Source organism: Nicrophorus vespilloides, unplaced genomic scaffold (genome assembly GCF_001412225.1).
Source record: "Nicrophorus vespilloides isolate i.1.1-1 unplaced genomic scaffold, Nicve_v1.0, whole genome shotgun sequence".
Lineage (NCBI taxonomy): Eukaryota > Metazoa > Arthropoda > Insecta > Coleoptera > Silphidae > Nicrophorus > Nicrophorus vespilloides.
Genome location: NW_017100102.1, coordinates 244,182 through 510,824, shown reverse-complemented (window position 1 = coordinate 510,824; position 266,643 = coordinate 244,182). Strand labels below are relative to the sequence as shown.

General features: G+C 29.9%; 19 protein-coding genes, 1 long non-coding RNA gene and 1 other non-coding gene across 34 annotated transcripts in view; 7 read left to right on the top strand and 14 right to left on the bottom strand.

Annotated features, from left to right (window-relative positions):
* Positions 1–5,082: 5,082 nt before the first annotated feature.
* Positions 5,083–6,364, bottom strand: LOC108568125 (uncharacterized protein C6orf136 homolog). The gene is made up of 5 exons (XM_017929057.1): positions 6,103–6,364; positions 5,692–6,002; positions 5,417–5,638; positions 5,291–5,360; positions 5,083–5,238 (listed from the first exon to the last, which is right to left on the bottom strand). Exons 1-5 carry the CDS (start codon positions 6,229–6,231, stop codon positions 5,119–5,121), a joined length of 852 nt encoding a protein of 283 aa, XP_017784546.1. The 5' UTR covers positions 6,232–6,364; the 3' UTR covers positions 5,083–5,118.
* A 911-nt stretch (positions 6,365–7,275) lies between these two features.
* Positions 7,276–9,986, bottom strand: LOC108568126 (leucine-rich repeat-containing protein 20). Of its 2 annotated transcripts, none has more exons than XM_017929058.1 (3): positions 9,685–9,986; positions 7,559–7,870; positions 7,276–7,499 (listed from the first exon to the last, which is right to left on the bottom strand). In XM_017929058.1, the coding sequence occupies exons 1-3, from the start codon at positions 9,842–9,844 to the stop codon at positions 7,336–7,338; spliced, it is 636 nt and encodes a 211-aa protein (XP_017784547.1). In that variant the 5' UTR covers positions 9,845–9,986; the 3' UTR covers positions 7,276–7,335. The 2 variants fall into 2 exon arrangements, with proteins under 2 accessions (XP_017784547.1, XP_017784548.1); XM_017929059.1 differs by lacking the exon at positions 9,685–9,986 and adding an exon at positions 8,533–8,639.
* A 2,584-nt stretch (positions 9,987–12,570) lies between these two features.
* Positions 12,571–20,271, bottom strand: LOC108568123 (ATP-dependent helicase brm). Of its 3 annotated transcripts, none has more exons than XM_017929052.1 (11): positions 20,086–20,270; positions 19,233–19,623; positions 18,058–19,067; positions 17,767–17,993; positions 17,549–17,699; positions 16,890–17,168; positions 15,848–16,687; positions 15,578–15,797; positions 13,307–15,521; positions 13,122–13,248; positions 12,572–13,065 (listed from the first exon to the last, which is right to left on the bottom strand). In XM_017929052.1, exons 2-11 carry the CDS (start codon positions 19,615–19,617, stop codon positions 12,763–12,765), a joined length of 5,757 nt encoding a protein of 1,918 aa, XP_017784541.1. In that variant the 5' UTR covers positions 19,618–19,623; positions 20,086–20,270; the 3' UTR covers positions 12,572–12,762. The 3 variants fall into 3 exon arrangements, with proteins under 3 accessions (XP_017784543.1, XP_017784541.1, XP_017784542.1); XM_017929053.1 differs by having other exon boundaries at positions 15,863–16,687; XM_017929054.1 differs by lacking the exon at positions 16,890–17,168 and having other exon boundaries at positions 12,571–13,065; positions 20,086–20,271.
* LOC108568124 lies at positions 19,728–21,589 on the top strand. Of its 2 annotated transcripts, none has more exons than XM_017929056.1 (4): positions 19,728–20,021; positions 20,597–20,874; positions 20,928–21,374; positions 21,428–21,589. In XM_017929056.1, the coding sequence occupies exons 2-4, from the start codon at positions 20,599–20,601 to the stop codon at positions 21,572–21,574; spliced, it is 870 nt and encodes a 289-aa protein (XP_017784545.1). In that variant the 5' UTR covers positions 19,728–20,021; positions 20,597–20,598; the 3' UTR covers positions 21,575–21,589. The 2 variants fall into 2 exon arrangements, with proteins under 2 accessions (XP_017784545.1, XP_017784544.1); XM_017929055.1 differs by lacking the exon at positions 19,728–20,021 and adding an exon at positions 20,320–20,431.
* Positions 21,590–23,453: 1,864 nt separating this feature from the next.
* On the top strand, positions 23,454–25,667 carry LOC108568117 (inositol monophosphatase 3-like). Its single transcript, XM_017929044.1, has 6 exons — positions 23,454–23,647; positions 23,733–23,863; positions 24,196–24,458; positions 24,525–24,630; positions 25,244–25,395; positions 25,448–25,667. The coding sequence occupies exons 1-6, from the start codon at positions 23,579–23,581 to the stop codon at positions 25,558–25,560; spliced, it is 834 nt and encodes a 277-aa protein (XP_017784533.1). The 5' UTR covers positions 23,454–23,578; the 3' UTR covers positions 25,561–25,667.
* A 354-nt stretch (positions 25,668–26,021) lies between these two features.
* On the top strand, positions 26,022–27,313 carry LOC108568122 (tetratricopeptide repeat protein 12-like). The gene is made up of 4 exons (XM_017929050.1): positions 26,022–26,372; positions 26,659–26,807; positions 26,857–27,100; positions 27,154–27,313. The coding sequence occupies exons 1-4, from the start codon at positions 26,069–26,071 to the stop codon at positions 27,201–27,203; spliced, it is 747 nt and encodes a 248-aa protein (XP_017784539.1). The 5' UTR covers positions 26,022–26,068; the 3' UTR covers positions 27,204–27,313.
* Positions 27,314–27,596: 283 nt separating this feature from the next.
* LOC108568145 (GTPase-activating Rap/Ran-GAP domain-like protein 3) lies at positions 27,597–67,603 on the bottom strand. Of its 5 annotated transcripts, none has more exons than XM_017929084.1 (17): positions 67,471–67,603; positions 58,356–58,512; positions 34,911–34,980; positions 32,906–32,989; positions 32,767–32,848; positions 32,567–32,685; positions 32,216–32,450; positions 32,032–32,130; positions 31,687–31,905; positions 31,352–31,617; positions 29,639–29,948; positions 29,348–29,584; positions 28,637–28,770; positions 28,341–28,581; positions 28,196–28,282; positions 27,908–28,138; positions 27,597–27,850 (listed from the first exon to the last, which is right to left on the bottom strand). In XM_017929084.1, the coding sequence occupies exons 2-17, from the start codon at positions 58,499–58,501 to the stop codon at positions 27,639–27,641; spliced, it is 2,772 nt and encodes a 923-aa protein (XP_017784573.1). In that variant the 5' UTR covers positions 58,502–58,512; positions 67,471–67,603; the 3' UTR covers positions 27,597–27,638. The 5 variants fall into 5 exon arrangements, with proteins under 5 accessions (XP_017784573.1, XP_017784571.1, XP_017784572.1 ...); XM_017929082.1 differs by lacking the exons at positions 58,356–58,512; positions 67,471–67,603 and adding exons at positions 38,355–38,570; positions 45,069–45,403; XM_017929083.1 differs by lacking the exons at positions 58,356–58,512; positions 67,471–67,603 and adding exons at positions 38,355–38,537; positions 45,069–45,403.
* On the bottom strand, positions 30,598–31,215 carry LOC108568146 (28 kDa heat- and acid-stable phosphoprotein-like). The gene has a single exon (XM_017929086.1). It carries the CDS (start codon positions 31,096–31,098, stop codon positions 30,598–30,600), a length of 501 nt encoding a protein of 166 aa, XP_017784575.1. The 5' UTR covers positions 31,099–31,215.
* Positions 67,604–70,416: 2,813 nt separating the features above from the next.
* LOC108568132 lies at positions 70,417–102,666 on the bottom strand. The gene is made up of 7 exons (XM_017929065.1): positions 102,442–102,666; positions 88,642–88,700; positions 82,244–82,340; positions 73,408–73,768; positions 73,100–73,239; positions 72,824–73,041; positions 70,417–72,766 (listed from the first exon to the last, which is right to left on the bottom strand). The coding sequence occupies exons 4-7, from the start codon at positions 73,765–73,767 to the stop codon at positions 70,650–70,652; spliced, it is 2,835 nt and encodes a 944-aa protein (XP_017784554.1). The 5' UTR covers position 73,768; positions 82,244–82,340; positions 88,642–88,700; positions 102,442–102,666; the 3' UTR covers positions 70,417–70,649.
* Positions 102,667–113,043: 10,377 nt separating this feature from the next.
* LOC108568129 (innexin shaking-B) lies at positions 113,044–136,423 on the bottom strand. 3 transcript variants are annotated; one of them, XM_017929061.1, is made up of 6 exons: positions 136,391–136,423; positions 135,471–135,727; positions 134,903–135,036; positions 129,543–129,735; positions 114,826–115,045; positions 113,044–114,091 (listed from the first exon to the last, which is right to left on the bottom strand). In XM_017929061.1, exons 2-6 carry the CDS (start codon positions 135,675–135,677, stop codon positions 113,553–113,555), a joined length of 1,293 nt encoding a protein of 430 aa, XP_017784550.1. In that variant the 5' UTR covers positions 135,678–135,727; positions 136,391–136,423; the 3' UTR covers positions 113,044–113,552. The 3 variants fall into 3 exon arrangements, with proteins under 3 accessions (XP_017784550.1, XP_017784551.1, XP_017784552.1); XM_017929062.1 differs by lacking the exons at positions 129,543–129,735; positions 134,903–135,036; positions 135,471–135,727; positions 136,391–136,423 and adding exons at positions 119,240–119,403; positions 119,465–119,666 and having other exon boundaries at positions 113,046–114,091; XM_017929063.1 differs by lacking the exons at positions 129,543–129,735; positions 134,903–135,036; positions 135,471–135,727; positions 136,391–136,423 and adding an exon at positions 122,291–123,533 and having other exon boundaries at positions 113,050–114,091.
* Positions 136,424–139,507: 3,084 nt separating this feature from the next.
* LOC108568131 lies at positions 139,508–140,351 on the bottom strand. The gene is made up of 2 exons (XR_001891284.1): positions 139,820–140,351; positions 139,508–139,582 (listed from the first exon to the last, which is right to left on the bottom strand). It is a non-coding gene; the product is annotated as an uncharacterized LOC108568131 (long non-coding RNA).
* Positions 140,352–141,641: 1,290 nt separating this feature from the next.
* LOC108568130 (innexin inx1) lies at positions 141,642–147,147 on the bottom strand. Its single transcript, XM_017929064.1, has 4 exons — positions 146,371–147,147; positions 143,953–144,060; positions 142,606–142,761; positions 141,642–142,451 (listed from the first exon to the last, which is right to left on the bottom strand). Exons 1-4 carry the CDS (start codon positions 146,617–146,619, stop codon positions 141,879–141,881), a joined length of 1,086 nt encoding a protein of 361 aa, XP_017784553.1. The 5' UTR covers positions 146,620–147,147; the 3' UTR covers positions 141,642–141,878.
* Positions 147,148–165,450: 18,303 nt separating this feature from the next.
* On the bottom strand, positions 165,451–167,020 carry LOC108568112 (innexin inx7-like). The gene is made up of 5 exons (XM_017929036.1): positions 166,787–167,020; positions 166,544–166,727; positions 166,385–166,487; positions 166,094–166,328; positions 165,451–166,037 (listed from the first exon to the last, which is right to left on the bottom strand). Exons 1-5 carry the CDS (start codon positions 167,018–167,020, stop codon positions 165,540–165,542), a joined length of 1,254 nt encoding a protein of 417 aa, XP_017784525.1. The 3' UTR covers positions 165,451–165,539.
* Positions 167,021–167,348: 328 nt separating this feature from the next.
* Positions 167,349–168,973, bottom strand: LOC108568120 (innexin inx7-like). The gene is made up of 6 exons (XM_017929048.1): positions 168,876–168,973; positions 168,585–168,821; positions 168,347–168,530; positions 168,186–168,288; positions 167,907–168,132; positions 167,349–167,854 (listed from the first exon to the last, which is right to left on the bottom strand). The coding sequence occupies exons 2-6, from the start codon at positions 168,819–168,821 to the stop codon at positions 167,357–167,359; spliced, it is 1,248 nt and encodes a 415-aa protein (XP_017784537.1). The 5' UTR covers positions 168,876–168,973; the 3' UTR covers positions 167,349–167,356.
* A 4,933-nt stretch (positions 168,974–173,906) lies between these two features.
* Positions 173,907–176,260, top strand: LOC108568141 (innexin inx2). Its single transcript, XM_017929076.1, has one exon. The coding sequence runs from the start codon at positions 174,141–174,143 to the stop codon at positions 175,218–175,220; it is 1,080 nt and encodes a 359-aa protein (XP_017784565.1). The 5' UTR covers positions 173,907–174,140; the 3' UTR covers positions 175,221–176,260.
* Positions 176,261–178,291: 2,031 nt separating this feature from the next.
* On the top strand, positions 178,292–180,299 carry LOC108568111. The gene is made up of 2 exons (XM_017929035.1): positions 178,292–178,374; positions 179,994–180,299. The coding sequence occupies exons 1-2, from the start codon at positions 178,351–178,353 to the stop codon at positions 180,297–180,299; spliced, it is 330 nt and encodes a 109-aa protein (XP_017784524.1). The 5' UTR covers positions 178,292–178,350.
* A 6,346-nt stretch (positions 180,300–186,645) lies between these two features.
* LOC108568113 (AP-3 complex subunit mu-1) lies at positions 186,646–192,572 on the bottom strand. 2 transcript variants are annotated; one of them, XM_017929038.1, is made up of 9 exons: positions 192,447–192,572; positions 192,159–192,390; positions 192,044–192,103; positions 191,866–191,987; positions 191,655–191,814; positions 191,298–191,598; positions 191,092–191,243; positions 190,849–191,035; positions 186,646–186,670 (listed from the first exon to the last, which is right to left on the bottom strand). In XM_017929038.1, the coding sequence occupies exons 1-8, from the start codon at positions 192,479–192,481 to the stop codon at positions 190,850–190,852; spliced, it is 1,248 nt and encodes a 415-aa protein (XP_017784527.1). In that variant the 5' UTR covers positions 192,482–192,572; the 3' UTR covers positions 186,646–186,670; position 190,849. The 2 variants fall into 2 exon arrangements, with proteins under 2 accessions (XP_017784527.1, XP_017784526.1); XM_017929037.1 differs by lacking the exon at positions 186,646–186,670 and having other exon boundaries at positions 190,643–191,035.
* A 185-nt stretch (positions 192,573–192,757) lies between these two features.
* On the top strand, positions 192,758–193,571 carry LOC108568118 (NADH dehydrogenase [ubiquinone] 1 beta subcomplex subunit 8, mitochondrial). The gene is made up of 3 exons (XM_017929045.1): positions 192,758–192,913; positions 193,010–193,230; positions 193,286–193,571. Exons 1-3 carry the CDS (start codon positions 192,832–192,834, stop codon positions 193,502–193,504), a joined length of 522 nt encoding a protein of 173 aa, XP_017784534.1. The 5' UTR covers positions 192,758–192,831; the 3' UTR covers positions 193,505–193,571.
* A 915-nt stretch (positions 193,572–194,486) lies between these two features.
* On the top strand, positions 194,487–197,539 carry LOC108568115. 3 transcript variants are annotated; one of them, XM_017929040.1, is made up of 6 exons: positions 194,489–194,801; positions 194,869–194,939; positions 194,992–195,188; positions 195,244–195,321; positions 195,637–195,789; positions 196,314–197,539. In XM_017929040.1, exons 2-6 carry the CDS (start codon positions 194,924–194,926, stop codon positions 196,488–196,490), a joined length of 621 nt encoding a protein of 206 aa, XP_017784529.1. In that variant the 5' UTR covers positions 194,489–194,801; positions 194,869–194,923; the 3' UTR covers positions 196,491–197,539. The 3 variants fall into 3 exon arrangements, with proteins under 3 accessions (XP_017784530.1, XP_017784529.1, XP_017784528.1); XM_017929041.1 differs by having other exon boundaries at positions 194,487–194,939; positions 195,070–195,188; XM_017929039.1 differs by having other exon boundaries at positions 194,490–194,939.
* A 3,273-nt stretch (positions 197,540–200,812) lies between these two features.
* On the bottom strand, positions 200,813–200,885 carry Trnak-cuu. The gene has a single exon. It is a non-coding gene; the product is annotated as a tRNA-Lys (tRNA).
* A 3,268-nt stretch (positions 200,886–204,153) lies between these two features.
* Positions 204,154–266,643, bottom strand: part of LOC108568128 (max dimerization protein 1-like) — a 181,175-nt gene continuing 118,685 nt past the window's right edge. Inside the window, exons 4-6 of the mRNA XM_017929060.1 lie at positions 228,072–228,186; positions 217,195–217,420; positions 204,154–204,400 (exon numbers count right to left, since the gene is read on the bottom strand). Of these exons, the coding sequence (XP_017784549.1) occupies positions 204,255–204,400; positions 217,195–217,420; positions 228,072–228,186 (487 nt within the window). The 3' untranslated portion in view covers positions 204,154–204,254. The remainder of the gene's footprint in view (positions 204,401–217,194; positions 217,421–228,071; positions 228,187–266,643) is intronic.

The window sequence follows — 266,643 nt, the reverse complement described above, 5'->3', positions numbered from 1 at the left end:
CGAAAATAAAACAAATTTTTTGAATGGAGTTCGATTCGAAAATTCTAACAGCGTTATAATAGTTTCATTGAAATCGGTCGAGTCGTTCGAAAAATAAAACATATTTTTTGAACGAAGTTCAATTCGAAAATTCTAACATTGTTATAATATAAGTAGCGCTCACTAAAAAGCGTATAATAAGTTTCATCGAAATCGGTCGATTTATTCGAAAAATAAAACATATTTTTTGAAAGGAGTTCGATTCGAAAATTCTAACAGCGTCATCATATTAGCAGCGCTCGCTTAAATGCGTATAATAAGTTTCATCGAAATCGGTCGACTCGTTCGAAAAATAAAACATATTTTTTGAACGGAGTTCGATTCGAAAATTATAACAGCTTTATAATATTAGCAGCGCACGCTAAAATCCGTACAATAAGTTTCATCGAAATCGGTCGACTCGTTCGAAAAATAAAACATATTTCTTGAACGGAGTGCAATTTGAAAATTCTAACAGCGTTATAATATTAGCAGGGCTCTCTAACATGGCCATAATAAGTTTCATCCAAATCGCTCGACTCGTTCAAAAAATAAAAATTATTTCTTGAACGGAGTGCAATTTGAAAATTCTAACAGCGTTATAATATTAGCAGCGCTCTCTAAAATGCGTATAATAAGTTTCATCCAAATCGCTCGACTCGTTCAAAAAATAAAAATTATTTCTTAAACAAAGTGCGATTTGAAAATTCTAACAGCTGTATAATATTAGCAGCTCTCTCTAAAATTTGTGTGATAAGTTTCATCCAAATCGCTGGACACGTTCAAAAAATAAATTATTTTTTGCTAACAATTCACATCGCTCGACTCGTTCAAAAAATAAAAATAATTTCTTGAACGGAGTTCGATTTTAAAATTCTAACAGCTTCATAATATTAGCAGCGCTCTCTAAAATGCCTATAATAAGTTTTATCCAAATCGCTCGCCGCGTTCATTTTTAAAATTATTTTTGATCACCAATTAATATTATATATGATTTCTTGAACGGATCTTCTTCGTACAAATTACAGGAACTAATACAATTAGCTGCGTCATATGCCTTATTTAGTCGCTTTCTAAGTTCATTAACTTATTCCAGGGCGGTGTCTGTCAAACTAGTTGGTTGTGGGGGTACCATGACATATATAATAAATTTAATGTAATTGGTGTTTAACTTGACATCGCTTACAGTCGTCGAGTGCAGTACAGCCTTAACCTCAATCTCCCCAATTGATTGCAAGTAAGTGGTAATAAATCTGTTAGACCTCAACTTAGAGGCTAACAGAGATTCTACCCTTCATGGAAAAATAATAATAAACGACGAAATACGGAAAGCCCTTCCAGTTATTGTCAAAGAGAGAAAGATGTCGGATTCCTCCAAGCAGATTTCCTCGCTAGGAAGAAACTTAGTGGATTCATCCCTTTCCACCTAATAAGTAGTAAGGGCATAGTGAGAGATATAGACAAGGGAATCAGCGAAAGGGAAATCCTTAAAATGCATTGATGGAAGAAAAGTACTAAAAGTGGAAAAAATAAACCGTAAATCCACGGACGAGCATGGTATTACAGCATATCCCTAACTAATGCTATATTGATAACTTTTATGGGGAATATCCCCCAACATCTGTCAATATCTGGTACAATCTACGCACCTCCAGGTTTATTACCCCAAGGTAATTAAATGTATTAGATGTCTGCGTTTTGGGCATACAAAGAAAATTTGTAAGTGTAGGGAAATTCGTTACCTCTCTTGTGCAGAGGCGTTCTCGTTGGTTGAGTGCCCGGTCAAACTTTCCCACTTGTGCTCATTGCGGGTTCCCCACTTCTCCAACGAACACAACGTTCGACTCGCTGACGGAGATGTCCTGAATATCTCAAGCAAAAAAAACATTAAGGAGGCTATGGCGGCTCTGGACAGGATTCAAAATCAGGCGCTCCGGATCTGCCTGGGGGCCCTCAAGTCAACACCAATCAACGTACTGCACTCTGAGATGGGTATGCCTCCTCTTCGGTTAAGAAAGATTAGTCTGACCGCGCAATACCTGGTGAAATGTAGAGCCATGGGTCCAACTTGTGTCCTCCAAGCCATTCGACGCCGAGGCCTTCCGGTCTTCACCCTTCTGGATAACCAGAGGAACCCCGCTGCTGGTGCAGGAGTGGTTGGGTTCCGAAGCCGTATCCATGATCATCGCTCCAGGAATCCTACCAGACGTCCTTTCGGTACCTATGTTCACAGTTCCAACCTTCAAGTTCAAAGAAGATACTACACAGCCGACAGTCCCAATTAACCGGGCTCTATACAACTTTGCTGTCGATCATTTCCCTAAGCATGCTCAGATTTATACGGACAGATCAGTTAGACCTGACTCAGCGACTTTGGGGTCTTCATCTCATCAGCAGACGCTTCGGAGAGTGGTCGTCTACCGGATCAGGCTTCCATACTTACGGCTGAACTATTTGTAATTTATAGTGCTTGCTGCTTCGTCCGTCACCACCAGTGGGAGGGAAGTTGTGGACGGACTCGGCCTGTTCGCTGAAGCTCCTCTCAAAGTGTACGTACGCCATGAAAACTAACTTTCTTGTGTTATGGGTTAGAGCTTGTTGTAGGGATTTGTGGGAGGAGGGGACACATTAAATTCTACTAGATCCCCTCACATAAAGGAATTAGAGGTACCCAGAGAATCGATATACGGATCCACTATTCAGACACGTTCCCAGACCTTAAGGAGACTAACCAGTGGCAGACTTGGCATGAGATCAGGGAATCACAGAAGGGTAAGACCTATTACAACAACTTTCCAACAGTCAAGTACAAAACTTGGTTCCATGAGCTAAAATTCTCGAGAAAAACCGACATTTCGATTCTCACCAGACTCAGGTCGGGGCACTGTCTCGCTCCGGCTCATCTCCACAGGATGGGCTGGACCGATTTGAATATGTGTGCCTGTGGTAGTTTAGGAACGGTGAACCATTGTTTCTTCGAGTGCCCCAACAACTAAGCCATCAGTGTGGAATTAATTATTACTCTCGTAGTACTCAAAGCCCCATTGCCTACCTCTATCCCTCTTTTGATGGCATCTGGGAATCGTAACGTGTATCTGGCCGTCTTGGAATTTTTGGATATACATCCTCGGTAGGCGAGCCACATCTGTCCATCTGTCGCTTGGATCTGCTTTAAGCTTCTTCAATAGTTTCGGTACTTTCAATTGACGATGTGATTTCTGTAGTTGGCAGTGCCGCTTCCTTGAGCGCCCTCTGTTGACGGTTCCGCATATTCCTGACAGCGCCCTCTATTGGTGGTTCGGCATAACCGTGGTCCGTAGTTTGTATATTCCCAACACGGCCATCCTGACATTCGTCACGCTCTCGGGACGATTCAAATTCTCTATCCCCTTGGTAAAATTTCTGCGGCAAAACACCCTTTCGATTGCAAACATCATCAGCATTAGATTCACCATCACCTGAATCAGTTAAGCAAATACAATAAGCAGATAATCATCATATCAATTTCAAAAACCAACAACAAATTCAAATAAATAAAAAATCAATAAAATCATCACAAATCAGTCAAATATCATCAGCTTATGAATATCTAAATAAAATCTGAAACATCGCAACATCCAAGAAATCAAAAACAATCCAAAATATCTCATAAACAAAACAAAATATCAAAATTCCAAATAAATAAATCTGAAAACTAAATCAATAAACCAGTATCAAATCAAAATGACTTATAAATAAAAATCATCGTCGTTAATCCAGTCAATTTAAACAATACTCAAGCCAACTACTACCAACAAATATACAAAATCATAACAATCCATTCAAAGGCCATCGCCTTAATTGTACTTAGACACACATAAATATATATATATATAAAGAATAATTGTAGACATTTTCCTTACTTGCTTTTTTCATCACAACGGCGAAATAGAAATGGCGAAAACAGACAAAAGATTTTAATATTCATAAAAAGTTTTATTATAGAAAAGTAAACATTTGAAACAGTACCCGGAACCGATTGGTTCCGAATTCAACCGATTTCGGATGAAAAATCTTCTTCTCTCTCAAGGCATATGTACAAAGCTTATACCAACTGATTTATCGTAAAAAAAAAGATTACAATTTTGCCGTATCCCGTGAACCCCCCACAGTACGTTTAATTAATACCGAAGGAACTTGTAAGCCGTGTCCAATTTGGTCCAATTGTACTGAAATGCAGAGTCCCGGTTTGAACATTGTCTTTGTGTGTTTTAGCCCCTTGTTGTAATATACATCTACATATGATCACTGGGCAGTAGCTGCCGAAATTGTGCTTAACACAAGCTAATTGAAGGGAGTGGAGATTTTTTTAAAAGATGTTTAGTTTTATTTATTACTAATAGAACTACAAACTTGATCTTGCATTTACCATCCACAACTATACAAAGTAGGTATTAATTATCGGTGGAAATCGCAAGCCCGACAACCGAAATCCCGTCTATCGAAATCCCGAGTGTATCGAAATCCCGACAATCTAAAACTTAATAAGATTATTAATTGTGGTTATTTATTGTTAATAACATAAACTAATTTTATTATAGAATATTTCTTATTCTTAAGTTTTATAATGAATAAGTCAACAAAAAAAATACAATAATAATTAATATTATTTATTCTTATTAAGAATAAGTAACAACAATTAATAATCGGGCAAATGAGTCATCGACCAAGGTCTTAAAAATATTTTTTCAGTATCCGTCGTTCCTATTAAAATATAGAATAATTTAAAAATGTTATTGTAGAAATTATAATAATAAAAGACACGTGATTTCGAACGTCGGGCTTTCAATAGACGGTCTTTCTAAATGTATTTTTATAATTAAATATATATATATATAGTACATATTAATATGACCATAAGGCGTTTCGTTTCCACAGGACTCAATGCAATTTTTTGGAACCAATAACAATAAAATTGTATGTAGTAAAAGTATGTATGTAGTAAATTAGTAAAAATATTTTAAAATAAATGATACTAAAAATAATTTACTTAAATAAATACAACTTAAAATGCAAGCATTTATTATTGTATTATTATAAATCCTAATTTCATTTATTCAATCATAATCTAACATATAACAAATCTGAAAATCTTGGTAATACTCCAACAATTAAAGCTAATTTTGCTGAATCAATTGGTGCTTTTACAGATTGATCTATAGAATCTGAATCTGGCATCATCTACAAAATAATACTCATTATTATTGATATACACAATTAACCATTATTTTACCTTGTCAGCAACATGTTTCACGATCTGTCCATCTCCATTTACATAAAATGATGAAAAACCATCATACCAACTGTAACATGCAATTAATTAATATAATACATTTTAGATCTATATTATTAACTTCACTTCTCAGATTTATCAAATATTCCCTTATAGTTCCATAGTTTATACTTCCAAAACAGAATCATCACTTTCAAACCTGACACTCCACGAATCCTCCACCGTACTTTGATAGAGGAGTCCTCAGGGTTTTTGGTAATTTTTATAATTTCTAATTTGACATAAGCATATTTGAGGTGCCCCAGTACTCTTAATAAAGACATTTGTTTAACATAAGGAAATATACCACTTAAAAAAATAAATGTAATTAATTACAATATTTAAATATGTTTGGTACATACACAGTTTGAGTCCCTCTAATGTTATTCTCAAAAATAATATCTTGATGATAAATACTATAATCCAATGGTTGAACAAATAACTTGGGTAGACTTTCACTTAAAGTTCTATATACCATTTCTAACTGTCCATCAGATGGTTTTTCATTTGGTAAATTTGGCTGTGAACCTCTATGTACAATCTCTTGTTTTTTAATGTCTACTACTCTCAGCACAAAGTTATCATCATTTGTATTGATATGATTGTCTACGTCTATGTTTCCCACTTTAAATTCATTAGCTAATGTATATTGGCTATATTGTGAACATGAGAACTGAAAATTAAATAAATATATATTTATATTCATGTATGTATATATATATATATATATATATATTACATAATTATTTGATACCTACAAAATAATTACTAACCTGATTTATCTTAATTGGCAGTGAATAGCATTTGGGGCTACAGATGTTTCTTATAACATGCTGGTGCTTTAATGAAAATGTGCTTAGATTAATAAAACTGATACCAAACTGACGAAAACCCATAGCCATCTTCCTAATTAGAACAAATTGAAATGAATCATTAAATTTTACTTTAAATAAATAAATTGCTTCTGGTTCAAATTATCCTTCATAGATTTTAGGGTTATACTGAATTGACAGTCAAAATTGACAATATAATATAGATAGGCAACTCTATGCAATAGGCAATACAATAGAATACAAAAGTCAAATAAGAAAAAGTCAATTATGTTTTATAATCTTTTAATATGTCGTATGGTGTCGTACTTCTTAAAAAAATTGTAACATGAGGAAAGGTAAGTCTTTAAGTCGACTTTTTAGATCTGATGTTGATGGTTTAACTCTTCATTTTGTCTCTTTTCTGAAATCCCCCACTTCAGCGAGACGTACGAATACAAAGGCTTAAATATAATTTCTTCAAAACAGCGTTTAGTGCCCTTCCTTGAAAGCAAATATATCTCTGGCGCCTTCCCTTCATTCAATTTTTAAATGCTATGTCATAATTCCATTTTTTTTTACGTGCGACCTTCAATTGTATTTTGATTTCGGCACCCCCATTGTTTTACAAAAAAAGTTGAAAGAGAGACGTAACACGTAAAATTGACATTGCGGTTACTTAATAAAAAAATGTTGGGATGCTGTAGGGGGAAGAACCATTCAAACTTATGGACATATTCAGATAGACTCAATCATAAAGGGTTCCCTCTGACTTTAAATAATAGCTACGGCGTCAAAATCGAGGAGTTGACTGCTTTAAGCTGCTCCAATACTTTCGTCAGGATTGATATATTTTGTAAATTAATTAGGCTAAAATGTTTATATTTTTAAATCATTGACTGTATAAAACATGACTTATCATAATTTCTTAAATTAACATTAAACCATTTTTAAAGTTTATTAGTGTACATTATTATGTCAATTTGTATAGTTTTAAAAGTGACTTAAATTATAATGTTTTATTATCCAAAATACAGAATTGAAATTTAAGGACAAGAAATATATATTGGAAATATTAGCTTTATTATTTATTATAAATAAACATGTTTCTTAAAATGAATCACAAAAAAATAATTATTTATTTGTTAATATAATTCCTTTTGGCAGTGTACATTTCTGTAACTCGATTAAACCTTTTTATATTGTTAAGTCTTCCCAGTCTTCCTTTTCTTTTGGGGTAAGTAAAACGTTAATAGTTGAGATCGACGATAAACAATCATGGCATTTTGGTGCGATTGGGTTATTTGTAATATCTAATATCTGCAATGACGGTGCCTCCTTTATATCGTCAACCTCCACTTCTATAAAAAAAAAAGAGAGCTATAAATATGTATATAAATTAATTATAATCATACTTCACCTATTATATGATTATGACCAGCTTTGAGATTTTGTAGATTTGGAATCTTAAATATAGCATTTGGAAGAGAAATGAAGGTATTATAAGAGATGTCGAGGTTTATAAGATTTTTCAAATCTACAATCTCATCTGGTAGTTTGGATATCTGATTGTGAGACAAGTTCAGATCGGTAATAAGACTAAATTTCAGTGCAAACTTTGGTGTAATTTTCGTAATATCATTGCCACTTAAGTCACATGACTTCAGCTCTGTATTTCTCATTAGGTGGTAAACTGCATCAGGAACTTGCATTAACTGGCATTCAGATAAATCTAAAATAATAAAAACATAAGACTCACTTTAACATTATTTTTATTACAAAATATGATTGTTATTACAAGTATCTTCATTTGTTAGTATTTTTCATCATAATCATTTACTAATTATTACATTATTTCGTTATATAGTGTTATTTTTTCTGTAGTAACAAGAATTGAACAAATATAAGAAATAATATAAAAATAAGACTAAGTGTTCTAAGACACATTGGAACATATTAAACTTCCGCGACGCACTTAAATCTATAGTCTAACTTCTTAGGCAGCACACTAAAGCATTTATTATATTTTTAAATTTTCGCGGGTCACTTTAATTACGCGTAGCTATGAAGAATGTAAACAAAGCACGTTCATAAGTATATAACAACCTACATTTATGTACGTAATCCGTAAAAAAAAATTATAAAAATAGAATAGAATATCTTCTCATCGTCCTTATTTGGTTATACCATTATAATTAATATTGATATTCATTCTAGAGCATCATATTTAAATAATAGACAACAATAAGCACTGAATTAAATTGCGATGTTAAAGATCACAATAATTATACTAACACTAGAACAACAAACAGTGGCACTCTATATTATATTTACTTATTAGCACATGTCGAAGAATAATATTATTAAGTTTTTAATGAAGAATATATGTATTACCTAACTGTTTTTTTTCTACTGCTTCTTCACACCTTAAAATGACACGTGAAACAGCTGATGCCATATTGCTACCGATCTCGACATGAAATGAACCGCTGACTAATACTAAAGTTAGAACGCGTTATTTTTAGATTCGTAAATTTATTTTAAATTTTTAGGATTTAAATAATGTCAAACATTGCGTGACTTTTTATTGCAATACAACTCAAGATGCTAATCGCAAAACTACTAACTTCTTATGAAATGCAATCCCCAAAAAAATATTCCCTCTTATGATTCAGAGCCGTGTATTCCTTCATATTCATTTACATAATGTCGGCACAATTTGATACAATTTCAAAAAATTTAGATGACAATATTATTGATTTTTTTTTAGAAACTAATTTATAGGCCACTATAAAATATAAGTGATAATTACATATGTCTGCAAAATTTAACTTTATTGACTTACCTTCTGAAATTATGTGAATGCAAACTATATGCAACTTACAACTTAGCTCGTATATGTGCCAGTCTGTATTTTCTAATTTCAAATAAATAAATATAAGAAAAATACAAACAAAATAAGACATATAATATGGCAGGTCTGGAATATATATCATTCACTGATTGTTTTAGTACATATTTAATAATACTTCGATAATTTGTTTACTAGTTTTTTTTTCGGTGAAACTACTTGAACCTATAATTTAATTTCCGCGGCACATTTAAATTTAGATTTTTTTTAAATAAAGAGATTTATATTAATTATTATTTATATAAATCTCTTTAGCACTCTTTCTAACCGTTTCTGGTTTATCGGCCCCCACATTTTTTTTTGTCTTTTTTTGAGGATCGAATCAACTTCTTCGTATCCGATTTTCCTGATACAGGCGACTATGAAAATAATTTAATTAATGATGTTTTCGAGGCACACTGGTCCTACAAAACTTTAATAAGTAGTTCAGAATGTTTGACAATAAACATTCATTGAAATAATTAAAAAAAATAATTTCTGGTTTCATAAAAATGAATTGGCAGTGATCGTTAGCCCTTTAGTACAAATTGAGGCTAATCGAAATTAGTAAATAATAAAATGAATTTACTTTTTAATTAGTTGAAAAACTTTATACTTATTTATTTATATTTAAAAAAAACAGTATATTTCCTTACCTAAATTATTGTTTAGTTGCGCTTCATTACATCTCCCGACGACACGTATAATAGCTCTTCCGGCTAATCTTGTGCAGATCATCATAGCACCCATTCTTGGATCAGGAACATTATTAGCCTGATTGGTAATATCCTCACCAAATTGAGATGGGGGACGCATTTTGCACAAAATAATATTAATTTAATGTTTTTCACCAAAAGTAAAAATAGAGCTCCTTAGAAAATATTTTTAAATAGCTTAAATATTTTTCTAACAATGTACTTTTGGTTTCACTTTTGAGCGCGTACTACAAATGTATTAATTTCGCAACTGCACGCTCTCTTTTATTAATTCTTCCCCACTCTATATTCTGGATCTGCTTTGTTTACATACAAAGTGTACGCAGAGTACAGACATTAAAATAATAAACATGATGCACGATATAATTAAAAATATATTTTCAGTTTGAACTTAAATTAGTATTTTTTTTACCTAAAAAGGATCATTTATAAGAATTTAAAAAATTATAAAATCTTAAGTCACTAGTGCCTGAAGGAGTAATACAATATAAGGTTAAATTCAATTTTAAAATAATATTTATTCATGTTCCTATAATTTAAAATTATTATTTGCATTTCCTTTGTTGATATTCCTGGAACTGATTTTATTTCGAGACAGCATAAAGAGTCAAAAATACTTTTTCATTGGAAGCTGCAGTTTGACTATTTAAAAAGTTGTTTTTTTCTCCAAAAATAACTTCCGGATATGTAAACACTGCAATGGAGATCTATATACGTAGTATTTTTGATTTTAGATGCGATTGGAAATGAATAACTCTTTTCGTTAAATGAAGGTCGGAACAACGAGAAGTGCTTAGCTATACCATATTTCCGCATTCAAGTACATCGTCCTTATGCGGATATATATATATATATAAATGCGCGTTTGTGTTTGGCATAAAGGCCATGTGCGGACGTAAAGTCTATTTATAAGTGACCGTTTGGTAAGCTGCCAAATTTGCCAAGTTTCCTCCAAGAAAAAATGAAAATATTTAGTACTTAATTTTCTCTAAATGCGCAATATGGAATTTCCATATAAATTTTGTAGAAAATTTTCAAACACCTTTAACCATCTAATGTTTAATAATCTAAACCAAGATTTAAATATGTCTGAAGTACCAAACAGTTTGTAATGTTTGTTACTTGTAATAAATTTTACCGAACTTAAATAATATACTGTTATTGATAAATATATAAAATAAATATATTATGTCAGTTTGACGTTTATTTGTTCAATTTGAATATATTTGCAAATATGCCACCACCGTATGGGGCTGCTGGAATTCAAGATCCTAGATTAATGAAACATTTCCAAGACTATGAGCAGTATCTAAGGAAGGCAAGAAAAGAATTTGAAGGGCGGTGGTCCTCAAATTTTTCTGCAAATTCAGAAATTTCTGAATTTATGATAATGAGAACATTGGGATCAGGAGCCTTTGGTAGAGTATGTTTGGTCAAACACCGACAGCGTGAGAAAACATATGCAATGAAAATGTTAGATAAAAAGCATATTGTTAGAACAAAACAAGTTGATCACGTACATTCGGAAATTCGATTAATGGATGCAATGAATTTCGAATTTCTAGTAAAACTGGAATACTATTTCAAAGATAATTGCTATCTTTTTGTATTAATGCCTTATGTGAGCGGGGGTGAAATGTTTGGACATTTGAGAAAACTCAGAAAATTTGATGAAAGTTTAGCAAAATTTTATGCCGCTCAGGTTATTTTAGCTTTTGAGTACATTCATTTTATCGGAGTTGTTTATAGAGATTTGAAGCCAGAAAATATTTTGATGGATATTGACGGATATATCAAAATTACCGACTTCGGGTTTTGTAAGAAGATTGATGAACAGAGAACTTGGACACTTTGCGGTATAACATTGTATATTAATAATAATTGATTGGTTCTATATAACATATACATAAAATGAGATTGGCCATGGTCTTTCAGCTGGTGGTACATATAATTTATACTCTTATATGTTATTAAATTAGGTACTCCGGAATATTTAGCACCCGAAATCATTATGAGCCAGGGTTACAATAGATCTGTGGATTGGTGGTCACTGGGAATTCTAATTTATGAGATGTCTGCAGGATATCCACCATTTTATGCCAAGGATCCAATGCGACTATACGATAAAATTGTTTGTGGCAAGTTTAGTTTTCCACAACATTTCTCCAAATATCTTCAGCATTTGTTGGTTAATATGATTCAAGTCGATAGAACTAAGAGGTATGTTAATATAAGGATTATACATAATACGTGTGATACTCATTTAACTGCTTAAACGCTTTTAACATATTAAGCAGAGAAGTAATTATTGTAATTCTACTGGTGATACTTAAACCATAACAAACTTTAATTGCTACAATAGTATTAAAGCTTCGTATGATAGTGAAATAGTTTATTATATACTTACATTCAATTTCTAAAATATGTTGTTGGCAAATACGATTTATTAAATTAAATATTGGTTTATAATTTCAGATATGGTGTTTTGAAAAATGGAGCAAAAGATGTTAAATGTCACGATTGGTTTAAATCTGTTGACTGGGAAGGTATTTTGATGAAAAGAATTAAACCGTCTTACAGACCTAGGATAACATCTGCCGAGGATACGTCTAATTTTGATGAAGTAGAGGAACAACCATTCCGTACAAATTCTGTTGAAGAATTCCCAACAGAATTTGCCAATATTATTGTTAAAAAATATTAATTTTATTTTTAAATCAACATTACTTAAGAGCCTCAAATGTTTATTTATATTTTATTAATAAATGAAAACGAAAAGTTATAATAATACAAATGAAGAATATTTTTTCTCTACTTATACTAAACGACGTTATAATGAAATGTAATTAAAATATTTATATATTAAGAATCCATATTCCATAATTATCCACTGAAGAATATCAAACTACCAATGATTTATTACATATATAATTAAGATCAGATTATTTATTCCAATTTCTGATCACTTTTACAATTAACTGAGGAATATGTACAAAACACAATGAAACTTTCTAATATTTAGTCATCATCGTCATCATCATCGTCAGAAATGTATTTTTTTGCGGAACGTTTACGACGTCCACCGCCTTTTTTATTCTTCAATTTTATCTTCATTTTTACAGTGGAATCAGTATCGGATTTGTTATCATCGTCTTCGCCGTCATCATCATCGCCATCTGTTTCAAGACGTTGCTTTGCATTAGTAAATACAGACTGAAGAACTATACTATCTTCATGAATTAATGAATTTTCTTCATTATATATCTGTGCATTTTGGCATAGTAACATGAAATCTCTTTCTAAATCCGCAAAATCTGTATACTAAAATATAAACATTCAAATAAATATTAATAAATACGAATGAAATTCTATCTTACCTTGCCCTCATCAATTCTGTTGGCAATTTTTGTCATATCAATAGGTTTCTTGATAATGTCGTAATAATCTGGGTAATCTTTTCTCGGTGGTATTTTCATAAATGGTTCACTTAATAATCTCCCATCGCTGCAAATATTAAAATTATATTAGTTATATATTACATTATTAGTGCACATTTAAATACCTGTCTGTATACTTTAAAACAATATTCATTAATTTTCTCATTTGCTTCTTAAGCTTCGAATCAATACCAGACTGTCCTCTACGTCTCTTGCTACTGCTGGTTCCAACTTCAGAATCAGAATCGTCACCTCGTTTTCGTTTTTTACGTCCTTTTTTCTTCTTATTAATTTTTTCTTCCTCTTCTTCCTCGTCATCATAATCTCCTCCTTCATCGATTGCTTTTAGCCATTCTTTTTCAGTTAAGCTATCCGTATAATCAACTTCCTTTCTTTGCCTTGTACCTCTTCCTAAAATACTCTCTTCTGGATCTTCATATGCCCAACATTCGACCTCATCGTCTTCTTTAACCAGCCAGTCAGGCAATTCACTTTCTTCCAATAACCTTCCTTTCCTGGCAGATCCCAATTTCGCTTCTTCTCGTCTCCTCTCGAGATCCATTTTTTGAAATATTTCAAATTCAGCTTCAGAACGTGCTACCATTTGATTAACATTTTCATCATCAGGTACTTCATTTTCTTCTTCTTCATCATCACCATCTTGATGAAGAATACTTTGCAAGAATTGTTGTCTTTCAGAACCTGTCGATTTTTGGTCAAACATACCGGCTTGGATAACTTTCTCATCCATATTTAACTTATATCTTGCAGCTGCTAAAATTCGTTCTTCTACGGAATTTACAGTCATTAATCGCAAGACTCGTACTTCATTTTGTTGGCCAATACGATGCGCACGATCTTGGGCTTGAAGATCCTGGTGTGGGTTCCAATCAGAATCAAATATAATTACAGTATCAGCAGTTTGTAAATTTAAACCCAATCCTCCTGCTCGGGTTGATAGCAGAAATAAGAAATATTCGCTGTGACGACTATTGAATTTCTTAAGCAAATCTCCGCGATCTTCTGCTTTGGTTGTTCCATCCAAACGTAAATATCCAAACCCTCTCCAACTTAAGTAATCTTCCATGATGGTCATTAATTGTGTCATTTGACAGAAAAGTAAAACACGATGATTAGTTGCTTTTAACTTGGGTAGAATGCGGTCCAGCAATTCGAATTTTCCTGAGGCCCTGTATACATCAGGTCCTGAAATAACGCCACCGGCCATTCCAACATGATCGCAATATTTTTCTTCAATATTTTGAAACATGAATGGATGATTACATAATTTTCTGAGTTGCACAATAGTATTCATAAGAGCTTTAGAGCCACCTTTGCCTTTGTTTCCTTTCTCTGAACCGTCTGTAAGTAAAACTCCCTTACTTTGCATATGTTTATAAAGAACACGTTGTAATCCAGACATATCGCATTTAATAATATATTCCACTTTGTCTGGAAGTTGAGATTCCACTTCCTTTTTGAGACGTCTGAGCAAAAATGGTCTTAGCACTTTGTGGAGACGACGAATAATAAGTATAGTTTCTTCTTCGTTTAATTCAACTTTCTCCCCAGTCGTCGCAAATGGTGCATTAAACCATTGTTCAAATGTAGAACAACTTTTGAATATAGAAGGCAATAAAAAGTTTAAAAGTGCCCATAATTCAGGAAGTTTATTTTGTAATGGTGTTCCAGTGAGCAAAAGTCTGTGTGGCGCTAAATAATGAGTATTCAAAACTTGGGTGAGCTTGCAGTGATGATTTTTCATTCTATGCCCCTCGTCAATAATCATATATTTCCATGGGAGTTTAGCTAAAACGCCCTTGTCTTTTATTACATATTCATATGTTGTTAAAAGTACGTTGAATTTAGTAGCTCTCATCTGAGATTGGATTTGTCTTCTACCAGCTGGTGATCCTTTGTACGATACAACTACCACTGAAGGAGACCACTTTTCAAATTCCAAAACCCAATTGGAAAGCGTCGATAGAGGAACAATAATCAAGAAAGGTCCATTAACTTTTTTCTTTTCCATTAAGTACGTTATTAGTGCAATCGTTTGAATGGTTTTACCAAGACCCATCTCGTCAGCTAAAATTCCATTCAGATTGTTATTGTATAAAGAAACTAGCCATTCAAGACCCTTAATTTGATATTCTTTCAAATTGCCATTCACCATAATTGAGGCTTGTTCTGTAACTATTTCATGTACTGTATGAGCTATGCTGTAATACGTTTGTTCCTCATTAGCATTTTTATGATACTCGTCATCCTCGACTTTAGCCTTTTTAAGAACATCTTTGACTTTAGGATCATCATTTTTATTTTCAGACTTTTTATGCGCTACAAAGAAAATAAATTTATTATTCTATTAATAAATTTAATAAATCTAAACTTACAGCCTTCTGGATCATCATCTGAATCATCATCACTATCTTCAACAACTTCCCAGCCAGGATGACATTCAAGCCACTGTTGAAGTTGACTTAACAATGGCGCATCTTCTCCACTTAATATCTTACCAGAAGAAGTTTCTACAACAGTGACTGGTCTATCTGAACCCTGAGAACCTTCATCATCCACTTCCATGCCATCTGCACCGACTTTTGTCTTCTTCTTCTATAAAATAATAGTTATTAAAAATTCTTGTTCTGGTCTATAAATAATGCCTTTTTCAAGTTTACCTTTTTCCTCTTCTCTTCTTCTTGTTGCTTTCTTCTTTGTTCAATCTTATGCTGTTTAACCATTTCAGTAAGGTTGGAAATGTATTCGTCTGTTTGTGAAAGTAAGAACGCCAGGCGTTTATCTTTCTTTTGATCAATAAGTTTCCTATAGCCTTCTTCATCTTCAGCCATCAGTCTTCTCATACGTTCTTTTTCAATTCTCTCCTGTTCTTTCTTCTGTTCACGTTCCGCATTTGCATGATAATTCATTACAGCCTTATTTAATCGTGCCAACTTTGCTTGATTATTTCTGTGGAAATCTTTAAAATCTTTTCCATGTTGAAGAACTGAACCTAAAAATTCTTGATGTTTCTGGCGACGCTTTCGTTCGGCTTCCAATTTTTGTTGTTTTTCTAGTTTTTCCGTAGCACGTGCTTCTCTAAGGCCCTGTCGCTTGGTACGTTTGTATGCTTTTACATTAACTGCTGTTTCTAAAGTTGTATCCTTACGCGTACAGGCTATTATTTCGCTACGTAATTGACGTTGAAAATTTAAGCATCTCAAAGCTCTCAATTCAATCTGAGCTTGAATGCGTAAATCTTCAGGCATGTTTGTAGGTAAGTTACTAAGTTGATCCATGCGGGCTTGTATACGAGATGCTACACGATTTTCACGTTCTTGAAGAATTACTAATGGATCTATCCCTACTGGTTTCGATAAAGTAGTAACACGATTTTGTTTACCCTGAACTTGCTGCTGTTGTTGATTTGCTTGTCCAGGACCACCAGGACGAACACCATGCGGTTGCCCAGGTAAAGGTGGTTGCAGAGAAGGTTTTTGTGCAGACTACATATACAAAATTATATATTAAACACAATTCATCAATAACATTAAAGAATACTTTTAAGTTGTAATTATTTAGTAAAATAAATGTTGCAAAAGTCAAAGCCTGGATTGATAGCTTATTATATTCATATTATTAATTGCTTGACGCAGATAGTAGTGTGCGAAATCGTAAAATACTAAACAGTGTAATTATTGTTTTTACCTGAGGTGGAATTGAAGTTGGACCTACTATATGTTGAGAAGCAGTCGCACTTGGAGGAGCTCCCGGAGGTCTCATTGGTTGTGGTGGAAGTGGAGGCCCTGGTTGTTGTTGTTGCTGCAGTTGCTGTGGTGGTGTTTGTTGTTGTTGTGGTGGTGGTGGTGTTTGTTGTTGTTGTGGTGGCGGTGCAGTTTGCTGTTGCTGGGATGTTGGTTGTGGTGTATTACTTTCAGATGACGAGGATTCATTCACTTCGCCAGAGGAGGGCGGCGGCCCACCACTCTATAATAACCAGTTCACCTTGTAGAATTTTTCTAAATTTCTACAAACTACTCGTCTTTCATTCGATAAAACAACATGCACACAAAAAAGCTTTCTACGATTTCCAACACTACTTAAAAATCATTGCATCTTTTTATAAAATTATATAACTACATAATAACAAATTCTAAACAAACGGCTTTGTGCAACTTCTACTATAATATTAGTTTATATACATATAATCATGCAGCAATGACTATTAATAATTTAAAATGTTAATATTCAATTTATTTTAAAGATTATTTTTAGAATTATAAATAATTATTATGTCTATTATTTTATATAAAAGCTATATATATATTTACTACTTATAATATAAATGATCAAATCATACAACTTACCTGAGGAGCTTGCACAGCTTGTTGGAATGGACTCGAAGGAGGCGTTGGAAATTGTGGAGTACCATCAGGTCTTTTACCCTGTACTGCCATTGTCATTTGCTGAGTCAATGGTTGGTTTCTAGCTAACATTCTATATGCTAAAATTTGCGACCTACAACATAATTACACGTTAAGAAAAGTCATAAAAAACCGTATTTTAAAAAACTTGTTGACGTTACCTAAGTTGTTGCATTTGCAACTGGTTAAATAGCGAATTACTGCCATTTGTGCGTGCACGCAGTGCTAATAATTGTGAATAGCGAGGGTCTTCTTGCATTCCCTTTTCTTCCATGGAATCTATTGCTCGCTGAAGAGCACTCAAATTTTCTTGTCCCTGAGGTATTGGAGGTCCTGGTTGTGGAATTCCACCTGGAGGGCCTTGTGGTCCTGGCGAGGAAGTGGGATTCTGAAAATAAAAATATATATTAATATAAATGAGTTCTAGACATATCAGTCATATCAAGTATTACCTGTCCTTGTGAGGGATGATTAATTGGTGCCATTGGAAGCCCTGCATATGGTTGACCAGAAGGACCTTGTATATTATGTGGCATACCATGAGGCGATGGCCCCCCTGGTGCACCTGCTTGCATATGTCCTGTAGAGGGATGCACTTGACCTGGTGATGGACCACTAGGATGTTGTTGATGTGGTCCTCCAGGGTGACTATGTACTGGTGGAGTGCTGTTCGTAAGGCTTTGAGGGCCCCCATGATGACTCTGAGGTCCTCCAGGATGTCCAAGAGAATGTCCTTGAGGACCACCTGGATGTCCTTGCTGTCCTCCAGGATGCACTGGTGGACCACCTGGATGTCCTTGCTGTCCTCCGGGATGCACTGGTGGACCACCTGGATGTCCTTGCTGTCCTACAGGGTGCCCCGGTGGACCACCTGGATGTCCTTGCTGTCCTCCAGGATGCCTGGTGGACCACCTGGATGTCCTTGCTGTCCTCCAGGATGACCTGGTGGACCACCTGGATGTCCTTGCTGTCCTCCAGGATGCACCTGGTGGACCACCTGGATGTCCTTGCTGTCCTACAGGGTGCCCTGGTGGACCACCTGGATGTCCTTGCTGTCCTACTGGATGGCCAGGTGGTCCTTGATGCCCTGGCGGTCCTCCAGGATGTCCTGGCGGTCCTCCTTGATGTCCTGGCGGTCCTCCTTGATGTCCTGGCGGTCCTCCTGGATGTCCTGGTTGTCCTCCTGGATGCCCAGGTGGTCCACCAGGATGACCTGTTGGCCCTGCCAAGTGACTTTGTTGCCCTCCTGAATGTCCACTTGCATGTCCTTGTGGTGGCATTGCATGATGCACATGAGGAACTCCTGCATGTACTTGGGCCCCGGAAGGATGTCCTTGTGGTATAATAGAATGACCTATAGGGCCACCAACATTTCCTTGTTGACCAGCAGGATGTACAGATGACCCAACATGGCCAGACGTTACTTGATTGGGGTGTCCTTGATGAACTTGCATTGGTGGACCTATCAATCAAATGAAATTAATTGTATATAATGCTTTATAAAATAAAATAATATATAGGATGGAAAGACTTTGATCGATAGCCCTTTAAAATATGTTAAAAAAAATGTATGTTCATACAAGAACTAAATTTACTTTGACATTAATAAAATTATTCAGAATCTTACCAGAATGTCCCTGTTGTGGTACACCCATGTGTCCCTGTATAGAGGGACCTTGATGAACAACTCCAGTAGGATGGCAAGGAGGTGTTGGTACACCAGTTGGTGGACCATGAGATGAGGGCATTCCTGGATGCCCTTGATGAGAAGACATTCCTGAATGCTGTGGAGATTGCATGTGTGGACCTGGTGGACCTTGTGGATGATGTCCTGGACCTTGTGGAGGCATTGGGCCAATATTTGCTGATGGTGGTCCATTGAGATGACCCGATGGTACTTGATATGGACTATGTGGTGATGGACAAGGTGCCGGACTTTGTGATGGTGGTCCCATTGGACTTGGTGCCTGTGGTGGAGGCATTGGGCTGCTTTGCGGTGATGGACTAGCCATAATATGCTGTAATCATGAAATATTTACAATTCAACTTGAACATACTGAATATTTGGTTGCATAAAATGATGAAATACACAGGAAACATAAAATGATATAATTATTGATAAATATAATAAAACTTAAATGTGTCCAGTACATTTAAATATATTATATTTGGTATATTTATAGTTGAAGCAGAATATGGACAAATGTATATAAAGTAAACAAATAAAACGACGTTGATGCGTCGTAGTTGGCGTGGGCTATTTAACTGAGCCGGTTTTATTCGGTTTCATTTCATGACGCTTTCTTTGCAGTTCACATCAATACGAAATGTATTCATGTATCGAATAATATGTACACGTATGAAACACTAATTCAACAGCAAACATTAATTTTCATAAGCGATTTATAAAAAAAAAGTGAGTATACGTAACGAGTAATGTTATTAAATCTGCATTCGCTATAGAAACACGCCAAACCTACCTTCGCAATATTTTCCCACCTAGTAGTGCAGAATAATTAACTGAATATTCATCTGATTATTTCCAATTAAGTAACTTAACGAAATCCATAGTCACTGGAGAAATCGGTTTGCATAAACTCTATAAGTTAATCTTACAAACGAACAACACAACATCGGCCATTTTTCTATCAACACTATCTGCTCATGCTTTCTTCTGCGCATGCTTTACAATGATTCTAACATGGCCATAACATAATCCCCAGTTTAGTAAGGTTTAGTCGGTTTAGTTTATTGCTTATTAAGGAATGTAAGGCAGTTCTCGCTTGAATCTATACACTATTATAATTGATTATTTACACTCGTACCGTAAGTAATGGCATTTATTTGTAATTAATGATATGTCTACAAAATTTGCCTGGTTGCATATACTATTTATCTTAAATTTATTTCTTATACATCTTAATTGGTTAACAAAATACCGCCTAACGCCGACTAATTTATCATTAAAATAAACATGTGTTTTCATTCTAGCCATGGCTCTATCAAAAATAAAAGAAGATTTACTTGTTTTGGGTTATCCTAATATTCAATTAATGGATGATGAAGATGTTGCTGAAGTGTTTAATGCAAAAAGAAGAACTTCATTCTTAAAATGGTTTTTGGACAAAGTTGGTGGCTTCATATTACCAGCAGATGAAAAGAAATTGCATTCCATATTGGGAGACACTCTGAGTGACTTAGGTTTATGTCTTCATTCACAAAAGGATAAATTTGTTAATGGTGATTTATCTTTAAATATTGCTGATCAAGTGTGTATACTATGTATAACAATAACCTATTAATCAAGAGCAACACATTTTAGTTTACCATTTTTCTAAGGATTTTGGATTATTTAAAAGTTGAGGCATATGGACAAGAAATCAGTAAAAATAAGAATCATGCTACTTTTGTTAAAATGGAAGAACTGGAGGATTGTGTAAATATGGACATAAATCTTTTTTATGATAATGGACCTTTCATAGGTATAACGCAAAACGAAAGGAATTTGAAAATGAATCAGTTAGAAGATAAAATAAACATGTTGGAGATTGATGAATTAATAACAGAAGATGTTATATGCGATGTAATACCAGTAACTGAATCCTTTTGTAATTCAACGTTATCGTTGCAATTTACATTGCACAAATTTTACGAAGTGGTGGATAATCTCTATATCTTTGATAAGACAAAGGTATCCAGAGAAATGTGTGATGAACATTTCGATTTAAAATTATATCATGCCAAGAAAATAATGGAATCAATTAAAGAGGTTTGATGTTATGTTATATTATTTGTTCTATATATTTTATATGTATTTTTTAGTATATCCAAAATATTAACACAATTATAGGATTTCAAGAGCAAACAGTACCAAGCATTATTAATATGGATGCTAAATATTTAAAGGTTCTTGTTGAAACCACAGAATCAGCTAGGGAGTTAATTAATATACAAAATCTGTTTAAATAATATTTCGTATATAATAAATAGTTTGAAAATATTGCAATTAATGTTTAACCAGAATGCATTAATATTCTACAAGTGTTTAGAAATAATGCAAATTTTAATTATATATTTGAGTATATTATAACTATATATATTCTTTCAAACCATAATTAAACTACATTCTTTTTATACTTACCATTTTTATTGTAATTTCAATTGGGCCTGAATTTTAACCTTATTGATAAATATAATCTTAGGCAACCAGTTTAGCGATGTTCTACAGCATATGACTGACAAAAGCGACGAGCGAGACGAACCAAGTAAAGTGTCAGTCGCATCCACTAGGTGGCTGCGTCGCAACTATGAAAAAGAAGATTTTCAGAATGTTCATTATTTGTTAATATTTACTTAATAATTCAACTTCAAAATTTTGTAAAAAGCTACAATTGAATTAAGAATTTATGACCACAGATGTGGTCAAACATCAATTTTTCCATTACCATTGCTACCGCGGTTCCCATTGAAGCGGGTTTTATAGGCGTGCCTTGGAAAATCGAGTAACCGTTAAAGTTTAATCCGAAACATACCTTCAATTATTATTTTATATTAATTGAAGCTACGGAGCAACGGAGGTTTAAAAAAGATCAATAATTTTAAAACATTAAATTATTTGCCGCTTATTACTAGTAGCGACAAACTAAGATTCGATGAATGCGCCATCACATTGGCTACATAATTGTTTTTTTTTATAAGCTTAGCATTGGTACCGCGAGTGCGGATAAACAAACGAATTGAAATCTATACGGAACTTGGAATTTCGAAATTTTAGCAACGACTGTTGATTTTTGCATACGTTTTCGGAAGAACGCGTTATTTTATAGGTTTAAAAATATATATATATAGTTTAAGTGCATTTTAATTACGGTAGCAATTAAGTAATCACATATTGAGGTAGTGACCTTAAAATAATATAAAAACAAATCATTAAAATGATTGGTAAATGCTTGAACTTAAATTGAACATGTTAACTATCTATCGCAATGTAAGAGCACTTCGAATGATTTAATATATATATATTTTTTTTATAAAATTGCAATTTTGTTCTGGGTAAATCCAAAATATGTGATTCACGGTTTAATACTTGCATGTTGTTCTCTGAATAACTAAATTTATTCGCAAGAAACTTGTTTTTTTCTTTCAGGTTGTAATTATAAGTCAAGTCAAGTTGAGGAGAAGATTTTTGTTATAAATTTAAGATAATTAATTATTAAATAAATGTAATTGATCTAGTCTAAAATTCTCGTATGTGCTTAAAATATGATGAACATGAATTTAATTAATATTTAATGATTATATCCTAGGCAGTAAGAACTACGGTTAGTGCATTATATACAGAATATATACAATTAGCTTTGATATAGTGTCATATCCATCATAGGTTAATGATACTAAGGACTTGTGGTGGCCTAGTGTCGAAATAAGTAATTTACATCAATAATAATAATAATAAAAAGAGTAAGGGTTAGATTTTACTATATAAGTAAAAGAAAATTTCTCATTAATTCTGTTATTTACAGAAATGTATTATAAATTTTAGTGTTTTTACATTTTAAAACTATTTATGTTGCTGATTCGCAACAGTATGAATAGGTTAAGAATTTAATTTATAAAAGAAAAAACCGTTTATAATGTCCTTAGATGAGAAAAGAAAAACACAAATATTACAAATATGTATTACGTTCATATTTTTTTTTGATATTTGTGTAAATATTATTTATAAAGTGCGAGGACTTATGTATAAATATAATGCAGTCTACTAATGCCACAATAAGCCTAAACAATTGTTATGGTAAGATTTTAAAAAATCTCATAGAAAGTATTTAGCAAACTGTAAGAACAGCGTGTATTTTGAACGAGTATACTCAAGGTCTTTTATAAGAGCAACGCACATAAATCCTTTGGTTTTGCATCAAAATTGCTCAGTATTGTTTGAAACATCCTAAAGAGAGAAAATTAAATCTTAAAATTATGGAGAGCGAGAACGATATCCAATTCTATTATCAGTACGTTCTGCAATTAGTAAAGGAGGCAGGCCAAGTAAGTGAGATTTAATTATATTTATATATACAAGAATATAATAGCAAAATTATAGTGAAAAAAAATAACTTGTAAAAATTATTAGGTTCTTTTAGAAGCACGAGATATAAATATAGAGACAAAGGATAATAAAACTTGGGATTTAGTAACGCAGTACGATCGAAAAATCGAGGATATTTTAATTAAACAAATAAAAAATAAGTTTCCCGATCACAAGTAAGTTTACGTGTAAAAAATATTTGCCCTTGTATGGTAAATCCAAACTAGACAAAACAAATATATTTACTACAACATAAAATGATATGTAAAGTTACAATTAGGTTAATTAAATATTTAAAAGTAATTAAAAATGACATTATCAAAGTGATAACTAAATCTAAACCAAATAAACCGTTACACTAAATATTAAATGTAATGGTTTGGATTTTAGCATGTTAATGATAATTTCTACCGAAAATCATATTTTACTAAAATTTTAAATTAAATATAATAAACTTATAAGAATTTCTAATGAATAAATTCGAATTACATGAGTTTTATTCATTTAGATTTATTGGCGAAGAAGAATGCTCGATTGCTGGTAGGAAACCAATATTAACAGATGACCCAACATGGATTATAGATCCAATCGATGGAACAGCAAATTTTGTTCGTAGTTTTCCAATAACATGTATTTCAGTAGGTTTAACTATAAACAAAATTCAAACCATTGGAATTATTTTCAATCCATACATGAACGAATTATTCACAGCAATTAAAGGAAAAGGAGCGTATTTGAATGGAAGAAGAATATCTACCAGTCAACAATCTGGTGAGTATAATTCAGCAATTTGATTATTAAATGAATATATGATATGAACGGTATATAAATTTACAGAAATAAGCAAATCTGTTATGAACTACGAATTATCTCTGGCTAAAAACCATGAACTAAGAGAACTTTATATGAAGAGATTTAAGAATTTGATGACAGCAATTCAGGGGTGAGTGTAAATAGGTTCTTCATAAATGTTGAGTTATTGTAAGTGGTGGTATTCAAGTACTTGATATTTTTTTGTTCAATCGCATCATGTATCCAATTAGGAAGTTAAATTAAATATATATATATATATGTTTTTAAATTTTAAGTGAAAGGTTACAGTACTGCCAAGGTCAAGGTTTTACTTAAATGACTACTAAAAAAAACCGCATGGAAACTTTCAAGTTACGCAAAACGGTAGTAATTAAAGACATGAAATTATTTTATTTATATTTTTGTAAAAATAAATATAAAATGCACTTTAAATCAAGGTTTTTAAGATAATTTCTTTATTCAGCATCTACTGAATCAAATCAAAGAAACGACAAATTACTTAAAAATACGGATAATGAAAATGTCCACGTTTACACAATCTTTTATAATTTGCATTTTGTAGACAAGGGCAAGTTCAGAATATATGTGTGCGAGTGATATTGAAACACAATTAGAATTATGCAATTTTATTACATTCATTTAAATATTTTTACATAATTGATTCATTTGATTTGTAGATTAACGACGTACTTATTATAGAAATTTTAATTTCATGTGTTTATATAATCATGTTTTTGTTCTAGAATACGAAGTTTAGGTTGCGCCGCATTGGGTTTATGCTATGTCGCCTTAGGAACAACAGATATATATCAGTGCGATGGTTTACAACCATGGGATGCTGCTGCTGGTGTTTTGATTGTTAGAGAAGCAGGAGGATATGTCTGTGATTCTAGCAGTAAGATATATACGTTTGACGCAACTTATAAAATAATAATTATAATTTTTAGAAACATTTTTGGGCCAAGAATTTGACTTGATGAATCCAAATTTTCTTGCAGCTTCTACGAAAAAATTGGCAATGCAAGTTATCGATATAGAAAGATTAGCTGATAATAAATAATTGTTTGTATTATATAAAATATTATTACAATTATTTGTAGTATGGACAAATGTCTATTATTTGGGTTATCAAAAGTATTGTAGGAAAGTAGTGAATAATATGATCATTTTTAATAATTTAGTTTTTTTTATGACAATAAAATAATGTATATTTTTATTACTCTTAAGGTATTGTAATATATAATTTAATATATACTATAGTCGTCTTATATTGAACATTATTTTGTAATAAATAGCACCAAAATAATAAATTTTAGTATTTACGTTTCGCTTTTTATATTACTTTCGAATTTTAGCGAATATTGAGAATACTTCGTATGAAGAAAAGTTTAGATATGGTTTGCAAATGTGAGTAGTTAGAACGACCAGAAATATAATTTCTGTTATAATATCGCAAGAAATATGTAATAGTAAAAGAAATCGAATTTTATAGCAGTATGCTTAGAGTTATATATATTTATTTAGAAACCATAGAAACATTTCTAGAAGTTTGATCCATATTACATTGTATGTATTGTAGTGGCATATTAGAAAATATGAAAGCAAGCAGAATGTCAGAGCTGGACGAAGAATTTAATAATTTCATGTATAAAGTAACGGAAGTAAATGAAATTGTTAAGAAACTTAATTCCAAGGACGAAACAGTGGCACAAATTGGCACCATCGAAGCGGAGAAATATTTGAATGGTAATGCCGAAGCAGCACTAGAGAAAATTGACGATGATGATATAGTGCTGAGAGTTACATCAAAAAAAGCAATGATAAATCCAAAAGCTTTGTTACCGGAAAAAGATGAGAATACAATGTCACAAGGTTAGTTCGTTTTTATCTATTTTTAATGAATTAAAGGAACATTGTAAATAAACAAATAATATCATTAGCATTAAGATATTTATGGTATAAAACTTTTTTTTTGGAAAAAAAAAATGCAAATAAAATATATTGTTCTCTTCAATATGTAACGATATTATTCATGTGCCAAGAAAGATGACGACAATGGAATGAAAATTTAAATGATGATAAAAACTTATTGGATTAATTATTATATCAATATTTAGTTGCAACAAATATTTCATGTTTTTATTCTTTTACGTTACAGAATCATTTATGACAGAGGTCTCGAAAGATGCTGATATGAGGTATAAAAACCGTTTATTGCGGAAAGAACGGATGGAAACTTTCAAAAAACAAGCAACTCTAGCATTTCGTAGAGGAGATTACGAAAGAGCATTATGCTGTTACAACAAAGTAATAATTTTCGATGTATAAAGCATAATAGTTATGCATTTTATTTTAGGCGATTGAGCAAATTAAAGATAGTCCACTGTTATACAACAACCGTTGTTTGACATTCTTGAAATTGAAACTTTACGATAAGGCGATAAGTGACGCTGAAACTGCATTACGTTTAAACGAGAATTGCCTGAAATCTTATTTATTCATTGCAAAAGCGAACTATTTAAGTGACAACTTGAAAGAATTTAGTAACGCAATCGAGAAAGCAAAATGCATTCATCCAAATATGGTAAAGTTTATCGAAGGTAAAATAAATGCACATTATGTAGCTACTAAACTTATACTATATTTATTTTAGAATTTGTCGTAGATTTGAAACGCGAACATAATGACATTTCGATGGTTTAAAATAAACAGCAAAAAATATACTTTTATTAACCGTCAACAAGTTTTTTTTGTACATACTGCTTTATATCACAGAATTATGAAACATTATGAAATTTGAAGTTACAATATATTCTGCACAGTTTATTAAGTATATTATGATATATAGTATTTAATTGTACCAAATTGCAGATAAAATATACAGTAATATTTGATTTATAATATAGTAAAACCCGTTTTATTCCGAACTTTGAATTAAATAATGCTCACAGGTTGAAATAATACTTTATGAAATAATAAAAGAAATAATTTACATATTTTTGTTTTGATTTCAGTCAATTAATATATACACATTTTTATATTTGTTTTACATAATCGTTAATATACATATTTTAAATTTAATATATAATTGGAATCTACAGTTATTTGAAGCTATTAAATATAGTGTGACATTTCAAATTACTTTACTGTTGCTAGTTTGACTTTAGAAGGAGGAATAGGAGAACTGGTTGCACTTCTGGATACTCTCGGCTGTTCAGGAACTGTCAATTTTGTATCTCCATTGTTCCAAGTTGGAATTTCATTCGATGTGCATTGATCGTTACTGTTATTTTTGTTTAATGCATGAAGAGGTATTTTATAGATCCTTAATGGCCTAGCTTCCGGCGAATCTAGTAATATAAATGTTTTAAAAAAATATTTTGTATAAAATTATTTAAATTATTTACTATTTGGGCTAGGAGGACTGTGCTTCTGTTCAAGAAGCTTGCAATCAACATCAAGACGATCGCTTCGACCAGGAAAAAATTCTGGGGCTGTTGTCGAAAAGAATATGTCATTTTTTGATGCAATTAATTGTAGATTCGGCATTGTCATTGAATGTACCAGATTCCCATTTACTATCAGCCGAATTTCCATTACGTTTGATGTGAATCCTATGACGTACGGGAATACACACACTACGAAAATAAATTATATAAAAATTATGCGTTTTTTTTTATATTATAAATATTAACCTATATCACTTGGAACAAAATTCCAATGGAAATCGTATTCGGTACTCTTTGTATTTTCTTCGTTAATCTTCTGAAAGTGGCAAGTATCTAAAATATTATAAAATAATTAGATAATCAAGAATTTTCTATTTGGTGTAAATTTTACGATTGTAACATAGTAAAAGTTGCACTTCCTGATCTTCATACAAATCCAAGGCAGTTATTAAATTAACTCTATCTCCCCGCACTGTATGTAAATGATGTGCGTATCCTGATCGTCCATTTACTATGTCCCAATGGTTTTTGTAACCCACGCAAACTAAAATATCGCTATGTGATGGTGAATTTGGTGTCCAACCGTTGTCCAATATAGTCATTAAGTTAGGGATTTCATTCAAATTAATCTCCTACAATCAAAAGTGGATTAAGTTTTAGCCATTTTATTAAATGGTTTTTATCTACCCATAATAAATTGAATCCTTCTATGGTATCTGTATCACTGCTTGGACACCAGGCCGTCCAAGCTGCAGAATGTTTCCACTGGAATAAAATAAGCTTCTTTCCAATTGCTACAGCCATTCTTAAACGCGATCCTCCTAAAAAATAATATATGATATATCTTGGTTCTTGTTCAAAATAGAATTTCGTTTTCCAGACGAACAAATTGGTAATTGAAACAAAATAGTAATACTATTGTAATAATACATAATACAAATATTGAATGTAAAACAAAGTTATCAATTGTCTTGACTGAGAGGACAGATATAATGTAATTCGTAATATTAGTGATTGTGTGATTATTATTGTCTTGCAATTTATATTTGCATCATGATTGTAACCTAATGAGTGTGCGTGCAAATGATAATTATACTCAAGGTTGATTTGGAAGAAATACTGTAGAAGTTTGTTGTTCCCGGAAGTCGTAGGCGGCAAATGCCCAGGGCGGCCCTGCTTTTAGTGCATTAACGCAGTGTTTTTCAACCCACCGTAAAATATCAAACTTTTTTACGCGATTCTGTAATTGTATTTTTTCAAGCAGAACTACTATGTGCGTTAAATTCTGGTTTCACAATGCACACTATTAATTATTTATACATCTTAATATAACAGAAACGAAAACAAAAAATATGTTAAATAAAATTATTAAAGAAAAATAAGTATTTTAATTTTTACCTGGACGAGATAAAGAATATAGATGTGCACCTCTTGTTCTTTCAAGACGATGGTCCTTAACATCTATTCTTGACATCGGTTCAAATATAATTTCCAATTGGGACAATCGAAATACGTACACTTTACTTTCCTTGTTAGATTGTCCTGCTCTTAAGAGAAGTATTCCATGCGGTTCTACAACATTAACTTGACGCACCTGAAGAGTTTTATCGAATAATAATCGATGTGAATTTCCGTCTAAAACAAGCAGTACACTAAACAACGTTACTTTGGAATATATAACTGATCTACCTTCGACTAGATATACTCCTTCGTCAGTTGCAGTGACTAAACGGTTGTCACTCCAGGAGTCGGAAGCGAATATAGTAGTTGCAGGAAATACAGGATAGAAACAATTTGCTTCCCAAGGGGATCTTTTAAAAACAGTACCAGCACTTCCAGCGGAAGCAAGACTAGTTGGCGCATCGCCTCTGACTATTGCTTCCAATTTCAATGCTTGCCCAATACGTACGAATTCTATTTGCCGAGAATCTTCTTTCATGCGAGAATGTCTAGGCGTCTCTGCAAGAACGTCGGAGAAGGCTCGCCTGTTTAACATCGTCTAAAAAGATAAATTTGATTTGACTACTATACTACTTACAACTATTATTATTATTATTAATTATCTTTGCGAGAACATATAATAAACATATTTAAACATCCGCTTTTATAATTATTTATAATTACTTTTGATTTTTAGATTAAAATAAATAGTGAATCTCCTAAATTGAATTAGCTTTTTAAACGAATGTTTTTGTATGAACCCGAGGATTGTATCCTGTTGTAACTCATGGTACAAATAAACAAAGTATGCCTTAGGCGTTTAGTGAATGTCCTTCACTAATATCTAGTGGTGATGAAAAGAAATCATAGCACATTGCGCGCGCATATATTGGATTTTTTAAATTTATTGCACCAAGGTTTGAACCAGCCACTTTACATCAGCCATTACAATTAATTTATTATTATTGGATTAAATTCGTATTTTAGTACAAAATAGTTTTTTTAAATTGTCTAAAGTAATTATCAATTTTAAATATTAATTATTTATAAGTGAATTTATTGTTCTCCTTTAATGTAAAACGTTTTTGTCAAGATTAGTGATTAAATTTGGCATAATCAATTGGTTTCGCTATATAAAGACGAGAGCCCAATCGATTTTTATTTCTTTAGCAATAGTTCATGGAAAAAAAATACTGAAGCACTGTGAATTATTTTTTGCTAAGAATTTTCTTAGTCTGGGAAGATTTTAATTTCGCTGCATCTTGCTTGAGTTTCTTCTCCAATTCCCTACTTTGCTTCGCTTGTTCTCGTTGCTTCTTAATTACTGCAAGTCTAGCTAGGTCAGCTTTGGCCTGTTCGGTTTTTCCTTCAAGATGAAGTTTCTGGTAATTTGCTTTCAACTTCTGTTTTTGCGCTTCGTCTCTCTCGCGGCTTGATATTTCAGTTGAGACATTTAATTCATTGGTATTATCTGTTATTTTTATAGTTTTTCTTTGTTGTCTATTTGGGTTTTCAATTTCGATCAAATTAGAAACACCTTTTGCTTTTGCTGTTTCCTCGTCGCTTGTGGTATCGTTATTGTCACTGCTTGTTGTTTCATCTCGACCTTCATCATGACATTGTGTATTGTGCCTTTCCTTCTCAAGTTCTTCGGGGTTTGTAAACTTTCGAACTCTCCCTTTATGGTTTATATATTTACCCTTCGGCATTTTGTACTTGAAATATTTTATTGGTTTTTAATTATGACGTTTATATGACACGTAAAACATAATTCCTTTCAACAATGCATATAAACACATTTTATAAATAAATATTATTGGGCGGAAAGTCTGTGGTCAATAGCAATAGTTGATATTTTCTTCTTTTATTATTATTATTAATATTATATGAATACAATTTATTTTTTTGTTTACTTTTGATGACTGTTATATTAAATATTATTCTTATTATTAAAAGTATTACCATTCGGGAATCCGTCATGTGCTCAGTATAAAGATCTTTGATAAGCAAATCAAGAGTACGTTTTCGCTTTTTAGCGAATGTTGGTGTTTCGAATGTAGCTTTCTCTCCGTTTATCAACTTTATCAGTAGAAAGTCTCGAAATACTTCGGCATGCTCAAAAACTGGAGGACAGGGTAAACTGGGGCCAAATAAAGGTACCGCTTCATCCGAGAACACAGAGAGCCTGTATCGATTGTTCTTATCTAAATTAATCACTGCAAATATATCTGATTGGAAGTGTTAAGGTTTACATTCATAATGAATAAACATTTGTGTTGCGTTCTTGAAAAGGATACGTGTAAACTGAGATTTGATGCAAGTCGGATTGAATACGTTGAGGCCCTTGCCATCCACGTCATCAACGAACACGATGTTAACAATGTCGTTACCTATATGCCTTTTTCTTTCAACTTGTTGTTTGTTATCGCGAGAGTATGGGAGAAGAGTTGAAACGTGGAACATAATCTCATGACCCTCATATATTGTATACACGGAATGCCTTCCTGTCATGTCGCCTAAAACAATGTAAAGTATTTTTTGTTAAAGTAATGTATTTTTTTAAATTTTTATTATTTTTTTTTGCAAACTTAACGTACATAATTGAAATATAATGAAGTTATGTGTGTGTATTTTTTGTATACCTTTGACATCCAGTCCTCCGCGATACTTGTCCCAACCGCGTAACTGAATTTTTTCTCCCAGTAAGGAAAGAAACTTATTAAATTGTAAGCTGCCAAACTCTACGAAAAATGATGGATATATTCAAATTATCCATATGTTTTTACAACACATGTTTTCAATATAAAATAAATATGTTAGTCTTACCATTGCTTAAAATTTCATCGTCTGTTATTTGACCCTGACGCATGTAGATAACGCCAAATTTGAAATTTACTGAGCCCTCTTGCTCCTCTAAGAGAAGTAAATCCTTTTGTATGTCTGGAGTGAATATCTCTTTTGGTCCTTTTTCTACTTTTTCGAAATACGGAAAATTCGATAAAATATGTTTCACTGTCAGTAATTTGTTGTGTGCGTATGGTAGAGAAATTTTCTGTGCGCCCTGTGGACAATTAACATATATTTTCAGTTTGAATCTTATAGAACCAAATAATAATTAATAATATTAACATTAATAAATAATTATATAGCATTCAAAAATATATTGTAGTCACTTGCCGTTTTCCTGAATAGAATTGCTCGATATAAAGGGACACATTGATTTGTGTCTTCGTTAAGAACAATACTAAGGAAGAACGGAGTTTTGTCACTATCAAAACCTACGTAATTTTGATGAACTGCAAGAAGAAATTAAGGTAATTGCATTATACGTTAAACTGTTAATGGTATTCATCGTGAAATGATTTGTTTAAACTTACGTTTACCGAGGAAATATTTGAAGTACCATCGCGTCTGATATTCCGGATTTTCCAGTACCGGCGTACTTGGCGAACCAAACATCTGAGTAAGCATCATATTAACATCATTTTCATTTATAACATCCGCAAGCAATATTACCTCGTCTTTTTCGCCTGGAGATTCTCCATTTTCCAAACGAAATCGCCTACACAATTCCTGGCCATCACCTTCAGCCTGTTGCAACTAAAATACATTCATAAAAAATTAAGTAAACAATTTATTCTGCCGAATCATCTTATAATAAACAATTAGATGATCTAAATTTCACACAACTTACAAATAATGTGAATGAATGGTTATCAAATGCCAGTATCTAAATGCATGATTTTGTTTTGGAAAATATCTCATTTAAGTATTTACTATTTATATAGTCACAATTATAACCTTATTATAATGTAATATTCATAACACCTCACTCAATAAGTTCGTACGATGACATATAGATATTTAGGAAGTACCATCGTTCTGACGACACCAATTGTTGCAGAAAACAAAAAAAAGGCCACAAAATGGTTTTTGTCGATCGTAAATTGAAGTTGCGTTAGATAGCTGACTGAATATTTCAGAAGGCAGTGTAATCATCATTTTGCATGAACATTTGATCATGACAAAGCTTTGTTCTAAATGGGTATCTCGTTTGCTGAAAGTGGACCAAAAACAACAACGAGTTGATAATTCCGAGCGCTGTTAGGAACTGTTTAAGCATTTTTTCATGCTGTGGATGCAATGGATGAAACCTGGATCAACCACTATACTCCAGAATCAAATCGATCGTCAGCTGAGTGAACAGCAAAGTAAGGTAAGCTTTTGGCCTAAATATTTTGGGATGCGCACGGAATTTTATTCATTGGTTACCTTGAGAATGGAAAAAGCATCAATACCGAATATTATATGACATTATTGCTGCGTTTGAAATTGCGAAAAAAACTACCACAAATGAAGAAGGAAAAAGTGCTCTTTCACCAATACAATGCACCGTGTGACAAGTCGATTAAAACGATGACAAAAATGCACGAATTGCACTTTGAATTGCTTCCCCATCGATATCTAGCTCACAGCGACTACTACCTGTTTCAATGAAGAAGTGATTGCCGAAATTGAAGCATATTTTGAGGCTAAAGGTAAATCGTTCTACAAAAAAGGTATCGAAATATTAGAGAAGCGTTGGAATGAATGTATCACTCTTGAAGGAGACTATGTTCATGAATAAAGTCGAATATTTTATAAAAGTTATTGTTTTATTAGTCATTCTACGAAATTAATGAGTGAGATGTTATATATAACTGGTATATTTCTTTCCATATAGCATTTACTATAGTATTAAAGACATATTTCATTGACTCATTCACAAGAAAAAAGTTTACTAGAAAATCTGAATAAGTGAAGAGAGATTCTAGTATTCAAACAAGAAGTGATAACATAAATATATGTATCAGAATTATATAAAATGATATAATTTTAACTAGTGCTTACAATACATGGATTCTGGGATCCCAGACGAATTTTGTCCTTTATTCATGTAAAAAATGTGGGTATTTCGATTTTACCATATTCCTATAAAAATTACGGCAATATAGGGGTTAATAAAAGGTTAATGTTTGTAACCCGGTAAAAAATGTTCGGTATTGTAAGCACTACATTTAACTGCCAGTTATAATCAAAGTATCAAACATCAAAACAATTTAAAAATAATAAATGAATAAAAATATATTGTGCATTTGACACTAATCAATTATATATCATAATTAAGAATAAATAAAGTTAACTGCATATATAAACTCTTTGGTTCTTGCTGTTTGTGTGATGAAATACAAATATGGAGATTTGCATGCCAAACTTATATAAATTTTTATTTTAACTTATATGATTTATCTAACTTTGAAATTAAATCTTCATTTAGAACAACTTATATTTATATTTAATTTATATATGTATGATCATTAGTTTGAGTTCTAAAATAAATAGACTTTGATTTAACTTTTGTCTGCAATTGTAATGACGAAGGTGAACTCGTAGATTCTGCCGTACGGCAGAGGGTTTGGAACATCAATAATGTAAGAGTCGTAATGGGGTTCGAAGTGATGATACAACACGTCCCACTCACCTGTTCTACGGATCCGTAATATCTGCGAGAGAATACGCCTCGTCGCGATATTAAATCACTTGCAGTTGAACTGGAAAATAAAAATAATAATGCCTTACTGTACGTATTATTTGAACTGTTTTATATTAAGATTTGGACACGTACTATTTACTATCCATTTATCTTTTTGTCATTCAAATTCTTCCTAATGCCTTTAAAAGATGATTTCTCTTTCAATTTTTGGCAATGTTATGTTCATTTTTATTTTACTTTACTTTGACGTTATATTTAAGAAAAACTAAACTTGAAAGTTGATCAATTATAACTTTTACAATTAAATATTTCTGAAGATTATTTTCAATTATAAGTTCATCTATTTCTATAAATATATGTTAAGAGTTCTAGTCACTTTTTTCTTCAAGCGATATGTTAATTCATCGAGTTTTTGAAAAAAAAAAAAAGTGAATAGTATTGTTTATAATAGTGTATTTATCTATATTTTCTTCTTTTCGTGATTTGTGATTATTGACTTGATTTATTATTATTATTAAATTACCGTGTATGGTTGTTTCATAACAATGACAAAAACATGTTTTTCTTGATTTTCAGAGATTATAAATAAAGTTTGAAACAATAAATTAACCGTCTGTGATGCCACCACACGCATTATATGAGATAGTTCTTTACAACTGGGTTTCTTTCCAAACTTTTTATGTAACGGAGTATTAAATCTTCAAATTTTCACGGAACACTTTGTTAATTTTATAGTGTAGGTAAGAACATATAATCAATAAAATTAAAAAAAAAATGAAAAATCGTTATTTATTTAGTAACTTTAAGCCTAGTTTTCACGGAACACCAATGTTCCATGGAACATAGTTTGGGAAACTCTGTTTTACAGTAAACGAAATGAAAACAATATGACCTACATTGAAGACTAAGTATTTACGTTGTATATCTGCATCATGACTGCATTAAAATCATATTTATTAATGTAGTAAATAATGTTTATTTATCAAGAGTTTGAAAAGTGAGACTCGGAAAATGTTGTAATATAAACTTCTTTGTAAAACATATTTAATAATTTTTTGTGAAAATGAAAGCTCGATAATGTTTAAATTTAATATTTGTCTTGAACATGAAAATAAAAGGTTTTGACATTTTCTCAGTTAATAGAAATACACACATTTCTGTCTTGATCGAGTTGATTAATTCTTGTAGCTTTAGAAAATTTGAAGCTGTTCCATCATTTATTTTGAAAGGTCGAATTTGTTAAATCGTGATTCTTAAAAGATATCCTGATACGGTCAGCATCGATCTATGCGGTATTCCGTTTTATAGTTTAGACAGAGGGGGGCTAAAACTGCGGACTCAAATTTCAATAAATGTGCAAAGGGTTTCTTCAAAATAGCAAATATTAATATCTGAGTAATATTTAATAAGGAGATAAAAAAATACCGAAGTATTGTATTTTTTTGATAATATCTGTGATATATGTAGAACGTACCAATGTAGGTTCCATTTCTTGTAAGCGCTTAGGACAATACGAAATTCGGTTCGGGCAGAAAGACCTATAGTCAATAACCCTTTGAAGCAGTTGACTTTTACAAAAATTATCAGAAATTTCTTAAAATAATTTCATGATATTCGACAATAATTTCGTTTTCAGAATATGAAAATAATATTATTAATACGTTAATATTTGCTACATCTCCCCATGTTACGTTCACCACTTGTTAAATACCTTGGAATCCTTCTTTATTCTAAACTCAATCTCAATGCCCATTCCAAACAACTCAAATCCAAAATTAAATCCAGATCCCGTCATTTCCGTTCCTTAACTTCCGTAACTCCGAAATATCCATAAAGTGCCAAACATCAATATACAGATCAATATGCCGTACTATCCTTGACTACGGTTTCCCACTACTTTCACATTGCCGGAATCATGTCCTAAAAAACCTGTCCGTATCCGAACGTTCCGCCCTTCGTATCCTCACCAAAATACGACATCCTAATAATCCTCTACACAATCCACCTAATGATCTCCTTTACTCCAAAACCAAAATAGTCCCTCTTCTCGACCGATATCTGTCCCTCTCCTTGAAATTTAAATCCAAACAGTCTAAATTCTGTGTCCCTCGAAACCCAAATATCCTTCCCAAATTTAAATATCCCACATTACAATAGTCACTTGATTGATACACATTTGTTCCTACTCCGCTGCTTTTTTTCTCCTTCATTCTTCTGTTGTTCATTTGTATATTATTATTATTATTATTACAATATTGTATTATTCCATTATTAAATTTATGTTCCCGGCGGAAAGTGCTTGGTCGTTAGCCCTTTGGCCAGCTTGTTAATATATTTTTTTTTTAATAATAATAATTTATTGGCCAAACATCAATACATAGAAAAAAGTACATTCTATTCATAAATAAATTCGGAACGGAACGTTCGGATACGGACAGGTTTTTTTAGGACAGGATTCCGACATTGGGAATATATTTTTTTATTTTATGTTAGAATTTATTTACGTATAGAATGTACTTTTTTCTTATGTATTGATGTTTGACCAATAAATTATTATTATTATTTATTATTGCTGCTGATTTTACTAGTAAATTTATGATTGACGAATTGTCTGTGCAAAATACTACAATAACTACTAATATAAAAATCACAATTAATTTTATGTATTCAAGAGAAGTGAACTTATCCAATTCTTTTAGTATTTAAGAATATGTATCAAAAGATGAAAGATTGCATTTGTAAATCAGAAAAATAAAGGAAAATAAATGAAAATTTTAGCGTAAAAATAATAAAAACACTGCAAATATATCAAAAATAATTGCTGTAAAAGATGAAAATAGAATAGAAATATTTAAAACTGACTTGTAACCACTTTCTTCTAGTGAAATGCACGAATGTTCAGTCAGAAAGAGATTTTTATTCTGTAGCAATATGTATGAAATTTGGACATTAGTTTAATAATAAGTATTACAACCTATTTTTTCTATATAAAAAATATACCGGTAATTTACCAGTTAGCGATAATTACTTAAAATATTTAACAATTACCAAGAAAATCTCTTGACCGATATTATAATTTAACAAAATAAATGGTGAAATTAAGAAGTAAAATTCATGCAAAATTTGAAAGGACATTGCTGTAATAATGCAATAACCTTATTTTTAGGAGGAATATGGTTTAAACATTTACAAATCTCAGTGAGTGAACTTTGGATTTTGAGTTACCTTTGAAGTTAAATTTCATACTAATACAGTTTTTAGTATGAACTTTTCAGAATTTCTTTACAAATACAATTTATTTTCACATAATAAAATTATATTAATATTTATAAATTACCAATGATATACAATTTCGAAATTTTATCTATTAACATTATTTTGATAATATAACTAATATATGATAATATACTGATATGATTTTAAATATCTTACATAGCACTGCTGGCTCTTCGATGAAATAGTTTAAGGGCACTGACATCACGAGGTGGCTTACTCCTAAAGCTGGTAACACAAACGCTCTTTGAACGATCTCTGGAGGATGCGTTATCGGTTCTTTCTCCTCGCAAACGTTGAACTAGTCTCATATCCAGACACAACATATTTTCAGCATGAATGCTAGACACACGAACACAGCCACAAAGCAGTTTGCTATTATTTCAAAATTACCAATTAGTAATTATTCACAAAAATTTACGAAATATCTCTTATATTGAGAATTTTCTTATTCCAATAATTACTGAACATCCTAGGAAACAAATAGAAATATTTATTGAACAGTTAAATTTGCACATATATATTATGTGAGATAACAACAAACAAAAATTTCATTTTGCCACATCAATTCAAAAGTAGGAAGATTGACTATGATTTTCTAAGTTTTTGTATGCACATAATTAATAACAAAGTATAAACATAATTAGGATACTCAGAACAAATCATTTTAATAAATGGTTCATACTACTATTTTTAACTATTAATAGTATATTTACTAAATTAAATATATTTATTTTTTCTTATTATTAAGAAACTTATTTTTTTTATAGGTATTAATTGACTATTTATAAAACTGTATCATTATCATTAATTTAATGTGCATGATCATGTATCAACTAGAAATTTGTTTTCGTCATAAACTTTTATATTTCTCATTAAAACGAGTCTAGTTACAAAATGCTGTTCAGATCTGTAATTTTAACAATTCCTCGAGAAATCTTTGATGTATGTAAAACGACTCATATTTGAAACAACCATTAGTGAGAATAATGAGAATTTTAATCAATGTTCTTAATATTGTTAAATTTCATTGCAGATACACACTCGGTATTCATCAATTATATGTAATTGATATGTAAACCTTTCATCTATTAAGAAATGTGTATATCCATTCTATATCAAATTTAATTTAATTTCAATTACAATTGAAGTGACTATTTCTTGCCTAAACTGAAAACATAATTTCTATGATTTTCTAATTTTGACTCGTAATTTAACAAATGGATTAACATTTTGACTATTTTAAACAACCTTTAATTACTTTTGTTACGAAGACATTATTTTTAAAGAGCATTAAATCATATTCATTGAAAAACTTATGAATATATGAAGAATATATAATTAATTATATACACGCAAGCCTTATACAATATGGGCCAAACGCGTGAAGTATTGAAGAGATCAATAGAGGCGTAGCCATACTCCGTTTGTATATGATCTGCTGGTAAGTTAACTCAGTTGGCGTTTTAAGTATCACATTAAAACTAGATGAGACAGAATTTAACGAATGAAAATAATATGTATGTGGACATTAAACTGAAATTGGAAAGTTTTTTTTTAATAGGTAATAAAAATCTATGATAGATTGATTGTTCTGAAGAAATCATATATTTTTCCAGACTCTTTATAAACATAGTATATTGTTATAAAAAAATAGAAAAATAATAATTTATAAACAGTTTCTGGCTAAATTATGTATAAAATGTATACAATTTTAAATTTACCATAAAAAATATAAAATAATATTCATATATAAATAAGTAAGCACAAGATAAGAAAATCATTCTTGTATATGACATGTATTGAATATAAACTAGGTTATCACTACGAAAGAACGCGGTCAAATAATGTTATAATCGATTTGAAAATGTAATGAAAAATATCTAAACTATTGAATACGACAATTTGGTAAAATATGTGTAGAGATTACGAGGATTGTGTATAATACTCTCACGTCCATGGGTATTAATACAATGTTTCAGTTTTCCGATGCCACAGGCGAACAAATCCATTTATTTTTTCCGCATGATAAACGCGTCCCGTTATTTCCTGAACAATAAATAATTTTAATGATACCATATTCCATGCATCTGTTCAACGTGATTTTAGTAAATACATATAGTTATACCTAGTTAATCTCAAAGATTTAAAAAAAATCATTTAATACATAATAATACATAAATTACAAATTTTCATTTTCTTTGATTTGAGCAATGAACTTCTTTTTAATCCTCCAATTGTAAAATCATCATCTTTCTAATAAATTTCCCATGGTCATTTTCAAAACTTATTTCTTGTATCATTTGGATAACTTCATTTCTAATCTCTTTAATATTTTTTTTCATCTATTAAACTTCTGGTTACAATTGCGACATATTCCATGTAAGCATTTCGAAAGCTATTCATGATTTCAATTTGTAATGTTTCAAAGACTTTGAGCAAAAATATAAGATCTATGTATAAAGTTTTTTTTAAATATTTTGTTACCTGAAACGCATACTCTGTTAAGTTTTATTAAATTATTAATACCATTTAATATTTCGTACCTAAAAATTTAAGTACGAGTATTGCCAATATCGATTTAATTTTGTAGGTTTGTATTCACGCGGATAAAGGTCATGATTGTGAAAGATCTGGCAAGCAATTTAAACGGTCCTGTATTGCCAGCCAAACGTTTATTTGCACCTTATATAATTTGAAACCTTTTTCAGTTCAATATATCCACTTATTTATAGTATCTTCCGAAAGCAATATCTCATTATTTCTTTTTACTTTGTTGATATAAATTCTATTCTGAAGAAAATTGTTAGAATTAAAAGAAAAGTTTCATGGAAAATATATAATAAATTCTAAAATAATAATAATTAACGACACGATACACAACGACCTCCACATGAACACTGTTAAAAGTGAAATCTCCAAGTTTAGTGCCCGTTACCAGAACAGACTGGAAAACCACCCCAACAGTCTCGCGTTATCCCTCCTAGACAATAGTGACACCCCCCACAAGACTAAAGAGACACAACACTCTCGACCTCCCCTTTAGAAAATAAAAGTTAGTTTTATTGTTTAAATTTTCATAGTGCCGTCAAAATCAATTTTTATTTGGGTTTTTATTGTCATCGATTATTCTTTTTTAGTTAAATTTATGTTTGTTTATAGGAAGATTTCCGATGGGAAATCGTTCCGCTCCATGTTTTTCATTTTGTTTTTGTTTCTAACATAAGCATTCAACTTATAGCCCGAGATGGCAGGTTGTGAATGAACAATAAACGCTAAAAAAAAAAAAAAAAAAAAAAAAAAAAAAAAAAAATAATAATAATGAATACAATTTACTTCAAACTATATAATTTAAAATCATATTTTTTAAACTTTTGTTTTCTGAAATTTCACCAATATTTTTATTGTTTTTAAACCTGATAAATAAATATAAAATAATTTAATTCTAGTTAAAAAATATTTTTTTTTCTTTGTTATAAGCATACATTTGTATAAGATTCTAAATTGAATTTTTTAGATAAATTTACAAATTTGATGGTATTCCTCCAATGAGATCATTACTTATTTAATTGGTTGTTACCAACAATATTATAAAACAAATAGAAAAAACTATTACAAAATATAGTAACTTTAAATTAACTTCAATATTCACAAATCATTTCAATTTTCATCAGTTATTTTAGACTGTTGTATTCAGTGTTTTATTTTTAGAAAGAAAGGTTACATATTTTGGTAAGTTGAAATGAATGCCCCTGTAAGCCTTAACTCCTTCGGCATGAAATTATGTAAGGGAAATATGTGTAAAATAATATTGTTTCACGTCTTATTGAATTATTATCAATGAAAAGTATCTGATCTAAAAGAACATGTTTAATCTAATAAAATATAAATTAAAAAATATATTTATTTATTTGTCTATCGTGAAATAAAAACTTTCATCACTAAAATGTAGCATTCTACATGATCTTATATAACAGATTCGAAATTTTATAAAATTACTCAAAAATATACTCATTATTTACTAATGAGAATGCCGAATTATATATTTTTCCGATGACATATATAAAGTTCAATGTATCGTATAATCAATATAACCACGGATAATACATAATAGCTTATACAAAAAAGTATCCTCTATTGGTCAACAACATTACCCAGCGGTATTTCAACTTATCATTAAATAATAATATATAAGTCAATTTGAATTAAATGTATCAATTATTAAAATAGAATATAGGAAGCATATTGAATATGTAGACTATATTATTGTCGATTTATTTAGTCCATTATCATTGTCCATTATCATTGTACTATATTTTTCAAGTTTTGGTTTTTAATTAAAACGATAATCTGTGAAGATATATTAATAAACAATGAATACAAAGATTATATTTTTTATATACTGTTATTATCCATATTGGGAAAATAGTTAAAAAAAAGTATCCTGATGGTCCAAATTCGGCAACTTTATTGCCTTTATGGAAATAAATATTATACTATTTGCATTGTTAGGTAGCAGTAGTTGTGTTTTCATCAAGTATCATTTAAATTATTAATAAAGAATGCATATGGAATTTTACTTTATTTGGAACAGGTTAATCGATTGCTGATCACTGTTTTAATATATTTTTAAATATCATATAATATATAATGATGAAACCATGCGTACATTTAAATAGCACTATGACTAATTGCTGATCGTTGCGAAGCTTTAAACAATATTTTTAATAAAGCGCGATAACATTGTGTGTTGTGCAATGTGGCTAATTAAATGCAAACCGAACGACCGTAACGAAGGCAGCGAAACGCGTAAACTCGTTTATGCAAATTTCACTATGAAACGTTTACCCTCTTAATGCCAATCGATACTACCTTAGCGGTTGAATTTACCATATGACTTAATGTATTACTGGAAATAAAGAATTGAATAGAAGCTAATTATATTAGGATGCTATGCACTAAAGTACTTCTTCCATTTTTTGTAGCAAAAAATATATATCTTATCACTCGTATTGTTTACTAAATATGCGCTAGTAAGGACATTGCTGGCGAGTGAAATTAGGAGGGAAAACTACTATAGATTTTACTAGTTCTATTATGTTTTATATTAATACTCAATAAAGATCTCAAATCTCTACTTAGGTGTATATTAAAGTTTGAATTTGAAACTATAATCGCTTTCCGTTTTGTTCCAAAAATTTCCCTACAGTCTCTTCTTTAATCGATAGATGTAGACGGAGACGGTATTATCGTTAATCCGCAACTGTTTCAGATTTAAAACAAAGCACGCGTCACTTAAATATTAATTAGAATTAAGTGGAAGTCGCCGATTAAATCAAAATTTAAATTTTAAAACGTGAATGAATATATACATTATATTTTAACAAGAGTTATCGAAACAAATATATTTTGCTTAGAATGTCTATTATACTAACATTATTACCAATGTTTTCAAAATATTGTATAAAATATAACAGTACTTGTAGTAAAATGATTTAATGAATTACATTTTTTAAATCGTCAATAACTCGAATAGTCCGGGTAATAAACCACAAAGAAGGGACTTGACTGTATAAAGGAAAAAAACGGTGGCAATTGCAAGCCCGACAACTGAAATCCCGATGTTCTGAATCCCGACGTTTGAAATCCTGAGTGTATCGAAATCCCGACGTTCGAAATCCCGACTACCATAATCCCGATAGGGTTTTTAATTATTATAAATTTCTACAATAAATTTTTTATGGTAGTCGGGATTTTGATATAGTCGGGATTATGGTAGTCGGAATTTCGATATAGTCAGGATTTTGATTATCGGGATTTAAAGCGTCGGGATTTCAAACGACGGTTGTTTCGGTTGTCGGGCTTGCGATATAGATCCAGGAAAAAAATGTACAAAATATTATTTTGGGTACTATTTTTTTAAGGAAGTTATTTTTATTTTTGACTACTAATACTGTATATATTAATTCGATAAAAAAGTACATTTTTAGTGTAGTAGTGAAATATGAATAGAAATTGTTGTTTTTATACTTCAAAAATACTTTTTGCAGAAATTTTGTTATGAATAATATATATGCAAAATGTTAGATACATGCAAAATAAATTTATGCAGCTTTGGTAGAATTTATAAAATATAACGAAATAATATTTTTAGTGTAATCGTAAAATATGAATAGAAAGTCCATTGTTGATATTTTCTATAAAACTATTACTTTGTGAAGAAACATTTTACATTTTCTTTTTTTTAAATATCACATATCCAGTGTTATAAAATAAATAAATGTTATCTAAGCGAAAGCTACAGAAAAGTCCACAGATAACGTGGATTATTACCAGCAAACTGGGGGAGATTGTAATGAAACTTTTTAAAATGAAAAACGATACAAAACATTTTTAGTTCATTTTGTTAAAAAGTACCAAGTATTTTGAAATTGTTTATTCATATAAAAAAAAAGAATAATATAATAAATTTAGTTATTGTTACATAAGTAATTTAAATAAAAGACATTTGAGAATTAATTTAAATATTACTTTGCTTATATCAAATATATATGAGAAATTCATCATTCAAATTTAATATTTTGATATACTTTAATAAATATAAAAAAATCAATTGTTATATCCCAATGTGTTGTATAAAATGTTTATATTTTATAAGAAAAATACGAATAATATATATTTTATGAATGTCAAGTTTGTGCAATTAGAAGAAAATTATTCAATGTAGATTATGGTCAATAGTTATTTGTATGTTGTTATACAATTTATTTTGTATATTATTATTCAATTATTCATAAAAATGTGTTATTTTAAAAAGAATTTAAAAATGTGTCGTATGTTAGGAAACTTTTCTGAAATAATTATATATCTTACACTGATATGAATCTTAGTTAAGACTGCGTGTTTTGTAGGGATGTTCCGGATAGCTATGGGGGCGATAACACCGCTAACCCAGAAAAACAAGAAACTTTCGCTGCATCAATAATAGAAAGAGCCGCGTCGCGACGCACTATAACTTCGTAGAGGACGTCAACCTTTAACCCGAAAAGCCCGCGTTAGGACTGAGATGCGACACCGTTTGGCGCGTCCTTTTCAACATGTGCATGCACATGCGGCCGTATTGGATACTTAATACCATCACCAGTTTTGTTGCAAAACGCAAGCGTGCGATTCGAACATGTAAACGTTTTAAGCAAAAACGACTGTCACAACCCTTAACAAAGTAACGTAAGGTGAACACTTTTGAGCGTCGGCGATTGAGGGAGACACCGAGCGTCGCGACGATACAACACGCAGTTTAGTTCTGTATTAACTAGATGGCGTTGCGATGGAATCCATAGGCAGGAAACTTCATTTAAGGACATCACAAAAATTCCGGACTACAAATGTACAAGGTATTTTTTGGACGTTAATTGACACCGTTGAAAGTCGATGAGATTTTTCATCAAAATCAAACGTCTGAATGCCATATCTTGACGAAATTTTCACAGGCCACTATCATATGTTCCAGTTAGTAAACTTATAAATAATTATGTTTTATAAGCTAGTAGTGTATGCCGAGAGTCATGTTGCTTTAATTGGACTAACTGATGAATATTTTATATTCATTTCTCAATATTATTTTGTGAAAAATAGATTATTATTATGAATGTAACTTTTTTTCTTCTTTTTTTAGTACATATTAATGAGTTAAACTATGTGAGGCTAAATCGAATTATTACTCCAATTGTTAATAGAAAAAAAGAAGTAACTAAGTTTTTAAATTAATTAGTATTCAAATTTATCGTGGAACAGTTTTTACCAAAAAATTAAAAAAGTATATATTTTAGCTAAACCTTGTGTTATTTCTGCAGAAAATAACTGTTAAGAAATATATGATCATTTAGGATGTTTGTAAATAAAAGTTATTAACTATAAAACTTGAAGATTATTTTTTTTTTAATACATACAATGTAGTTATAAAAATCTAAAAAAAAATAAGTAATTTAAAATCTTTTGGCAGGTAATTATTATTGATAAGTTTATATTATTATTCGTAAGTTATTCATAACAAAGCTTTAATTATATATTCAATATTCTCGCTATTATATGAATTCAATTCTTCAGTGCAGAATCCCTTATAAATAATATGCGCATACCTGAAAAACGTGTTTACTGACGCATGCAAATAGATTATATCTTTATGAATAGAGTTTATGCAAAAAAAAGGGATATACCGAACGTGTGTTTGCACTTGAATGCAAATGATTAAATTTTCAACGTTTATTGAACAAGTTACGTCTGAGCATGGATCAGTAAATTGTCACGCTTTATTAATCATATATTTCAAAAAGAATATTATTAGACTATGGCTTTAAATATTTTGTATCAAAATATTAAGCACTAATTTTAATTTTCAAGCGATTTGATAATTTTTGTTTATAATTTTATTTAAGAATGATTTCATTACAGATTGTTACCTATATTATCAAAATAAAACTCGCCAAGTAATGCAGAAAATCGCGCAGAGTTGCTGCAGCGCTTGAAAAGACGATTTATAGACAACTTTAATGTTGAAACACGCGTCTTCTTTTCGGTACATTATGTTTATCATCTAATGTTCGATGTGGATGACCGGGAGCGGGAGTCTCCTACGACTGTGAATCAAGGGACGGCCGGGTCCTTCACCATGAAGGGTGGATAGACTGTGTCCGAACGAATTTTATCATTCTTTAGCCGAATGATGATGCTTCAGAATATATTATTTATATCATTTTGAGAAGATTTATTTTTATTTGGTTTAATTTATAATTTCATCTTTTTTATATTTACATAAATGTACGTCTTTTTTTCAGAATGCATATTTTTTGTATGATTTATTGTAACAATTTATGTTTTTTGCGTCTCTGGGCGGAAAGACTTAGGTCGATAGCCCATTGGTTGCATTGTAACTAATAAATATTATTATTAAACAAAAAATAATTAATTTGCCTGAATACTTACTATAAAATAATTAAAAACAGAATGGTCAAACATTATTTACTTTAGTATTCAATAGTTGACGTACATTAATTATAGATTAATTAATATTTCATTGAGCATGGATTGTAATTAAAGATTCAATTAGTTTGAACGATGGCTTTGAAAATCGATTCTGTAACAACGCCATGCGGAACCTGAATAAATTATGCATGTAAAATTGAATAGCATTAGGTGCATTTAGTGTTGAATCTAATGGTAAACATCAATTTAATGTATTTCAATTTACATTTAAAATACAAAATAATGTAAAATATAAATCTTTTACGTTCATTTATATTTCAAAGAGATTATTAATTTTGTATAAATATACATTATGTTAACAATAATTATATTTCATGGCAATGAACAACATATAATAATTGCAATACCTGAAAAGTAGAAAAAAATATTTTGTTAATATCATTGAAATTAGTTTCGCTGCTCGTATACATACTATGTCTGTTATTACAAATAACATATAAAAGAGAGAGTATAAACATAGAAATATTTAGCTAATGAAGAGAATGTTTTCTTCGAAACTTCGTTCTCAGAGGAATAAAATGCCCATATTTTAATAATTGTTTGAATTTAACAATTATTAATTAAAAGTAATACTTCTCGGTTAATTATAATTTGTTATTCTTCATTCTTATGGCTTTATCGGCAAAAAATATTTTTTAACTTTTATTTCCTACATTCTATCCATAGTTATATACATTGATTGATGTATTTGGATAACTTCTAGTTTAATTGGTAATTAAAATGCAACAATTAAAATTATTTACTCAATATTGAGTTTATCATTTTAAATGTGTTTATTTAAAAAATAATCTATAAATGTTTTTAGTATGCCAATGAATTATTTTTTGAATAATCGTTTCGTTATTTTCATTTCCGTAAAATTCCGTAACTGTACTGTTGGAATAATGGGTATATAAAATCAAATAGGTCATACAATGCATAGGAGAAAATAAAATATTATGTTCTTTGTAGGAGCACGAAGCTGGACGATATAAAGTGCACACTTTTGTCTAGAAGCGATTAAAACATTTTTAGAGGGAAACAGCTAATTTAAAACATGTTCCACATAAATTGAACTCTGAAATTGGATTACTTTTTTTTATCGCTATTTAAAGAGATACTCTTAAAAAATATAATATGACATTTTAATATTAATACACATAGAGTAATATTAAACATGTCCGTTGTATAATTACAAAAATGGAAAATTTTGCGGTGATGAATGCAACATACAAATATTGTATATTTCAACAAAGGCACGTTCCCCATTTTTAGTACACTTTCAATAGGAGCACAACACACGCGTTCACTTCGGTGCTTTTGAAATGAACAAGTATAAGCCACTCTACCTCTAGAACTATTACATGAACAATGCTCATGCAGTAAAAAAAATCGTGCATGCCCGTGCAAAAAAGTAAAAGATAAAGTACTGCTTTTTTATATTTCAACATTGACAACTAGTTTCTAACTCGACGTTTATAGGAACGTACATTTTGCCGTCGGATACCGACTTCACAAAACAGTCAAACCTTGGTATTATACAAAAAGATGTATTTTTTTTGTTATGATAATAGCAAACAATTAAAATAGATCAAGTAGATCGCGATGTAGGAAAGTTACCTGTTTCTGATATATAACTTAAGTATTTGGAGATTGATAGCACATACCAAATATAAAGTATAATCTTAAAGTTTAAATTGCTGGAAGTAATAAAGCATTAACCTAATTTTATACACTGGAATTGTATATTCCAGAAAACAACTATTATTTTTTAACCAATAGAATTAACTGAGTTCACCTCACTTAAAAATGCACACATATGTAAAACAAATAAAAACTATTATATGTAAACTATATATCAGTACATTTTAATAATTTTTGTATACAGAATAGTTTTTCAACATTTCTTATTTCACGGTACATTTGAACTATAGTTAAACTTTCGTAGCACACCTAAAATCCTTTCACGGCACATCGGTTAAAAATCACTGGTATAGAATCACTTTACAATTACAGTTTTAAAACGTTTTAAATTTCATATCTTAAAAACTGACGCGTATTGTGGATTCTTGTTGTATATGTTTTATGATTTGTGAATAACTTCGGTTGAAACACCTGTAGGTCTAAGTTATCTATTGCATTAGCTTTTGTATTATTATTGACTTTAGATAGTTAGCAATTAAATATAATCAAAATTATATCATTGAAAAGTACACATATTTAACTACATCTTATTACAATAGATATAATAATATAGATCAAATTTGGATCTTGCTGAAATATTTTATATATTGAATTGTTAACTATAACATTTATAATAAAAAGTAAAATTTTGTACAAAAATAGTAAAAAATAGTCAGATGTAAAATCCTAAAATAATAATCAGTAAAAACTGCCTTATGAAAAAAATTTTTTTTTCATCCATATTGAAGTAATGCGATAATTTGCATTTCCTTCACATTCAAATAACAAAATTAGATATACTACAATTATTAACAATCCTCTAAGCAAGGGAATTTCTATTAGGGAAGGGTTAAAACATACTAAAAAAAGTAAATAATTAATGTGTATACACCATTACAATTTTATATTGATATATGATTTATGTATTTTGAAGAAAAAGTTATAGTTATCCTATAAATTAGGGAAGTTATATATAATACCTCGTCGTACGTAATAAATGGACTAACAGTGCTGGAACTCGTGCAAGGTGCAAATTAATTCATTAGGTTTTACTAATGAATGTACCTGTTAACGTTCCACATTTCCAGACTGGCGCTTCGAACATCCAATTTACCATGCGTCAAGGGCATTCTACGGCCGCGGTTCCTCATTTCCTTTAATCCAGTATCCCTGGCACGGACCGGATATTTCACACTCATTATCAGCACCAATTACTTTACGAAATGCATAAACATTAAATTACGTAACTTCGACTGGTATACGGCTTAGGGGATTTCAGGGAAGACATTATAGTTTGTCATTTCATAAAATATATCAGTTTATAAAATATATTAGGGATGTTTGTGCGGTGAAATTTAGGTTGACACTGATTCCACTCTGTATCCCATAAATGTTGTCCATGCGCTCGTCGCCTTTACCTCTTTGATATTCCAATTCAGGAAGTATCCATGTCATCGATTCCTGTATTAAAAATAATTACTTTTTATCTTGTTGTGTACGTTGACAGCTTCCATCCATCTATCCGATTTACTCAGATCCAATAATAGAACACATTTCAATCCGCATTGGGAATTTCCACTCCACCGCATCTATACTTCCGATTGCCTAATAAAATATTCAACTATACTTTAGCTAGAACTACGAGCATGATGTATCTGGAAATGCATTCTAATTATGCATGTAAACGTTTTAAGTGTATACTTACATTTTTGTTTCTTTTAATATAACCACTCTATTTTGACACGAGTTAATAAGGTATTTGTTTATATACTGTATATATAATTTAAAATATATAATAAGATAATAATTATTTAATAATAATAATAATTTATCAAACAAAGACTTATGGTAATTGAAAAAAATTAATTTTGTGGTCCGAAAAATTTTCAAACTACAGCAATACCTTCTGGGTATAAAAATAAAAAGCACAAAAACAGACTTGACTGTATAGAGGGAAAAATGAAGCGATCATTTATGTAAACAAATAATTTAATTTTAATTTTACTCAATTAAAATTTAGTTTGTTATGAAATTTTATAACCGTAATATAGTGAATCCACTGTATTTGAAGACAAACTATTATATTTTTTTATGGTGTAGTAATACTATTTAAAATCTATTCAATATGAACCATAAGTAAACTTAATCGTGGTTGATACGATAGACACAGATTTAAATAATTATTATTAATGTTCAATGCCATCATAATGGTAAATAACCATTGGGAAAGTTTATCCATTTAAAACTTCCTTGTCATCTTCCGTTAAGACTTGTGCTGCAAGTAGTTTAAAAATTGTTCTGAAATGATCTGCAAACATTTTTGTTTTGTCACGTGATGTTATTGCGCAATTTCAATCTACTTTGCAAATGGGAGAAAATCTTTTCTGCGGTTGTTTCAGATTTTTTATAGCTTTCCACAAGGAATAATCAACAATGCTTCGATTGGCGTCAGTGCTATTTAAATTCAAGGAACTAACTTCATGATTTTATTTTACAATTTAAACATATTACTGATTTCAATTTCAGTTTTTGTGATTTTAATTTAAAATTGAAATTGTAAGTTGCGACAATATTTATTTAATTTATTATTTTATTGGTAATAAAACTTGAAATAGAAGCGTAATATTCTGGTGAAGTTAATCACTCACTGCATGTTTTCGTTTGTCGCGTCTCTAATTAGAAAAGTTTAATTTAATTAAATTTCTATGTCTTTGCCACAAGAAGAAAAATAGGAAGGAAATGAAGTGGAACGACGAAACAAACAAAAACTTTGAAGAAAGATAGCTAACTTTTATCAAATGAATATATTAATTCTGATGTGGTTCTGTCTCTAAAAAATACTTACAGTGTTTTAAAATTATAGATGCATATATATTGAGTGCATTATTTTCATTTTCATTATAGTTACTTTACTAGTCTGCTTGAATAAGTAAAGTAACTAGATGAAATTGAATAATTTTACTATGCAATATGTATTATGGGATGGAGGCCAGATGTATTGGAGGAGATTAAACAGACTGAGAGTGTGTGTTGTGGATATTGAATCGGGCACTCAGCGAATCTCAATAGACAATGCTATAAACACAAAGAGGAAGAGGAGGAGGTGACGGGATGTTCAATCACATTTTGAACGTATGCGTAGCTATTGTCTACAAATTCGGTGAAATGCAATACAAAATTAAATGAACCTACCCTCTTTATATATTGCGCAATATACATAATAAACGTCTTTTGTAATATGTAAAAAAAACTTTTATTATGTCAGTTTTTTTTTAATTTTTTCAAATTTGGTTAATAAATATTTTGATAAAAAATATACAAATAGTTACAAATATAATATTGAAATATGTAAAATATTTGATTCTGTTAAATATTACCACTAACGATAATTTTCCAAAATTTCTTAAACTATTATTATTTATTTCAATTTTCGATATAATTAAATAACCGAGTACGAGAAAGTTGTTTATACAAACAAGGATACAGAAAATGTATATGTTTGTATATTTATAATAATTTACCAACCGATTCACAAACATTCTGCTAACTGGATATAGTTTTTTTTTTGCATAGGAAAGCTGGATTTCCTGGATAATAATCCGCATGCGAATTTTCATTTAATATCGCTGAAACGTTTCATAAACGGATCAGAAAAGCATTATTTTTTACCATAACAAAAAAAAGTGGTATAGCAGTATCAATATTGAAAAAATAAAAATGAACTACTTTGCCTCTCCATCGCATTTTTGCACAAAAAAAATGTTCGTATGAAATATGGAGCTTGTTGTAATACCGGTACATTCGCCGAACATCAAATAAATCGATCAGTAATTATTTGAACGCGGGTAGCGTCCCCTGAGGGACTAATTGGTCCTCGTCATCCACCGCCGAAATCTATATTCACTCATGCTTTTGCTCACTCCAGCTTACACGATCACAGTCATCGTCACAAACTAGGAATATCTCGCTTCCTCTAATTAAATCCTATCACTTCGAATGAACGTTATTAGTGCGTGAACGATAATCATTATCATCCGTCCATTATTATATTTACGGTGGCAACGGAATCACTGAACGAAGTAGGCCAAGAATGTCAATTATTGTTAATTCACAAATGTTACATATGAATTATTTCTTATTTTTTTTATTTGTTATTACATTTAGCTCTACAATTAAAATATTTTTTTAATTAAAAATATGTAATAGTTTTTATTTGCCTAAAAATATTCTTAATAATGCAGTATGCACATTGTAGATAATTGAAAAATAGATAAATTTTGTAAATAAATTGTATTATATAATTCATAATAATTTCAATAGTAATAGCGTTGTAGAATATTCTGCTATTGTGTTGTTTTCAACTATTGACTAATTATTGATTTTATTTTAAGTATTGAATTTCAAAACATACTGATATAAACGACAATATAACAATAATTGTAGATATCTTTGTAAAACATAATAAATATTTTGTGTCTATTTATAGATAATATGATAAAGTTCAAAACAGTTATAATCAAGATATGCATAAGAACTCTATTAGCAAATTTTCTTGTATGCTAAAAACATCATCAGTATTCCTTCCTCTCGTATTATAAAATTATTATTTCATCGTTAAAATAGCTTCCATCCGGAAATTCATTTATGTATAATAGTTGCATGTACTTGTACAAAGTAGCAAGACAAAAGAGGAGTAGCGTTAACGACTTTATGATGGGACGAAGGTCTAATCTGCATCGAAAATGCACGATATACTTTGCAGAAAAACATATAAATAAGTAATTATTACGTGGAGATTTTATTTTTTTTTAATTTATTAATTGTAGACAAATTTATTTTCTAAAAATGTAACTTATGCAATTTTGAAATAAAACACAGTAAATTATTATTTAATTGGGAAATGTTGATTGATTTATAAAGTAGACATCATGAAATTAATGGCATACTATGCCGACTTTGGAAATTGTCTCAATTTCAGAAATAACGCGTTGGATCTCTGTTTTCTGTTCAGGAATTGTTTGTGATTTGTTAGTATAAACCTTGGACTTTACAAAACCCCAAAGGAAAAAATCGGATGGCGTTAATCGCAAGATCTGGTCGACCAAAAAATGTTATCTTAACAAGTCGATGGTTTGTCTTGCTTTATGGCATGTGAGTGGCACCATCCTGTTAAAACCACATTTATTCGAGGTCCAATGTCGTCCAATTAATCCCACAACGGTCCAATTACACCTCCGCATCAAACAGTGACTATTTATGGGTTCATCGTTTTTTCATTAATAACTCGAGGATTTTCATTGCCCCAAGTTCGACAATTCTGCTTATTAACAAAACCATCCAAATGAAAATGAGCTTCATCGCTAAAGATGATGTTTAAAAACAATTATTTTAAAAAACTTTTCGAACAATCTCCGCAAAACATTAGCCAAATTTATAATTTTTAATAACATCAGATGACAAGTATCAAACATTAGAAATGCCAACTTATATACAAAATAAAATAGAAGGAAATTTAAATCCGGCGTATCCGATGGGCCACCCTATATATGGAAAAATTTCATCGTTCAAGAAACAATATAAAACAAATGAATATAAATTATTACTATATACAATAATAATTATAGGACAGACAGATAGTCCATTGCAGCAATTGACTTTTTATTATTAATAATTATCAACTATTCAATTAAATTATAATATGTGTAAGTACGTTAATAACGTGGAACTCGTTGCTTTCATATCCATAAAATGGGTTTAATGAAGAATATGCGCGACGAAGTTCAGAACTTTGCAGCATATTTTTCTCCATCTGTTGTACATAGAATAAAACTATGTACAACAGATGGAGAAAAATATGCTGCAAAGTTCATATTTTTTTTATTATGTAGAATATAAAGACTATTATTTTAATTAAACGATGAGAAGTTAGATTATACACAGACCTTTGCAAAAACAGATGAACTAGTACTATTAGCTAAAAGCCTATTTCATTTACCAATGGAAATATTAGCGTTAATCATTATTATTTCTGAATTATGTTTAACAGAAATGCAAAAAAGTATTTTAAATTTAAATATGTGGAAATGCAAGTATATTTATTTCAATTAATTTCTGGCAATATGATAAGAGCAGAATTATTTACGTTAGTTATTTGCTACCTCTAAGTCATTTCTATTTTGGTTAGTAATTATTATTTTCATATAGTTGATAGTTTCATATATCTTTCCATAGACACGAGTTTGGACCTATCATCCGACCATTCGCCAATACTTGTTACGCTGTCTTCGGAGATTCTGAAACGGGATAGACCACCAACCCTGAGTACGAATAGAACCAACTGGGACCAGTTCAGAGGATACCTTGAGACGGTGTTAAGGACGGATATTAGGCTGTAGTCGGAGGAAGACTTGGAAAATGCGATCAAAGATCTCACCAGATCCATGCAAGCAGCTGCATGGAGCTCTACACCTTTACCATCATCCATCCATCATCGTAAAAGAGAAGCCAATAAACAACTCAGGAACTTATTAGAGAGCCAGAGCAACGAGGCGCTGCACGAGTATCTTGGTAGTCTGTCTCCTACTGGAAGTAACGAACACTCACTGTGGAAGGCGACCAAGCATACGAAACAACCGAAACAGAGAGAGTCGCCTCTTCGACAACCGGATGGTAGCTGGGCGAGGAGTGACAAAGAGAAGGCGGAGGTGTTTGCTGACCATCTGACAAACGTGTTTCAACCTTTCCTGGCAGGACTTGCAGGGGAAGATGAAAACGAAATAATGGAATTTCTGGGGTCTCCATACCAAATTTCATTTCCCATTGCTCAATTTAATGTGAGGCAGGTTAAGCTAGCAATACTAGAGTTAAAGCTAAAAAAAGAGCCAACCTGATTACAGCAGAGGTCTTGAGTATATTTCCATCACAGTGGAAAGTAGCCCAAATCATATTCATCGTCAAACCTGGAAAACCAACGGACGCGGCGTCTTCATATAGACTCATCAGCCTCCTGCCTGTACTGTCTAAACTGTTCGAGAAGCTGTTGCTGCGAAGACTGAAGCTCTGGATGTTGGATAGTCATCTCATTCCGGAACACCAGTTCGGATTTCGTGAATGACATGGCACTGTGGAACAAGTGCATCGTGTGGTGGATGTGATTGGCAAAAGTCTTGAGGAGGAGAGGTACTGCTCTGCCGCTTTCCTCGACATCTCACAGGCGTTCGACCGAGTATGGCATGGAGGATTGCTATATAAAATTAAAAAGTGTCTCCCACATGAATATTACGTCATATTCAAATCGTACTTGACCAGGAGGCACTTCCAGGTCAAGCACAAAGACGAAGTGACCTGGTGTCCCGCAGGGAAGTGTTTCTGGACCCTTACTTTATTTGATCTTCACGGCTGATTTACCAACTCCTCAGCACGCCACTATAGCCACATTTGCTGATGACACCGTTGTTCTAGCATTCCACAAAAACCGAACTACGGCCTCACAGATACTCCAAAGAAGTCTGAATAGCATAGAACATTGGTTCAGAAAGTGGAGAATTAGGGCTAATGAAACTAAGTCGGTGCATGTAACGTACACAATGCATCGACAAACTTGTCCACCCGTTACACTGAATGGCAGTGCCCTACCACAGGCTGATGATGCTAAGTATCTTGGCATGCATCTGGATCGTCGACTCACCTGGAAAAAGCATATTACGACAAAAAGAAAACAGCTGGGACTGTCACTAAAAAGATTGCATTGGCTGATGGGAATATGGACTTATGGACTACAACTATGGGGATCTGCTTGTAACACAAGTATCGACATCATACAGCGGTTCAAATCAAAAACGCTCAGAGCAATTGCCAATGCTTCCTGGTTCTCGACTAACGAATACATCCATCAATACACTGGAGTCCGATTTGTGAAGGATGAGATAACGGAACTCAGCAGCAAATACCAACATCGGCTGGAGGACCATCCAAACCAACTTCCCTCTGAACTTACACACACTGAGTCTCACCAAAGAAGATTAGTGAAGAAGTAGTGTTTGGCAATAAGACTTGTTTGTGTGTATGCTTTCTTGATTTTTTCTTTAATAAGCACTCGCTGGTTGCTGGATCAATCTCCAATATATATTTTTAATTTTTTTTTGCAATAAGCCCATGTTATCTGTTTTTTTTTATTGTAGATTGTATTGATAGATTGCTTTGTAAATAATAAAAAAAAAAATAGTTTATGAAGTTTTAGTTAGCAAACACTTAAATCGATGTTCATATAAAACAAATTTTAACTGATGAAAATTACCATCCGCCTGTGAATTGTCCATTACGGACTTTCTATACACGTAATTAAGTTAACAGCAGCAAGTCCGTTTATAAATTGTTCGATATAGAGTTGTACGCGCTGGTATTAAAGTCATTACAAACAAAATCATTCGCTGTCATTGATCATTAAAACGTCAATTTTGAATGTGTCATTTACGCCAGTTCCTGTTTTATCCACTTAATATGAATGCGTTCATTTCGATCAACGTATCACGGACTTTGTATTCTAAATGATTTTTAAAGTTATATAATTAGTTTAATCAGCAATGACAATATATACAAAATAAAGATATTATAAATATTTATTTGTTCAATAATATTATCTACCAAATGGACCAACAAAAAATAATATTTTTATCTGATTTTAAATACAAAATTTTGGTAAAAAAAGCAATGAAACTGAAAATGTAACGATGGACGATATTTCATTGTTTCAAGAATCGCCTGAAGGACGTTATTAAACATCAATATAGCTGTGTGAATTGAAAGAAAAACACAAATCACGCTATTAACGATTTTCCTGTGTTTTACATTTTCAAGCGCGTTTTCTTTTAGCACATGACGATTACTCATTCTATAGTAATACATTTTCTTTTATGGATATTAAGAAGATTTAATCTAAAACGTATTTTCTTTATTGCGTAGTTTTTTTTAACAATATACATCTAAATAAGCAGTTTACATTAGAATATATTATTCATAGCGTATTTTTGTATAATTTATTTCTAAACTAATGTCTATTAATTTGCTATAGCGTTTTTCATTTTTAAAACACGGTTTTGGATTACATAAATATTTCATAACAATAATGTATATTTTATCCTTTTTTTTGAAAAATAACTAATTTACAAATGTATTTAACCTGATTATACTTTCGCAAAAAACACTTGAAAATTCTTCGTCCACAAATGGCCAAAGCTGAATATTCCAAAACCTTTCAAATGTTGATTTTTGTGATTTTTGTCTGTTATGAAATTATTGTATTATTATTAGCCATGTTTTATTATTATTTAAATGTAATATATTTGTTTACTTTTGAAGATTGTTGTAAAAACCTTATTATTATTAATAAACAAAGTATTTCATTGTAAGATGATGTTATTCACGATCAATCTGCAAAAGGAAATTAAATGTACTTACCCTGAAACGACATTCAGTAGATCTGGCCAGGCAAGGGTAAGTAGCGAATCCCTCACAAAAACTTCCCAGGACGTTAAATGCGTCTCGCTAAACACCCTCTCGGAACGTTGCAATTTCGGTCGAGCTCCTCTCGGCTTGCCCTCCATCGCATTATATGCTAAAAATTGAAACACATATATTATCAGTTTCTATCATCATCTACTGGTCTACTTAAATTTAAACAATTTTCTATGTGCGCGTTTCTGCAATGGAAACTATTCAGTATCGATCGGGGGCCTTGTTTGTAACCGGGTGGAACTTGTTGCGGCGATTGTATCGCCGGGGCGTAGATTTCAACGCCGAGTCTCATTTAAAATTTCCGAAAACTAAATTGAACATACGAAACATTCAATAAAGGAAGACAGGAATGCTGTAGCTTGTAATGTATATCTCTGAACATTATTTTGTCTGAAGTCGTTCAATAATAATTGTCTAAATAAGTATTAACATAGAACATATTTATGCAGCATCAGTTGACATTTTATTATTGTATTATGCATTTATTTTTATTGTTGCAATAAATATTATTATGTTTATTATTAATAATAAAATTTAATTAATAAAAAACCAAATAAGTTACAAAATTGCAAATAATCAAATTTTAACTATAAAATATGTATAATCAAAGTAAATTGTTCAACAGTTAGATTGCATATTGCACGTACTCAAGTGCAATATGCGGAGGATTGCATAGTTTGTGAATTACGTGTGTATGAAGGTACAAGAGAATTAGTGTGCCTTTCGTGTAACACTATTAGTCTCTTACGGTAGATTGCGTGTGGCATAGAGTGATTTATGCGTTGACATAGAGAAATAGATAAATCCGAAATAGTTTATGAACATCGTGAATAAAATATATAGTTAAAAAAAATACATTACTCTTGCAAATTATTTTTGATGAAAAATAAATTGATTAAAATATGAAATATATTTAAATAAATTTTATAAAACATAAAATTTGAGAAATTTCTAAAGAAAAAAAGACTCTTTTTGAAACAAAACTATACATGAGCTGCATGAAATCGTCGGGAGCAACGACTTAATTGAAGGTGTTAAATTAGAGTAAGAACCGGGTCTGGACAAAACTCATCAAGGGCAGCGAGAAAACTCGTTAAAAGAAAACAATACAACTCACAATTATGACCCCATATTAACAATACTAATTATTATAATTTTAATAAGTATTTTAGAATTAATTTAATTTATAACGTTGAAGGAGGAACCTAGTATTAGATATGAACTTATAGATACAAGCAAGTCCGCAGCAAGAAAATCTTTTGCTTGGGGTAAAATATTTAATTTGCGACCACTCCTGCCAAAAAAATTCTATTAAGTCATTGGCGTCCTTACGATTGATGTGGCCGCCGCACACTTGGTTCGACTACAAGATTGTTTTAGGCAAAATAGACTACATTTTATGAATATAATTATATAAAATCGGTAATTCAATTCCTAACTTATGAAACTGCACATTCAACAATAGCAGTGTTTGTAGTTGCCATCATTGGGAATGGATAAATCAATACTAGTCATTGAGAACTTAGAGATCAAAATACAGTTGACAAATTGATAAGGAATAGCAATTTGTAAGTGTTGAGTTGATTATTGAACTGCAAAATATATAACAATTACCTCTATCGACAAATCCATATGATTTTTAGGAAGTACCAATTTTATAGCAATATGATGTTTAGTTCACAAGTTACAGTAGTTTTAGTTTCGCTACTTTTATAATTTTCGAAGCAATGGAAAAATTTGAATTTCGTGTATTGATAAAACATAGCTAGAAAACATAGATGGAAAAAATATCGTACAAGCAAAGCAATGGCTTAATAAAAGACTCCATCGAGACAAATGGTAGAGAAGTGTTTTGCTGATTTTAAACGCCGTCGTACAGACACAAATGATGCTGAACGCTCTAGTCGCCCAAATTCGTCAATTGTTGCTAAAAACATAAAAAGTTCACAAAATGGTTTTGGTCGATCGTAAACTGAAGTTGCTCACACCCTGAAGATATCAGAAGGCAGTGTATTCACCATTTTGCATGATCATGGAATGTTCTATTTGAAATGGGTACGGCGTTTGCTCACAGTGGACCAAAAACAACAACGACTTGATGATTTCGAGTGCTGTTCAAGCAAAATAAAAGGATTTTCTCATACAGTATGTAACAATGGATGAAATCTGAAGTGATTGCCGAAACTGAAGCGTACTATGACCATAAATCGTTCTACATGAAAGGTATCGAAATATTAGAGAAGCGTTGGAATGAATAAATCCCCTATTTTATTGAATAAGATGACAAAACACCACCACATTTGATATTATTAAAGATATTGGAAAAATATCATAAGTAATGATTGAACATAAATTATTATAAGTGTTTAAAGATTAATGTTTCAGTTTCAGTATAGAAATATAAAATTTGATAATTATAATAGTCATGAAATGTATATTCTATAGAATTGAGTCACTTCAGCTACACTTGTATAAATGGATAATTTTCTTTAGAACTACTACAAGATGATTTTTATTTTCTTGTTAAAAAGTACATTTGTATCCTTGAAATACTCGAAACACTTAGAGTAATGGTTCATGCGAGCACAATTTAATCAGCGTCCTTCTACTGTTCCGTTTCCTTGTTTTTTTTCTTACACTCACTTCATTCAGTTCATATCCTTTCTCAAGTGATCGTTTTTTTTTCATCTTTATAATATATATGTAAATAAAAACATAAATATCAACTCCGAAGAACTAGTTAAATTACATTATTGTATGATCAAAACTAACGTGCAGAATTTCACAATTTGCTATAGTACAATTAACAAACATTACTAACTCTTCAATTAATGTTGAATTTATGGCGGATTACTACGGACGCATATAGTTTTAGTAAATATATCTGGATTATTTGCCAAATGGGGTTTCCATGAAATGGGTAATATAATGCAAACACGATATCATGTTGACGGATTAAAGATACACTACAATAATAATACAACTATGTGTAATTGCATAATTTGTGTGTACCATTAAACTCTATATAGATTCATTGAAAAATATTTATAACCGATATCTGCAAAGTGAATATGCAAGTAGAAATTGTACATGTGCTTCTGCTTGAATTGTTTCTGAAAATATTTGTATTTCAACGAATACATACTTTTCAACGAATACATATTACAATACAAGAGCACATTTTTAAACTACACATGTTCATGCGTGAGCAACGAGCAAATATCAAAATGCTGCACAAAGTTATGTATGAAAAACACTCGTGATGAAAATCATACTTGAGCATTTTGCAAAAGAAACTGGGTCATGATTAAAATCTTGTGTAAAACATCCCAGCCACAGAATTAAAACATGGAAAATAATATTTTGCAAGTGGTGCACAGTGGATAAACTTGCATATTATAGAAAAAAAGAAATAGTAAAATAGAAAATCGATAATTAATCACTATTTTTTTTCATTTTAACCATTAAACGTGACAAGACACATTACACAACAAACAAGGCACAAAATTGGTGTTGCGATAAAAATAATTATATAAACAGCATATGAAATAGTTTAAAAGATCAGTTACTTATAGTAAAACACACCAATCAATGAATATACTTAGTAGATCGATATTAGGGTTTATCGCTCTTTAGATGAATTCAAAAACCGGGTTTTTCCAAAATTATTAAATAGAAGATGATGAAAAAAGAACTCGAAGATTCACATCTTCAGGTTTTTTTTAGTAAAGAACCTATAATTTGGTTCATTAAATACTCTAAAGACGACTAAACCCAGCTTTCTAGCAAGTAATAGAAAATAGAATTAAAAAATCCCTTTTCTCTATTTTTTTTTTCTTAAAATTCGAAAAGATTTGATTGAGAAAAGAAAAGTTGAGATTCGAAAACCATTTTTTTTAAGTCGGTTTTTGTATAAACTCTAATCGATATCCAACAGTTTCACACCAAAATGTTTGTGATCATCAAATGAAGTTTCTAGCAATATCCACTGAGTATTAATTATATATAAAGTCCGTAATATAGGATCTTCAAGATTAGTGAAAAACAACTACGTAGAAGACTCTTTCATAGTTTGATAATAAATCGATCATAATAGTTTGCGACGATTTGCTGAAATATCCACAATACAATTACTACCAATGCAATATTCTCATTCATAAAATTATTTTATTATTATTAGCTAAACATACACTGCAACCATATTTGCTCCAATATTTCTTCTTACGCTATTGTTGAAAATATTTGTTGAATTACATTTACGTGACTGTGACCTTCGTGTGTGAATCAGGAAAAAAATAGTATGCAAATCGCACATAAACAATATAAATGGACCTTGTAATAACAACGTGAAGGAGAGCAAACCACAAATCTCTTACTTATGTTAATATTAATATGTATATAATTTATTGCTTGAATGAGAAATACCATGTTAATGAGTATTTTTTTATTGCAAATAACTCATTAAATTGGATATTTTGGAATAAATTGGAGCGGAAAGACCTCGGTCGTTAGCCCTTTGGCCAGCCTATTTATATAAATTTTTTTTTATTGTGTGTTAAAATTTATTTATGTATAAATTGTACTTTTTTTTCTTCTTATGCATTGATGTTTGGCCAATAAATTATTATTATTATTGGAATAAATATGAATAGAATTAAATCGTATATATACTTAATAGCTTAATTAATTTAAGAGAATGAGAAGTATATGTATTGATAATTCAAGTTCAATTAATGAAAGTCTATTAATTAAGGTTATTGTGGTCTTGTTAAACTATAAATTAAACTTATTAAAATTATTGTTATGGAAATTAGATTGTGTTAATATTGTATTATATAGACAACCATTGTTGTTTTGCTATTAAACATATGTAATCAGGCGTAGTGCTGGATTTAGCATGTATGTTAACTATGTTCAAAATCGGCAAGCCGGTTATTGAAACTTAACCAGATAAAGTCTCGTATGCAAAACACGGACTGTATACGTCAAACGAGTAGTTTATTATTGTTTTGAAAACAAGAAGTCGCCTTTAAATTGCGAATGACCAGGTGATGGTAAGCCACTTCTTTGACTCATTTTATTTTTAAAGGTCTGAGTTGAAGAATCTTCGTAAAGACATTATAAATTTAGCAACCTGGACTCTTGAATTATATTCTATTTCGTCCTCTATAAAAACTTTCTTCCAAAAATGTGTAACATATATAACTTCCATAACTAATTATTTTTCCTTACTTAGATTTTTACATGAAAATATTAATGCAACATATAAACTAAATTATTCAACTCTGAGTGTTCAAACATCTAAGATTTAGAATTACGTACACAGGGTACACTTCAAAATTGCGTTGCGGGCAGTGCTTTGTGCACACCGAAAAACGGGGATGTGCAATTTACATAGTATTTTTATGATAAATAATGTGATAAAGTCTTACAAATTTATGACTTTAATCTTCTTTGGTTGGTATTAATAATTACCAGTTATTATTAATATTTATTTAGAAATATACTTTACATCCGTATATGTAATCTTCTATTTAACTTTTTCAACCATTCAAGACACGAGGATCTGCAGTTTATTGATTCATTTGTGTGGTATATCAAAAAGGACTTTCACCAATGTTATATAAAAGTGGCAAAACAATGACTTAAATATGAATTAAAAGTATTGAAACACTTTATCCCTGGTTGCTAAAGTAACAAATTTTCACGTTTTACCTAATTAGAAATAGTATTAGAAATTGTGTGCTATTTTTTTAAAATTTATTTCTAATGAATCCGCACTGATCGAAGCTGCAGTATAAAAGGTATTGCTGTACTTGATAAAATGAATGAATGTATAAATTTATGATGTGTAAATTATGTACTTCGCTTAGGCGATCGCAACCCTCGCTACTAAATTATGCATAAGACTGAAACTATAATGATACATTAAATTCGCATAGAATCACCAGTGCAGAATAAATAATAAAATGATCCCAGTACTACCCCAAAAATATATGCGAAGCATTACAAAGTTATTTCATTAACCTGTTATTTCATTATTTTTTAATTCGTTTAATTAAAATAGTTTCATGTCTGTTCGTAATTTAATGTATATAATCGATTTAACCCAAAAACATTTCAACAATGTTTTATACAATTTATAGTCCATAAATGCGAAATGTTTCTTATTAGTATTAAAATAAAAACTGATTTATTGTATACTGTATGTATAGGGTTGACTTAAATTGTTATAACACGCAAGATTTTTTATTTATTTACCATATCGAATGCAATATAAATAAAAGTACATGGATAAAAAATGTTTGAGTGGAACAAAGTGTGGGTTCTGCTAAACGTTGTAAACTAGTTTTGTATGTACAGCAGTCTGCAAAGCGGAAAATCTATGATTACAACGCTTTTTATGTTCTCTGTTATCGACAACGAAAAATGCATTTCCACTATGCCCATCGAACATTGCTTTTTTACATTCCATTGTAGCGTTTGAGGTATTTGGATTCGCTACTTTTTTTTATGTCGTGTAATTTTATTTAGAATCTGTTCATCGATCTGAACATTGAGTAAATTTAGGATCGCGGTTGACATTAGGTAGGTAATCTTTCCCGGTGGATGGTTTACTATTATGATGCTTAGATTTTATTTTTTTTGTTGGCTGTCGCCTTGTGGGTTAACTTCAGTAGTATATTGATTTATAATAAATTAGGAACGAAAAGTTTGGAGTTTAAAATCAGCTGACTTATAAAGTTCATCTGTTCATTAATATAAAATTTAATAGAGTTGGTTGTGTTTGAAGTGTATAATTTATAAATAATCAATAAATTTGTTTGTCCCAAATTTTCTGAATTTAAATATATTATGTTTTTATTTTATAAATCAATAGCAAAGGGGAACAAATTGTTCATAAAATCCAGTTCATTTATTATTTATTAAAACGTTAAAAATTTGCATTATATAAGACGATATTTTTGTGATCTGAATCAGTAAATGTTCATGTTTTCTTCATCATTAAAACTTAAATAATAACAACAACTAATGTATTGCATAAATCATATACGATGCGGTATTTCCGTCATAGTATGTTTATTATGAAAATAAGTAAAACAATTAAAGTAAATATAAATTTAGAATTAAATTATATTAATTAGAATGAAAATAATAATCCAAATAAAAGACAGAAATATTACTGGTTATAAAAACAATATCAATATTTTTCTTTTGTAATATGAATAATTTACCAACGTGTTAATATAATATAAGAAAAATAATACATATATTGATGTGTATGCATATTATTCTTCAAGTTTGGCAAAAGAAGATTTAAACGTAAATGCTTTCAACATTTTAAAGTTTCTTATAAAAGTACTTTCTGGTTAATATAGAATTTTTCGCGTAGCAAAACTCGCATATATAGAGAAAGAGAGAGTAAAAAAAAATAGTATACGTAGGAGCTTAAAATAAATAAGAAATGCTGATGTATTAAATGTGGAACAGGATGTAGTTTGTTTGCGAAATCACTTTGGAGAAGGCTATGGGTGGAAGTGTGTTCAATAGACGATATTCCTTCGATATTTGAACTGGAAAGTCTTCAGCAAACAAAATTCAGAATCGAATCAATTATATTCGGACGCTTCGTGCCTCATTTCTCCCATCCGATCAATTTGCCGACAGATACAAGAGCTAAACTATTTGTTGTGAAAAGAGTCTCCTATTTGCTGATCGCCACGTTATCTGATAAAATTTAATTGGAAATTTCATGATTTTATTGGAATAATAACAAAATCTTTATTGTTCAATGTAATAATAAAAGCTACTTTTATTAATAATTCAATCATTAATATGTTACTAATCAATAAAGTAAATATAAATAATGCAAGTGAGAAATATACAATTGTTGTTAGAAATAAACAAAAAATCGATAACGAAGATGTGCAAAGAAAAGTGTGATCAATTTTACGAGAGCGAGGTCCGTCTTGAAAGTAGATGATGTAGTTTATTGAAGTAGTTAGTACTTGTTGAGATGTTCCCTGGAGGAACCAGTTCGAGGGCAAAGTAAATAAATAATTATGCAATAAGTCAAGAACTATATACTAAAGCGAATTGGCGTCTAGGGATAAGTTTGTTATTAGAGAAATTTTAAAACATTGACATTTTGCTAATTATTTAACAGAAAAGCGTAAAATTACATTACGGAAACTATATATTTGGCTAAATATGAAAATGATACTGATACTGTATTCAAAAACATTTGTTTCTGTTATTATATCAAAATGAACCAAAATCAATAACAGAAGGGAATAAAAATTTGTTCCAAAATGAGATTTCGTTAATTAAATTAGTACTTGAAATTATTTTGATAATATACAGTAAATATACGTTCTATAATATCAATAAAGATAAATAAATTGGGCGGAAATTTGCCGTTTCCGTACTTACATTTATTTCTAACTTTTTATTTCTTTGTAATTATTTATATATTTTTTATATAAAATTATTTTTTTATTCAAATAAATGTATTTCTTTTAATTGAAATTGTGTATAATATTCTATGAATACATTGTAACTGGTTCATTTTAAATTATTGTAATGTAAATATTTTAACACTTTTGCTTCTTTATAGTTTAAATATATTTGAAAAAACTCGGGTTATTTCAATAATAATAATTATTGCAACAATAAAAATACAAAAGAAAACTTTCATAGAATAATAAAAAAATAATTAAAAAACACTACTGTAAAGGGTGCTCTATTTTTTCTGCCCATGTCTTTTTATTCTCACAAATTCGTTAACAAAAAATATAAAAATAATTGAATTTTGTTTTGTAATATTATATGTAAAAGCCGTAGTAAATAATATAATCAATATTGCTCTAAAAAAATATTCATACAGTATTTTAACCCATTTTTATTTTATTATACATTATTTAAAATACTTATCAAAGACAAAAATGATATGAAATTATCAAGAAAAAATATCTGTGAATTTTTTTGCTAATATTATGTGCATAGCAGAAAACAATAACGAAGTCTAGTATAAGTATAGAATAAAAAGTATATGTACTTGTATATAATTATTTTGTCCTAGTTCCTTTTGGGTTGGAGCTGCTGGATGCCGATGGAACAATCAAAATCACTCGCCACACTTAAACACTCTCCCGGTGGTCTCGAAATGGACGCGTGACGTCACATGGCGACGCCTGCAGAGCACTGAACACAATAACCTGTAGCTCGGAGGGCGATATCTGGAAAAGGGGAGCTGCATGCGGCGTCGCACTTACGCACCCTCATCCCCGCGACCGCCGCCCGCCACCCAAAAGCCGCCCCACGGCGAAACTCAAATATGCTACATGGCAACTGCATAGATTTATCACCAAGAACTGCGAACTATGAATGTTAAAAAACTGTTTCACCTTAAATGGTTTTCAATGTTTTACATTCGTTATGAGTTTCATAATTAAATTAATTTTCACATTTACTCCCATAAATTCGTTTCGCATAACTACAACACACTGTACTATTAACCAATATCATTGAGGATGCTTTACTTGATCTAAATATAGCAGCAAATTTATAGTTTGCTACGTTAATACATACTAGATGATTTAATACATTTTCTGATTTAGCTTATGTGTATTATCAATATTTATTATTAATATACAACAGAGTTTCTGAAATTTATTGGTACTATATGTAAGTAAGAAGTCTGATCATTTGAAGCAAATCAATTTTCGTGCCAGTTCGGCAACTCTTTATATATCTTCACGAAAAGCAATCAGATCTGAGTGGAAAGAGCGATAATCAGTTAGCGTGAGACTTGATCTTAAATAACTTCAAAACTGTTTGTCTTGTTGCATAATAATTTCATATCAATGAATTTTGATGTGGTGGTATGTCACAGTCCAGATAGACTTGGGAGAGTGAAAGATGAAATTTCCTTTTTAAAAAACTTATACCATCGTATGTGCAGGTCAATAAGCACTAAAAGGGTTTCATAAATAGGGTCTTAATTGTAAATTTGCATTTACTGGATATTTCTCTCAATATCTGTCCTAATTCAGAGCATTTTCATGTTTGGTACACACTTCACTACGTAGTATGTTATTGCAGCGTCAGTTAAGTTTGATATCTAAGTCATCGAACTAAAAATCAATAAAAGTTGGTATGCCTGGCACTTCATAAATTTAATTACACAAATTATATAATAATGATTATGAAAACAGAAAAACATTTACAATTTTTTTTAATATTTCGATTAATTATTCAAGTTAAAAAAAATACAAATTTATCGCAATACTTATTTGTAAAAGTTTATTTATGTAATAAATAATTATGAATTATGTACAATATGAAAACTTAAAAATTATTATAATTTTTGAAAAACTAAATATTTTATAATGAATTTAATATCCGCCCGTCCCTTTCACATTTCTGCAGCTACAGCTATTTTGATTTGAACATTTAATCTCTTATCTAGGTTGCATGCCGCAGTTCAAAGGACTCGAACATTGTTCGACATAATTAAACTCAACGGACCAATGACATTGTTGTAAACTGGGCGACGCAGGACTTTGACAATAGATTAACGTTGCTACATTATAAACCAAAATTAACATTATGAAAGGTTGTATGAATTTATATATTATAATAACATATATATTCATATAGTTTAGACACCTCCAATTTTGCACTTTTTTTATTCGACTGAACTTTTCGAATTTTCTTTAAGATTTTCCGAGTCTTTGATTATGTCTTTATTTTATTTTTATATTAAAGAAATTTATTAGTGTTTCATTATTATTATATTATTAAGAACATGTTTTCAGTATGTTAACTATGAATTGAGTTAATATACGTGCATTTATTGGTAATATAAATGTCTGTCATTGATTGGCATAATTGAAGCCTTCGTGATTATGTGCTGTATGTTAGATATAATCATAATCTTAATTACCTGAATAATCTACAAACTATTTATTTTTTCTTCATATATGGTTTGTGTATATAAATTAAACACGCATAACACTCTACTTAATATTTTCAAACGATTAATAATGATGCAATTGTTATATATTCTATCATATCATATAATATATCTTGTTTATTATACCATATAATATATCTTGTTCTATATTCTTAGTTAAAGTTTTCTATAAATTCCCAAGTACTATTTATAGCTGAATCATAATATAACATTTTTTAATCATTTGACAGATTTACGTCATGTTCAAAATGAAGTTTAAAAAACTAAGTTGAGCATAGACTCATTATTAAACAATTCTTCTACTATGAACAACTATTTGAAGTAAATTATCTTTTTCTGTATTATTTATTGCTATTTAATTTATTTATTGGTAAAAACTATGTCGGTCTCATTGGTATTTAATAATAACTTTAATTCATTACATTTTCTTGCCATATTTAGAAAATACTGTAATTGTGTATAAATGTTCTACTGAATTGTTGATGTTATTTCTAATTGATTTTATTATACATAGTATTTATTTTGTAATAATAATTTGATTTCAGGGAATATTATTGAATGAAATAGGATTTTACTTCTTCCTTGTGAATAGGAAAATGGTAATAGGTTGAAAATAGTATAGTAAGCTTATTTATTTTAGTTTAAAAAATACAAGTTACATAAATGTTTATAGACAAATACATAGTGTATATTTATTTTATAGCACCTTGTTGCACCATCCAATTGATGGCGGCGAACACATCGTAAACCATCGTTTTACAATCGAGAAGGAAGATTTATTGGAAAGCCCCGTTCGTACCGACACCGCGAAGGATTAAAATAAACAAAATAAAGTTACATATTAAAAACATAATTAAAAATAAAATTAGTACAAAGTAAATTTTGTTGATGCGAAGACCCAATTTTCCAGTTGCGTGTTGTCCTCGAGTGGGATGATCAAGTGAAAAATCGGTTCCCCGTTTGGACGCCCTCAAAATTTGTTTTGTCAATTTCGATTTTACCGCTACCAAAATTATATTAAAAAACAATATAAAATATATAATAAATTTTCGGTTATCACAGCTAGTTACTAAAAATTAATTCACTTCTCAATATATGCGATTTTTGCACAATTTCTAGCGTTTTAGGAATAATGAAATTGCGCAAAAGCCGTACAACACGGGTCGTGTATTTGTTTTCACTTTTAAATTATATTTAATAATATTGCATTACTTAAAATTGGGGCAGTATGTAATAATACATGGTCAAGAAATTGGCAGTTACTTGTAGCTTGCATCACTGTAATTGTCGGTGAACCAATTCTTGGGTGGTGGCGGACCCATAAAGCTTGTGGTTGCTTCGCTTCTGTATTCCTGCGAGCGGATTTGAGCGGATGCGCCTGGCATCTGGTGATGGATCATTTGGCTCGTTTGCCATGAGGAATGCGCACCACCCATACCCATACGAGTGCTTCTTTGGGACTTAGGAGTCCCTTCTGGTGTTGTGAATTCACTCGCGGTGTCATAACGAGACGGAGCAATCCATCTTTCTGTGAATTCACTTGCGGAACGCGCCAAGCTAGGCTGGCTCAATGATCTTGCCAGAGATGGATGATGCGATCCCATTTCGTGCTCGGAATCTTCGTAATATCTGGATGGATAATAGCTGGATACCTCCGACTGGCTATCACCGTGATCCATACGACCAAAGTCTACAATCATTTCAGACATTGATCGCAAATCCGCTTCACTTCTGTAACTGGACCGAGATGTTTTCCTTGATCTCGGTGGTAAATGTGGCTGAAGCATTGGTTCGGCTGTTAATGTTCTAGCCGAACTGCCACCATCAGAATCGTATTCGTACAATGTTGGAAGACTCGAGCGGCGGCTGCGAGTGTCCCATTCGTTCTTCTTTCTAAATCTGCTTTGGGATTTGGGTTTATCGATGGGCGTCAATATACGAATAATTACATCCCACTTTTGCGGTTCGAAAAGTTGCTCGTATCGGTGATCCATGCGGATCCTTTCGAAGTCCTCGCGGACTACAGCCTCGGTTAATAAGGTTCGTAGAGTCGATTCAGTTGTTATAACTTGGCGCCATTTAATTTTATCGGAATGAGTTAATTGCGAGTTGAACGTCTCGGCACTTTCAATGACTGGACCTTCCTCTTGTTCCGGCTGGAAGACACGGATCAATACGTTCCAATTAGGGACTTCAGGATTTTCAACTGGGATATTGTATGTGGATAAATAAGAAGTTGGTTTCGGTTGGCTCAAGTTTCCTACTAATTCGGGAGCATTCAATGGAAGCTTATTGTCTTGAATCGTTTGCGGCGGAAGACTCATGACAGCGCGTTCAAATTTAGGAGTTAATGTTAATCCAGAAGCCGAAGAAATATCTGAGAAGTTTTCCCATTCTGGCGGTTCCGGCATGTCGATCGGATAATTTTTAATTGTAACATCCCATTTCTGGTCTTCTACAGGTCTAGCTCTGCTATGATATTCGGTGATCAAGCGTTTATGGCGTTCAATATCTTCGATAGTTCTCTTCTCTGTAATTGTACGTAAGAAAACATCATCAACAACGTGAGATGAAATTTCCGGCTTGTGTACAGCTGCGATTGGTGGTTCCAACGGTATTACAGCATGCGAGCGCATCGTTGTTTGTTTCGGAATGATTGGTGGAGGTGGTGGTGGAGCAGGTGCTACAAATCTGTTATGAGAGTCATCCATAATTTCGGTAATCGAGTGGGTATCAGTCATCTCCGTATTTAACGAAGCAATCGATCTAGCTGGTTCGTGAAGTTCCTGTTGCCTTCGTAAAATTCTATTGTATGTTGGAGCAGGTTGTACGTGTTTCGGAGGTGGATGTAATTCCGGAATATATGTAAATTGAGTCCTTTCAGCCATAGCTGGTGATTCCAAAGACCTTACACTCTCTTCTCTTTGCTCCAAAATAGTGGAAAGATTCCTCTCAGTTCTAGCAATGGAGCTCTCTGAATCTGATAAATTAAGACTGGATGGTGGACGTGGTGCCATATCCTTAACACGGACTTGTACATCAAATCGTGGCTGATCCTTGATTGCAATTGGAAGTCTGGGAACCATACCTTGCGTGGCAATAGCGTTGTGCGCGCTGTGTTCTTGCGTATGACCATAACCCTCGCTATAAAAACTACTGTTGTCTTGAACGAATGCTTTATTTTCGAAACTACCTGCGGAAGAAGCTGGCAGTGAACGCGTGTCTACGTCTTCTATTTCCGAATGAGATTCAGATGGGTAATCAGATGGCAATGTATCACTAATAAGTGGACCATCGCTTCCTGAACTACTTGGAGCAGCAGCAACAGGAACATGAGCACGAGGAATTTTCAAACCATCAAACATCGAAAGATTTCCTAAAATTACAAAAAAACAATTAAAACGATATCGAATTTGATTTTTTTTTATTTTACCTAATGAACTTCCAGAAAGTTTGGTTATTTCGGAACCACTTCCTACTGAGCTAAATGGATGCCTGATGACAGTGACATGACGTTTCCGTAAACAATAATAGGAACATCCCAAACCTAATAGGAGCAAGGATAAGAAGAGAATTGCGCAGATTATTAAAAGAATTTGAAATCCTTTCAGCGGTGGCTCCACCACTGGATTTGGAACTAATGAATCTTGACTGCAAAAATACATAAAAAATTAATTGCAAGTAGTTGAATATGGACTATATTATTTACATGAAGCTTGGAAGTCCAGCTGGTATTGGCGTGATTGGTGGTGGATATCTGCATACAATAGTGATAATCTCATCACCGTCCATTTCTAAACCGGGGTGGAACCTCACTACGATGTTGTTTGTGAACACACGTTGAGGATCCTAAAAATAATGTTTTTAAACATAATTAAATCAAATAGAGTAATATTAGAAAAAAGTTGTTGATTTATTTTCTGTTATTTTATGTATCGGTTTCCGAACAATATTCCGAAAAATATTATTAGGATTATATACGACAAACGAGGTTTCAATGTAATTAAAATAACTTACTTGTTTTGTTCCGCATCCTTTCAATGGCAAATCAATTTTGTAACTATTGTTTCCTTTTCCAGCTATTTGACAGGCTGAATTTCTGTCAAAGTCAGCGTAAGCAATGCCAAAGAATTTATCGTTAAATTTGAGTTCGACCTGCATCGAACCTGCTGCACAGTTGAGAGTGGCCTTGGTGCGGTTAAGAAAAATCACGGGACTGAGGTCGTCCAATTTGGTGACTTTCCCGTCCAATGTTGCTTGTTCTGGTAAGCCATCGCCGATGTATTCGATGTTATTAGCTTGATTAGCATAATTCGATTGTCCTATGGCTACTGCAGCCAAGCCCAGAACCAACGCAGTGACTAGATTGCAAGACATCCTGAAACAAAGGCAATGTTTAACTTAAACGTCCATCCGTTTTCCTTTTATCTTTCAAGATACATATATTTGTAAGCGACTCATGAGTTATATGTTGCAAGAGCCATTAATTTCGAATATTCTTATAATTAAGCGGAAAGTTTGTGATTGCTTATTATATAGAGGCCGAACATAAATTAAACGCGAACAGATTATAATGAATAGCCACAATTACTTAGTTATATGTACCTATAGGCCTTGCTGCAATAACTTCAAGTCTATAGTACACGACTTTTTTTATAACCAACTAGTTTGGATTATCATAAATTTAACTATTCAAGATTAATAGATTGTTTTTTACGTGGTGGAACATATTAATTAAATATTATTAATGATATAATTAATGTTACACAGGTTTTCTTTTCGTCCGGATAAATTGCCAGCCCCTCGTCCGAGCTTTGATCTCGTTGACAATAGGGCTAAAACTTAACTACGCGCTTGAATATATCTTTGTGCCCAATAAGTTTTTCTTATTGTCATCGTTTCTTCAATGTGTCCACGCTGTAATAATGACTGTTAATAAATTAAGGCCCCGTACATAGTTGCTTTTTTAATATTTATTTCTTCGCTTTTCATTCTCTGCTTCTCTTTACTGCTCGTATTCTATGCTCGGCCGTAAGGATATAAATGATTGAAAGTCGCTATCCTTGGACACAAATAACTAGGCGACAACTTGAGGTATGTGTATTTGCTAACTCAGTTTTTTTTATTCATATAAAAAAATCGGATCTCCTTTGTGTGAAACCGTGTAGGTTTGCAGCGCTTATTAAGTTTGTTCCAATCGCTTAGATTATTATTTCCTCTACCATGTCTCAATAATTCTTTGTTATTTATATTTATTATAATTCATTTTTTTTCAGCAAGTTTAACTTTTATTATTTAATTATGATATAGATTGTACATAATATAGTCTATTATAATTTTAAACTTTGTGTAGACTCTTGGTAAATATATAATTAGAAAGCAACTACAATTCCTTTCACAAAAGACTTAATAATACTTACATATATTTATTAAGAAGAAAATTATATTATATTTTTTTTTAATACTATTATTAAATGATATCTATTATGTTTCTTCTAATTTTCTATTGGTATAAAATTATATATTATATTAATAATGAACGATAATATTGAATTTTCTTGATCGTAATCCGTATTTCAATTATCAACGTATTTGTATTTTTATTAAAGAAATAATAAGTCAATGTTCGCATAATGGATGTTGGCATTTAGAATGGAATAGAGCGCATAATTGAAAGATGATTATACAATTAGAAAGAACACCTTGATTTGCTAGAGTGATTTGCACAATCCGAAGACGCCTACTATGAATATTATAAATCCCGGTGTGACCATTTAAAGATGTTTTCATTTAATAATGTTAAATAATATAACTATGCCTTTATTTCATATTACTTTTTATAATAGACACAAAGAACATCTGTCTATATCTATTTTTACCAGAAAAATATATTTTAACCCTATGGCACAGATTCAGTCCAATAAATACGTTTAAATAAAATAAATTAAAAGAAATATATTCCAATATTACATTTTAATTGTCAATTTAAAATAAATGCAATGAAAACATTTAAAATATTTAAGTTGAAAGTTAGTTTAATATATATATAAAATATTGTCAAAATAAATTGTATCCATCTTCTACATGTACGACAAAAGTTGAGTAAAATCTTCTGGGTTGAATGAATGACCGGAAACAAGAGATTTGCCACCGTAATAATTCTTAATACCGCTTTTACATAATACACACGACTTAAGGACTTTATTGTTGATGGATAATTATGATAAAAAGAAACTGTTATTATTACTGCTATCTTAAATTTGTACTTTTTTATTGCATCCAGGTATTATTAGTAATATCGAGTAAAATAACTAAAGTAATGAAAAATAAAATTTGATTTTTTTTGCAGTTTTTGCAGATAATTTACAATTAAATAATTGTAAATTATCTGCAAAAACTGCAGGACCTGACCGCCGTAAATCAAATGACAGTATTACCAAATAAAAATTTTGCTTAATTTTATTGGTAATGAAATATCTATACATAAAATACTTTATAAATTATTTAATTTGACTGATCATCAATTAAACATATTTTTGTTTGTAAGGCATTGAGAAATAATGTATTGAAGAGAAGATTTGTTTTTTACATATTTTTTCCAACATTTTACAAACTCTTTCTTGCGTTAATGAACAGATTCCAAGAATCCTTCCATGAAGTCTTTTTTAAGCATCCTTAATGGATTGCTAAATTAAAAATCCTGTTTTTGGCGAACGCGCACACAAATAGAAATCCGGTTCTTCGCCGAAAAAGACAAATACGTGAGAGAACAATAATAATAATAAAAATTAAAAAAAAAGTTTCTACCCAAGTGGAAAAGGCAAACAACTTGTCGGTATGTCCCTGATTAAAATTTATCAATCGCCCACTGTATACATTTCGCGCACGTCGAATTTCCGTGGGCGTCGTTAAAAGGTTTCTGACTCACGAGTCAATACTGTATTTCCATAAGTTGCTGCCAGTGTTTTTCGATTTTCTAGAAAATTAGAAATTTCTAGACCGAGGTAATAATATTCCATCCCACGAATGCGAGATCTTCTTTGGCCGTCGATGATTTGTGTATAAGCGTCTCCCGTGTAATTTATAGTACAAGTCGCACTGCTTGATGGAAATTATTTATAAGTGGTGTATATGAGGCTCGTTTTGAAGATTGTACATGAATATCATACCTTCAGTACAGGACAGATTGTAAATTATTTATGTCCAGATAGGAGAATGATTAAAAATGATGCCAAAGGGGCCTTCTACATGCTATAAAGCCATTGGATTTACAGTGTCGTAAAATTCAGAACGTTTTCATATCGTAGCCAAAGTAAAATTAACGTAACTCTGCTATTCGAATTGCCGATGAAGAAAGATCGAAAAGGTCATTTTACTACATAATAAATGTATTTGAAAAAAGAGTCGGGCACATCTGGTTGCATATTTTCTCTGTATTTAGTTTCTATTATTCAGAGCGCACGAAAATGAATACATTCATTAAACAAGTTAATTCCAGAAACTTTCGCACACAGATTTCTATGGAACATAGTATAATGCTCTACAGTTTCTAACGTTTGTCTTCATTTACTACTTGCACTGGTAAAATGAAATTATTGCCAACTGTGTTTATTATCCATTCATAAAGTTATTTATATTTTTCTATAAAATTAAATTCACTTTTTTAGTTTTCTTTCTAATATAAACGATGACCCTATTTCCGAAAAGAATTTAGTTTTCACGATAGGAAAATCAATATGTATTTTGTAAAAAAAAATTATACACGAATTACTGTTGCCAAGATTTAAGTAATATATCTTCTGGGTTTCGGGAATGGATTATTCACGTTATATTACTTCCAAAAGGGAAAATTCTTTAGATTTCAGTTTTCGAACAAACTGTCAAATTTATGTTCGACAACCGAACTTAGACTATATATTATTTTATTATATATACCTTATTCCATGTATCTGATACCTATTTGTTATTTTGTTTATTAGTTTATTATAATATTAATGTTGAATTTTTTTTCATTTTCAATCAATTTTATTATGAATATTCGTTAATAATTTGATGTTATTTTTATTAAAAATTATATTTTTTTTTTCAATAAACTATAACAAATATGAGTGCATAATTAATAATGTTGAAGAATACTCTACCTACGAGAATATCGCAAACCACCTACTTTAACCTCACTATATCTATTTAGTGTTATGAAATGATTTTCCAAAAAAAGAACTGTATCATAATTGTGTTCAATTGCATCATAGAGGATAAAACATCTGTTCAGATTTTTTATAATTTTTACAAATCAAAATAATGAGGGCAAAAAGACCTAGATCGATTAGGACCAATCAAAATTTGTAAATAAATAAAATAAAATATTTAAGCAATAACATTTCCAAAAACCACACCTGTTTTGTAGAAATTTTATAATATTTATTAAATATATATGTAAGTAAAAAATCGGGTCAAGACCATTGTTAAAATAGATATTCCATTAACTTTTTACATGATCTATTGGAATTATTATTTCATGTTTGTATTTAAACTTTTCAGGAATGAATTTATCAAAGTAATCTATTTAAATGATCAGTAATATTATAGTTTTATTCCTGAAATACATGTAATGCATATGTAGATATATAATTATTTATCGCTCGAGTGGTTGTAATAAAATAAAATATGTACTGTATTGCGTGGGGGTCATTTGGGTGTTCGGCGTTTTTGCGAAGGTCGAAAAATGTGGGACGAGAACGAAACCATGTTCTTCAGAAATACCATCATCATCCAGTTATAAATGTTTCAGACGGATTAATCTTCGCGCTTTTTCCAATCCGAATTTATTTGGCAAGCTGAGAGTTTAATTTACCACGCCGGTCTTGCCTCTTTCTCACTCCCGCTCTTTCTTTCTTTTTTTCTCGTTGTTGGTTTACTGGGATCTCTCCATTGCACACATTGTATATATCGTGCTTCTCTTTTTTTTTTCCAAGCAGCAGCCTCTCGTGTTTATAAACGACTCTCGGATTAATATTAATAAAGATATAAATTCAAGATATTATTCTCCGCTCCCACTTTGAATCGCCAAATCGATTTTTAATTTGAAACGTAAATGTTTTCATTTCTGTTTCAATTTAATATATAACGTGGATAAACCATGATATTTTAAATTGGAACAGGGATGAGTGGTTTAATTGAAAATATTGTTCGTCCGATGTACTCAATTTAAAATATATTTTTATGAACTAATAATACTTCATATAAAATTATTGAGTTTAAAGTTAATAAATTTGTTATTTAATTTCATACAAAAATATGATGAGAAATTATCTTAAAAGTAGATTCTTCTGGTCTTTATAATGTTCAAAAAAAATGCAAATAAACTTATTTTGCTTAACTTTAGTAAAATTTGAACATGAAGCATCCGGCAAAATTTGCAATTCACAACAGTGAGTAGTTATAATAAGAAATATGTAAGCATTTATAAAAAAAATAGATAAAAGAAGAAAAATAATAAACTTGTATACGTGGGCATCGATTCGGTATAATATAAGTAATGCATGCGTGCGTTGATTCATTGCATACCGGGGTTTATGTATGCGGCTGAGGTCGAAAATTATTGATACAAAGTACATAGGAATGGACGTAATAAATATGATTTAACACCAGTAATAATACAATCTATGTTATATAAATATATCATGTATTAGGTCACCTAAGGCCGTTGCTGTCTAGTTATCTTCTGGCGAGAATATGTACATGCATGCATATACGAAGAAAGATATACACCCATATGGGATGCGGATTTGTATGGGGTCGAAGAGATATTGAGCTCATTAGAGAAAATGTTTTATAATGGTTGCCCATAATGTTGGGCCATCGACGACCATATATCAACTGCATACGAATATCCTCCGCTCACCCGACCAATAGACACCTCAACTACCATTTATGTATAATCGCGCATACCTATACATCGAACCGTCTCATTTTTATCAAGAACTTCTGCCCACACGCTCACGTTACGTGCAACCATCCATTATTGTAATGTAATTAAAATAGTTGCAGGTATTATTTAACATATGTAAATCTAATTTCTTCATTCATATTAATTTATGTAACACTTCGTATCAATTAAATATGCTTGTCATATAGTTATTATTTTAAAAATTAGTCCATATACTGAAAAATATACCACATTGGGACAATAATATGTTACTACACAATTGCCAATATAGTGAAACCTCGCTTAACGAGTTTAATCCGTTCCAAAATTTCCAGATTTTTATTCGTATAGTGCAGATGAGTCCAAACTTTTTGCTGCGAGGGCCAGTTTGGTATTTAAATTCATTAGCGGGGGCCAAGCATTGTAAATATGTGAATTAAAAAACCTTATTACAAGTAAAGCAGCATTGAATTTTATTTTTTATAGTAAATTACAGATATAACAATACTAAACAAACATGTCTAAATTATATTATTATATGGGTTTTTCATCTGCGCGAGATCTAACGCCGACGCGCGACGCTACATTTATATTTTACGAAATTTTTCAAAATACTTGGCGGGCCGGATAAAATCGCCTGCCGGGCCGGGTTTGGCCCGCGGGCCGTAGTTTGGACACCTCTGGTATAGTAAAACACGTTTTCCCATATAAACTAATGTAAATTACGATAATGCGTTCCATGTTGGAGAAAAAAAGTATAACTTGAACTCGATTTTTTAGGATTTTGCTTTTCATATCTATAGTTATTTTATTATAAAAAATCACAAATAACATGTCTGAACACAATTTTGTAAATTTTGTGATCACAAACAACACTAAGAAAGCGTACATAGTGTATTTATATATTATAATAATGACTGGACATTTACAGCAAACACAAATTATATTTGCAAACTATAGTCCCCTTTAAACAAAGATGACAAAGAAAATCGAAGAACGTTATCGCTCGTTAGGCGAGTCATTTTTCTTACAATTCACTTTGCTCGTTAAGCGAGGTTGCACTGTATCTCAAAATGTAATATACAGTTAATTTTCACAAATTTAATTAATAGTAATAACAATAATTTATAGAAACGACCATTATATAATTATATATAATTACAAACAAAAATGTATGAAATACAAATACTTAAGTTGATTGATATGTTATCAACTTAAGTACTAAATAAATACAGAATTCTTATTTAAATTACATTCAGTTTTTGATATATTTGTATTATATATCTTTTATTAATAGCTTATTTAATTGTAAATATCATTCCACTTTTATATTTGATTTTTATCACCAAATTGCCTTATACTATTGAAGGTTGCATCAAATAAAATGTATCGTTTTTGTGCGCCGATAATAAGACCTTCGCTTATACTTCTATGAAATACAAGACATATTGATACAAACTATCATAGTTATAGTTTCCGGGTCATATTCTTAGTATCGCGACATGAACAAAACAAATATACCATGAATACCTTGAGAATAAGCAAGAACTATAACTCTGTAGTAGATAAAGGAAATGTAGAAATCTGATAGACTAGTCACTAGTGTAGTGGTATATTTTAGTAAATGAATGTGAATGAAAGTGTTCAGTTATTTCAAGAAAAACTATTTATTCTATTTGTTATAAATTGACAATTTATTGTATTATACATTCTTAAGTTATTATTTTAAACTCGTACTAAATAAAAGTATATATTTTTACTAATTTTAAAAACCTTTAGTAATATCTATATTTTGTGATAGATCTTCTCGAGTATAAATGATGAGATTCGTTTTTATATAAATATATGTTATGTTAGTACTTGGTATTCATTTATTTTTTTACTATGTATGCGACAGCCAGATACCATCAAAGAGAATATCAAATTTCCTATTAGAAAATAACATATCAACAATACATTTTTGTTATTGATGATAGGAGTAGATATGCACCAAGTGCGTTTTATTATAATAGTTTCCTCAATATTTTCTTTCTTCTATAGTTTGTATAATATCATGTAATATCGTATAAGTTACTTCGAGAAAAGTTTCGCAAGACTCGTTTGCTGCGCAACTTTTAAATGTCGTTACGTCCAACAGACTTTAAATTATATTAGAATAATTCATAAATACTTGGAATTTTTGTACTTATTAAAAATAATTAGTAAAATTTAATAACGATTATTATGTTTTTTTATTGTTATATTTTAAATATTATGATTATACTTTCAATAATATGTTTATTATATAACAAAAAGTTTAGCACTTTGGCGGAATGTAGTTTCTAATTTCATTTAATTATTATTTAGCGAATAATAAGAAAAGAAATTTCACTTTCTTTATTAATATTATTACTAAATATATAATATATATATTTGACGATATGCTTTTCGGCTACACAAGGTGTGGTTATATAATAAATAATATTGGTTATAGGTATGCGAACAATTTGATTATCATATTTAAAATGAATGGTAATATAAATGAACTTTCAATTCGCAGATGAAATGATTAATAATTCGTTTCGAGCAGAAAACGAAAGTGCTTGGCCCGAATTGGGGTCAGCCAATTCTCGTCGGCCGTGCTAAGGTAGCAAATACTTTCATTTTCTATATGAAGACATCCTTACCGAGCCGCTTACGAATTTAAGTTCATTAAAATTTTTGCATTACGAATTACAAAAAAAAAACAACGAAACAGATGGTTGGTCCTCAGATCGAGAACAGATATTAAAACCAAGTAAAATGTTATTAAAAGCTGCCCAAAAATAAGTTAATAAAATTAATGTAATAACCAAGGAACGAAATGATTGTTTTTTTTTGTTAATACGTCTATTTAAAAATATCTTCGAGTCAATGTTTGGTCGATTCCATAAAACATATTTTTACCTTTCTTGTCTCTCGGGGCACCGCTTGTTTACCTATTAAGACCTTTTTATATGAGCATCCACGACATCATCGGCTCTCCGCCGTTTCTGTATGTACCCTGAAACAAAGAAATGTCAAGTGATTAGCGACGAGACCACATATCTTCAAACTGGTTTTTGTAAAAAAAAACAAAAAATATATATATTATATATATAAAAATAAAATACCGCTCCTTTCTGGCCATGAACGTCGTTCATTTCCAGCAAGGTGATTTTAGAGATATTTTTTTTATAATTGCAAATTAGTATCAATTTAATTGCATTCACAATATAATTTTTGACTGTCAGCCACCCAATATCTATATCCAATTATATTATACCAACCTCCATTAACAAACATAGCGGTGTGACTACAAATGTAAATGTATACATTAGTGGTCATCGAATTAAGGAAAATATTTACATTAATTAAAGATAATCTAAATCATTTTTACTATATTTATATAGTAATATATCCATTCCAGTTTTGAGAGATAAATAAATTGTATAACAATAATAATAATAATACCATATGCACAAATATGAAAGATTTTGCGTAAAATGGGGTTATAAATTGCAGACTTAATGATAGGAGTAGATAATATATCGAATCTTTGTTGCCACATGTAATATTAACCCAAGTATGTATTAATAAAATGTTGAAGGTTGTTTAAAGATGCACCACAAGAGCTTACCTAATATTTTCATCAAAATTACATAATTATAAACATATCAGGAACGCAGGAAGTTTCAGAAATAGAATTTAAAAAAATTAGGTTTACATTACAAGTTATAAATAATTTAGTAGATTTTCATTGGACTTAATTTTCTTAAACTTTAACAAATCATTTCATTCTTGAATATTCTTTAATTTATTATTTTTCTTCTAAATAAATATTAAACGAATGAAACAAATAAAAATAAATAAATAATTAGTTTCGCAGATAATTTTTACATGAACTATAGAGTCAAGTTATTATAAAATAAATCCTTCTGTTACGTGCGCATTGAACCTATAAATGCACTTTATGAATTATGATTAATCTTTCAAGAAATACAAGATAATTTCCTAGTAACCATAATTTATATGTGGCTAGTTATTAATTCTTTAGTTTCATATGCAATCTGTCTACATGAATAATGGAACATTCTATAAGAAATTATATTTAATTTGAGTTTATAAATTAATAATTGCATTATTATTTAAGAAAAACTATGCAGAATTATATTATAATTATTACTTAGTTACCCTCAATGTACGTTTGTATTAGTAAACTAATACTTTTTATATAGAAATTGAGATATAAACAAACAAAACTTGAACTATAAACAAAAATAGTAGACACTAGATTCATTAAAACACTCACACTCATTTATGTAAAAAACGTATGCTCTGACAATTTATATAAAAAAAAATATAATAATACGTTTCAGTATTTTGCGTTTTTTTTTTTTCATTTTTTAGTGAATTTAAGAGACTTGCTTGTGTGAAAATCCTCTCCATTGTAAAAATTCCATAATAGATTTTTAATAGAGTAAACGCATGCAATGCGATTCAATCGCACTTGAATATTATGCAATCAATCTTCATCAAGTCTCGAAGGAAGTAACCCCTAACCCTGGAACATAATAATTCATAGCCATTCCATTGTGAGTATTGTGCTTACATTCAAGACGACATTCCAATCAATTCACAATGCGGTACATCTAATATTTCAACGTACTTATACATGCATCATCTTATTACAATTATTCCATCACATATATTTCTCATTATTATTGATTGCTTTTTTACAAAATATTATGCATGTGAAATAGTTTATAAGATGTGAATAGAATGAAATTTATAACTCATATCTGCTTGTTGCGGAATACGTTTACTTTGAGAATTGTACTAATTTGCATTAATGTTTTTTTACAGTTGACGCAATTCATGGGAATTCGTATGTCTCGAGATTTAATTATATTTTTCATTGGAAACATTCCATCTACAAGTTGTGCGAAAACTGCAAGATTAACCTTATACACTTTTGAATTTCATTATTAAATTTTAATATTTAGTTCATCTCAAATATTAACAATATTTATTGATTCAACTTAACTATTACCTATTTATTTAATTTTTATCTCATAAAACAATCAATTCAATACTATTATACTATTAAATATTCAGATGATGCAATTTGCTAGTAATAGGAAACTAAATATGATTCTAATTTTCCTATTGTTATTTTTCTCTGCTGCGTAATTATATCACAGAAAACAAGATTTAAATACTCTTTCGTGGAAACAAGATTTACTACAAAAAAATTGAAACGATTTCTACTGCTATGACATCACTTCCGTTTGCAGTGGAACAAAGCGAGCAAGGCTGTATGCACACATTAAATACAATTGTTCCTACGTTTAATGGACAATTCTCTTTTCTTTTACTTTGTTTTTGTGCGGTGTTTTGGAAGCTCGTGAAATTGGGTTAGCATACGTGAAACGTCAGAACGTTCCACATTTTCATTTTCGGAAGGAAAAAATTCGCCAGCACAATGTTCTCATATGAATACATCGAGTTTTTCCTCAACATCTTTCATCATACGGCCAATTAATATAGAAATGCTTCATCGGAACAATTATGAGCATCTATTCAATTCAGACTTTGTGGTGAGTCTATCGCCTTGACTTTGTTTGTGCTTTGTATGAAGTGTCTTTGCATGAATCACGAAATTAGGTGAAAAGAATATAATAGCTGCGGCTGCAGGTTTCGTAACACTTTTTGAGTAATAGCACCATGAATATTACCGTGGCTTCATATCATTGTAAACAGGATCTATTTAGGTAGAATTCAATAAAACAAATTATGCAATCAATGCTTTTATCGAATATTACAAAAGTAAAGCAACGTTTGCGGTGGATACTATTTAAGTTCGTGATCAGTTAATTAGCCTATGATCTAAAACTGATACCCTAAATATAAAATCCTATTGTTATTTTATGCTTCAAACTTGGTTATAATTTAAATTAATTTGTCATTTTCAAAACATTATGAAATTAAAATAGTATATTATTTTGAAAATAGATTCATTTGTTTGTAAACTAAATTATTATATTATGCATTTTATTTTGTTCCAGAAACTCGCTAATGTACTAAGTGCATCTGTTAATTAGTAACAACAAGATAATTTATACAAGACACATGTATGATTAATTTAAATTTAAATTATTGGGCAATCATTTAAATATTTCAATATTTCTTGCAATTAATTGGTCATTTGCGTTTACAATTATTCAGATTTAACATAATGTATCTTTTTTTGATAGTATGTATAGTATTTTTAATTATATTTATTATTCATTATTTTAATCATAATTTTATTTATAATATTTATGCATTTTTATAAGTTCATTCTAACATTTTATGTATGTGTTTATCGTTTAAATTCCAGTTTGAAATAAAAAAAATATTTTTGTGATAAATATCACATCAATATTTAAGAATTGTTTAAATTAAATGATATTGGTAATAAGTACCAATAATAAGATTTAGTGCAACAATTATGTAACAAATATAATTAAAGACATGCTTCATCGGGCTATTTACTATAGGTTATTTCTTTAATATTAATTAAGTAAGCATGGATATTGTATACAAAGACTAATAATGATTAACTATAATAAAGTTTGAGAAATTTATAAATTCCGTCAATATTATGAAATATTTCTAAAAGTAGAAAGCATAACAAATTATTAACGCTAATTATTATATTATACGCTTCGATCATTTTAAAATATTTAAAGTCATTTAAAAATATTGAATCAAAGAAACTACTACTAGATATTTGCACAAAATTTATTTAAAATAGTGTTTTCTGTACTTCTGGAAATTTCGATAAAAACATTATTTTATTTATTTTACTCGTTTCAAATTATGGAAAAAATATCAGAAAATTTTAAAATTATGTTGAAACATGTAAGCAAATAACATCTTACCAGTGCGTACAATATTGTTGATATAATGATTATTATTACAATATGGAGATTTAAACAAATGCAATTTGCAATGCAAAAAGAAAACGATATTTTTGTTGTGAGGAAACAAAGAGTTCTATCACGGCTCTGGCGGATATAAGTAGTTCGGCCGCCAAAGTAAATCTAATTTGCGAGCACAGAAGCAGCAACAATGGAAGTCTCATTATCGTTACCTTGATGTCTTTCTAAGTAATTAGACGCAGCAAATAACAAATTGTCGATCAAGTTTAAATAAATCTTGAACTTCCTCGAGATGAAAAAACGAACAGAGCGAACCCAATCGAAATGAATCTACGTTGATTGGTTGGCGTTACGTAAGAGACGCGCGTGTTGTATATGCAGGATACGCTCGTGGAATGTTAAAATTATGATAATGGTATGCCGAAAAGAATATCTTGGAAATCACAAAATCTAATGCCGAGATATTCATGAGGCGAGCTTAAAGTGGAAAGGATGATAAAAAAGAGGTACAAAAAAAATGCAGACGAATAAAAAGAAGACGACCCGAGGAGATGCCGGTATTTCTCTTTTCTAGCGAAGAACGCAAAGGAGATTGTGGCGTTACGTAAGACGGGACGGCGAAAGTGACCGGTGCCCAATTAAATCGAACTTTTTCCATATGGATTAAAATTAATTTGTCTACACTACACTACCTTATTTTAAATATATAAATAAAACAATAATTACTATAAAATATGCTACGTATCATTTTACTCGAACGAATATTATTATGTATGAAAAAGAAATGTATGGCGCCAAAGCTTTTACTGTTATATTCTAAATGAGTTAATTTAGTTTTCATGTGTACTGGGCATGTATAATGTTTAGTATAATAAAGTGTGTTGTGGAAATATGCAGCAAATGTTGCAGAACAAGTTTAATGGTGGCGTTGCACGTGCCACAAACGCCAAGATTTTCACAAAACAAAGAAGCAAATGTGTCTCCGCTTCATGTTCGAATAGCCCACCGGGTTTCAGCATGACTTTACACCTTAACACATACAATATGTATCACAACGAAGAATTATTCTACTCCGTCGTATGTATATTTTTCAAGATAAAATATTATAATAATGCTTAGAAAACTTGTACGTATTTGATAAAACATATATCTTATTTAATATTTCCAATTAATAAAATATTAACACTTATTGTAACAATTTATCAGAAAATATATAAAAAAATAAAAATAATCTTTAAATATTTCATGTAAAATAAACAAAACGTATGTTTCATGTTTGATGTTGATGTTTTTTTTTACATATAACTGTTGTTGTGAAGTCTGTGATCGATTCCTTTTGCTATTCGGGATGTAATAGAACGCTATTCGTTTGTTATTCATTATTCCAAACATAGAGAAGGACTGTTTCTAGAATCCGGCCTTCTTTCAGGTGTTCCAATCTTTGTTTTACCATCTTAGTGCATCGTGCTTGGAATACAATTGCGACGAAGCTAAGGCCATTTCTAAGTTATTTTTTAAAGGGTCGTGTAGTACTTTGATAATTATATAAAGAATATTAATATTTTTATCGCATAATAAAAATCTACATATCATGGAATTTTATATTTAAAAACTAAAATTTAAATATGTAAATGCTTGATATTTTAAACTATTGTTGTGTAAAAAAAACTATTACATTAATTAATAAAAAATTATCGACCCTAGGATAAGCATCGAAAGGGTCGCAGAAATAGATATTTATATACAAATGATCAACAATTTACATAATATAAATAAATAAATCAAAATATTAAGACGAATTAACAAAATAAAGAACAATACCATTTTTTTTTTAGATTATAATCATTGTATTTTTATTATTTATTTAGTTTTAAATACTATTGTAGAAAAATAAGCATTACATTTGATTTTATGTACACTAGACAGTGAATTTTTAATTAAGAAAAAGTTGTTTAAGTGAAAATATTAAACATTCTTAATGAAATTTGGATTTAGACACTTAATAGTAAAATTCATTATAAAAAAACTGCACAAACCACTTAATTTTATTATTATTGCCATAACATATTCATGTAATATTTATTTTATGAATTATGCTGTGCTAGTAATCCCAATGCTATCAACTGTTATATGTGCTAGATTTATGATTTACTCATTGCACAAAACACGCTAAACTTTTATGAGCGAAAACAAACAAATGCAACAAAACATTTGCTCTTTAAGAAATCGATGCAAGTGAACTTCCATTGAAAGATCAATTGCGGTTTCCGTTCATAGGAGATCTCGTTCATTCAGCTCAACAAGAATCAAAATACGGTTAATATCATGTCGTATTAAATATCCGACAACAATGCGTTTATCCTACAAAGAATAATTGGACTTTCTCGCTTTCTAACTCACCTTTTATTGAGTAACAAATAATGATCACACGCACCCGAAAGTCGTCGTCTCTTCAATACCTGTGGGAGGAAAAAAAATACTATGGATTAGTTTCATTGTTGCATGTAATAAACATTTAAAGAAATTACTGTATGTAGCGAAAGTGTTTAATACTATTCATCTTTTACTTTCACGCTTGACGTTCAGATTTGATTGTATGCATTCTATTTGTAATAATAAAGTGAACAATTAGTATGCACCGTATAGATAACACATGTAGAAATGCTTACTAACGATAATAATAAAATGAGTTTTGATGCATTGTTCTGAACAAATGTATTTTCATCACGTCACATTTTTGCAAGCCATTAAAATACGTTTGCCACAATGTATATATATGACGTTATTTATTTTTATAACGTGATTCACGTTTAGGTGTGTATGCAGGTATGACAAACATACTAAGAATTGACAATTCTATTCATTCCTTCTAAGTCTTCTAATTCGTACTAATATATTTTATAATATTGGAACATATTAAGTAACTTTTCATACTCTACCCACTCACACTTTCCAAAATTAAAAACATTAAAATAGATGTAATATTTTTTATTAGAAATTCATATAAAATATCAAAAAAATCTCTGATTGTAATTCTGAAATGGAATTTTTCAACTGGAATTTTCTAATCTTCTTATAAAACTATTCATTTTTATAAACATTTGAAAAATAATGCTTTTCTTTCATTCATTTTAATTAAGTTCTTTTAAAAAAAATATATTATGAAAGAGTAATTTTATTTGGTTCAAAAGTTTTTTTCTAAATAAATTTAGTACACAAAAATTGAAAATATTATTTTATTACTTATTATATTCTATAAAGTAGAAAACTTAGATGCAATGACCCATAGTATAAAACAATTGCGTTATATAATAGTATGAAAACGAACAGAGCACAATAGTAAATAGTGTTAATATTCACATTTCATATTTCCGTTATTGTGAGCGACATGTTGATAAACATCCTGTTGTTCTGCACTTTCCAATATCACATAGCATTGAGCTTGTTAGAGGTAAACTGCTGTTTCGCTCTGTATAGAAACAAGAAACAGCAGGATCGACGTTTAATCTCGCAGATTTAAATTTAATTAAAACACCTTAATTACTGACATCGAATTTATGCGGCCGCAAAAACAAACAGGGTAAGCGGAGTAAGCGAAAACAGAACGGAAAATAGAGAAAATATTAATGGTAATCCCCGTTCCATCACGGCTTTAATTTTACCCCGAAGATCTTGGGGAACAGATTGCATCACGTTCGCAACCGTATCATCCGTTTCCAGTTGCATTCCGCGGCGTGACTTTACTTAATCTCCTCTCGACCATTATTATTACGCCGGTATAAAACTGAAAATAGATAATCCGAGGCCGGTTCACTTCAGATCGGAATGTTTTGCTGCTAGTTTCCTGTTCTCCATATAACGTGTCTTTGCTAACTTGAGCTCAGCTACAACGTACATTACATATATGATTTCGAAGTCATATGCAAAGAAATCAAGGTGCATTCAAATCTAATTTCATTCCGCGAATATTCAGTTACATTTCTATATGGGAATTGTGAACATAGTTAACTCGTAAATACATATAAATATAGACCAATTTACCGGGAACTAAAAAAAAAAGATTGTAGAATATATTTATTTAACGTAATCACAATAACTTCTAGCTTTAAAAGTTGTCCAAACTGAAGAAACACGCAAAAACGAATATTAAAAATGGAAGTACAGCAAAAATATGTTATAAAAAATAATTCTATTAAAAGTAAATAAAAGAAATCAAAAAAAAAACAATACAAATTTGTGATAATCAAAATCTTTAGCGAGATAAACACGATATTTTTTTAAAATAAAATTATAAAGGTTTCATGCTTATACAAAATAACAACTTTGTAAATAACAGAATTAACGACAATTTTGCTATAGTAGAGTGAATTCAAATGGAAATTAATGTATTGTAGAGTTATTGAATGAATATTAAAGAAAGTGAGTTTTTTTAAACTCATAGTGTGAAAGATTAAAGATCTCAAGAATATAATATTCCCAGAGGAAATTATTTTTCAAATTATGATGTTGGAGATATCAAGTTATAAATATAAATTTACTCTGATATAATATCGATATTTTGCATTAAGGAATAAGACAAAATAATAATGACTCCTATGATAATAAACATACTTTTTCATCATGATTAATATGTATTTTTTGCAGTTTATATCGAAAATCGACCAGAAGATTATGTTTTAATAACTTTGAATTTCCAAACTCAATATGTTTAAATTGTCCAATTAAATTAATTTGAAAGTGTAAACAGAGTGAAACTATTTTAAATCAATGTTCATCACGTTTCCAAGCTTCAACGACTAAATGCAAAAAATGCGAACGGAGATAATATTTCATGGGAAAGAATAAACTACCATGAATATTAAATACATATAATCATGTTTAAACGGTGCAACTCCATTCCTAATTCAAATACTTCTAAGAAACAATATTAGCCTGCAAAGCAAACGTATTTGAATTCTCACTTAACTCGATTTAAGTAAGATCGGCATGTAGAACATTCCTTCTTGTAACGAATGCTTTAAACAATTCATTTGAAAATAAAGACGCGGGAAAAATTAAGTACATTTAACTTGATCGTAATTTGGAAATGCAATGAAAGTGATTTACCCGTACGAGTTTAATTATATATTGGATGTGGGGATGCTTCGCAGTTTATTATCTATAAACTAACTTATCCCTTCAATCTGCAATAAATTCTCAACGTGTATGTGCGTACGACTAGCCAGTAATTCGAAACGGGCTTTCCTCAACCGCGATGCAAGATAAGGTTGTAATTTATTAATCGAAATGTACGTATATTATATAAGTATATTGCAGACAATATTCTTGCGCGATTCAAATATTCAATCATTATTTCCACGTCTAGGAGGAAAAAAAATGTATTGCTGCTTTTCAATAGTCCAGTACTTCCTTTGATGCATCCCGTGTTCTTGTTTAACACAAATTGCACCAATCAGAGAGAGTCGGGGATGCTCTCGGCTTGGAAATAATTTCCTTTGTTCCTTTTTGCCTTTACGATTCCTCGCTTCCGGAAACGAGGCTTCGCAGAATCATCGAAGCTCTAATCTTATATAATAGACGTGTGGTCTGCATTTCAACACGACTAGGAATCTAAATTAGGGAGGAAGTTATTGCATGTCGCAGTGTAGAACTAACCAAGCATTTTATGTAAATGGTTTACTACTGTAAATTAAAACTGCATATTGTAAATTTAAATTTCTAATGTGCACATAATATAAACTGGTTGCTGTTGTTTGTTTTTAATACCTATAAATTTTGAAACAGTCATAGAAATAACATTAAATAATGGAGTTATTTCTCTACTTTTATAATCCACCTTTATTTCATTACGTTAGAATTTGACATCTAAAACTAATATTTTTTTTAGAATACCAATTTAAATTTATATCTATTTTTATTTAAAAAAAAACTCAATAAAAACATAAGATAATTTCATAATGTAGATAGATATAAATTCATACCTGTATTATTAAATCTTGAATAAAAATATTCAATGTACTACGAGACTGATCACTAAACGTTTTCCTCCAACGAGTTTCATGCAAGTAGATTAAAGAAAACGAAAAAGAACTGAGATCCTTGTGTGAATAAATTGCGGCGTTCCTTTCTTCATTTTCAACCTGTATGCATTTTATTTATAATTACGTAAAGTCGTATCGCGGATGCATTAAATTTTATGTATACGCATTTACTATGAACTATTTTTGTTTTCATATAAAAAACACACACAAACATGAAAATACTTTCCATTTTAATTTCTTTTCTTATTTCACGGTTATAACTTTTAAATGCTTTAAATATTAGTAATTATTCTACTAAGTTTATACCACATAATGATTATGGAAGAATACATAAAAACGTATCTATTTAATTCAGTATTTTAAAAAAATGTATTGATTAGTATATTTATTGAATCATTATAATTTAAACTAACTTTGTAATTATAAATAAGTTTTTTTTATATAAAATCTGTTAAAATTATTTTTTTTTTGTAAAATAGTTTTTTTTTAATAGAATACAGCAATACTTCATATGGTGCGTTTTTCTTTAGTGTGGATTCTACAGTACGATTTAAAAATTTCAAAACAAAGAAAATTTTAATTATTTGTAATGTTCTCGTTTAGTTTGGTTTCAAACAATGCAGGTTTAAAATCTGCACTATGCGAGGTATTGCTGTTCAATAAATGTCACTTTTATTATGTAATCCAATAAATATTTTTTTATTGTTTATGCAATACAATATTAGCAACTTTAGAAATATATCCGCGTGGGTAGATATCATAATTATGATCAAATTACCACCGATTCAAATGTGTATGTTATTTATTACCTATATAAATAACTTAATTATAACTGAGATATTATTTTCATTTGGTTACTTTATAATTTATATATATATATTGACTATTAATCTATAATATGAATTTATGAAATATTAGAGTATTCTCGCTTATCAGACTCACATCATTATCTCATCGATTGTTAAAGTTTAACAATAGATTTTCATTACATTCGCACGTAACTGTGATTTAGTAATATTCATGTACTCTCTTACTATGCATACAAGTACGCTGGTACAAATATGGTTGGACTATTGAAAACGAAAACAATCACTTCAAAGGAGTTATTCACCAAATATCCACGATAGACTCAGGATGTTACTCATTGTAAATTCTGTATAAATGTCGCATCTCGTCGAAGGACAAACATGTATAAATAGCATTTCCAGAAATGGTTACGAGAGTGGTAATCAAACCTATATATATAGGTAATATTTAACAATATATCTAAATTTAATATTATAAATATAGTTAAAAAAAATTGTTTTTTTGATAAATTTTTAAAATTTCAAAAATTATTATAAAATTATGTAAAATTTTAGCTTTTTGACTTAAAATCGCTCCAAATATCATTATGGAAGTGGAATTTTCAAATTTCTATTTGGTGTTGTAAAATTGACATAAACTGCAAATATGTTTAAATTTTTGTTGTTTTCTTTTTTTTTTGTAAAAATTGAAATAAATAATGTTGTTGAAAAATCTGTTTTCTTAAGATGTATTTTTAAATATAATGTAATTACAAAATACAAATATGAAAATGTCAATGAATAATCATTGCTATTTAAACTAAGGTCTTCAAATAAAAATCTCCGGTATCTGTGCGAAGGTATTTTCCATTACATGGCAGCACATTCCCAAGTGAAACAATTGCAATATTTCATTGCACTTTCTAAAGTGCTAATAATTTTCCGCGGCAGAAATAAAACCGCGACGAACCGCGATTTTATCTCGGCGAAAAATTAATGATCTCTCTCTCTGTCTCTCCCAGTTTCGCGATGCTATCACAAAACAAACTGCGAGAGTCCGCAGTTGAACTAATATCATGGTAGAAAGGAATGCGAAGGTTCGTTTTGTTTATTTATTTATACATTTTTTTTGTGTTTCCGTTCAGAGACAATCCGTTTTCTCCTGTTAATAAGCATCGTAATTTCCATGCACTAAAGTGTTTTCCTAAACATAACTGCACTTAATACTTACTGTAAGGAAACCATTTATGCATCAAACGATCTGCAGTGTTTGTTCCTTTGCAATAAGTGGTATAGCGTGATGTGAGATGTAAAAGCGAAACTGTACATTTCACGGGACCGTTCGCGGATTTTTTTTCACTCTTCTCATCCATTATTGTTATTACTTTATATTAAATATTATCACCTTCTCGAGAATGAATCGGACGCACATAAAGTTGCATGTGAAAGTTTATGTTTGTGTGTAAGCTGCACATTACGCAACGTCGCCGGAGTTATGCCGTAGTGCTGTGTAAAATGCGATGTGTAATTGCTAACGACGAGGAACAGGAAGTTGGAGACAAAATTGAATGGAGGAATATGGACGAGACGTAATTAGAGAGGTGTAACTAATGAGTACTTTCCTACAATACTCATTTATTTCTACGGGAAGTTTTAAACACTCGGACTGCTAATCAAATTCCAGGAATGCAATAATATAGGTGTAGCTCATGAGCATGGCTTGCAGGTTCTTTTCATGTTGACATGCTCATGTTGACTCACACACGTGACGAATGAATCAATTTAAAATTACAATTTTTATTGAAAGAACGATATTAATTCCAAGATATTATTATATAAATACCAATTAAAATACTCATGAAACCACGTGTTTAGCAAATAATAATAAATTAGAGGAATATGATACATCCTTCAATCATCATGAAAATAAAATAATCATTTTGATTAAATATGTATTAAATCGAATTAATGAGTGGTTCCCAAGATTATCAGTTTTTTTTAACCCGTTCTTCTATTAAACTTTTATTTGTTTTTAAACTTAATAAACTGGTTTGATATTCTGCAATTAATATGTAAAAAATATTTATTTAATTAACACTAACGTTAAGACCAAATAATATTTCATTCAAAAATATATTAAATAAAGTACAAAGACATCAAGATCAGAATTTTGTTAGTTATAAATGTGATGAGTTTAAAGTGTTGTAAATAAAAATATATAGTAATAGAATTGTCGTTACTAATTATCTTAATTATAAATTTACATCTTGTTGTTGCTTCAAATAAGCCTAGTTATATCTTTTGGAATTTAAAAAAATAACTGAAAATTGTGTATTATTGTTCACGGTTATAACTATATGATGTAATAACTCAAGGTAAACATAAGACAAGATTTCCATGCAATAAAAATAAGTTTGCAAATAGGTAACACACAACTTGCTAATTATAATATAAACGTTTTCGAAATGACCTCATGACAATATTGTTGTTATATGTCAATTTATGTTAACCTTAGCATTTCATAAAATACTGAGATGAAATAATATTTAATTGTTTTTTATTACTTGAAAAAAAAATAAACATAATCAACAATTTTATAATTTGTATAATTTACTAATCAGTCCGGTTTCAATATATCCGGTTTGAAATGTTAAAAAGAAACAAACAAACTTTTAATTTACAAATAAAAATTAATTTAAATAACCTTGATAAGTCCGGTTTCAAACAGTCCGGTTTATTTGCGAAGACAATTACCTGCAAGGTAATTACAAACATAGTACTATTTGTTACTGTAAGTGTCTAAATTTAAAAGTTTAATCAACAAATAATAACTTGTGTGCTTACATTTGTAGCCAAACGAAGGGAGATCGTTTAAGGTCGAGTGAGTACTGGGACAACCTGCGTACTTCCTCCCATACAAAATTTAATCATTTTTTGACTGTAATTATCGACGCATAGAAAACACACCCTTCCTGTGCTTATACTTCACACGGTATATTTAAATTTCTACATTCTAATGATAAAATATTATATTATTTTTTCTATATATCATATTTTAACTTTTTCATAGTTTGTATCTAGTAGATTTTTTATTTTATTACAACATTTGAAAATATATTTTTCCGTTACTTTTCTGAAAATTGAAAAATAAATTTTAATATAATAATGCTACTTTTATTTTATTTCTGTCTATATTTTTATCTTCATGCTAGAGTATAAATTAGTATTAATTTCTATAAATTATGCTGTATTAACTCTGTTATTTATTAATAAAGTGAGAATGTTTTTCTTGTTACTCGACATAAATGATGTGTACATATTAAATGCCTTAACTTATTTGTAGAGTATACAAAAGTACACAGAGAAAATATTTTTAGTAAATAGTTCGTTGTCTGTGCGATCATTAACATCTCTTTTCGCTTTGCGCGAGAGAACAACGTGAAACAACATGGTTTTCCAGATGCAGATCGTCGAGTGTTGTCCGTCCGTTCAGCAGGTTGCAAGAGGAGCAGACCGCGAGCGAATACACATAGCGGTTTTCTATGAGATCACAGTTAAATATACCCACTCTGTAGCCGTACTTTTCACATTTCTCCAACAAATAATCCTCGCCGGATTTGTTTACTCAAGTAAGGAAAAATAATGTAATAGACGGTAACCGCAAAACAAAAGAAATTTCTAGTCGATCGATCGTGGATGAATCAAATACAGCTGCTATCCAGGATAAACGCAATTAATTGAAAAATATAGGCACAGTTAGTACAGAACACTCGATCTTCTGTATTATTACTAAAAAGTTATTATCTAGAAACTAACACTCTATAATTAAGAATTATGATTATGATATAAGATTTAGTGGCGAATAAGGACTATGCAATAATGGATGTCTCTGCTGGGCAAAAGAAATATACTAATTACGGCAGTAAATATCTCAAAATCACAATCCCATTTATTGCACCGCCTTCGCCTGCATCTTAATGCCTCTGGCCTTCGCATAAAAAATGTTTTTATTTGTTATGCTTTTACTATTGCATATAATTCGCTCTTTGGAATTGGACCTTCATTTGAAAAATTATAACTGTAATGACTATTACGCTACTTCGCACAATATTATTCAAACAATAGCAAACATAAGAATCATTATAGCAATTAAGAAACACTACAACTTTAATGAACCGATAATATTTAAATGGAGAATTCAAAGATTGCATATAATTAAAATATAAATTGGTATAATATGTAAAAAAACAGTGATCAAAATATTATTTCTCAATAAATAACTCAATGCTCAGAAAAATAAGTAGATTTCAATATTTTTATTTGTAACTTTTTGTATATATAATACTTAATACTAAAAATAATACTTATGAAATATGAAAAATATACATAATAAATAATTAAGTATATAATACTTCAATATCATGTAAATAATAAAAACCTAAGAAATAAATCAATGTACTTAATTTCCCCCAAAAAAACTTTTGTTTCCAATAAAAATTTCAATATACTGTTAGACCTATTTCAATAATTTTATTGATGACTCGTATTATTAATAATCACTAAATCTGGCCAATGTACAGATATATTATGCATACGAATTTTGATGTGACATATTGCTATATTGACCTTTATAGATATTTTTTTATTTTGATTAGCGGTTTTATTATGCTAACAATTTGTTGAGTTTAAAAAAATTGCAAATATTGAAAGTCGTTTGCTTGTTATTTAAAGTTGTCGGATATGTTTTTTGTGCGATGATGTCATTAAAATTAACATTTGTTTTTAGATTTTTACCTGTTTTAACTAAATTTGCCATATCTCTAGTTGGATAATCTTTTAACTTTCATCAATTGACGTAATCCATTATATGATAATAAAAAATCAGTTAATTATCGTTTCGCAAATAAAAATATATATGAAAAACACGTTTAATTATGAGAGTACGAAAACAGTCTGGAATACTGTTGAAAATATTACTTGACCTTTCAAAACTTGTTCACCAAACCATACTAATTTAACAATTCTTTTTATTTCTATTTCGAAAATATTATAACTTTCATAAACTGATGTAATTAATATTTTAAAAAATCAGTTTATGAAATTATTATCTAGCATTTAAAAATATTTGAAAAATGACTATTAATTAAACCATGAATACATAAATACATTAAATTAAATAAATATAGAAAAACATGTTTAATTATACAAACATAGACTGGAATACTGATTTTCAGGCTAATAATACTGACCTTTCAAAACTTGCATCAATTTATATCAAGGTAAAATATTTTGTTGGTTTTTTTTTTCTTCTACTTTCTTGAACATCATACCACTTGGTTTTTTTTTTCGAGATAAAACTATGGTATATCATTTTCAAATAAATAGAGAAAAGATGTGATTGATTGTTCAACTTTCAAATTTTTATTCGTGTTTCAAAACCAGATTTTCCTGAAAATTTTAAGTTATTCTAATATTAAATCTTTTGATGTTCTATTGTCCGAATTCAACGAAAAATGTTTTTTTCTTCTATAGAAAATTCTGTAATACATACATATAGACTCATAGATATACATATATAATTTTTACAGTATCTGAGTATGTATGGTTGTAATAGCTTTATTTATGTGTCCCGGCTGCACCCGCGGAGCGAAGCGAAGTCAGTCAGTCCATTGCCGCGCCATAACCTACCATAACACCAAGCATCCTTTTATTTTACCATCATCATCATTTCTTTTCTAATTCTTCTCTCGCAGGAATCTCGTTTCATATAATATATACTTGGCCGCATGAGAATGTGAGCGCCTTCGTATGCATGGCTCTGTAGTATGTAGCATACACACACATACACAAGAACATCTATACACTTGTATATGTGTACACATGCACACACCAACATACACGTGCATAGCCTCGTACGAACTTTGTAGATTCGCTCGTCGAGATTCCGTTTCAAATTCCCATTTCATAAAATCACGATGGAGGGAAAACATTACAGCCGTTGCGGCTCTGTAATTAGTTACAATCGATTGGGCATTTGCATTGATTATTGTAAAGATATAGTTATAAATTTCATAAATATATACTCCCCATTCTACGAATAGAAAATCACTAGTCTAAGAAGAATACAAAAATTGACGCCCGTTCTATTCGAAACGCTTCACAATATAAATTGAACTTGAATAATATATACTCGCAATTAAAAATTAGTAATAGCCTTTATTCAAAATGGTAACATTAGGCAATGTCTTCAATTTAATTTAATGGATAAAATTGAATCGCCTTAAGCTTCAATTTCAAGTACAGTACTTAACATTAAAAATGACCAGTCGAGTAGTTTGTTAATGGTCTTGCAATCTTATTATTATATTGAAGAATAATACAGTTAACCGTCATCGGAATATCTTATATACACGCTTCGTGTGCATTCTAAATTATTACTACATATCTACATAGATTTAATAATTTTGAAATATATTCTCCGCTAGATTATATTAATACATCTATAATGGTATACAATTTTATATATTTTATACAATTTTTTATAGTGTTGAAAAATATCTAAATAAGATTAATTAATTGAATAATGTCAGTATATAATAGCTCCGTATAATTAATTACCCAATTTAATGGAAATTTTCTCAAACTAACTCCGCTATTAATAAATGTATGAGTCATCTTAAGATCCTAAATATTCGCCTACAACTAAAAACGAGCGCTGAAAGCTGACAGTTAAATAAATATAAATTATTTATTATTATTAAATTTGAACGGTTTTAATAGAAAATACAGTTATGCTAACAGGCATCGTGCAAATACAAAATTTATTGCTAACGAATTGTCCGTAGCATATATATTTGAAAATCGTGATTCTAGATGTATAACTAAATTAAACATTATTTTTGTATCACCTTTAACGCTTTACATGCGATTATGCAAGCGCAATTTGAAATTGTATTTACGTTAAGCCTTGAAGTCATAAGGTCATATGATTCCTAAATAAATCAAGCAGTACTTATTTATTTATCTAACTTCTCCATGGTGCCGTGGACCGGTCTGATGTGATTTGTAGGTGGGAAAAGTTAAAAAGACCACTGTTATTATTATTGGAACTACACCATGATATAAAACTCTTATGTTGCGTACACACCACATCTGACAAGCGGAGTGGCGCTTGCGCATAGTCTGTCTACTCCATTAAGAGGTGTGCGCGCAACTTAACAAAAAGGCTTATCGGAAGTGGTATGGATGCAATATGTTTATCTATAAGTATGATTATTATATGGGAAATTCCAAATTTATATTTTTTAACAAACCCACATGCATTAATATACAATATAATTAATTTTGATAATTGTCAAGTACTTGTTAAGTTAATATTTATAGAGAGTTTCGTGACTACTTTTGAAATAGTTTATCTCAGTGTTTCACAAAATTTTTGGGCCGCGAACTCCTTTTGCACTTAAAAAAATTAAAGAACCCTCCCGAAGAATGGGTATATGTAGAAAAACTTTGAGAATCACTGATTTATCTAATAAAAGTTATACGTGTTATGTTATTAGACAAGTATCGTATATGTAAAAATATTTGATTTATTGCTTTTCAAAAAAATATGCAAAATAATGTCAATTTAATAGGTGATAATTCAAATCATGCGGCTTTCTATTTAAATTATTTACTGGAAAGAATTTTCGAAAACACATCAGGTAAATAGTAAAAAAAACTATATTTACATTTAATATGATGTTGCGCTATGTTTTATAAGAAACAAAAAAAATCAATATTTATTATATGTATGCGTCTCAGAAAATATCGTCAAATGCGTAATTAAGCATCAATTAAACGGTGTACGTCAAAGAAGTTGTTTGGAATAATAATAAGCTCGTGGCAAACGAAGACACGTTGATTTCCGCTTGGATTGCATCTCTGGAGGAAAATAGTAAAATACAAATGTCGCAGAAAAGAAGAACAAACCGAAGCTGTATCTCGGCGAGCAGCATCCGCATATCGTCGAAAACAGTTATGATTATCAAAGTCGCAATTTAGAATCCGAGACAAATCCGCAATTATATCTAAAGCTCGCTCGCCCATACAATAAATCTGCATTTATCTTGAATTTTTCACCATTATCGCTCGATAAATTTCTCCGTTGTGATTCCGCGATGACCGTCGTTTTTCAATCATTGATTTCGAACGGTTTCTCAATCCCTTGTGAATTCAAATACGTCGCCATTCTGGAAACGATCATCATTGTCGTCCGGGATTTGAATTAAAAATCCATTAAAACGTTTTAATTAGAAACCTCCGGAGTAATTGAATCTCGAATTAATTACGAATTGCTAAAGGAAATTGAAAAAAAAATAACACACACGATCGTGGTTTTATACAAAAAAAAAAACGAAAGTTTAAATGCCAATGAACACAATGGAGTTGCGAGTGTTAATTGATTGCATCTCATTTAATTACGACGCGCAATTTCATTTTGAGCACTTTTCATTTGGGATTAACGACTTTAATAAATATTTGGTATTCCGATCAGACTGTGTCCTTCGATAGGTGGCCTTTGAGCTAAATGCCAAAACCACATGCAACAAATGCAACGCAGAAACATAACATTCGATTTTTGCTCTAAGAATAAATCCAGTTAAAGAATTTCGTTAATTTAAATGTTCCTAATTTAGTGAGCAAGCTAACTGGTTTCTCGGCGTTACACAACACAGTCTGCAGGGAAAGAGAAACACAGTTCGCATGACATCAACTCTCGGCCTTTTTTCTTCGGAATTGATTATGTAATGTGTAAATTTATGAATGTAATAAAACCTCAACCTGAAGTAGGTGCTTAACTTGTTTTTTCTTCTACTTAAAGTTATTAATTTGAATTATTACTAATGATAGTGCAATGCATTTTAATGTATGATTTAATGTTTTGGTTTTCACACTTCATAACTGTGAGAGCTCAGTATAATTAAATCAAAGTGGAGGAATGTTTGATTTAATATACAGCATCTAATTTACTGTAAATCCAAAGAAACTCTTTCCTATTAGTTAAAATTATATTTTCCGACTTTTTTTTTCCATTTATTGACAGAGAGAAAAATAGTTTTATTTAAAAAAATGTCTATCAAAGTCTAGAGAGAAAGTTTATGGTTCGTATAAGAATATAAATTCACAATAGCATCTTCCTGGTAGGCTTACAGAATAGGCCATTCTTATCGTTAATGACCTTTTGCGCCAGGACTTTCTAATGCGAATAGAACCCGAAGCGTGAAGTCAAAACAAAACATATTTTCTGAGGCTCCACCGAAATTGTCCTTGCAAAATCTTGCTCAACTCGTTACGTAACTTAAGTGTATTAGTAGAAAAATAAACTAAATTACCGATTGCAGTGTGGTATCCAAAAATGAAATATGGGCCTTATTCGTATTTGGGAAACACGAGCACTAAGTGTACGCCAATTCGAGTATTTCCAACTAGCGTTTGGTTTTAGATAGACGTCAGCTAATTGGACAATACCAACCGCGATCGGATTTGGACTTCGAGAGTTACGCGACCCGCACTTCCAACAGCTCTGACACCGACTTCGCTGGTCCCGCGTCAAACCGCGTGCATCGGCCGCGAACCATTCGCTTACGTCACCGTGGAGATCTCAGGTGGGGCATACCTTATACCTTTAGACGCGTTAGAATGTGGGTGCACGTCTCACACTAAACTCTCTTTAACCATTAAGATAACGCTCACCAACTACCAAGAATTTTCAAGTAACCTAAGGTCGTTACAGTATTCATGGTACCCATTGTATATTCCTATGTAATATTGCTACAACATATGCCATTGATAAAAAAGAAAGCAAATTTCGATATCACTCATATCTGGCACTCTTTTAATGATATCAAATGATATAACATGTATAAAACTAATACTAATAATCCGTAATAAATATTAATTAGTACTTAATACAAATTTATTTTATTGTAATTGTATTGTAATTGTAATATGTTTTATTGAAATAGTTTTTCTAATTAGATCTATTTTAATACTTCTATTAATGAAATCTCGATTATTATATATATATTATAATTTATTTGAATACTATAGGTGGATAATGAAATCTACATTCAATAAATTTCTAATATCATTTTTATCGACACTTTTGAATAGGTTTTAATTCAGCCATTCAGATAACAACTTTTAGTTATATTATATTTTACACCAAACTCTATTTCAACATTTTTTTAGTGGCATCTTTCCAAAAGCTATATTTTCAATTATTGTACAGAAATTCCGTTATTAAACGTAACTTTGACCAAGGTATGACTGTACTTAAATCAAAATGTAAAAATGCCTATCTTCTTCCATAACTTCTTCATAAAATATACAAATCATATCATAAATATTATTTCTTATTAAGGGAACAAACATTTGTTCAAAATTTGATGATTTATTTTATTTGTAATTTGTCTGTTTCTTATAAAAAATAAACAGGATCTACTACTTATTATATTTATATTATATTTATTGGACAGGCGCAATTTAGAAAGCTTATTGTGGTCCAAGGCAGCTTTGGAAAATAATTGAAAATATTTCATCTTACACTAATTTTCAAGCCAAAATATTAAATGCATATAGCAAAATTGTAGTCGATAAAACACTTATAATACTAAATTCTCTATATAAAATAATTATAAAGTCTAGAAATTGGAAATAAATAATAATAATAATAAAAATCTTTAATAGTCACCAATTGTAACCAAGAGGCTATCGGGAAGTAAATAAATATTTCACAATTTACAAAATTTAAGTAACATGTGAAGCAGACTAATAGAATGGAAAACCCTAGGCCCGGGGGTCAAATCCAGCCCTTTACTTTTTTATGTTTATTTTAAATGATCTTGAATCAAAATTGAGACATTTTATAGAAAGATTTTTTTATTTATTTTATATACGTAAGGCAGAATTGCAAGCATCGTCAAAAGTTAATCTTTTCAACTACAACAAACTTTTTCGAATAATTCGTAACTTTGATATATTAACAATATTAATTTAGTTGAATTATATGAGCTAACTAGTAAGTGATAATGAGTTGTGTGATCAGGCGCTATGCCTACATGTATTAAATATTTTATTGAATGCTAATTGAACATCCGGAATATTAGTATTGTAATTTTTGAAACCGTTAGAACAAATGTTTTACCATACTCGTTGTTGGAATATTAAAGGTTGATACACTTAAGCATGTTATAAAACAATGAAATATAATTTCATTTACATCAATTGATTTCTAATGATTTACAAGTTAAATTAATATTTTCTGTATATTGGGTCAACATCTATAATATGTGTATTCAGTTGTCTCTAATAAACATTTTTTTTTTACATTTATACTAAAAAATAATATTATGTTTATATTTTTAAATATATTTAACCCAGTACTTTAAGTTTGATAACCTTGTACAAGCAAAAAAATATGATGAATAGATTTTACAGCTACGCATTTTTAATTGAGGATACTGATTTTGTATTGTCATTAATTATTCATCAATCTTAAATCCTAAGATGATCACATTTTTCTATACTCTTTAGTTGGTTGAAAAGATCAAAAAATACATTGACAAAAATTTTGTCCTAATAACATTTATACCAGTTCAAAATTAAATTAATAAATTATTGTAATAAAATTTAATTAATTTAATATGTATTTATCAAATTTACTATGAATTGTTTTTTTTTTGTCAAATATTTGTTCATATAATAAGAACGAAATTAAAAAAATATAGAAATAAATATGAATTTTAAACTAAAAGGGAAACTAAAAAAATATCTAATTTCATTCTCTGTATATCAGCAGTCGGGGAACCGGGGTAAATTACCCAAAATGGGGTAAATTTTTTGGGTAATTTTTCTAATTTCATCTTACCAAACTCAGAGAGCGGTTCTCTGACTACTTTTCAGATCTTGATGTACAAACTGTGAATTGGGTTTATCCTTTAATTAATTACTAACATACCAGAAGAACAATTACTATCAAGAATCTAACTTCCATCCAATACTGTATTCAATTTGAGACCAAAGCAAATCTTGTCGTCTTTTTGGTTGTCAAAGGCTGCAAAGGCTTTCAAAATTGCACATGAGGAGAGCATTTGCAACAACCTACCTTTGTGAACAAGGCTTTTCCACTCTAATGAACATAAAAACGAAAAACAGAAATCGATTAAACGCCGAAGACTGTATTCAAATTGCTCTTACATCAAAAAGTCCCAATTTTAAAGTAATTATATCAAACATGAAGCAACATCATTTTCCAAAACCTGAAGGGGGAAAGTTTTCAATTAATTTTTGTTTGTTCCAATTTAAGAATTTTATTTTGTTTGTCTATTACTATTTGTTACTATTTTCATGTAACTTTTTTTTTATAAATATGTAAATGCAAATTAATTCAATAAATAATGTTTATTTAAAATTTACATTGATTGTTTTCTATTCAGAATGGGGGGGATTAATATCGACTTACGCAATAATATTTTGGGGTAATGGTTAAAAAAGTTCCCCGACCGCTGCTATATATGATATAAGGATATTTTACTATTGAAAATTTGTCAGTTAAAAATAATATAATTCCACGTTATTGAATTTGCGTATTTTAGTAGGTTTAATGCGCGCCACTTGTAAACTACATTCACTGTATACAATACTTTACTTTCGCGTTAAACACTGTAAATCGCGGACTTCCATATATATCTAAACCACTTTCGACTAATTTAAAATGCTAACGAAACCAACAAATATAAATATACGTATCCGTAGGTACGTGTGTGGGTGCCGATTGCCGTTTTTAGTTTGGTGGAACGACCTCAAAGCCTCTTGATTCTTGAACAACATCAGAATTTAAATGTAATAACAATTGTTTCCGCAACATTATGCAAAGTAGAAATCTCACTAATTTAACTAGATTCGCAAGCTATATATGTCGATTGAAATATTTTTGAGATTCTCACAATTCTATAACATACGTTTTAATTAGATTATTTTTATTATTAAGTCAACAATAGTAATTGCAAAAAAAACTCTTCTTTATAAATATTCTTAAACTTTTAATAGTTACTATAATTTAAACATAATATTTTATTAAGTTATGTAGTTTTATATTTATTTTTTTAGTAACATTTTAACATTATGAATAAATATTATTATTATTTTTAATATATTTCTATATTTTATATGTAGTTAAATTTCTAAAACTATCAACGTCACTTAAACGTTAGGAGTTTCTAGTATTTATTAAATTGAATATACTGTTACTTTCTGAAATTGCCTTGACACGCACGTTAATAATTTGCACTATAATGTTTATTTCTGGAGTTGCATGCATAGTCTTATGTCCATAAAATGTGGATTTCCTTGTCACACTGAACGTAGTGAAAATTCCATTTACTGTTTCTTTATTTTCGTTATAACAAACAATTTCAAAATATTGTTATTGACAAAGTTTCATGAATAATTTGAAATTGTATTTCTGGTTTACACTTATTAAACTGTTATATTTGCACATAAACTTTATGGTATATTATTTCATTATAAATAATAGTTGTTGCACAATTCTTTCAAATTCTATATTTAAAAATTTTACCATGTGATTTAATTTTTTTTTTTCATTTTGTTATGATTGTGTAATATGCACATCTATTATTCAATAAATATTGTTTATATAATCATATTACATCATATCACGGTATCACGGTATCATTTTTTTCATTAACTAAAAGTAATAATCATTAAATGAAAGTAATAATAATTATATAAAAGTAATAATCAACCTTTTCCAATTGCATCTTTCGATTTTATCTAGAAACTTTACTCCGGAAACTTTTATGTATTCCCTAGATAATTTGTAATATTAGATGGATTGTCCAATTTGGTCAAATATATTTTTTATCAATATTTATATATTTATTTATACCAAATAATATTTATATTTATTGATTTTATGAAAAACTTTAGATAACAAGATAACAATTTCAAGACCCTTTTAGCATAAAAAAATATTAAAATAATAACATCAAAAAATTTAGAAATGAAGTTATCAATGCATCTCGAAAATGACGATTATTGTCCGCATTCAAATGATGATTTTCAGTGAAGAAAAACAAAAAGAAATTTCTATCGAAAATATATTAACAACCAAATATATTACCATTAAAGACTTTTATTTTTTAGCCATTGATAAATGAAAGAGAAAAATAAATGTAATTTCTCTTTCTATGTAATTTTACCGTTTATTTAATAAATTTTGCTTGTTATAAAAAACAAAAGGCTTTTCACTTTTGTTAATTAAGTTAGGGTTTCCCAAACTATGTGCCGCCGAAGTTATTAGGTGTTCGGTGAAAACCTGGAAGAAAGTAAATAACGATTTTTTTTCTGAATTAAGGAATAATTGTATTTAAAAATATTTGGTAATGTGTTTCTAATTTTATGTGATTTAGAGTGTTTAAAATCTTTGTTTTCAAGCAACTATTCATTAAATTATTTCTATAATTCAATAATACTGTTTCAATGTTTCTATACGTATAGATTTTTTAAAAGAAACCAAACTTTATATAACGTAATTAAAATGAATAAAATCTCTGTTTTAAATGTCGATTGTGAAAGCAAATGATATACGGCATTTGCATTCGCAGTCCGGTTTGCTTTCCTCCTTCTTTTTTTATTTGATTGTTATTACAGTGGATGTCCTCGCCACCAAATAAGGTAGCTTTGCGTGGTTTCACCCAAACGTACCCCGCAAACTCACCTGAACGTATCGAGCGGAGGTGTAACGGAATCCAGATGGATTTATCTCCATTGGGAAATCTAAAACGAAATGCTCGCTAAATAGCATTTGCTTTGCAATAAAGTAAAAAGAGAAAGAAAAGAAAAGAGAGAAATAAAAACGAGGAAAATTTTCTTCGCTCCCGCAATTCCTGGTGCTAATCAAATATTTATGATTGAGTTATACGTCCATTAGCAAAAGGGCGAACTCTTTATTCGGTACCTGTAATTATTGTATAGACTTTCTTTCGGCGCAAGAAATTACAAAGTATCAAATTACGGACCCTGTTATAAAGCCCACTTTGATTACATTAACTAACTAAGTCTCGCTGCAATTAATTTTAAATTACATTACACTTCACTTTTAAAATTACTTTGTGTGATCAAATAAGCACGAGTTGAATGGAAGATGATTCAAAACGTTGCATCTGATATTAGAATGTATTACACGCAATTAGAATTTAAAAAATGAACATAAAAACGAATCCATTTCGTAGTCTTTATATGTAGCTTAAATTCTCAGTATCTTGGGTCTAGACTAGACCATTGGAATAAATTTACATAGACCACAAAAAAAGATGTTTATTCAATTAAGTTTGAAATAAAGTATCGGGTAGTGGCCCTTCATGTATTTAATATTCTGCTTACAAAAGTTAAACAACGTGTAATACGGATAGTATTGAATCGGTGATAGCTACTCTTCGTCAAATGAATAATAGAATGAAAATTCGGCGGTAAAAATGTGACTGCATGAAGCAGCATTTATTAAATATTTTAAACTGACAAATTTTATGCTTTTTTCTTAAGAGTTTCTTCAAATAAAAATATGTGGTATTGCTCTGTTATAAAGCAATGGCTTTACTGAAATATATAGTTTAAACACTGATTATACATATTTATCTACTATGTATCCTCAAAAAGATAGTTGTAATTATTAAAAATTTAAACTTATTCACTTACCTATTTATTTAATGAATAATTAAAATTATTAAGTTTATAAAACATTAAACATTAAATTATTGCAATGAAAATTTAGAGTTTTCATTATTAATATATGAAGTTATTGAGTTGTATTTAAATTACTTTAAAATATATATTTATAAATTAATGGAATAAACTGTAAGACTATTTATTATGTTACATGATTCTATTAACAAAGAACCAGACTTAACACCTCACTCAATAAATTCGTATGATTACATTTCGACTCTATCAACAAGCCCATATGATTTTTAGGAAGTACCAACCTTCAGACGACGCCTATTAATATTTTATGGCAATCTGACGTTTAGTTCACAAGTTACAGTGGTTTTGGTGACGCTACTTTTGTAATTTTCAAAACAATGGAACATTTTAAATTTCGTGTGTTGTTAAAACATTGCTTTTTGATGAAAAAAATAAATCGTACAAGAAAGTTATCGAAATTAGAGAAGCGTTTTAATGAATATATCACTCTGCAGATATGTTGGCATAAGGTATATTATAATAAATAATTACAAATATTATAATGGATATTTTTTAAAGACATCAGATATTGTTGGGTATATTATTACAACAATAAGTAACAATTAAAATGTATAAGAAATGTTTTATCAAATAACCACCTTCTTATTAATATATAGTGATTTGATAGATTATGTAAACTTTATATATTTTTATACAGCAATTCCTCTCATAGTGGGGACAACTATTGTTTACATATCATAAAGATACATTTTCAATTACTTTTTTTTGTAGATGAGATACCAACGATGTGCATCTTTGAATCCTTGAACATCCTTGAATCTTGTGTAGAATGTTTTGCAACAATTGAGAACCAGTTAAAAATTAAAAATAACAAAAATTTGCACTATGCGAGGTATTGAATTTTGTAGCAAATTATAAAATAATCAATCATTGAAAATTTGTTCAATTATCACAAAAAATGAGCAGATGATGTGTAAAATTGTTCGATTACGACTATTTGTATATATAATTAAATTTTGTCGACCGATTTTATGACAAAGCGTTTTTGACCCAAATTATATTTTCAATAGTGAAAATTATAAAGGGCCAGCCAGCATTTTCCTGTATTACTTATAATATCATTTCAATACGGTATTGTAACAAATAATTTGATTTCGCTCTATTTACGGTCCAATGGGTGCTGCGGTCGGCTATCGATCGAATTGTTGCACAACTGCAAGGTTTTGAATGATACATAAAATGTGTATTTGTGTTTCACTGTGTTCGCATATTTACTTTCTATTTTCCAACGCAGAGTGTGTGGGCTAAAAATTATGCTCGAAACTAAATATTTCAGATCAATAAAAATAATATGTAGAACAGTCTTTAGTTATTGAATTTGAAATTAATAGCGTTTATTTCAGAAAGCAATGAAAAAAATAAAAAAATATAGTAAAGCCCTTTTTTTCAAATAAATCGTTGTTTTATTTCTATTTTTATATACTAGTATAAATATTGCAAAAAAAATGATTTGGTTATTCCTGTCTTGATACTAATTTCAAAATTTACAACCTTTTGATCGTAATAGAAATAATTTAGATTTTGTAAATAAATGTAATAAAATGATTTCATATCAATTACATTTTTAATTTAAAAATATCATCATCTGTAAATATGAAGATTGTATATAATATTGTCATTATCAATATAATTTACATCATAAATGATGATTATCATTTACAATTACAATTATATGAACATACAAATAATTAATATTTATGAGAGAAATGTTATGAATGGGAGAATGTTATAATTAGTAATGTATACATTATTTTGTTACTATAACAAATAAAACTCATTAATAACTAATATATGTATTTAAATGCTAATAAGTCAAGTGAAAGTAAACTTTTTAATAAGAAAATCTTATAAACTAAATGATCATTTAGAAATCTAAATAATTTAAAATTATTATTTAAACAAATTTAAAAAAAATAATATTTTTAGTTTTGATAAAAAAAAAATCAATCACATTATTTAATGGCTTGACTATTGAAAGTATATATTATATTTATAGGTACAAGTTAATAGATACAAACACATATACATTAAAAGGTCTAATAACCTGTTGTATAAATTAATTTAGAATATTTAATGGAATATTCTTTACAATAAAAATTATACAGTAGGTATTTGTAACGTAGGCATAAGCGAAAATAGTGCAAATAAAATTATTTATTAATGTTTTGGAATTGCAAAGCATGTGATAATAGGTTACTTCCTAACAATGAAAGATAAGCAACCAGTTGTTCTTTGAATATTAAAAATACAAAGTTGCCTACTTTTGATTACAATAGTTTTTAAGTTGAAGTTAAACCAAGTATTGATTTGTCGTTATATTGATTAATCATTTGTTGTTAAATTATTTTATAACATTACGTTCAGATGAATAATGTCAACCTCCGTCAAACAATGTAATTGATAATGACCACCAAATAGACATAGTGAAAAGTGAAGTATCTAAGTTTAATTAAATTTTAAATAACAAATAGAAATAGTTGTAATTTCTGTGCTATTTATAACATAAATACAGTGCATATATTTTTATCAACGTGCTTTTTTTTATTAAATTCTTAGATCAGAATGAACATTATACAACATAAGAACATAATGACATTTGGTAATTTATTACATAATTGAAAATATTTTTTATATTTAATACAATGGTAGTATTTTAGATCAACACATTTTAATTTATCACAAATATATGCTATAACTTTTCCAATAGAAAACAATACAAAGTTGACCATATTGAATGTTTTTCAGACAAGAAATTTCAAATTACTTTATTTCCATTTAACGTTGTATATTTATTATTTATTCAAAACAAATGGAATTTCCTTTTGTAGAAAAAATAACTTTTAATATGATATTATTTCCTTTTGAAATTATATTTTTTTTTTTGAGAATATTGGTCTTAAATTATAGTAATTAACTGTTTTATGTTCAAAAAGAATACCATGAAATGAGCACAAATGACGGATTGTGGCTAGCAACAGGAAATAGCGTTGTGCATCGATCCACGGTTCTCGAGGGTAGACGCAACTGCGTTGTAGGCCTTTACGTAAATGTTAGGTATAGTGTCCAGGTAGATTGGGATCACCTATTTCTAAACTCTAACGGACACAGAGACCAAAACACTCAAGGATAATTTCTCGTGATAGTAGAACACGACATCTATTTATATAATCCAATAATCCTGCAAAACTTAATGCTTTTTTATATTTTTTCTATTGTAAACCTAAAAACAAAAACTTTTTTTTGATAATGCTACCTAATCTGATAAGATTTTTTAAATGTGACTTATATTTTCTTAACAAATTTGATTATATTTGTATATTAATTAATGTTAATAATACAAGCTAAAACAATGCTTAGAATTTCTTTTGTGTTGAATTTCTGTGCAAGCATTGACAATTATAAAGTGTTAATCGTTATGCAATTTTAATCATTTATTCAAATTGAAACCCCAGGTAAAGTGCTATCTAGTGGCGAGTGGCAAAACTATGGATTAATAGAATTTTAGTTAAGTTACATTTTAAAGGTAGCTCCAGAATTACAAATTTCTGCTTTACGAATCATCTAGCAGATTAGGGTAAAGCATTGATTTATAATTCTGATGCCATAAGCATAATTAAAAATATATAATAATAATAATAATACGCTTGACTTTCTTATTCAGTAAACCAACGTTATGAAAAGATATAAAATTTTAAATTATAAAATAAAGTTTCTGTTACGAATGTATTAAATCATATATTTAAAACAGTTTATATGATAAAGTGAAGTTGAAAAATAATCATTTTTTGTATAATTGTACAAAACATCAGGATTATTGTGCAATTAACAATTATTAGGAAATATAGTTACATTAAATAAATGTCAATTCGTATATATTTATTTTTATAAAATCATTTCATTAACATTAACTATCTACAATTTGGCATTTCATTTATAATGAGATGATAATACTTAAAATACACTTAAGATCTAGGAACAAAATTATATTGAGACCTATGGCCGTTATACTTATTTATTAATGTTTTAAATGCAAAAGTAAAGCTGGAAACGAATATAATAAAGTACGAGCAATAGAGAAACCGCACATATTACAAAAAAGAAAAAAAATATTCAAACAGATATTATAATTAATCGTCATAATAAATAATTTGTACTAAAAAACGAAACAAAAACAGCTAGAAAATAAAAATAACGAAACAATTAATAGTAATAAAGCTGTCGTCGTTTCCATTCTAGTAATTTAAACAAAACGGAACGATGATAGATTTAAAGGTTCGCGGAGTAGCGAAGTAAACCACTTCCAATCATTGCATTTAGTTTACACATGTAACTAGACGAACACATATTATTATTAAATATTTGGCAAAGAAATAAGGATATATTTTAAAAAAAGGACAATGTTTTCGTCAAACAAAAGTTTCATATATGTCTTTTACATCTCACGTATCTTTGTGCATATTTCCTTCTTATAAATAAAGTAACATTAATATATGCACTTATTATTTTAGCCACAAACATTACAAAGGCAGTGAATATTTTTTTGTATATATATATATATATTGAAGGCATTTTAATCTATGAGCATTTTGTTTTTCTTTTTTATATATACGATTATAAAACTATTCGTTTTCGGATCATATCGTAATCGGAATTGCTCAAACTATGGTTCTTGCATATCGTTTTTGAATCCGCGCGGGAAGTCGAGATGATGACCGCGTAACTTCCTGGCCAATTCGTGAATGACGTCCCGGAATATCACGGAATCCACGTTCTCTCCCAGCATGTAAAACAAGAACCAGTCGCCCATCTTACTTTGGCGAACGATCAAATCGATGTCCTCTTTCTTCATAAGCCTGTACCTCATCCTGAGGAGGTACATCCTCATCCTGGGAGATAGAATAATTATGATCCTGTAGACTATTGTCAGTAGTGTAAGCATGGCGAGGAGTATGAACCAGAACCAAAGGAACACGTATATTTTCTCGTTAACTACATTCAGAGGTAAGATGCAGATCGCATCGTGGCGCTCCACTTCACCGGAGACGCCGTATTTATAGAAAGTGCATTTAGTCATTTTCGGGAACACCTGGATTATCGGATCAATGCGATCTTCCTGGTCGCTGTCCATAAATTCTAGCACTCTGATCCCAAAGGATAGAAAGGCACCGTCAAAGAATCGATTCATGAGAAACATTTGCCCTAAAATAAATATAAATTGTAAAAGTAACATACATGCTCTATATATAATATATTATTTAGTATCTGTAACTGTTTGAAGAATTTCTTCCTAAAAGTCTTTCAACAAAATGTTTTTTGAAATCACCAATCGACTAACTTGTGTAACTTTAATAAACTACAAAATTACATCTGATTAATTAATAATTCACTATGACATTCAGTGAAATGGTAAGTCTCCTGACAGATACAGATTCATCCATACCAAAAATATATGGAATTATGCATTTTTTTAAAGATTTTTTCATGCTAAGCCACTGCATATAAGTATTTCAATAATATTTTATAAATTTTGCAGTAGAAACGTCCACCCAGTAAATATATAAACAACTAATGAAATACAACTTTTAACTAGTAAAAGCACACATTTTTACAACTGACTTAATAGAAGATATACAGCAATATCTCGCATAGTACGGCTTTGAGAAAATACATTTTAATGTAGTTTTTTTTTTCAATTATAACGAACAGTTTGTAACATATTGGAGGAACCGATTATCCGCACTATTCGAGGTATTGCTGTATAAATATGCTTAGAGGATTAACAAAATTTTAAGTGAAAGAAAATGATGGTGGAGAAAAAAAAATAGAAATTAATTATTGTAAATTGTAAATGTTATGCCATTGTGAGACATTGGTGTAAAACATAAATAAATAAGTTGTAAATATGCATGACCTAAAATACTTGTATATCTTACCTATGACGTTTATAAGGGCTAGCACTTCACAAAAATAGTATTTATAGGCCCACCAATTGTGGTAGGTGAAATTCTCTAATAAGTAGTCAATCATGAGTTGTTTCTTCATCCTCTTCTCATTTTCCGCGCAAATTCCAATATCCAGATCCAACATCAGAGCGCGAATTTTTCCTCCTTCCCAGGACTTCCATAGCCATCTCGGCGTATAAAACAAAATGGCCTGAAAATAAGAACACATTTATTTAAATTTATTAAAGACAAGCAATGAAAATACGGAATTTATTTGACTCAATTCAATTTAAAATCAATTTACAGAGTATATATTGATACGGTGCTAGCAATATCAATCTATTTTAGGTATTATTATTAACTCGTATGTTTACACAGGCAGGCTAAAAAAGCCGTATGTATATTTTTTATTGGGGGTGTCCTTAATGAAACGTATGCACCTCGAAATAGAAACAGTTCCAGACATGTTTGGATAAACATTAACCTCTTATTTTAGCCCCCCAGTGCGATCATGAGGTTGGATATCTTTTCTTTCTGCATGCACGTGATGGTAAATAACGTATCGTACAAATCCTACCATTATTTCTTCACAATTTTCAATTATTTCAAATTTACAAAACATTATTTCATTATTGCAAATCAGCTTTATTCAATTATTAGTTTAAATGATTTGAACTTGTTTAAAACAAAAAAATAAAGTCATAAATTGGATTTATTAAATTATTATAATATCATTTCTGCTCAATTTCTATCTTTTTAATCGTAGTGCATTTGAATATAAAAATAAGTCACTTCAGAATATATATTTACGGTTACATAAAGGAATTTATATGAAAATTGAAATTTCGCATTATCCGGTACTCGAAGCTTTTGAAAGAATTTGAATTCAATTTATGTTACAATTTTATATGGTTATTTAGATAAAATACCATATGGAAATAGTCAGAGTATATTTAAGAATTTTGATATGCATTATCTACTAACTATTTTTTTAAATCGTTCTCTATTTATATTAAACTACTTTTGTACATTATCTCGAAATTACAAATTTTGGTATAGTTACGTAATTATTTTATTATACATATTTATGCAATATAATTTATATAAGATTCAACTTTTTTTTCAATTTGCGATGACTCTTTTGTGATAAATTTATCTATAAAAGTTTGTTTCCCAACAGATGACATTTTTGTGTACTAATCGTGCACATGTTCAATATTTTATAATTGGAAAATAACTAAGCTAAAAATAATCCAAAATAACAATCTAAAATGAAAGTATGTCATTAGGGTAAGATACAATAATAAAGCAATATTTATTTACGGGTTGTTTGACAGATAAAACTGAAAACAAATAAAATATTTTAATTGCTTCCATAAATCAGTAATTTATAATTATTATAATATTTCAGTCAACTGAAATACAACATTAAATATTGCATTAGTTGCTTGTTTTCAGTGATTGTGAATTTTTCACAATTATTACAAAATTTATTGGCTTTTCGATCAAAGTTTTTACCCGTATTTTAATATATCATTGTTATTTATTCAAAGTAATTATCCTGACTAAAAAAAATGAATTGAATTTCTACATATTGCAACAATATGAAAACAAATACAACACAAATTGGACATATATCTTGGTGTTATTATATGGGCAATAAGAAAATAATAAAAACAAATCGGATTCAAAGTTATATTAGTTGCCAGACAAAAACAAAATACTGCATCATACTATTCCAGACCAAATATTTTCTATATAGAAATACATACAAAAATCTGACTTTTTTAGAAAACCACTTTTTAGAACATCTCGCAAATTATTTTAATTGAAGGCTGAATAAATAATTGTTTTAAATAACTTCTTTAAATAAGCGATAACTCAATATGTATATCAATATTTTTATTTAAATTATTTGTATTTTAAACAAATTATTGTACACCATATTATTGCCCTTAAGTTTACATAATATTTTTAATTTGTTGATAGATTCTACAAGAATCAATAAGTAAATGAAATAAAATCTCGCCTTTGATTTTTTGCTCACATTAAAACAAATTTTGATTATTTAACTTTGCTGTGAAAAAAAAGTTTCAATAAATGAGATGTAAATCTCTTTATTCATATTTAACTCGACGAAATATTTTGTAATTTATAGATTGAATGACACGATCTAACACTTATCCGATATCATAGTATAAATTGTAATAAGATTGAGTTATTTATTCAGTAGCAAAACGTACGATCATACGTTGAACCATTTTATTGCACTTATTTGCTTTGAATTCTCCGAGTCAAGAGCGCAGAGAGACGGTCTGTTTAGAAGTGCGATCCATTGTTTAGCAGATTTATTTATAATCCGTAATGGTTAAATTTACTAGACATAGCTTTATTTTTTCCCTGTCCGTTTATATAATTCCTCTTTCAGCATTTGAGGGATTTTAAATGATCAGCTGCGGATAAATACGCCCGCGAAGAACATCAAAAGAACACATCCGAAATAAAACAATAATCGAAGTATTGTTTACGACTTTGAAATTGTTCGATCCACTTTGAATCTCTTTCGTATGACACCGTTGTTTACATAAATTCCAAGATCATTTCCCCTTGTAATCTTATAAAAAACGAGTGAAATTTCTTACGCAATTCACGAAAATGTTTGATTGCGAAAATCCTACAATAGGAATTATACAAGAAAATAGAGCAATAATAATGCTTTCTTATTCTGTAATTATAATTGTTCGAAAATATAAGCTGGAAGAAAGAGAAATAAAAGCAAACAATAAAAATATTTTAAATGAGGCGATCTTCTGTTCGGTTAATTAAGTTGAAGTATGATTTATTCTGGGCCATTGGGAACGTCGGGTGTATAGACATTGACGATTCAAGAAACACAAAATGCAAATCTTGTCTTAATTATCGAAGATCTGTGCCAAATGGGAGCCCAATTAAATTCCATTACAACAGCCAAAGTCTAATGCATTATATTTAGCTCTTCTACCTAAATAAAAAAAAATACAAATATCCTTTTTTCATTCAATTTGTTTTATAACATTTACTAAACAAATGTCCGGCCATAAACGTTAAATTTTAATGTTTGGAAATACAAATAAAAATTTGTAAATGGCTGCATTACATGTAATTTATATCAATCGAGGAGGCGCCTTTAAATGTTTTGGAATAATTTTGCATCTCGAGAAATCGACTGCATTAGATGAAATGCAGCTTGGGCATTAGGCCAAAGTGAATTTTCCGATTATTCGCAGTATTCGGAAGAACTTCAAAACGATGGATACTCGAAAGCTTTTCACCGAGGAATTTTAATTATTTTCTGCACAGTTTCTCATATAATAAAAGTTTGTATATACGTTTGAATAACCAATGACTCTTATATAATAACAATTGTAAACTTATTCAGAATTTTTATTTTTAACTTTAATTTTTGCTTAAATAAATATTATAATACATAAAATCGATTTGAAAATCACATTTATATCAAGGCAAAAACGTAAATTAAAATCTATTTATTTTTGCAAGGTTTATACGTTGATTTTATGACATTCGATCTCTTAGATTAAGTGCTTTTCGCTATTATAACTGTGTAAATTCATATTTCACTGCGAATAATAAACATATGAAAATTGTGTGTATCATAGATACAAATTTAGCTGATGAAATATTGGAAAATCCGTAAGAAAAAAAATTATGTAAATAATTATTTTTTTTCGAATATTTTAGTTATACAATTAATAAGGATTTGAGATTAAAATTAGTTTTCTTCGAAGCGTCGAGTTAAACAATTTTATAAATATTTTATACATTCTAAACAAAGAATAGAACAGGATATAATACAGGAATCATGAGCTGTTTCTTTGTAATCTAAATGTACACTATTATGTATCGAATTATATGGAACAAAAGACGTATTAGTAATCGATAGCACTTTTCTGAGAAACAAAATGATCTTTGTATGAAATATTTTTAAGTTTAATAGTTTAGTACAACAAATTGTTAATAATACAAAAATTTGTTTCCAAGACTCGAGTCCCAGATATGTCTTATTTTTGTTTATCATTCCTTCCATATGCGAGGTATCGATTGACTATAGTACAAAATAAAATAAATTCTAAAAAAATATTTTTTATACACAAATCACTCTTTTTGCTGTTTATTTTTATGCGGTTTTAAAATCCTTGAACTGAACTATTCAAACAGTATGAGGTATTGGCAAAACCGATTACTAGCCCTGTGCGAGGTATGTTAGATTTATACATTTCAAATAGTGGAACCAATAACATAAATCCACGTGCGCTAAACAATGTTTAAATTATAATATATAATGTTGCAAGTTTTAGGTTCAAAATAAAAATAAATTCGATAACGATATTTTACTATTTATATTTACCTGTATTAATAGGATAATCGGTGTCCATTGATAATAAATATGGTAATGCATGTTTTTTTCATTGCCAAGACTATTTTCAATTCCTGGATAAATAACTTCTTTCCCGACTTTTTTTTGGAATGCTCCGATAACGCTATACGTGGAACGGGTCCAACAGTAGGTGTCTGCGAATACGTTTATTTACATTCTCAAAATAATTACCAAATAGAACACGCATTTTATTACCCAGAAAGTCTCCTTTCGTTTGCGAATTCATGCACTTTATCACATCCGACCACAAATACTTGGTTAAAATTAACAAGAAACAAATTAAAATTAAGGTCGATGTGCCGGAAGTGCTGAGCGAAAAGCATTTGCTTCCGGTACGAAATTTGGAAATTTTAAATAACGATCCAAAACCGCGCACGTTGAACGGAAGATTCATTATATTAACAATTTTCGTATGATTGAATACTAGAATATGTTTCTTTAAGATGCGAACTTTCACTGAATATGTAAATTTGATATTTCCGATAACGATCCTCTTATTTGCACAGCGACGGTTGGACAAGGGGAGATTATTCTCCCGCAAGATGTGGATGTGTCATCGCGCAATCTTATTACGATTTATTTTCTTCTAGTATAACTCCGGCATTTGGAGAGATTTCGTGGTTGGAGTGATCTCCAAAGCTTTGGTGCTTTCGAACTGAGAAGAATATGTGAACATGTGTAATACGTATTTAGCTGGAAAATGTTATTTTACACGTTATTTTAGAACTATAGACTAAAATATAATCACGTTTTTAAGAAGGTTTAGGATATGTTTCTTATGAATATAAACATAGACTTAGATATCTATACTTGTATTAATTAAAAGAAAGGTAAATTTATGTCACAGCTATATCTCTAATTAAGTTTAAATAATACGTGCCGTTATTTATTGTTATGAAACGGTTGGACGTGATATATGGAATTCGTATACAGCGTATACAATACATAATACATTCGTATTATATTTATAGGATTGGATAAGGAACCTACTTTGCCGAATAAAATATAAATTTACCTAAATATAAAGCTTGAAAAACGCGGTGCGAATGCCTACGTTCACTTTCAACTAAATTGAAAGCTTCCCCAATACGGAAATGTCGCTTACTCAAAAAAAATCAATTCCATACACAAGCAAAGTGACTTCGGTTATGTATTCATCCGCCGCATACTTCTTGAAAGTAATACAGTAATAGAAACATGAAATTACATAAACAAAAGTTTCAGACGTTCAATTCAGCATATTTAAAGTTATATGTTCCTTTATTATATGTATTTGTAGATTTCAGAATATCCTATTCCATACTATTCAATATTTATGCGCCAACAAAATAGTATTGACAACTATAATCTTCCTAAGTAAGAAATCAATTTCAGATTTAAAAAGTTTGTTTTGCTCTAATATTTCGAAAAAAAATAACCTACATATTGTATATTTCTTAATTACAATAATATTTATTACAATAATAAAAAAGAAACAAAATTAAACGTTTTTCATACTACAATAATAAAACAAAAAGTTAACTGCTGCAAAGGGCTATTGACCATATGTCTTTCTGACCTGCATATTCTTATTTCGATTATTTTTATTTTAATAAATTTATTAACATATAACAATATTCAATAAAATACAACTTGTAATGATTACTGTGTTTTATTTTATTTTTGTATTGATTGCTGTTTTTTATGTGATTATTTGGATGTTGTTACAAAACTATGTATATTTTAAATTTAAACATACTATAATCTAATTTTATTCAAATTCAGTTTACCCAATTAAAAAAATATTATATTGCGACTTGATTGTTTCAAATGAGAAACATAATAAATAAAAGTTTAAAAATATGACTTCATTTTATAGTTGGAAAAATTAATTTAAAGTTAAAATCTGCATTTATTTGTATATTATTCGAATTGAATAATGATTATAATTTATATTAGCATTCATGAAAATAAATAAAAAAATAATAAAAAAGTATTTATAAATGAATACATTAACTAATGATTTCAAAATATTTTAAATAGATTAATATTTGGTTTAATATGTTAATATTATTTATAAATATTTGTTATAGTTAGCATATTTGTTTATTTACATATAATATTTTTGTATTCAATATTTTATTTATTGATAAACAAACATATGTGTATGTATATATCAAACATTTATTTAAATTATATAAGCTTTCTAATTGAGTGATAAATAATAAATGAATATACTATAAGACACTTTAAACAAACACAGTAACTTCCGCAAATTACTAAGAGACGATTAAGACTAAGTGAAGGGATTTTTTAATTTGCCCAGACTAACTGATTTTGTCGGATATAATATCGTTGGAATCATCTATATTATGTGCTCCATCGATACCACTCCAACCTCCCCGGGATAATTTTCATCATCAGCATCTTGTATAGTGGCTCTCTACATTATACCAGTAAAATAATTTTACTATTATTCATTCGGACAATAAAATCGTTAAACTTTGTTCATACTTTAAATAAGTTGATATATTATAAAAAGATAAACGTAGACATTTTTTTGTAAAAAAACAAAAAAAAAAGTATTGTATGTATTGATTTTATTATTATTTAAGTATTTAAAAATGTTTAAGTCATGAGTAATAAAGAAATAGGTATATTATTAAAGAAGCTCTATATCTGTCATCATAATAAATATTAGTGAATTTTGAAAAATGAGTTTGGGGAATGAAAATGGTAGATTTCCGTGTAATAAATCTGAAAAAGTGATTTGTTTATTATCGCTATCTAAAGAACGAAGGGAAGTTACTTATGATTCACTTAGGATAAATCTGATTGGCGCAGTTGAAAATTACGATTAGGTTATCGGTAGTAAAGTAGTTTGAATTAATAAATCAAATATTTCGTACAAGTAGCGTTTATGTAGTTTATCTTTAGGAATGAACGTGCTATATTTCTGAGGCTTTGCTATTATTAAATGAATGTCTGCAAGGCACGCTGATGTATGTATACTTAGGCGCGTAGCGAATTTGTACAACTTACTTGGAAGAACAAGCAAAAGCACACCCATTGATAATACTTGTAGAGTTTCTTGTCCTTCTCGTCCTTGGAGGTTTCGACTCCGGGGTAAGGCACTTCGACGCCGACCTTTTTGTTAAAGGCGCCTTTGACCGTATAAGTCGAGTGAATCCAGCAATAGGTGTTGAGCACATCTTCGGGGATATCTTTGGTGTGAACGCAATCGATGGGATTGCCGACGTACTGCCTTGTAGTCACAATCAAACTGAAGGCGAACAGGATCAGCACAGTGATTGAATAGTGGAGCCGGAAAACTGGCGAGTCGATGTGGATGCTGCTGACCTTAATAAGAGTTTTCAGGCCCCGGAAAATGTCCAACATCGTTCCCCCCTCAATCCTGAAGGATTTGGGACGGCGACAGGCACACTTTGATCACCACCAACATGGATTTCATCAGAGCAAAGGATTGGATTGTTAATTCATTATGACGGTTGGGGTTACCAGTCCGGATTTTCGATTTCCGAAACGCGCTTACTATTAATTAGCGGATGGTTTTGTTGTGAGTGTTGTTTAGATAAAGGAATGTTTTGCAATTCGTTCTAAATTTTACGAGCGAGGTCTTTGAAATGCATGTTTTCTTTCAAACTCTCCCGGTTTCGGGCATAAACAAATAGCACTGATTTTTCCAAAAGTTCTCTATTTTTTTCAGATATTTACTCCGTTTTGCATTTGAGTTTGCTTATCTGTTTTTTTTTTAATTTATTTAATTAAACGTCACATGTTGGATTTCCGGTTCCATCACTCGTTAATTGTAATTTCCGGAAGTGCACGCACATTAAAACGCGCCGCGTTCAGTCGACTCTTATGGGCGAAGTCGAAGACGTTTTAAAGGGACGGAATCATCATCCACGTGCAGCAGCACCACTCGCAACACCATTTCAACACGAGTTGTTCTCAAGCTTCTGTCTTACTCCGGTATATACATATATGTGTGTACGCGTGGATGTATGTAGTCTTCTATGTATCAGAAAGAGAGACCGTGTATATATATATATATATGTGTGTGTATGTGTGTGTGTTAGTGGATGCGTACGGTCGACTGTGTGTGTGTATGTGTGTGTTGATGCTGCGGACGCCTTGCGAGCGTCAAGACGCTTATTTTAATACTGACTTTCTTAACAGAGGGGCTCGCCATGTGCCGGCCAGAAACGGGCGAATGTAAGCCTTACAGTTAAAAATAAGAAAACTGGACTAAATACACTTTGGCAGTTTGGTTAAAACACTGCCGTTCTTCACGTGCTTCGGCAGGCTCTATCAATATCATTATTACAATCTTCCGTCTCATGTTTTCCAACTTTAATAATCCGAAGTTTTATATTTAAAATAGCACTGACGCAGATCGCTTTCGGGCTTACATAAATATTTTACACGGTTATCTGCAAATGATGTACATCAAATGCAGGATATATAATTCCCTTTCAATGTCATGCTATTACATGATTATCCTTACGCGATATTAATCCGTACGTGTATTTAAATGTGAAGCAAATTTCGTTTATAAAAAAAGAATATTGATTCCGTATTTGGCTGCCGCTTAACGATAATACTCATCGTCCTTTAAAAAAATGATGAAATTTTTTACATACAGATTTCAATATTTGTTCATGTCTATTTTTTTTATATTTAACTATTATATTAGGAATATTTAATGGTTTAACATGTTGCATATAAATAGTTAAGCTCTTTTTTACAAACATTTGCTTATAATCGATAAAGATAAATAAGCATTCACACGCTTTGTATTATATTTAAATAATTTAGTATCGTATTTTTAAATTGCCACTTAATTACGAAATTTATTACAATTAGGGTTTTCCGGCCATGTCCTAAACATTTAGCAAAAATATATAACAGTAATATCGCGGAATACATACCGCATAGTGCGGAATACACTCAAAAACAAACTCAATTTTAATTAAGCAAAATAAAAGTATATTAAAAATCTCCTTAAACATACATTTTATATTTAAGTTACATTTTTACCAATTAAATACTATAAATAATTATACTTATTATTAAGTATACTAAGGATATTTTAATTTTCTACTGTCCATTAAAATTATTCATTAAACATATAAGATAGTATATGCTAGAAACAAAATGCTTCATATATTTTTTGTTTTCACTTATAATTAATGTAAACACATTTTTTTCGTAAAATATGTTAATAATGATAATGCATGAGACTGTTGTATCACATTTTTCATTTACCAGGTGGAAAAGGTATTCTTCAAATGTATTTTCTGTGTGTTTTTGGATGTTCGCATCTCGCAATCTGTCCTACATACACTACCACATTCTAGTCAATTGCACGTGGCTTTCTTTTAAATGGAAGACAGTCACACGTGCTAAGTAATTAAAATTTATTATGCTCAACACTGCAGATTAATACAGGAACTGTAAGTAGTTTGAATATCTTAATAATAATATCATTTATTTCAAATATATTATAAATTAATACATATTTTTTAAATATGAATTATAAGAAAAGTAGACAGAAAGTATTAGGTCTATAGCATTTTGGCCAAAATTAGGCCAATAAACCAATAAAATAAAATAAAGAAGACAATATTTTTTTTAAATAAAAACCACATAAATTGTCTTTCCGCACTAAAAAAGTATTATGTCTGGAAAACTATAATAAATAAGTCATGGTTCTACTAATTATGAATATTATATAGGTTAAATATATAACATATATAATACCAAAATAAGACAAAACAGGAAAATATTCAGATAAATGAATTAGTTGTAGTTTCTGCAAATCATCAATAACATGTCATCATAACATCAATATTTTTTTAAGAAAATATTAATATAAATTTTATAAAGCAGTAAACTACAATATGTATAGTTAAAATAAATAAAGTATAGGAAACATAACATATTTCAAAATACTCGTTTTTTTTTACAGTATATTTTTTTTGTAACGCATTGTGCGTTAAATTTAGAAAGTAAATGAACTGAAAATATTTACAATGCTTATTGTTTCCGCTAAATCCTTCAAAATATTTACAGCGTATCTGGATATTTCAATGTTCATTATTATTACGTTTAGGTTTGCGTGTATTATATTTTGCATTATTTAAAAAATAAATATTTTAATTATTGATTAATTACAGAAGATTATAATTAATTGTTTCATCAGATTAACACGTTATGTATTATTGCAAAATTCAACTCATATTCTCCTGTGTTATCTGAAAATGCAGACAAAAATCTATAAAGACTTTTTTAATTCGTCTGCAAAGTTTTAATTCTCTGTCGAGTATAAAAATCACATAAGAATTAATGTATTGATTCGGGTACTTCAAAATTACCAATAGCTGCTTAATTATTACTCGTAGCATAAACATTGTTATTGTTTAAATGGTAATATAATTCATTACATACATATATCACAAAGATGTTTATGATAAATAAGAAAATATAAAAATAATCTTTGCCCTTTAGCCAGTCTATTAGTATATTTTTTTATTTTATGTTAGAATTTATTTATGTATAGAATGTACTTTTTTTTATGTATTGATGTTTGACCAATAAATTATTATTATTTTAAAAATAATCATTAAAAAAAAGATACTAGTAAATTCACAACTTCTTATGTACCATTTGGCTGTACCATTGGCTCCAGCATTATGTCATGTCTTCAACTTTAGTTTCTTTACTTAACCCATTTTTGCCCACTGTACCTGATTAGGTACAGCAGTATTTATTGAATTGTCGGCAATCTAGTGAGAAGTAGCTAAAATTTGTAGTTGTATATTTGTTTTTAAATATGTAAAATTATATTATATAATAATGAAATTAAGACATCTATTCTGCACGTAAAACATTAGAGTTAATAGAATGTCGAAGTGTCAGTTATCAAAATAACTGAGAAGTACTATTTCAATTTAATAAAATCTTGTTGTCTATTCAAAAATTATAACAAGAAATGCAAGGTATTGCTGTAATAAAATATTTTGCTACTTCTAGCAGTATTATAGTAAAATATTCAACTCTCCTTTAGTATTATTATATAATATTACAAAATACATTTACATTACTATATAAAATATAACAAAATTAATAAACACAATTAATTATAATTAATTAATTTAATTCTGACATTTTAAATCCTCCGGAAAAGAAATTTTTGTCATAGTTTACATTCACAGCCGTGTAGGATAAATATAGATAAGAGGAAGAATTAATAGGACAGTTACAACTTACACATCGTTTGCGGTCATTTCCTCAAAATGACATGTGGCATTAAACGTATGCCACTTTTCATCATATAACTTGAAGTACCCATTGCTTCTTATATTAAATAGACTAACAGGAATTTAAATATATTTGTCAAAAAAGGTAAGTCTGCTCCGAGAAGGCTATTAATATTACGCTTAATTGATTTTTTTGTAGGTTCCTTCCGAAACCGACGGAGGGGCAATTTCACATATAATTTATTATGTAATCACGCCACGTAATAATAGCCCAAGTTTAATTTAGGATCGCCAAAAAATATATAAACCGATAAAAATATATATACGAAACATATACCGTTTTTTCGGTTTTAGCTTTCGTCTACCAATTTTACAATTTCTCATAGATAAACTGTCTGGACTCAATAGAATGAAGTGTATCACTCAATTTCCACAAATAAAGCTACAAAAATATTTTCATTTCTTGAATTCCAACAATACAATTTTTAGTTTATTATATTTAAGCTCGAAGCTGATTTTTTATACTTATAAAAGTGAATGTTTGTGTTTATAATACGTGGGCGGCGTATCGCATCATGATCTTTACTCATGTGTGCTCTTTTTTTCTCTCTTGGTCTTGAGTCATGTTAAACATTATTACGTCTATTTTAAGATTAGGAGGATAAAGGATTTCTGGTGAGGAACCGTACCGTCTTCCCGTCTTCTATACACATTTCATAAAGATATTAGCGCAAACATTATAGGAATATATGTGCAACCCGCCAAAAATAAGCGTCGGCCTCCTAGGCGGCCGCTAGCGAAACAGTCCGAGGCTATTTTAATACACAACACCGATCGATTTCTTTTACATGATGAAATATGCTACTAATGATTTTATTGGACATAAATATTCTATTTACATCAATTTTCGTATGAAGTGAAACCGGCATGGTCAGAAATTGAAATAACTGCTTGTCCGACTAAAATGTATATGTTACATTATAAGCGTCTACTCAGTAAATGTATATGTATTTGAAAAGCAATTAAAAGTATTTTTACATCTAATTGATTTAAAAAAAATGCAGAAAATCAATCAGAATAATTTCAATTAATAATTTTATTAATAGAAAGGGTTTATACAAAAAAACGACTTTCAGAAAAACCGTTTTTCGAATCTCAAGTTTTCCACCGGTTCAAACCGGTTTTCGAATTTTCACAAAAAAATATAAACATTATTATCTATACAACATTTCCAGAAATATAAAAAAACTGTCACTTGCTGAAAAACTGTCTACTAAACTAAATTATACTAATACTAAAGGTTCCTTTTTTAGTAGGTTGGGGCAGAACAAAGAAGTCATATCTTCAGGTTATTGAAGATATTTATTGATTAAAGCTTACTAAAACCTTGGAACTTGGAACTTTCAGTTCTCATTTGTTTCAATTCACGTAACGTTTTTTATCAAATACTTACTTACTTAATAAAAGACATAAAAAAGTCCACAAAATGGTTTTTGCCGATCTTATATTGAAGTTGCGTGAGATAGCGGACACTCTGAAGATATCACCATTTTGAATGAACATTTGAGCATGAGAAAGCTCGGTCCGTAATGGGTACCGCGTTTGCTCACAGTGGACAAAAAAAACGAGTGCTCGCACTATTTGGAGCTGTTCAAGCGAAATTAAAATGATTTTTCAACATGTAACAGTGGAAGAGACCTGAATCCACCACTACACTACAGATTCAAAAGAATCGTCGTCAGGTGAGCAGACAGCAAATTAAGGTAAAGTTTTGGTCTCCGTATTTTGGGATTCGCACGGAATTTTATTCATTGAGTACTTTGAGAAAGTAAAAGCCATCAATATCGAATCATATATATTTATTATTGCGTTCGAAGGAAGAAATTGCAAAAAACGATCACAAATGAAGAAGAAAAAAAGTGCACTTTCACCAAAACAATGCACCGTGTCACAAGTCAATCAAAATGTTGACAAAAATGCATAAATTGTACTTTGAATTGCTTCCTCATCCACCGTATTCTCCAGATCTGGCTCTGGCAGATTTGGCTCCAAAGAATAAACTGAACCGTCTTTTGTGGTCAAAGAAAAATTGTTCTACGAGAAAGCTATTGAAGTTTTAGAGAAGTGTTGGAATTAATGTATCACTCATGAAGGAGATGTTGGTGAATAAAGTCGAATGTTGCCCAAAAGTTGTTGTTTTACTTATTGAGTGAGGTGTTATCTATTACTTTTAATAATATTTTGCAGAATATGTATGCATTGTACCATAAGGGTATACATTGTATATGTCAATCTACCAAAAATAGATCTAATTTTTGGACATTCTAAATTTTAAAGCATTAGATAGTTATAGCTTATTTAATATACAGTGGTGCCTTACACAACGAACTTAATTCGTTCCAGGAGCAAGTTCGTTATGCGAAAAGTTCGTTATGTGAAACGCGTTTTCCCATAACAATACATGTTAAAAAAAATAATTCGTTCTGTAGCATAAAATATGGTAAGATGACATAAAAAAAAGATAAATTTTTTGTTATTATTTTTATTTAGATACATCTAAAAACATAATGAAAAAAAAATCGTTGTAATGATGAACGATTGCTGCGACACGTGCGTAAGTTAAGTTACTGCTCAGTGACTAACGACTGCCTGCGCGGAAGGATGCAATAAATCGGCAGTGATCGTGTGAAGTGGGCGACTTCGTTGTGTGAAGCGAAGTTCGTTGTGTGAAGCGAAGTCGTTATGAACGAAGTTCGTTGTGTGAAGCGAAGTTCGTTGTATGAATCGTGAAATGAACGAAAAGGAAGTTCGTTGTGTGCAGCGTTCGCTGTGCGAGGCGTTCGTTATGCGAGGCACCACTGTACTTATTTTTCAATTATTTTATATTTTTCTACATACATATTTTATAATTACATAAGCAAAGTGTAATATGTTTTAAATAGATATTTTTAATATGATTAAATAAAAAATATTAATGAAAACTGTTAATAATGTGTGTTCAATATATTTACCTGGAAAAACAGCATGAAAGCAACCCATTGATAGTATTTCACTTGCTTGATGGAATTCTTATTTCCCGCCGCTTGTGAGTTATCAACTCCAGGATACGCAACCTGTGATCCTTGTTTTTTTACAAATGCATCAATTACCGTATATGTTGAATGAATCCAACAATAAGTATTTAGAACATCTTCTGGTATATCCCTAGAAAGAAAGGAAAATAAGTATTAGTCATATTTTTTTTTGTATATTATGTCTCTGACTATTATAATATTATTTAACAATTTTTATTAGCCCTAATTTGGCCAATGGGTTATAGAAAATAAGATTGTATTTCTAAATATAAAATTAATATGTTGAATTAATTTCACATATGTTATTATTAGGTTCAGAATATAAATATTTATTATTTTCTCTTTGATTTTCTGAATGTCATCTACTCAACTTATATGTAAATAAAAATAGAATGAAATAGATTAGATAAATATTTCAATTGGCTGTAAGTTCTAAAGTAGGATAACTTCAAAAGTCTTAGTTTCGAGTACATCATCAATCAATAATTGAATGAACATATCTCGTCTAATTAAATACATTTATTGTTATCTAGCACTGGAAATACTGTTTTATATTATTTTCATAATTTAAAAAACAATGTTTATTATATTAACCAGCAACATTTAATTACAATGCAATGTTAAATTTATTTATATCTTATTTGTTATTGTCCATATTATCCAAAGATTGGATATAGAAAAATTAAAAGACAACAGTACGCATTACTATATAATACTTATTTAAATTAGGATTTTGAAAATTTTATTTTTGATATACGGACAAATATAAAATACAAATACTACCTATAGGTCAAAATGGTCCGTTTAATAAATATTTCAAAAATAGAACAAATTATTGATTTATTTAATTATCGATTTTCTCAGTTTTGGTTCATGGCAAACCAGAGTTATTCCACCTTAAAATCCAAATATTGATAATGAAATCTCATGCTTCCAGTGTGCTTGAAATTCTGATGGAATTTGCCTCTTGTTCTTCCTTAGTGATTATGCTTTGATCACTAAGAAAGTATTAAATTTCATTTTCGTAATTAACAGGAAAGTACCAATTATCAGTTGTTATGTTCCTATTTGAATTTATTGGAAAATACTCTAGACGTAATATAACTTGGTTTGGATTGGGAACTAAAGTTTTAGCTGAACGTAAGGGTTTCTCATCAGTATAAACTTCTGTATTACACATGTAATTTGTCTTGAAATCAGCTAAAACTTGCAATTTAATCTTATTCCTCCAGCCGCGACTGCTTTGCTCATACTGGAATAGGTCAACCCTCACCATGAAATTACAATAGAAAGCGAATGAAGTCAAATATTAGTTAGGTTACTCTGACCCATCTGTAGTAGTTTTCTATTATTTATATATAAAAGAAGTGAGTATGCATATTATAAAAGTATTTTTTTAAATTATAAATTTATTAGCAAATTACAATTTATTTTTTTTAACTAAAAGACTTATACTTATAGTTTGTCGAAAAATATAGTTTATTTAAAGAAAATAAATTGATATATTGATTAATATCGACCCGAAAATATAAGCTTTATCGTATGTCAGCATATTGAGATTCATTAATTAAAACAAGTTCATGTACAAAATAATAAAATTAACAATTTACTTAAAATTACTGTTTTTATGAATAAATAATGAATAATCAACATCCCGGCACCTCCACATTATTTACTTTCAAAAAGTAATATTTTTGTTTGGATCAAATAATATTATGTTATAATAATTTATCCAACATATAAGAATTATTTTTATTACTAAAAATATAATAATCGACTTACTTAATGGAAGGTGTGGTTTTTATGTTGCATAGTATCCATATCTATTTAAAGTTTGACAAGGAAGAAGCCTTGTAAAATATCACATATTGCAAGCTGAATGAAATGTTTATTCAATCGAAATTACAAAGTCTAATATTTCGCACAAAAACATTTCTTAGTATCTGGAAACAACATTTTTTGATGTTGTTGCCAATTACTGTTACACCGGAAAGAAAAACAAACTATGTTTGGGAAATTATTCAGCCTCAAACAACAAACTGCGAAATTGGTCTCTTTTTGCAATTTATTGGTTAACAAACAGTTGCAACTGCGAACAAATAATTTAACTAATACAAGTTCTGTTAACGAATATCTTACAACAAATATATATTTGTAAAATTCTATTTCCTCCATTCCCGTAAATTGATGTTCGGTTAAATAACAATTTAGTTTGAACAGAATATATTAGTAAACCGTGATATCAAATAATTGTTAATCGAACAAACTAAATATTTAACTTTTCCTGTAAAACTTGCTTATTTTATTTACATCAATCTTGTTATTACTTCATAATATTTAAATTTATTGTTATAATTAAGAAATAATGTAACTAACGCAACTTACATAAATATATGAAATAAAATCCTATGAATTAGGGTTAATAATCAGGCTAGAAGGTTCTGCTAATATAACCACACTGTTTAAAACCGCACTAATCGAGGAATTAAAAACCTCATGAAAATAAACGGCACAAAAAAAAAATCTACTATATAATGTAAATGTAAAACATACGATATTGAAAAGTTTGTTAACACACGAATACTTGATACATTTCCGTTTCCTCTTTGTAATCTAAATTTACTACAATATTGTCTCTTCCACTTAAATTGAACAAAGCAACTTTGAAAGAAATTTTCTTTCATTAACAAAAGAAAATACGCGGAATCGTAACTACGAAAATACAACCTATTTGCTTCTAAATTATCTTGGAAATGAAATCAATAACATTGAAATGAATCATTTACAATCATTAGACGAGAAAATAAAGCATTGTTATTGATAGACATCAATTGTAATAACATTTACGTAAGTTCCATTAACATCTGCATTTTTATTGCATATAAAAGAAAATATTTCGATAAAGAATTTGGCCGCTACCAGTTTATTGGAAAGTCTGTCTGTTAAACACTGATATTTATTGCTGTGTAACTATTAAAATACTACAGAATAAGATTAAATACAATTTCGAAGTATTGCATAATTGAAGTTCAATTATTCAAATTTAATTTAAATGAAGTTTACACTGTCACAAATGTTTATATATAAATATATATATCAGTGTGGGGATAAGAATTTAAATGAGAATTCTAGGTTAACTAATTTTGTAGCTCTAAGCTCCACCTATATTAGAGCAGCTGGACTAATTATTAATTCGGGAATGGATTTGAATATACAATCAAATTATTACAGAATTATACTGAACAAAATACATTTAACTATTAATATGCACATAATAATTACGTACATAATATCAGATATATTAACAGTAAAAATCTATTTAAGAAAACCTTTTATAAATCAGACAATGCACATGTAAGTAAAAGCGTTGGTCTTAATATATGTTTACATTTATTTCTCCCCTTTTGTCCGTCTGAAATTTCATCCGCATAAGCTTAATAATATTCTAATGGTTAGCGTGCAATTAACGATGAATTCAATTTGGTATTCGATTTCAAGTTTAAAGCTATAATTATTATTTACCTTGTCGATTAGTAACACACATGTGGGTTATATGCATTCAAATTGGATCTAAATCCGTCTCATTCGTGTTCTTTGAACTTATTTCTATCTTCTGTTTCCATTCAACGAATAATACACACACTGAATTAACGAGCTCATTTTAAAAATAAATATGGTGAGTTTATTGCATTTTGTTGCTTCTAAGAACAATATTAATTAGATAAATATATTTTTATTTTATTTCAAACAATTATTTAAAATTATATATATTTCATATGTTATTGATAATATTCTTAAGAAATTGTTTCAAATGTATTTATTTCTTATGTTCTTTTTTTATTCTATTTTTATTTTGTTCGTTTTGGATTATATATTTAGATTTTTAGGTTAATCTGATAATAGTATACTCGTAAAATTTGCATAAGCGTTTCTGAAGAACAGCATTTCTTGACACGCGAAAGATTAAACCTTCAAAGATAAAACAATCAATCGATTACTATAATTATATACACATATACAATTATTTGTAATATGGATATATAGATATTTCAATATGATTGGATTTCGTTGTTTATTCAGATCAAAAAATAATAGAACACAGCACTCGTTCAAAATTTACAACTTCTAGAGTTACAAATCTTCATATTGCAACAAGTTTGTAATAATTATTAAACTATCTACAAGGGACAGTTAAAGATAGTAGGAATATTAAATAATGGCAATTCCATAAATTCCAAATTCTTCTGTATAAATTATTTGTTATCAATAAAAATATATTCTTTCTTTAGTAACAGAACATCAATTTTGGTGATATTTAACTTATTTTTTTTATTTAACTGTGTAAAATACTGATTTTGCAATTGCATTATATTCGATTATATTTCTACGAAATGTATGTAAAAATAATAATGGAGTAAAACTAAATTAAAACTGAGGCCATCGACCTAGGGCTGTACGGCCGTATGGCAATTCATGTGCGCACGAATTTTCGTGTGATTAACACCAGAGCAGACTTAAAAACCTCCCTAACTAAATATGTGTAAACTACATTGTTTTACCAGTTAATTTTTGTTTATTGCATTTATAAATTATTGTTAATACTCGATTTAAGTGTTTTATATGTTGATTTTTAGTAAATAATACATATTTATGAAATCTAATTGAATAGTTCCACAAATTAAATATAATTGTGGGAAAAGATAATACGTTGCACGTTGCATTTTTTATTTAGTTTTGTTGTATGTAATTATTTATTTAATTATATTTTTTTTACAATTATGGTTGTATTATTTTATTTGTTGTAAATATTTATACATTTCTTTAATTTACTTATATATTATTATAAAGTTTATTACTCAATCAAAGTATTATAAAAATAAGGTTAAGGCTGCTAAAATACAAGTTATAAAATATACATCCTGCTTTGCCTATACAGTGTACATTTAATATTATAATCAATGTAGTGTACTATTTGTAAGATTTTACTTTTTTAACAGCGAGTTAATTTACAATTTTTGTTTTTACTGCATACACTCAGACAATAACCGGCTCATGGTACGCTTTCAAATTAGTTATTAGTTATAAATCATTATAAGCAGACTGATACATTATTAAGCAAATATTGATGTTATAGAATTAAAATATAAGTATAAATACATTTGTTTACGTGCATGTTATAATTTTAAACGTAAGTCTGTCTCGTAATGAATGTGCAAATTCATAAACAGTTGTTGGATTTAGATACGCTAGCTTGATGTAACTCATGAAAATGATAAACTAACTGAAATAATACATACCTAGTATGCATGCATTCTATGGGATTCCCGACGTATTGCCTTGTCGTGATAGCAATAGAAAATGTTACCAATAAAATGACAGTCGCGTTGCTGTGTAGTCGAAAAATTAATGAATCGATTGTCACATGATTGATCTGCAACACATAAATAAACATTAAATCATATATTTTAAAAATAAAAATAAATAAAGAATTATTGATGGAAAATGTATGATGTAAATAAAATCATGAATCATCGGGTTTTGGTTGTAATTCTTTCCGTTATATATACCTTAAAAATAATGTGTAAGACATATTTTACGACATAATTTTAGAGCGCAACAATTTACCTGTTGCTTGAAAAATCGATTATATAAGTAATTGTTATATATAAATTTATACATATATGTAAACTTGATGTTTATTTACTATTATTTAGTAGTAAGTAATATAATATATAAGCACATTAAATTGTTTCTGAATATATGCGAAAACTTGATGCGTGAGTTATGCACGTATTTTTGTAAGTGAACGAACTGAACCAAGATTTCTATATATAATTCTAATTAATATATTAAATGTTTATATACCTGAGTAAGAGTATAAACTCCTCTTAATACGTCCATGCCTGGTACTCCATCCACAAATGACCCTTTACGTTTGGTGGAAGCGCCCCGGAAGTCCTGAATACTACCGCGCGTAGCACGCAGTCTATCTTCAGCAGCGAAGACGCGATCCCTGTCTCTGCCCACCAAGGACACGACGCGCGACAAAGGATCATTTCTTATTGAGAACATCCGATCCTAACAACTTTCCACTGAAATTTCTTCAGTAAAAAGTGAAAAATCTGAAAATAATTATTATATGATTAAGCACAACAACATTCAATAAATCTTTGTTATTTTGATATGCAAAAACCTAACTTTGAAGTAATTCGATTTGCAATCATGTTTGACAACGGCAGGATAAATTATAAGCGAAGACAGCTGATAACTAAAATAACATATGAAACGATAAAAAGAGAATTTAAATATACTAAACGAATGTGTATCATATTTATTTAAATGGAACTTAGGTGCTGAGGCAATTTATTTTTATTTATGGCTAATTTACAAATGAATCTAAAGTGTGTTTTCTTCTTCGCGTCTCTCTTTTTTTTCTCCGCGTTTAATTTAAACAACATTCTATAATTGTACATTTGTTTGTGATATATATATTTTTCTTTCAAAATGATGTAATTTTTGATATAGCAATACTGAAGTTAGTGTAGCAGAAATTTTAATTTACTCTCAAACTGTTATTGACTACAAGCGTAAAATCGTCCTTCGGCGAGCTAAATAAAAGCCATTGTTATTATTAAACCGTGAAGAATATAAAAGTTAAAGATAGACCACCCCGGAATAGTGTTTGTTGGTTCTGGTCATTGATTTTTCATTTCAGATTAACAATGAGATGGAATTAAGAAAAGAGAAGCGGATATAAACAGAAGTATTTATATATCTTAACTCACCTGTAATGCAGGTAAAGGGTCGAGTAACAAAATAAATGCGGTACTTGTTGTTTACTTTATGTTTTCCTTTTAATCTTAAGGTTGCCGTGAAGCTTATGCGACCGAAACTGAAATGGCATTTCTTGTGGGGGAGTCTTAAGCTTTTGAACACTTGTAAGTCGTCCTTAATGTTAATCAATAATCCGTAAGTTAATAGTATTTCGAACTCATTTGATGCTTTTTTTTAGGCCAGTGAACTAAATTATATATTAATTCCATTTTGGTTTGAAAGTTTTTCTATTTTCTTGCACTGAGAATTACATGTTTTTTCTTTACTGTCTTCTCGTGGCTACTGAAGGCGCGCACATGCCACACTGTTATGGGGAACTATAGTTGCAGTTTCATTTGCTTCGCGTTTTCCAGCAACCACTGGGCGGTCACAAAAAATCAAATTTCTATTTTCGGTACAATTCCCAATTTTGTATTGTGAAAATATTTTGTCCAAGATGCTCGTCGAGGAGAGTGATTGGATAGGATTTTTGAAGTGGTCGAAGATCTGCTAATCGCGATGGTCGGATTCCCCCCTTTGGACTTTCGCTGCGCTGTTGTTTATTTTTAAGCACGAGGCAGCAGCCGGTAGGAAAATTAGACTCCGAAAACTGCAGATAATAATATTTTTTTCTGAGCCCTGAAAGTACAAGCACGTGCACGATGGATAAATGTTTATGAGCACCAGCTTCTGTTAATCATCAACGATGTAAACACACTAAAATCCATTTCACCAGCTCTACAAGATGCAACTTCTCCGACCAGATACCCAGAAAGCATATTTAAACAGGAATTAAAAGCTGAAAAAGTCATTAACCATTCATTCAAAACTGAACTACCTTTATATAGATGTGTGTTTGGTTAAGCTTTACTTATTTTTAACCAGATCCAATGGATTAAATAGCGTGATACATTAGTTCAGAACCAATTCAACTTCATTATGTGGTAACTGCTTTTGCATCTGATATTTTGGACCAAGATAGAGATATAATTTTAAATCGACCGACATATTATGTTACACTTAAAAATAGAAACGTTCCACAATGAATATAGAAATGACAACTCATAAAATATATATATATATTTTTCAATTTTTTTTATATCTATTAAACTGCTTACTTCTAACATGCATGTATTATTAATATTTTATATTTATAATCTCATTTACCCTTAAATGCCCCAAGTATCAAAGTTGATACTTGGACTTTTAAATCGAATTCTACACTTGCAATTGGTTTGTTTTTAATGTATTGCAATAAATACATTGATATTTTTTAAATATAATTTGGAAAATCAGGCTTTTAAGGGTTAAACATATAATAATTCTATTTACATCTGATTAATTGATATAATTTATATACAGTTTTACTACATAATATGCATAAATACTGTTTAATCACTATTTGAGATGTGGCTGTTCGTCAAACGTAGCCTTAAGAGGATGTTACAACAAAGATTAACTTACCTCATATTCTGCAATTATACCTATTTACATATCGATTTACATAAAAACAGCTTGATAAGCTGCCATTCCTTGCAAGGGAGTAATTGCACTTTGTACGGTAACAATCCGAGGCAGATTTAGGTCTTTATGGTCTTTATGGGCTCCAGGGTTTCCAAACAATGTTAGGGCTTCCAAAGTTAACAATCCTCTTTTGGAAACAATTGTATATATCACAGGTATCCAGATTTTTTGCAGCAAGAGCCATACCTAATATTGGGAGGCGCACCCAAAGTTTGAAACAAAACTCTTGAAGAGCTCGCAAGCCACAGTTTGTCCACTCCTGTTATATATTATTTACTAAATATGATTATCAATGGAATCCGTGTTAATATTATTAGACTCCTTAATAATCTCCTCATCTCATACTATTGATTTATTTTTCAATGGGACAGGTAATGGAAGCTGTCATCTTGTGTGAAAGTGAGAAACTGGCTAAATACTCTCAGTTCTCGTCGGAACTTTCATGTTTTTTGTAAAATTATACATTATAAACATTTGGGTCTATACAACTACAAACAAATATCCGATTGAAAAACGCTGTTATGGATCATTCTAAAAACATTATCTCAATTGGTGGTTTTCCACGTCAAAATTACGAAAATAGATTATTTGAGTCTATTTGATTCAGCTATAATTTCACTAACGACGCAATTTACCATAAAGAATATTATTTAATTAATTATCTATATCTTTTTTTCTTTATTTTTATAGTTATTGTAAATAATTTTAATATTATTTTAAAACTAATGTAATATGTAATTGCAGATTATCATTAACTATCAAAAGGAATGCATTTTGTAATTTAAATTTATCCGCATAAAGTTTCAAATTCCAAACAAGTATTCTCTTACTGAGTTTTGAACAGGCTTTATTAACAAATTATGTCCGGAAAGCGAAGTTCCACAATATCTGTTATATATGTTTTTGTAACTTTAATTAACAAGTTTGATATTAAATAACATGATATATGTACTATCATATCACATTTGCATTAATATTTAAAAATTTTATCATAACAAATACTGCAACTGTAAATAAGAAAATGCACGTTAAATTCATTATGTGAATACTATTATGATTTTTTTTCCTTCCACCTGTTTCTTCCCTCTAGGAAGAGCCTCTACCATTTATCTGTATCCTGTCGACGCATTACGCCAATCGCAAACTATTATGATTTACCAACTTCTTTATGGCTGTACTGAATTGCAGTTGCAATATTCAGATATAGGCTATATGAAGATGAGTATAATTGGTTGCATTCTATAAAGAAGACTAGATGCGACCATGTCAACAGAAAAATTTGGATGATAGTGTAGATATCTGTAATGTTTTTTTTTTAACTGAATCTCCATCTATGAAAGGACTTTCTAAACTTGAAACTATGTATTATAAACAGATAGGTTAGGTAAGAAAACAGTTTGTTTCAAATATTTTATTTTGCCTAAAAAAAATTGTATCGTAATTAATGTTTCATATAAGAATGACAAAATTGCATCATACTGTTAAATCGAACAATATTCGGATGAAGATGCAAATATCATATTTTTTTTTAAATTACTTGTTTACTGTGCAAAAAAAAAATTGTATGATACCATGTTTCGTGTGTTAGTCCATGACAGGGCCGCATTAAGTTGTCTTAGGCCCTACGTAAATACCCTTCGCTGAAAGATAAGAAAAAACAACTTATAGTTTAGTAATTTTCAATATAAAATCATATTTCACAGAAACAATGTATGTTCAAAAGGGGGCCGCGGACCAAAAAGTTTGAGAATCACTGATTTCCATAATTGACTATTGAATTTTGTTTAATTATTTTTTTCTTAACTTATCAAATACATATTTTTTATCCAACCTTATTATCATATTTCTAATAACAACAATATAGTAATTCTAGATACCGTTGAATGAAACCACAATTCCATTCAGAAAAACCTCATGACTCCCGTAATAATTGTTTATTTTGATACAATGCAAGGACAACAGTCACCATCGATCATGTAACGACAAAATTAAACCACGTACCAGGATACCTATTATTAGATAAAAGTAACATTAAGCGTAATTACATAATTCACTGACTGTTATATGGACACGACACTCAACCATCAACGACTTCCAGAACTGATTAAAAACATTATTGATAATTTGGTTGCCTATAACTTTATATAATTTCAGTTATTTTATTAAGCAACATCAACTGCATCACAAAGATCGGATACAAAGGGAAAGTTCTAATTTCAAACTCAATTTTACAAAAAATCTTAGCATTGTAGTGTGTAGATTAACATCAGTAGGACCAAAATTATTAATAAATATGTTACATTTTTTTCTGCAACTGACGCAATGCGACAGTACGGTAAATGGCGGCCTCCGCCAAAGGGAAGGAGTATGATGAAAGAAAAAAAGATGTTTCCTTATTTAATTACAACAAATAGCCGTAAACATAAAAAAAACGATTTCTGAATAATTCAAAAACAAATATTGAAGAAATAATAATCAATAAAAGAAATTAACGTGAAGAGTGAACGTTGTTTAAAATGTTATTATGCATGTTATAAACAAAAATATGTAACAATTGTACTAAAATATTATTCTCCTTATTATATTAATATAACAAACTAATAAATATAACTTAAATACACTTAAAAATATACATATGTTTAATATAAATATAATAGTAATGAAGCTAAATCGTGGAAAATTAAATGAAATTGGTTTCTTAAAAAAATACTTTTTATAGCTTTTTTATTGGTGGATTTACTACTTCCCTCCTGGAGGAGTTTACGGCTGTATATGTTACTTGTTTTTTTTTATTAAAATGTTAATTGTCTTCTGTACGCTTTTTCAAATGAATACTTTCTTCGCTACATGCGTTTGGTATGTGCAATAACGCAGTCGTAAATATTGTACAGTAATAACTAAATTGCATTTGGACTAATTTGACAGGTTTCCAGATAGATCGTAATCGAAAACGGTCATAATCTTAATTTCTAATCGTATTGGTGGGATGAAAACACGCGGCTGGTAGAACTAGTCACATGAATTATTCTCAGTTATGCCCGCGGGATTTTCTACTTATATATGCGTATATAATTTGAAAATTTCTCATTCTATTGTGCAACGGCTTTGAGAATGCTGTTGCCGCCCGTGGTGAAAGACTTAAGGAACAAGTCTCTCCCATTGGTCACTTGACTAGCGGCCATTTTGTATACTTAAGAGGGAACTAAAAAGGTTATAGACCTCTTCATGCACGCCTCACGGACTGCCCGTGAACAATCGAACCATTTGATTTTACGACACGTTCTTAAAAGACAGGAATTACATCACCATGTACAGAGAAAATAAAGCAAATGTTTATTCAATATGCAATATAAACGACCAAAGACTTAAATCGACAAAACACAGTTGGAACTTATTTCTTATATGATTTATGAAATATATCAACTTCTAGTTTAACAATATTCTATCACTTTTTCTTACTTGCTTTAGTTGAGTTTTATTTACAATTATAGTTCCTTTCAAAGATCAGGCTTTTCATTCTGTCATGTAAAAGTATCATAAAATAGTACTTATTAATGTTAGTTAAGTCTATTTTCTTTTATTAAATATACATTATATAAAAACTAATGATAAAAATATATTCTTAGACATATAAAAAACGTATATAATAGTATAAAAAATGTTTTGAAGTATTGTACTATAAAAAGTATCTTCAAGAAACATGATATGTAGTTAACCATGTGAACAGTTCGCTTTTACGGCATATATTTTGAACATTGCTTTTGATATAACATATTAAGAATGGCAGTATACAACTTGCGCCTGACAGATCACAGATTAATTTAATTCGTTTGATTCTAATGGAAGTATGAGCAGGATGGAACGGAATGTGAACTAGCCTAGCCTTAATCTGTTTTTTTGTCTCCCTATAGTGTTAACTGCATGCTTTTATTGTTTTCATTTTTTGTCACTCTTTGAAGGTTCAATGTTCTTCGACAGCTCCATAATAATCTCTCTATAGATTAATGGATCCATATTAGAACCCATCATCAGGAGAAGCCACCAATCTCCTATTTCTACTTTTTTCGTAATCGCTTGGCAGGTCTCCATAGAAATGTCCCTGTGCCTTGCATGCATGATTCTTGGCCTTAATTTGGGCATGGCGATGATGATGATACGATAGACCACAAGAATAGTGAGCAGCGTTGCGAGGATCATAAACCAGAACCAGATGAAAATGTACGTCTTCTCGTTAACGATGTTGAGAGGCAGAATGCAAAGACTGTCGTGCTTCTGGATGCTACCTGACGCACCATATTTGTGGAAAATGCACTTCGTTACACGAGGAAATACATAAACCATAGGATCTACCCGATCGTCTTGTGCCGTTTCGGAATAATTCAATACGCGCAATCCATAAGATAAAAATTCACCATCAAAGAACTTATTCATTAGATACAGTTGAACGATAACATTAATCAAGCACAGACACTCGCAAGCCCAGTATCTTATAGCGTAGAGATTATGCCTCTGAAACAAAAAATAATAATATTACTAAAAAAATATAATAAAATCTCTTAAATGCAAATTATACAAGTATTAAAACAAAACTGAAAGAGGTATAAATGTTACAACTGCAACTTTGAATCGTTCTTAGAATATTAATTTATTAAAACTTAACTACCTTAACGTGTTTCTGCAAATAATCGAGAATGACAGCCTTCTTGAATTGTTTTTCGGGCGCCGTACATATGCCAACATTGAATCCCATAACCAAAGTCCTCAATAATCCTCCTTCGAATACATCCCAGATTACTTTCGGAGCGTAACACGCTAAACCCTGAAAACAGAAACATATTAGAAGTCAATTTACTTAAAAAGAATATGTGATGCATGAGACATTCATCATGAAAAATGATTACAATCAGGCAACCGTTGTACAATAGTGTGCGGCCAACCACGCTTGAGCACTTAAGAAAAACATATTTTTAGATTTCAATTGGCCACTTCCCTTATATCATAAGAAACAAGCCATTCAACTAAAATAACAATATATCATTTCAACACACTGTATTGTGTATTATGAAAAAAAGAAAGGATATTGATTGTTTAATAGAATTGCTATATTTAAGAATGAAAACATCAAATTGTAATAATGATTCAAAACAATCTAAATTATTCCGGTTTCTTAATAATTCCTTCTATTAGACTTTTAATTAGCAGCAGACTTTGGAAATATCACAAAATAGAATACCTTGAAATATATCTCATGCGTGCAAAAAAATATTTATTTATATTCATTTTGAGTTGAACGACATGGAGTAATGTAATTATTTATATCATTATTCTCTACGTTTTTGTAATTTTGATGCGAATATGTGCTTCAATGAACAGAACCAATGACAATGGAAATGAACGCGGAAGTATTATAATAACAACATTAAATTCCAAACTGCGTACAGTATACATTTTTTTGGTTAATTATCGAGGTAATTACTTTCAGTTTTTTATTTGGCGTTATACCGCATGCATAGTAAATAGGTTTCACCAAAATGGAATATGCTACAATGAAAATAAATTAGTTTGATTACGTATCGAAAAGTATAATAGTATTCTGGTAAAACGAAGACAATTTGTTTAATTAATATATTCCATTTAAGGGCAATACCTCATTATAAAAACAGGTAATCGCATTAATCAATGAGAAGAAATTAATTTATAGACATTAATTATTTATGGAAATTCTATTAAGTTGTTTCAATCATTCTACTTATAGTGGTATTTTCTTAATGAGTGTAATTTATTGCAGATTGTATAAATGTACTATTGATATTTTGCGAATACATAAATGTTGTATATTTCACAAAATAAAAATCAATTCCATAATATTCAAAATGGTAGTTCATTTAATTTTCAATAAAAATCACCTTAGAGAAAGTATTTATGGTGAAGGGACGAGTATAATTAAAAAGGAATTGTATGTATGTAATAACACACTGCTTGTATTTTTCAAGGATGCCTACTTGCTTACCTGGAAGAAGAGAACGAAGCAGACCCATTGGTAATACGTGTAATACTTCTGAGCGCTCTCATCGTTGAAGTCGTTCGCTATGCCAGGATGTGCTACTTCTCTGCCAACCTAAAACACATAAATAATAAACAAACAGTTCTTAACATAAACTAGTGAGTTTACATCATATATGTGATGTAATTATAGACATAATCTGATATTTATTTAGAATATAAAAAAATGGAATTGTTTATTATTGCATTATATTCCTTTAAGAAAACGTCATGTAGATGGAGAATAGTGACCCCCCTTATGTTATGTTAAATATTATACTTTACATATGCTCAGTTCAAACCTTTATTCAAGTGTGCACAAAATAAATATGTAAATTTACTTATTCATTAGTTTATTTTTTATCTCAAATTGTATATTTCTTAAAACTTTTCATTCACATTGAATTGGGTGACTAATGCGATAATGCGAATGATGCATTTGCATCAAGCCAAAATTCTGTGTATGCAATTTCATTGATGATTAATCGTGGGAAACTCTCAGAACCAAGTGATTTTTATTACAAACCAAGTGATTCTAAAAAAAATTGAACATTTCTAGGAAATGATCTGAATAAAAGATCATTTATAGTAAATTAAAAAATGTTTTGATACCGCAATAACACTTATGTAAATTTTATATAAATGAGACTTTATGATGATTATGAAATTTAATAATAAAAAGAAAATTAGAAGCAGTTTTGCAAGTCAATAAAAAATATTTGCATTCCCGATCAACCTTGAACTTATGCAATATTTTACTTTTGTTTATATTTCTTTAAAGTATGCAAAGATAATGAACGATGAACGCCAAATTATAAAATAAATATTCCAAATTTAAATAGCAATAAATTATTATAAAGCTATTATTATAAAGTATCAAATAATATTAAATGACCAAAATTTTAAAAAATATAAGAAAAATCGACCGCACATTAAACATACATAAATAATATACAATTTTTAGTGTAAATTAAATGATTATACAGATTTATAAAAAATAATTATTACATTAATTTCTTGGAATTATTAAATTAATCTCAGCTCTAACTCCAGTCGATTTAGCCAGTTGTTGAATTGACGTAGTAGTCATTAAATACACAATCAAATCTACTTCTATTTATGAAATTGGCTTTCACTGGTGATCCCAACATTGCACCCAGTCAAAGTCAAGCCTATAAAATGCGCAACAATCGATCATGCCCTGCACTCTTCGCATGTAACTCAATTGATTCTCTTGAGTCAACACGTTCTTTGAATTAGTAGCAATTGAATTGACCTCTTTCTTCGTATGTCCAGTTGTGCATTCCTCGACGTCAAATGCGGTTTTCCAGACAAAACAATCTGCTTTAATTGACGTTGCTCACGTACTTAACTAAATTCAGCACTCTCATAAAAGGTTAATGACAGGAATAGTTAATTTTTTCTGAACAATTTATGTCTGAGATAGCGAATACAATAATTTTAATGATCATTGCATTCAAAAACCCGTTTATATTAATAAAGCATATTAATGTAGTTATTGAGAAATTGCATGTGAAAATAAACTAATGAGCAATAATTATAAATATCTCGGTAACAGCAATGACTGCATTATATAATCATATATAGGCTCCTAATCAGATTATTGTTAGATGCTATTTGAATCTTAATTTTAACTAAGCTGGAAGAAAAATTATGTTAAAGAATATTAACATTTAGATTGAATATTAGCTTATTGTGTGTAATATTACGTAATCAATAAATTACAATTGCTTAATCTGAAATTATTAATAGTTCATATTTAAAAAATGTAAATTTTAATAACATACATTTTTTAAAATATGAAGCAAAACAGGTTTACGGTTCCTTGAAAGTAATATAACCGTAATTACTGATGGTAATAATGTGACAATATCCTGTAAACTATTTCTACCATGTTATAAAGAAATATTATAAACAAATTCATAATAAAATAATTTAACATTGTCCATGTGAATATGTTTTAGTTGTAATGTCACCATTGCATTTATATAATTAGCATACGCATACATTTTCATATGATAAATTGACGATAAATGTTTAATTATGCAGATTTGCAGTTGATTGTTTGTAATGTTTTTATGACACATGACAATGTTGACATATCAAGATGTAAAGGTTATGTCAAAATGTGTCATGTTTGAAAATAATGCTATTGCAAATCAAATTTCCTGTGAATATATACGACTTAGCTAAAACAACAAATGCTATTAACAGGAATAAAAAGACAATTATAAACAATTCAGCTGTTGCCATTTGATTATATTCGTAAGTGAACTTAATGAAATTGATTATATATACGTTATGGTTACACCCACCCTTCCAGACGAAGAATACCGTTGTGGAGGAGTCTAAGGTCAAAACTTACCTGTCTTTTAAAAGCGTCCGGCATGGTGAAGGTCGAGGAGATCCAGCAAAACGTGTTAACCACATGTTGAGGGACACCATTTACTATACATTGAATGGGGTGTCCAACATATTGGCTAGCCGTGATGATAAGGCTGCAGGCCAACAACATTGCCGTTGTAAAAAGGTTGTGCATACGGAAAATGGCGCCGTCGATGGCAATGTCCTGCGACCTTAGGTAGGACTTGAGCCCCCTCAACAACTTATACATCTTGACGTGTCTTCAAATTCACGGTAGAAGAATAAAAAAGAAATGTTACTTGACGGTGGAGAAAAATGTCTGCAGCAGTTGGTAAATCAGTCAGAGCGATGTCACCAGTAAATACACTTCTTTGCGATTGTTGTTATCAGCGTTCATCGCAAACTGAGGGTGACAACCCTTATCACTGTTGGATGTGCGTTTCTTCTTGTAGTGGTACTTCTGTATGACGGAAAGTTTAGTTTGTTGAAATATTAGAGCTGAGACGAAAGGAACACCGTATAGAATAGCTTGCTACTGAGTGCTGCCCCCTCGATTTCTGTTTTCCCCACTACACTTCATTCCGTCGCACAGTTCTTTTCTGCTGTTGACCAATCACTCTGTTACTTCATTTGAGCAACTGTAGTCGTTGTTCATTCGGCTATGCTTTCCACGAACTATTTTTTTCTAAACTGCTTAATTCCATAGAGATATGCCTTATGTTCATCTAGTTCACATCACACAAGAGTAAGAAACGGGTCCAGATTTAACAATATTTGAGTGATTTTAACGATGCATCAAGCGACACGTGTTAAAGTTGTTGATAAAAGAAGGTCAATTGCGGCAGATAACTCAGTTCCTTTGACGTATGTTATATTATTAATACAAGCAATGAATGCTTAATTATATCATTTATACGTTATTCAAACATATATTGAATAAATAGTCGATTTTCTTGTTCTTAGCCATTATGCTTCAACCAAAGTTAATATATATTATAGACATTGATACCAACATAAGGGATTTTTTCGATTTTTTATACTTAAATGTTTCGAAACGGCAATAGCATTTTAACGAAGAATGGAAGGTGGAAAAACAAACTAGACTTACGAGTCTCCAAACAAAAATTAATTAGAATAGAAAACAATTTATGTATGCGAAATTTAATTTAAAACAATCAACCTCTTATTCTACAATTTCATCTCTTTCTCAAACTTAACATTTATTACTTTTTAAAAAAATTGTGTTTTTTTAATTATCAATTACATAATTAAACAATGATAGCTATTACATAGCTAATACTGAATATACTATATCTAAGAAACAGTTTAAATAGAAGTTGTGTGTGGTATTTATTCTCTACTTCCTTCTTTTTACATTGAACTGAATTTCTTTCGTAGCTAATGCAACGACATTCGAGGATTGTTTTAAATGTGTCCATGGCATGGTAACGGCTGCAGTTCCTAAAATAGTTTACCCTTCAATTAATATAATCTAAAATTACTACCCAAATCTCCTGCACAGCGGAAATAGTCATGTAATGATGTCTAACTGTTAAACTTATCTGTATACCAAAGACACGCACACAATAGGGCATGCCAAACACGTACTGTCTGCTGACGACTTTAATAGAAACAACACGCACTATTTCGTCGTACGAAACTGAATCTAAAGAAAATAATTGAGTGTTCGAAATAGCTCCAGCACTAATACAAAAATAATGTTCGTTGCCTGAAAACGGTAATAAAATTTGTTATTCAGCTGTATTCCATGTCTAACAACTTGGTGACTTCCGGGATTTTAGTTTTCTTTATATAGTTTGCTTAATTTAACTATCGACTCAAAAATTACTTACTTCTTTAAGTTTACTTGTGTTATTCTTTAAATTAATTCGTACAGCTCGAATATTAAACATAATTATTATCGTAGGAGTTTAATAATATTATTTAATAATAATATAATATTATATATTTTATAATAATTACATAAACTTTGATATACATATTGATATTAATTTGAATAGAAATATTTTTTTTTTGTTTACTACTTTTATCTTCTTGATTACAAATTATATTTATTTTTTTAAATATAACTCGCATAACGAGTGACGATGAGAAGAGTAGTCCTGGATGGTACGCCTGCTACATCATTTTGAAAACTTGTGTACACATATTATGTGTATTTTTTAATATATTAACCATCTTCGATCTTCTTTGTCATTTTTATTTAAAGCGGACTATACTTGTATGCTGTAAATGCAAAACACAAATGTATTGTGTCCAACCATTATTATAATATATAAATACACTATGTACGGTTTTTATATAAACAAATATTAAAAGTATAAAAACACCTCCACCAAGTCCCCGAATTGATACAAGTAATATAAACAAATATAAACTCACTTTACCGTCTGTGAATTGGAAAAAAGTTCCTGGTGTTAGTTGTTATTCTAGTTGCATCTTAGTGTTGTTTGTGATCACAAAATTTCCAAACTTGTGTTCAGACATGTTATTTGTGTTTTTTTGTGCAAAATTTAATAACACTGGCATGTCTCCGAATAAAAAGCTAAAGAACAAAAATAACCATAGATATGAAAAGCAAAATCATGAAAAATCGAGAAAAGTTATACTTTTTTTCTCCGGCATGGAACGCATTAACGTTTACATTAGTTTATATGGGAAAACGTATTTCACTATACGATTATTTCATTATACAAATAAAAATCTGGAAATTTTTGAACGGATTAAAACCGTTAAGCGAGGTTCCACTGTACATCAATTTTTTTTATGTTTATTGTGCTGTACCACAATTTATAACTATATTATTTTTTGGCCAATAAATTATTATTAATTTATATTCAAATATTCTCGGTTATTTCGATAATAGAAACATACTTGGGTGTGTTTTGGTTTTAATATTGTTTTGGATAAATTAAAAATATTGTATTGTTTTGCAGTTATATATTGTTTCCTATTTGTGTTGACTGTTTTCTATTGTTATGACTATTATAAGAAACCTTTTTATTATATTTATCAATTATTGTAATATTTACATTTCTAAACATGACATATGGAGATGAACTATTGGAATGACCGGAGGTCAGTGAAACGTAAAAGTAAATTATTTACATTTACACTCTCTTGATAAGTTGTCCCATTAAACAGGGTAAATAGGAAAAGTTTTAACACATCGAGAACAGTTGATTTGATAAGCCTCTCGTAAACAGTATTATTCCTTCTGTTGTACAAAGAGCGTCCTTGTATAGATTACGTAATACAGAAAGAATTGTAGGCTCAATTAAGAAATTGTTTTTTCATTACATTTTATGGAAGAAATAAACCAAATTAGTCACAAACCTGCAGTTCCCTTAAAAGCCGATCAGTTACATTACGAAACCGCGATATTTCTTTTCTTTACGCACCTTGACACTCTTCCAATACTTTTGCTTCAGTTTTTTTTCCTTTTGATTGCGCTGGCTTTAATAAATGTATACGGGGCAGATATTGAGCTGAGCTGTGGCAAAAATAAATGCAATTCTCTATTAAATTTATACTGTAATACTGAGTTACTATTTACGATAGAACAAAGACATCATACAGTGCTTTCATTTGCTTCTTGGATACAAAGACGTGACTTTTCCTTCATATATACTGCGGCCACGTGTCGTGCAAATCTGCTTGCCGCAAAAAATATCTACATCATGCTCAAAACTTTATCTTTGATTTAAGTTTTTTTTGTTTAATATGCACTCACTTCACCTGTGTAAACATAAATATATATTACAAATAGTGTCAACAACATATAATATCTAGATTAGCAGTATCATTTTACTTATGTCAGATAATTAACAACTTTGTATAATAAAAATAATAATTTCAAGGTGTATACTTATTATATAACGAGTATTTCCGATGATTATTTCAAAAATATTTCAAATAAATAGTCAATAAATAGTGTAATCTATATGGAGTATTTCAAGACGCAAATTGACTACAGATAAGCAATTCATTTCCAATTTATTATTAAAATGTAATTTTACTTGCGATTGATCTAACTAACTACACCAATTACATATAATTATTTTTATTTGATGTAATAAGCCTATTATGAACCACGAGGTCTTCTAATCATGTGTTCTAGCGAAATATTTATGTCCAAATCTTGTTACAAATGCTTCCAAATAAATAATGTAATATATTAACTTAAAGTAAGGACTTTAGGCATTCATTGCTATTTGTAAAACATTACTTAATTTTTTTTGATAAGTATTTTTTTAATATTAATATATATATAACTAAAATACAATAAAATATTAATTATACAAGTTTAAAAATTAAGCAATGTCTGGTACTGATATATAGATGGAATGTATATTTTCTTATGTCAAGCTATAGTAATTGGTTATCAGATGTAAACTGCGAACACTTTCAAAACAAATTTACTAATAATAATAATCTTTATTAGTTACAATTGTAACCAAAGGGCTATACAAATTTACTATTATTATTGAATAATTAAAATTAAATTGGTTGGAAAGTCGGACTATGATTTATTAAAGACCTATGACCCTTTGATTCACATGTTTTCATTATATTCTTTGTATGGAAATATTTTAAACTCATGTATAAATAATTATATTGAAAAAAGTTGCTTTGATAATCGTACTTGACCTAATCTGTTAATAAAAAATAATATTATTGTGTAAAAAATAAAGCTTACTTACAGATAAAATGTTATATATATGTTCTTGGTTTTGCATACTATACTATAATTTGAATATTTATTTATAATACGTACAGTGTTATGTAACAATAAAATATTAATAAAACATTGTTGAATAACAATCGATAGATGTATGGTAAGATAAAAAAAATATAAAACTAAAACTGGTTTCAACCGTAAAATTACATAATTTGTTTTATAACCATATAATGAGAAACGAGTCGAAAAACTTTACTCGACGAATGCAGTTATAGTGTAATATTGAAAAACACGTTTCTATGGACAGTTCTTATTGGTAATTCGCATCTCCATGAACAGTTAAGGGGACGGAAAAGTTGATCAGTGACTTTCAAAATTTGTTGTTCTAAGAAGGGAGGGAGGCATTAAACCGGTAGGCATTTCACAATCCCGCAAGAGGATAGACTTGAGTATGCTGGATATTAACGTATATATAAGTTTTCAAAATTATAGAACTATACATTATCGAACTCAAACATTACCAATATGTTTCTGCGTAATTTTGACAAATTTCTGTATGTCGTGCAACCGCTTCCTGTAAATAAACTATTAATAACGATATAATTCTAGAATTAAAATTTTATAGTCACAATTATTAATAGAACATTTATTAATAATACGGGTTAAACACTCCGATTTATGTCTTTTTACAACAAAAATATATTCCTTCAAATTTTATATTAACAAATGTTTTCATTTTGTACCATTCAAAAAGTTTTAACATAAGTAACGCAGGTCCCGCTTATCTCAATTTATATTATTGTTTCTTCCTCTCGTTCATTCAGTAAATTAAGTAAGTTGTCATGGAAATTACATAATGATTTCCTTAGGAAGATGATGGTCAGCACGAATTTCTCACTTAATAATGTTATCCCATCTTTAATAAATATTTGTTCAGTTCCATTACAAAAACTTAAAATAATAAGATAGATCGGTCTATTAAAAAAATATTTACACATTTATATTCGTCCTAATTTGTCCCAAAGTGCTATAAACCTAGGTATTTTTGTCGGGGAGTTAATTACAAAAAAAATAGCATCACATAAGTCTGAATTCTTTGAAAACATTATTTATTATTATTATAACATACATCCATAAAATAATAAAATTAAACAATGTTATGGACATAATTTAATTGTTAGTAATTTGGAATTTACGTAAAATTTGATGAGTAATTATAATTATTCATCTTATTTCGATGTTTGCGTTATATTTCCTGTTATTCGCCATCTGTATTTGTAAATGTACTATGATTCTAATGATGTTGAGATATAAATCAAGTTCATATTGAAATGATATTACTTATTTATAGTCAAATTAGTTTATATTATAAAGTTTGTATTATCATCATTGATCGTTGATTCTAGCTGATTCTTGGAACGTTTAGGATTATAAGTAAGCTAGCATTCATTATATAAGATTTCTTCTTAATTAGGCGTCACTTCGAAGTTACTCAAATTTTCATTAAATACCGATTATAAATTAGTTGCTTTCAAATATTATAGTTTATTTGGTATAAAGTAAATGCGGGAATAATTATAAGAAAAGTCTCGTATCGAAAAATAAATAGTTGGTAGATATCAAAAGCACATGTGGTTGTCTTAAGATAAGCCGCTTTTCAAATACGTAGCCAGTGTTTAAAAAGCACTCAAATTCTTCTTCGAAAAAATGTGTAATCTTGCATCATCATCATCCGAGAGAGTAGGTATAAGTGCGCAAGACTGGTTCTTTCTCTTTAGCCTCTCATACGGGTATCAGACGCTAAAGACCGGTGGGTTTTCGGAAAGCAGTTTCGATATTCCTCAGATCCGGTTTTTCGAAAAGTTTACCTGCCAACGAACACAATTTTCCCACCCCACCGAAGAATACGTTTGCAGGTAGTCTTGTACATTCCCCATAATAAATCTTCAATTTTATTTTGAAACTGTCCGATTTTGTAGAAGAGAATGTAACTTGCCCGATAAAATTGAGGAGACCTAGACGAAGAGGAGAGGCTCCGGAGAGAAAGGCTAAAAAATAGAAACGTAGGTGTGTGTGTGTACAAATAGTGGAACTTTTCACCGCTCAAACTGGTTTCGTCTGTGACAAAATTTATTCCCATTTTATTATGGAATTTCTGTATACAAGAAATATAGATTTTTCTCTATTCAAAATCGAAAAAAAAGATAGTAGAAGATAAATAATATATCAAGAACAGATTTTTTAAAGAGTGTATTTAAGCTGAAAATATAAATATAAACGAAGCACTTGCTAAATGAAAGCCACATGTCAACAAACGTTGATTGCTTCATGTAATTGATAAAAAAATAATGAGCGTCGGATCTGATATTCCGAGAGCGTTGCAAATATGTGGCCATGAATGGGTCTGTTTTAAAATAATCATGCGTTGTATTTATTTAGAGCCCATGTGTTCCCTATATGTAGAAATCTTGAAATAATCTAAATTGCAATACTTATTTAAATTAATTATAAGATTCCACAGTTTTGTGGTAATCATTTATGCTAAAGCAATACCAAACACACAATATTTTGTTTTATGTAAGTTATATATTATGCAATATCACGCACTTATTAAAGATTGTGGCTATCAAAATGCCTCTTGTTCATATTATTTTGTAAATAGATGTGACATAATATGTTATTACTATGGATATTTATTAGATCTTGCTTTAAAAGAACATTAAACACGATGTACTTTAGCCATTGAATGTTTATTATAATTTGTTACATCACTTTTTTAAATGGATAGTAAAATGTTATTTTAAATTAAAAATTACTAATATAATATCTACAAATATTTAAAACCAACAGTATTTAATATTTATAAACACAAATCGAAATTTTTACAGTATAAATATAGCTTAAATTAATTGTTTTTTGTATAAATTGTAACAAATTTAAAAAACTAAAAGATGGAAGTTAACATTTTTAGCAACATCACCCGGATTGCTTGTAGTGATTAATAACTTCAAAATTTGTAATTATCTGTAATTGTAAAATCTGTGGAATAAAACAAGATAATTTGCAACTATATTTCAAAGTAAAACTATATGTTAACTTGTAAAACAATATTTGTTAATAGTAAAATAATATAAATGATTTAATTAATAAACATATTGGAAATAAAAAGTTAAATTAAATAACAATAAATTAAATAATGTTAATAATGAAACTCATTATTTCATCGATGGATATTCTATTCATAAGCTAATAAATTATGCTTGATTAACACATTGCACTTTAGGTAACGTGGAATGCAGGATCAATTATTTAGCATTTATTAATTATTCATATGATACAATCTGAAGACCATATCATTTATGCATGCATATGATTATTTCTTACATAAATTTCCATACAAATAAGGATGTAGCAAAAAAGTTTAGTTTTTCATCTATTGCTTATATGTAGTTATTCAAATTTCCCGCCACGTAGTTTGGTTACGCGCAACGTTCGCTCATGCTTTATCGTGTTGGTCTGTGGGATCCTTTATATGAAACCGCAAAAAACGTAAATGGCCGGAAATCTATGATGCATTATATAATTGTAATTCAATGATAGCAATCAATACGCATGGGAATATAAATAAACACATTTTGTAAGCTGAGACTAGACGAGATACTCATTGTTAAATCTTATCAACTATATTTTTCTTTTAATCAAGTTATTTCGCATCAAATGTCAATATTTATGGATTTTACTACTCGGATTAAATAACATATAAGAGTAGAAGTATAAGTATACATGTATGTAGCGATATATATATAAAAAAAAAATACACAATTTTCATTGATCAAATGCGTTTTTTTTATAATGTTCATCGTATTTTCGAAAATCTTAAATTGTTTTAAAAAAGAATTGTAAAATTTATATTAAGATATTTTGTTCACGTTTTTTAACAACAAGAAAAAAACATTTTAGAATCAATCTTGTGTAATTACTATACGTAATGTGGATTCATGTAAGTTGTAGCTGGAACATTCACATTTAATTAGCTGAACGTCGATTATCTAATTGGTCTTCTTAACTGTATCAATGGCTTTATTTGGGATTCTTGTTTATAGCAACTGCTGGTATGCCGAACGTGGTTAGACGTTAAGTGCAAATGTGACACTATTATTGAACTGCTGTCGGAAACGAGTTTCTGAGCTTCGGATTCTTTCACTTCTGGAATGAAAACAGTAGGAGTGTGCAGAGCGTACCGGTCAATGAAAAACAATGACCCTTATTCTAGATGCAGAACAGAATAAAGAAATATATATATATCTTCTTAATGAAAACCACATGGCACCATAACATGTTGATACGAGTCGATTTGGTTATTAACACTAGAATTTGAATTACTGATATTTTTAATTTACTTAGATTTTATTACTTCTGTATATGCAAAGTGTTTTAGAGTTATTTTTAATTACAATGTTCATTTTAAATATTTATAATATGCATATATTAAAGAAATAAACATATATAATAAGTTGGTTACACCAAATAAATTTAAAATTAAAATCTAAACAAAATTTCAAATAACCAAAATAAAAACTTTCTAAAAATGGATGTCTTATAAAAGATGCTTTTATAAATTTCTTCTCGCCTATACTTTATCTATTTTTTTTTCATTTCCCCTCTTTCTAACATTCTGTTTACGTTTTATCTATTTTTATTGATAAACGTACATACATAACTTCTTCGGTAGTTTAATTTCTCTTTTTCTCATTACAATAATTATTCTCAAATTTGAACTTTGTTTCCAAAAATAAATTCAATCATATGTTTTTTTTTACTTCAATTTTAAATACAGTATATAGTTCTGGATTTAGTTTTTCTATACATTAATTCGAATTGTGTTCAAATTAAAAAAATCATTTGTAAATATATATTTACAACCAGTAAGAAACTTTGTACTACACCTGTTTTTGTGTGGACCTTTTTATGCGGTATATGAATTCCTACGGCGTTTTCTATCAGTGTGCATATGTACAACCTACTCAAATGATTCTGTTAGTCGATTTTGAACCAATTCATCATAAGAAGATGAGCATTTTGGATTAACACGAGTAGCAGTGAATTATGTATATGCATTTTGAACATTTCTGCATATGTACAATGAGAAATTAAATTCTAAAAATAAGTAAAAAAATAAGTAAATTACTGTATTTCGTTAATTAAATGTATATAATTATGAATATGATCAATTTCATAGTCATATTTTAAAGTTTAATTCGGAGTAGACTAGCTTAATAATTAGTTTAGATATAATTTAATTATTTTTAATTTGACTGTATTATTATAAATGATCACGTCCTACCAATGTCAAAAGTTTTGTTTTTGGTTTATAATAATCTGTGAATGTATACAGCACAAAACGATTATTCGGAATTATAAATGTTCTCATAATATTCTTGCAGATTCAGCATGTGAAACTATTATAATTGCAAAATGGCAAAGGGAATTGCCAATTCTGATTAAAATATGCTGTATGTTATATTTCTTGTATTGTATTAATAATTTATGTAATAATCTACGTACTCAATGTGCTATTTATTTCTATTTTAATTAAAATTATTTGTCTATTCCTGTCAATTCTTACAAAAAGTTTTGGTCGATGGCCAATAAAAAGATTGTAAATAAATTTTGTTAAAAAATGTTTTTTTTCTTAAAAATTATATTAAATAAAACTAATAATGTTATTAATTTAATTCATGTATAATTTATAAACATTATGAGCTTTGTTACAATCAGAATTATATAAATATTATGAAAAATTTCTCCCCATGAAGAATTCCTAGAGACAGACGGAATAAAGTAACATGCCAGATGTTGTTCTTCTATCACGTGTCCCAAATTTCATCTGCCCTTATAGATGGAATTATGACGTGCAGAGGCAGATGTGGATAACAACAGCATCCCAAATGTCCTCTACCTAAAATGCTGCACAAGTAAATACGTTCATTCATTGAAGCAAATGCACGTGATTCCTGCTCCTATTATCATTATTACTGTTTATTAGGATTTATTAATCTACACTGTGCATCCTAATGTCAGTAGAATTCCCGTGCTCGGTCTAACGATTGAAATAATCTGCATCTCGTGACATCTCTGTTCCACCCGTTGATCTTTCATTGCTCCCATTAAAAAACACTGGTTAGGGGTCATGTAGCATTTCGGCCGTTTCAATTGAAATAAATTGTTTAAAATTGACCTTACAGCATTTCATTCAATTAATTTGTTGTTATTTAACAAACTTTATTCAGAGTCTCGTCTGTACTACAATTGTCTGTTTATTGATTTTGCTCGTTTGTACGTTTGCATAATCAAGCTATTTAATTTATGTATAAAAATACATTGTGTTTACAATTTATTTTTATTTTTCAAATTAAAATTTAGCGAAATTTTCAAACCGGACTATGCGAGGTATTGCTGTATATTTTATTCGGAAATAATTAGAATTTATAAGCACTTTTGCTTTTGAACAATATATTTGTTAAAGTTCAGTTATTTCAATATAACACATTGAAACTGGTCAATTTTTAAAAGTCATATGTAGGAAGATCATATTTCACACAATTTAAAATTTACACATAGTTCCTATTATACCAACGCATAAATGACAAGTCTTTAAATAGAATCAATGACATATTACAAAATCAAGTTACGTATTTTATAGTTTTAAAATATTCAATATTAATTCAGGTTTATTTTTAGCAACTTTATATTTAATTTTAAAATTAATCACAGATAATATTGCAATTTATTTATTTTTTCATTACATAAAATATTAGATTCATTACAGTAAACAACCTGATTTTTAATTGGACACAATTGCAAACAAATTAATTTTTGTTATGCGGATTAAAGTCGTCGATTAATTATGTTCCAAACAATATATTAATAAATTTTAATTTACTATTATTTTATACCAAATTTGGCCATTATTTTTTAATTAATTGATCATTGACAAAATATATTATTTTTTTAAATATAAAATTATACTGTTCAAGGTAATTCAATTCAATAAATATTTGAAGTAATAAATCATAAGATGAACCCTAACAGTATAAATCAAATAGTAATTTATAAGAGAGCCTTATAAAACGTCTAATTAAAACTAGATTAATTTTGACTTAATGAAATGCTACGATATCTATAATCAAATAAAAACTGAGATCTTTATGAACTAGTTTCTGTAATAAAGACATTACTAAAATAATTATGAAGAAATCCTTCTCGTTCGAAGAATTTGGGAATACCAGGAAGGACTTTACGACTATGTCAATAAATGTTAATTGCCCCTCTTTAAGATTTACTAAAAAAATGTGAGAAACTGATTGAAAATGGTCAGTATTCTTCCAAGACCTTTTCCAATATTGAAAGAATGAGACTACTCCAACAAAAGATCGGATTGTACAATAAAAATACACAAAATAGGTAATTGTTACAATATATAACTTTTTACAGTATTTCAAACTATTGTTATTGTTCGATAATTAAGTACAACGTAAACGTATGTAAAATGTGAAAAATATGAAAACAATCCAAGATACTAGTAGATTTTATTTTCTATAAGTTAAATTAATTTAAACGCAAATCAGAACTTATTCTCATTTAAATTTGACCAAAAACTAAGAAATCTACTTTATCAAATGATATATGTTTAAAAATGCAAGTTTAAAAATTAATCGAAAAGCCACATCCATTTCCAGTTAATCAGGCCATTGCACGTTTGTCTTATCTAATAAAACATAGTGTATGCTAGACTTAACACGAATTACCGAATTAAAGTTTCGAAGCAAATGCAAATACAGATAATAAATATATTATTAAAAAATGTGATACGCTGATAAAACAAGACTTGAATAAGTAGTACTTACCGATTATTAGTATATTTTAATTTAATATCTACAAAAAAAATGATTTTGTACTGATATTGACAATAATATGAAGTTTTTTGATTTTATTCTATTACTTTTATAATACGCAAACAATTTATATATGGAAAAAGATATAGTCATATTCTTTTTGTAATATCTTATTATAAAGAAAGTTCTTTACTCGGAAGACGATTCTGATGAATAGCAGCTATGGAATTATATAATTACATAAAACCACATGAACCGGAAGAAGTTAACATATTTGAAGCATATCTCCAAGAATTATTCTAATGATAACTCTTTGCATTCTCTTTATCCTTGAAGAAGTTTCGTTTGCAACAATATAAAATAGTATTCACTAAGTATAAAACAATAGTATTACTAAATTTAAAATAAAATAATATTTGATTTAATGATAATAAAATTTATTATGAATATAAAGTATATATTTCATTTCATATATTTCATTAATTTAATTTTCTTAAACCATCTAAATCATAAAAATAACAACAAACAAATTGTTTTATGATTTTACCTTTGATTGTTAAGTATGACAAAAAAGTTAGAACGTAAACATTTGAGTGGAGATTAATCACAAGAATAAGCAATCAATTAACGCATAGTTTACACGACACGTTAAACCTTGAATCAAAAGGATGTAATATAAATCCATGCTGAATTAGGAATTAAGAAGCCTGCATATTGTTTAAATTAACGTAGAATACGAACATTTCGCTTAACGAGCAAAGTAAATTGTAAGAAAAATGACTCACTTAACGAGCGACGTTTCGTATAACGAATGACGTGAAGACCCGAATTGGGCGCCTGCTAAATCAGTTTCAAAACTGTTTTTAAATATATTAACCATCATCGATTGTTTTTGTCATCTTTGTTTATAGCGGATTATATTTTACACATATAATTTGTGTTTGCTGTTAAAACAAAACAAAAATGTATTATATCAAACCATTATTATAACATAAAAAACAAACTATGTACGCTTGTTTTATATAAACACATATTAAAAGAATAAAACCTCATTAAGCGAGGTTCCACTGCATATATATTATTACAATATTATAACATGTAGACATGTGTAAATAAATAATAATTCGGATTTATTAATGGAAATCAATAAAATATATTTCATGTATAGTCATCATTTATGCATGGAAACATTACAGAACTTGATACCATTCTTTTATTATTACAATAAAATGAAAACGAATTGAGCTGATACAATGGAACAATGCGCTTTTTGTTCCAATTTTAAAAGTAAAATTGTGACGCTCAATAAATATTTGAACTCGCTGTTGACATTTCCAGTGTTGTGCATGTGAAAGTAGCAGTTAATCTCTTATCGCATCAATTATTTACCAATTACATTAACAGGTTTTTGGCTCCAGTGACCTAAAACTATTTTCAATTGTTTGTACTTAAACGTGTGATGCAGTACTTAATATAATTTGAATGTAACCACTAAAAATTCACTTGCCAATGTTTGATCAATTTGTTCCATTGCAGGTTTCAATACAATAAATAAATATTGAATAATAAATATACTAATATTTGCCGCATATATTTACTCACCGTACAATGTCAAATACATAATAATAAAATCTTATATTTTGTATATAAGAACAGATTTTTTTTTATAGAAAATATTACTAAGAGGTAATTTTTTTAATATCCCTTATTATGAATTTAAATTTTGACTAATTAATAACTATTTTCGATGAATAACACTTAAAAATAATATTTTGGAGCAATAAAAAATAACAATAAAATAAATTATATAAGCCTAAATAAAAATATAACAAAAAAAGCAATAAAAATATAACTTTTTTAATTTTTCATATTAAATCATAAAATGTTCACTTATTTATGATATAAAATGATCTGTAATAAAAATATTCAGTCACTTATCAATTTTATGAATGCAATTATGAAATATATATATATTTTATTTAAATAAATGAATATGAAATTTATTCTAATACTGAAAACCGTAGCGATTTAAATTAAAAATATGTTTTTTTTTTAATTTTATAGTTCTAGTTTCGCATTTTTACTCGTATAGTGAAACATATTCAAAAATATACATAATATGTATACACAAGTTTTATAGATGATGTAGCAGACGCGAAATCCGGGACTTCTCATCGTCACTCGTTATGCGAAACGTCGCTCGTTAAGCGAGTCATATTTCTTGCAATTCATTTTGCTGGTTAAGCGAAATGTTCATTATGCGAGGTGCTCGTTAAGTGAGGTTCCACTGTATATGAAACCGGTTTTCGAATTAAACTAAAATGATTCTCTGTATTTAATTTAACTACAGTTTGTTAAAATCATTAAATAGCTATTATAAATTAGGATACACTTAATATCACATGTAAAATTCCAATGAAAGAAATTTGTCAACAAGAAAACTATGCTAAACTGCGTTAAAATAAAGCATTGCATTGCACCAAATATAGAATCAGACTTAGAGATTTTGTAAGAAATTACTCAACTGCAACATGCATACGATGCGTATACATGATCAATTCTAGTTAAGGTAAACATGTTCCATGTTATGTCAAACAAATCTCTAGAAAACATCTAACCTTGCTTAGCCGTCTGCATATTTGCTTTCACAAATCGTCTAATTATGAAGGTGATTTTTCTTGCGCACACAGCGCTCTCACAATAATGCATGACAATAATTTCCAGTTGCATTTACTGCCCCTAGAGCAAAGTCTACAATTAAAGTAATGGACATTTGCATAATTCAGGTGCAGGTGGACTGACCGTTTTGTCTCTGTACATTTAAAGAAATGTGCCTGTGAGATAGTTTATACCTCTACACCCTCACTTCCTGTAACTTATTCTCCAGACGTCGGTCACACGAAAAAAGGCAAACAGAAATATACCTAAAGCTAAAATATTTTCACAGAATGGGGACCGAAACGTGACATGGATCAGGTAGAATAAATACGTGCCGTGTCACTAACGTGTTTTCCAATTTCGTTTAATCTCAAAGGTTGTAGCGATAATATAACATTCCCGAAATTCCCAGACTTCCTAAATCTGTAATGTAATTTTATCTTAAATAATTATTGTTTTAAAATTATATACAGTGGAACCACGCTTATAAATAAATATATTTTAGTTAAAACTTTAAGTGTACATTAAATTTTAAATAAATTTATATAAATTGCTTCTAGGAAATACCAATGAATAGTTTTCAATTTGGAGAAAATCAATTTAAATTTAACTGGGTCAAATTGATGAAGAAATATTAGAAATAACACAAAAATATAGACTTATTTTATTGGTCAATGTGAAATTAAATTCGTTGGAATCAATTGCTCAATATCTTATTTTTCTAAGATATGATTTACATATATATTTTCGTTACAAAATATGTCACGTATGTGCTCCAGGGACATAAAACTTGAAAATTAATCAGATACAGTTATTTCAAATGTTTATGTGTAACATCTGAAAGAAGTAAATATTATTAGTTTTTATTAGAAATAGTTTTTTTATATAGTACAATAAAAAATATTTATTTGAGATATTATTTACAATATTTGAAATTTGCATGGAAACTGCTAATGCATTCAGTAAATTGTATTGTTTTTCAGGCGATTCTAATTATAGTTGTAATAACGGGATACGCATGCGAGATGCATTAGATTAATTGATCTCTTAAGTAATATTAATTGTTAGTTTATTAATGACCTAGTTGAGAGAACGATCGCTGCACTTACTTCTTCTCATGGATATAGGAGTTTTGATATGATGAGACGTAATCTAGATGTTCAAGAATTGGTGAAATTTGCATGTGCAATTGAGACACGTGGGTTACAAATAATTGAACGTGGAAAAACGAAAAACAAGTACCGTGGAAATGGACCATATGGTAGCGCCCACTGTGCGCCCCAACACCGCGTTACGTAATTCACGTGTTTGGTGGCAGAGTGAGCCACGAAGTTTAAGAAAGGAATAATACTGTATGGGATATTCTGCTGCTGCTGCAAAGGGCACAGGTACCCATTGCATTTTACTTACAGCAACCGGTCACGGCTTTGCTGTTGCTAAGTGGTCGCAACAAGGCATTCCTCCGATATTCAAGACCTGTTGTGCGGCTGTACTCTCGCGACGACGTGTCACGTCTTGCGCCATCCTTTTGTTTGGCCATCGAGCCGCTTCTTCCATGGCCACGTTGGACACAAATATTTGAACTCTACTCTAAAGAAATAAATGTATATTATATATATCTTTATATAAAAGATGAAATAAAACGTAACTTTTCAAATACAAATATTACTTTGTTTAATAATATGAAACTTTCGAGATAATCAAATATTATTTAAATTATTTTAATTAAAATTCTCCTCAGAATAACTGAGTTCTAAATTGTCAACAGCGCCTAGATTTGATAAATGTATGGAATGTAACAGGTTGATGACCCATCTATTCTCAATAGATGAACAAACGTTTCACAATGTCTAACAACAATATTTTATGTTTTATTTTATTAATTGTTTATAAAATACTAAATGAACTAGTTTTTTTAAATTATAAATATAGAATAATTATATTAATTTCTTTAAAATAAATAAAAATTGGGACATTTCAAATTACATTTAAAAAAATATTTCTTGATCATATTTCAAGATTTCCTTAGTTTATTGTCTATATAATTACAAAATTAATTTTGTTATATATATGAACATGTACAAATTTTCCACATTTAAAAACATATAAATTAATAGATTTTAGAAAAATATTAAAATTTTAGCATTTTTTATAAGTAAATTGAATGAAAAAGTAATTGAAAAATAATGGAGAAATTAATTTTAGGAATTAACGATACTGAATAATGGTTACATAGAAGAGAAATTTTCTACTTTCATTATGAATGTGAATTTAAATATTTTTAAATTTCAATGAAAATAGTAAATAAAGCAAATTTGATTGCGTATTATCCTTGATTATGTAATAAATATACTAATTTTTAAAACTATAAAGGTAATTTATAGGCAATAACTAAATGTAAATATTGCAAAATACTATAACTGTACATAAAATAATTTCAAACAAATGTGATTTAATGATTGGCAAATAGTAGATAGTGAGATGTTGTATTTGCTGCTAGCAAATAACCATTCACGGAAGTCTTTCAGCCTTTCTAATGTTCATATGAAAATATTTTTCTATTTTTAGGGAAAACCAACTTTGGTTTAGAATTTACATATTTAGTAAATGGTAATTCCTTGTGCATACGAATAAATATTTCGTAGTCTCGTCATTTTTTTAGGAACTGCACTGTTATAATCAAAATAAATAATATGCGCATGTTAACATCATTTATTGTATATATAATGAACGTTTATATAAACTACTATATTGCCTTTTATGATTTACAATTGACCGTTTAACATGATTTTGATGAACATAGAAACCTTCGTATAATAAGAACTCGTATATTCAATGTACAATTGAGTGTTCCATTCCAAAACCTAACAAAATAAACAAAAAATTACAGTTTTTACTGACTGTTGCAATATTTAAAAGATTGAAACCATTTTATTTAATTTTTACATTATAAGGAAGGATTTTTCACATTTTGAAATTAAATGAATATTCATAATATTTACATATAATAACGTACACTAGAGTTTATAAAAAAAACGACTTAAAAAAAACAGTTTTCGAATCTCAACTTTTATACAAAACCGGTTTTCGAATTTTTCCAAAAAAATACAGAGAAAAGGGATTTTTACAACTTATTTTCTAGTGCTCACACGATCGATTGCATATACACAATTTATTTAGAGCATTAAATAATGAACCAAATAATTCGTTCTTCTCTTTGTACCTTCTTAATTCACATGTTCAGGTTCTTGAAGATATTTATGAATTGATTTTTTCAAAGCAAGCTATGATTTGTTTTTCTTATTCGCAACAGTCTTGATATTATTTATCCAAAAATTTAATGAAGCTAGTGAAAGAAATAAGCTAGATGTGTTTGTCTAAATATCTGTTCATTTTGTAAATTAACTAACGTACACATTCTTTTATAATTCATCAGTATCATTTATTAATTGTTTTAAAATATAATCTTATTAGGAAGTAATTATACTATAATCTAATAATAGAGCTGTAGGAAAATTATACAATATTATTAAACTATATATATTCTACTAGATTGAACTTCGGTTTTTCAAATGATATCGAACTTCTAACCAGCTAAATCGATTGCTTAATTACTACTGCACATTGCAAATTTTAAGATTAAGGCAACTTGATATTTTTATTTAATTATTTATTTAGTGACATAATATTTATTTATGCACTTTTAATTTAGACATACTTACATTTTGTTTATAAACTATTAATATACTAGATAATCATAAAATCAATAGATCGTTGATAATTACTAAATTGATAAAGTATATTTTGTATAAAATTATGTATCACATATTAATATTTAGGTGAAATGGTCATTACTTCCTAAATGATTTTGTTTATTATTTATTTTCTATGAAAGTGGTTTTTATTATTACATGATTAATATTGCTTTTTGTTCATGGTACCAAAGCTGTCGTCGTCGATATATCTAAGTTTGTTGTCCTTATAATCTTCGCTGTCCAAAGAATTTTCTTCGTCCAGCAAATTCGGAATCAATTCCATTTCTTCCCATTCTTTCGCAAGTTGGGAGATGAAAGTCTTAAACACCAGCGGATTCATGTTCTTGGATACGTAAGTTAGGAAGAGCCAATCTAAATAATCCGATCTTTTCGCTGCTTTCACGATTCTCCAGGGGTTCATCTCCTTGGAATACTCCATCGAATAAATGAGTGCATTCAATTGTCGACTTCTTCCAAACAAAGCAGTCACAGCACGCCAAATCAATGCACATACAGAAACTATCAGGATTATTAAGAACCAGAACCATAGAAACGAGTAGATTTTCTCGTTGATTATGTTCAGTGCCAAAACGCACATGGCGTCATGTGACTGAATCGTTCCAGACGCACCGTACTTATGGAACGTGCATTTAGTCATCTGAAGATTAAAATTATTCATTAGTATATAAAAAATAAAATACTGGAAATAATTACTTTCGGAAATACTTTGTCCAGAATGAAAGTATCGGAATTATTATCAAAATGTTCTTTTATTAGCTTTGGACCTAATGATAGGAAGGCGCCATCAAGAAACCAATTAGTTAATATTATTTGCAGAATGATGTTAAATAAATTCAAGAATTCGCAAATTATCAACCATTTGCTCCAATCCTTGTTAACTATCAGACGCTTACTAAACGCCAGATTTAAATCACGGAATTTCTGATTGCTAAAACAAATAGATATTTATTTTTTGTATAAATATATTTATGTAATTTCTTTTACATTTCGGACTTTGTTGGTGTTCTAAATTTTCCTATATTTAAATTTTTGTCTGTAGCATAGGCAGCAAGTTCCAAACCTGCCACCAGATTCTTCAATCTTCCACCTTAAAAATATAATTATAACATTCATAATATTGTTTTTTAATAAAACCAAGTTTACCTTCTTTCAATTTCCAAATCATATGAGGAATGTAAAAAGTAAGTGCTTGAAAACTAAGGACGTATGGGACCCATTGGTAATAAGCATGCAGTTGAATCGGTTCATCTGAATTAACTCCAGTTGAACCAACACCCGGATGCGCTATATCGTGTTGATTCAACATAGATTTATTCATATATTTAACCTAAAAATCACCGCACGAAATTAGAAAAAAAAATAATTTAGAAAAAATACAAAACTTACAACAGTGAAGGTTGTCGTGAAAAAGCAGAAAGTGTTTATCACTCTATTATCAACACCATTTCCGCTGAGGCACTGAATATGATTGCCAATCAATTCTGTAGACACCAAAACTGTTAAAACTATCATAAACCACATCGTGAATCTGTAATGCAATTGAAACGCAACATTGTCGATTGTATGTTTATTTAATCGAATTTTTACATTCGCCGAGAGGGTATTCACGATTCGCAACATCTAAAAATCAATATATCAAAGATACTTTTCTTTTTCTATTTAAAAATTCTTACTTTTTTTTTCTGGAGGCCAGCGACCAATCCTCCACACGAGATAAATATAAAACAATATAAAAATATAACAAAAAAATTCAGACAAAATCTACTACTCTCGATTTCGTATCTCCCTTATCTTATCATTTTTTTTTAGTATAATTGTAGTCCGTATTACTAACCTATTTGATTATCAAGCATCAAAAGAAAATTGGATTTAAAGGATTTATAATCAAACACGTTCATAGAATTCGTATTTTTTTATTAAAAACATAACAAATGATTAAATAGTTATAATTAAAATTTATTTGAATATCTCATCGATCTTATCGATGCTACCGAAGTTTTGTTCATTGAAATAATTCGGTTTCAACGAATCCATTCCCTTCTCGTAGGATTCTGCCGAAATTGTATTGTCGTCGATCTGACTCAAATTCTTAGCAAGTTGAACTATGAATATTTTAAATACAAGAGGATCCATATTCTTTGAAATATATCCAAGGAATAGCCAATCTAAATAATCACATTTGTTGGTCACCTCCAATACTTTCCAAGGATTCGATTTTCCGGGTGTAATAGTGCTGTATATGATCTGGTTAAAACGCCGGTTCTTTCCGTGAAATACAGCCGTTACTAATCTCCAAAGTAAAGCAAAAGCAGAGACGACCAGAAGGAACATGAACCAAAACCATAAAAACGTGAATATCTTTTCGTTAATTATATTTAAAGCCATAACGCACAGTGCGTCGTGAGCTTGTATTGTGCCAGATGCACCATATTTGTAAAAATTACATTTGGTCATCTGAAAAACATTGAATAAAAAATATTTGTAAATACAAATGCATAGATAATACTTTCGGAAAAACTTGATCCAAAATCCAGACTTCATCCATTCCCACTTCGATAACTTTCGGACCCAAACTTAGGAATTTACCACCCAAGAAAACATCGGTTAACCAAATTTGTAAAATTACGTTGATTAGATTGAGAACTTCGCATGTTATTAACCAGGTAGCCCAAGATTTGTTAACAATCAAGCGATCTTTAAACATAATATTGAGTTCTTCAAACTTCTTCTTGCTATAAAATATTAAATCTATATAGAAAATTTTAAAACAATATTGACAACTTACATATCAGTCTTTGTAGGCAATTCATATTTATCTAATTTTATTTTATTGTCTACGGCGCAAACAGCGAATTCCAAGCCGTTAACTAACTTTTTAATACGACCAGCTGTAATTAAAATTTGATCATATAATCAGTAAAATTAAGTTTTTTATATTATGTTAACCTTCTTTTCGTTTCCATATTAAATGCGGAATATAAAATGTGATAGCTTGCAAGAAGAGAACGAATGGAACCCATTGGTAATAAGCATGGTGTATTATTGGTTCATCTGAGTTTACACCCATTGAACCGACGCCGGGATGCGGAATGTAATGAGAATCCGTGAAAGAGGTATTTAAATATTTAATCTACGGATATTTTTGTTAATATTAACCAAATTAAATATGACTAATATTACTCACCACGGTGAATGTTGTAGTGAAGAAACAAAATGTATTGATTACTCTTTCGTTTACTCCAGATCCTACAAGACATTTAATATGCTCGCCAATAAGTTCCTGGGATGTTACCAATACCGTTAATATAAACAATAACAGCATGGTGACTCTATAATGCAATTTGAATGCCAAATTATCAATGTGGTTTCTTTTAACCTTTAATTTTATATTTTTAGTAACCGTATCCACGATGGCCTTCATCTAAATAAAGTTTTGCTTCAAATAGTTTATAAAATTACAAGTAAAAAGACTCACCTTTGAAATGATATAAGTAACGTAAACATAGAAACTATAAACTTTAGCGTGCGAATAGCTAAATGCAACTAATTTGTAATCTGGATGCACACCTTATCTAATGACTACTCGATAAGAGGCATATATACATAAACGCTGCTTTTAAATATGGGTGATAGAAATAATCATAACATAACTAGTTATTTAAATGTTAAAATAGTGTTTTTAGGTTATCAATTTTGACCCAATGTTCAGTCTGTGTTTCCATGTATCAGTATAATCAAGACTCTTAACTAGTTCAATTATTTAAGTAAATTAGTATCTATAAGCCTATAGTTATGGGCTTGTACTTATTATATATTTGATTATAAACATTTCAAAATTGAAGGTTGTCGCATTCTTTGGGCACCAGACCTCATGCATCACCATCTCTGTTCATTAAAACTTAATATATATTATTCAATCTCAATTCTAATATTTTTAGATAAACCCCAATAATTCTCATAGGATCTAAAAAAAATCTAGGTCTTATGTATTATGTCATAAGTACAGTACCCAATGGACAAGATTGCTCTTTTAATCAGAAGAAAAAGTATATAAAACAACCGAATAAACTAAAAGATCTGAGGATGATCTTACAGCAAAATATACTAATATTATCATTAAACAAATTTATTTTCAAGACGAATGTTAATCTCAAAAATATATGTATATACGCACAGCGAATCTTTAAACCGTATTATTACCATCTGTATTTTGTATGTAAATAAAAAATATTACTGACAAATTATGACTTAATTTTGCTTTATATTAATAAATCCTTGTTTTCTACCACGAATTACAGTGTAATCTCGCGTAACGAGCATAATTCTTGAAATACTCGTTAAGCGAATCATTTTTGTTACAATATTTTGCTCGTTATGTGAATTATTCGGTATGAAAGTGATTATTAAGTGAAATCCACTGTACACTAAAAAAAAATGCGTGTTTTATTGTTATAATGGATACATTTAAAATCTTCAATTGAATATAACTTAAAATTTACAAACCTGTTTTAAATAAATATAAAAGTAGGGACTTGAAAACTAGATATAAACATGAAGAATAATTAAAATTTATACATGACGAGCATTTCGCATAACGATTGACAAGAAGTCCCGGATTTCGCGTCTGCTACATCATTTATAAAACTTGTGTATTTTTGAATATATTTCACTACACAAGTAAAATCAAATCCGGAGTTTGTGGAACGGATTAAACTCATTAAGCGAGGTTCCACTGTATTTAGTATGAGCAAGATTTAATGATGCATATTTTCTAAGATACATATACTGATTGGAGTGAAGCTTCACTAATAAATGTAACAATTTAAAATCGTTTGCGAGGGCTGCAGGAGGCGTGAGAATCGAAACCGCAGAGTCCGGTTCGAGAGATCGGACAATGGGGATGACTCAACAGATCAGCTCCCCGATTGATCGAACAGCATTCTTGCATCTTCATAATATATATTATAGTGTACCCGTGCCCGAAGACTCTGCTATACATATAATATTAAACTCTTCTACATTTTGTTCCTTTTATAACTGCGAGAACGGTAATAATTACAAAGGCCCCATCAATTTTTGCTGGAAGAAATTCATTAAATCATAAATGCTCCGATGCACCAATGCGAATTGAAGATCAAACGAAACCAACATCAAAGAGTATATCTTAATTCCCTATATTGTTGTCTAGAATTAATACACAACAAGAACTCATATGTTTATTTATTTTTTTTTTCATATTTCTATATTAAATTACCATCATTTCTTATTATATAAAAAATAATTTACAAATGTATAAATATTATCATAAAAATAAATAATTAATAAATATGGGAAAACATGTTTATTAAAAAAAAAGGTACTTGAATTACACGGAGTTTCAAATCATAGTGACAAAAAATAATCTTCGTGTAATACGATATTTGCACTGCTTATTTAAAGTATACTTTTTCACAATTTTTAAAATAAAAATCAGGATCCAAATATAGTTCTTTTATTAATTATTTGCGGCCTAGGTGCTAAAGAATCATTGATTCTATATGTCGGTTCACGTTACACGTCACTGCGTGCGGTTCTCAAAATATTTGTTTAACAGAAAAAATGGCTCTTCACTTCAAAAAGGTTGCCGACCCTTGCTCTAAACTAACAAGGTTTTGAATAGCATGAAACCACTGTTAATTTTGTCATAAGAATACAAGATTTTTTATATTTACAAAATTTACAAATTGTATTTCTTATATTATATTTATATATGACTAGTATTCCAATAGTAAATCGGGGTCGGATTTGAAAGGTTTGATTCAAAGGAGGCCGAGTTGAATCAGGATTTCAGACAAATCACCAAAACGAGAACGCTCTTGTCAATAAAACTATTTCAATTGTAGCTTCTATTATAAATATTATTTGGTTAACTAGAAATAACTATTGACTAATTAATATGAATTTGATATTTTTAAAGCATAATATGTAGGAAAATTACATATCTCATAGACACTTAAAGAGAATGTGAATCATACATGTAAAACGAATAAGTTGCAACTTTAATATTTACTTGATGATTACTGAATTATTTTTCTTAGCTTTCTAGATAAGAATATTTCTCACTGATTAAAATAAGAAACATAAGTGACATTCATAACAGCTTAATTATAATTATATATAATATAATAACAAATATTTTTGATGTCACATTTTCAATGACTTCAATTTGTTTTATGGAATGGCTAACTTTTAACAAATAATTTACTTATATCTATATAAAAATCAAATTGTTATATATAGTTTCCAAAATGAAAGTTCTTTCCTTTTTTAGTTAAGTTTGCATCTTTTGTATCTTATGAACAGCATCAAATCATATAATAAATGATACATTTGCCGTAATCAACAAATAATAATCAATTGCAGAACTTATACATATACTTAATAAGAAGATACAACATAAAACAAATTTATTTATTGGAACTAAATGTATTATTTCATATTAATATTTTGCCTTAAAAATTAGAATAAATTTATAAAATTGAAAAATGTAGTAAAAATGTAATATAATACAAACGGAAGTATGATATAATTCATAGAATATCACAGTAGATTAACAACATCCATATCGTACCATGAAAGAGAAATTCTCATAATTTGTCTTTTAGAAATATCCGATATCAAAACCGGAAGTTATATTTGTAGCTCTACGTTTACTACATTTGTAGGAACGCAAGGTGTAAGTTGTCACCAAATACATCAGATCCGATTTAAACGTAATTATATACATCATATGTTTATTTTATGCTTTCGAGGCAGCACTAACAGTATTATTTTAATATTTATAGAATGTACTTATAATGTACTAAACATTATCAAGAACTTAAATAAATTTTATATTTTAGATATTGCGATGCCTAAATAATCAACCTTTGAAAGGTAGTATATACCTGACAGAACTAAGATGAAAGGGTTAAAACAGGTATTTTACTTCGAAATACATTTGTTCACTAAATGATTAATTACCAGAAAGAATAATTATTAATCGATAATCTTTATTTTTTTTTAAATAACTACTAGCAAATATTTGTTTATATCATGTATTTATATTTTAAAGTTTTCAATTAAACAATTGATGCGAGTTACGTTACGTTTTCTTCATCTACGCAGATGAAGAAAACGTGTTTCATACTATGAATGGCATAAATATGGTAAAAAAATATAGCAAAATCTTCCAATATTCCATAAAAACGTTTTCATTGGAATATGTATTTATTACTCAGTAAAAAAAGTGAATTGTAAAAAAATGTTTTAGAGAAAACCGTGTACAATAGTGTTCCGAATATATACGATGATAAAAATTAAAAAACGATAATAAATGTTTATATTTACAGCGTTTTTTTTTCTTTTCACAAAATCAAAACATATTTTTCAAAGGCGGTAAGATCAAAGGTATATTTTATGCTTTTATACATAATTGGTTTAATAATTCAAAACTATCATTTTTTAATTTGAAATTATTTAAATAAAATCTATAATATTATCTTAAACTATATTACAGCAATATTGTATAAAATTGACTTATTTATTTAATTTTTTATATTTTGTCCTCGACAAACATTTTAAACTTTTTTCATTTAACGACAGTACAATTTAGAAAATATAAATTTTTTATACAGAATATGAAACATTTTCTATTTACAAATATATATTTTTTATATTCTAATTTTACATAATGAAAGTTATTATTTTCTTTTTGTATCAAAATCATTAAGGAATATACAATTTACAATGTGTTCTTGGTGCAGGTCCAAAATTGAGAAAAAGTAGGAGATGATTATATTGTGAATAGCGTGGAAATGAAAGGAAGTTGTATTATATAAGTAAAATAAATATTATTTTATACAGATGAATTGAAATACCGAACTATTATTGACACTATATGTAGTACAGTGGAACCTCGCTTAACGAGTTTAATCCGTTCCAAAATTTCCAGATTTTTACTTGTATAGTAAAATACTCGTATAGTGAAGCATATTCAAAAATATACATAAAATGAGTACACATAAAGTTAGTGTTTTTAATAACAATAATTAATAAGAATAATAATTTATTGCATATATGTAGTTAACCTTTTTTGTTTTATTATTTAAAGATTGATTTTTTTTTAAATATATGTTTAAATAACTTTTATTTATTTTGAATAATTTATTAATTAATCGTTTTACCATGTAAACATTCCTGTTTAATATATTTTGTGTTATTTAAACAAACATTATATTTTTTCGGAAAATATTGAAAGTTGCTTTCAAGAATTGCTGAAAATTCATGTTAAAGTATTTTTCTGTTATTTGGAAATAAGGAAAAGAATTGTCGTTAAAAAAAAGAAGTTTGGTAACTTTTCGGAGAAACAGGATGAAGGAGAAACGTTTAAAATGATTCGAAACTACTTTCCGTGTGCATCTATTGTCTGACAGAAGAGTGGAAGAGTGGTGGGAGGCAGCTATCCCCTTCTACAAAAAAACTCAAAGCTCCCCTCCAAACGTATCGTGCATTCTAGCGGAGGATCGCTAGTAGCTTCCAGCGCACAGTTAAATACACACTACTAGAAATTGAATCCGTACAACACTACTAATTAGCGCGTGTATAATTAATACATAAGCAAGAGAGGACAGGACGGGCGAAAAGGTGCATCATTTTGTGAGAAGGTGTGCGTGAGTGTGCCAGAGAGTAGTGATTAAGTGTTGAAGAAGAGGCCAACAACATGTTTGATGTGTTTGGCTCCGTTAAGGGGCTGCTGAAAATCGATGCAGTCTGCATCGACAACAATGTGTTTCGTCTGCATTACAAGGCGACCGTTGTAATCCTGATTGCCTTCTCGTTGCTGGTCACAAGCAGGCAATACATTGGCGACCCCATCGACTGCATAGTTGACGAGATTCCTCTGGGAATCATGGACACCTATTGCTGGATCTATTCGACTTACACAATACCGAACAGGCTAACAGGAAGAGTTGGCCACGACATCGTGCAGCCGGGCGTTGCGAGTCATGTGGACGGCAAGGACGACGTCAAATATCATAAGTACTACCAGTGGGTTTGTTTTGCTCTATTCTTCCAAGCCATGCTCTTCTACGTGCCGAGATACCTGTGGAAGACTTGGGAAGGCGGCAGAATCCGCATGCTCGTCCTCGACCTTAACTTTCCCATCGTCAGCGACGAATTAAAAACGGACAGGAAGAAGTTATTAGTGGATTACTTTTCCACTAATTTGCACATGCAGAATTTCTACGCGTACCGCTTCTTCATATGCGAAGTTCTTAATTTCATTAACGTCGTAGGGCAGATCTTCTTCATGGACTTCTTCCTCGATGGAGAGTTCAGCACATACGGCAGAGACGTGCTGGCATTCACAGAAATGGAACCCGAGGAACGCGAGGATCCGATGTCAAGAGTGTTTCCAAAAGTAACGAAATGCACCTTCCACAAATACGGTCCATCCGGTTCGGTTCAGAAGTTCGACGGTCTCTGCGTTTTGCCATTGAACATCGTCAACGAGAAAATCTACGTTTTCCTCTGGTTCTGGTTCATCATGTTGAGCGTCCTCTCAGGCATCTCTCTGATCTACCGTCTGGCCGTTATCATGGGCCCGAAACTCCGTTTGTACCTTTTGCGCGCCAGATCCCGCATGGCCGACAACGAATACATTGTAAAAATTGCGAACAATTGTCACATTGGCGACTGGTTCGTTCTTTACCAGCTCGGAAAGAACATCGACCCTCTGATCTATAAAGAAGTTATAGAAGAACTAGCCATGAAGTTAGAGGGAAAGGAAGAACCCTAGGGTAATTTTCCACTTCGAAATCTAAATTTAATAACATTTCGAGACAATAATGCACCGTGTTTTCACGTGCCTTTACGAACATTTTCGAATGCAGCGGAAACTAATATTGAGCGTAAACCATCCTATATAAATATACACAACATATCGATCTACCTGCATAATTAAAGCGCTACGACAACAACAACAATTAAGACCCACAATTCATTCCACAGCTATAGGGACCAATTTACAATTGTTCTGTGATGACAGATAAAGACTGTTGTTTTTTATTAATAATAATATATATAAAAAGAAAATAAATTGTTAGGAATTTAGGTCGTGACGTTCAATCAACACGGACTGAAATTCGCTTATTTTCTGCTACTCAAGAATACTTCCATTACTATAATCATTTTATATATATTTAAATGATGAAAAGCTCAAAAAAACTGTCACTCATTCCAAAAAAAAAAACAACATTGTTCTTCTTTCTACTCGCATACATTATCGTTTATTATTATTATTTTTCGTGTATCCTTTTCAGTAGCGTAATTCTTGAAACTGCCAAAACTGCATTAGCAATAGTTTGTTATGTTAATATTATTTGTTCGTCATTTAATTTAAACGAAGCACAACTGTGGATATTTAAATACTATTAGATTTTTATTTTAATTTTCCGCTAACTTTCAGAGACTCCGGAAGGCGCGGGTGCGACAAAATGATGGCATTTTTTTATAGGGGGTGGAAAGTACAAACAAAAACAAAACATTTTTCTTTTTAATTTTAGTTTAATACTTTTTAATTTTTGCAATAAGGAAAAGTGTTTCTTGTTTTGTCGCATCATCGAAATACGGGATTGAAACAAGTCTCTGTGATAAATATATGAAAATGCATTGCTCCCTTTTTTTTTCATTTATATTATTATTATTATTACATTTAGTTTGTAATTATTATTATAATTATATATACATATATGTGATGAATAGGAATTAATTAGACTAAGTTCCATACAGTGTATTTTTCTTTTCAAGTTTGAGTGCTTTTATATTTTTGATCCATTTTGTATTTTATTTTTTTGTCACGTTGTTGTTATATACAAATATTATATCATCGAAGAATAATAGAAAATGTATACCGATGTGCCTTATTATACATTTTGTATGGAATTTTATATACATAGATATATATAAGAATAAATTAAGCTATTTTAAATTTTGTACTATTATTGTTTCCTTAATCCTGAACCCTTAAGCAGTAAATAAAATAACCTTGTAGTTTATATGCTAGAGACGTGTAATTTAAGTAGAATTAAATACTTCATTTCTTTAAATGAACAGCAAAGATAAGTTTGTTCTGGATTACTGAGTTTCTCTAACTTTGTTTATCTCGGTGTTATCAATTTATTCCACGGCCACCAAAGTTCAAATTTTTAGTTTTTTTTTACATTGAACGTATTTCTAGAACATATTATAGTTACACTTTCAGTAAATTCAATTACCGATGCAACATTGTGATAAGATAAGAGATTTTGATAATTATTAACTTGACTTATGTTATAAAAAAAATGTTTTCTAATAGAACAGTCACAAGAAACAATTTTATTTCTTAACTACATATTTTACAAATTTTTGGTTACATTGACCATGAAAATTAAAACCTAGCAAATACATGTACATCTATTATTTCATAAAATACTTGAAAATATAAATTGAAAGTGCATGTTCGATTCAATTTGCGTTTATTGAAATTATTCGAGTTCACGACTTTGTCAATTTCTATTTCAGGTTTATCTCTGGAATACGCATCTCGTGTTTCACTTGAGCAATGAATGTTATTATCACAATAAAACGTACGCAACAATTTCAGATAAAAAATATATTCTGAGTGCACGACCCATTAAGATGAAATCTATTTATTGAGAAATATTTGTTTTACGTTTATAAGTAAATTAAACAATAATATTTTTGCTAAAAACTAATACACAAAATATTAATTAATTCTTGGTAAAATTGGCCTTTGGTCCAAATGAAATAATGAAGATTTAAAAGTAAATAATATTTAATAAAAATATAAATTTCTTAAATCATACGTTCTTTCGCATGACATTAATTAGTGAGGTCAAATATTGTATTTACTGGAATGTTTATCAATTCAATTATTCATAATTTAACATTCGCACTTTAGAAATGCATGAGTTTTCATTATGTTATATGATGAAATTATAGTAGATCACAATTAAGAACTACCGAGTGAAGTCCAGAACTTCACTAAAATTTGTATAATTACGAAAGTTAAGTAACTTGAGTTTTTTGTTAGGTGATCGAACCCTTTGATCCTACACACATAGAATAATAGAAATTTGTTAAGACACCAACATGAACATTTTTTCAATAGCCTATTGAGTTTCATGGTATATGAATGAATAAATATAAAAAATGTTCATAAAACATTTCATTTAAATTCATCTGTAAAGTTGGTTATAATTAAGTTGTAGGCAACCCGTTTTACTTGTAAATGATTTTAATGTATTTTTGTTATAAGAAAGAATATTATAATTTTTAAATCACGTGTATATTAGACCAATATTTGATGTAATTATACGATAACGTTGAAAGCAGATTTTAGAATTTCAGGTAAGTTTAGATTTGTAGATTTTATTTATTTAGTTTGATTGCATTCTATTCCCTAATTCATTTAAACTATGTTTTTAATCTCTTATTTTATCTATAATTTAATCATCTTAAATATATGTATGTATGACATTATAATATGTCTTTACTTATATTTTCTGTGATATTATTACATTTTGTATCAACATATCATTGATCATTTCTGTTTTGAAAAAGTTTGTAGGATTTAAATGTTTAAAATGAAACTTATATAATCCAATAATGTGATATATTGTTCTATTTAAGGATATATAGTATAACACAATTATAATTGACTACTGTGAAATTGAATTTCCTTTGCACAAACTTAATTGAATGAACAATGAATGTATCCTTAATGATTTAATACTAAGATAAAACGGCAAGGTTGAAAATTCCTTTCATTTGTCAATTCACAGTACGGCCACCGAGTTGACCCTTCCATTTAACCTACTTTAACACGATCACGTTTATCTGCTGCATTTCTAAACCACAAAGAAGCAATGGATAATGCTTTAATCTCGAAAGTAAGGAATTATTTTTGAAATTAATTAACAAGTTCGAAAAAATGATACTTATATAAGTCGTTAATTACGTAATAACCATAAAAACTTTTAAAGATTAAAAAACAAAAGCGAATGACATAACTAACGTGTATGTTAAAACTTGCACGTAACGTTTTAAGAAATAATATGGTACTGGAAAATAACGGAACAATTTACATAAGTTTTATTTGTTTGTTTGTTATGCAAGTGCAAAATCCATAATTGATTCTCCAAGAAATAAAATGCATTGCATGTTACGTATCTTCTGAGAATAGACTGACGTGCAAGATGTTTTAGTATGAAATTAGGATTGATCTTAGCTTGCTTATTTTTTTCTACGGTATCAAATTATTGCGAAATGAATTTCAAATAGCTGTTTTTTTCTGTTAAGTGTAATATTATAGTAAAATTATTTTTTGAGTGTGGATTTATTTTATGAGTTTAGCAACAATAAATATTCAGCGTTTTGTTTCTGGTAAAAAGAAAATCGTAAAGATTAAGGAATAAAATGAATTGAAAAAGTTAGTAGAAAACTTTTCTTTTATTTATCGCTTGCAAATTCAGCAGTATTTTATTTTGATAAATAATATATATATAATGTTTGAATCAAATCATTTTGTACTCCTCTAATATACGTTTCACTATTTATGTTTATATATTATGTTAACATTAAACTGTTATTTTATTTTGGACGGTAATATTAGTATTTTATTAAACTGTACGTGATATTTAATTAAAATATAATAAATATTATAAGATTCTCTAGTGTAGGATAACATCTTGGAATTCATTTTATACCACCATAAAAAATAAATACCTATGTTGGAGAATTTTATTACAATTATTTTAAACAATTTCATTCAGAATTTTAACTACCAAAGAAACATGCTTATTAAAATATATTAAAAAAAGATTTATTAACAAATAAGGGCGGAAAGACTTAGGTCGATAGCCCTTTGGTTGCATTGTAACTAATAAAGATTATTATTATTATCACAAATAAAATCTAATCTTATAATAACTATTAAAAAATAAAATGTTTTTGGTATTTTTCCTAAGTCAGAAGAAAATACAAAATTCATCACATAACAATTTAGGGAGTTATTATAAAATCCAATGACAAATATAATACAGAATGATTGCTCAGAAAATGTAGTATTAATAACAATAAAATCAAATGTATATCCACATATCATATTTATAAAACAAAAGATATGTTTTTAGTCAGTTTGTATTTACAGTCTATTCAACGGAATATTTATCAAATTAACAAATTAGGAAGTTGCTGCCTAGTGCCACCATTCCAGAAGGTTGACCGCTAACGGGTTCGTATGCGAATCAAGCCTGTTCGTATATTTTTTTTAAGAAATCTTTGGCAACCTATTCTACTGTTTTTATTCAAAAGTCCTGGTCCGGGATTCTTCTAATACATTGGAATACTTCGATTTCTATAAGATTAGAGAGCTTGATGTTCCCCATAATTGGATACCATATGTCCAAACTGGTTTTAATATGACTCTGTACAATAGCAACGTGTTCTTCAAAGTAAACTGCGAATTTTTATGCAGCAACCAATACATCTTTTCAAATTTTATTTCTAGTTGTTCACGCTTTGTCTGGATATGGCCAAGTATCTCACCCTTGAAGATGCTGGAACTACTTTGTTGTTGAGTTTAATTGGAAGGCAGGTGACTCGTTTTAAGGTGAACGTAACATGCACCGATTTCGACTGGTTTATATTAATTCGCCATTTCCTGAACCATATATCGAGGTGTCGAGATGCAATTATGAGACTTTCGTCTGATGCCATGGTTGTTGTCTCATCAGCAACTGTTGCCATGTTTGTTTTCTCTGTTGTTTGTATATCTGTAGTGTATAATACATACAATTTGGCACCAACATATTAAAGTTAATATTGAAAATATCAGGTATAGTTTATTATTAGTATTTATCTACTAAGACCTTCTCAACAAAATAAGATCGGATTAAATACATCGCGATCACATTTAAGTATAAACTTGAAGTGTTCTATTATTAAAGTTATTACATAAGTCAACTTTACTTATAGACAAGCATACTACGATTGTGGTCCAAGCCTACTCTAATGATTATTTTTAAAGAAAACTATGACTTTAATTACAACTATCCTATCAACAAAAACTACCTAGTTATGTCGTTCTCAAACCACTCCTACATAAATTATACGCTTGTTTTATTGCAACAAATTATCATAATACAAACTTAACAAAATAACATAATAAGAAAAATAAAACAAATTGATTTGATGTAAAGGGCTACTGACCATAGGTCAATTAACATTTATTTTGTAAATAACAATAATAATACATAAATACAATTTTTTTTGAGACAAATTTTATTTTTTATGTTTATTTACAATAAAGATGTTTCACTGAACAACATTCTAATTGTATTCGCAAATAATGTTATGAATATTCAAATTGAAGATATTTTTTGGATAATCATAGCTGACTGTAATACAAATAGTTCTGCGGCAATGCGACGTGTTCGAATTGTATAAAATTGGATAGATCAGATATTTAATTGATTCGCAGAAAGGTAGATAACCGGAAATAAATGACGACGGTCAAGACATTAAAATGGATTTCGGGTGCAATTTCCGCTGAATATGAAGAGCGGTATGCCCTACCCCAGCGCCAAAAAGCATGACTCAATCGATCCGTTTCGAGCATTAAATTGTATTCTTCGTAGTGGATGGCCGTGAACCCGCGACCGGAATGTTCTTCAGCTCACACAAACACTCAGAATCCTATATGTGTATGAATACACACACATACAGACATATCAGAAAAGGCTCTTTGTGTGTACGTAGAGAAAGTTCACTTCGAACAAATTAATAAATAAAACGACTAACTGTAAAAGAAAACCGTGCAAGAAACCTTTTCAAAGATCGATAAGGGTAATTGATCTCTCAACGCCGCTGCGGTTAATTCAAATGCTTCATTTAACTAACAGTATTGGAAGATATTCCATGTGATTTATTTAATTTAAATTCAGAGGTGAAAGAAAGGATTACAATGTTGAGTGAGAATGGTATAATATAAGAAACAAACACGCGTTATGGAACTAAATTAGAACTTCAAATAAAGGAATACGCGGTTTTCTAATTTGAACAAAGTGTTAGCGCGTTTCGGTGTCGAGAATATATTGTTCTTGATGTTGACCGGAGAGATTACCACGTTGTGAAAATTGGTGGTTTAGAGATGCAGACGAGTTTGTGCTGGCGTATAGTAATGGGATGAGGAGAAACCGGTGGGTTAAGTAGCGGAGGGCAGAAGACGAAGGAGTAACACAGTGGATGAAGTGGGTGGTCACTGGCCGACCGGCGGATTGTGAGAAATAGCCGTGGTCGTTAAGACGTTCCTCTTAGGTGTCTGAAGTTATAGCCGCAAGCAGCCAGGAATTATAAATTCCACTTTATAACACAAGAAATGCACAGCGTCTGCTTTTCCTACTCCCGGGTCACTTGCTGCGTTTATATATCACCCAATTAAAATAAATCAAATTCCATTTCAGACCAAACGCTTAGAAACGTTTATTAACGTTATATATTTCACTATAACTAACGTCAAACATTTTTAAATTTATAAAAGTTATAGGTACTGATACATGACAATTCAAAAGAGAGAAGATATTCAACCGACTTCACTATACCAGAGAGTCATTCCCTATGCCAGTGTTTCCCAAACTTTCGACATCTGGGTACCCCTTCTATAATTTTCGGGGTACTCAACCCCTCGTCAAAAATATACTTTAATAACACTAAATAATAATTTATTCATAACAAAATATAAATAAAATAAATACAAGGTATATTATAAATAATATTCATGAGTAATGAGAAGAATGAAATTGTTTATGTTGAGACAACAGATACAAAAGCTTGTTTGTTTTTTTTTAACTTAATGTCTACAAATGCTGAAAAAGTAACTTCGGAAAAAGGAAAATGTATTTCAGGACTTTCACTGTTAAAACTAGATACACATGTTGCAATACACTCTTTAAGTGTATTTTTCAAGAATCTGTCTGGAGCTAATTCTAACAATTGCTCTTCTTGCAATAAATGTCGAATGGATATCTGATATGTTATCCATTGAATATTTTTTGTTAAAATCAGGCCCACTTATAAATTCTCTAAATGCTATGTTATACACTGAAGATAGCCAACGAACATCGGTATGAAAAAGAAGCTGAGTATGACTACTTCCCATTTGACGCTTCTACCCATAACTTTCTGTAGATCAGCGGGCATCGTGTTGCCAAAGCCTCTCTGTGAATGCAACAATTCGCAATATCAGTGAAATTATAATATTTTCCATTTCGGGCGTGTAAAAAAAACTGTACAGCGTACCCCCATCAAATACATAACATCAAGTACACAATAGACGTCATTCTATATTCAATTGTTTAAAAATATCTTCAACACTATTTTATCTTAACCAACCTAATTCGAGGATAGTTAAGAAATTATTGTCATTATTTATTTTTATAAAATACATTACTTGAATTTTAATTGTCATTATACATTTTCTTTATGTTGAAAAAAAAAATTATACATTTACATACAGTTAATGAAAAATAATATTATTTCTTTATTTCAAAGTTTGTATCTCTGGTAAGAATATATTTAAAATATTAACTTTGATGAGAACTATTAATTTTGTACATATTATTTTAATGTTTCTCATAGTTTATTTTTCCATTTATCGAATATGTCGTAAATCTCTTAATACTGTTTTATTAGTTATTTGAATCCATATTAGACATATTAGCAGTAAATTAAATTTACGTACTTTCTTTATAGATACAAATGGTTGACATATATTTACATGTATGCATTTGTTAAATATTTGTACCAACTAGAACTATTAGTTTAATCTAGATTGTAAAAATCTAGGTTCTAAGTTCATATTATAAAATAGTACATATATTTATTACATATATTATCAATATATGTTATAATGTAATACATTTTGATAGTAAAATTAGTCTCTTTCTATCAGTTTGTAACTCAACCAGACTGGACCTAAAAATTAATAAATATTATTATGAGTGATGCATGTAAATGTATAATGTTTATATTTTATGAATTTAACGGTGGGTCGGAACTTGAATTCAAATATTAGTATGCAACCGAAATTGTAAGTTCACTGTAAGGGAGTAACGGTATTTAAATTTACATAATTAAATGGAAATTATATTTTGTGTATGCAGACAAAATTTATAATCATGCATAAAGTGTTTACATGGTAATAATGTATATTAAAAATAAATGCATCTACATAATTTATAAAGAAATAATGCCATAAAATATAAAACTTTAGAATGTGGAATGATATATGTAATAGTTTTAAAAGAATGATATATTTATTTTTTGTATTTTATCGTAATGCCAGGAATTCGTAAATCATGAATAAACTATTTTTATTCTCAAAAAGTATAATATCTCGAAGATATAAGGTTTACTTTCACAAATGTAGTTGGTGAAATTTTTGATTAATTATTGAATCTGCATTGCGTATTTAAAGTTTATTTTTGTAATTAAGATTAGTTTAACAACCAGATTAAAATAAGTCTACTTAACTGATTGGCTAAATGTTATTTATTGAAAATAAATGTAAATTATAACTATATTTTCATAAACTATCATACAAAATAATACGATTAAAAAAATGTTATTATTCTTATATTGAAAATCAAGTATTTTATATTAGTCTAAATTAGATATACCATATAACATTCATGTTCCTTAGTATTGAACAAAATACAGATTTTTTATTAGTATACCAAGCTAATATTTATTTATTTACTATATATGATGCATATGACGGATGTAATTGATTCATTGTAAGAGTATATCACATCATTATTTATGTAACTATAAAAAACATTGGATTAATTACAATCTCTTTGCATTAAGCTATCAATAACATATTGAAATTTGATTCATTTATGAGCAAACCATATAAATTGTAAGGTTAATCTTTAAATGTAATATGAAAATCTAATCTTTCTTAATTAATTTATAAACTGAATATTATTCCAATTAGCCAAGACTTTGGTAGAAGTTTTGATTATTTAATTTATCCGTTTTTATTTTTATATCTTTTAAGTGAAAAAAACTATTGCATTTCACTAATAGAATACTACAATATATGTATATTTATAAATGTATAGTTCATTGATCGAAATGGAATAAAATAAGCAATGATTATAGAAATATTACATTTATACGTGTTTCTAAATTAATCATTATGATCTGAAATTATATGTAATAATTAAATTACATGGATGATGGCCGAACAAAATGATTTTTAACGCACGGCATTTCTGCTCTATAATTTCATTTTATAACTATTACCGTTTCGAGAAAATTGTTCTTCCACTCAAAATAATTTTTCGCCTCATAAATATTTATAGCTTAAGCAATTTTCAGTTATTATTACTATACGTTATTTGTATATATTTTTTATTAACCTAAAAAAGTATGAGTGGTTGAGTTTAAAATAAATTACTACAACAGATAAAATTGTTAAATTTTAATTTAAAAAAAAAATAATGCTAATAAATAGATTTAACATTAATCCTAATTATAATTGAGATCTGATTTATATTTCCTTTGAGCTTCTGTGCTGTAACGTGGAATTCGTTATAAACACAACATAAATTTTAATAACTGACAGCTGCTACAAAATGGTAATCTCGAGATTAAATTCTAGACTACTTTCTCCTTTGAATTACTTACTACATGCTTACCACCACCTCTTGTTTTACTCAGTCATTATATAAAGAACTATTTTCTTTATAAAAGATAAATGTGAACCAGATTCTTAAGGAGTGTGTTTGCACTTACATTCTATTAAAGTGCCTGGTTTTACTAACTGAAAGACCTATTGTTCAGAATATAAAAAACCTTATCTATGAAAATACCAATTATTCATTTTTATAGCATATTTTATGAATAAGTTCAGTCATTTTTTTTAATTGTTATATCATGGCTCAAATAGTTTTCATTAAATCTTTTAAATTATAATATGAACTTACTTACTGGACCGCAGTTATTTTGTATACATTATTGTAATAAAATTAAGTACGTTAATGGTGTACTGTGGAATCAGATCATATTTCGATATGAAGTTATGTGGTACATTAGAGATAATAAATGACCGGGTTTTTATTGTTTAATTCTAAAGTGCAGTGAAAATATTGAATAAAAACTTTTTATTATTAACATATTCCTAAACATATAAAAATATGTAAATTACAAATCTGAATTAATATATAGATTTACACAAATAATATATTTAAAAAGTTATTTGTATTACAAATAATAATTCACAATACGAATAACTATAATATCATATAGAACAAAAATGTATAATTGTACATGTTATTTAAAAGAGAAACTTAAATTTCGTATTTATATATTTATAAAAAAAATAACCAATTTATTTGCTATTTTTTTGTATATAATATCACTCTTATTAATTCTTTTTTCCATTTGTTTTGGTATCTTCTTTCATTTTAGTATACAATAATATTTACTTTATTTTTATTTATTCATTGTATGTATGTTAAGTACATTATGATATTTAGATGTTTAAGTACAAAAGTGCATGTATATAATGATTAACTTAATGATGATGCATGTTTTTAGTGACGTTGATGATATACTTCCTTGCTTTTAATATAATAAATTGTGAATAATGAAAATATAATCACTAGAAATATCTTCTTAAGCCTAATAGTGTACTATCATTAAACGGGCTTAAAAAGTTGTGTTTATTTTTTGGATTATAAATACGTTGCAGTAAAATCGTAGTTAATATACACACTTACTAACCAGTGTATACAGAACTCCTAATAAAAGTATTAACATATTTTTTACTAAATCAGAAGTGGAAATGTATGTAATAACTAATTTACATTTTATTGGTTGTCGCATTTACTGTAATATAACCGATCAATATTGTCATTTTTAAAAAGAACAAATATAAATTTAGTATCTGTACTCTCGCAATCAATTAGTATATATATATTTGATGATAAGAAGTGCAATCTCGTTAACTTTAGATAACTTTTCCCATCTAGTTAGTTTTAAAGTGGGCGCCTGTAATGTCATGAGTCTGGCATCTCTAATCGCGTCACATTTCAGTAACTTAACAAAAATGATTTAATCACACACCTCTCCAGAAGGGTAAGGATTGGGGCGGTTACATTTTCCAAAGCCGAAAACTACCTGATGAACAGAACAAGATTTATTTGTATGCCTAAGGGCGATATTTTTAGCAACATAAAATAGCTTTTAGTTTGACTTAATTTATCAGATCTTAGTGCTAGTCAATTAGTTTTCTAGGACTGCAATAGCATGAACTCGCACGTTCATAAACAATAAGAAACACACTGGTAAATATTTTAATTCCGCTGAAATATAAGCCATGTAGCAAGTTTGAGAAACGTGCGCCGAATGTATTTGCATATATGCGTGATGCTATTTCCATATATTCTTTTATTAATTTAAATGGAAATTAAAATAATATACGGCAGCCAGCGTGTCGCATTTCGCTAAATGTGCATTACCTAGCGATGCAACTTTTAATGACTATTCGGTTACAATCAGAAACAGGTGGATTAACGGTATATTATTATTTGTATTGATAGATCGGGAATAATTTTACAGACACCTTCACTCCTTTTGAAGCCATCCATGCTAATCCCAAAGAAAAATATCCGTGAGACACCGTGGGAATGCTAGGATAAATTTTCCCGAAACGAACGTGTCTTCTTTATTTATTCAACGCATACGAGTTCTGATGAAACCGCACCTTCTTCTAATACATTTCAATATAAAAATTCTACGAATTGCCAAAACTTCTCTAAAATAACGTATGCGGAATTTACAATTCGAGCACGTGAATCATTGATTTGAGAAAATAATCCTAACATTTAAATTATCAAATAAATATGTCTAAAAAAAAGGTTTCTACTTTGCTCTTTGTTTTTATTTATCAATTATAAATACCTACGCAAGAGTCTTCAAACTCTTACTCATATTTTATTAATCATTAGGTTTTCCTCTGATACATTATAAAACTATTTTCTTTGTTTTAAACAATGAGACGAAACGAGATAAAAGGTGAAAATACAAGTGACATACGTAAGCGGTGATTGTATAGGATTTCAAACGGTATTTTTGTTTCTTTTTTTTTGAAAACTGCTACCGCAGAGTACTTTGTGCTACACAGTATTACCCAATTGCGTGTCTAAAAAATGCAGAACTGAATTGTATTTAGCGGCACGTACCACGTATGTGTGCAGCATATGCAGAATGACAAAATAAATAAATAAATGCATTTGAAGGGAGACGAGAAATGTTGAGTTTGTGAAAATTTTCTACATTTAGTTATGGCTGCATACCTTAACCTGTTAGAGGTAAATAAACGAGAAAGAGAAATCCGCTTCGATCTTCCTCGTCTCTCTCTCTTTTCGTTTCTCGGGCTGAAAAACCGGAATCTGCATCGTAACTGGATATCAGGTATAGGTCCTCCTCATCCTTCGTTTCTAAGTTATTTCAGATCCGACTTTTACGACTTTTAGCTTAACAATGAAGATGTTCTACCCTGAACGCCTCCACCTCGATCATTTTTTTTTAAACTATCGGTTGCCATTGTTTTCTTCTTTCCTTAAACACTTTTTTTTATTTCGGATCGAGCATTACTTCCAGTTGCTCTACCTGAACACCAACATATTACAGCCGTCTATATTCCCCGAGTTATTAATTATACACTTCTTTAACCTTTACTGGTACGACAAAATTGTGAATACAATATATAACTTGAGCATTATTATATACAAAATATCCCCACAAACAAATTTATATGCCAAAACATACATTTTATGTAAAAACATTCCAATTTTAAAGTTTACATTTAAATATATAAGCTACTTTTAAAATACTACTGACGATAAACAAGGTAATAGATAGAACATTAAAATGTAATTCGGATATATACCTACCCAGCTTTGTGATATCATCTCAGCTGTATCAATATTAAAATCTTCATGATTTTTTCTATTCGTAATGACTCGTGGCTCACCTATAATTTTCTTTACATACTTTGATTGGAATCTTTATATTATATGGATATTTGTTAACTGCGCCCTTTTTACTAGTAATATTTCTTATGTTTTCATGGCTTATTTAATAGAATGAATGTACCAGAATATATATATTTTTTAATACTTGTATTTGTCCAAAAAAATCAATTAATATTACTAATTATTATTCACAATATATAGGACCAGATCCTCTGCAGAATTTCAATATTGCTGTTATTTAATGAACTTTTTTTCTATGTAAATATGTAAATTTTGTAATGAATCACAGTTCTGACAATCTTGTAACCAATATGGTTAGCGGAAATCAAGTTAATTTGTAGATATGTCATTTTCAAGTGATTCTACTATTTGTCTACGACAATTCTATATCTTAAGTTTCCACGAATCCTACATAAAAGTTATTGAGAAAATTGAATTTCATTGGTTTTAAGAATAATAAGTTTACGAATCATTAAGAATATTCTGTGAAATGATAACTTCAAAGAAATCTGCATTCTAGTAGACTACTATAATTGTGAAATATCAGAAAAATCTATAACTGGAATCTGCTTCGTAACAGTTGATTTAATTAATGTTTTTATGTATAATTTGGAACTTGTTTGTTTGACCTATTTTTCATTAGAAATATTGAAAAGTCTTAAGCAATAAACGTGTTTCAATTATGATCACAATTTTATTGCATGCATAATTATATTTTTTTTAACTTAATATATTTAGTGAGTAAATAATTATATTTATTAACTAATAGAAGTTAAGTAAATTATATATAGTATACATAAATAAAAGACTACTGACCGCAGTTATTCCACCAGGGCTTATTAATATTAAATAACATCAAATATATTTTCATATCACTAAATTATATTGTGTTGGTAAGAAACCAAAAACTATGGATAAATTTGATTTCCACCTTATTTTTCGAATTCATTAATTTAGTTATATAATTCCCTCCTAGACAATAGTGACACCCCCCACAGACTAAAGAGACACAACACTCTCGACCTCCCCTTTAGAAAATAACAATTATTTTTGTTGTTTGAATTTTCATAGTGCCGTCAAAATCAATTTTTATTTGGGTTATTATTGTCATCGAGTCATTCTTTTTTAGTTAAATTTATGTTTGTTTATAGGAAGATTTCCGATGGGAAATCGTTCCGCTCCAAGTTTTTATTTTGTTTTTTCTGTTTTTATTTTCTTTTTTTTTCTAACAAAAGCATTCAACTTATAGCCCGAGATGGCAGGTTGTGAATGAACAATAAAAGCTAGAAAAAAAAAAAAGTTATATAATTGAATTAAAATCGTTTCATTGTATGAGGCCTTTCTATCAAATGCAGCAGAATAATTCGATGTATTATAAAATATAATATGCAACAGCATACACACATATATTAATTAAGTTGCCTATATACTATAATGCGTTCCTTTAAATTAATATGAGATTATTTATGTAAGAATGAATTACTTAAGTAAATTTATCCAAATTGTGTCTTTCAAATTATGGGTCGTGGGCGCACAACCATTATCAAAAACATTACTTTAATAAAACAAAATTTACGTCTATGATTAGAAAGGAAAAGCAATGCGATTATCCTGTACAATTAAGCAATTTTACAATGAGGTATTTTCTTTGTAGATTATTAAAAATCATGATTTAAAATAATTATTTATGACCTTAAGCAGTTATGAAACACCGACAATTAATTATGGAAAACGGTAGTTTTTATATATTATTTTGTTTCATATTTTATACATTGTATGAAATTTTATGAATGTTTGCTATGTTGTTATTATTATTACAGTATTTTTTGTTATTTAAAAATAATTAATCTATTTATTTAGTTATTGGGTAAACATGTAAAAAATATAAAATACTTAGCATTTGTTTATTTTCAATTTAATTTACAATTTAACACATTTGTATGTAATGTTTAGTGAAAACATTAGTGTGCATTTCATATATATATATTCAATTTTCTTATATGAATAAGCATATTATCATCTTTTTTACAATATCTTCCTGAGTGATTTCAATATAAAATTTGCAGCGTAAATAATATAGAAATACATGGAATTTCTCCACATAAAAAATCTATAAAATAAATTAAAAAGATCCAAATGCCTGTGCTTAGTAACAATTCAATCGAATAAAACGAAATTAAAGCCTTATATAAATTGCTTGACTGTGATTAAAAATGACAGAACGGAATAGAACTGCATTAAATAAAAATACAAAATATATATCTTGAATATATTAAAATAGTTATATATAAAAAAAATAATGAAGTAATTATGACTCACATCACATTCGAATTTGGAATCGTCCCGCTTTTGTAATATATTTCACTCCCTTGAAAGGCTTATATTTCTCACCATACATATCAAGCCTGTATACTTTCAATCCGCTTACAGCTAATTGGTTTATTGTGAAATGCACGTTGATCGAAGGATTGATTTCGGTAGTATTTGCCCCACTTGCAATTGCCACCTGGAAATAATTAAATAAGTAAAATCGTTGTAACGTATTGATAAGAAAATACTTACAGATCCACGTATATTAGGTAGCTTTGCAACATCGATTCTTCCAACATCCCAGTGTAAAATTTTAGCCACTGGATCGAAATTGTATTTGCCTTGGTTTGATGTTAAATTGCAATTGAGTATACTCTTGGGCATATGTATTTCCAATTTTACACCTAAATCATATTGGAATTAAGTAGAAAATTATTACGGATTTATATTTTGTTTACCTTCGATAGTTCTACCGAGAGTTTGCTTTGGGCCTACAGTGACCTCTAAACGGCCTTGTTCGCCAGATTTTATAGACAAACTATGACGTACATAAATAGGAATAGCCACAACACTTTGGGTATTGATGTGATAAGAGATCAACCGAAAATTGCCATCTGGCGGAATGAAGGACAAGATTTTTTCAGATTCCCATCGTTTGTACCTTACACATGGATGGAAACTTACATCATCAAACAGCCTGGGATTCATAAAAGATAACGTCAAATCTGGCATACCGCTTAACTTTATACAGCAATCAATCTGCAATTCAATATAATAAATATAATTTTATAGTTATGTATTTTCAAATCAATTACATATCCTTGAATCTCAGCAAATACTGTTGATCCAGTTTTATCTATGATAGCTTCAACTTCTTCAACAACGTCAAAGTAAGCTTCATTATTGGTATATTTCACACCAGTCCTCCGCCATGGAATATTCGATAATTGACCTGTAGGTAAAGTTCCACTAACACTAAAACATTTGATATATTTACATGTTTTTAAATATTGATAATAAACTTACTTTGATTTACCAGTTACTGTATTAGCAATAGTCCTTAAAATATTGGGAGGTTTTATTAACTCTTTAAGAATATTACTTTCTGTAGCTAATGGATAACCATTATCTAACATTTCATCAAGGAGCTACAATGAAAAATTTATTTTGTTTATGTAAATACTATTTCTCTAATTTTAATTACCTCATAAATTACTACATAATTTTCTTTAATAATAGATTCAGTGCAGTCTGAAAAATAATCCTGAATCGGAAAACAAATTAAAATTCTTTACATATTTACTTATAATCAAACTTACTTGGAATGTGTCTACTATTCTATGTAAAAATTCAATAACAAATAATGGAGGAACTTCTTCCATGCAGACAGCAACAAAATGAACTCCTCCTCGACGGATGCTTAATAGATAATGATGAGATGTTGCTATAACTGGTGGAATATCATTCGGATTAGTACGTTGAGCTTCTAAGTAATAATCACAGACAGATCTAGACACAACACTTTTCCAATGTTTCTCCAAGAAAACGTCTCTGAAAACATATTTTTCCATATTATTATATATCAATCAATTAATAAATTCACTTACCCTGACGAATTAATCATAAACAAACTGTGTATCATTTTGAAAAATTCTTATATTCTTTATTTTGTCAACGTAACAACAAACATTAATTGACCAATATTTTGTTAGCTTTGACTTATGTATATGTCTGTTTAAATTGACGTATCTGTCAAAATATATATGTCAAAAATATTGTATTTTAAAATCATTTGTTTCAGAACAAATACAGATTTGCTAAAATTTTTAATTTAATTATATTTATAATTTTATATAATTAAATTAAAAATAATTCCTATTAGAAACATCTTACAATTTCTGCAGTTGGCATTGAATGAAATATATTTGACGGCTTTGACAGCTGTTTTCAGTTTGCAACTGTCAAATTTTCTTAATTCTGAAATTAAGAAAAATGTCTTTAGTAAATACAAGCAGGAAATTTGCGCAAATTTGCGCCACCAAAAACCCAATATTATTCACAGCCATTAGGAATCGTGAGTTTTCCAAAATTTAATTTATTAAAACTGCTTTAAATGTGCAGTATATACCATACAATCCTTTTAATACGGTTATGTAATAACATTTAATAGATTGGAATAAGGACTTCAAGCCAGCCGCATTCCCAAAAACTCAAGAAGAGCGAAATGCTGCAGCTGAAAAGTATGGACTTATCTCTTCCGAGTACAAGCCCTATGCAAATGATGGAACTGGGATGGGAGATTACCCAGAACTTCCTTTAACTTCTGGAGATTCCAGAGATCCACATTACCCTTGGGATAATCCTGAATTGAAGAGAAACTTTAATGAGCCTGTAAGATCTAATATGCCTTTATTTATATAAGATTTAACATTTTCTTTACTTTTAGCTTCATGCAGATTTTGAAATGTATGGAGAAGACAGATATGATGTTATGTTCAAACACAGGACGCCAGTTTATAAGCAATTCTTTCAATTTACTGGAGTAATGCTGGGCATCTTTATTGTTTATGGAGTCTGCGAAAACTTTAAAATGTTCCCAGGTCTAATTCCAAAGCAATATCCTCTTCAAGGCAAGAAGCATTACACTTTTGAAGTTGAAGAGTAATTATCACTATGATGTGTAGATTGATGTAAATAAACATAAGTTAAAAAATAAATGCATTAACTTTTAATTATAAATTTATACATAAATCTTCTAAAGTATTTTTTCATATAAGAAATACAATTTGTGCGAATATTGACGTATTTCATGAGTTGCAAATATTTGTTATAATTAAGACCTATTATTAAAGTCTGTCTAATAGTAGCAAATATTTTGTTATTGCTACTAAAAGATAAGTATTATCTTAATTATTATTTACTGATAATGAGCCAACAATGGCTTCTTAATGTTGATTCTGATGAAAATTTGTCACTAATTAACAAATTATATAATAGAAGATTCAAAAATAATATTTAAGTATATGATATTAAAAATAACTATAATTTGGATTAATTATATTTTTTAATAAAATTGATTTTTAATCACAATATAACTGAAAACACATGAACAAATTGGTGATATAATTCTCTTGTAGATGGGAACCTTGACAGTACTCATCTATAATATTTTACTAAGTTTTAAAATTTTTGAACAATTAACGTTTGTCAAAGATTTAGACAAACGTTAATTGTTCAAAAAATATTATATTTGCTTATATATTTAATTGACCATATTTTTATGTTATTCTACTATTTTTAATTAGAATTGAAATTAATCTACCAAAACAAAAGAAACTATTTTGTATTTTACGAAATATCTTTTATAACATTAAGGTTGTACCCATACAAACTATATTTGCAATCATAATAGGACAGTTCAAAAAAGATATAAAAAATATTATTTATAATTTATTAGCCAAAAGTAAATAAAATATAAATTTTAAAAATTCCGTCCTTTGATCAAAATCACTCATGAGAGTCCCCTGGAGCATGAATAAACAGGACATGTCCGGGAAAACCCAGACGTATTGCAACCTTATCTACTGTAAAAGTTATACAATGTTACTCAAAGAAATCGTGGTTTAATTTTGGTTCTTTTTAGCGCATGACGTTACATGGGTAGTATCTGTCATTTTACTAATATCAGGATCATGTAAATATTATTCATTTATCTGTTATACAAATCACCAGTTACGTCATGTTTGTTGTACATGTGACCAAAACAATGCGTAATGTCATATCTAGCATATTAGTTCATGTACAAATAGCATGATATTGGTAGGGTGAGTTTTTAGAGGGTGGAAGAGGGAGACATTGAAATAGGTCAATGTATCAGCAGTTGGCGCATGTGTCAAGATTGACGTGCAGTCAGTAGTCAGTGGTAGTCAGTCAGTTGACAACCGGGTTTGTAAAACAAACATGTAATAGAATAACAAACATTTGGTCGATATTTACTCATTAACGCACGCATATCCATAAACAATTTAGTATTCCTCTCACTATAGAACCCTACCCCATAGGACGACACAGGAATATTGCAGCCATGAACAGGAGAAAAGGTAAAACAAGGAAATTTACTATCGTACTTATGTTAATTATTTTTGCGATTAGAAACACGCAGTTATAATGTGAATCGCGCACAATCGACCCTTAGTGTATCTGCTGTTGATTACTACTTACATTTACCAGTTTCCAATCCTCCCTCACCAGCAATTTCAACAGTAACTTTAACCCCTGGCAGAATAAGAAATATAGATCAAGATATGGAGGCTTTAAGGGCTTCCAGGCAAGACAATCCATTCATAAAGGTAGTATACATGATTTTCAAAGGTCTTTTATTAATAATATTTGTTTATTCATTAGCAAGTCATTGCAAGCAGAGAGAGTTTAGCTGATTGCATTGATGAAATTGAAGCAGATGATACTAATCTCATGTCTCAGGTAAATATTGTTTTTATTTTATGTTTATTATATTTGTCATTCAAAGTTTTAAAGCAAATATTAGTTTCTAATTAGAATTATGTTATGAAAACAAATGGTTTTATAAAATATGTTTTCCTATAGTATTTGATTATATAAATATCCTAAAAAAATGTTTAAGTTTACATTGTTAGTTTAAATTTATGAGTCATGTTTAAGTTAAAACTTTAGATCTTATTGGAATAATTATTTTTGTGATAGTTGCAGTACATTAAAAGATTTTTATAATTAAATAAACTAAATCAATATCAAAACTTTTGTTATGTATTTTTTTAGGAATTTCCAGCTGATCTGGACATAGATCCACTAACGCTTCCTGGAATCCATGAGCATATGATAAGAAGTCCACCGCCGACGAATTGGCCCAAATCGCCGAACCACAGAATATTTCAATTTCCCGAAGACGAAACTTTACAAGTTGAAGTTACTGTGAGTAGTAATCGATTTCAATTAATTATTTCTGATGATTGTCGTTTAACATTTCGATAATTACGCCAAGCCTAATTTATTATACATCATAGTTGGTTGTGAATTGAAAACTAACATTTAATTATGATTAGATTTTAACAATAATTTCGTATTTTTTAATTTGATAAATTTTAAATTAATTAATCAATATTATTCAATTTCATATGAAAATTAATTTTTAACAATGATGTGAAATACAAAACTGATATTTTATGGAATTTTCAATATTTTTTAAAATTAGGTATCGTTGGGATGATGGTAATATTCTGTCAGAAAGTGTATGTTCGTATGAACGACGAGTACGTTCGTGCGAATGAAGAGAGAAAATGATATTTTTTTTATATAAATTTGTTAAGTACCGCAATTTGAGTTCGTATTGTTAATCGATCGCCAACTAATAATAACATAACTAACATAATATATTATTAATTACTTTCAATACAATAATGAAATAATAATGTATGTAATTTTAATTATTGTTTTAGAATAAGGATAAAACGAAATACGAAATTAAAAGTAAACACGCCAGTTGGGAGCCCAACGATCATTCACCATTGAAGGGCCTTCCACGACCATATCAAGATCGATTCTCGCTGTTGGCACCAAACGTGCTCAGGAGTGGCGGCGAAGATAGCATTAGACTAATGTCGACTGAGGACTAAATCGAAATGGGAAGGATGACATAAAGCTGAATCATTCCTTGAATATACTTTACCATTTATTAATTTGTTAATTTGAATGTGATTATATTAACTAGTCAAAATGTACAAATTTATATATTTACATTAATTTTAGTTTGTATGCTTTCGTATGTTATAAGCAGGGTATAAGGAACTGTAAACTCAGATACAATATCTCTCATGTATTGCATACACTCGAAATATCTACTAGTTAACTATTGATGTTTACTATTTACACAACTTTAAAATCTATTTAAACTTAAAATATTGTAATGAACATGTATAGGCATACCTGTTCTAGTTTAAAAAAAATAGTTTAAAATGAAACATAAGCAAAGAAGTTACGGTTTACGTTTGTTGTTCCTAAATGTTGTTTAGTTTATGTGGATCCGAGATTCTTTACTGTTATATACCAAAGTGTAATTTGAAATTCTAAATTTAGACAAACATTTTCGATTGGAGCCAATGAAAAATTCTATGTTTATATAATTAAATTATCGTTATTGGATTAAAAACAAAAACACTAATTACCACTGAATGGAATTAAATGAGGCTAAATGCTTGCCATTTACAAATGTTTATCAAACATAGTATTTATATAGAACGTGTTTTGGTAAATCAATTAAATAGATATCTTTTAAATGAAATTATGTATTTATAATATTGTATCATTCATGATTATATATTGCCGCGCTGGTCGCTCTGTTAACTAATTTTATGTGATATTTTCAAATGGAAGTTTATTTGTTGTTTATTATTATATATTGTTTATATTCTTTTTAAAGTTTATTTAATTATTTAAAGCATTTCTTTGTTATCTAGTTCATCTTGTTTTAGATATCGTGGCCAACGTAAACTCGCAAATTAAAGAATTAGGTGTGTACCTTTGCCTTACTCGTGTTTTGTAAAGTGATTGTACATATGAGTATAGATTAATAAGAAGTACAATTTGTAATTGCCGTTTGTAACGTTTGTTTTCAGAGTATTAAGATATATACAATAACTTTTCAAATAAATTGATTGATCACTTCTATTGTTTGTATATTTTGAGTTCTATTTTTTGTTTCCTTAGTTATAGTATGAATTATTATATATACTACGAATATTATTATTGTTATTAATAATGATCATATTTCTTAACAAATATCTAATAAATGATATATTTATCTAACCATAATAATTAAATAAAAAAGATCAATTGTTATAAAGGACTATTGACCATATGTATTATATAATCCAAATATTGATGTTTTAAGTAAATCATTTCATAATTTTCATAAGAAATATAATATATTATTTTAAAAATATAGTAGAAACATAACTTTGTCTAACAAGTAAAAGACGCTTTAAATAAAACATTGTAAATAATTAATTACCAATGAAGGTTGAACTTGTTTTCATCATAATAACTTAATATGTATCAAATGTTGTGCACATTTTGAAGATTAACGTTTTGAGGCAAATACAATAGAAAAAATGAACATAATATATACTTCATTTTTAATAAATGTTTATCATTTCTACATTTAAATTATATTGAAATGAATAAACAATACAGAAATAATAATTAAGCAAAATGTATTTGTTAATAACCGAAAAATTGCCAAAGCAAGGATGATGCAAAAAAAAATAGTAGCCAATGCGCAAATTTATAGTCATTTTCTATATAATAAATTTTTCCTCTTTTGATTTTTTTGAGGCAGAGACGCAAAGTAGATATTGGACCCAAACGCAAGATTTCCTTGGTGCGGCCCAGATATGAAATAATTATATAAAATATTATAAACCCAAAAAATAACTTCTGCTCAAAGGACAATCGACCTTGGTCTTTCCGTCCGGTATCCGTATTATGTTATCCTGATAAATAAATTATGGTTAATTGGATAAACTTTTCGCACAAAAATATTATGAAACAGAATTGATTTTTTGGAAGAAAAATTTCCTTTTATTCTATAATAATTTAAAAAAATATAGTAATCTTTTTGCAGTATAAAATTAAAAAAAAAAACAGTTTTAAATTTTACACAATTATTTAACATACAGATCATATTTTTGTATATATTATATAATTACAGAATTAAAGTTTAATTTACGCAATAAAAATGTAAATAATAAGAAGATTATTAAAGAATTATTTCATTTTCTCAGCTTTCATATTTGAAATTTGACTGTTACGTATTTTTGTATGAGCTTATTTGGCTGACTATACTAACTACCTGGAATACAAATTATTCTGTTCTATATTATTCACAATCCTACCTCCTAATTATTATTATAAATCTTAATGGTTGATTAACTGATATGAAAATTTGAGGTTTTTTAACTCTTTAGTATAGATTTACTATAACATATCTATGGTAAAGATATACAGTGGAACCTCGTTTAACGAGCACCTCTTATAATGAGTAAATTGCATAACGAGCGAAACAAAATGTTAAAAAAATTACTCACAAGGAACGATGTTTCGTATAACGTATGACGTGAAGGAAAGTTCAGGATTGTGCGTCTGCTACATTACTTTCCAACCTTGTATTTAGACATATTATGTGTGATTATTTTTTTGTGCAAAGTATAATAACACTAGCAAAAAAAGTCTCCCGAAAAAAGCCGCAAGAAGACTGCAATAAGATAATAAAAAAAAAGACTAAAAAAGAATTAGGTGTATTTTATGTTTCCATAATAATAAATTAGTTATGTTTGTTTTCTGCATCGATTCGCATTTCAGGTTAGTTCATTCCGAGAAAGAAGATGATTCATGCTCCTGAACAATCTATATAATTTTTTCATTATGGTATTTTACATTTATTTATATTGAGAAAATTGTTTGCTTAATGAGTGTTTCGCGTCACGAATAAGATTCTGAAACAAATTATGCTCGTTAAGCGAGGTTCTACTGTATCATCATAATTATTATGTTTTACTCTTGTCTATAGATTTGAACTAAACTATATTACATTTTTGTAGAACTTACAAATGAGGGCATAATAATCAAAGCAAATCTACTATATCGTTGTGAACTGCTGCCCAGCGTCCCGCCCAATTAAAGGGCCTCCAAATAATGGTAAGATTATACACTTTAATGTAGACCAAGCGTAAACAATCCCATTAATTTCCTATATTTTTTTGAGAACTCCGAATCCTTTTATAAGCACATCCTATGGCATAATATTTCCACGTAGAATCAAAATCGATCCCATTTTCATATAAACAAATGCAAAAGATTTTGAACAGACTCGTATTAAAGAAAACCTCCCAGGCCGAATTCAGTAGGAACGGTTAATCATCAATATATACAAATCCCTACTTCCAATCATAACTCCCACCCCGTAATAATAAGAATTAACTTTGTAAGTAGAAAATGTCTTTAGGATTAGTCTCGGCAGAATCTTTAAATTCGAGCATAGTCTTAGTAAAAGTGTTAAAGTATCTACATACTCTTAGAAAGAAAATAAAGCTGTTATAAACCAATAGAATTATTTAATTTCTACTACTGAGACTCCACGACGAAAAAACCAGACAATATTCCAATGTGTCCAGAATTCCATCCCTGGATTTTCTAGAATTTTTAGTCATCATTTATTTGTCCACAAAAATATATTTGAGTGAGATTTCGCTCCCCTGTCATCATTTACATAATTGGTATATAGGCTTCACGATATCCGGTCCTGACAGAGTCCCAAACAGAGTTAGCCCAAAGTCCACAAAGTTAACGATAATAATAGTATTTGCGAATATTAAAAAGGACGAGAAGATTAAGGTGAATAGGTATTTATTTATTTAATAAAAAAAAAAGGTATTTATTTCTATGGAATTGATATTTTTAGGGTTACTTTTTTTACATTGGTTTTATTTTGTATCTAAATGCTTCTTTTAATTATCTAACCAATAAATAATTATTATTTTTATTAGAAATACTACATCACTTTTTAACAGCTTTTCTGAAGTAATTTACTTATTAACTCATATGTTGTATAACTTGTTCGTTCTTGAGTTCGACTTTGCTACTTAAAAACTGATCTCAATCTACTTTGTTCATCTGTTTGCGATCGACTATGAGTCTCTTCGATTTCGACGCGTTGGCCGTCTCTGCAAAATATTTTGATATTAAGTATATTAGGACTGTATCTAAATGATCTCTACAAAATTAATACGATTTATGCGAATATAACTTACTTGGTTTATTTTATTATTGACTTTCTGGAACCCTTCAATAAGTTACCTTATCTTATTCTATAGAAATAAAATACTCTAATAAAAATACTAACAAAACATTCAATTTTCAAAAGGTGATGAAAAAAAGAAAGCGCCCAACGTGGGGCTCGAACCCACGACCCTGAGATTAAGAGTCTCATGCTCTACCGACTGAGCTAGCCGGGCTTATATAAAAGATAATAATAGTATAAAAAATCTGAAGTGATCTAGTAGGTGTTTCCTCTTTCTTAATTGATATTAAAACAAACTAAAATGTCTACGTCTTCTATATACTTAACAAAATAAATTATTAACATATCAAGATAATAGTTAGGATGCATGGGGGCAGGTATTAAATAAAACAAAGTCGTACATAAATAAAGGATAAAGGTTATATTTACATATAGGTCGAAATAAATAGTATTGTCCAAAGGAAAAAAATAATTATATTTAATAAAACCTAATATTGCATTTTAAATGTACACTTTGATGACAAATTAAATTAGAATAAAACTTATAAATGCTTGGACGTGTTTTGTATCTGAGAGAGATACCGAAAGTAGAATTTTTTGTATTTTCGTTTTTCATTATGTTTGTATTTTTTTGTTTCTTATTATAGTATTTATATTTATGTATAATCGAAACTACATCTAAATTTGTTTCAAATAATTAAGTAATAATACACAAGTTTGGTTTATTTTTATTATTTTTTTTTTGTCTTTGTATTTATATTTTTTTGCGGTTTCCTTTTTTGGATTTTTTTTGTTGTTGTTGATTTTTCAATTGAATTGGAAAATAATAAAATAATTACATAAAACTGAAGAGAACAATGCAATATGAATAGTTACATGTATAGGTAATGTATGTACAATTATTAAATTCTCATACAATCATTGAAAGAGTTGAATCAGGTGACAGAAGGTGCTGGTTTCAATAACTAAATGCTCAAGTTTTAGATGTTTTGTCTCATACATTTGTTATTCGTTCTTGACTTTTTCTTCTTGGAATGGTTCTTTTAGCATCCCGGGAGCATATATATTCACTAATAAAAAGGGATAGGTTGAAAGTGGGGAATGGAAAAAGGTTAGTTTGGGCAGATTAGAAGAGAAGCAGCAAGATGTTTCGACCGCGAGATTGAAACTTTCACCGTAAACAATATAAAAAAAGACAGACGGACTTGCGTGAAACGTTCAAAAATGAATAAAAAAAAAGGACGAGTTCAAAATTAGAGAAAGATGTGACGATTCGCAACGCACTGTATCAATTCATATTGCTGCTTGCTTACCGGATCATTCCACCAATATCATTTGTTTGCCTCATTACATATATCAGTCAGTAACACAAGTGATTCAGTTTATATACACATTAAATCTTCATTATTACTCTCATTTTTTTTCGTACTTTTATTAATTATTTTTTATTTTTTTATTTATTTTTTACTTTTGCAAAAGAAGCGATATTTTCATGAGTAATTGAAACACAGAAAGAATCCTATAGATTTATTTTTTTTATTTTGTTATTATTTTTACTTTCTTATTATTTTTTTCTTGCGAACTGTAGGCTAAGAGAAGCAGACATTTATAGAAATGATTTATTTTTATTATTATTTTACTTTATGTTTCTTAGAGCGGAGGGTTTCATTTTCTTTCGTAATAAATGTTATTTTTTAAACTGATTTCGGATCTTGGCTCCCTTCGGCTTTCTCATTCATATTTACATGATTTCTTTACACTCGTTATTTACTTTTTATCTCTTCTCATGTCTCTCATTCGAATCACAAGCTTCTAGCAAGTACTTATAAAAATAATTATGTTCTATAATATAGTCTTAGACCCTGCCGTATCCGCGACTCTGCCGATCATTAAACAGGGATTTGATTTAATTTGATTATCTTTATTTGTGTTCGTGTGATTCTCGTGTAAATGTTTGTGTTTGTGTGTGTATGTGTCTTTAGGCTAGTCCTCCTTTTCCTCGACGATAAATTTTCGTTCTCATATCCTAGAATGGTCCAAGAAGAGAACCCTAAAATATGTACTGCTTAACTAGATGGACTGCATTAATTGTTTTATCGCTACAAACGATTAGTACTTGGATATACGTTGTTAGTATAAATTGATGGAAAGTGATTGAAAATTACGACAAAATAAGAAATAAAAACTCGTTTTAAAAAAGGGAATTTATTACAAAAATGATTATGTTGATTTATAATAATAAAATAATAAAAATAAATGGATAATTGTATTTTTTTATGTTGAATATAATGCTAAACAATGAACTGAATATACAAAATGATTTTTTGTGTGTGTGTATGTAAATATTGAAATCGTTAAAGAAATTGAAATAATAATAATAGAAAAAAAAACATCTGGGTCGGTATGGGTCTCCGTTAGGTGAATGATCTGAAATGTTGTTTTATTTCTGAATAAGTGGAACCACTCCAGGGTGTGAGATCTAGAAAATTGTAAAAAGGACTATCCTTTCAAGTGTGGATTGATTGTTGGATGGAGTTTGCGGTATTCGGCTATTCGGCATAGTCTCAGGACGACGACGACCGAGAAGGGCATCGAAGGGAACGGTGATGCGAAGACCCTCCGGTCCGGATTATTATTATCAGTACCCGTGCAATCACCTGTCAAGCTCTCGAACTCACGCACGCACTCTCACACCATACTTTATGCTCAGTTCTCGCAATGACCGGGCGCGGTTCCCAATTGGAACGCACGTCCTGACCGCGTCATAAAAATATAATAGCGTCCCGTATCATCGGGACATATAAAGAATTTGTACTCTTTGAATGCTGACCGATGTTTGGGGGGGGGAGCGGAAACGGGCCGGAGATCTGCCATTTGCGGGGTGGCCCGCACCGCGATATCTTGCACACTGTACAGGCGTATATTTTATTATTTTCATATTTTGTTCTTTATACAATTTCTTAAATATTTTGTTTGCATTTTTATTCTTCTTCTTTCAATTAATTAATTTTCTTCTTTCTTTTAGTGTTAGACTCGCACGGAGTATATAATATATATATTTTTTTGTTGTTTTCATTTTTAGGTTGCCGGGAAAAGGCACGCGTGCTTTGGGGCACGCGCGCTGTGTTTCAGGTCCGGACCGGGCAGGCCTCTTCGTAAGGGAGATGGGCCTGCAGGGTCCGGCCCCTTTTCCATTTAACAACACCAAAATTACTATGCACGTGTTAATAATTTTTCTTATTTTAGGAGGGTATGAAATATTATTTAATCTCAATGAGCTTATTTTTACGTCCCTCGCTTATGTTTCTTTTTTTGTGTTTTTTGTTTTTACATCTTTATAGATATATATGCATATATATACAGAAATATATACACATATATATTACAATATACTTAAAATACAAACTATATTATTTCATACTCTTCTAAACAATATTTTTTTTGTTTGTTTTGTTTAAATTTAAAATATGTACAATATACATATAAATAATTTATAAGATGAATAAGATGATAATTTCCAGCAGACATGTTCGTTGACTAGAGGACTGGCTCTGGTCGCTGTGTGACGTCGCCTCTGGTATGTCTACATGTAGGCTCTCTCCATGATCTCGGAGATGGTCAGGAGCCTGGTGGACATTGTGACCCCGCTGTCACTGGACGCCGATTGCACGCTGGAGTGGTCATCCGTATCGCTTTGGGTGCTTGTGTAACCGATCACGTCCACCTCGTCTGCAACAAACATCCATCATTACCAATACGCTACACACACATACACAAACATGGACATCACTACTAGTACGTTGTGTGTCAGAGAGAGAAAACATACACACACACTATGTCTACGTGTGTGTATGAGAGAGAGAGAGAGTGGCCAAGCCCGCCATGCCCAGCCATCCCTCAACTTTAAACAACATCACAGAAATCAATAGTAACCAACATATACTATACAGTACAGACCCCATAATACCACCTCTCACGCACATATATGTATATATATATATATGCATACATATAGGCATACAATAAATAATCATTACATCACTATTTCATACCATTGTTAAATATATATTAGTCAGACGCACAGACCGTTAATTAATATCGCATTGTCCTGCCCAATGAATAGCCATGTTTCCGCACACATACATTCAAAACAATTAATAGTTCAATAATATACAATAACTCGCATAATACGAAACGAATTTATTTCAAAGTTGTCAATAATATATAAAAGCTTTTATAATATAACAGTTTATAACATTCACTTACTTCATTTCCGTCACAGTACGTTTTTTTATCGCAATAATTTTCCCAATAGTAAAAAATGGTCTTGATTTTACTCTTTCTTTCTCTCGTAACTTAATTATTTTATAAATAATATATATATTCTAACAAATATACATGTAAAATTATAGACAAAAGAATATGATATAAAAACATAAATATTTGTAACAACTATACATCTTTTTGCTCTATTTTATATTACTTTTGTGTTAATTTAGCCAAAAGGTTAAATATTACGCAATAGTAAAACACAGTTACTTGATCACGTATCTAAATTAATATGACAGATAATAATGTAAAAAAGTATATAAAGTAGTATGCACATCCTATTACAATTTTATTGTATGTTTATACATATATGCTTATTAAGCTTTGCTTAAAATCATTAATTTTATAATTAAATTGCAAAAATTTCAAATTTCTGCCCTTTGCAGCAATTGACTTTTATTTTTGTTATTGTATTGAGTTTTTCTTTTCTAATTTTATAGTTACAGTAAATATTATTATTATCACAATTCAATATCTCTTATTATTTTATTGATTGTGAAAAAAATGTGATTCATATTATAATGAGATGTTTCGCATAGCAACAAATCAGTTTGCATTTCAAGATCAAACAATTAATAACGTTGTTTCCTCAATAGTAAAAAACCAGATTTATTTAAATACCTTGTTTCAAAATAAAGGTAGAGTTAATAAAATTTAATTTTGTTTTAGAATAAAACTTCATTAATGAAATATTTCCATAATTCTAATCGAAAATGCTATGAACTAACTTTAGTAGTAGTAGATACACTTTAGTCTGTGGTAGAAAGGAGTAAAATTGAAACTATAATACAACATAATATCCGAATGCAGTGAAACCTTGGGTTGTGAGTAACTTGGTCTGCGAGTATTTTGCAAGTCGAGCAACATGTTTAACTTAATAAACCAGCAACACGTCTTGCAATACGAGTATTATCTATTCGCTTCGTCTGCAGAGCATCACGTGATCACAGGCCGCTCGGGATTGTGGGTATTCGTATAGCATTCTCGCTTTGACATAAGAGTGCTTTGAGTTACAAGCACGTTTCTGAAACGAGTTATGTTTGCAAACTATGTTATAATATTGAGTTGTGATGTAATTTGAATGAATTTTATTAAATGAATATGTTTATATTATGTTTGTCAATCGTAAATAAGATATATAATAAGATGAATGTTGTAAGATGTTTTACAGTGTATTAGAAATCTTATGTAATTCCTAATGTTTTGCATGAGTGAAGTTTTAATTAAAAGGTAATTAATCTTCGAAATGACGTTGGTCAAAGTTACGATGGAGATCATTTAGTTGATCTAATAAGCAGCGGCTGTAACTATTTTAATAACCAATGGAAGGGGGTAGTTGAAAGAGGGGAAAATAGCACACTTTGGCTTTATTATTTTTGATGTAGTGAGCATTCGCCGCATAATACGGTGTAATTAAACGGCGGGGATTTCGTCGTCGTAATAAAGCCGGGCAGAACGGCAATGCCACTTTGCAAATAAACGAGGATGAGAATTTCCATTTCGCGTTCGCCCGCCTCCGTATCCTCCTCCGGCCGCCGTCTCCAGAGATCCCTCGAGCAACAACAATTTGATTTTGATGAGCTCTGAGAAAGGATGCGAACCACGGGGGGCGCGACCGGAGTTTTGCGAGGGCGCGAAATGGGTCGTTTTTTTTCGGACAAACCGACCCTCCAAAAAAAAAAAATGATAATACTGATGCAAAATCTCTCGGTCCGTTCTTAGACCTCCCCTCGTATACCACTTTTGCGCCCCGTCCTCCTCCGGAGGCCTTCGCGCAATTGGCGTACGGCCGAAAAGCGTTTAACCGGATGGACAATTTGGCCGCGAAATAAATTCGCCGTCGCAGCCAAAACTGCCTCCATCCGAATCTTTTACGAGCTTCATTTGCCAAAAACAATTGCGGTATGCCGCCGGAGTGGATTTCAACTTGTTATATTTCCTTTCCAAACCACCGCGTAAAGGGCAAACAGGAAAAACAACAACTGGAAATAAATACATAATTTATAAATATCCATTGCGGGGCTTTGGAGAAAGCAGAATCTTTACAAGCAATTCCATTAGCAACTTTATTAATACACATAGTAGACACATAATAACTACATATTATTGAATTTATTAAATCAACTAAAAACTAAAGCATAAATAAGTAAATTCTTTCTCAAAGAAATATTGTAAAGTTTTGAATTAAATAAATATTTTTCATGATTTCATTATGTATTTACATTAACATTACTATTAAAATATAAACAGCTGTTAGCATAATTTATCCACTTTTGTAGAAGTATCATGAGAAACTTCAGTATATTTTATAAATGTTTGTGGTGTTCAGGTTTCTATCGTTTCTATCTGCCTGGAGCTAACAAAGATTACCATTTAATATTATATGCATTAATTAGTAGCTTTTTTATTAAATGTAAAAGTCATCGCCCGTCATCGTCATTCTACTATTTTACAAGTAGATATGCATTTCGGAAAAGTAATATTTTTAAAATCAAAAGTCGATTCTTAGACACCAAATAATGTGAATATTTCAATTCTAATAAATCGTTGTTAAATTGAATCAAATAATTATTTGGTTAAAGAAAACCTAATTTATTAAATTAAATTCTATAATGTATTTATATAATTAAGTATTACCCATTCATAAATATTACAGGATACAAAAGTAAATAAATATTCTAAAGTTTTGTGTTATTTTAATTAATATGTTTTTATCAGATTATAATAAGTTCTTGTCCGAGTACGTTTTTATTTGCGCAGTTTATAAGACGACAATTTACACTTCAAAGAAATTGTCTTCCGATTGAAATGGGAATATATTTATAACATATATTTATGCCTATTTGAAGGATAGCTATCAGAATCAACATCAATCAGTGCACATACACAGAACGGCCATGTAATGAGCAAGACTATAAATTCAACAGTAATGGCTGCCAGCAGGGACACGATGGAAGCAGAACTGGATGGCAATTACCTGCTGTCCGCCTTCGAAGTATCAATCACTCATACATAGACTCGCCAAGAATTTACCAAACGCATCTAAATTTCTTATATCCTTTCTTTATCCTACTGCTCTGCCTTAATGACTCTAGCACTTACGTATAGACATCAGTCTATACCGATTTAATTGACATTACTCTTGACAAAAAACTCTTGTTTTATTATCTTTAAATAAACTGAAATCCCTGGTAATTCTCATCAGTTCCATCAATTTTATATAAGAAAAAAGGTTGGATGAAAAGATTTAATCAAGCTATCCTTCAGATTATCTAACTATAGAAAGAATACAATTTAATCATAATAATAATTATAACAAGTATGAAATAAATTACTCAGAAATTTATAAATAAATAAATTATTAACAGTTTAAAAGGAAATATTTGGAATTATAATATTCTCGTTAATTCGGATATAATAACTAGTTGAAGTATATACAAATAAACATTGTACATGTGCTTATTTCAGAGTCTTAATGGAGGGAATGATTTTTAACCCGGCGCATCCACAGCGCACCCTAATTATGAAATACGATTAATTGGAATCGAATGAAAATTATCGCAAACGGAAAATAAATAGTGGCGGAAGCATCGGAGCGATTCAGAATGCGGTAATCGGCTTACGCGAATAATTGATTCGAATAAACATAGATTACTCCTATTATATAGATCCGCTTGGAAATAGTGTTGATGTTTGAAACGGTCGGTGGGTGGGAGGTAGAAGCGCGGCTTTATTTAAAATTCAATAGATTCCCATGAATAGATGCAAATCCGATCTCGCATTTAATTAAACAATAACGATTTTTGCTTTAAATGCATGTGTTAAAAAGACCAGCCGGAATAAATATACAAAGAGGAAAAGGAAATAAACAGCGGAATACAATGGAAGTGAAAAATAAAAATAGGAGGGAAAAAACGTGAGCAGTGTGGTGTGTAAGATGGAAATCGATTTCGTGGCGATTATAATTTCAAAAGTCGCAAACTCTCGCGCGGAAATTGTTCATGCGAAATAAAAGCCGACGGCTGGCATTATGGATGTAAAATTATTCAGAGCAAAATAATTGAAATTACAAAAAAATAAGGTAAGAAAAATGCAGCAGGAAGATTGGAGTTGCTAAGGAGTCAGAGGAAGCGACAAAATGTTAAGTTTTGTCTGGACGAAAAATTGTAATCGATGGAATAGAAGGTTTTAATGAAACGCGACTATATGAATATTTCAACTTAATTTCTAGTTAGTTATACTATATTAAATCATCATTTAGAAAGGAATCAAAATATACTTTAATGTATAATAACGTACATTTTCAATAATGATAACTTTAATATAAATTGATCTATTTATCATATAAATGTATAGTCTTAATTTGGTTATGACTTCTCTCATAATACTCATGTATATTACATTTAAACTTTTGTGCAATTGTTATAGATGATATATTGCTTACTAAGAGTAATTAGATGATGAGAATCAATGTAGTGTTTAAAAATATATATCTGGCAGTTAACGTTATTGTAATAACAGACAAACTATAGTTTCATCATTTTAAAATTGCGTTTAGAATACATTATTTGAAATAATCGGTAAAAAATAAATTATTCCTAATATTAACCACATTTCTCTGGGAATTCATAAAAACAACTACAGTGGAACCTCGCTTAACTTATGTATACAAGTTTAAAAATGATGTAGCAGGTGCACAATTCGACACTTCTCTTCTCATCGTCACTCATGCGAAATGTCGCTCGTTAAGCGAGTCATTTTTCTTAGAATTCATTTTGCTCGTCACGCGAAATGCTCGTTATACGAGGTGCTCGTTAAACGAGGTTTCACTGTATGTATTATTTTAATGTTTAAATACACTACATAAATATTATAATAATAACAATATTTTTGGTTAAAACTATTTATTTAGAATACAAGAGTACAAGTAAATGCTTCTGCATATGCAACAAGTTTGCACTCGATGTTAATAATTGTCGTCAAGTTTAGTGCAACTGTTTTGGGGCATCGATAATGCACGAGTTCATGTATGTATTATAAACATTTATTGCAGCAGGTAATCCAATAAATTCTAAAGAAGACTTAAACAACTACAAACAAAAATATAACTGAACTGGCGCATTGCTTTTTACGTATTTAATCATAGAAGTGCGTCTGGCGCAAACCATTGGTTTAGCAAGTAAATTTACTCGAATTACACGCTAAACTGGATTTCAAAGTTGGAAGGATTCTCGTACGTACGTACACTAATCTCCGTCCTGCTCGCTTCAAGCTACTAAAACTTTATTAAAAATTTCTTGGACTTTTTTTCCTCGATCTCGCCCGGACTTCCCCTGCCCAGTTTACGCTTTGTAATTCTGCCCATTCATTACAGTGGAAAACCCCCTCGATTGGTGGATGTTTAATTAGAGAGCCTTTTGTTTCATGTCCTGCTCCTTTATTTTCTTCGAAAACGCATTTAATTTCTTTTCGTCGGTAGGAGAGACGAGGAAGGAGATGATGGAAAAGGGAGTAGGAGTAGGAAAAGAAAACCTTTTATCGATTCGCATCATTGGCATTATTTCGCTTACTTTTTTTTGTCTTTTAATCCCTCTCCACCATTCACAATTATCCAAACTGCATAACAATAAATTGCAATTGCCAATGTAAACTACACATTGCACATATATTAAGCATTTGTTGGCATATATTCAGAAGTGCATTCTCTCGCAAACATGTACATTTTCGTAAATCGATGTATTATATCAGTATATTTCACGAAATAGTGGCCACCTATTCATTAATGACCTGGGGATAAATTACAGCTTTATTGGAAATAATACCAAATAAATATCGTGTGTGAGACGTGCGTTATTTATAGTTTAAGTAAAGTTTTATGTTTCTAAAATAATTTTTGGGAAAGCAATCTCATAAATATATTTATATTGCCAATTTATCTTCGCACGATGCTTTTAAAGCAGTAAACATAAATCAAACATATGAAATATATATAAAATTCGTGTTTTAGTTGAATTTTAGAAATTGCAGTCTTGTATGCAACATTCGCCTCAATTGTCCCAAAATGCACAATACACATTTATGATTTAAAGTTATTTACGAAAAACACTAGAATATTTTCATAAAATTGTATCCTTAAAGTAGTCATATTATTTCATAATTTTTTTATTTATATGCTATAAAGTACATCACCAAAAACACTTTGTATAATAGTTATTTTATAACAATTTTTCGCTTAATTAAAATATTTGTTAATAAAATAGAAAAGTACCTAATACCTAAATGTAATTGAAATAATAATTGGAATTGATTTTCATTAATTAATGTTCATAAATAATGGATTATATTTGTAAATTTGACAAAAAAATATATTATTTTCTATTGACATAATAGGTTCAGAAATAAAACATTTATCCAAATAAATCAACTAAAGTGAAAGTTAGAAATTATCATATCAAGTAGGAAGGGTGTGTAATGTAAATTTCGTATTATAATAAAAAAGGAAGCATAGAAACGACATAAACAAGCACGGATTAGGGAGATCTGGGACATTCGAATGGTCAGCGAGTTGTAAAGCCCTTCGCTTGTGTATTTCTCACACCCTCTTGTCCTTCCCTTTGCCTTTATATTCTTCTTCTTCTCTCCTTTTTTTTTGTGCACGCTATCTAACTGTAAATTTATGACGAGCGATAAAGGAGTCATCGTTTCCTCAATAAGTTTCTTTGATCTACCATTCATCCTTAGCTCCGGCGTTTCTAAAGCCCTTCGCACCATACATTTCGATGGCGACGGCGACCATAAAATTGAAACCGGATCCTAATAATAAACACACACATTAAAGACGGTCCCTCCTTCTATTCATATACTCACTCACATTGAGATAGAAAAGGAGAGAGAGAGAAAAAAAAGTACGAAAAAGAAAATTATTGCCTTTGACTGAGTTTCTTTCGGCGAGGTTGCGTTGTCGTGTTTGCGGAAAGTGAGCAGACGGGTTTCTATTAAAATTCCTGATGCAAAGGAGATGTTCCGTGTCCTGGTCACGTGTGGAATCCACGTGGAGATACAAGGGTAAATCTGCATCGATTTTAGGGAGCGAAGATAAAAACTATATATGTATATACAGAGGGGAAGAACAAGGAAAAGGGAGAAAATATCGATTGTCGTTGAAACAAAGGCTCGGCACACGACACTTGCGTTTATGTGATTTCAGGCAATTTAAATCGAAAATTGTACTATTTGTTACGACTCTTGGTCACTGGAAGTTAAACACGAATGCAGCGAATATGCTTAAATAAGTGGTTAGTAGCTTATATCACGGAAGGCGTTTCCCTTAAATTGAGAAATTTTGTCCATTTTCTCGGTAGAGAATTACGTTTTATCAAATATTAATCATTTCCATAAGTAGTTGGATAAATGAATATATCTTTGATATTCCCCTAAGAGAACGTTATCAAATGCCACGTAGCTACGTGATCGCATTACGAATGTAGTTTAGTTTTATTGAAACTAAAGGATGACATTTTTAAAATGCTTCGCTGATTTCCTAGAAATACGAGTAAATTGATTCAATAAAAAAATAGTTTCAATACTTTTCCACTTTAATCGGCGTAAATAAGTAAGAATTAAATCAATAACTAAATAATATAACTTATTTTATAGTGGAAATTCAAATATATTGAACAATTTATTAAAATTTTTAAATATAAAGTAAAGTAAGAATTAAGTAAATAATTTGGTAATATCAATTTGCTAAAACTACATCTATAACAACTAGTATATTCAATTACTTTGGCAAACATTGGCGAATAATTTTGTAAATTATTTTGTTTGCTGAAGTAATGTAAGTACTAAATAGCTTGATGCATAGTTAACTTAATATTGCCGGAGATAGAACCGGAAGTTAATATCCAATGGAGCTGAAGCATGTTTTCCATTCTTCGTCATTAATTAATAAAACACATTTAGCGGTTCGTTCAATGAGGGCACCGTGAAACCGTGAGCACTTGGATGGTGGTTAATTATGAATACAACCGGGATTGATTTGAAATTCGCTCTAGGAATATTTACTTGATTTTGCTCGAGGGAGAGACTCCGGAATTAAATATGCTTGCATGCGATTAATGTTTCAGGCGTTCACTCGAGAATCAGTTTTCCTTCTGAAATATGCAGACAATAATTGGTCGCTGCCGCAACACAAAAATGGCTGAGAAACAAACAAGTTCGCTCTATACAAACACAAATAATAATCGATTTCCAACATGTTTCTTTGGTAATAAATAAAATGTATGTTCGAAATAAAACACATTATATATGATAATAATGTAATAATAATTTGTAAACAAATTTTAGTAGAATTTTAGATAGAGTATTATGTATTCATTATTAAAAAAAATTATGCTTTGAATGATTTCTTACACTTTCATTGATTATTTTAGAGATTGTATACATTGAGTAGTAATAATTTACGTTCGCTGTACTATTCACTTCTAACGTAACATATCAATAAGTGTAAGGAACGGAACGCAAACATTGAAAAGATGCAATAGGAACGTACATCAACAACATCTCCGGCTAGATCAAATATATGTGCAGGAATACTTCCGATGTTCAAATCAGTTAAGATTTTCTCGCACTCGTTGAGGAAATGTAAACGATTTCCATGTATGGTACATCACGCAGCGGTGTTTATTCGGAAATCGAAAAATACTAAGTTTCCGTGATACTCTTGCGCCGGAAGTGGACTTGCAACATATCTAAACTTGGAAGCGAGCAATTCCCGTTCCATCGAAGTCCCTGCAGAGCCCTTTCGAATATACGTGGTCCATTCCGAGGAAACGCAAAAGGTTAAATGCTCGACAATTAAATGTAATTAATTGCCGCGAATAAATTCCGGGACCGAAGAAGGACTGGTATTTCCAACGAAGGTAAGGTAAGCTCGGAGATAGGTGGTAGTCATCGGAGGAGGAGGAGGCAGTCATCAGAAATAAATTTGGCCGCTTTTCCGAGGTAAATGAGAGGAAATAGCGCGTTGCATAATTTCGCCGTTTCGTTTCGGCAGCCGATAGGAAATAAACTGCGGCGAAATCAGTTGAGCAAACTAAACGAGCGACGGGAGGTGGTGGTTGGTGGAGGCCGGTTGTGTAAAGGCGATGCGGGGACGGCGGAACAAGAGACAGAGGCAGTCGCCGCGGTCTCTCTATCATTCAATAACGCATGGATAAATATATTGGGTTATATGGTCTTCTCCCGACTTCTTCCTGCGTTCCTCTTTTTTTTCTGTTACCCGTGGTAATACAAAAAAAACGTAAGGGGAGGAACACAAATGGAACCAATTTAGAGTAATGTACCATAAAAATAAAAAAATATGGGGTTTAAAAACGCGATTGATCACAAAGCCATTACTTATTGTCTGTGGTAAATCACAAGATTACGTCAAATGTAACTTTGTTAGTACCTATTACTATAAAACGTTATAATATTTTATATTGGGTTTTAATCCTGTTCATTGACCACAAATTTGTCTATAATAATTATTTATTTTATAGATTTATTTAAAAATATAGAAAATATTGAATGTAAAATAATAAATAATACTAAAGTAGCAGATAGAGAAAAGAGTTATTACAAAATATTGCTTCTGAAGGATATACAAAAAATTTAAAATAATGGTTGATTTTATTTTAGTTAATTTTCCAGGATTCATTATAATTTTGATATGCGCTTTGCATATCGAGCATTAATTAACCGCACAATACAAGTGATTAATTACTGTAAATGGAATTAGTATAGAATGCAATATTAATGCAACAACATCTACTATATTTTTCTTTTAGACAAAGTTGCGGACAATACAAAAACTAAGGAGAAGAAACACAAATGGAACAAATTTAGCGTAATGTTCCGTAGGAACAAAAAGCTGAAAGAAAAACACGATTGATCACATAGACATTACTTATCGTTGGCAGCAATAGGATATGTATTATCAAACGATTCGGTGAAGCTAATGCTTCTTCTCCGTCAGTCTATTCCTCCTGAGCGTATTTTCTCGGCCATCCTGATTGACGCACAATAGGTGAAAATGCATTATGTAATGCAACGTTTAATGTATCACCGACATTATTATAGAAATCATACATTAAGAACTTTTCACGATGCGAATCTCCTCCTTCCACTTCTCGTTAGAAAAATTATATAAATAGCGGATCCGGAGAGTGCACGGAATTCGCCTTCTTCCGAATTCAATAGGAACTACATCAATCTCTACCAAACCAACAAGAATTGATTTGAAATCAAATCACTAATGCCCTGGCTTTGATATATAGTTTCCTCTGCTTCGCGTATTCCTGATGTATTTTCCATTCTACTCAATTAAGTTTAACTTAACATAACACACTTGAAATATTTTCTATCGTTTACACAAAAAAATCTACATTAGTGGAAGTAATTCATGATTGATAACTTTATTTGGAATATTTGTTATTAATTGATTTATTCAATTTAATTATTTATATAACATGCCACATTTTTTGGCATTTGACTTCTGTCGAACTGTCATGCGTACCAACTATTATTGCTTATCATGAAATATCACTAAAACTAAAATCACAACATAGTAAATCAAAGTTTCTACACTAATATTATCTATTATAAGTTTTTCCATTAAGTATTTAATTATCATTATTTTATATTAAGGACAGAACAATTAATTGTATATAATATCATAATAAATGGTAAATGCGTGTACCGAGAACACACATTTTGGTGGTAAATCTATTTTCGTTTTGTCGTAAATCTTGTATGGGTGCGGGTGTTAATATGTTTGACCCGCATTGACCCACACATAATTTTTACAAATCCCGATCAACAAGATTTGAGGGTGGAGATAGTCCCGAAACCGAAGGGCAATAATTTCCTATCTCCGGCGAACAAGTTCGCATAAACTAAATGTTGTGTGCAGATTAGGAGGGTTTCTGCAATAAATGTTGTACTGTTTAATGCTCCATATACATTTTACACAAACCGAAAATCAATATAGACTTTACACCAAAGTTTATTATAATAGACCTGTATCTTTTTTTAAAAATATTTTACTTTTTTCTTAATATTTTTTTTTCATGAATTATAGTTTTCAATTTAAATTCTCGTATTATTTTGTTGGTTTGTTTTTTTTTTTACTTTAGATAAGTAAATTAATATGTATTAATGACAAAATTTGCTGTTGAAATAGTTCTTTATAAGAATGTGATTGAAATAAATAAAAAGTTCTTGTTTTTTCTGATTTTCATCATTAAAATAAAGTTTGTATTATGCGAGTTATAAGTATTGATAAATTGGTGAATGCGCCAGGCCAAACGACAATGGTTATGCGATATTCATTGAACTAAATGTATTATATATTGGAAACAAGCTGACAAGCAAAGAACCTAGTTATATTCCTCGAAACAACAAATTTTCAATTTTCCTCTTTATTCGCTGAAACTTTATTTCTGAATGCAATATCGAATTTTTAATTAAAAATTGCTTCGTTATATTTTATAACTGAATACATTCAATTTCATTTTAATTGAATATGCATATAGGAAAATATGTTTATAACCCGTTTACTAACATATAATATTCTCAGCACATACACTTTGAACTCTTTCGTTTGAATCCTTTATAAAAAATATTTTATTTAGTCATATTTATGTAATTAACTCAATTCATAATTTAAAATAATAATAATAATTTGAAGTACGTAATTATTAAAAAGGAGTCAATTAAAAGTAGTTCGTTAAAATTTCACATAAAATACAAAATTTCTAATACGTTCAATGTTTAAATTTTAAAATAATAATTGATTTATTGATATACAGTGAACGTCTTAGATCCCAATATGAACTTTTAACTAATATAGTATATATTTTTTTGCATAATCATTTAAAAAAAGTATATTTCTAATAGTTTGAGGAAGGAATTCTAGAAAATACTATAACAGTTAAAAGTTTTTTTTGTAAATTTGATTTATATTTGTTTTGTTTAGAACAAAAACAATTAAATGAAAATACTGATACATTGATTTAATGCGAGAATATTGTCATTTAATATCATATTGTACGTACCATTTAAGTAATGTGCCATTGGTAATCTGTGGTACGCGTGATCGGAAATGGCAGTGTTGGGACTAGGAATTGAAGATGACGAGTAGCCGGACTCACCTGTCTCGGAGATGGGCGACGGCGCCGACGAGTGAGAGGCGGTCGAATGGTTACTGGATATCGTCGACGACGAACACTCAGAAACGGAGCGCCGTTTCGACATCGTCGCCGTGTGATGATGGTTACCATTCGACGAGAGCTGATCCAGCCTCCTTTTTAGGTATCTACGTTCTCTGTTTAGTTGATCTTTGTACGCCAAATTCTTTCTATCCCTCTCTTCTAAATTCTGTAACAAAAATAATTCAATGATAACAATGTTTCTCTAAAGACCCATAGTCTTGGGTTAAATTTTTTATTTTTTTTTATAAATATTTAAAGTACAGTGGAACCTCGCATTAACGAGTTTAATCCGTTCCAAAATTATTTACTCGTATACATATTCAAAAATACACATAATATGTGTACACAAGTTTTTAAATGATGTAGCAGGCACATCAAAATATATAAATCTACCACAAAAACCTCCTAAATACACTTATTCTGAATATTTTATACAATAAAATCACTTTTACATAACATATTTCTTCATATATGATAATTTACCGTGTTATTCGCAGCGGTACAATCGAATTTCTTTATTCCATGTAAAGGAATAATTTTTTTTTTCTAATTTTACCATACATTAAAATTTTCTCATCAGTCATTGTTCGTGACATTCTTGAATTTGTAATTATAAAATACTAATTAAAAAAATATAATTGAAATTACACTTTTGATTCCTTTATAATAATTCCTTTATTATAATTCCTATAAAAATTTGGTATTTCTTATGGGTTATTTTGTTTAGATGATGAACGGAAGATGAATCTGTTTTTAAGGAAGTACCAATTCAAGTTTCATTTGTTATAAATATTATAGTTTTATTTTCCAAATTGCAGTGATGATGTAATTTTAATAGTTAATGAACATTATCTTAAAAATATAGGCACATATGTTTTACATAATATTCATGTTGTAAATTCGTATTTTATTATTGTTAAAATAAGACATGTAAAATAGCAAGTTTGTATTCAATTACTATTTAAAATATTGTATCTATCTATGGTTATGGAAATATGTCGGAAATGTTGAACGTATAATTCGAGCGTTAAATATTTCTAGACGTTAGGCTTTAAAACATAGTTAGGAACATCAGCCGGAAAGAAAAAAACGAAAATTCTGGTCCCTAAATAGCGTGCGGTAACATGTGTTTGGCAATATTTTTTCATTGCGTTGAATATTTTTCAATGTGCTGGAAAGCTCCTTTGCGTGTGTGTAACACTTTGACAAGTGTAATCGATAGAGAGGGTGGCGCGCGGGAATCATTATAAAAACTCACACGGGGCCGTATCTGTAGCCGTTTATGAGAGGAGAGAGGAAAAAATGCGGCGGCTGTGCGGTCGAAGGGGGCCGCCGACCGCCCCCGCTCTTACCCCAAAAAACCTCCCGCCACCTCTGTAGATCGGGAACGGTGTGGGTTTTGTGCGTGCATGGTGATAGGGAGCGAAAGCTCTCTGTAAACGTCGAAACGTATCAACTTTATTAGCGCAATAAAGCGATTCCTTTGTCCATTCACGAGCACCAGAACCGCCGCAAAATTATATCGGCCCTTTTGTTACGCCACAACCGCCTACCCATAATTCATTTAAAACAATAACAATCCTATCTGCCTCAATTGAACTTGCATAAAAAAAGAAGTCGAATTGATCAATTAAACTAATCCTATGTGAAAGACATTCAATCCTCAATGAAAACAAATAAAATTTAATTGCGATGAATAATATTACCACGTACTTTTAATTGATGGCAAAGATTAAATATATTTATTTAAAATGTTTTTGTTTGCAAACATTATTGGTTGAACAAATATCTTTTTATGCAATTTATTTTTGTATGCATTTAGTTCTTCGATTAGTACTATTTCAAACCAATTACCTGCACTAAGAGAGGTAAATAGTTATGTAAATATATACATTATGTACATTAATTATAATTACATATTCATAATATAATTTCTTAAGACACAGAAAAAGTACATTCAATAGCCTTTTGTACGTGGAAGTATATATAAGATGTAATATTTTCATTTTAAAAAATATAAATCTTTTTAATGGAATTCTAATTAACATTATGGGTCGAGATTTAGATGTAGTCGGGATTTGGATACAGTCGAGATTTTGATACAGTTGGGATTTCGATATAGTTGAGATTTTGATATACGAAATTTTGAAACAGTCAGGATTATGGTTGCAAGGATTTTAATTGCCACCGTAACATTACATGTGATTTCACCTGCCATGACTGCCACCAATTAGATATTTGTAGATATATTGTAAACAGCAGAAAAATCTTTAATAAATTGGGTTGCTTGAAGTTACAAGTTATAATATAATATTTATATATGGAATTATTGAACAATTTTAAATTCTCAAGAACTTTTCTTATCCAAAACAAAAAAAAAATGTTTATATTTTATTACCATCTTTATTGAAAAATATATTTATTTTATTTATGATTTGTTTCAGAAACAACATAGATAAAAAATATTTGTATTATCTTATTTCGAATATTATATATGGCGTATTCAAATGAGATGTATAAATATAAATAAAAACGCAAACTGTCTGGGGGCTCAACGCCATTACTCATAATTATAGGGTGGTATATACATATTGTTTTGCAGGAGATTCAAAGTCCCTAACTAATGGTTCTTTGGTTCTTCCAGTCTCGTGTTTTCTCTCTGTGAACATTCTTCTTTCAACAACCCCGAGGAAAGAGTAACGGGGAGAGAGTAAGAGGCGAACACGACAGTATATATATAAACATACATACAGTTTACACAAAAAAAAAGTGAGTGCTCAGAGAAAAATAGAAACGGGTCTCCTATACCGAAGAACAATTCCGACATCTTAAATATTCCATGAATCCCAAAACAACTTTTACAAAAGAAATATTTTGTTTGGCAGCGAGAATATGAATTTTTATTCTTTCACGGCGGAAAGAGCCGTAGGCGTCGTACACTTTAGCGAATCGATTCTAAATTTTATCATTCTCGTATGTTGTTTTTCTTTCTGCACCCTCGTTTTTATTTTATATTTTCTTGTTTTATTTCATTGAACATTAAAACGACGGGAAAACGGATCCAGACCCAGGAACGAAAATAAACGGAAACCTTCTGGATAAATATTAAATGTTTAATCGGACGAAGAGAAAGTTTCTTATTCGTATTTTATTTTATAAATTGCTGCATTGAGTACAGTTTTAAAAATGTATAAGTTAGCTAAATCAATAATTATTTTATATGTTAGGTTAATTTAATAATTTTACAAAAATAATACTAATAATATTTTATAAAATATGTGGGGAAAAAGGAAAGTAGAGGTAGAACGGATACGCTTTGTTACAGTAACTAGTTTGAGTACTATGTAAAATCACATAAAGTTCGGTTCAAGAACCTACTGATCAATGTTTAATTGTCGTAACAAATATACAACTGTACAAATTTGGTGTATTTGAACTAGTTGTAATAGGTACATAGGTTTCAACAGTTAATATTGATTTTGAAAGACCAATAGATCACAGGTAAAGCTCGTTACAGACGGGATCAGTTTCCGGGGAGCAAGGAACAAAAAAGGCGTTTCCGTCACCACCGTCGCTATCTAAACTCTTTCGATGCATTGGTTGTTATGGAAAAAATCGGTGTCTGATCACCTTCCGATTCTCTGCCAAACTTAGGTGAAAAATAATATCACAAAAATGAAGATTGAAGATAATTAGATGTTAAAACCTTCATGTTAAACAGATTGATTTAGCGTTGTAATAGAAGAGTAGGAAGTACGTCTCCTAATTATCAGTGCTGCCATAAATTACAGCAGCAGTTTTTCGACTTAATCAAAAACTCATTTCTTGTGCAGCCCCCCTATTCTCTTTCGGGTGGCGAAGAAGGATGCGAAGGGCGCTCGACGGGCGGCGGCCGGTAATGAATTTCTTCGTCGTTCGTTCATGCTTTAAAGGGGGGCGGCGGCGTTTGGCGGGGGCCTTAACACGCCGACCGTTTCTTCGGTGCGCTACTTCCATATGGATTCTAGTTGCAGTCGATTCTTTTCTAACGCCGCACGCCTCGCCAATAAATATTGGTGATTTGCGTACGGGCGGATGAAAGTTAAATTTCCGGCCGAGCTCCGGGCACCGGAAGTCCACTCCTCTCTCGGCCATATCGATCGTTGACTCGCACACACATACACATATAGAGCCGGCGTAACGAGAAACTCATAAAAAAAATGTTTCCCGCTTTTGGTATACACGTATCTCCCTTGCTCCTATGTGTCCCACCGTATGCATGCATGTGCGACTTTTTTATGCCCGTTGTTTGCTGTTTGTCGTCAAACGTTGATTCTAATTACAGGATAAAAGGGGTCTGTTAGTCGCACAACAGATGACTGATTAGAGGGACGGGAGTGGGAATTTTTTTGGTAGTTAAAAAAAGAGATGTTGGAACGATTCTTTTTAATTTTTTCAGCAGTTTAATATCTTCCTCTACTAAAGCCTAATAGTAGACTCTGTATCTCATTAATCTTCAAAGAAGAGGTGAACTTCATATCATATTTAATTGTTTTATTAAAATATTTTAAAATATTTTTTGATCTTAAATGATCAACTGCCAATATTTAGTTTTTTATTTAATTTAAGATTTATTATATTTAATTAATTACGTTCTATTTTGGTTATTAGGCAAAAAGACCCTATTAACTTTTATGTTAATATATAATTTATGGAATTTATTCAAATTTAAAAACGGAAATATACAATGAATGTAGAGGAAGAAAGATTTGTAGACAGATTTATAAAAACATGCTCTTAAACTATCATCTATGATACTTAAAATGATAAAAGATCCTATTTAGAAGATGTAACCACTCTTACAATTAATATCGCCAATGAGATTGCGCTGCATGCGGGGCAGAAGTGATGCACTCTCGGAACTTTCGGAATGGTTTTTGAAGTTCAGCTTGGAATTGGTATTAGCCGAATCTGCGCTGCATGGCTCAGCGTGTAGTTTATATTACAAATTCCGAACTCTAATCAAGTGTAATTTAATTGCTTTCTGGAAGTGCATTTCGGCTATTAGTCCGATATCCGGCCGAGGGAAAAATAGGGGACATAAACATCCATTCTGAATAATAAACATAATTTACGGGTTAATAATTTAAGATTTAGATGCGATATTAAGAAACCTTGGCGCCGGGGATATCGGTCATAATTTATGCCGCATATGGAATTCCGCAAATGTTCCAGAAGCCAAATATTGCCATACGAAAAGTACATACATATATCTATGCATTTTCTCTTATACTCTCCCTACCTATCTCGTTCTTTATTTATCTCTATCTTTCTCAATCTCTCTTATTGTATATCCATGTTTCTCTCTCTCATATATATCTGAAGATTTAAATTATATCGCGACAGAAATGCACATGTGTCTGTGATTGTGTAAGGTTTGCATGCATTTCTCCAGCGAAGAGATGCAAGTCTGTAATATGCAAAGCTCACATAAAATATTCTGTTATTGTAAGGAACTTTTCATGGATACACTGCTTTAAAATTCAAACGCGCAATGCAAATATTTTCCTCGATATTTTTAATGCTGCAAAAACAATTTTCTTTATGCACTTTGTATACTATATTGCACTTCGCTTATCCGCAGGAAAAGCTCGATAAACATTCTTATAAATTGCCGAAACGCATACCGAAACTGATATTAAGCTTCTAAAGCTATTACATGTTCCGATGGTTTTCTCGTTTAAGCTCACTCCTATATCGCTAACCTTCGTGATTTCAATCCGGTTGCGGAATCCTAAACTTTCCGATCGAAATCAATAATGGAAACCTACAAAAAACAAATTGAAACTAATTCAGATAATTTAGAATATTTACGACTTTAAAAAATTATTGCTAGATCTGAAGAATTATTTCAATGTGAAAGAAGAATTCTAATTATTATAAAATAAATTAAAACATAAATATTATTTAGCAAAAATAGAAATGATATACAACTATTTTCGAATAGATTTATTAGATGTTAAGTGATTACAAAGATGTTTTGCAGTAGATATTGGTTCTATGTCCGACCATTTTATGTGTGAGAACGTTCGAAATTAAATTAACCAGAGAGGCTTGTGTATTGCTTGTTTTATAGAGCAGTCCTTTATATGGCATTAAGTCAGAAGCTCTAGCAATGCCCATAGACAAGATCGTGGATTTCCTACCCTTAAGATGAATAGACGGAATGATTACAATTCAGGATGTAGTTGATTAATCACTAGAGTTGAATTTATCCATTTATCCACAGGGATATCTATGATTACACTATATCTACACTAAGAATAACAGTTGCAAAAAATGTATCAAGTAGAATCCGATTTTGAAATGCAGTGTAGTATGTATGTATTCATACTGACAGGTCTTAATTATTGACTTATGTAGCCGAAACGCAAACACATTGTGGCGAGCGACCATAGGAAGATTTATGGATTTAGTTTGTAAAGTATGATGATTCGTCTTGTATTGGTAAAAAATGTCACATCTTTCTTACCGTTGGCGGGTTGATAATATAGACAGAAGCTTTAAATTTCGGAACTTCATAAAACTTAAACGAAAACAGCAATTTTTCGTAAGACAAACTGCTCTCAACAGGGCAGTTATGTCATTCCGGGCGATTTATCCGAGACCACTGGATGCAGACGGTGCAGGTCTATTTGTCAAGTCATACACGTACTTGAACTTAGTTTATTTCACATTTTAGTGCACCGGTATACATGTGAGAGGCGGCGTGGGCGGCGTCGCTTTCCGAAAAGGGTCCGTCTGGAGTAATCTCACGTACTTCGGCCCTGCGAGGGAAAGAGCAGGAAACCCAAGGATCCGAAAGTCATTTGGATCAATTAAACAATCATTACGAACCGAAATAATAAAACCGATAGGGATGAAAATAATGGAAAAAGAAAGAAGAAATACGAGGGAAAATTAAAAAAAAAAGAGGAACGTATATATTTGAAGATAGAGAGTCGAAAAAGGGGTTGGCTTTAATTAAGACTTTTCCTAAACCGTAATCCGGCATAAATTAGACTAATCCTTCCACCGAAAGCGTCGGGGTTTATATATTGAAATGTAAACGAGCGAGCCGAGTTTATAAGATTATGAATTATTAAATGTGTCCGCACGACTGCTTATTACAATGGCAGCTCTTGTCCTGAATGTCGTCTCCTTTTTGTTTCTTCCTTTTGCAGTTCCTCTCTCTTACGCGTCTACTTTGCATATGCATAACATTTCCAGGCAGTTTCTTTTCATAATAGTGTTTGCATGCTACTGCACTCAAAGAACTTACGATGCGTAGTTAACATTTTATACATGGCTGCATTTACACAGCTCAGAAATAGGGAAGTGGAGAAGGAGTAGACACTTTCTTATTCTTCTTGGATGTACCAACACTTAAAATTATATGAAGGATGAATTTTGACAGACAGATGATTTTCAATTTTAAGGCATTAATAAAATCAATATCAGAACAACCATTTATATACTTTTATATTTGTACCAAAAAAATAAGAAGTGCATAATTTCGTTCATTCAAGAAATATAAGTGGATAAAAAAAATGTACAGGGTGATTTGGATAATGGAGTTGACGATTTAAGATACGTGATGCTGCGAGGGATGTTTTTGTATGTCTTGTTCGTCTCCATTGCTCCACTGTGTGCGAGCACTTTTTTTTCGCTCATCGCGTTCGCTTATTCAGGGTGCGTTCAACATTTAAATGTCACATTCTTCGCAAGGACAATGCTCGTTTCGCTAAATTATCCATTTCGTCCCCCCACACCCGTAAAATGTCGACACGGGGGGAGCGAAATGATAATAAAAAAAATAATAAAAAAAGGTTAATTAGAGGGTCACCGAATATTCAAGTTCTCTTCTGCCATATCTCCCGTGGTTCCCTTTAGATACTTAAAATTCGACGTTGGCATTGTGCTTAACACATGTTTGACTTTCATAAAGAAAAAGTTAATTAAACTTTCGTCAATAAATGTACTTGTAAAATAAGTCTATTTAATTTAAAAGAAAATTATTTGTTAATGGAAAGTCAACAAAATAATAAGTTGCAGGGTCTCATGCATTGAAGAAAAAAATAATTTTACAAATTTTAAATAGTTTATTCGATATTTTTTGGATTTTTCATTATAACAAAAACAGTTTGTTTATTCTTTATATTTTTTAATTAATTATCTTGCATTTAGATTAATAATAATTGTATATCTTGTGAGAAGACAAGAAAATAAATCAACGTAAATGTAACATTTAATTATAAATTGAAGATAAACGATAAGGCATTTTACAAATCTCTCGCTTTGCACGTTTCCCCCTTTTCTTCTGCGACGTTTTGTTCTTCAGTGTTTTTCTTTTCCGTTCATGCATTTTAAAATGTACGTTTATATCCGCAGTAATTCTGATCTGTATCTTGATTAAAAACTAATTTGAAATTTAAAGTGGAATTGGAAGAGTCTCAGCGACTGGAAAAGTGGAGAGAAAAAAAGCGGAGGAAAAAAAAGAACATGGGAAAAGAATGAGCGGAAGGGGGAGAGTAAGAATGAATTAGAGAGCGTAATTGCTTAATTTGTTGGCTGTTCTATGCATATGGAGCAACGGGATGAAGTAGCCAAAACCACCCTGTTTCTCTCGTTCCATTTTATCCCTCCTGTCTCTTTCTATCAGGCGACATCCATATTGTCTTATTAAGCTGGAACGAAGCAGTGAGAGAAAGAGCGGAAGAATAAAAAGGATGGGGAAAGAAAAGAATAAAATAGACACTAACTTTTTATCGTTGCGAGTGGGAAGATATATGCAGTATAAATAAATGATCTCTATTTATCTCCGCCCGCAACTATCGTTTCTCCCCTAATATATTCTTCCTCTTGCTCCTTTACTCCTAGCCTTTCATTTGAACCTTTTCAACGTTTCACGCCGTGACTGTTTCTGGCTTACATTAATCAACTTTTAATTAAAACGATTTAAAAGTTCCAATGATATAATAAAAAAAATCAAACTACATTATTAGGTACTTATAACTGTATAATTTGGAAATTTCATTTAAAGCTGTATTGTAGATATTTGATTGAGTATTTCCCAAAAGTGATTTTCTTAAGTTAGATAATAAAAATATAAGTGTCAAGTAGATTTATCGGTAAAAAGTGTGTGTAAAATGCAAGCCTATCTTAGAATCGGTTCATAATTCTTTAAAGGACGAGTTGAGAATACTCTTTATATTTAAAGGTCCTTTTAAATCCTCTTATTTGTGTTGTACCAATGGAAATTACTGAGACGGTTATACAATTTTCTTTAACAATTTATTTAATTTCGATATTTATTATTTTTATTGATTTCCTTAACTTAATAACTAGTATGTTTGCAAATTATTATTTTATTCCGGTACATTTCCTTATATTATAGTAATTATATCCCAGAATTAGATTATAAAAATAAATTATTGAGAGAATTTATTTTCATAACAATTAAGTTAATATTTCTTTAACAAAACGTTAATTTTCAAATTGCTATTGTTCCGTTACATCTAGAAATGTAATAGAAAATTGATATACAAACTTACAATATTTAGATAGATATATAATAGGACATTTCAGTTGTAATGATAACAACGATAAATACCTATTCTCATTTTAATTTTGCTTTTGGATAACATTCAAAATCAATCGGAATTGAAATCCGAATGGAAATCCAAACCCCTGGAATCAATACCGAAAATTAAATTCTCCCGAACGCTCTCTATTTCGCTGTTTAATAGGTTCCGAATTGAACCGTAAATTTTGTAAATAAAATATCTTTTCCCCCATTATTCAACCATCTGGTCGGAACAGGAAAACGGCGCACAATAATTATTCCAATTCTAACTCATTCCACTGTGCAATTGTACACATTACGTAAACGTTTTCTATTTATGAAATGATATTATTATTGTTCGAGAGAAAAACGCATTTCGTAATGAATGAACGCATTGAAATGTCTGTACAATTAATTTTCGTTTATATAAATATGGAATTGACTTATTCTCGAAATTATATGTGTCTCGAAATACAATGTGTTATCAAAATAATAAATAAAAAGTACACAAAGTATCTTGCATACTTTTTTTTTGTTACATTTCAGATATTAAATAAAATATATTTGATAATACGCTTGAAAATTACTTACAAAATTAACATTATACATTTTATTTCGCCTTTCAAAATAAATTAAATAATTTGGTAAACTTCAAATTCCCGATTAATATATTTGTTTGTTTTGATATTCGTTATGTATGAAATAAAGATCCCAATTTTCGAATTCTCCTGTTTTACAAAATAGCAAAATTGGAATGTGTTATGACGTTTCTAACATTCAAAGAAATAATTTTTACTTTGCAATTTTTATATTCAGTTTTTATGTATTTATTTCCACTTTTACGAAAGGATTAAATATTTTGACATATAAACATTTTACAAATAATGAAATAATTCGTAAATTGGAAACCACCTAAAAAGAAACCACCTTTCTTATTGAAAAAAATAATTAACAATTAAACATATTATCGTATTTTTCGGATCATAAGACGTATTTTCTTTGTGGTGAGAAATTGACCAGGATTTGTTGCTTTAAAAAAATAATTCTAGAAATTGAATTTGATGTGCGTGCTATCATTCAAAAAATACGGTAGTTAGATACATTTTATATTAACAAAAATACTTAAATATTGAGTATTTCTATTAAGAAATTTACTTTTTGGATGATTAATAGATCAAAAGAAAGTGTAGGTAGAACATATGTGTGCACGAAATGAGTTCTATCTGAAACTTACCTTTATGAATCGTTTTGCTTTAGTGAGAAGACCTAGGGTTGTATGTCTAGAAGCTTCGGGTCCCAAGGGTACCATTTCCTTGAGCTTCTCTAGGCAGGTTCGCAGGTGTGCGCGTCTGCAACAACGAAACACACTTTACTTACAATTTCCATGTACTGTTTTCGTTGTTGTTACACCTTATGCAATCGTGCAGCATACAACATCTGTTTTCTCACCAAGAGCATGATACAAATGACATAAAATTAATAAAAAAAAACAACAAAAATAAACGAAATCGACAATATGCAATAAAAGGAATGAAGTCTTTTGAGTAATAAATTAGAAAGATAAGAACAGTTGTGCAGGACTCCATATGTTTAATACTGAGTATACAAATCGTAAGAAATGACAGAATTCTAATAATATTTTACAATCATGGTAATAATAATTTCTGTATTCATAAGCGAGGGTTAACATAAGAGTATACATTATGGTTATTATTAGAGGTTATCGTTAGAGCTACGTTTCGAGTTGTTCAGACCGGAGGAAATATAAACTCGGAGGTGTAAATAAAGGTAAACGAAAGACATAATAGGAGGCAACATTTCAATCGTGTGCTAGTGTTTAGTGGCCTAGAAGAGGCCATGGGGCATTTCGTAAAATGGTCTGCAAGTAAATGTGAATGTAGTGCATATGTTGCAGACTAGTTGCTAGAGTACAACATCGGAGCGGCGCAGGACAGGACAGCAGGTTAATAGTATTTATGTCTAGGATTAGATATGTAGAAACCATATTTATGTGACGTGTCCGAGCGTGGAACAAGGTTCTGGTTCTGCTGCTTCCTTTTGGAGAGCCAAGCCTAACGACAACCGGTCGCTCTACCGCGCCATCGATTGCTTCCTCGTCTGCTCTCCTCCCTTTCTGCTGATCCATGTATTATTTAGAAACAAAGACTAACAAATAAGTAAATCCACGTCACTCATATTCGCAGGATCCGTTTAAAATCAAAGGAGTTCCACACGAAGCTTATTTATTCATGAACGAAATGAAAAGAATATGAACAATCAATGCCCGTTGAATAACTGAGCGGCGGCACCAATTTCCAGAACTGAATTTAAATCCAATTTTGTTTGATGTTGCCTTTTTCATTTTACTCTTCTTTTCATCGCTCCATTATAACCAACATAATACGGGTTAACTCAGATAGAAAAAAAAACTACACAAAACGGGTAACAATGGCGCGCATGTATTTCCGTATGATTTTCGAGCCATTAAACGTTTGAATTATTCATAGCTCTTCCACAGTCATATAACCAACACATACACTAACGTAGTCAGTAACTAAAACTACCTGATTCATATATTTTCAACATATATAATGAATGATCTAAATTCAATTGTTTACCATAATGATTGCTGCCCTTCAAAGTATAACTAATCCTTAATTGATTTATTGTAAATATTACAGACTAGTTTTTACAATAATAATATATTTATAGTAGTAACATAGATGAATTACGAAGAGAAATATTGTTGGAGGTGTTGATAATTCAAATTTCAACGTAATCTTTCAAAGTATAACAAATCGGAACTTTACATTTATTTTTGAATATGTTAGATCTAATAATGGTTATAATAAATATAAATAAACTAGTGGTAACATGGATGTATTGCGCAGAGAAATATTGTTGGAGGTGTTGAGAATTCAAGTTTTCCCATTATAAAAATGTCGCGAAGTTTCTCCTCGGTAAATTATTCGGGTAGCCGGGCAAAAGCACTTCAACGAGCGTCCTATTTCCTGTTGTTTCAACTTTTTCCTGGGGCCCTTCTTCGCATTTAAGCGTGGAATAAGTATGAGCAACTTCAGATTTCTCATCGAGGACACAATTATTCTCTCTCTCTCCACTTTCGGTTTGTTTTCCAATTATTCTAAATTCAATTCAATTATTCAATAACACAATTATCTATCGTACGATTCCAGTCTACTCAAGTCGATTTACTTTTTATAAGCATTTTATATGTTCAAAAATAATAGTACTTATTTCTCTAAAATATATATATAACTAGAGAAATATATGTTATGTTATACTTCTTATAAATTCTATAAGACATTATACAAAAAAGCCTAAGTATGCTGCATAATTCTGAATATATTTAGCTATTATTTCTTGCGAGTGTGCCCTTACAGTGTACATGATTTATGTAATAACTTAAACACATGTTCTATCTCTTTTTGTTTTCAAATTATAAATAAAAAAATGTTTAGAATTGACAAACAAACAGGAACATGCCTCAAACTTTCTGAATGTTATATCTGTAAGTATATATATTTTTTTGTGTTCCTCTTCCTATACGGGTGGCCATAATACTGATTTATATATCGTTCTATATTGTATTTTATGAGCGATATGTTGTGTGTTTTTCACTACAATCGCCGCCATTCCGTGCATCCGTTTCCTATAAAACAATATTTTCAATTTATTTAAATGCCCATGTTCCGAATACCGTTATTGTGTCTACATGCTTTTTTATGACTCCATACTCAACATTAATCACTGGAAAACTCATTCCCGTCAACCAAATCACCAATTGCTATACATAAAACAATAACCAAAAATAGCTTTTATTTCATAAACTTAATCACGATATTTATCGCTAAAATCTTTAGCGACATAACATTATATGTAAACATATAATTGTTTATAAATCAAACTTTTATTTACTGATTTTTCGAAAAATTAAACTAAATAAATTTACTGATATTCGATAGATGTATCTCATTTTCCAATCTAATCTTAAAGTATAATCACATCTCTAATATTATTGTATTCAGTATCTTTTTCGCCTTATTATCCGGTAGTTGTACATTCGCAAAGTATTTCTTTTTATGCCTTCTACGATTGGAAACAACATCAATCTCTTTTCGTAACTGAAATTAGTTTCTTTTACGAATTTTATGTACATTATTGAAAAATAAGTTCCTCGTGTCCTTCAATATTGAATCGTAATCCTTTGCATTTAATATTATTTTAATTCTATATTTGTAGAACATATCATAGCATTAGTACTGTATACATATCCACATAATAATATTAATGTTATTGTCTTTTTCCACGAGATCCATCATAAATGTATAGAATATTAAAATTAAATATTCCTTCAATTAAATATTTAATCCCAATCACCCACCCGAGAACCAACTGTCATATTGTGGGTATTTTTATATACGAGTAAATATCCGGAAATTTTGGAACAGATTAAACTCGTTAAGCGAGGTTCCACTGTATATGGGATATTATGAACGTAAGAATAAACGCAAAAGAACCTTCCTCTTCGCTGGATAAAAACTAGCTTTTTATGCATGACGTTTACTCGATGAAGAACGAGAACTGCAAACGGAGGACAAGCAGCAGAGTTAGCATCCGTCCCCCCATGTACAATTAATTAGCGTCGTACATTGAGCGAGAACTAATGTCATGTTCACATTACGCGAACACTACGCTTTTGTCTGCACACTCCGTAATGCCATTGTACTTTGATTCATTGTACTCTGCACAATCAGCGATATCATGTTATTGATATTTTTTATTATTATTATATGTATATATCTATATATACGAGTACAAAGAGAATGAAACTAGGCGGAAATACTTACAATAGTAATTGCAACCGACGTCTATCGATCTCCTTTCCTTTCTTCCTTCCTATACAGCCATTCCTGGCTTCTTAACTATTTACGCTTCCGACACGGAAGGGAATATAGTAATTCTCCGAGACATTTTGTACAGTAACTAACAGGAGCAAAAAATAAATAAAATCTTGTTATATTTAATGATAATATCAACTATGTTATTTTAATTAGCTTCGGTATGCTTTATTAACATTTGTAAGCTTATTATTTGTGAGATGTCACCAATAAAAAAAGTATATAAGCTAAAATTTAATTTACATTAATAACAATAGTCTTTGAGCAACCTAAAATCACCATCCCGTTATTAATAATTCTTAAGAAATAAAATAATATTTTATAGTAATTTATTGTTATTGGCTTTTTTGTTTATTTTTATTTTGAATACATTTTGTTATAGTTTTATATAATATTCTTGAATTTTTTTAAGTTTTGTTTTTATGTAATTTTAATTTGATACATTTTTTAAATTTTGTATATATTAAATAAATAGAAAATAAGTCGTAAAAATCCTTTCTCTCTATTTTTTGTAATAATTCTAAAATTGGTTTTGTAGAAAAGTTGAGATTCGAAAACCGGTTTTTTGCAGTAAACAATAAATATTTTGGTCGTAAGATTTTTCCTTCATAACTGACTTACGTTTATAGTAATTTTTTTGATAAAAAAGGATAAAATACCTCTAATAATAAATGTATATATATTATTTCAGATAAGAAATAGATAAAAGAAGAAGACAAAATAATAAACGTGTTAATTTTGTGCGATTATTTTCTCTTCGTTCTTGATAACTCAATTTTATAAAAGTACACAAAATAACAACCAAATTGATATTTGTTTATTTTTCCGCAGCCGGCTGCATTCATAATGTAAAATTTATGCATTCCTCATTTCAATTTTAGCAACCACATCATCCCCGAGGAATGCGAGCGAATGGGATAAAATACCATGCAATGTACACTGTGCGCTAATACTATCTATCTATTTGCATTCCATGGGACTCCGGTCTATTTATTACTTCACAACATTTTCAAACAACAAAATGGATTACGAAATTTAATTTCATATATTAAAAACGCATTCGCGTAAAATACCAAATTCATTGTACCAAAAATCAATACCATAAATCATTTATTTATTTATTACGAATGTGTTTGCTTTTAAGCTCGTTGTATGAACATTTAATTAATTAAAAAAAAGTAGTATTTTTAAAAAGCTTTCCATTATTTGTAAAATATTCAATTTTATATTTTAGTATTATATTTTTAGTTATTTATATGAAATCCATTATTTATTTCTATTGTTTCAAAATATCTGTTAGTCAGATTTTTCCTCACATATTCACATATACGTTAGTATAATTTTCTGTGTTATAGTTATTTTGTCTTGAATTGTATTGATTGAAGAGCACAAAATGTATACTACGTCAAATTAATTTAACAATTAGGAACTTAATGTAAGAATAACTCGAACATTAAAAGTATTTACTAATATTATTTAATTTGCATATGAAAATGAATACACCGACAACTTCTCATATTTGCATACAATTAAACAAAATTACGCATATTCTGCTATTTTATTTAAATACTATATTTTCAAATATAAAATTGTATACGTGGAAATGATTTGATTAGGTTTTCATAATAACATTGAAACATAACTAATTGCATTTTGCAAAGGATAAAAGATTTAATAATTCAGTTTCGCTAGCGCTAAATTTAATATCGTTTTAAAACTAAAGCCATAAACTTCATGTCAATCTTGGCATTAAGCTTCAGTTTATTTTAATTAAAATTTCCTTTGTCACATCAAATGATTTAATTTTGAGTGATATATGCTAGACGCGCTGCATTTTCCGCTCGCCGCGATCTTAATTCCATTAATGTTATTACACATTTCACACCGCTTATTAATTAATTAATTTAATGAGCGCATGATGATAATTATATAACCATTTATCATAGCTATTTTATCTATATTATTTTTAAACATGTTTTTTCATTTTAAAATTCTTTCATTTTAAACTCCAAATGAATAAAAAACAAAATTGATTGTATTGCTCGCAGTCTTTCCTATAGGAAATTCACATCAATGATAACTTGGAACTACTGTAATGATATTTAACCCAAAATGAAATAATATTTAAGAATTACATATGTTATAAAGAAAATACATATACAGTGGAACTTCGCTTAACGAGCACCTCGCATACGGATCATTTCGCTTAACGAGCAAAATGAATTGTACGAAAAATGAATTGCTTGCGTCCCGGATTGCGCGCCTGCTACATCATTTTTAAAACTTTTGTACACATATTATGTGTATTTTTTAATATGTTTCACTATAAGATTATTTTTCTATACGAGTAAAAATCCGGAATGTTTGGAACAGATTAAATTCGTTAAGCGATGTTCCTCTATACTATTATTATTTAGGGCGGTAAAACCTTTGATCAATAACACTTTGTAACAGTTTATATATTTTTGTTTTATTTTTAGAATTGTGATGTTTTAAGTAATTACGTGAAACATAAATACGCAAATGTAAAGAAGTATATTTCATGTTCAAAAGATATAGAAATGTAGTAGAGGATTCATGTTTGTCTTAGAAGCTTAAATACAAACAATAATGAAAATTTTAGTTTCAAATAATATTGTACACTTTCACGTAAACTATTATTACAAATAATATTTTGACCATAAAGATGTTTGAAGAAAAAAAATGATTTTTTAGAGTTGTCAACAGTATTTTATTCGTTGAATAAGTATAATAATGGACAAGCGATGAGAAACGACTAAACTTATGTCAAACTTTACATATGTGAAGCAGACATCTTTAGAATATTTCAATCAACTTCTAAAGTCAATACCCCAGAGTATCTGGAAGTATAAAAAAATGTTTTTACAAAAGTAAAATCACTTACACAAACTATATGTTATCAATAAATTGACAATTGACAGATATTCCTCTGAAAATATACATGCTATCAACAAATATTATTTATCAAATGATATATTTTTAATAAGTCAATCGAAATATTTAGACAGTCTGATCGAACTAATGATCAAATATCCGTATGAACGTTCAATTTAAATCTATGAATCATTCATATTACTTATATATATATTAATAAAACGTTATATATATTTTAAAATCGTTGTCTAATTGAAATAAATTTAAAGTGTTTATGTGTATATGTCGATAATGTTTGAAGACAAAGTGTACATTCTCATATGAGTACGTTATTAGGAACGAAAAGACATACATACATTAACGAAAAGAAATTTGTTTAGGAGTACTATACTTTAACGTTGATAAAGATTTCAGTGAGTATAAATATTATTCTCTTTATACATATAATGCTTTTTCATTTATGTATACTTTTGACATCATTCAATATCAATGGAGGTCGATTAATTTGCGTTGTGTGTGCAACGTGCAACAGTGGCAAATAGTAGCGACTATTTATTTGCATAGTAGTCAGAAATACAATAGTAGGAAGACCATTAATCATGGCTCGGCCGAAGCTTGGAATAATTTATATTTATTGTGTTTGCTTTTAAAATCGCCGATTGCACGAACAGTTTGCGTTGTTCGCCCAAGGAACGAACTATTTATTATAGAATAGAGATCGTCATCGATTACGAACATTCGTCATGACCAAAACATGTATGTATAATCGAAACCCCACAATCCCAACAACAAAACGAAACAAATAAACAGGAGAGATAGAGAGACAGACAGACCTCAAACCAATATACCAATTTGACCATTTCCGGCGATGTTTGCTATTCAATTCCGTGCACATAATGAGCAATTAGTATTTCGTTAAAATATTTGTGGCGAAATTATGATATGGGGGCGCGTTAAAAATGCACGAGCAAAATGCAGACTGTCTCGTCTCACTCATCGGAACCCTTCTCATAAATAAATGAATGCAATATGGATTGTGTGTATGTGTGCCTGTATCCCAGACCGCAAATTATTTACGTTTGCGTGTCCAATTATTACCCACATCAGCAGGAAACGAAGAAGTATTGTCCCATATGTATTTCATATAATTTATGTATCATTCATATATAATAATATATATGTAATATATTTACATCGTCAAATGCAAATTTGATGAAACATAAACGATGTGTATTTATAATATTTTAAAAAAGATGACATATTAGTAGAAAGCAAACGATTTGCTAGATTAATCAATATTAACCCACATCTAAAGATGAAAAACCTTCTAACAAATAATCACGTATATTTAATAGATATAAGCTGTATGCCATGTAGTTTTACAACGGTTAGGGTTTTTATAATAGAATATATTTTTACTTATACATTTTCTTTTTAGAATTCATTTCTTAAATATAAACAGGTATAAAAAGACACAGTGAACATTTTATATGCTCTTTGCAGGATGGATATTGGTCTACCATCTGGATTGCCTGATCTGACGAACAAATAGTATATAAAGTTTTTGATACACATCGTTCCTACCATTCCCAAAGTAAATATTTGCTTTGTTGCCAGATGTAATAGTAAATGCCTGGTCAGTTTTTTTTTGTTCGTTTCCACTGGTTAATAATGTTAAAGCGTAATGTATGTATGTGTTTTGGTGCAATAATGGTAATACGCATTGCAGTTCAGCTGACCTGAAACTGCAAGCCCCAATGCATCGGTATGCAAGTGCGTTCTCATCGGAATTGAACCAATCTGCATACAATGCAACGCGCGTGTCTGTGTGTATATGTACATTGTACATATGTGCGTGTGCGGATAGCGCCACAACCCGACCTACAGAAATTATAATAAATTAACCTATCGCGTATATAGATTCTATGCACACGATTCAGGCAACAGCTAAATACTTCCTCGTATTAAAACTTGCGCGATGACATTTCACTACAACTATATTTTATCACAATGGCCAGCTGCAAAAATTACATTATTTATCGAAGGTGCGCAATTTACCTACAATTACCTAATAAACAACCTATGGCCACTTTTAGTACGAAGAATACACAATACACTTCATTATATTTCATCAATAATTTTAGATGAAAATCTATAAATATGTTACAAATTAATTTTCAATAATACATCAATATTTACTATATGTACTTACTTCGTTTTTCGTTCAATTGTAAGTCTTCATTTGTGCGTTTCTTGATTAGTCCAAAACCATTAAAATTTAAATTAAAGTTTCTCAAAACATTATTCAAAACAAATGTATTTAAGTAAATTACCCACCCACATATTGGTGCAGTGACTGTTAACATAATAGAGAGTATAAGGATTTTCTTCAAATCGTTTATGAAGTTAATTCAGAATATTTTACTGAACGATGCAGAAGTAGTTAAAAAGTTTTTCAATTAACTATTTCGTTGAACTGCTATAGTTGTTATTAATATGTTTCAGACTACGCTTGGAGCTAGTAGGGATTCATTGATATTCACCCTCACCAAAAAGACCAATATGAAATCAAGGACGGTGAAATTGAGTTGCATATAGCAGGAGAATGGCAAGAGAAGACTACTTCCACTAAAATTTTACAACACACTCAAGAGTTACCTAATTTTAATAGAAATTGAAACGGCGCAATTCGTTTCATTTAAGCGCCACTTAGAGAAAATATTGCTTTTGTTTTACGGAGATATCCGAAACGAAAACGATATAATTTTATTACTCCAAATCTATGCTGTAAGGAAACCTACTCTGCCATTCAGTAAAATATGATGGTTTTTATTTTAATTTACTCTGACCGTGATTTATTTTCGCATTTTACGTACATATTTTTATAAGTAATCGTTTTGTAATAACTATTGAATTATTATATTACATTAAAAATGTGGATTACACAACATTGCGAATATTCATATTTTTAATTATAGATACTTTGGAATGCATTCATAAAATATTTTTGTTCTTTATCATTATTGAATTATTGTAAAGCGAATTAATCAATAATAAATTGTTATTACTAGAATATATGGATAAACTTGCATAATTAGTATGCACATTTTGAATCTTTGCTAGTTTCGTAAATATTCTTAAAGTGAAACAAATCTTGTACAAATATGAATAAAGTTGCATATAATGAATATTCATATTTTGAATAGCTGTTGTTAGTTTGGAAAGATTAAGAAAATGTCTAAAATAAGAAAAAAAAAACAAATACCTGTTTTCTGTTTCATTCTTTACATTTCTTCTTCAGAGGAGAGTAGTAAAATGTTTCTACCAAAAACTTTGCACATAAAAAGGCATTATACCTTTCTCGTGCCATTAAAGTTTAGCAATATAAAACGCGCAATTAAATATCATCAGAGTGTAGGCAGCCAGGGCCTGAAACTCCTCTGCTTCTACTCTTTATATATCAACTTGTTGAAACGGGACCGGAACAAACTCGCCCCGTTTATTACAATAAAACTATTCCAACTGAAAGGAGAAACTGTTATGAGGAGAGGGAGAAAAGGAGCCGAGGTCCTTATCGCTCGCAGCCTCTCTTTTCATACCAGCAATTTTATTTATTTATCTTCTTCCTTCAGAAAAATTCCCGACGGCAAATGGGTGTTTCGGTGTATAGGGGAGTAATAAACGGAAGTATGTCCGTATCAGTGCACGATCACAAAACAAGAACTGCCATATTTGGCGGAGTGTAAAGAAATATTTCAGAGCCGGTGGGAATGAAGCGGATGCGACTCGGATGGATATGGTCGCACGAAACTCGGAATTGGATCAATACATAATTGTTGTTGGATTGTGTTTGCCGAGTAGTTTGTAATTTCATCCTGCTATTAAAGAAATTAATTTCAATAATTCTCAATTACAAGTTAGACGCAAGTTTTTGTCCCGTGTTTGTATAAACAGACATACAAGTGTTATGTAACCTCCTCTTGCTCCTTCTTCTCCAACTCATCCTCATTCGCCAACTCGACTTCCTCGCCGTCGTCGCCTCCGATGGTGCCGCCGCCGCCGTTACGAAACTGATACTTTTAATTAGAAAAGTTGTACGAAGTGTTTTCAGCGATGAACGGAGGAAAACTCAAGATTGATTATAAATAGACGCCGGTTGCACTGCACCCAATAAAATTCAATTTAAACACTTCCTTCGTTATTTATACACTATTGCCGCTTTAATTATTCACTTTTACATTAACCCATACCTAACTTTATTAATTAAATTAAATTTTATATAATCATTTCAAATTTATATTCATGTTAGACCACCAAGTTCATTATTTATTTTAATACATTGTCTTTTATTACTATTAGCTAACGAACGAAATCAATTATGTTTGTTAACCATGCCATTATGATTTAAGCGTAAGATTTATAGAACCGAATCATTTGTGAATGGTTCCAGAACCGAGATTGTAAATTTATATAATAAAAACACAATTCAATTTAAATCTATTGAATCTAATACAATTGTTCTAATGCAATCGTGCTTTCTTTTTATTGCAATTGATGTAATAAATATTATTTATTAAATATTCAAATTATAGCAATCAAAGTATTTACAATTTCAATTTTAATTATGTGATACATTAATTACCTAAGGAAAATAAACCGCCCTCCAATTCATCAAACCAAATGCTTTGATGTATAAAGGTGTGTGCAGAACCTGAAATGTACATTTGGTAGGAAAACCAATTACACCGTAAACTGTGATATTATTTCTATGGTAAATCTGCTTTAAATTTAACAGAATTTCATATTACCGATCTATATTCAAAGAAATTTATTTCGTATCAGAATATTTGCTCTCATATAAATCGAAAAATTCCAATAAGTTAAGGCATCAGTTCATTTTATTTCGAGAAAAAAGCAACAAAAACATTAAATAATGTAATTATTACTTACGTAAATAAATCTCGAAATTGAACAATATAATTTGATGAAAGAAAAATATATATTTTATAAATTCTGTATCGTTTTTAAGTGAGGTTGATATTTAAGTGATATTTTTTCAGTTTATTTAAATTTTTAAAAAAATCATTTAAACCATAATAATTTCAATACAAAAACATTTTTTTGATATAATTCAAGTGATAATTACTAAAAACTAATTTCTAAATATATTGTACAAAGTCTATAACGTATTGTAATTGTTGGTAAAGATAAAGAAAAGAGAGATTAAACTTGGGAATAGAACGAAATTCAAATTATAATGATATATTGTGGATCGGGATGCAGACGTACTTAGTTCTGTAGTAAGTTAGTACTACGTGATTCGGGTGGAACGCGCGATGGAAATTCTGTTCGCCAAGTTTGAATGCTCAGCGTATTGTTAGTTTTGTTGTATGGCAATGTAATGGCATTTGTCAATTTAACTAATACAAGGCTTTGGGAATAGAGCTGGAGTGTTAATATATGTGGCGTTTAAGCGATGGCACTAGTAAGTTGGGTTTCGCATTGTGGAGGATAGGAATTGATCAAGTTATTTCATTATCTCGAAAGTTGTTTCTTTGATATTCCTCCAAAGCGCAGTATCGACTTCAGCAGCGCAAATCTCCAAAGAGTTTGCGCACTACAAGTTCAGCCGGAAATAAAGAATATATATCTTCCATCTGTATTTTTGATCAAAGATCTATATCATAAAGTTGAATATTTTCTCACAATCTCCTCCCCTGTGAATATTTACCTAACCAAACGGAATTGCAACGAAAGCAACCATTCACAAATTAGTTTGAATATTAATTAAGTAAACATCATTATTGAAAATGGGGTTTTACCTATGATATACATATGACGATTATTATGCTATAAACGGAATTGACTAGAAGATTGATATTTTTTAAAAGAAATGTACATGGAGAAAGTTCGGAGCCAGCCTCGGCTTATATAAGTTGTTTCAATTTGTTCATTAACAGCGTTACCATTTGGGAGGATTGAGATAGACAGTTTGCGCTCGTTAAAGACACCGTTCGCAGAGCAAACAGCTTCACTAACTGTTTGTTAATCCGTACACAGTGCAGTTCAAATAAGTTGATTAAAATTGCAAATTAGGAATATGCAGAGAGAGTCTCAGATGGAGGCCTCAACACGATGCTATATCCACTCACCAATTATAAACGTCGACGGGCAGGAAGAATTGAAATCATGTGTACAAGAAACTTTATCATATTAAAATATTCATTTATTGATACTTCCAAATTGTTACTTAGATTTTCAATTTATTAAAAGTCGAAAATTCTTCATAAACATATTTGTACTTATCCCAAAAACTTTCAATTCTCGTTAAAAAAAACTTTATTAAGGAAATATTTTTGATATTTGTGTTACAAAATCTAAAATAAAGTTATTGATAAAATCCAACAACGAATATATAATAAAATGGAAATAAATATTTAAAAAATAACTTTAGTGGGTTCCCATTATTGAATTATTAATAAATTTATTGAATATTAATATTTTATAATATATATATTATATTCAATAAAGCAATATTAAGAACAATTTGATTAGCAATTATAATTAATTTAATATATTTAATTTATCTACTTAATTTAACAGGTTTAATACAAATTGGAAATGCTATTATTAGGAGTATAAATAGAAATAAATCTTTTGTCTATAACTTGTCAAATTAATATATTTAATGATTTGGTGTCGCCTTGGTCGAATATATGATAAACACAATAAATAGTGACTGTCACAAAATAAATTCTAGTAAGCTATTAAATAGGAGACAGAATGTCGTATAAAATACATATAACAAGACAACATGCCAATTTTTAAGATAAGCATAGTTAATTGGTATATTTTATAAAAATGTATATCACAATACTTCGGTTTTCCAGGAACTAAATACATTCAAAAATATATACATGCAACAGTTAGTTAGTTTTATTTTACTCAATTAAAATTTAGTTTGTTTTGAAATTTTTAAAAGAATCTGAAATATAGTAAATAAAAACTGATCAAATCCGGACTATGCGTGGTATTGCTGTATTATACATAGTTTATTAAATTATATTCGTATCGTAATATTTCAGTAAATCTATAATAGTTATTGTTATTACAAGTTTCGATTTCGGAGATTGTTATGATACTATCATCACATATTAAATGCTTGAAAAATAATCCATATGCAACATTTGCTAATATTGCTGTTAATTAATGGACTTCTCATAATATTTTGAATAATTGTCGATACGATTTGATACAATGTCTATCGGAGTTGATTGTTGAAGCTCTTTAGGATTTACCCTCGGTACTATCGTAAAATGTTAGTTCATTGCAACGGAGATATCGAAACATTATTACAAAGTTTCCGGGTTACAGTTTTACACCAACTAAAAGCGTGTGTGGGTGTGTGCAAGGGAGAGGGAAGACTTGTAAAACTTTCCCAGTTAAGTAGAAAATAAGCAAGGACCGGTCTCATTCCAATCCTGTTTTCGGTTTAAACTGCACACAGAAGGGAGATGAAGGTTCCATGTGAGCAGGCGTATGGTCTGTAGCTACGAGTGTGGGTGGTAGTGCTGCTGCTACATTCTCGTTGTTTGGGTCAAATATCTCGGACGCCCAGACAGAGGGGGCACTTTTGGCCGCCCGCCCTCGACAAAGTGGAGGTCTTGGGGAATATCGTGCACCGAGCGGAATTACTAATAGATGCAATTTCCAGGCGAATACCCAGCCTTAAGTTGCGGCCAACCGATGTCAAGCGATCAAACTGGCCCGGCGCATCCACCAGGAAACGGAACAAAACAAAATAAAAACAAAAGCGAGGTCACAAACTTAACGAAAGGAACAATACATACACACTCCAACAAAAAAAAGGAATAGATGGTCTTGAGTTTGCGCTCGACGTCCTTAGCGACCACCCGAAACGAATTCGTGATTAATTGCAAATGTGCACTCATTATTTTTCGAACTTTCAGATTAGTAAGTTCGCGCAATATAAATCACCCTCACTCGTTCCAGTTTTGTTTTCAATTTTGGCCATCCGCCAACGGATGTGTCAACAAACAGATAGGAAACGCTTCTTAATGAATGCCGGGCAAGTTTTAAGCAAGGCAACAAAAATGAAACAAAAACAATACGTAAGAAGCAAACCGAAAACCAGAAAGGGAGAAAAAAACTAGAACAAAGTAAAGCGAAAAAGAAGAAGAGTATGATACAAGAGCCGTAGAGAGGGTGGCGGTTGCTGTAGTTGTGTCAGAGTCGGAGACGACGACGTCCAATTCAGTTAGTGTGTATGCTGTGTTCGGGCGAGGCAAAGACAGACGAAATTTATAATCCGATATGCCGACAGACAATTCCAGACGACAATTGATGATATGATGCTATTAGTGTCACTGCACTTCAACAAACCGAAGATATAATACTATTAGACTTGTATTTCTCTCAGTCTGGGCGCATCATCGCTGAAATGCGTTTCTTTGACTTGATTGCACACGGGACGCATCTTTTCTGTTTTTTATATCCTTCGGCAATTCCAATTTTGAAACACACTTCAACACAATGTGTGATGCCGAGGAAACCGGATTTCCGCCTTCATAAACGCTCGCATTTCATTTTCTTTCATTCTTTTTTCCGGCGGTGAATTTTCACGTATCACTTCATCGCTTCCTTCCTTCCCTTTTTTTATTTCTTTTTTTTAATTCGCCACTCTTACCGCTGATGCTGATGTTATTTAATGCGCACGGAATATTCATGAGGCCGATCAGATAAGCGTTTGCGAAACCGGGGAATTTATTCCGATTCGTGCAACAAAACCCAAATCGATTGCGCCTGTCTCAATGAAAATGAGTGCAAGAGTAAAAGAATGCATTTATCAGATCTGTATGCTTTTGCAGAAAACCTTTCAATTGTACTGTACGAAATCTTCGAGATTGTGAATTAAAACTAAATTTTCTGAATGTTGATATTATTGTATGTATAATTATAAAAAATCAAGTTAAAGTAAAGAACAAAAAGTACCGTGATACAAAAAAAAAGTGGAGAAACCTAAGGTATAGATAGCGCACGATAAATAGAGACGTTTGAAAAGTTAAAAACCGTTTATGTAACTTTTCGCTGTAGAATGGATGCCAGAGGGTTTTGGGACTTTTTGACTCACCCTGTATGCAAGACGATGTCGGGTATCGAGTAAATTCTTTGAAATTATAAACTTTCCGATATTTACTACGAAAGCAATATATATTTTCTATATCCCGGTGGAATTAAAAAGTTATTATATATTAATATAAAGTATTAAATTGTCTCTTGAAAGTTTAAAGATGAATGCCGAGTGGCAGAGCTTGAGCTAGAGAGAGAAAGGATAGTAGGGAAGAGGAAGATACATAGAGAGGAGGGCTATATCTTTAGGACAGGATTTTAGTTAACGAAGTTTGTCAAGTCCTGCGACGCAGCTATTAGTCCCCTATTATGTTACTTGACTGATTCCTGTACAATCTGGCCGGTGCATGCATACATTATTATAATAACCTTCCATGAATGTGTGTCAGTCCTATAAACCGCAACTATGGCGCTAATCATGATGATTTATGGCCGCCCCCTTCTCTGTTTGCACGCCGGTCGGAACTAAGTCCAGACCACTAGAACTAATATTCCATCTCTGATGGATGTCTGCGGATTACCTAACCTCTCGCACAGTACAGTCTTGATTAATATAATCAATTTCATTGAGGGCTCCGCATAATATACACATGTTATTATATCAGATTACATGTGGCACCATATAATCTGTCATATCTAAATAAAATACATGGATCTCGAAACATGAACCACATTCTCTAGACTTAATTCGGATTTAGCAAAATCGTTCATGATATTTCGAATTATAGATGTCAATATTAAAACCAAAGACAACATGTCAAAAAATTCAAACAAATTTATTTTGTAACTCAAATACGATTGGTTATTTGTTAGTTTTTCATTTCGTTTGAAAATAATGAAATAATTGTTTGTACTTATAAACAAGTAACTAAAATTATAAAGCCTAAGTTTGTAAGTAATTTGTCTTATTTAAATAATCTATATATTACAGAAGTTGTTACTGACTGACATTTTTGATTAATGGATGGACACGTTCTTATCTTGGATAGTTACTGCAAGTTTTCACGTTGAAATAAAAGCATTTGAAAATAGTCAGAAAGGTGATGTATGACTTCTTGCTACCAAAAATAAACGAGTATTAAGTAGGGATTCGACTAATATTCCCAAGGAGATGACGGATTGCAGAACCCTCGTCGTGATCAATCTATACTTTCATCACTCCAAATAATAATATTAACGCATCTTTACAGCACCGGCTACAAATAAGCGCATGGTGCTATGGAGAGAAAGAAGAGTGTCGAATCCACTTAGAAATGATTTTGATGTAGGAGGCAGCCGGGAGGGTTTTGGAGGCCGTGAGGCGGTGGTAGTCGAGGGCGCCACCCCCTATTCCGCTTTTGCAGACTTTCGGCCAGGCAGCGCTCTTGCAAACGCCAGGCGGAATTGCTTCCGAATCAGCAGTTTCACAAAATGCTTCCTTTCTTTTCTGCTCAAAGAGGAACGACAAATACTCGAAGGCGAAGTGGCTCCTGTTAACGAAACGACATGAGCGCGCCGCCGTCGGTTTCGCATTACACATATATACATTCAGAGAAAGACGACGAATAAAAACAATCTCACAAAACGTGACCGGATACAGAAATCAATATTAATCTTCACCTAACACCACACTCATAAAAAAAAACAAATTTAAAATAATTGGATTACCTTCTTGTTACTTACTGCATGATGTACCAACAAAGGACAATGATGGGAAATCTTAATTATACTTCATTTTCATCACGATTTATTATACTCACAATGTATAACTTTTTAATTTAAAAAACACTAATCAATTTACATTCATTAGAAGAAAAATAAGTAATAAAACGCATGAATAGTTAAGGTAACAATTAAAAAAGTAATTGCACATGTGACTAAGCACGCAACGTAATAAGTAAAATTACTTTTTATACGTAGTTCTAGTAAGTATAAGTGATTAACTAACAATAAACAAATATCTAAAAATGATATATTTTCTACTATGAAAATAATCCATAGATATAGAATTAATCCGAATTTAATTCAAAATTACAAATTACATTTAATTAACGTTGCACCTACACAACTCTCAACATGAGACATACATAGTTACTATTGATTATCATACTATCCAATGACACTGAAACTGAACTGCCGTTGCAATTACTTGCTGCCAATGCCTCTAATATCATAATGTTATGTATATCATACGTACGTAATATCTAAATATTGAATATTACATCAACCTAATGATTTTGTAAAAAAAAATACTAATAAAAGTTCTGCGATAATTCTACACATTGCTTTTATGTTGAACTATATATAAAATCAATGGATAATATATTTGTAAGAATTAAGAGATTTAATATTTTTATTTGATAAAATCACAGTGTTGACTTGCTTATTTTATTAAATCAAAATTTTTGTTAGATTAATTAGGATAGTAACAAAATATTATTCGACATAATTTAATAAGAAAATATATTTAAAATAATATTAAAACTACATATGTATGAGATACTTCACACAATGGATGAAAATTAGGAGTGGCATAAAATAATAATATACTGTAAATTTTGATTTTTTTTTTGCGGTTTGTTATTGTATTTTTTTGGTGCGTCATTTCTGTTTATGAATAAATTTAAAGTTTAAAGACACTATGCAAAGTAATCCCACAATGTTTTTTTATATTTATAATAGTACAATTTTGTAATTAATATTAATAATTCAACTTTAAACTACAAACTGTTCGTATTATCATCATTCCCACAATTATGTATTAATTCAAAAACAATTAATGCATATTGATTTTAAATATATTTGTAAATGATTGTGCAATAATTTATATGAAAAATTGATTTAAGACTCACATATAATTTTTAAGAGGAGAATCTTAAACAATGCAAATCCACTACGATTTTTTTAAAATATATTTAACTTAAATATGACTATTTGACATTAAATATAAAAGTCAAACCTTGAAATAGTTATATCATCCAGTATAACTCTAACTATCTAAAAGTATATACATTATTGGTTAAAGTAGTTGCAATGATAACTGACAACTATGAGATAACTCGCATTCAAATAGTTGTACTCAACTTTACATAAGGAATTGCTTATACGACTTCATATTGATTCAACTTAAGGGTCATATGGAAAGGGCAATCTAGATATATATATATATAGCAGTTATAAAGTAGGCTGAAAGGGTTGTAATTAACGCGTTGGCCATGTATGCCGTTTGATGGTGGCGCAGCGGTTGTGTCGTCGGACCGCAGTGCAAACCCCATTAAAGGGTAGCCGCCCCCGTACTACACTTTTATATCGCCGTCACCGCCAAACGTCAATCTAATAAATGTCGCACACTACGAACGCCGTGAATTAATTGCATTCTAAGGCAATTGCATTACTGTTAAAGTTATAATGCAATGTCGCATCATACATACACACATTCACAATCGTTACTCTTCCATAAAAAAAGTTAATATTTTGATTACTATGGAAAGTATAACTACATAAAGTATAACATAATACATTTTTATGATGACAATCAATCACGAAGTGACAGAAGTGCGCGGCATCTTTGTCAATTTAATAATATAGTATATATGTCATCTTCCAAAGTTTATGAAAATAGTACGGCTTAGTGTTATATCTTGTACATTTATAACATCGAGTTAAAGTGTCACATGATTAAATGTTTTGTCTAAAGGTGCGTACAAACTATTGCATCATATGATTGCACATATAGAGTACTTTTGTGAATAGTATGCTCTGTTCCATTTAACAAAAAAGGAAGACCAAAAAACTTTTTAGTTTGAAGGTTTCGGAGCAATTTGATCAGGAGTACTTGTACCTAATGAAATTGGCATTTACACTTACATGGTCCATGCCTCCGCCCAAGGATAGTTCGAACGATTTTTTTGTAATTGCCATGGAGAGAGCGGAAGCACCACTTTAAATGCAAATTGATCAGGTCAGTACAATACAAGCGCGTCGCTGTTTCAGTTTAGGGAATTGATTTGAAAGATTCATGTTATTGAACAGGCAAATTCGGTTTCAAAAAAATAAAACAAAACAAAAATAAAATCGTCTACAACACAATGCACCGGTCATGTATTTGTGTGTGCTCAAATGTGTACGAATATATGTGTGCATTTTAGCATCGGTTAAAATTTAATAACGAAATACACACGAGAGGCTGCGGGCAAAACTAATTTAATTTCATACATTGTAACTGTAAATTCCGTCCGCATAATATTCGCATACAAAATGTGCAATTATTAAAATAAATATTAAATGTGTCACTAAGCACGCATACAGCGTGCGCAAATAAACCTGAATTACAATAAATAACTTAGTTCGGGTATTGAATCGAACAGCGCCACAATAAATAAAAACTCTCGCACACAGCAAAGTCCGTTGCGTAGTTTCGATGGCAGTTAATGGAAGAAGCTTCTGCGGATAAGTAGAAAAATCGTGCCAATAACAGCAAAAAGGAGTGTACGCGATAAGGACGTGGGCGAGGATGAGCACGAGGATAAGGATGAGGATGGGGTCGAGAAATCCGAAAGGGAAGGGAAATTAACAGGCGCTGAGGAACATTTGGACTGGAGCCCGAAAGTTTCTCTCCCCAATTCTACACAATTAACGCTTTTTGTCTCCCGCATAATCGCGTTGAAAAGATCTAAAGTCAACCCCAATTTGAAAACTAAAACATAAGCAACAAACATCCATAATCTACTTTGCTTCAGCCAGCAATACTGAGAAAAAATAACCATACATACAATTCCCTAATTGATTTATATCTGTCTAAAAGGTTTTCATAATTATATGTTCGAAATTATTTCTACAACTTTTCACAAAATTAATTAACATATTCCATTTATAAGTTGTTAAAACTTTTGTCAACATATAATTTAATTGTTTTGTTTTCTCTAAAAAATATGAGTTGTATATTAGATTATGACAAATCACATTCTAATTATAAAAGTATCAAGATGACTTAATTTCATTTACGTTATTTCATCACACAATACAGTAAAATTTGCTAAATTAGTATAAGTTTTCTTCTTTCATTATCATATATTGTAATCAATAAAGGAAATCACCAGAAACTTTGAATTACTTATATGGTTTATTTCACACATACAAAAATACAATTAAACAATCAAATCGACAAATCGTAAAATTTGATAAATTAATCTGTAAATCAATAGATTCAATTGTAATTAAATGATTTTAATTCTAATAAATGGACTGTAATCAATAACCTTTACAAGGCTAAATGAGCTTAAGCTCACATGTACGCCATCCCTTAATAATAACACCATTGTATCTGCATATCTACACTGAATAAAGAATTTTAAAATTTAAAAAATTGAATTAACCTTTACAATAGCGCAATAGACGATTCTAAAATATCAACTCCTTTCTAAATTACAAACAGATCTCAACGAAAATTTATAAACTATTACTTGTGCCCTCCAATGAATAGTATTTTTTACATATAAAAATAACTCAAGAACATAATAATGCTGAATCAGTACTATATATGATATTTACGTCACATTTAACAGTGAATTTTCATGTTACTAATACATAATTTTAGTACGTCTACGAATATTTTGTTATAGTCATAAAAGGCGTTGCTTTTTCGACTTGAACATTTTAGCAAATTATTATTTCTAAAAAATATAAAATGTAGTCTGTTGGCGTAAGGGTTAAATACAATAATATTTATTTGCAAACAGCTAAGGGTGCAAATGCAAGCAATGATATACCAACACCCATGTTTACCATGCCGCTAGAAACCGAAAGGTTTTTTAAAGAAAATATATGGCTGAAATCTGAGGTTTGAGGGGTTAGGCATACCGCCCCTCCGCACATCGTATAACTCATTCACTCGCTTCGCTCCAACACATTTTTATTCATAAGCCCGACAGCCGAGCTGTTTTTTTTTCTATACTTCCTTCTGGCATTCCTCTTGCACACCCTCCCTTCACGCAACTCAACGTGCGTCGAGAAGGTGTATGAAAAAAAGGGTCGCTCCCGATTAGCTTTACAAACGCACCCAATTTATACTCGCACTTTTTCCAACACGATTTGCAACCTCGTAGCCACACATCTCATTCGGACCTAATCCGCATCCATCAAATGTTCGTCCCGCCTTTCGGTGCAAACGCCCTCGCGCAAATTTAAATTGTCATTAATCTTCAATCATGGGCACAATTAAGGCCATTAAAATTTCATTATTTATACATCAACAAACTCCTATTTTTTTCTCACGTTGAGATTCAAATCGAAGTTTATTCGAAATTTATTCAGTATGAAGAAATAATAAGCAGGAGTTACAGTATAGGTTAATATAAGAAATTTAATAAAGGCTTTATTCAAATTCTTCATATTTAACAATCAATCAAAATATGTATCGATAGATTCCTAATATAATATCCAGCATTGTAAATCAAGTATTTTATTTTTATCATAGATTCTCTTGAATGGAAATGTATGATACTTAATTAGATATTATCATAATCAACAGCTTATAAATAACATTACAATTTGAAGTTAAATTGTAAATACAATTATAAAACTTATCTGTTATGATAATTCAAATTCTCACGTTAAAGAATTTCAACAATTAAATCTGCAAGAATTTGAAAATAAATTGAAAACAGATCTGGAATTATAAAATATCAATTTTCGACTTTTTATTTCGTTCACCTCATTAAAACTCGAAAGCTCTTAAGTTAACAATAAATATTGACTAAATACCGACAATATATATCTACTCCAGTTTGCAGTGTGTTTATTCTTTTTCATACTCACTTTTAAAATAAAATAAAAATCTACGTAAATCAATATCCAGACTTCGGCGGAATATTACAGTGACCAGTCTTTAGATCCAAACTTTTTACTGCCTAATAAAACCTAACTGGCCGTAAAAAAGCTGATTGCATTATGTATATTTGGAAAGTCAGATGTGAATTCATATATATCTATATATAGTGGGAATAATTTAGCGAAGTTGGGTCCAATGGACTCTGCTAGAGTTAATCTAGAATCTCTCGGAGGCATCTCCGGATCCTGTGCATCCCCAAGTGTCAATGAAACATAAACTGCGCCTTTTAAGCCACCAAACCGTGCCCTCAACCCCATCCACCCATGATATCATCTCTCTGGCTTAATGAAGCTCTTCGCATCCGTCGCAGCTCCCAGCTAACGGTTTCATCTCTCTTATCACCGCTGAACGGGCGAATCCATAAATTTCGAGCACATTTAGCTGCGAAACCCTTCAAAATTTTATATCCACAAAAAGAATAATATCCATAAAATCCACACATACACATATAGTATTTATTCTAACCCAGTCTGATTAATGTAATAGGCTTCGAGCTCGATATTATTGTCTATAACATTTTTAAGTCAAATTTGATTATTTGATTATTACCATCTTATATTTCAATTTTCCTATATTCCAATTCTTCATAATTTCATTCTATAATTATATTATAAATTATCAATTATATATAAATAAATCTCAAATGAGTAACTGAAATTTAATAATATTTATACTTCGACAAATGTAAATTTTAATAAGAATGTATATTTGATGACCTAGTATAAAATACATATTTGAATAAATTAGGAAAATCTGAGATAAACATTATCATTTAGCAGTGTTGTGTATGTATGACTGGAAATAGGAGGTCAAGTGCAAGAGCGGTCAATGTTCTGTTTGTCATGCAATCTGTTTGTAAATAGTCTGAACATTCTCTTCTCGCTCACATCGTTAGCTAACACGAGATAGTTTGAGATGGCGCCTAGCAAGGCAATATTGCTATAGTTCTCTAGCGATCTCTCCTTTGCTCCGCTCAGTTCTGCTTCCACTCTACTCCAATTTAACAACACCAGTTGACATATGTAAACACAATATAACTGACCTCTCGCAACGCCGTTTTATTTATGCGTGGCGCAACGCACACGAACGCACTTTCTCTATGGAAACCCACTCACCTGAAACAGAGAGAATAAAAATAATAAATACGCAGATTATTTTGACCTCCTTCCGACTACAAAAGCTTCCATTTATTATTGTATGCATATTTCTCTTTATTGTGAAATTGCCCATCATTTCCTTTATTTAACCCAAGAGAAAAAAATCAGTTACAATAAAACGCTACATTAAAAATCTTAACACACCGTAAAATTATTAAACCCAATTTGAATACGATAAGTTCACAGTTTCACACTTAATAAACATAGCGTTTCGAACGTTTACATTTGTTATTAAATTATTGTATTATGTAGATTATAGATGCGTCTATACACCTAAACATAATTAACAGCGTAGCCCAATTTTGGGGTTAAAAACGGTATACATTATAGATGCATATCATAGCCATATGATGTTAAAAGGATATTCACCGAAATAACGTGGAGAACAATGATAATCGCCTCGGACCAAATACGCTATAATCCTATAACAAAGGCCATATATGCACGTGCCATTTATATATTTCCACATCGGCTTTAATCACACAGAGAGATTCCTTTTAATTACATAAAAAATAGCGCATTAATAGCTTTAGTTTAAACGCGTCTTTTTTTATTTTTTATACAATATTGTGTTATACATTATTATCTCATCTCCACTCCGTTCTTCTCTGTATCAACTCAAGACTTTGAGGAATCAATATTGTTGGCGACGCAAACAGATCAAGAGGCATTTGATTGAAATGACAAGCATACACTTTTCCGTTATTAAAATATTCCAGTGCCTTTTGAAAGGCGCAATCTTTTATACATGGCCCAAATCCGATTACAATGGTTCAATATTTTTATTGAATAGATCAATATATCATCGAATTATTTTCATGCTACTAACTACAGAGATTTATAAGCTGCTTTACATACGCCATTATATCAAATGCTTTATACAGAAAATAAAACAAAAATTGCAGATTACACTATTTAATGATTATATCGAAATTTACGTAAAAAATACGAAGTAAAAAATAATCAATTCAGTTTATGATTTACAGACGAATAAAACTGCTTTATTTTTTATAAAAATCATATTTCAGAAAAATTCTTAATTTTGTTTTATTCAATAAACTAAATTCAGCTTTCATTTTCTATATAATTGTATAAATAAATTTGAGATTGTCTTAAAGTTTTAATTGATTTTTTTCCATTAATATGACTATAAACTTTGATTAAATACGTAGTTGTTTCATCTTCAACATGGAAAATCTTATGAATTAAATAATAATGTACTTTATTTATACTTAGAGTTCATTTAAAATCATCTTATAAGTTACAAGTGAAAATGTTTCATAATATTTAGAAAATGTGCAGATGCCCTTTTTGTTTGAGACATTATTCTATATTCATTTGTAAGGCAATATATATTTATTTTAATTATTTCCATGTAATAACACGCTGGAACGATTCAAGATAATAAAATATGTTATTTCCAGTTAGGTGGTTTTCACAACATCAGTGACTAAATATTTCGTATATAATATTGCAGCAGCTGCCAGAACATTTACAACGTTGATTAATTGTCAACTGACATGAAATAAATAATTAAGTTCGTAAAGTGGTTTTTTATTCCGAAAATAGGAAATTGTAAAACAACCATTGCATGATATTTTTTTTGCGTGTATTTCTGGAAGCGTTCTCCTTTTAGTTTCAAAGCCCCTCTTTATATTTTCACTTTACTCGGTGATTTGATTAAACATCACATGGAATATTTCGTTTCCAATATTCATACACTTTTCAACTTGTATTACTTACAAGGAGAACACAAATGCGACCCGACAAAGCAATTTCTCCCAGTTCCATGTGTATTATATGCATATTTAAAGTATCCTCCATATGGAAAAGCAAACACTCTTTATAATGTTATATTAAAACGAACTCTGAAAGCCGAGTGTATTAAAAACGAAATTCGCGAAATAAAAACAAAGCTCCGCATAGCGCAGTGTATTGAAATAACAAAAAAAAACAAAAAGGTCATAATGTTATTGGGGGATTAGTAAAATAATAGCCTTAGTGTAAAATTTTACGCGTTCCCCATTAAAGCTCGAGTTTTTTTTGACCATTCGGACTTGTTATTTTTGTGTGCAAAAGGCACGTGAAAAATGCCACTAAATCATTCCAGGGCTTTAAACACCGGAAGGATTAAGTCGTACTTTTCTACTTTGTGCCTTTCTGACAGTTATATGTATTTATGTAAATTTCATTGCCGTATTTTATGTATAGTCTATACGATAAGAAAATTTTAAGCGAGTAAATGATATAACATTTAATAATCTTAAACATGATCTGCATTTTTAAGGATTTTAAGGAAGTTATAAATTTAAGAAAAATTAATGGAGTGTGCTTATGGTAGGTACACCAGTGACATAATAAAATGCTAATTGGCGTTTGTAAGGAAACTGGTGTTTTCTAGACAGGAATAACGTTTTTCATTCAATATTAAAACCTGTAATTACTGCAAAACAGTAGCAACTGACGTAATTGATTTATTAGCCATTAATATATTATTTTAATGTCAGTAAGTTCGCCGGTTGCGTGTTAAGTCATCGATAATGGACAAGTAAGAGTAACGTCCGCCATATGCTTATGAAACAAACGTGAATAAACGGGAAGCATTAAATAATCACAAATATAGATAATATTCTTAAATAATATAATTATTTAAAAAAGATAGGATTATACTATTTCATTGAAAACGGGAATACCACCGTTTTAACGTAAAACGCAAATACATACATTCGAATACAATTGTCGATTGTATTTGAAAAACATAAGTAAAGATAAGCAATAACATAATTAATTAAAATAATAAAAATATTTCATATCTACGTAAATGTATCTGACGTTGTTTACAAACTTTTTTAAAATAAATTTTTAATATGATTTTTAAAGAATAATTTTATACGAGCTCCGGTTTCATTAATATTAATTAACTGCGCACATTTCATATTTCCATCTGCACGCCCCGCATCATTTTTCAAAAGTTTATTTAGGGGATTCTCAAGAATTGCGAAAAGGAAGCGGCGCAATGGGGCAACGGGTAGGGGGATTGGGTATGACCCAGTTAAAAGTGGAATCGCATCAAAGAAATGTCCATCAAAATATTCAATTTTTAGCATGAACGCTTCCGAGACCGCAAACAGTAGAATTTCATTCAGTTAATGCGCCCCATTGTTCAGACAACAAGAGATATAAAGAGAGCGAGTGGCGCTTTTACGGCGATGTCACCAAACAAAAAAGAAAGTACAGATCCATTGTAAAAAATGAAAGATTTTATTCGTAAGTTATATAGTATTACTTTCGTATTATTATAAATGACATTATGATTAATGATAAGAATGTGACTATTCGGTACTTGGCGATATCTAACGCAAAGTGTATCGCGAAATATATTTGGATGACTTATTAGCTAGAAAAAAATATAAACATTTGTAGATGACCTTTGGTGGACGTATTGAAAAGGCAGGATAGATGTTCCGAGCCAAGGTTATAATCTAGAAAAACATATGAAGTGGGACTTTGGAGTGGACGGATCGGCAGAGAGACAATACTTGAAGATACTACAATTAGGGCCAATATTTCAATGACTATTAGAGGCAGCAGTTCTCGAAGTCGTGGCCCATTACCGGTGCTCGTGAGCACGATCCGAACGACCCCTGGGGCACGATTCGAGCATTACAGACCGCTCACGTGACCTATGCCCCTTGCTCGATTCAACACGCCGGAGATAGATATTTACCCTCCCAAAAAAGGAACAGGGAAAAAATGCGAAGCAACAATAGCAGCAAATAGTCGAACAGAATAGGGTTGAAAGTGCACTCCTCCATTCGGGTCCTCTACTTCCCACTGATACTGAGTATGCATAGAACGATCTCTTTTTTGGGATGGGAAGCGAATTTATATATTCCCTCTCGAACAAATGCCTCCACTTCGGTGGTAATTATTCGAGCGAGCAATGATTCTGACGAACACGTCTGCAACGGATGCCGATGTTTAGCCCCGTTATTAATAGTATTTGTAGGATAGTGGGAGGAGGGAAAGGATCAGAATCAGTTTTAATGACGCCAGTTTCCTTTCAACATTATACCCTTCGCAAATTTCATTTTCTCTGTAAGATACAATTTCCTCATTATTGATCCGTCTTCCCCCTGCAAACAACACACCACACCACATAATACAACCTTATCACCGTCCGCTATATTTCATGATAAAAATTAATTATTTCCACCCGAAGTTACCAAACTTTTCTAAAACACGCAGATTGCATTTTCCTTTTGTACACAACAAACCGCTGTCGCATCAAAAAGTTTCTAATCGCAAAAATGAATAAGTAATATTACATTGAACTTTATATTAATATTTAATAATTGTTAAAACTTACGGAAAGGAACATTTAATTTGAATTATTCGTTATAAACTCCGCACTTTATTCTAAGAGCTTTTTATACAACGCTTAAATATATTATCTAGTAAAATTATGTTTATATAATATTAATTTAGTTAAAGAATTTATTCTAACGAAAAAATATCTTCTTGTGCTTTGGCTTCATTACTTTTCTTCGTAAAACTGCGTTTAAAAAGCTTTTGGTAATAAAGAAATTATCTAACCAAGAATTACACAAAACTAAATAAGTAAACTCTAGAATCTAGAGTTTGTTGAGTTTATTAAAATGTAGATAAATAATATTTCTAAAAAATATTATTATTACTTATATGACTAACTAGTCTTTTCTAAGACTATTTGCATAAAATACTATTTACGGATAATTAATGTTTGTCATTGTTTGAGATTACTTCATTAAAAGTGTACTTTTCGCAAATAAATTTAATAGAAGAGAGTAGTTAATAATGTTTTTAAATTGAATTAAATGTGGTAAAATTTTAGCTTCTTATAATAATAACAATAATTTATTGGCTAAACATCAATATATATAAAAAAGGACACTCTATTCATAAATAAATTGTAAAATAAAATTAAAAACAAATATTAATAGGCTGGCCAAAGGGCTAACTAATGAGGTCTTTCCGCCCTTAGCTTCTTATTTTTCAATAATAAAGAAAAATTTAAAAAAATAATACTTAACCTCTAATACTTATACTTAATACATTGATAATAATTCACAAAGTGCATTTTTTTGGATAAAAGTGGCCTATTCGTCTTGTACTTCTATTATATGACATATGCTCAACGAATTGAAGATACTATATAATTTTATTTTAATAACTAGACTCGCTTATCTTGTGTAAATTAATTTTAGTTTACTTTAATTAAAAAAAATATATTTACCAAATACTTATAAAATAAAAAAAGTTAATTGTTTCAACTTGGCTTACCTAAAACAAAGAAAAAGATAAATAAATGACATTAAAAGACCGTGCGTTAATGTAATATAAAAAACAGTCTTGTTATTCATAATAATAAACAACAAGTATTTGTACCATAAATATTATTGTTTTGTTCTTCGTGAGTATTTAGCGAATTTGGTCCTTTCGAACCATGTACAACGCATTACTTACAAGAAGGTCAAAGAGGAACAGCTAAAAATAGCATTCGAATAATCTAACCATGCAAGTTAGTTATTCACGAGCATTTAATAAACAGTACTAATATATATAAATGCAAATTTACTTCATTATTAAGAAAACAGATTTTTATATCAAAAATGTAATTTATTGTTAAGAAAATGTATATAAAATAAACTTTTAATAAAATAATCAATATAAAATTTCAAGCGCATTAAATAAATTGAAGTAATATATTTTATCATTTTATTTTGCAAATTTGACTACTAAAATTGCAATGCAAAGAATTAGAAAAATTTAAATGGTAAGTGTATGTCAATTTATTGTTCAGAAAATGTATATAGATTCAATTTTTGAATAGCATTTAGCAATAAAATCTGGTGAGCGAGAAATAAAAATAACAGGAGAGAGAAAAAGTCATCAGTCGGCGTCATGGGAATAAGCAATAAAGTGTGGTTTTTATGACGTTGAAATTTTATTTTATTGTTCAATATGTGAAACGAGACCACGGAGAGAGACAGAACGGGGAAAAAGTGTGGTGAGCGAAACCAAAAGAGACTTACGAGCTCTCCGACAAAAGAGCTCCGTTTACTCGGCCCCAGCAACCTAAGATCCCAATAACCACGGGACACAAAATGAAACCGGGAAAAGGAATTCGACCACACCAGAAGAAAATGCGATACAAAATACGAATGTAATATATTCCGTTCGGTTCGGTGACAAAAAAAAGAAGAATGAGTTTCATTTCTGTGGCAGTGGTTAATTTCATTACAGAAACTTCAAAATGTTCTCTACCAAATATATGTGTATGGATTACTGCGTGAGGTATATAAAAAGTCGAATGATTGTAGAAAATTCCATTATTTTCATGGTTTGAGTGGAAATGTTAAGTTGGACCTTTATGACCACTCGTAAAACTTTTTATTAGAGTCCGAAATGTACGTTTTCAGCAGAAACGCCCCCCCTTCCCGCAAGTTTGACACACTCTAAGTTCGACACAATAATATATTTTTTCCGCCCCCTCGACTTCCTGCCCATCGGTTGCCTTTTGATTATGCAACTTACTTGACCAGTAAATCTCCGCGGAACTTCACCTTCTCATCCGAATCCATCTATATTTTTTTGTATCCTCCGTTAACGATCATCGTTTGGGGAACGTTGGCTCTTATCTGCAATGCTTTGTATGGAAATCGAATATTCCCGAAATCAATAGATTTTAAAGCACCGGCTTATGCAAATCGAACGTATTTCATTGGTGCAATTGAATTCAAGTATAATAGTTTCAAATTTTCAAAAACAATATGAAATATTACACAAACCCTTAATTTTTATTAAGTTGGTGCATAATTATCAGGCGTTTTTGTAGGCAATAATCATTTTAAAATGTTATTGTAGAATTTTTATGTTTTTTCTTCATAATAAATATTGTTTAAAACGCCTGATAATTATGTACCAACCCAATATATAATACCAACTTTTATACTATTATAATATAGAGGTAGGCACAAAGAGATCCATTGAATGTAATTAAGAACACAAAAAAATATAATTACTAAAAAGAAAATAATTATTTCAAAATGTTAGTAATAAAATTCAAATGTAATAAAAATCATGTTTTCATGGGAGCCCCACTTGACTCAACGAAGATCTGTATGCAGCTCTCGAAGACGCAATTGCATACAGTTGTTATAATATAATAAAGGCATAATCTAACAGAATGATTGTTTATTTGTTTCAAGCTTTCAAAGCCTACCGGTTACCATAAAGTTATATAAGTTGCTTAATAACTACAAAATAATCTGCATCTATTTATTTTAAAAACTTGAGGATTCAGCTTCGATTATTTTGAAGAAAACGAGGAAAGCATGGGGCGTCGTCTTAATGAAATAATGCTTTGGGTATCGTTAATTACAGTCCCGCAGTATATTAATTATTAATTAGTAAAACAAATCGGCCACGATTAAGACGACGCCCGGGAGATTCATTTGTCAAGTGTTCGCGACGCCGAATCGATACGGGCGTTCATCATTCTCTTTTTTTTCATCCCGTCTTCTTCTTTCTTCTCTCTGCACACCACGTTTTCTCGGCCTTCCTTCTCCACCCCGATCTTACGATCCGATGCTCGGCAGAAAGAAAACGGACTTAGGGATCGAAAAAGGAATAAAACAAAAGCACGACCGGAAACATAGGAGAAGGAAAGTATATCCGTGGAAAGCAATAAGAAATTCCACCCCTCCTCTCTTTTGCCGTGTGTTGGAGCAAACGCTTTGTTAGGAGTAATTGTTTTAATGGTTTTCGTCGAAGCAAGCAACCCGCGTGTAAGTTGTTCTTTAATTGTACACGCCCAAAGAATGGCAACGGATGAAATTGGAAAAGCATACACACACAGCGAAGGAAAGTGATTAAGCCCAAATTGCAGAAGAAGATAGAACAAGAATTAACAGTATCATTATATACACAATATAGATAAAAGTTTTCTGCAGAATGCCTTCAAAATAAACTACTGAATCCCCACTACATGTGTTATAAAATATAATTGTATAAGTCGTACCAACAACTTTTAATTAGCTAGACTCCGCTGACATTGAATATACCTGTGACGAAGTGTTTAGAAGTAAAAAGTTTATTGTTTTTAACAAAATAAATAATTAATTTTAGACTTTCTTTAATTTGAAAAATCAGTTCCTATTACCCAAATTTATTATAAAATTATATTGGCAAATATGTCAGTAATTCACTAAAAATGAAAATATGCTTATTAAATTCAACAGTTGCAATAAGTTATAAAATTTATGAAAAGATGTAGTTTTTAGTTTGATAATAGAATAGTTTTTACTATGGATGTAACAAAAACTTGCACCACAAAAAGGTTTATATCGGAATATTTTCGTTACATTCGACACTATTATTGATATTGAAACGAATTTTTAAAAGCCGATTAAAAGTTTCTTTCTCAACAAACTATGTGTCCATTAAAGAATAAAGTAAGCAGCGGAGAGGAATATTCAATATTCCGTCAAAAGGGAGCGCCGTAACGCGTTTTATGTCATCTCCAGATTTATTATTTATTATTCATAAAGTTTAACAGCGGCAAGCAATTCGTTTCCACGACATGTGCTTCGCACATAAAACGCATGCACATTCGAGAACGGAAGCCCTAAAACCGTACACTCTCTCTCTTTCTCACAATATCGTTCTTCTTCTATCTCGAATTTGCTCTCAAATAAATACATACGCCTTTCTCTCTTCCATCCTAAAACCCGGAAAATGATAGAGACGGTTTCTTAATTTTGCGTGCAAGGGTGGGCGAGAATGAAGAAATAGGACGAAGGAAGCACGAAAACCGGTCGAATGAATATAACATTTAATTAAACTAATGAAACGCGAGAAAGCCGAAGAGAATGAAAGGGTGGGAGACTATAACTGTAAATGGATTAATTACCCTTCCAATTTAACACGAGCTTTGTTCACACATTTTCAATCAATAACTCAAGTTGGATATGTCCGTCCTAATTGTAATTTACTACTAAGGTATTCAGTAGAACATAAATTTCTATTTGATTGCTTCGAACATGTGGACAATAATATTAATACATTAATTACATGAAGGTGTCTCGACTACAATATGAGTAATTTATCTATACCGAAAAAAAATGATTATATTAAGTTTTACAATCGTTTAAAATGCGTATAAAGGTATATAGATTATGATAAATATTCTATTTATATCATTTTATTTGATATTACAAACAAATAAAGTTAGTCTAATAAATTTATCCTAAAACTAGTTTTAACAGAAAATAAATAAAATCACGGTCTAACAGAAATAAAATTGAAGAATTAAATCATACGGAACAACAGATATGACTGAGGTCTTTCCGATTTATTAGAAAGGTTTTACTATTTTTTTTTTTGATTAAAAATGGAAATCTTCTCTAAGTATGAACATTGATAATTTTTTTTACTTGTATTTTCTGTATCGTTCCTATATATATATATATATTATTAGATTAGATCGAGATTGATGAAGCACAAGCTGGATTTGATACATCGAATAAAGTATAAAATCGAATTAAAGGTAAAATAAAAGCAAAATGAAGCACGAAAAAAAGCGACATTGATCCACGACAAAGTTGCTTACTCGTACACCAATACAGACAATTTGTCGGCTACATTTATTCCCATGTTTATTTCTCCGGAAGTAGCGCGAAACAGAATTAAACATAATCCCGAAAACGTTTATTAAAAAAAAAACCCGGAGCGCGTTTCGCTGCTAAACCGACCACCCTACAAAACAACCATCCATCCCCCTCATTCCAGCTCCCCATTCTCTCATCCTCATCCTCCTTCTTCATCAAACATTTGCTTTGCCAGTTTAATAAATTTAAGAGAATGTTTCATTCCTTGTCGAGAAACAAAAAAATATTAATATAGAAACTGAACAAAACCAGCAAAAAAAGAAAAACGTTTGATTGTCCATCTCACCCTCGTCCAGGCTAATTCGATTGCACAAGGGTACTTTTCATCCGGTCATATCGAATTTACGTAATTTGAATTAATGAAAATTAAATTGGATTCCACTTAAAGGAATTAATTTATTAAGCTAATTATGTAATGCTGATGCGATATTCATTGGGATCTCTTCTATCCGATGGAATGGAGAGAGAGACGGTGTGTGCTCGAGGGTGAGCTGTTCAGCCAATGAAAGGGAGTGAATGAGTAATGATGATAAACGAGCCACGTCTACTATTCAGACACATTAAAAACGCATAATTCCGTCGTTAAATACACGTCTAGATTTTATCTATTACTTTACCGAAAATATGTATATTAATATTCGAATATCGATTGATCCGCTTTATATGATTGAATTAATAACGCAAAAAAATGATTGAGTGCGCATTTTGTTAAAATATCAATTAACTTTGTCAATGTCCACTGTATATTATTATTATTAGATGTACATTTATTTTATTAAAACAAGAGATTAATTAAATTAATATTGCAATTGTTGTGTTGCATTTAATTAAAATTCGTGAGCATTATATTTTTTTGTAACGTGTTATTATTATCGATATTACCAATATTACATAAGAACAAACTGATAAGATTAATTAAACATTCTGAAAACAAAAAAAAGTAGATTACAAAGTGGAGTTTATAGCAGATATTACTATGAATATAGTTTAATTAATAATGGTGAATAAAATTTAGTCAAAGAATTTTATATTCACACATAAATTTCTTTTGATTTTAAAAATACCTATTGTTTACATACATAATCCATGTATGTTTAATAAACATAAACTATAACAAACAAAAACATTGTATAAACTTCGTAATTGGTATTTAATTTATCTGGTATCTAAAGTTATACTTATCCCAGTAATTTTCCTTTTATTTATTCCGTCCGAACTTTCAGTGCGTTTCAATTTGCTTTAGTTGTCGTACAGCAGAACAAACTTAATTATAATTCTAGTTAGCAAGTTTGGAAAACTTCTGTTCACGGATCTATCACACTTAATTACAAAATCACATGTACGATTTCAGCTCAAAGTACACGCAATTAAAGTTTTATAAAGTATGGTCTAATACTAAACACAGGCATAATTAAGTTTTGACTAGTATTATTATACTAAGCAACGTGAATAATGCTTAATAACTCCAAGAATTTCACTTCGGAAATAAGTTTTTATTGAATTCCAAACATTATTTTCAATGGTGCATAACAATTCCGTAACCTGCAAACGCGCCTTTTTTTCATCCTTGCTCCGCTTAAAACCGAAAATAAAAAGCAATACGTAATTACGTTTCAGTAAAGTGCGATATATCTTCGGTTTTAGTGGATACAACGAATGGTTTAGAGTTGTAATGTTTGCTTTGCATGCGTATGTGTGTATGCGACGGTATGCTTGTGTATGTTCGGTGATCGTAATAATGAATTTATGTTCTGTTTGTCTGTCTGTGCGGAAGTGCATTGAAAGTGACGTTTATGGGCGCCCGTGAGTCCTAGGTATCTCTATATAATTTATATATAGATAGGAAAGCCGTGGTAATTTGTGGCCGGGTAGCCGATAAATTCGAAATTTTCCCAGTAATGTTTTATAGTTTGTAATAAAGATTTAATGCGGCTAAACACACTAGAAAAAATCGAAAATTTATATGTAAGAAATTTATATATATATATATACCTTGAACGTCGCAGAGGGGAGGCCAAGACCTTATTTCAATTAAATATAGCAATTTTACTGAAAGCTTCGTTCGCAAAAAAAAATAAAGAGGAAAAGAAAATGAAACGAAGGAAAGAACAAAAAGTTCAAAGGTCAGATCTATATTGGGATCTTATTGAAGTACTTTGAAGCGTATACAGAAGAATTAGTCTATTGGATTGGTTAGTATATACATTAATATGCACATCAGAACGTTACATTGTTATATTAAAGCTTATTCCTGATGCCATATTGGTTCGTTAAGCTTTATCAGAAATAAAAAATATTTATTGGAAATATAAATTTAAATTGTTAATTATTGTTATAAAACCGCTATATTTTCTTTCTTCATCAAACATTAAAATTTATTCATTAATATTAAAACAGGAATAAAATTAAAGAAAATTGTAGATTTAGGAATTCAAACCTAAAAAAAAATAATAATAAAATTCATAATCGTTGATGTATATTTGTATCAATGAAATTGAAAATAATTTTCATATATAAACAATTTATAATTTTCATGAAAGCGTTTTTATCGTTTCCTCGAAAGAGATTTACTTAATATTGCTGTTATTAATGTACAGTGTATTTACACAATTAAAGAAAATAGAAAGAAAAACGTATATTTAAATATAATAAATTATTCTAAAATAAAATGAAGTAAAAATATTCATAAAAAAGGATAATAACTTTAGTATAAAATAAGAAAACAGTATGAAATTAATATAGGTTAGATATCTTACAATAATAAATTTGTATTATAGAAAAAAAAACTACAGAACATTGATTATTCTGTACAAGTAATACATTTATAATTTTCATAAAAAAATAAACATTGTGACGTTAAATGGTATATCATAATGACTGAACCAACATCATTATACCCTATAAGCAGCTATAATAATTGTTAGCACTGTAAGTTTTGTTACTAAATTCATAAAAAGCATATGTAATGTACATATTGTCTCAGTTGACTTCAAAGGAACGCAACGGTACTTTTCAGAATCAGATAAATTTCGAGTGAACGTATGTTCTTCCATATCTTTTTTTTATTTGATGTTGTTCGTGAAAGATGTAACACAGATTTTAATTTTCGCAAGGGTCAAAATATTCCTCTTTGTTGTCGTTGCTTTATAAATACAATGAGATAGGGCTACGCTTTCTTTTTGGCGCTGGTGTATAAACAAAGGCGCTTTTAGCGGCGCCTCTCATCTGGATGGGATCTATATATATTGTTGCAGAGTGCAAAGAGATGGAAAGTGGAAACGCTTTGAATGGGCGCGTCTTGAAAGGTCCATTGTTATTTTCGCGATACGGACACCCAATGCGCCGACTGTTGATTGTTCTTCAGGGGCGCCACACATACACATGCACGCACCGCCCATCCGTACACACTCGACACAGCCTCAAATGTTTGTATATATGTGTACGGTGATTAGATTAAAACGCAACTAGCGGGTGAAACAGCCCACGGAGGATTTGATTTATACCCTCCGAATTGTAGAGCTTTTACCTTCTGGTATTGTTCCAATTCAATTTTAGATTACATCCGCCCCAAGTTTGTTTAATTTGTTCTTGAAACAGACACATTTAAACTGTATATTCTACTGCCGCAATTCCTATAGGAGTTTAACTTGATCAACTCCCATACATGATAATAACAAAGTAAATATCAAATTTATAATTATTCCGGCAGATAACAATCCACTGAGCAAACAATTCATTAAAGAACGTTATTAACGAGTTCTTGATCTCACTCACCATTATTATGTATTACTGTTACATAGAAGATCCGTTGACACTTTCTAATCCAATCAATGACGCATCGATTGATTACTAAGTAAGCAAAAGTGTTTCAAATTAATAAACTTACAAATTAAATTAATAGATTCATCATTTTAATATTAAGTAAAGATCTTAGATTTTTTTTATTTTCCATTTATTTTAATGATTGATTTACAAAATTTGGTTCATTTAGTTTGTAAGACTATCAATTAATTGAAAAATGTTAAGTTTTAAATATATATTTGTATATAACTATCTAATATGAAAATAAGAACAAAATATGATTGTCATGCAAAGATTAATTATTGATCAAATTTCAAAATAGCTCGTAATCATTTAATATTGAAAATTATGACGATAATAAATATTGCTACATTATATAATTTTTATTTCAAATTTATTCATCATTTGTATTAAAAATAATAAGCAGAAAGTTAAAACATGAATGAATGTTTAAGGGAGTTTACTAACTATAATATTACAATTCGTTGATACAGTACTTATTATTATACAGTTATAGATGGAATATCTGTTTTTATTATTTGTTCAATTTGTTATTCATCTTAAAAGAAAGCAATTACTATAATTCCATAAATATTTTATTACTCGAAGAGACCGGTTTGAAATAGTCGGCGAAACCAATTAGCCGGATTGTGCGAGATATTTTCAAAATAAACATCATAACACATACATTAATACCACCAACATTATAATTTGTATTAAAAAAAATTGTAAAACTTAATTAGTAAATTGAATTTACTGATAAGTATTCTTAGCAATGAGTAGTGAATACATAAAATAAATTGCTTACAAGATGTAAGCAATATTTTCCCGATCCTTAAGCAGGGTATACAAAGCATTGAATATCCATAGACGTTATACAAGACGCTCGTTATCGATAGCCATCTAAAATGAGAATTGCCTAATAAATACAGAGGCATGCCGTTCCGATACTACTACAAATTACGCATTTAATATAGCTAAGAGAAAAGTTTCCTTTCTTTTTTTTTGTCAACGAACAATATTTCTGGCGGCATCAATATAACAGTGCTACAGTGGCATCCGTCGAACCACCCCAAACACACCCCCTTCACACCCCTGGCCAAGAACCAAACAGTTTCAAGTGATTTGTTGTCGCCGCGTCGGTTACGTAATAAATCTCAATCGCATGAACGCGTTCGGAATGGAAGGAAACGCGGATTGCGTAAACGATGCCATCGGCGGCGGCGGAGTCGCGAATATTTAGACCTCGGACTGGTGCACTAACCTCTGCTCTAAATTTAATCATAATTCGTAATGCAAATCATAA

Coding starts and splice junctions, on each gene's coding strand:
- LOC108568146 (XM_017929086.1), bottom strand. CDS start 31,098: ATGCCGAAGGGTAAATATATAAACCATAAAGGGAGAGTTCGAAAGTTT.
- LOC108568130 (XM_017929064.1), bottom strand. CDS start 146,619: ATGTATAAGTTGTTGAGGGGGCTCAAGTCCTACCTAAGGTCGCAGGAC. Junction 142,762..143,952: donor GCTTCGTTCTCTTCTTCCAG/GTAAGCAAGTAG, acceptor TTCTGTTTTCAG/GGTTTAGCGTGTTACGCTCC. Junction 142,452..142,605: donor ATTTGCAGAAACACGTTAAG/GTAGTTAAGTTT, acceptor TTTTTGTTTCAG/AGGCATAATCTCTACGCTAT.
- LOC108568141 (XM_017929076.1), top strand. CDS start 174,141: ATGTTTGATGTGTTTGGCTCCGTTAAGGGGCTGCTGAAAATCGATGCA.
- LOC108568113 (XM_017929038.1), bottom strand. CDS start 192,481: ATGATACACAGTTTGTTTATGATTAATTCGTCAGG. Junction 192,391..192,446: donor TTTATGATTAATTCGTCAGG/GTAAGTGAATTT, acceptor ATATGTTTTCAG/AGACGTTTTCTTGGAGAAAC. Junction 191,599..191,654: donor TTGCTGAGATTCAAGGATAT/GTAATTGATTTG, acceptor ATTGAATTGCAG/ATTGATTGCTGTATAAAGTT.
- LOC108568123 (XM_017929052.1), bottom strand. CDS start 19,617: ATGGCTAGTCCATCACCGCAAAGCAGCCCAATGCCTCCACCACAGGCA. Junction 19,068..19,232: donor ACCACAACAGGGACATTCTG/GTAAGATTCTGA, acceptor TTTGATTGATAG/GTCCACCAATGCAAGTTCAT. Junction 16,688..16,889: donor CAACTTCAATTCCACCTCAG/GTAAAAACAATA, acceptor TTGTATATGTAG/TCTGCACAAAAACCTTCTCT.
- LOC108568111 (XM_017929035.1), top strand. CDS start 178,351: ATGGATAATGCTTTAATCTCGAAA. Junction 178,375..179,993: donor ATAATGCTTTAATCTCGAAA/GTAAGGAATTAT, acceptor TTTTATTTCTAG/TTGTTCACGCTTTGTCTGGA.
- LOC108568126 (XM_017929058.1), bottom strand. CDS start 9,844: ATGCGTCCCCCATCTCAATTTGGTGAGGATATTACCAATCAGGCTAAT. Junction 7,871..9,684: donor GCAACTAAACAATAATTTAG/GTAAGGAAATAT, acceptor TTATTATTTTAG/ATTTATCTGAATGCCAGTTA. Junction 7,500..7,558: donor TGGTCATAATCATATAATAG/GTGAAGTATGAT, acceptor TTTTTTTTATAG/AAGTGGAGGTTGACGATATA.
- LOC108568117 (XM_017929044.1), top strand. CDS start 23,579: ATGGAGAGCGAGAACGATATCCAATTCTATTATCAGTACGTTCTGCAA. Junction 23,648..23,732: donor TAGTAAAGGAGGCAGGCCAA/GTAAGTGAGATT, acceptor AAAAATTATTAG/GTTCTTTTAGAAGCACGAGA. Junction 24,459..24,524: donor ATCTACCAGTCAACAATCTG/GTGAGTATAATT, acceptor ATAAATTTACAG/AAATAAGCAAATCTGTTATG.
- LOC108568125 (XM_017929057.1), bottom strand. CDS start 6,231: ATGGCTATGGGTTTTCGTCAGTTTGGTATCAGTTTTATTAATCTAAGC. Junction 6,003..6,102: donor TGCCAATTAAGATAAATCAG/GTTAGTAATTAT, acceptor TTTAATTTTCAG/TTCTCATGTTCACAATATAG. Junction 5,639..5,691: donor ATTAGAGGGACTCAAACTGT/GTATGTACCAAA, acceptor TATTTTTTTAAG/TGGTATATTTCCTTATGTTA.
- LOC108568115 (XM_017929040.1), top strand. Junction 195,322..195,636: donor ATACTAATCTCATGTCTCAG/GTAAATATTGTT, acceptor GTATTTTTTTAG/GAATTTCCAGCTGATCTGGA. Junction 195,790..196,313: donor CTTTACAAGTTGAAGTTACT/GTGAGTAGTAAT, acceptor TTATTGTTTTAG/AATAAGGATAAAACGAAATA.
- LOC108568112 (XM_017929036.1), bottom strand. CDS start 167,020: ATGTTGCGAATCGTGAATACCCTCTCGGCGAATGTAAAAATTCGATTA. Junction 166,329..166,384: donor ACACCAACAAAGTCCGAAAT/GTAAAAGAAATT, acceptor TATTTGTTTTAG/CAATCAGAAATTCCGTGATT. Junction 166,038..166,093: donor TGGACAAAGTATTTCCGAAA/GTAATTATTTCC, acceptor TTTAATCTTCAG/ATGACTAAATGCACGTTCCA.
- LOC108568122 (XM_017929050.1), top strand. CDS start 26,069: ATGTATTGTAGTGGCATATTAGAAAATATGAAAGCAAGCAGAATGTCA. Junction 26,808..26,856: donor CATTATGCTGTTACAACAAA/GTAATAATTTTC, acceptor ATTTTATTTTAG/GCGATTGAGCAAATTAAAGA. Junction 27,101..27,153: donor TATGGTAAAGTTTATCGAAG/GTAAAATAAATG, acceptor TATTTATTTTAG/AATTTGTCGTAGATTTGAAA.
- LOC108568118 (XM_017929045.1), top strand. CDS start 192,832: ATGTCTTTAGTAAATACAAGCAGGAAATTTGCGCAAATTTGCGCCACC. Junction 192,914..193,009: donor ATTCACAGCCATTAGGAATC/GTGAGTTTTCCA, acceptor AACATTTAATAG/ATTGGAATAAGGACTTCAAG. Junction 193,231..193,285: donor AGAGAAACTTTAATGAGCCT/GTAAGATCTAAT, acceptor CTTTACTTTTAG/CTTCATGCAGATTTTGAAAT.
- LOC108568132 (XM_017929065.1), bottom strand. CDS start 73,767: ATGTCTTGCAATCTAGTCACTGCGTTGGTTCTGGGCTTGGCTGCAGTA. Junction 73,240..73,407: donor AAGGATGCGGAACAAAACAA/GTAAGTTATTTT, acceptor CATTATTTTTAG/GATCCTCAACGTGTGTTCAC. Junction 72,767..72,823: donor ACTTTCTGGAAGTTCATTAG/GTAAAATAAAAA, acceptor TTGTAATTTTAG/GAAATCTTTCGATGTTTGAT.
- LOC108568145 (XM_017929082.1), bottom strand. CDS start 38,521: ATGTTGTGTCTGGATATGAGACTAGTTCAACGTTTGCGAGGAGAAAGA. Junction 32,451..32,566: donor CAATTCTATTCAGGAAAACG/GCAAGTGACTAC, acceptor AATTGTCCACAG/GGCGCACAGAAAATTTCTCT. Junction 29,949..31,351: donor ACATGACGGATTCCCGAATG/GTAATACTTTTA, acceptor TTATCTTTTTAG/ACGATGTTAAACAGGCGAGC.
- LOC108568120 (XM_017929048.1), bottom strand. CDS start 168,821: ATGAAGGCCATCGTGGATACGGTTACTAAAAATATAAAATTAAAGGTT. Junction 168,531..168,584: donor TCACTACAACATTCACCGTG/GTGAGTAATATT, acceptor AAATATCCGTAG/ATTAAATATTTAAATACCTC. Junction 167,855..167,906: donor TGGATCAAGTTTTTCCGAAA/GTATTATCTATG, acceptor AATGTTTTTCAG/ATGACCAAATGTAATTTTTA.
- LOC108568129 (XM_017929061.1), bottom strand. CDS start 135,677: ATGTTCTCAATAAGAAATGATCCTTTGTCGCGCGTCGTGTCCTTGGTG. Junction 115,046..129,542: donor CTTTCATGCTGTTTTTCCAG/GTAAATATATTG, acceptor TCTTATTTTCAG/GCCATTTTGTTTTATACGCC. Junction 114,092..114,825: donor AGCCCTTATAAACGTCATAG/GTAAGATATACA, acceptor TATTTATTTTAG/GGCAAATGTTTCTCATGAAT.
- LOC108568124 (XM_017929056.1), top strand. CDS start 20,599: ATGGCTCTATCAAAAATAAAAGAAGATTTACTTGTTTTGGGTTATCCT. Junction 20,875..20,927: donor CTTTAAATATTGCTGATCAA/GTGTGTATACTA, acceptor AACACATTTTAG/TTTACCATTTTTCTAAGGAT. Junction 21,375..21,427: donor TAATGGAATCAATTAAAGAG/GTTTGATGTTAT, acceptor TGTATTTTTTAG/TATATCCAAAATATTAACAC.